Source organism: Mya arenaria, chromosome 6 (genome assembly GCF_026914265.1).
Source record: "Mya arenaria isolate MELC-2E11 chromosome 6, ASM2691426v1".
NCBI classification, from domain to species: domain Eukaryota; kingdom Metazoa; phylum Mollusca; class Bivalvia; order Myida; family Myidae; genus Mya; species Mya arenaria.
This window is the reverse complement of record NC_069127.1, coordinates 52,897,576-53,185,933: the sequence shown is the minus strand read 5'-3', so window position 1 is coordinate 53,185,933 and position 288,358 is coordinate 52,897,576. Positions and strand designations below refer to the sequence as shown.

Here is a 288,358-nt window from a genome sequence, read left to right as displayed (position 1 = left end):
TCGAGTCTCTGCTAACATTGCCTGGGACTTTGTGGCTCGAGTCCCAGCAAACGTTGACTGAGACCTTTTGACTCAAGTCCCTGCAAACGTTGGCTGAGACCTTGTGACTCGAGTCCCTGCAAACGTTGGCTTAGACCTTGTGACTCGAGTCCCTGCAAACGTTGGCTGAGACTTTGTGACTCGAGTCTCTGCAAACATTGACTGAGACATTGTGACTCGAGTCTCTGCAAACATTGGCTGAGACCTTGTGACTCGAGTCTCTGCTAACATTGCCTGGGACCTTGTGAATCGAGTTTCTGCAAGCATTGCCTGACACATTGTGATTCGAGTCCCAGCAAACATTGGTTGAGACCTTGTGATTCGAGTCTTTGCAAACATTGGTTGAGACCTTGTGATTCGAGTCTTTGCAAACATTGGTTGAGACCTTGTGATTCGAGTCTCTGCAAACATTGGCTGAGACCTTGTGACTCAAGTCTTTGCAAACATTAGCTGAAACCTTGTGAGTCGTGTCTCTGTAAACATTAGCTGAGACCTTGTGACTCGAATCTCTGCAAACATTGGCTGAGACTTTGTGACTCGAGTCTTTGCAAACATTGGCTGAGACCTTGTGACTAGAGTCCCTGCAAACATTAGCTGAAACCTTGTGAGTCGTGTCTCTGTAAACATTAGCTGAAACCTTGTGACTCGTGTCTCTGTAAACATTAGCTGAGACCTTGTGATTCGAGTCTCTGCAAACATTGGCTGAGACTTTGTGACTCGAGTCTTTGCAAACATTAGCTGAAACCTTGTGAGTCGTGTCTCTGTTAACATTGGCTGAGACCTTGTGAGTCGTGTCTCTGTAAACATTAGCTGAAACCTTGTGAGTCGTGTCTCTGTAAACATTAGCTGAAACCTTGTGACTAGAGTCCCTGCAAACATTGGCTGAGACCTTGTGACTTGAGTCCCTGCAAACATTGGCTGAAACCTTGTGACTGTAGTCCTTGCAAACATTGACTGAGACCTTGTGACTAGAGTCCCTGCAAACATTGGCTGAGACCTTGTGACTCGAGTCCCTGCAAACGTTGGCTGAGTCTTTGTGACTCGAGTCCCTGCAAACTTTGGCTGAGACTTTGTGACTCGAGTCTCTGCTAACATTGCCTGGGACTTTGTGGCTCGAGTCCCAGCAAACGTTGACTGAGACCTTTTGACTCAAGTCCCTGCAAACGTTGGCTGAGACCTTGTGACTTGAGTCCCTGCAAACGTTGGCTTAGACCTTGTGACTCGAGTCCCTGCAAACGTTGGCTGAGACTTTGTGACTCGAGTCTCTGCAAACATTGGCTGAGACATTGTGACTCGAGTCTCTGCAAACATTGGCTGAGACCTTGTGACTCGAGTCTCTGCTAACATTGCCTGGGACCTTGTGAATCGAGTTTCTGCAAGCATTGGCTGACACATTGTGATTCGAGTCCCAGCACACATTGCCTGAGACCTTGTGATTCGAGTCTCTGTAAACATTGGCTGTGACATTTTGCATCCCCTCGGCTGTGACCTAGTGCCCTCTCTGCATACACTGGCTGTGACCTTGTTACTCGAGAACTGAGTCCTGGGACTCGATAATCTGTAAAGAATCGGTACAAGGTCGTTGTCCTGCTTTGTAACAATCTGCACTGAAAATCGCAGTTACATTCACCTTTATAGAGTTAATATTTACTTAAGTCCTTGAGGTGAATGCACGAGGGATTACTGCAGCCAGCTGTTGTCAAATTCCAATTAAGGGATAATGTAACTGTGTAAAGCAAGTATGACCTTAAACAATATGAAAGCATTTATTTTACAGGATGCAATGTCTTAAATGCAGCACACATTTCAGGGGCGGATCCAGGATTCGACGTTAGAGGGGGCGTAACGTTTTGACCTGCGACCTTCCCACATAACCAAAATTTATTTAGTTTTAAATGTTATCAGGGGTGTTTTAAGTTCGAAATGGTGCTTTGTTGGCGTATATATCACAATTGAAATAAATTATAAACGATTTTGGGGGGAGCGCCGGGTGTATCCCCCCCATCTCCTTGTATCCGCTAGTGCACACGTAGTCGAAAACATACATATACGAAATGCGCTGTCCAGCTCATGGCATGGGCCGCTTCTTGAAGTATACGACATGCATTGTCCAGCTATGGTTTGGGCCGCCCATGGAAGTATACGACATGCAATGTCCAGCTCATGGCTTGGGTTGTTCCTGGAAGTATACGACATGCATTGTCCAGCCCATGGCTTGGGTTGTTCCTGGAAGTATACGACATGCATTGGCCAGCTCATGGCTCGGGTTGTTCCTGGAAGTATACGACATGCATTGGCCAGCTCATGGCTTGGGTTGTTCCTGAAAATATATGACATGAATTGTCCAGCTCATGGCTTGGGTTGTTCATGGAAGTATACGACATGCAATGTCCAGCTCATGGCTTGGGTTGTTCCTGGAAGTATACGACATGCATTGTCCAGCTCATGGCTTGGGTTGTTCCTGGAAGTATACGACATGCATCGGCCAGCTCATGGCTTGGGTTGTTCCTGGAAGTATACGACATGCATTGTCCAGCTCATGGCTTGGGTTGTTCCTGGAAGTATACGCCATGCATTGGCCAGCTCATGGCTTGGGCCGCCCCTGGAAATATACGACATGCATTGTGCAGCTATGGTTTGGGCCGCCCATGGAAGTATACGACATGCATTGTCCAGCTCATGGCTCGGGTTGTTCCTGGAAGTATACGACATGCATTGGCCAGCTCATGGCTTGGGTTGGTCCTGGAAGTATAAGACATGCATTGTCCAGCTCATGGCTTGGGCCGCCTCTGGAAATATACGACATGCATTGTCCAGCTCATGGCTTGGGCCGCCCCTGGAAATATACGACATGCATTGGTCAGCTCATGGCTTGGGCCGCCCCTGGAAATATACGACATGCATTGTCCAGCTCATGGCTTTGGCCGCCCCTGGAAATATACGACATGCATTGTACAGCTCATGGCTTTGGCCGCCCCTGAAAATATACGTCATGCATTGTACAGCTCATGGCTTGGGCCGCCCCTGGAATTATACGACATGATTTGTACAGCTCATGGCTTGGGCCGCCCCTGAAATTATACGACATGAATTGTCCAGCTCATGGCTTGGGTCGTCACTAGAATTATACGACATGCATTGTACAGCTCATGGCTTGGGTCGTCAATAGAATAATACGACATGAATTGTCCAGCTCATGGCTAGGGTCGTCAATAGAATTATACGTCGTGCATTGCCCATTTCATGTCTTTGACTGTTCCTAGAAGAATACGCCGTCCCTTGAATTATACAACATGAATTGTCCAGCTATAGTCTTGGACCGTCCTTGCTCCTGGCCTAAGGATTTGCGCATATTTGCAATCTAACATCAAATTGTTTGACCAGCAGTTAACCTTATATGACCCCGGTCAGACATGGTTATTTGTAAGGTAACAAGTAACATGTTTGTCCTTGTAATGGTCAATGTTCTGTTGCAAGTTCTACCAATCTACTATCATTTATATAAGGAGAAATAACGCTACTAGATATTTTAGTATCTAGGACAGATAATTATGGGTGCAATTGATATTGCGAAAGCATAATACAAGCAAAGAGGCAGGGTGCGTTGTTTTGACAAACCACGCCCCCACCTTTAATTTCTTAAACTGGGTAACTGTTACTTGTGATAACTTGCAAAACAAATATAATGGAATAAAAATAAAAAATAAAACTGCAAGTTATCACAAGTTACAATTATCCCATCATTTTAATACTAATAAATGTAAGGGGGATGGGGGGGGGGGGTCAAAATAACTCACCCTTCCCCTGTGAATACAAGCACTTAGATAAGTTTGGTCTCCGTTCAGTCAGGTGTATATTTATGGTAAACAAGTATTAATGAAATGTTAGGTTGATCTTAACAAGTACACGTGCACGGATAACTAATATGAGAGTAGTCTAGTAGTACGGGTGTCGGCCTCTCACCTCAAAAATGGCACTTGTACTGGTTTCTTCCCAGAAAGGGGACAAGAAAATAATCCAAATCAGCTGTTTCAAAATCGAGCTAAAATAAATTAGTATCAGTTTAAACTATAAACTAGAATCTTCCCATGGACAAACAAAATATTGTGTCGCATATGGGATATGGGACCAAATACAATCCTACTCCCAGTTCGAATCAATCCATTTATTTTAGTAAATGCATATTAATAATCTTTAAGTATAACTTAGAAGTAGCCAACTCAACTCAACTCAACTCAACGGATTGAGTCCAGTGCAAACTTATAACTTATATGTAATGGTTAGAAATTGTTGGTACATGTATGTCTCAAAATGTGCACAGTAGCATATGCATTAATTTTGTGTAAGTGCATACTAACAATCTTTAAGTTTTAGTGGTCTACATATCATTGTGTAAACTACCCACTAACCACTAACTGGGCCAGCTACCGTTTCACCTGTTTGAAATTAAAAACGACTTACTGCTGATTTACATAAATAAATGAATTCAAAACTTGAGAAAAACTGCTTTCTCATTTGACTAAATAGTATGTTGACCACATAAGGTTGTTTTCGGGGGCGTTGTCCTATACACTTCTGCAGACAATTATCTCCATGAGAGGACACCACCGGGTGCCCCAAAATAACGTCACAACCTGACTATGCCACCGCTTGGGTTCATGAAAATATTGTAATTATGAAACTCCTTGGTTATTTAACATTATGGTAATATTCAACTATTCGTAAATTAGAGCACCTTTCATCTGATAGGACGCTTATGGAGGGAGGATGTGTTAATTTAATAGGTTGTATATACGCCAGTGTATGGTAATTTGATACCATCAGCGCTGTGTCTTATATATGCTCCCATTGTGAGGAGATCAGTAGCTTTAAAGTATATTTTAACCGTGAAATCATCATAAAAAGCGCTAGGTCGGTGTCAAACAAATTTTAATTGTGATCTTCAAACTATATTTACGGCCTTTATAAAACTGTCAGAGGAAGATTTATATGGTCAGCGTGCATAAGGTGGCGTAAATTATCCTAAAGCTTAAATATTAAATTTTGCAATAGTTGTATACGCAGTCTTTCTAGTGTCAATTATTTTTGAATGAAAAACGTCTACTAGTTTTTCGACCGATTTACAAGATTTTATGGCGGATAAATGTGTTAGGTTAATTAATAACTGCCATAGTCTGCCAAGTGTCAACGCTGGGACAAGATTTTACGTCTGTTTTCCCGTCTGACTTGAAATCCAAGCCGTCTTCTACCAAGTTTTATTACGCAGCCAAATCGCGCATGTTACGTATCGGTAAACTTGAGTAGAGGTTCGATATAGCCCGAATTTCGGATAAAAACGGTTTTGTCCTCATTTATTTGAAAACCGATCTGGGATTTGAAAGAATGATTAAGTGCTTTTGAATTTCTAAAGATCCCTGATAAATTACGAATGCCATATGGTGTAAGGTTATATGAAGTTGGACAAGAGAGAGATAATCTTTTGTGTTGGTCAAGCACTTTACAAAGTCAAAACATCAAAGACCATATGGACGGCAAACTGAAAACCCCTCTTGGATATATTTTTCGTGGATTAGGGGCCCACTTCATTAATGCCGACATCTAAGGCCTAAAAAACGTTTACAAGAGATCGCGACGTAAGAATCACCACAGAACTGACCGCTGTCGAAGATTTTATCACAGTACTTACATATGGCTTTCTGAAATACGTGGGAACCAGTTTTAATGAATAGTTTAGAAATCTCATTTATTTAATATCTCTGTGATATTAAACATTAAATAGACTTGAAAGTCTAACATGTTTTGCTCAACTTGACAAGTTCAGATGATTAAAATTTGATACCTGGAGCATTTCTTGAAAAAAAAAGTATTGATAACGAAATATATTGGAATGTTTTTAACAGATTAACCGATCCAGACCATATTACATTTTCAAGTCACGAAAAAGAAGAAAAACGCGTTGAACATTAATTTTAAACATTTTATAATATAATTGGCAAGTTTTCTGTACTGTTGAACAGTTAAACAGTGCAGATAACCTGCCAATCTTATGATCAAACAATTTCAAAGAAAACCATAGAACAAACGCATCGCGTAAGTTTCTAATAGACGTACAGCTGAAATCGTTTAGCACTTTTGAGGTGAAGTAAACCGTTAAATACATCTCTTTTTCAGTTAAGATATTGTCTAGAACATCAAATGCCAGCGATTCAGCTCATTTATATGATAAAATAAACAATTGTAGGGGTAGCGGCAACCTAGTACATGGGTCAGACTTTAAAAAATAAGAACCATGTTGCCAAGTTGAAGTGCCTGGGCTTATCAGCTTGATATTGTGCTGAGAGACTACCCATTTTTCCAGGCATTTATAAATATGCTGCTTAATTATGAATTAGTCAAACGTTCAATTCAAGTGCTATTTATTAGTTACTGGGTTTTTTTGTTCTTCTAAACGTTATAGTAGCCAGGCTCGGCGCAGCCCGTCGCCGACTTATCGTTTACGATATGCCTCGCGAATGCCTTATATCAGCCAATGCGGATGCATGAGCTATTAACTTACTCATTTTATGAAACCATTTAATGACAAAATGGATATTTTGCGGTTGTTTTTGTTAATAAATGGTTAGTTGGCGGTTTTGTATATTTCATTATCAGAGATTATCTAAATGATTAAATGTGTATCTGATCTTATTGGCGGGTGCAAGATGAACCTGAACACTGAAATGATCGTTTAGCCGCATAGAACTTTTTTTTCTGTCAAAAGAGTTCTTGGGTTTTATTTGGCTGTTGTTGTTTTTTGGCTGGTATTGTGTTTTTGGTTGCTTTCCAGTGAAAATTTAAAATTTAATTAACAGAGACTACCTTAGCACCAGTATTTTGAACAATTCATAAATATAATAATACAAGATTGTATGGGTTCGATCCTCACCAGTGGTACTTTCTGATGGCCTCTCGAAATGGACACCAGTATTTTTGTCTACTTAGGAAACGTTCTTTAAGCTATCAGAATTCGTCACTTCGTCATAATCGAGCTAAAATGATTTAGGATCAACTGAATGCAATAAGAAGTTGATTTTATTATAAAGTATAGTTTTACTCGCATAATACTTCTTATCATAAGTAAGTTCAACAATCCTAGGAATGTCGTTCTGTGTTGTACACAAGGTGAAATATATGCAGCGCTTGAATGAAATACCCAAATCCATTAATTACCATCAGACATTTCCCCACCCACCGTCATGGGCGTGTTAATTAGGTAAATTTTCGGACACAGGGTCGCGCAAATCGAGCGATTTTACGGTCAGTCCGTATAGGAAGCTGCCAAATGATAAATCTCAACGCCTAGTCCACTTGGGAAGGCGTGTCGTCCGCTGGGGGATAATGTCGTCTGCTGCAATTTTAGCGGTCATTTTGGGCGCCCCCTGCAAGGGTTTACGTTATAATCGTAGTTTAATTGCCCATCGTTCACCGGAGGAATTGAAGAAAATTTCATGGTATATAAAATGAGGTGTAAAATGGGATTTTATTACTCTGGTCATGATTAGCTAATGGCTTGTCACTTTCGCACCCAAACCTGACACTAATTCCATAAGAGCCCTTCAATAATTTTACAATGCTTGAAATGCAGAAGAATGTTGACGGTACCTTTTACGATAGAGACCCATAATTTAAGTAATGAGATTATTGCCAAACTTGAAATGCATGTTCTATTTGGGAAACGGACTGTTATTATTGGAATCGTTCTCGGCATGGCAAGACAAAAAGTTATTTGGTCAACGTACATATCCTTCTCCTCCTTCTCCTCCACCTCCTCCTCCTCCTCATCCTCATCCTCATCCTCATCCTCCTCATCCTCATCATCATATCATAATCATCATCATCATCATCATCATCATCATCATCATCATCATCATCATCATCATCATCATCATCATCATCATCATCATCATCATCATCATCATCATCATCATCATCATCATCATCATCATCATCACATCATCATCATCATCATCATCATCATCATCATCATCATCATCATCATCATCATCATCATCATCATCATCATCATCATCATTATCACCACCAACAACAACAACAACAACAATGGAAAGATGATACACCAGGGCTGCATAACAGTACTTGGCGAGATTTCTTCAACAACCATGAATAGAATTTTATAAACGGTCTTTAAACGGTTTATTGAGTGGTTTTAATCCATAGACAAACTTTCCAAAATAACATTCGTGTTCTTATTTGTCAAGTCAGTTTGTTCCTACCCAAGATAAGGGTTTTTCTTCAAGGCCAGATTTCGGCTGTTTGTATTTTAAAGAGATTCGCACATCTTTTGGACCAAATCTTTCTTTCACTGTAGCGCATTTGATAACACTTATGTTATACTATAGTCAGTTTACTCTTTGTTACCGAAATTGTAGCAAAGAAAATACAATTCAAGTATAAAAACCTGGTTTTATTTGGGAGCGAAACAATACCGGTACATTCAAGTTACAAAATAGATAATTGACAACAAAACCGCTCGCCTACGAGGACTCGTACATACATTTAGGGAACATTTTAGCCTTATTTTGAAAAGCGTTTTTAACGCTATTCAAAACGGAAGACTTCAAAGACAATATTTTGAGTATATATCAACATTTGTTGAAGGGTTCCAGCCGTCAGTATCTTAATTGTAATAATTTGCCACACTTTTACTTCATCATAAAAAGTGTATTGTACAAAACATGAGCGCGTCCGAATAAAGTCAATTTCGAACCGCAACCAAGGGTTGAATATAGAAACAAGCAATAAGAATAGCAGGTTGAACACTTAGCATATCATTGTCAAGATCTCTCACCCATGTTATTCAGGATGTAAATCTGCATACAAGACTCTTTCATATACCTGTACAACACATAGATACGATCAAAGATCATAAGACAGACAACGGAAGGAAAATGGCCTTTATCAACTGATCACCAGAACATATAGGTAAAGAACCATCATAGGAGGGGGGAGTGTGTTAGATTGATGGGCGCGTGCAGGGCCATAGATAATGAAAGATGATGTTCATAGATATGTTGAGCTAACGCAAATCGGTACTATCCCATTTCGGATTTTTAAGGGAGTTATAATTATTTTGCACTGAGTGCAAGATATAAGCTATAGGGTGCCGGGTTTCTGTGGTTTCGGTATATCCTGTAGTCTCGCCTGGTCGTGCTGGTATCAAACAGTATTCATGGCCTGTGGTTTGGGGCTTATGTGGCCCGGTTGGGAACGAGCGGCTGTTTACCATAATTGACGGACGCGTTTAATAGATAAAATCATTAATTGTGTGGTCTGACTAAATTGTCGCCTTCGAAAAGCACATTGTGAACCGGAGTAAATCCCATTTAATATGTGTGTACAAGTTTCAGGCCCATTCTGGTAAACCAGCGATGATGCTATGCGTTATCATTATCAAACCTCTGGTGAAATGAGAATGCCAGAACTAGATATATTAATTGATTATTTCGTCAATCCATATACATGTCCTTAATTGCCCTTGTCTGTTCATTTGTGTGTCTTCGTATTGTATTTGTCTGGCCGTCCGTTACTTGTTACATTTGCAAGGCCAATATTATGTTATTGGATGCATATAAAGAGCAGAGTACAATAAACGTCTGTCGAGATGGCTGTCTGTCGAGATGTCTGTCTGTCTGTCGGTCGGTCCGTCCGTCTGTCCGGCTGTGCGTCCGTCCGTCCGTCCCTCCGTCCGTCTCTGTGAATGTTCATATGTATGTCTTTATGGATGTGTGTCTGTATGTATTTCCGTCTGTCCCTCTGTCTGTACGTATGCCTGTATATATGTCTGCGCCAGTTAGTTCGTTTCCCTGCCTGTCTATCTATCCGTCTACATGTATGTTTGTCTGTCTGTCCGCTGGTCTGTCCATCAGCTCATGTGTCTATAGTTAAGGTCTCATCGCTTGAAATCTCTATACACACTAGATATCTACCTTATTCGACCTCATTACATGTGAAACTATTTAACTTACTGATATTTTAAGATTAAACAAAGACGATTTTGACAGACAGATACAAATTACCGTCTAATTTGTTCTGCACTTCATTTTCCAGAACTGATCATTAATACGTAATTAAATGTCAATCCAACTGAACCACTGAGTTGGCCAAAATGATAAATCGGTTCTCGTTGACTCATGTTCAATTAAGTTTTCATGTTCCCTTAATGATGTGACATACTAACAGGGGTTTGTTTTCAGTCATGCAGTGGATAAACTTAGTATTGTTGGTGTTGTGTATTAGAGGTTATAAAGATCTGCTCGCTCCCACAATAAGCAGCATTATGGCTTAACTCCGCCGTGGGTCCCATCACGACTTTATCCAAAGATAAATTTTAAAATGTTATTGTTAGTCCCACATATTTAACCTAAAAGGGGTCCTATATCGATAAACAAAGTGGTGTATTAGTATGCCCCTCCTTAGCTGAAGAAGCGGTAATATATCACTTTATGCATGCGGTCCGTCGATCGTTGGTTGGTTGGTTGGTTGGTTGGTTGGTTGGTTGGTTGGTTGGTTGGTTGGTTGGTTGGTTGGTTGGTTGGTTGGTTGGTCGGTCGGTCGGTCGGTCGGTCGGTCGGTCGGTCGGTCGGTCGGTTGGTTGACCCCTATTGATTTTGGGCCGACCGAAAATTGTTGCTTCGACATCTTCGGTCGTGTTAAAAACTCACGGGGTGGTACCAGTTCCATTACCTCACGAGGCAACAAAGGCCGTGCGATGTTCGATAAATATTTATGGGTGGTTCTATGGTTATTCATCCGACAGTTCTGAGTCAGGGGTTTCAGGTGCGGAACCAGGAATTGACGTTAGAGGGTTGCGTGCACAGCCTTTTGACATTCGCCCCTGCCTCAGAACACAAATTTCAAAAGTTTAAAATGTTGGAGGGGGGTTGTTGGGTGAACTACTCTTCGAAAAAATGAAAAATTTCTTGTCCAAAATGGTGCAGTTTGAGCGAAATACAACTTTTGTACCAAGATAACAAAGAATCCGGCCGTTGTTGCACGATCAAGTTTGGTCAATGTCATTATAGTATAAATTTGACGGATATATTTAAGGTATCAAAACTTTATCGTTATTTCACCTCATTGTGGTAATAAATGTCGTTTTGGTTTGAGTTTAATTAATAAATTACTGTCTTAAATTGCTTAAGGGCGTGCAGACTAAGGCCATTCATAACAAAAATGTCATTTGCATTTTCTAAACCGACTTAAAAATGCTGCCACACTTTCAACTTTTTGGAGCATCGAAAATATTTTGGAGTACAATACGTTTTGTTTTCTACTAGCAATCCATTTACTACTTGGCGGGGTTACTGACAACTTTTTAAAGATTGGCCTATGAAATGTCACAAATCAATGTGAAATGTCGCTATTGCAACAGATGTCGTCAAACGTGGATAATAATATACGGACTTATCTATAGTTACTACATATAGATCAACTAACAACAAGAGGGGATATAGCTCAGTGGTAGAGCATTCGACTGCAGATCGAGAGGTCCCCGGTTCGAACCCGGGTGTCCCCTATGTTTTTTTCCCTTAAATTAATAGTGAATAGTTTGTCAGTATAGTAAATTGAACTTTTTTGTACGATAAATAGTAACTTAAATAAGTATATTATGCATATGATTTTTTTGTTGTGTTTTAACGTTATTTTTTTTTTTTAATTTTCTTGAATTTAATTCACAAAGCCATTTATAAATATAAATGATTATATTCAACAATAAACGAGAAAAGAATTTAAAAAAAAAATCCATGAAATGAAAAAGAATGCTCCCCGACGGGGAATCGAACCCCGGTCTCCCGCGTGACAGGCGGGGATACTTACCACTATACTATCGAGGAGACATATTTTAAAGATTGAATACTTGATTATAACCATAATAGGCCTTTTAAAAAGACTTGCATTTACGAGACTTCTGTAAAGTTAAATATATGGTCGTTTTGATGACATCATTATTGCTGTTGTTTTCTAATCATGCATGTGTTGTTGTTGTTGCCATTGATGTTGTTGTTTTCTTTCTTTTTTTTAAACCTGTACTGGCTGCTGCATCTGATATGCGATCTCAATGACGAAAATGGAAGTGTATACATATATGATGATGATGATGATGATGTTGATGATGATGATGATGATGATGATGATGATGATGATGATGATGATGATGATGATGATATGATGATGATGATGATGATGATGATGATGATGATGATGATGATGATGATGATGATGAGAAGGAGACGATGAAGACCATGCTGAGAATGACGTTGACGAGGAGGAGGAAATAGGGAGGAAGGGAGGAAGGGAGGAGGAGGGAGGGAGGGATGGAGGGAGGGAGGAGGAGATGGGAAGAGGAAGGGGGATGAGGAGAAGGAAGGGAGGGATGGAGGAGGAGGAGAAGGAGGAGGGAGGGAGGAGGAGGGAGTTAGGAGGAGGAGGAGGAAGTGAGGGAGGGAGGGAGGGAGGATGAGGAAGGGAGGAGGAGGAGGGATAGGCAGGAGGAGGAGAAGGAATAGGCAGGAGGAGGGGGTTGAAGTGAGGGAGGGAAGGAGGAGGCGGAGGAGGAAGGGCGGGAAGGAGGAGGAGGGAGGGAGGAGGAGAAGGGGTAAGGATGGAGGAGGAATAGGCAGGATGAGGAGGGAGGAGAAAAAGACAGGAGGGAGGGAGGGAGGGAGGGAGGGAGGGAGGGAGTGAAGAGGAATAGGCATGAGGAGGGGAGGAAGAGGGGGTGTGGAGGGAGGGAGGGATGATGATGGATGAGGAGGGAGGGATGGAGGGAGGAGGAGGAGGAGGGGAGGGAGGATGAAGGAGGAGGAGGGAGAAAGACTCTAATGATGATGACGATGAGAAGGAGAATTCAGTATGACAACGCGTAAATGCTGTCACAGATGCACTTAGAAAGAACGTTGACATAAATTTAACATCGTTTACGTGGTTCTTTTTATAAATGACCATTATACAATCATTAGTAGGATGATGAAATAATAAATAAAAAAGTCCAATCTAGATTACGTTTGTATGTAGACATGTTCAGATCCAAATAAAAAAAGACTTAATAAAATGTATGACCAAATCCGCCCGTCTACTTAAACTCACCGCATGTGTCCATTTACATTTCACATAAAGTAGATAAATGACTGTGAACAGTATATAAATATTTTATATACAGTAATATGAAATAATTTGGCTCTTAGCACGATGGGGTATTTTATATGCTGCCATTTTAAGTGTGAAATAGTGGCGTTAGGGTAATGATGCCATGCCACACAGGTTGTTAATAGTATCTTTTTAATTTCGGAGGAGTGCTGAGCCCAAATTCTGACTAAGTCGCGGTTATTAATTTTCACGAAATCCCAAAAAGACTCTTAAGAATTTAAAAAAAAAGTATTTTCGTCTAATATGATTATTAAAACATTTTTCGAAAGACCCTAATTTTAAACGCCACTAGTTTTTAACACGTGCATTTGTAACAAAATGAAACCGCGAAAATGAAGACCCCGTAAAAAGGTCAACTTACAGTAGTTCTTAAATTAAGAGTATGTCAAAGGTGTCAGCTATGTAAATATTTCACAATTAATTTCGTATCTCGTTTCTTCATCGCCATTGTTACGCGTGTCACACGAAATGTGGCGGGGAAGGTGAAACTTTACACTACATGCATTAAGATTATCGCATTAACGTCACATATTACCCATTTAAATTACTGTAACAGTTTTGACACTTTCACATCTACTTTTGTTACTAACTATCTTCTACAATTACACTTATTCAACTTTACCATCCTTCGTTCATCAAGCCTATACGTCGATGGTACATTTTGTATTAGTCTGATCGTCTATAACTCGCCGAGGCTGTCCTATCATTTGGTGTTGTTCATCTTCTATTCTCCCAACATCCCTTACTGGTGTTGTTCGTCTGACCGTCCGTTACTAGTGGAATCTGTGTGTGCATGTGTGTGTGTGTTTATCTTGTATTCATCCGACCGTCCGTTACTCGTGGAGTCGGTCAGTTCGTGTGTTGTGTCCATCTTGTATTTATCTGACCGTCCGTTACTCGTGGCCCGTGGAGTCGGTTAGTTCGTGTGTTGTGTACATATTGTATTTATCTGACCGTCCGTTACTCGTGGCTCGTGGAGTCGGTCAGTTCGTGTGTTGTGTCCATCTTGTATTCGTCTGACCGTCCGTTACTCGTGGCTCGTGGAGTCGGTCAGTTCGTGTGTTGTGTCCATCTTGTATTCATCTGACCGTCCGTTACTCGTGGCTCGTGGAGTCGGTCAGTTCGTGTGTTGTGTCCATCTTGTATTTATCTGACCGTCCGTTACTCGTGGCTCGTGGAGTCGGTCAGTTCGTGTGTTGTGTCCATCTTGTATTCATCTGACCGTCCGTTACTCGTGGCTCGTGGAGTCGGTCAGTTCGTGTGTTGTGTCCATCTTGTATTAATCTGACCGTCCGTTACTCGTGGCTCGTGGAGTCGGTCAGTTCGTGTGTTGTGTCCATCTTGTATTAATCTGACCGTCCGTTACTCGTGGCTCGTGGAGTCGGTCAGTTCGTGTGTTGTGTCCATCTTGTATTTATCTGACCGTCCGTTACTCGTGGCTCGTGGAGTCGGTCAGTTCGTGTGTTGTGTCCATCTTGTATTAATCTGACCGTCCGTTTCTCGTGGCTCGTGGAGTCGGTCAGTGCATATGTTGTGTCCATCTTGTATTCGTCTGACCGTCCGTTTCTCGTGGCTCGTGGAGTCGGTCAGTTCGTGTGTGTGTGTTTATCTTGTATTCATCTGACCGTCCGTTACTCGTGACTCGTGGAGTCGGTCAGTGCATGTGTGTGTGATAATTTTGAATTCGTCTGACCGTCCGTTACTCGTGGCTCGTGGAGTCTGTCTGTTCATGTGTGTGTGATCATTTTGAATTCGTCTGACCGTCCGTTACTCGTGGCTCGTGGAGCCTGTCTGTTCATGTGTGTGTGTGATCATTTTGAATTCGTCTGACCGTTCGTTACTCGTGGCTCGTGGAGTCTGTCTGTTCATGTGTGTGTGATAATTTTGAATTCGTCTGACCGTCCGTTACTCGTTACTCGTGGAGCCTGTCTATTCGTTTTCGCCTTTTGGCCTAAAACAAAGAGACTTACCGGTCTTCTTATGTTTCATAAGTAAATGAATAAACCCTCTTAAAAGACTTATATAAACTGAAAATATAATGATGATGATAATGATGATGATGATGATGATGATGATGATGATGATGATGATGATGATGATGATGATGATGATGATGATGATGATAACGTTGACAACGACAAAATGCCTGAAGGATGATATTTGAGCTGCTTTTCTATGAATTCAATGTGACATGTATACAAGAAAGCATTTTACAGCAGTGTCGAACTCTCCGTGTCCCTTCGTGACCGTGAAAATCGATTATGTGTCAGTTAACGTGATTAGAATTCCTCACGAAATATAATTATTTGCCAATTTGCTCCAATATCGCAGATAATTACCTCGTGTCAAACTCCGGAATTTACCGAGTCTTGTTTCCGAGGCAGATTCGACATCTTTGAAATTTCCGGAATTATTTCCGCTATTGATTTTGACAGTTTATGTGTCATTGAGCATGCGCAGTGGCACGGATATTAATATATTCATTCGCGTGTCATAATTGTCTCTAGGCAATATTTCTTGAGCTGGTCGTCTGTATGGTGTCAAAATTTCATCTTTGTTAATTTTACACCGGGTGCCATTGACGGAAATACTGAAAATAAACAAATGTCAATTTACATCGTTCATGAAATATCATAACGTTTATTATTCTCTTTTATAACTGAGGCACGTATAACTCCTATCCCTTTTGGCATTTAAATAAACTTTATGTTGTGATGTCAATCCTTGATGTAGCCAGTGGGCGCGTGCAGACCTTCATAAACTCCAAAGCTATTTTTTTTTTGTATTTTCTGACACGTCATGGTATCATCGTTATTTGACTGTGTGATGTGTTTTTTGTTGTTGTTTTTGGCAATGGAAGGCGTTGCACGTGATTTTCAAGTAATATTTGGTAATTTTGAATAAAAGCCAACATTTATAACTATTAAAAGTTCATATCACATGATCCCGTTATTTAATATAACATATGAAAATGAAACGGAGTGATGGTTTAAAAGACGAGGCATAACTTTAAAGCTGCACTCTCACAGATTGAACGTTTTGACAACTTTTTTTGTCTTTGAAGGAGCCAATTTAAGCGAAAAGGCATGTAAACTAGTCATATAATACTGTTGACAAAAAAGTAGTTCGCGTTTGTTTTTATTTAGGTTCAAAAATTGATGTTTTATTTTTCTTAAACCGTTTGTAACGCTTTTAGCAATAAAACATTTTCGAAAGTATATTTGTAAATCTGAGATTTGATCTTTTGTCAGCGGTCACTGGTTTGCAGATATTTACGCAAAAATTTGCTAATTCAAAGACAAAAAAGACAACATGAAAGGCCAACTACTTCGTCAAGATTCTTTTCGCGTTTGTAAAAACGGTAAATCTGTGAGCGTGCAGCTTTAAGGCATCATAAATAAAACATTTAAGGCCAACAAACTCCCTTATATTAATGAATGCTGTTTGCACAAATTGTGTTGCACATCTGGCAAAAACCTGTCTCCCGATGGTGCTGAATTTTAATCACCTCCCTGTCTTCCAGTTCACTGGGTTAACCAGCGGGTCCTTTCAGTGTTCACTGTTGGGGATTGATCTCGCTTTGTCTGGATAGACATCTGAGGAATTTTCCCCACAAAGCAAATTACTTATAAGCCACGTTGGAGTAAACGCTGTTTATACCGCATCTGTTTTTTTGAGGGTCTGTTTAGGGTTTTTTCATTGTGTACATGTATGCGTCGGGTGTTTTGTAAACATTAAACGGAAAGCGTATGTTTTTGTAATTAAACATTTTTCTTTTCCATAAATTACCAGTTGTTAACTCTCCAATTTTTTTTTGTCTTCAAGGGAAACATTGCATAAACGGTACTCATGTCCACATAATCGTTTGACATGGCATAAAAGATATTGCAAAAAATCGCTTATATCGGCACTAAAACATTTGTAAAGTTAAATGTTTTACACATCCGCGCGACAACAGAAAGTCAAAGCAAAGCGATTTTTTGCCGGTTGAGATGCAGTTCTTGTATTTAAATATATTTCAGTTTATTTCAGTCTCATCTGTGTACTGTGTACAGTATAATACATATACATTTCGACCCATAAAACATAAAGCACACAGCCATGCTTTAAAAGAATCATTGTAAGAAACTATATATATTACAGTACTATATTTTTACTTATATTACTAATATATTTATAAAACAGTTGCCTTGATAAAACTTTTACATGATAAGTTGGTGGATTTATTTAATGTACAGATCACTTTACAAAATGATTAAAAGAAAACTGTTATTAAATATACCAGTTGAAATCGAGCTTCATAAAAATGCACCAAGTATTCCTTTATTATTATTAGTTAGTCTATGCAACATTATAAACATTATATGTTGAAATAATAACTAAGATATAAGAATATAAGAGTATTACAAGATCAAACTCACTAAATTATAGCTAAAACATAAAATTGTATATAAAAAAAGCATCTATTTACTAAATAAAACATTGTTTCTTGCTGTTTTTTCCCAAAATTTCATAATTATGACCAGCTTAGATAAGTTTTCCAGTTTCAATTATTTACATTCAGCACTGGGCAATATAAAAACGCTAAAAAATAAGTATTATGCCATTTGGTAACAATAACGCTGAGTCAGCCATCATTGGAGGTAATTATCCTTTGTTTCGGTCTGGGGGCTTTTTACCTTTGTTTTGAAACGAAATACCCACGCGTCGGGAGATGAGCGTTGATGAATGACTGTTTACAGTGAGCTGACAACGATAACTCGATTCGTGTAGGAATGGCATACATGTATGCTGCACGTGTATCTCGGGTTGATAGAAAACAGCTGGAATCTGAAGATAACGGTACATTTCGGAGAAGATTCTTCAGATGATATATAGGTGGGGTACTTGATTTATTTTCTGCAAAACGTGAGGTACATCTACTGGAAACCGTTCCTAGATAGATGTACGTCATCGGCGTCTGCCAAAACTTGAGGTCGACATTTCACCTGCTCCGCGTTCTTTGTTAGAACCTTCAATGTTGGAAAAATGCAAGTTCTTATGCCCTGTCTAAAGATGCATAAAACCTGTACATGTTTTACGATTTCTAGAGCCATTTAAAGATGCACTCTTACTCCCAAATAAACAGTACCACAATTGATACAAATGTTTTAATTTACCGAAAAGGATGAATATATATATCGAAAACAATTATTCTGATGAAGGATACCATGTTTAATTTGAAAGAAAGGTGCAGAAAACACAGTTTGTCTTTCTTATGAGACGACAGTTGATCCCTGGAAATCTTTTAGGACCCACCAGTCATTTAATATTTGTGCGTTTTCAGCTATTAAACACACGGTTACAATCATGTAATCAGTTATTTATATTTTCCATAAATGCATCATTTAGTTTGTAGTAAAAGGTCTATCACTCAAATTGAAAATCAGTTTAGAAAACTATGAACAATAGGAACCATGTATATTTGTAAAAAAAATCAGCGAAATACACCAGCTTTTCATATGTATCTGTCTGCCTTTTGTAGTTGGTGTTAGTGATGGTGGTGTCGGTGGCGTTTTGGGGTTTTACATATTGATATCACAAAAATAAGATATGAGTCATTATAAGAATTTTCATCTCGTGTTCGATGTCTCCAGGGCGTCCAAAATTTACAAGAACTTCGAGTATACATTTCCGTGTTTATCGTTTTTATGTCATGTTTATCTACATTAATCTATACCTATTTGAAATCTAACACCAACACTATCAAACGCTTTACCAAAGTCAAACAATTTGGCACAATATCAGCCATATATCTTGTTCAAAGAAAACCATGGTGTCGGGTTTTGGCAATAAATGGCAGACAAAAGATAAACAAACAAACAACTTCTGTTTTGGGAGGCTTAATGTAATTAATAGATTTTGAGGCATGCGCGTCATATATTATCTTTTCAAGGAAAATAATCTCTCTGCAGGCGACTGTGGATTTTGGAAACCCTTGCATCAAAGGAACTACTGATGATATTGATATGAAAAAAACAACTTTGGCTTGCATGGAATTTCGCAAAAATGAAAACATTTTCCTTTTCATTCCATGCACCTGAAATATGTAAGGTTTGATCCCCCGAACTAACTGAATTTAACCCCCCCCCCCCCCCCGAAAAAAAAAACAACAATTTAGTACCATTAGCTAAACAACTCTTTCAGTTGAATCCTTTCTCATTAAGCAAAATTACTCAAATAAGTCTCTTTCTGGTTAATTGAATTATAACCCATTTACATGGAATCTGGAATTAGATCTGCCAGTATTTATCTAAATTACTCATGCGCTTTTAATGTTTTATTATTATACTTTCTGGAATTCAAAACACCCACGAATCTATCAGATCCAATTTACGTATCTTTTCTGAAAAACGTTTGAAAGCATGGGGCAAAGTGTAAGAAAATATAAGGAACCGCTGCGTTCCATTTGCTAAACAAATAAACCAGGAACTAAGATGGAATCAGTTTTGTCTTCTGCTCACAGCACGCGCCGGCATAAGCACGCGCGCACGCGCTTGAACAATTACAAACAGACGAGCAGATGGCAATAGATTGTAAATGATAATGCACTTAAAAGAGAGAATCACATAAATGCAAAAATACACATACAAGAAAAGTGATTATTTTGAAACAACATCCGACTGGTGGTACCAGGGTCACGCGAAGAAACAATTTTATCATTGTGCGGCTTAGCAAAAAACACCCCTCTTTTTATCTTATTTATGGATTGTGTCATCAATGGTCACAGTTTTACTTTACAAATAATTGCTTTTTACATGTACATAATGTTCTAATTAGTGTCTTCTACTTTCAAGCTTAGCCGATATATACCCGAAAATCGTGAGTGTTGTTTTTGGAATATATATAGCAATTTGGTATTATTCAAATGCATATATACATTATTGCCTACTGTTCCAATACGTTAAACTGACACTAATCTTTAACTACTTACTAAATAATGCATTTATGGAAATCATTAATTACTGATAACAAGATTGTAACCGTGTGTGTAATAGCTTAAAACGCACAAATATTAAATGTTTGGTGGGTGCTATAAGATCTACTTTGATCTATAATCGTCCCACAATGCATAAATACAATGTACCATGTTTTCTGCACCTTTCTTTCAAATTAAACTCGGTATCCATTACCCTTAAAAGAATCATTGTTTTCGACATTTATTTATCATTTTTTGTACATTTAAACAATTATATTAATTGTGGTAAAACTTATTTTAGGGTAAGCGTGCATCTTTAATAAAAATGTATATATAAATTATATGCACATTAAATATTTTGATGATTATGCAGGGACGTAATTAACAGAGTTCTCCAGTCAAGCCTCTTAAATACTTGAATGTTCATAGAAACAAATTCGCCACTCCTAAATCCCCTCAACCTCAACTCCTCACGTAACATCTGTCTATAATTCGGAACTACTAGACTTTTAATATTTTCAGTTCCATTCATAATTTTCAGATCTTCAAATGTTTACTTCCGTTTACCTTAAAACGCGAGGAAACGGGAAATGTGTAAGCAATAGACAGCATAAAGTCCCTGGAAGCGGAAACAGATGCTGACTGAAGCATCTTTGTTTAGAATAGCAATTGGTTTCACTAATTAAAGATGCACCCTTACTCCCAAATAAGATTTACCACAATTGATAAAATATTGTTTTAATATTCCAAAAAGGATGAATAAAAGACGAAAACAATGGTTCTTATGAAGGATAACGAGTTTAATTTGAAAGAAAGGTACTGAAAACACGATATTTCTACCTTAGGAGACGAAAGTAGATCACAGTAAATATTTTAGCATTCACCAATCATTTAATAGTTTTGCGCTTCCTGCTATTAAATACACGGTATAGTCTTGTTATCAGCAAGTAATATTTTCCATAAATGCTTATTCAGTAAGTAGTTAAAGGTTTATCAGTCAACATTGACCCCATGACCCTCACCTACGCAAATTTTAAAACTGCCGTTGAGCTGCGGTTGACCATTTTCCCGCTTTAAAAAATGATAATTGAATTCATACTCATCAAAACAATCGATCCTCGTTGGCTCGATTTCCTCGTTGGCTCGAGCTGATTGTAAAGGACCGACTTCTTTCTACTGAAGGTAAGCATTCCTGCTTGGCTCGAAATTCCCGAGGCTATGAGGTATTTTGGCCGGTCCATGGGAGTTCGAGTCAACGGGGTTCGACTGTACACCATAATTGTATACATTCATGTAAAATTTCAAGATGCGTCTTTCATCTTTGTTTTCAAATATTAACCCATCTTTTAACCATCAAATGGTACGGAAGCTGTACAATTCAGTAAAAAAACTTCCAGACTTATTCCATCCCATAGTTTGCGTCAGCTGTTCGGAAAAATGATTTAAACCACATACAATTAAATAATCGGAAATGGTTAGGACAACCGGAAGTTTTTAAAACTCGTCCTTCCGTTAATTTCGACAATTATGCGCTCATAATATTCTGTAAATGAATAAACCAGTCGTCAAGTGTTCAAGCGGATGCCGTATTATGATATTTATTTTCTTTTAAACCTCTTGAATTTCCTAAGACGGGCCACTTCAGAAAATGTCCATGAAAATTAATGTTGATATCGCTGCCGGATTTTGGAAACAAAGATACTTATATTTTTCTATATGCTAAGTGGTAGATCCTGTTTCTTTGTGACAACACTTTTCGGTCATTGTCATCAGTATTGTGTCCAAAGTCCAGAGTTGCAGACTTCAAACAATAGCTACATTATTTTTTTTCTAGATAATCAAGCCTACGATAATTGATTCACAATTAGATTGTTTCTTTGTAAGAAATTCAAATTTAAACTCTAACTAATTGTTATTATTTCTTGCAAACAATTCAAGTAGTTTCATTACGGAGAATTTAATGCCGAAGCGAACTTTGAACAAAGCATGCGTGTGCATTTTCCCGGTCCATGAACTTACATACTATATATACATACATTAATCATTTCATACATGTACATGGCTATTCTTAAAGAATTACAATAGACTGAGGCAATTATCACACAATACATAATCATCTAAGATTATTTATCAAATATACAAATACGAAGTACATGTAATTTGTAATTACGAGCTCAGAGCTTCGGCGAAAAAATAAATATGACAACATTTACGAAAATGACCAGAAACTGACGATTCCTTCGCAAATCAATGTTGTCAAAATGTACGCACAGCATCACTGGGAGACGCACACCTTATTGCAACGGTAGTACGGTCGGTACCGGAAGTGTGCGTCTACCAGGTATGATACAGTGCAACGGTGGCATAGTCGGTGCCGGAAGTGTGCGTCTACCAGGTATGATACAGTGCAACGGTAGCATGGTCGGTGCCGAAGGTGTGCGTCTACCAGGTATGATACAGTGCAACGGTAGCATGGTCGGTGCTGGAAGTGTGCGTCTCTCAGGTAGTATACAGTGCAATGGTATCATGGTTGGTGCCGGAAGTGTGCGTCTACCATGTATGATACGGTGCAACGGTAGCACTGGTGGCGGAAGAGTGCGTCTACCAGGTATGATACATTGCAACGGGAGCACGGTCGGTGCCGGAAGTGTGCGTCTACCAGATATGATACTGTGCAACGGCAGCACGGTCGGTGCCGAAGGTGTGCGTCTACCAGGTATGATACAGTGCGACGGTAGCATGGTCGGTGCTTCAGGTATGATACAGTTCATTTTCTCCTACCCTATTTTGGTTTCATGACATTTTCTTATTATGTTCTACCTTTTTTCATTTGCTTATTAAGGGAGATTGTCATTAGATACCGGGAACACCATTTTCTGACACCTGTGGCACAACAAACCGATGAAAATAACGCCCCCCCCCCCCCCCCCACACACACACACAGACACGCGAGCGCGCGCACATTGCAACCACCCAAAAAACAACACATTGAAACTTTATGGCAGAAAACAGACCGTCTGAGCATTGTTAAAACGATTTCTTGTGTAATTAAAATGTGAAATGCAAGCGTTCAGCTGACTGATTGCCGGTGTCTACATTCACAAATATTTCACGCTCGATTTCAATTTTATGGCAGAAAGTTTCCAGAACCATTTAATCTTACCTGAAAATCGGTGTCAAGCTACCAAATCGTATACCTGTTTTGAATTTTAAAAACAATTGCATTCGAAGAACTATAAATATTGTTATAAAAATGATTTATACTTTATCATACCTGGTTTAATTTACATACAAATTAAGCAATGTTCTTTTTTCCGTAGTGATTAATCGATCAATGTTTTGTTTTTAAAAACAATGCAGATTTTTGTTTAACTGTTTTAACTGGAATTTGCTTTCATGAGTCATTTCCTACAATCTTGATGCACATTCGAACTATGCAACCACGGGCATATATAAACCAAAGGGGCGTAGCTACCCCCCCCCCCCCCCCCCCGTTTAATGTGGATTCAAAATTGTGCTAGGTGTGGTCCGGGGGCATGCCCCTTCGGAAGATTTTGAAAAACCATGGTGCAATCTGGGTGTTCTGAGGTGCTTTATTTAATACTGGGAAATCGACAGTTTTAGGATTATGTAGTCAAGACGCATACTGCAACTTTGGCTGATCTTTTAGTCAAAATCATGTTGGTTCAGCCGCGTACTCGAGTATAGGCAGCTACGCACCTGGTATTAGTCATATCCTGCCATCTCATGCGCACATTTGAACTATGCAACCACGGACATAATTAAACTATTGGTTCGTGATACTATTTTTAATGATTATAAAAACAATGCAGAGTTTTCTTTTACATGGAATTCGGTTGAATGAGTCATCTCCGCCGATATCAAACGCACATTTGAACTTTACAACTTGTATTAATGGTAAATTATAAATAAATAATGTTTTAAATGCAAACAGTTTACAGCTTTCAACGACACGTTTTAGAAATAACGTACCAATAGACGGACAACCAGATTTTTTTGTCCATTTTGACCACTTTCCCCGCGGAGAAAAGACAGGTCTAGCCACTTTCGCTGTAACATGTGCCAAACCAGGATAATTGGCTCTTAACAAATTGTAAATGTCCACCATGCTTATAAAATAAACGTTTCTGACAAGCTTTATCTTCGGGCATAGGTGTAGCATTTATACTTTATCAGATGCCAGAAAAAAATGACCAGCGTCCGGCTATTTAGCGGATCTAAAAGGGTGAAAGGTTAAACCTTACAGCGCGTGGTGTCATGACAACGCTTGACCTTTTACGAACGAAAGCTGGCGTCTGTTGTCAAGTTTTTGTTTTAATATTCGCTCATTTCAAAAAGGACATATCGGCCTTCGCATTGTATATGCAAATAGTTCATTTCCGCGTTAAAAGGACGCTAATATCTTAATGTACGCCAATTTACCGTAAATAAAAATGATTATTATTTAGTAAGAATTTTTGGTTAATTGTAAATGTCTTAACAAGGGAATATGAGAGATTTTATCTCGCGCTTAAATGGACATTAATGTCATTGAATATTAAGTTTTTCGTCACCTTGAGTGGAGTTAAATATAGCTTCATATTAGCATCTTTGACATAATCATTAAAAGCCGCTAAGGTCACCCACAATAATGGTTAGAGTAACAAATTTAAGTGTCAAAACTTTCGATTAATTTAGTCACAAAGGTATTAAATAAAGACCTCTTTGAAAAAAAAACTCATTTGTCATAATCAAGATTACAATCATTTTTTTCTAACTCATTGATTTTCAAACAAAACATTTAAAAACGCACTTTAATTTATACACTTCAATAATTTTCATCAGTACTTGATAATCTGATAAAATTGAAATTTGCTTTCTTCATTTATTCGATGTGCATGCATTTATCATGGACCATATTGTTAATATGGTTTTCTTCAGCAATCTGCATCAACATTAATAAAGCTAGGGTTGACCTTGGATAATTTTCTTTGTCTTGGCGTGTCAAAGTTTGCGGTATTGCGGTAAAGCTTTCAAAAATTGCATGTTAGTCGCCTAATTAAATTTTGTGTCAACGTTTGCATTGTACGGCGTGTCAAATTTGGTACAGCACAAAGTTTATAAAAACACAAACAAATGCTTTAAAAAGATGTTCATCTCAGCATTTGTGGTTTTTTTTTTCAGATTTGCTTTCCAGAATATTGTCCGGTAAAGCACAGTGGTTAGCGTACTCGCTTCTCACCTAGGCGACCCGGGTTCGGTTGACGGCCTGGGCGCATGTGAGTTTGGTTTGTAGTCACCAAGCCGGACAAGTTGGTTCCCGGAAATTCCGTTTTCTCCCACAACACAAGACCACATTCTCTCGATACTTCATGCAAACGAGAAATATGATGTAAAATAATTTGTTTTACAGTCGTTGCTAAATAAAAAAGTTAAAAAATAATGCGTTTTGGGGTGTAGTGGAAGTGGGCGAATTAACTCCCAGACTAACCGCTAAAAACATAATTACCGTGAGGTTTTTCCATGGGTTACTGATTCTCCTTTACTGTGGTAAGAGATAAATATGAAACCTTATCAATTATGGAATAAAATGTGCAGATAATTTCACAGATCGTGACCATTTTGCATCGTTTGTGGGTTTCATTTGACATTTCTGCAATTCTCCTTATCAATTATTCGTGAGTAGGAGGCAAAAATAGCATGAGAACATATTATAATCATATATGGTAGGTGGTGTGATCTCTACAACAAGAAGGTCATGCATATCTAGTTTTAAAATACAACGTACATTTTCAACCATTGAACTTGCAGATAGGCAATCATTACGTACTGGGCGTAATCATTAAGAATTCCAACTTTCGCGGGTATTTTAAAGGTACGCCTACAGCCTACCACTCGCCTGCAACTCATCCGATACGCACCCCCTGCGTCAGATTTTGCGTTGACAATGTGTCAGCCAATTACGTTGTATTCAGATGACCTGAAGTAAAATCTTAATGATTAAGAACGATTCGCTACGGTCACTCCGCCATTTTTAATCATTTAATTTTAACTTCAAGTCATCTAACTATTATATAATTTCAACGATTCAACGCATTAATGTTTTAAATAAGCTGATTCTGACACCAAAAAAATAGAAGATGTCAAAACTGCCAATCTGTTGAGTGTCACGTGAAGCTTTGAAGTGTTTTTACCACACCAATTTACTCGTGCTTGTATCAAGAAACAAACTTTTGAGACAGCTGTAACAGTATTCTTTTTTGCGTCCAAATACAATTCCTTTACAAGCAAATTACGTAAAAAAGATAAACTCCTGTTTAAAGATAACAATTTATAACAATGGCGTCGACGGAATGTTGTGAAAACATTTCGTTTGAAGTCTCCTAATCATCTTTTATCTACCGTCAAAATAAGGAGATGTTTATATTTTCGAATGACTTTGCAACTCTTTTGGGACACTTCGCTCATTTCTATTATAAAAAAATAACAAAAAATTGAAGTAAAACATTCAACGAGTCTCCACTGAAGTATAAAGGTCACAGACTCTTTTGTAAAACCGATTATTTTCCGATTATGTTCTCACATTATGTCTCCACGAAACCCTAAAGTCCGATGACTCTTTCGATGACATTTGAGTAAAATTAGTCAAACGCGTAACCAAAGTTACTGTCTTAAAAAGTTTTGAATTTCACTTAGCACAATATGATTCCTCTTATAACAAATCAAAACGACGATTAAACCTGGGATTATTTTTCCATGCCTTGTTATGTTGCTAATTAAACTAACTTCGCGTGTCCCTAATTTTGATATGATGGTTGATAGTATTGTTAAAGATACAAACATCGCAATTTGGAATCTCAAAATATGACAAAAGATGGTTAATTTATTGTCTTCGCTTTTGTTTCCTTTCATGTTGTTTTTCTCTATATAAAATATGTTCTGGCTTGTTCGGGTTACGGGCTCTTTCATCGTGATTCATAGTTGTGTATTCGACTACTTTGTTTATTTCAAAATGCTTCCAGATTTCGTGGGGTAGCAAAACCTTATATATTTCCCTTGGTTCCGTCTGGCTTTAGACCAACACACTATCATTGCAAGCGTAGGCAGGGGTGCAGCAATACAGTAAATATCAATATAGTAATAATACTAATTAAATTAAGAAGATTGAAGCAGAAGGAGAAGAACAACAAGAAAAAGAAGACGAAGGTAGAGGAGGAGGAGGAGGAGGAGGAGGAGGAGCAGGAGCAGAAGAAGAAGAAGAAGAAGAAGAAGAAGAAGAAGAAGAACAACAACAACAACAACAACAACAACAACAACAACAACAACAACATCAACAACAGCAACAACAACAGAAGAAGAAGAAGAAAAAGAAGGTAGAGGAGGGAGAGAGTAAGGATGGGAAGGAGGAGAAGAACAGACGAAGCAGATGAATTTTCTTGAACATGGTTACCAACTCCCAAAAGTCAAATTAACCCTATTCCCACAACTAAAGATAATGCTGTCCAGAGGTTGAGAGTGGTCAAGTGCTAAAAATGCGTCACATCCAAGACGTTGTTGACTCGGGTCTCGTGATAGGCTCTCTCCAATGAGATTTGCCTATCCAAAAAGTCGCTTCTAACCTTTAAACATACTTCAGTGTGATTGTAATTTGTGTGGAATCAAACCCGAAAGAAGATGCTACGCCGCTGTTTAAATGCTAAATAGCAGTCTGTGCGCATGATACTGAAGTTCATGGCTTTTCATTAATTGTCTGCCCACTGCGTTTAATTTTCAGCCCATTTCTAATGAAAACTGACCAGCCAGGGGGTCGGACAAACAGGTATAAAATTAAAGCCGTAAAAATAAGATAACTTACGTTGAAAAAACGCACGCTGATTTTATTACATATTTTAACATGCGGGTCCCATAAAAGGGTCATAACTTCGCCAAACCTTGGAAGATTTAGATTCGGAAAAGATGAGAGAAAAGGTTAGGAAATGAATAAGAAAGTATTCGGACATAAACCAAACAGGATTAAACAAACCGCGCAGGTGATTAACGTTTATGCGCCGTGAAACGCGAGATTAACAAACAGTGCGTGTTTATTTTCTAGGTACTTGTAAAAACATCCGCGACTTTGGAAGACGGGTATCAAACTGTAGATCTCTCTGAGAGTACCGTAAATCAAACAAATTGAAAGGCGTTTTATGTTTTCTTTTGACCCCTTTGATGATACCTTGCATGTGATTTATGTCGGGGAAACGGACAAATAAAGATTCATGATGCTACGATTACATGGCTATGAATAAATGCTGGCCGAAGCCACGCTTCAAGATGCATAATGCGATCTTTTATATCTAGACATTGCAGAAATGATAAATGGTTTTAAAAGCCTTTCATCACATCACGTTTGATGAAACGCTGAAATGTGTTTGATGGTTACGAGGGATAGCACTTTCTCTAGCATCGTTTGTATTTTCCTGATAAATGACGGAGCTGGATTCCATATTGTTCAGGTACCCTACTGCAAATAAAGATCTACTTACTTGAGTGTTGCAACAATGTTTTTAAACCATATACACCGATAATGTAGGTACTATTAAACATACCAATGCTCATTTACGGCTATGATGATGATGATGATGATGATGATGATGATGATGATGATGATGATGATGATGATGATGATTAATGATGATGATGATGATGATGATGATGATGATGATGATGATGATGATGATGATGATGATGATGATGATGATGATGATGATGATGATGGTGGTGGTGGTGGTGGTGGTGGTGGTGGTGGTGGTGGTGGTGGTGTATAATGATGATGATGATGATGCGGTGACGATGATGATGATAGTGCCGATGATAACCTTTTGTTCTTGTTTTCATTTCCCTGTTTTTGTCTACAAAATGCAATTGAATAAACTACAACCAAAGGTCGCGAAAATAACAAAACATATTGTCAGTCCGTTTAACATGTCATAAAAAGAATATGCGAATGCCTATAAATGTATGAATGGTCAAATAATTTAATCAACTAAGACGCACGAATTGAATATAAAACCCTGACCGAAATGGATTGGCCAGACGCAGTTAATTAGTATAGACAATTATGCTACTTTCACTGGTATTAAAAATGTCATAAACGCGCAATAAAAACAAATTGGATTCCTAAAATTCGATTTATCATTCACACTTTCCGAATCTGGCCGTCGGAAATGACCGAACCATAAAATGTCTTAGATCGTATCTGTTCCGTAATCGGCGATTTTCACCGTCGTGGCATTTATAGCGACAATAACCGAACGCTCCGAACAATCTTTACTGCGTCATAACGCGCACTTGACACGCAAATGGTCGACATTGGGATATTTCTGCCCCCCCCCCCCCACCAGTTATTAAGTTATAAAACGTTACAAGTTTTCAAAATGAAAAGACCAACATGCACATAAGTATAATGTGTAAATTTATATTATTCTTAACTTTTCTGAACTCCAGCCCAAATATCACGAACGTACTTAAATAGACACTCTTATTCAAAATCAATACATACACATGTATAACAAACATAGCAAAATGTTAAATGATTGGTGAGTGCTAAAATATTTACAGTGATCTACTCTCATTTCATAAGGTAGAAATACAGCGTTTTCTGCATATTTCTTTCAAATTCAACTTGATATACTTCCTAACAACCATTATGTATTCATCCCTTTTGGTATATTAAACCATTTGTATTAATTGTGGTAAATCTTATTTGGGAGTAAGAGTGCATCTTTAACTTAAGTCATTTATGAGTCTGAATTTCTACTTACTTTTTTTGCATTTAAGCATGGCGTGATTCAAAATTATAAATGTTTTACTCTTTTTAAACATTCATACCTTTATGGGTTTTTGTTTTTGTTTATAAGCATCAGTTTCAATATTCTTAGAACAGTAATTTTGGAACAAGCAAAAACTACTTGACGGATATAACTAAAAATAATAAAATGTTACCAAGTACATTTTTGCTGTATATTTATTTATATACGAAATTTTGAACAAGTTGAAACATCAGCATCATCTTTAAGGGAAAACGCCTTTTACGAATTAAAACGTATAAATGATACTTTTTATTCTTTTATTTGTTAAAAATGAATGAAAATTGAGATTCAAGAATAGACTTAAAATTATTTGTTACTATTGGGACATGAGCTGGTATTCATAAATTATCTTAAGTAATTTATTAACTTTAGTCGATTTCCTAAAATAATCATGGTCAATTTAAGAAAAAAATAATAATATAAAGTTATGTGTATTACATTAAATTAATGAAAATAAAGTATTGAAGATAAAATTAAGTTATTTAAACTAAAACATGACTTAAGTTAGGAAATGACTTAAGCCCCAATTTCTCGAAACTTCTTAAGTCCCTTATAACGGGATTAAGCTAATAAGTTCACTATCTTTGTTTTTCAATAATTTGCATAACATTAACTTCGTTACGAGTTTTCATACTTTTAATAGGAATTATCTTTATGATAATCACAATAAAGCATTTTTCGTTCATCCAAATTCGATTTATGTACGTATTTCCGTTACTAGTAATTGAAATAAGCTACTTAAGACTGTTAAGCTTAAGAAGTTTCAAGAAATTTGGCCTAAGATGTTTTATGAATATCAGTCCTGATCAGCTACATGGTGGATATTAGTTTGTATACATAACAAGGATGCTCTTTTTGCAACACAGTTATTGGCATCTCGCCATAAAAACAACATCCGAAACTGCGCTGTCACACTTTTAAAATACATAAATATTATTTATATATAGCTCCACATACCAAATAACCTACCTTATATATTTATATGTGATGCAAGATTCATAGTATATTAAGTACTTACTGAAGTGGAAACCCCGGGGAGAGAAAGTAGTATGATATATCGAATACCATATATGGTATGATTTTCGCGGTTGCATGATGTAGGACGCGAAAATAGATTAACATGTTGTAGCATGTCGTAACCTTATTTTGTCGGCGATCATAAATCAAAACACTTGAGGAGGACTCGTCCTCGGTAACTGAAGCATTTTGAGATGCAAATGATAACTATTAACCGCAGTAAGTACATAAAACAGCAAAGAGCTCATGGCTTGTTGAGACTTGTAAAAATTCGTTAAATGTTTTACTAAGAATTTGGGTATGCATGTACCGGCGTGTCCTTGTTTTCGGCGTAAACTGCGTTTCAATAAAATATCGTCATGACATTTATCGCATAGATCCAGCCGCTAATTTTACGGGTGTTTCTGGGCGTTAGCTTTACGACTAAGCTATTATATTGAAACTGGGCCCTGAATCATATTTATAAGAGTGATTTCGTATTAGTGATGCGCTTTGCAAAATATGCCCCCTTGTTACGAACTCAAACCTTTGGTGAAAATGAATATTGATGAAACGGCTCCAACGGCTAAGGTATGGTCTGGTCCCACGTATGCACCAGTAAATTGTAACCACGCCCCCCCCCCCGATCCGGGGAATAGTGGGGACCTTTTCTTTCGGTCCGGCAAATCCCCTTCCTGTGAGGACAAACTGCTGGTAAAATCCCCGCCAAATGACCACGCACCCAAGGGACATCCTAGTTTAGGATGCTATTTTCGGCGCGGAAACAAAACAACACCGCATTCACTCGGCACTGCGGGGCCACCTGGTAGGTAAATACACAGCCCATTTTCCCCGCTTTCCCCAGTATATCCTCGGACCTGGGGGCCGTGGTTACAATTGACTGGTGCATTACCTACATGTAAATATATTTTGACAGATCAAGTTGCAAGAAAACGGCATGGGAAAAAGAATTTCGTAAGCTTTCTTAAACGTTTTAAAGCAATACTATGTTTGTAATATTTTACAAAAATGCAGAACGGTCCTAGTGGAGTGGATCAAACCCACAACCTCTTTGGTGAGAGGCGAGCACATATACAGCCAATGACCACTCTCACATGGCAGACACATACACTTCTGGACCACGGTCTCCACGGTGGTGATCGAATCCACAACCTCTTGTGTGGGAGACGCTCGAACCAACAACCTGTTTGGTAAATTGGTAGACACATACTATCCCTCTCTCTCTCCCTCCCCCCCCCCCCCTCTCTCTCTCTCTCTCTCTCTCTCTCTCTCTCTCTCTCTCTCTCTCTCTCTCTCTCTCTCTCTCTCTCTCTCTCTCTATTTCTCCCTCCCTCTGTCTCTGTCTCTCTCTCTTTCCCCCTCCCTCTCTCTCTCTCTCTCTCTCTCTCTCTCTCTCTCTCTCTCTCTCTCTCTCTCTCTCTCTCTCTCTCTCTCTCTCTCTCTCCCCCCCCCCCCTCGCCCCACTCTCTCTCTCGGTCCTGTGGTAAAATGTGATGATAATTCTCTTGTCCTCTCAAAAAAAAATGGTTTCTGCCCTGTAAACGGACACGAAAGTGATTCATATCATATCTACCACAATGCAATATTAAATTAACCAAGGCCGTTCATACTTTAAAGTACAAAATGAAGTAATATTGTGGTTTTCCACAATGGGATACCATGACAATAAACACTTATAAAGATGAAATCATCTTCAGTTTCCCATTTCCTATTGGGATTCCCACCGTATGAATTGGAGGCAATGATGTACGGGTGTGGTCATGCTTATACTGACATCATAGTCGTATTTCTGAAAATTTCCAACAAAGATGGGGGTTTTGTTTTTTAGTCACTTAATTGCGCAATTTGTCCTCCCACATTCAATTTTACCTTGGCTGTTTTAGTTTTACAAAATGGCATGATCTTGGCTGATGTCGTCATGTTTAATGCATTATTAATTGAAAAAAACAACAACATTTTTTAAGGCAAATATATTTATCTGTACACATATCATATGCATTTTTTGGTTTTGATCATAAAAGTCAAATAATGCATCAGTCAATTGAAGCCACGGCCCCCAGGTCCGGAGAAAATCGGGGACTTTGACTTACTGTCCAGCCAATCTCGGGTTAAATCTCCGCCCCGTGGGGACAAACTGCTGGGATAATCCCCGCAAAATGCCCCCGAAATCCGGTATACCTAGGTAAGGGTCATTTCATGCTAAATTCGGAGCGAAAACAAAACCACCGCATTCACTCGTCGGCACTGCGGGGCCACCTGGAAGGTAAAAACATGACCCATTTCCCCCGCTATTCCCGATATACCCCCGGACCTGGGGCCGTACAATCTAACATGAACTAAATAGAGGTCATTGTGTGTATTTAAAGAATATAGTGAAGTAATGCACCAGTCATTTGTAACCACTGCTCCCCCAGGTCCGGGGAATAGCGGGGACTTTGACTTTCGGTCCAGCCAAGCTCGGGCAAAATCTCCGTCCTGCGGGGACGATCTGCTGGTAAACCCCTCGCAAATGCCCCCGCACCCAAGGGACCCTAGAAAAGGCCAATTTCCCGCTATATTTGGCGTGATGACAAAAACACCGCATTCACTCGTCACTGCGGGGCCACCTGGAAGGTAAAAACACGACCCTTTTCCTCCCCCTTATACCCCCCGGGTGATGCTATGATAAAATGTGTACGCCGCTCCTCCAAGAAGTCGTGTCATGGGGAAAATTATTTTGTCCTCTCTAAAAAAAACTGTTTTTTGCCCAGGAAGCGGATACGAAAGTGTTCCATTTCATCTTACCGCTATCTTTACAATCGAGCATGAACTAAATAGAGGTCATTGTGTGTATTTAAAGAATATAGTGAAGTAATATTATGGTTTTCCGGAATGGGATGCCATGACAATATGAATTTCTGAAGATGACTTCATCTTTTGTTTTCAATTTATTTCAGATTTGGTTTCCTACCGATTCAACGTTGTAAGAAATGATGAATTAAATGAATTGAAATATATACAGATGCACTCTTACTCCCACATAAGATTTACCACATGTATACAGTTGTTTTAATTTACCGAAAAGGATTAAATGTCGAAAAGAATGGTTCTTATGAAGGATACCGAGTTCAATTTGAAAGAATGGTGCAGAAAAAAAGGTATTTCTACCTTTTGAGACGATAGTAGATCACAGTAAATCTTTAAACACTCACCAATCTTTTAATAGTTTTGCGTTTTTAACTATTAAAGACACGGTTACTATCTTGCAATCAGTAATTAATACTTTCCATAAATGCATTTATTAGTAAGTAGTTAAAGGTTTATTTCAAAATGTTTGTAATACATGTGTATGTATTGATTTTGAATAAGAGTGTTACTTTAAAGGGACTAGACACTAGATAGTCCAAAAAATGGCGAATACAGTATTTCCCCAAAACAAGCCTAGATTTGTCAATACGAGGTACATTGCGGCCAATAATACGTCATTTTACATGATTTCAAGTTTTTGACATCATTTTTTTCTTGCAGTTGTGTCATCTGGGGTGGTATTCAATATGCAGCTTAAGTATGTATTAAGGTCATACATCATATACTTTATTCACTGTATGGGTCCGTTATTCATATCACGCAATCCGATTAGCTACATCGTTCTAAGATCCAATTAAGACCAGTATTGAATACCATCCCTGGTGCCTAGTCCCTTTAAGGTGAAAGCTTGGTTTGTTTATTGTTTCTTTTTCACTTCTCTAACCCTGAACCCAAAGTTCGAGAGTCGTATCTCTAAGAAGCATTGCCCAGAAATGACCACGATGATTTGTTTAAATCTTAATTGACCCTAAAACCGCCATTTGGTCAAGATCTCGGTTTAATTGACCGTAAACCCCATCAGCATCTTCAAAACCCCGTCCAGGAATCTATATTGGCCGTTTTAACGGTACGCGAACAGATAAGGATCCGCGTTGGGGTCTCAATTTACTGATTTGCCCCAAATTAGCGCTAATTATTTTTGCCATGATTTGGGGCGAAGATATTTAAGCAGCGCTCGGAATGCATTAACAAAGAGGTTATATCACTAAGATGGGTCTTAGATATTGTCCGTGTTGATTATGATAAGGATTTTGGAGAGGCGATTTGGCACCCGGACGCTAATCGAAATGCTAATTTCCGGTAATTTTCGATAGTAATTATGATGTAAGCGAAAGACAGGAATGTTCAATCGACGGGGTAATTAGTAATTATAAGCTGTAATTAGACGACTGATCACAACAGACAGACAGACAGACAGACAGACAGACAATTTATTTTGACTTGTACAATGTACATCGTCAACAACACATAATGATATAACATATAATGTCAACGTGTATGTAAAGTAACAGATAATGCAAACAAATTAGTATACATATACAAATATATATGTACAAAAGTATTCAATACTTCTAAGTAATTAAATTAAATAAACTAATATATATATATATCAGAGGATGAACATTAAATAGAATTATGTTCTAACATTAATCAAAGCGGATCTTTCTTTGAGAGCATTTTTAACAAACAGACATAAGTTAATCAGTTCAGCTCTATTGTTAGATTTCAACAGCTGCATATATTTAAATACAGAAGGTCTTATAAAGTAACAATTGTTGATATATTTCTTTCTTAAATTGCTAAAGGATTTACAAACACAAATAAAATGATATTCATCTTCGATGTCATTAGAGTTACAACACAAACAATATCTTTGGTTGCGTACAACGTTATTTCTATTGTATCTACCAGTTTGAATATGGAGTGGGTGCACGGACAGCCGTAGTCTACAAAAGAAAAAACACGGTCATAATATTAAATACTAGTTTTCATACAGGGTAGAATATAAGATATATGGTGACCGGTGTCAATATGGTCAGTGTGTCCTAATATTATAGGCAAGTGACCGGTTTTATTTCTGGTTATAAGTACTCCATTCTCATTCATCATAGGTTTGATAATGATAAATTTAACCTGTGGTACGCATAGCACCATAACTCTGGTGAACGAGAATGAAGTACTCTTGAACAACGAATTTAACCTTTCCCAAATCATCGCCCATTTTGGATGACCATAGCTCTAACCAGGGTTGCATTCGGTCTCGGCGTGCTCCGCCTAACCCCACCTCTACCCCCTTCGCGCCCAACCTCGCTCCCCCGCTTGGCTCCCTATGACATTGTGAGCTTTTCATGGACCCCACCATGACACTATGTACACAGAAAGGGAAGGTATAATCCCCTGCTCACGGGGGATAAGATATGGGGAGTGGTAAACGCAAAGACTTTAGAGAATGTAAGTACCGATAATAAACAAGAAAGAAAAGTTTGATTCTTAAATTGAGTCATTCTCGTACATCATGATGCTATGTGAGCAACGTGAGATTCATCATTATCAACCCTCATTCGAAACACCTCGGCCATTTTCCATCGAAAACAACATCGAATGTAAATGGAAGGTTTGCAATGTAAGAAAACATTTAGCTATGTATAAACACTACATTAGGTAGAGCGCGTAGTTTCAAATTAGCAATAAGACTTAATGACGTTACTCTTGAGATTCTTAATTGTTTATGCAATAATTCACTTCAATTCAAACGTAGATAAACAAAACACACGTAAAACACTTCATTTGAGAAATACTAATACTCAAAATTTTACGAACTACTTCTACCGAGGTACCGGAATATACCGAGGTTGTTTTCGTTGGGAAATGACTGAGGAGTTCCGAATGCATCAAACCTCGGATAAATGAGAATGAAATAGAGTCTACAAGCATTATTTTTGGTATAAAAAGTGACTCAATCTGGGCTCTCAATCTGGGCCAATACTTCAGCCATCATTCTATGTTTTGAAAGAACGCTCCGCTTATAATTGTTTGCATTCTTTCTGCTGTTGTACAACACAATTGTTTACTCACATGACAATAATAATTGTCTGACAAAATGTCATAGGTCGCGATTGTATCAAAAGGGGCATTTTTTTCTTTAAAATAGATAAAGAGACACACCACCTGTAGTAAAGTTTACAAATATAAACAAATAATGGTAACCTAGCAACCGTTTACATTGAATAAAAGCAATACAAATAAAGGTCATTGTTCTTGCTTACTCATTTTGTGTTTTGTAAATTGTAAATAGTTAATTGTCAAATATTTGTGCCAAAGAAACCCTTTATGAATGGAAGACAATTTCATGATTTAAGGATAAAAAATGCTTTGTCATAAAAATACCATGTCTATATCAATAATCCACTTCGTTCATTACATTTTGCCACTTGTCAGAAAGGAAATTAATTGGCATTTTAGTATAAAACGCTTAAAGATGCACTCTTACTCCGATATAAGATTCACCACAATTAATAATATTGTTTGAGTTTTCCAAAAAGGATGTATAAATGTCAAAAACTATGATTCTTATGAAGGATACCGAGTTTAATTTGTAAGAAATGAGCATAAAACACGGTATTTCTTCCTTATGAGACTATAGTAGACCACAGTAAATATTTTAGCATTCACCAATCATTTAATATTTTTGCGTTTTCAGCTATTAAATACACGGTTACAGTCTTGTTATCAGTAATTGATATTTTTCATAAATGCATTATTTAGTAAGTAGTTAAAGGTTTATCAGTTAAAATTTGTGTTTGTTATACATGTGCATGTATTGATTTTGAATAAGAGTGTCACTTTAATAGTTACAATAAATACGTTTCTCCACTGAAAGTTTAAACAGTTTGTTATAGTTTGGAATAATTTTGTTTTAATATTTCACAAGTATGCAAAAATAAAATTATTCCTTGCTATTTCAAGATATTAATCAAAATATAATTAGGCCAAAAACGTATTGTGTGTTTGGGGTTACATATTGTCCAAAAAAGGTCGAGTAGGTATGCTTTTTTCAGCGGTACAGTCGAACCCCGTTGGCTCGAACTTCAAGGAACCGGTCAAAATACCTCGAGCCTCGGAAAATTCGAGCTAAGCAAGCAAGCTTAACTTCAGTATAAAGCAATCGGTCCTTGATATTCAGTTCGAGCCAACGAGGAATTCGAGCCAAGCGAGTTCGAGCCAACGGGGTTCGACTGTATATAAGAATTGTCATCATTGGGTAATGGCATTAAAGTAATCATTTCATCAGCATTTTATCAGTATAAAGTCTTTTAAACTGCACACTAAAACATACTAATACACCCCCACCCAACCTGTTTAACCAACTGACACTTGACTATCAAAACGGTAGGGTCAGTGCTTATTTCATAAGTAGGGTCGGGTTATGCGAACCAGAAGTACGTTTTTAGGCTTTATCAAAGAATAATCAATTTGCAATTTAATCAACGGAGCGCTTGCAAGCGAGTTACAAAGTGCAATGGGTATAAATCTATGAACCCAAGATATACCTGATTCAATTATGATTTAACATAGTTCCCATAGCACATTTGTACGTCATTAAGTTTATGGGTTCTTAGGTGCATCGAATATTCCTGTGAAACCTTTGTACGTTCATCTTAAAGGGGCACCATAGAGGTTGATGCGAAAAGAATATTTTATTTTTATGATTTATTATGTTTCCCTCATTTGAAATTAATGATAAAAAAACAAACAACAAAAAAAAACAATAAAAAATATCAAACCTTATAAAAAACAAATTTTCGATTAATAGCTTCGCGGTCACAAACTCCACAGTTAAAAGCGAAAAAAAAATCGTTTATATCTTTTTATCTGTAAGTGAATGTTAGGTTTAAGATAAAGTTTAAAACCTTTATAGCTTAATATAGAAGATTACTTAAACACCATTCTCCAATGATAATGACAATAACGTTCTTATAAAAAGCCCCAAAACAAAGCCTTCCTTTCTTACCTGTTTTTGAAAAGGATATAACCCTAACATGGCCATTTTTTGCCTATTAATAAAACGTGGATGCAAGCTAAGAATTGTCGAATACTTAATATAACTGTTCTGAGTATGTTAGTATATATATGATAAATATAAGTTCACGTTCAAACGGACTGTCCCTTTAAGAACACAAATCGACGTAAATTACATAATCGTTGTGAAAACGAAAATGTTGCTGTCTAATGTGCACTGCATTTCGGGCATGAAACAACTGCTAAAATACATACATTAATTTCCTTGTTTATATTTACATTTCTGGATTTAAGATGCACAGTGCATGATGCGTGAAACATGCGATGATTAATACCAAGGACCTATAAACTCATGGGGTGGTATTCAATATTCAACTTAAGTAAATCTTATGGTCATACACCATTGACTTCATCCTCTCTATTGGTCAGTTATTATTAACAAGTTATCCGATTAGCTACATCGTTCTAAGATTAAATTAAGACCAATATTGAATGCCGGCCTCAGGGGCCGTATTCAATAAGAAACTTAGATATAACTTAAATCTAAGATTAGAAACTACACATGTAAGAGTTTTGATTGGCCTTTATATTTAGCTGACCAAAAGGCTGAATGGAATCACTGAGGCATGTCTAAGGATGAGATCAATATTGAATACTGGCCCTGGTCAATGCTCATTATCAAGGCATTTCTTATTGTGTGACCGATTCATAAGAACAGAGTTTCAAACAAGAACTGCACAGTAAAACCTCAGAAAATGAGTTGTTTCACCAGATCAGATATGCCCCATTGTGAGTATTGACGCAGATCAGTTTGTCATAAGTTCCGTGTTCCTTATTTGAGCATGAAACGAGGAAATGGGGAAAGTAAATTATTGACATCTTGACTGTTATCTAAGTTTCTATGATCTAGTTAGATGACATGAAGAAATATCTAAATGATTAAGAAAGGGCCGAGTGAGGGTAGCGAACGAGCTCCTTTTAAATCATTTAGATGTTACTTCAGGTCATCCAACTGAGTCAGACTTAAAACACGACCTCATTGGCGGACTATTGCAGATAGACAATCATTAAGTACTAGGCACAATCATTAATGATTTCAACTTTCGCGGTCGATTTAATGTCCGCTTACTGCCACTTATCTGATACGCACTTCCTGCGTCAGATTTTGCGTTGACAATTTGTTAGCCAATGAGGAAGAGACTTATAAAATACATTTTGCTTACTTCTCGTTACAGTAAATGTGAAGTAGCACCTTTTCTTGTTTTTTTTATTTGTTTTTTTATAATTTCTTATAAACCTATCATGAGAAGGCCAAAATAAATGGTTTGGTTAGCGTTACGTTCTTTTCAAGAACAGGAAGTGTAGGTAGGCTTTTCATGCCTTTATTTTTATTATTGGGCTTAATATAAAAACGTTATTCTCATCACTGGGATTGGCGTTAAAGACATTTCCTGTATTAAAAGGTGTTTAAACTACATATTAAGTCATAGACTTTAAACAAATAGCCGCTTTTTACCAACAGACTATAAACACGCTAGAGTCGAGGCCAATTTCGTAGGTGAGGTCGGGTAACCCGAACCAAAAGTTGTTTTTTGGCCTTAGAGTGTGATTCCCTGTCTACTGATATTATCAAAATAAATAACTCGTTAACCCCCCCCCCCCCCAAAAAAAAAAAAAAAAAAAAAAAAAAATCCACTCTTGAAAACGTAATGATAACAAAATCAGATTTGCCTTTAATCCCCTACACATTTATATTAAATTAAAACTCTCAGATTGTTTACAAACATAACGGCGGCAAATTCTGCACCAGATGCACTTTTACTACGGACGACGTGATTTCACCACAGAGATTCAGTTAATTTATTACGTAAAAAAACATCAAATTCTTTTCTTCGTTTCAAAATGATTTTTATGTCATATTTATGAGAACTTTTGGATCATTAGCAGGTTATTTACTTAGATGAGAGAAAATGATGTAGTCAGAATTTCTTATTATATTCATTTCAAGTGTACCGTTGGTAAGATCTCATATGCTTAATGATATTTTCATTGTTAACCGCAAAGATCTTGAACCCGATGTCAGTAAAAGTACGCCAGATTGCGCGCACTTTTTATGTAAGGTTATTCGGTTTAAATGTCATGTCGTACACTAGTAATCTTAAAAAGTGTGTCAATAGAAATGAAATCACTGTTGAATTATCAAAATAAATAAAACAAACTGTAAAAATGACCACTTAAGCCTGTTGACAATCATTTCATTAAATATTTAAATATAAATATGTCCAGTGTCATAATTTATACAATAACTACCCGTATTTAGATAAGATATCACGACTGATTGAGTCCTTACGTAATTTATATCAAAATCTAAACAAGTAATCGGCTAATTTTTCGTAACTCAGTCTGGTTCATGGCGAGATATTAACACCGGCTGAGCCATATTCTTGATACACAGTGGTCACAAACTGGGCTGCAGTGGTACCCGCGGTGTAAACCCATTTATTTCACGAACCCATCTCTGTTTGACTTCAATAAACAAATACGTGCCATGTCCCGATATTATCCGTACAACAAATATTGCGTCATCAAATTTGAACAAAAATCATTTGCGATTATTACGACCATTGAATTTCATGACACCGGTAAATCGGTTACTTGTTGACAAATATTTGGATGGCTATTAATAATTCGGACATTTGAGTACGTACTGACCAGTAACCAGATACTGGTGAACTTCGGCCTGCCAGCAGACATTATTTTGATTATTTAGCTTTACCGCAACAATCCTTTCGTGACCTGGATAACGAATTAGTGAAAGGATTTTCAATAATTTAATATCTGCCGTGTCATAAATTGACATGCACTATTGTAAATGAATTTATCGTAAATCGCGGTTTTTCTTAACTTGTGTCAGTCAGAAAATTACAGTAATGGCTTAAAGGTCGAGCTAAAAATAACACAAATCACGATAAAGAATGAGACATATAAATAAAAATAATGCACATTTTTAAACTCATTCGAACGTAAGTACTTCTTATTGACAGTAAATATGTACTTAAGATAAAGTGCTTTCGCAAATAACATTAAATCCAAAAATTTTCCATTTGATTTGGCGGGATTTAGACGATGAAAACAAGCATTATATGGGCATCACAGCATAGCCGCTAGTTTTAAAATGGCCTTAAAGATGGCTATCTAAATATTTGCTAATGTAGACATGAACATTTCCCCTCCCACAAATTAGCAGGAATTTACTGATTGTAAATGTAGCAAATCTCTATGTCTTTAGATGGTCTGTCTGATAAAAACAAAATCATTGAACTCCTTCATAGCTAATTATATGTGTCGAGCAGTTAAAGAGACAGTTGCGCGGGTGTCTTTCACAAAGCGACAAGGGGTGAATGATAAACATCAACAAAATCTTAACTGATTTACATCCTTTTAAATGTTTTACAAATTTTATGCCTGTGGCTAAAAACACACAAATCAAAAGAAAGTTACATAACCGCGACATTTTTACACCCGTTCCAATTCAACTCCGTTTCTTTAAGTCACTTTTTTATGCTGGCTTAAGGGTATTAAAAGCTTTTTGGCGGGAAAACTTGCTACACCTATCTGATTTACGATCTCTTTCGTGCTGTTAATTGAATACAATGAAGACGAAAACTATTGAATGATGTTCCTTTGATTGTAATTGTTGAGTGTTTCGGAATAGTTTTTGTGGCTTAATGGCACAGAAGTAATTGTCGACATCATGCCTGTAAATTAAACTGTTTGGACCACTTCAAAACCAATGTCGAAGAAAGGAAAACTCCCTCTTTCTGTCCGATTTGATATTCTGAATAACAAAGTCGTAATCTTTAATTAGATCCTCATTTTGAATACTCTTTATTTGCAATATAAAACGGAGGTACTGATGATTTTGTCGTAATAACATAATGATGATGGCAATGGGAGATGTGATATAATACGGATTTGTTTGGCCCATTCATTTTGCAATCCTTTTCTACTAAAGTGCTGAAAGTGCAGAAACTGAAATATTTTTTGCAGATCAAGATGCTGATAACTCTGATATACTTAAATTATTGCTAATGGTTTGTCGGTGGAGGTTCAGGTTACGGGTTGTGATGATGATGATGATGATGATGATGATGATGAGGCTCGTGATTGATGATTGCTGCTGATGATGATGATGATTATTATTATTATTGACGCTGCTGTTGTTGTTGTTGCTGCTGCTGCTGCTGCTGCTGCTGATGATGATGATGATGATGCTGATGATGATGAAAATCTATCAAGCTGTTCATATGGCAATATGTTGCAGGCAGTATATTATTTATATAATAAAACGTTGCAGGCAACACATATAATAAAACTTTGCAGGCAACAAACATAACAGGATGTTGCAGGCGGCAAATATGAATTCACCATTTCCATGACCTCATATGTTGATCCGTCTTGCGACTTTCCACCCGTTGACCGTAAGCTTTCGCGGTCATTTTATTGCGAAAAGAAAAACCTAATTTTCGAATATAAAAGTGTCGCTAAATAAGCAGTTTTGTTGTTGGCCTGAAAACTGAAACCTCTGCGAAAAAGTAATTTAGTAATTTAAAGTCTTATGTATTTGATGAAATGATTCCCGCCCTAGAAAGAACAGGGTTGCGGATTTCTTCATTTACTTTTAATGCGTCCGTCAACCCTTAAATTAGTATTGCGACAAATTTATATCACTTTAAGACCCCGCATTTTCACCGTCAGGCAATTTCATTGAAATTTGGTACTGGTAATTAAGCCTGTTACACCGAGATTGTGTCTTAAAAGGTCCATCTCAATTTTAGCATGGTCAGATTATATCTGGCTTTTTATCCCTTTTGTAGGCCCATAAAATTGAAACCGCAGTTCTTTGCTGAAAAGGTGAAAGGAATTAATCACTGTCCCGCGAAGTAAGATAATGTTTCGCTACAATTTGATAATGTGAAACCCTTAAAAGGGGCTTTTATCTTGTGATGCAAATGGTTTGATATTACAAAGGAATTGCCGGTACCCGCGAAATCATTGTATATGCCGTATACCTTCAATCGGAAACAAAATCATGAGTCATGTGCAAAGTGTTTGCGCTTTTCTGTAAAACGAAGGTCAATCATAAGGTTCAAGTCTGACACGAAAAAAACATAATGGGCATCATCTGATTGGGTCCATAATGCAACAGAGCACAAATTACAACAATGCTGAATGCAACGGAGTCCAAATTACAGAATGGCTAATGCAACGGAGTCCAAATTACAGAATGGCTAATGCAACGGAGTCTAAATAACAGAATGGCTAATGCAACGGAGTTCAAATTTCAGGATGGCTAATGCAACGGAATCTAAATTACAGAATGGCTAATGATACGGTCTCCAAATTGCAAATAAAAAACAATTCAACGGAGTCCAAAACATACGAGAACGTATAATGCAACGCAGCCCAACAAAACAAGTGTATATGACCTTCATATCCTTTATTTCCTCTGCAGTTTCGATGTACATTGTTTGCGCATTACAAAGTTTCTTCACAGTATGAAGAGCCCTTAAACGCTCTTGAATAAAGCATTATGCTTGATTACCCTCACACCTGGGCAATGCATGTGATAATATCTCCCAACATGCACTTAAAAATGCACTGAATGAAAAAAAAGGTTTCAAAGAAAGGGAAACTTTCGGTTAATGTGCTTTAATGTTTTTTCCGGTGTTTCTTTTTCTCTGCATTAAAAAAAACCCTTTTATATGGAAAAATCTTTCATACTGACAACTTCTTTAGAATAAAGAGAAATAATGTTTGTTCCTTCACTATTTTTTTACTGTACGTTACGCCACACTAAATGGCCAAATGGGTGGCGAGAATGCTTTCTTTTCTTCTTACAGATGCACTCTTACTCCCAAATAAGATGTACCACAATTAATACAATTGTTTTATTTTACCGAAAATGATGAATAAACATCGAAAAAAATGATTCTTATGAAGGATACTGAGAGTTTAATTTAAAAGAAGCGTATGCAAACTTGGCATTTCTACCTTATGAGATGACAGTTGATCACTGTAAATCTTTTAGGACTCACCAGTCATTTAATATTTGTGAGTTTGCAGCTATTAGATACACGGTTACAATCTTGCTATCAGTAATTATTATTTTCCATTCAATAAATGCATTATATAGTATAAAGTTAAAGGTTTATCACTCAACATCTATGTTTGTTATACATGTGTGTTTATTGATTTGAATTTTTAAATAAGAGTGTCACTTTAAAACACTGCAAAAAGGCAAACGTTCACTTAACAATATAAGAAACCGTTGTTCGTGTTTCAGTTTTGGCAAACTCGCTTTTCAAGTTATGTCTGAATGACACAATAAGGAAGGTTTGAACCAATGCCAAATAAAAAATCCAAAAAATAAATAAATAAAAAGCTAAACGCTTTAAAGCGACAATTAACAAGAGAAAAATGATCACAAACTGGGCAAAGAGCCTACATTGTGATGTGGAAGATTCATCTTCCTTTTTAAACAAATTCACCGAATAAATTATTATGGACATTTTGGGTCTTGTCCAAGCGCCTGATCCCCCTATTTTATCACTGAAAGAAAGAAAAAAACACATTAAGATGTTGGTAAATGTAAATGATAAACATTAACTTGTCACTCAAAGAAGACGTGGTACATTGAATAAGACATAGCTAAGCGAAAGCAAGAATTTTTGTTATAATTGGCGCACGTAGGGGTGCAATTAAGAGCGATCGACCCCCCCCCCCCTCCTCCAACCGCCCCACCAACCCGTCCCTTTGAACAAGAAAAAGGCTCTAGACGTGGGACGTGGTATGGGTTGGAAGACCACTAAGATCATCCTGGCTAATTTCTGAAGTCGAGCGCCTGCCCCCCCCCCCCCCAAACACACACAATCATTCCGTCCACATGAACAGGAAAATAGGCGCGCCAGACGTGATATGAGTGGTTTGGGGATGACCACTAAAACATATTGCCTATTCCTGAGGTCGATCGACCCCCCCCCCCCCCCCCCCGTCCCAGTAAACAGGAAGAGAGGTTCCAGACGTGGTATGCATGATGGTTTGAGGATGACCACTAAGAAAATATTGCCTATTCCTGAGGCCGATCGACCCTTCCCCCCCTCCCAATCCCCCCGTCCCAGTGAACAGGAAGAGAGGTTCCAGACGTGGTATGCATGGTGGTTTGAGGATGACCACTAAGAAAATATTGCCTTTTCCTGAGGCCGATCGACCCTTCCCCCCTCCCAATCACCCCGTCCCAGTGAACAGGAAGAGAGGCTCCAGACGTGGTATGGGTGGTTTTGGGACCACCACAAAGAACATTCCTTTTTCTGAAAAGGTTAATTTTTGTATTTATACATATCTTTATTTTTCTTCCATATTGATAAGAATAGCGGCCCACTTGGACCATGGGGGGGGGGGTAGGAGTGCAGCCCGACCCTGAATCTGCTAGTGCATAGTCCACAAAGTGTTTACAGCCACGTATATTGAATGTATCCTAAAATGAGGTACGCGTTGCTCAGCGTGGTGTACCCCATTAATTGTTTGCTAAGCCATACGTGCATGTGTTCTCAGTCCTCCATACGGATACGATACCAAATACGTGGGTACATTCCCGTTTGTTTTTTTTACCTACAAAGCCGGCTTGATATTTCAATAGTCAGCTCTTTTCAATCTGTGTACGTAACTGATCTATTGCACTACTACGCGGAAACTTGCACCCATTAACCCCCGGGGGCGAACAATGAGCCCATGTGCCCATATCTGCAAGTCACGGCAATATTTGATCGATTTGCCGAAAGGTTAATTACAAAAAAAACATGTTGAAATTTTGTCAATTCTTCGTGCTTATTTTTCCCAATAAAAAGGTAGATTTGTTTTCTTCTAACACAACAACAACATGCATTGTCCCCTTGTAAATTAACTGTCCAGTCTATTTAAGTTTATGGCAGACAATTTAAATGCCATCATTAATACGTGGCTGGTGGTTGCAGTTTTGTTTGAGCAAAAACATGAATGAAAGATACAAGTTCATTAATAGAATGACTCTTGTGGACCCACCTTGTTCTTCTTATTAATTACATCTGAAATTGTCCGCCCTTTGGACAGTGACTGTCGTATTACAGCTGCCGGGACATAAATTAGGCTGGACAAAGCTAAGACGAAATGTCTTAGCGTTAGGCGTATAAAAAATAATCTTTGTTTCTACTAACCCGACCGACTCTATTTGTTCCTCCCGACCTTACCCTTTTTGGCATAGTGTGCATTTGCTTTTGTAATTTCCTAAAGAATGTCCGTTTATGATTGAAATTGTTAAAAAAATCACTAGCGATATACCCGGATATGGGTCGGTTTGGAACTGAAATCCGGTTTATCAAAAATAATAGTAAGAAAGTCATCCACACTTTTTTTAATGGAGATGTAAGAAGAAAAAAGTGTGTTTATTTGTCTTATCAAAGGTGTTAACAATGTTGGTTGATAATCATTCTTTAATTAAGCCACCTGACATAGCACTCAACATGGACCCAGTTTAACGTGAATATGACGTATGATCATATCGACTATATATTCGCTATAGATATAGTCGGATAGATCAGCATACCTTGTTCTCTACAGGATCAGTCGGATAGATCAGCGTACCTTGTTCTCTACAGGATCAGTCGGACCGATCATTGTACCTTGTTCTTTACTGGCTTAGTCGGACCGATCATCGTACCTTGATATCTACAGGATCAGTCGGACAGATCATCGTACCTTGTTCTCTACAGGATCAGTCGGACAGATCATCGTACCTTGTTCTCTACAGGATCAGTCGGACAGATCATCGTACCTTGTTCTCTACAGGATCAGTCGGACCGACTGTTCTCTTCAGGTTTAGTCGAACAGATCATCGGACCGACTGTTCTCTACCGGCTTAGTCGGACAGATCATCGGACCGATTGTTCTCTTCAGGCTAAGTCGGACAGATCATCGGACCGACTGTTCTCTTCAGGCTAAGTCGGACAGATCATCGGACCGACTGTTCTCTACAGGCTAAGTCGGACAGATCATCGGACCGACTGTTCTCTTCAGGCTTAGTAGGGCAGAACGTCGGACCGACTGTTCTCTTCAGGCTTAGTCGGGCAGATCATTGGACCGACTGTTCTCTTCAGGCTAAGTCGAACGGATCATCGTACTGATTGTTTTCTACAGGCTTAGTCAGACAGACCGTCGATCGACTGTTCTCATCAGACTTAGTCAGTCAGATCGTCGGACCGACTGTTCTCATCAGACGTAGTCAGTCAGATCATCGGACCGACTGTTCTCATCAGACTTTGTCAGTCAGATCGTCGGACCGTCTGTTCTCATCAGACTTTGTCAGTCAGATCGTCGGACCGACTGTTCTCATCAGACTTTGTCAGTCAGATCGTCGGACCGTCTGTTCTCTCAGTGCTTAGTCAATGAGATCGTCGAACCGACAATATCTGCAGGCTTAGTCGGACAGATCATTGTACTGAATATTTTTGCTGACGGATCGTGGTGTTAATATCTGTCGGGTAGATCGATTTTAAGATTATTTTGAATCGAACTGACAGATCAACCGATTGATTTTTCCTGACATCATACTGAATGTGTCGATTTCTCTCAATCCTGGTCAACGTATCGATTTCGTCCCTGACGGATCAGCTTATCGATTTTGCCAGATTGATCAATATACGGATGAACGATAACTACACTGTATGGGCAGTAAAGCTTCAATTAAAACGCCCATTTTTCACTGTCTTTATAGGTTTGGCTGTATATTTTCTCCGTTTATCCTCCCACTATCATATACTTAAGAGAACATTACATTCGACAAGCGTCACAACTGAATTTATTTATGAAATTAATAGCTGCCAAAAATCGTTTTATTTCAAACATATCGCTATTATAATTGAGTAAAATATATACATCAAAAAGTGCTGTAACCCTATACAGTATAAAAACGTTGTAACTATTGAACTGATTGGGAACGAACAAAAACAAAATCGTTTGATATATACAAATTATACCTGATATTATATATAAATGACACATGGTCGTGATTTTATTGCATTTATTCTTACCATAAATGCACCGAAGTTGTAAAAAGATATTAAACACATGGTTAACGTACTAGTTATGTCGGTATAATTTCTTTCATGTTAAATCAATGAGTCGTTTTCTCATAATGTCCAACACTCTTTTATTTGTATGCTCTATAATTTTCAACCTTTGATATTTTGTATACAGTCAAAATGTCTTATGTTGGGGAATGTAAAGAATTTACACCGCAGACTATTTTTTTTTGCTAAACTTCATAAACTTATATAGTTATATATGCAAATATTTCTGAATATTATAATTATACCGTATCATTTATAATACTGGATAACATGGAAGTAAAATATATGAAAATGATAAATCTGTTTTCATGAGTTCCAAAAACTAGATTTTTTGTTCTGGGTTTGAAATATCAAAATACGCTTTACAAAAATGAATGGTCCACGAATGGTGTTATTTAAAAGAAAATATTTCAACAATTTATTGAAGTAACTTGCGAAGTGTTTGTTTTTTAATTTCATTTTTGACACTTTTGAGCACAGCTCTACGTGAACGATTTAAAAGCAAGCCATATATATATTTTGAACTATATAAATTATCATATATTATAATTAAGTTTTTTTTTTAAAAATGTCTTCAGTAGAATATAGCATTTATACGTAATATCAGATATAATTAAACACCAATACTGTATATGAAAAATAATAAAAATAAAAAAACACCCGAGAAAAACCATACAGTACAAACATTTCTGGAATCGATTCAAGAATGTCGGTTTGCGGTAGACGATCTTAACCCACGACCCATAGCACTACTGTCAGCTGATTTTGCTACGATCAAATTCCATTCCAGTACGATTCGACACCTTAAGCATGTTAACATTTTGAATATGTTATTATTTAATTTAAAGAATGTTAGAAGGAACTGATACTAGTACTTGTTGACTGGTTTTGATAGACAATATGCCAAATATTGTCATGATATGGTGACTGTCACACCATCGACACAATGGTATGACGTACCATTTGCGTAGAAAGTCTCATTTGAATAGGTAATACAAACACAATAGAGGTTCACCTCTATAATTTGAACAGGACCTCTAAATATATAGAGGCGCACCTCTTACTTCGATTAAGGTGTACTTCCATATTTTGAGGTTCACCTCTATAATTTGAACAGGACCTCTAAATATATAGAGGCGCACCTCTTACTTAGATTAAGGTGTACTTCCATATTTTGAGGTTCACCTCTATAATTTGAACAGGACCTCTAAATATATAGAGGCGCACCTCTTACTTCGAATAAGGTGTACTTCCATATTTTGAGGTATACCTCTATAATTTGAACAGGACCTCTAAATATATAGAGGCGCACCTCTTACTTAGATTAAGGTGTACTTCCATATTTTGAGGTTCACCTCTATAATTTACCCTTTACCTCTTAATATGGAGGCACACCTCTTACTTTGATAAAGGTTTACTTCCATATTTTGAGGGTTTACCTCTATAATTTAACCTTTACCTCTTAATATAAAGGCGCACTCTTACTTCGATTAAGGCGTACTTCCATATTTTGAGGTTCACCTCTATCATTTACCCTTTACCTCTTAATAAAGAAGCGCATCTCTAACTTCGATATAGGAGTACTTCCATATTTTGAGATTCACCTCTATCATTTACCCTTTACCTCTTTATGTAGAGGCGCACTCTTACTTCGATAAAGGAGTACTTCCATATTTTGAGGTTCACCTCTATATATTTACCTTTACCTCTTAATGTAGAGGTGCACCTTTACTTTGATAAAGGTGTACTTCCATATTTTGAGGTAGACTTCTATAATTTGAACAGGACCTCTAAATATAGAGGCGCATCTTTTACTTCGATAAAGGTGTACCTCCATATTTTGAGGTAGACTTCTATAATTTGAACAGGACCTCTAAATATAGAGGCGCATCTTTTACTTCGATAAAGGTGTACTTCCATATTTTGAGGTAGACTTCTATAATTTGAACAGGACCTCTAAATATAGAGGCGCATCTTTTACTTCGATAAAGGTGTACCTCCATATTTTGAGGTAGACTTCTATAATTTGAACAGGACCTCTAAATATAGAGGCGCATCTTTTACTTTGATAAAGGTGTACCTCCATATTTTGAGGTAGACCTCTATAATTTGAACAGGACCTCTAAATATAGAGGCGCATCTTTTACTTCGATAAAGGTGTACCTCCATATTTTGAGGTAGACTTCTATAATTTGAACAGGACCTCTAAATATAGAGGCGCATCTTTTACTTCGATAAAGGTGTACTTCCATATTTTGAGGTAGACTTCTATAATTTGAACAGGACCTCTAAATATAGAGGCGCATCTTTTACTTCGATAAAGGTGTACTTCCATATTTTGAGGTCGACTTCTATAATTTGAACAGGACCTCTAAATATAGAGGCGCATCTTTTACTTCGATAAAGGTGTACCTCCATATTTTGAGGTATACCTCTATACTTTGAACAGGACCTTCATATTTTGAGGTACAGCTCTATAATTTACCCTCTTAATATAGAGGCGCACCTCTTACTTAGATAAAGAGGTATCTCAATATGATGAGGTACACCACTATTATCTTATTTTTGTTAGTGATGTCGATGCAATGTTCTGGTGGTTGGTGTTGCTGCTGCTACTACTGCTGCCTGTCATTGCCGTTGTTCCTGAACAACTGGATTGGATGTAGTGTTTACCATTGAACAGTCAAAACCAGACTGTGGCCACTGTTTTCACATATAAATGTCTTCTGTCGATACCAAAACATATCCATTGAAGATCTGAATGTCCAACGAACATGGTGGCTGTCTTATAAAACAAACTTAGGACCAGCTATCGTCAGATCAATATTGCCTTTAAATCTCCCTATTTTGAATTGAAAGTGTACAGTCATAATTCGCTATGTCGAAGTCGTTGGGACCTCGGGAAGTACTTCGAGATAACGAACATTCGATATAAACGAATTACAAAACATGTCTTCCTTAACTCAAAGCATTCGAAAAAAAATCGGCATAACCTGAACATCGAGATAACAGAGTTTGAAAAAGCGAGTTTCGACTCACACGGTATTTTCAAAGTCAGCTGTGGTTTAAATGCCGAATTACACATTATTTCTTCTAGATTACAATCGTTGTTCAAAAGAGACCCACAGCTTTTCTAATTGTAATATTCCCTTCTATCATTTTCTTAAGGAAATAAAAAAATCATGGACCTCCCAACGACATTATCATACAGACAAGATAAGAATATAATCAAACTCTTGATTTTAATGACCATTGACGTATATAGCATTAAGACATATAGATGACATCCTAATTGTGTCTGAGACCACACGACGTGTGGCCTAACAGAACTCTTAAAAATACATAAAAACATAGCAATATTATCTGTGGGTTAACCACAGAACTCATATTATTTACGAGGTGCGATGCTGTCCGGTCAATTGAAAATAAACTTCAGTAATAAACGAGTCTTCACGCCAATGTAGTGGATACATTATGACCACTTAAGGTCGTTTTCGTTGAATTAGTTAACCTGGTCCAAGCAAGCTGAAGAAACAGCAATTAACGGGACAATATAACCTTTGAGGTTAGGTTGTAGCTTGTCTAGACATGGACAAAATAAGACAAAAAACAACGTAATTTAGCATACACTGGAACAGCATACCAAACGTTTTATTTAGCCAACTTTTTTATGTCCGATAAAGAACATTGAACATGGGCTTAGTCTGGATTACCTGTCCCTTCCATTTTATTTGTCATAATGTAGGCAGGGAACCAGACAGGTTTAAGCTTAGTCTGGATTACCTGCCCCTACCACTGTATTTGTCATGATGTAGGCAGAGAATCAGATAGTCATGACCCTAGTCTGGATTACCTGCCCCTAGCACTGCATTTGTCATAAAAAGGCAGGAAACCAGACAGCCATGACCATAGTCTGGATTACCAGCCCCTTCAACTGTATTTGTCATAATGTAGGCAGGGAACCAGACAGACATGACCATAGTCTGGATTACCTGCCCTTACAATTTTATTTGTCATTAAGTAGGCAGGGCACCAGACAGGCATGACCATAGTCTAGATTACCAGCCCCTTCAACTGTATTTGTCATAATCTGGGCAGGGAACCAGACAGACATGACCATAGTCTGGATTACCTGCCCCTACAATTTTATTTGTCATAAAGTAGGCAGGGCACCAGACAGGCATGACAATAGTCTGGATTACCTGCCCCTACAACTGTATTTGTCATAATGTAGGCAGGGAAAAAGACAGGCAAGACTATAGTCTGGATTATCTGCCCCTAAAACTGTATTTGCCATAATGTAGGCAAGGGACTAGACAGTCATGGCCCCTTCCACTGTATTTGTCTAGAGTAGGCAGGGAAGCAGACAGGCATTGACCATAGTCTAGATTATCTGCCTTTACAACTGTATTTGCTATAATGTAGGCAAGAAACCAGACAGGCATGACCATAGTCTAGATTATCTGCCCCTTCCACTGCATTTGTCATATAGTAGCTAGGGAACCCGCGGTCATTACCTTAGTCTGGATTACCTGCCCCTACAACTGTATTTGTCATAAAGTAGGTAGGGAACCCGACAGTCATGAACTTACTCTGGATTACCTTCCCCTGCCTATGTATTTGTTATAAAGACGGCAAGAAAGCAGACAGTCATAAGCATGGCGACTTAGGACGGAAAACCTTAAAATAAGAAGAGAGCTTCAAAAATGATGTTTCAGTCCAGTGAATAAAACACAGTTTAGCTGCATCGCGCAAATATGAACCTTCGAACATTTACATTGCAAATGAATTACTAGTAATCCCGTGATTTGTCTTTATTTATTCCAAACTTCCTTCTTTATAAGATGTATCATTGGCGCATCATATTCTTTACGCATTTAGACAAGTAGCTAACTCGTGTTTCCATAGCAACCACGGCATTCGACCGGATTCATTTTCCTTGAATGTTAGCAAGTATGTTGTCCGCTTTAAACGTCCTGATTGTTTCAAGATATAACAATGAACCATTGAATGTTACATAAAGATTCCGTATTCGGATAAAAACTAAAATTATAACTAGTTTTAATATTGATAAGTTAAGTATGCATGTATACGTGACGAAATCGGCATAGAGGCCTAGCGGCCTAGCTATAGCGGCCTTGCGCTTCCAATAATTTACTTTTATTATGATGTACTGTATGTATATGTCAGATGTCAAATTTAGTATTCTAAATGCGCAATTCATGGTCTTACAAGTAAGCACGTATCCTACGCAATTTCAGAGATATCATTAATGTCATTTAATTGAAATAAACAATAATACAATAAAATGTAATGTACGCCTAAAGCCTCAAAATCGTGCATTCGACTCAATTAGTATTACCTTTGAAGTCTTTTAAAAGATTATTGTACCATAAAAGTTTAGATTGCTTTAGGAAAGTGGTATTTTACAATGTCGTGATTTATAGACGGACTTAAATAACAATATGCAATTCCGGAAATTTTCACCATTGTTTAAATTCATATTTCAATGATTTTCAATGGGGAGGAATTCCATTTGAAGTGGAAAGCTTGTCAAACAATTCAATATCTTCCTCATTTCTGAAATATCATCTCAATGTCAGGATAAAAAAAATCGTCAACAAGGAAATGAAAGTGTAACCTGGAATGAGTCGATATCGTCGAACGATACAATAATTTATAAAACATGATGTCCTGGGTTCTATTTTGATCAAACTTTTTAAGGGACTAGACACCAGATGGTCTCAAAATCGGCAAATATATTATTTAACTGCTAAATTGGAATTACTACTTGATCACTGGCACCGGATTCTCAAACTCAAACATTTTTTTAAAAAATCAAAAAAAAACTTATAATTCCTCACTAAAAATTATAATACCGAATATGTAAAAAAAATATTATTTTTTTTTTAAATATGCACTTTGTACTGTAGAATATACTATACAGTACAAGTGCATATTTAAAAAAAAACAATTATTTTTTAATATTTTTTTACATATTCGGTATTATAATTTTTAGTGAGGAATTATTAGATTTTTTTTGATTTTCTAAAAAAATGTTTGAGTTTGAAAATCCGGTGCCAGTGTACGTGATCTACTAGCAGTTAAACTGTAAGGATTTCTGACGTTGTCCGTCCATAAACATCCGAGGTTGTTTTCGATTAGAAATGGCCGAGGAGCTCCAAATGCGAACGATGAAACATACTGGATGCCCCGGATTATAGTTAGATCAAACCTTTAACATCATATGAGTTTTATTTAGAACATGTCATTTCTTTTTTAATAGCCAACCATTAAATACACCACAATCATCAGGTATACAAGCGAACCAATAAAATACAAACATTTCTGCACGTAATCATTAGAATCGATCTTAACGTTGCATTTTATATATCTATAAAATATAACATTTGATATTACGAAAACCTATATATCTAATACTTGTAGTACTGTTACGAAGGTAAAACCTACTACTTCCTGCGTTTTAAGTGGATAGTCGGTACGCAAGAGAGTGTTCGGTACGCAGTGTTGAAACCCTCAGAAATGAAGAATTTTGGTACGCAGCCTCTAACGAGTTATATTATTGTAAAGACAGTATGCAGTATGCAACAGTAGCGGTTCTAGCGGGGGATGGGGGTGCACAGGGGCCCGTGCCCCCCCCTCCCCAGTTTGCCGACAAATGAACCTTAAATTGATACCTTAACAATTTAAACGTTGATAAATGTATACATAGGTTTTTATAATTATGTCTACTTATTAGATGTATAAATGAATTCTTGAATACATCACCGATCACTACGTGTCATTTTAAATCCGCCACGGACGTACAACCACTTATTTGTTATATCTTGATCAACCAGTATTTTCAAATGCATGGCCGTGTGAATAAATTAAATACACTAGACTGTGATGTAATAATTTCATGAGCTCTCGCACGGACCTATAAACCATGGCTCTCGTACTATGGGCGTTCGAATATGATAAAGTTGTAATAGAAAACGTGCATGGCCTGTCTCCCCATTATGCAAATTCAATGTTTTATAATACGTATTTTTAATGCACCGGTCAATTGTACCCCCCCCCCCCACACACACACACACAAACACCCCAAGGTCCGGAGGTATACCTGGGATAGCGGGGGAAACGGGCCGTGTTTTTACTTTCCAGGTGGTCCCGCAGTGCTGAGTGAATGCAGTGGGTTTGTTTTCTTAAATGTCCCCGGGTGCGTGGGGGGTGGGGTGCATTTGGCTGTTTTTTTTCCAGCAGTTTGTCCCCGCAGCGCGAAGATTTTACCCGGGATTGGCTGGGCCAAGGATTAAAGTCCCCGCTATTCCCCGGACCTGGGGGGGGGGGGCGTGGTTACAGTTACAGTGCGTAAATATGTAACGTTCGAATTGGATATCAAAAATAGAAAACGTGCAATCCCTTACGATAGCTACCCACAATGCAAACTTAATGACAAAACTCATCATCTTGCAGCAAATTGTATGACACCTAGATAAATTGTCCATACAGTCGAAACCCGTTGGCTTTATATCCCAGGAACCAGCCAAAATACTTCGAGCCTCGTGAATATTGAGCCAAGCGGAAATGATAACATAGAGTAAAAGACGATTGGTCTTTTACATTAATTTCGAGCCAACGAGGAGATTGAGCCAAGCAATATCGAGCCAGCGGGGTTCGACTGTATGTTTTGCCTAGTTTACTCATTAAAACGATTTGATTGGTTAGAAGATATGATTTGATACATATTGACCAATCAATAAACATTTTAGATATCTTTGACCGCAGTTGTCTGCTGGGAGATTTTCTTTCATTTAAGCTAAGTATGACTTGGTAAATTAATGTGGTGTACTTATGCGATTGGGGAAACCACATAAATAATTAAGTCTTAAAATATAGAGAGGAAACTAGCCCAGCGGTATTTATAATCTGAGCACAATCTATTTTCAACATCATCAGTGAAGTATTTATTGAGTTAAACACACATGTTTAACGTTTTTTCTATTTTAACTTCACATTTCAAATGGAAATAATGTTTGTAAAACGCATGATCAGAACACTTTTTGTAAAGTTTTATCGGCAAATAAGCTAAGTCAGATGTTCAAATGAACTTTTTTCCTTGAACAATGAAGTATTTCACTGAAATGCAATAACTGCATATACAATACAACCTTCAGATTTATTTTCCCTGAGGAAATTATTTGTATTCATGACAATGAAAATGAGATTTAGAAAAAATGTCCAAAAATAAAATCCTCAAAACTCATGAAATGCACCCTTGGGCTTTGAATACTAAATGCAGTTCGAGTTCATCGAATATGTGTATAAAATGCTTAGGTTATTCTAATTTAATATACACAAAATATATGTGATATCCATTTAATTTCTCTTAGAAAATTGTAGAAAACATCACGTGACAAGGCAGGCAGATAAAATTGAACAGCTGAACAATGCAATGCAAGGAAAAAAGACGAACGGGCAAACATATGTACAATATAATGACATGTATATGTATGTAAAGACTGTCTTCGGGTGACATACATTCACGAACGTCGCCAGCTCAAAACAAAACAGCGTTTATTTGCACAAAACAAATGTATACAATGTCATAAGAGTTTGATGACTAGGTGTATAAAAAATATGCGGTACGCAAGTAGGTGTTGTTTTGTGGTACGCAGGAACGCCATATACCTAACGCAAATAGGTAGAACGCTATGTGCAAGAAGACGGTGCGCTGTACCGCGGCAAGAAGATGATACGCTGTCTGCAAGAGGGTTGAGTGCGGTACGCAAGACGGTGGTGTGCGGTACGCATGAAGGCAAGAAGATGGTACGCTGTATGCAAGAGGGTTGAGTGCGGTTCGCAAGACGGTAGTGTGCGGTACGCATGAAGGCAAGAAGTTGGTACGCTGTACACACAATTTTATATGGCACGCAGGGAATAACACTCTATCTTCTGGGGTCATCGGAGTCCAGGGGCCGTTTCATCACGAACCGTAGGAGCAATGTTGTACCAAGGAGAGATTTTCGGCGGTAATACTGCATAGTTAAAAGTCTCTCCTAATTATGAAATCGCTCCTACGAGTCATGATATAAACGATCCCAAAAAGCCTATGTCGATTTGTTCAATGATAATTATACAGGGTGAGGAATCACGTGACTTAAAGGGGTTCTCACATGGGTCACCACGGTTCACAACCGATGTAAACAAACAGTGAAGTTACATCGTTCTACAAAAGTCCGTCAAGTTAAAAAGTTTGGTTGAATCATTAAAATACAAGCAAATTTTGAAATATTTTACAATTGTAGAAGCGGTAAATAGCACTCTGTATAATCGAGACTGCTACAAAAATCAGCAATTCAGCTTTTTTTCTCTCTTTTATTTCGCTCTCAAGATATCAGTCGGGGTTAGAGAGGCATGTATATAAGTATACAGTTTGTTCTTTATCCAGGTGTGGCACAGGTGTTCCTCATTCTCTTTCCTCTCTCAGTTTAGATGTCATATCTAATAGGTCGAGTTTGGCATAATGGGAGAAACTTCATTTTTGTAACGTTTTTCGTAAGTCTTTACTGGTGAAAAATGATGCCAAGTCAATTAATGTCGTAAGAAATGCAACCCCCATTTTTTGGTAAGTAACAGTGTCATGTTTGTGAAAAGCGAGTTAATAGCAAATTGGATTGACAGCGAAAATACCGGCCTGACAGAAAGAAAACAACAAAAATACATTGTTCATGACCATTCGCTCAGCCTGGAGATAAACATACAGCGGTCCAGCCCATTTTTCATTTACAAAAATACTGTAGTAACTTAATATACCCAAAACGCCCTTAGTGTTTTGTTTAAAGTTTCTGGTGTTTTGGCAACGGTGTTGAAACATCACCTGCGCAGAAGGTATTCCGACTGATAAGCATTTTGGCTGGATTCCTGTGGAGTTTATAATGAGTAAACTGTTTATTTTAACGATGCTATCATATTTTGGCGGCTCTGCAACCGTGGATTGATAAGCAACGCACGTGCGGATGAAATATTCGGAATTCTCGGACATTATCCGACACATTCCCCTCACACGGACGCCTTCTGACACATCCGCATGACTGATGTTGCTTTTCAAACTGAGTGATAGGGGCTGGGGCCTATAAACACTCTGTCAATTCGTTCGTTGCACATGTATATTTTCCATCGAAATTGAACGATATGCGGTATACCGAGTTCAGGTGCGTAGCTATCCCTCTATTTATTTATATTCAAAAGTTTGCAATGGGGTCCGGGTTCATGCCCCCTCGCAACATTTTGAAAACCATGGTGCAATCTGGTGCATTCTGGGCGTTCTGAGGTGCTTTATTTAGTACTGGAATATGTACAGTTTTAGGATCATGTCGTCAAGAACGCTTACTTTAACTAAACCTTTGGCTGATTGTTTTTGTCAGAATGATGAGGATTCAGCCGCGTACTCGTGTATAGGCAGCTACGCGCCTGTCGGCATCATACCTGAGATCACTGTTTGGCCATCTGTCTATATTGTATCATCTATATTTGAGGCATCAATTTATCTTTCCTATTTTATCTTGACCTATATCGCATACGCAGATATTAGCAATGCAAACACAATATGCAAGCTTATTCGCCTTTCAAATACATGGATCTAAGTCGTCTGCTTGTCTGGAAGTTTTCTCCCATGAATACGACCAGATTTAATTCTTAGTGCTCGAAATTATATTTTGTCCAATGGGAGAGCACTATTTTTTTTTTTCAAATCGGCCGCAACTTTATTTTCGGTAAATCAGCATTCAGCCGGTATTGATTTTAATCAGGAGACTGCGCCAATAGACAAAATATAATGTCAAACACTTAAGTTGGTTACGGGGTCATTAGAACGCACAATCAGGACGAGTGTTTGCGTCACTCCAAATCCAATTACTTTCGTAATGCATATTAATAACCTGTTACCATTACTTTAACTGAAGTGCATCGAAATATAGTGCAGCAGCGGTTGCACTTCAGGTTGTGGTTTTCGTTGTTTTTTCCTTCGAACGTGTAAGTCCCAAGGCTTGAATGCGTGCCATTCCGAGGTTTTATCAGATCAATATTGCTAGCAATGTAGGTTTCGATGCAATATTCATGGAATACATCCATTATTTCGCATCATTGGAATTCTTGAAATTCAGGTGCAAGGGATTTATTTGTCGTGTAACACACAATAACTAGCTGCCACCGACACCACCTCTGTTTTTTTGTCCCGAGTATAAATGAATAATGCTTTAAATAACCTTATGTTTTTAAGGGAAGTTCTCTCTTACAACCGCCATACATATTTCGGTTCTGGGGGGAGGGGGCACTTGCTCGAAGAAGTGCTCTAGTCCTCAACGCCAAATTCCCCTGGTAATCATACTTAAATCACTTCGGTAATTTTGACAACAAAATAGAGTACTTGAACACATATTTAAACATCACAAACACAGAAATATATTTTCATATTTTATTTCTTATTTCAAGTTATAATATACCATCATTAGCATATAATCGACTGCCCATAAAAAGGAATACTTGCAGTCACATAATATGTTTTACAGTATTAAATAATTATAATGGTTAATATAACATAAGATGATTCAGTGAGTTCGTATTTCATTTCACTGAAGAACTGATGAAAATAATGGCGAATTTAGTCACATTTAGTGGCAAAATTCGAATTAAATTATAAATCCCAATTTTAACACTAAGTGGACACAAATTTTCCAAATGATCTAATTTTGTTGACAAAATGAGATCTTCGTTAAACAACGCATAAGCCAAAAATACACAAAAATGTCAAAAAAAATCTGCTGCTTTTTGATGGATTTAACAAGATTTAGAATGAAACTTTGGCAAGAAAGTGATGGCAAAATTAAGCAGTTTTGGATACAATCATTTGTTATGACCATCAAAATTTGGTCAAATTTAATATGTTTTTTTTTAAGTTGGCATTTTTTTCCTAATTTATAATTATTTATTATTCAAATAAAACAGAAATAAATAATAAATAATGCCTTAAAACATTAGTTTACACTTAGACGTGTAATTATATTTACAAAGAAAATTTACAGAAATAATTAGATAATTTCATATTTAAATTACATTGAGATCAACCTATGTCCCCATTCAAGGACAAACCATTAAAATTGCACAAGTCCAAAAATGGTTAACAACCATTTAAATTTGTTTTTCGCCTTAAACAAACAATAATTCACATGCAAGAAATATGAAGCAATGATCTAAAAGGTTTCTCAAATTTGAAGTATGATTTAACAATAAAAGCGTTAATAGTTGAGAATAATTAGCATTGAAACACCTTGGAAATATTTCTATACAATGCTATGAAAGTCTAGAAAAATTGCCTCAAAACGTGAAATCCACTGCCTCTTAAAACTGCAAACTTAACGAAACTCTTTGTTGTTAAAACTTCATATTAAAATCTAATTCACTACTAAACAATTACAATTCAAAACGGTTTTATCTTTAACTTTTGTGTAACTTAAAAAGATAAAATCATCTTTAAATAAAAAAAAATATAAACCAATAAATGATTGCATCAGAAATAATTTACAAAGGTGTAAGTTTTAAAATGATTAAACAAAATATGCATAATTTATTAATTACATGACGAAAATGCTGAAAAAAAACACAAACAAAATTGCACCAATATATGAACGAATGAAAATGCTTTGAAGATAGTATTATATTAAACATCACCAACAAAGCAGTATTTCTGGGATACTAGTATATTCTGAACAGAAAATATCAGAAACAAAAAGCCGTAAACTTTAAAACTACCATCCAGTTACTTAATGTAAATTTATGCAACAATGGAGCTATCTTGTAATCTAAATAGGAATTAAAATTGCAGAAATAGTAGATTTGATGACTTTTCAATGTAAATGCTTAAAAACGCAATCAAGCTCAGCCTTATTTTAAAGCATTATCGGAGTCATAATGTAACAAAAAAACTGAAAATATCATAAAGTTGCTTCAAAACAGACAGTTAAGTGCTTTAAATCTGTAATGTCAAACTTAATTTATGAAATATGAATCAATAAAGATCCATTTTCCACAAAGAAATAGACATTTGACTGGGACACACCCACTGAATGCAAATTTGCAACTTTTGACATAAAATTCATCTTTTTTTGCAACACTAAGAACTTTAACATTTTCAAAAAGGCTGAACTGTCTTGCCCTTAAAAATGACAACTAAATCTGAACCCTGAAAAATGTAATAATGGAACACAAAATGGTGTCTATTCTATGGTTAAACCTGAAAAATGTAAGAAAACTTATTATAGCTATGGTTGAAACCTTTAAGGTAAACCTATTATTTTTAATTAACCCTTGGGTTAATACATAGCCGAGGTCATCAAATGTTTAACTTACGATAATAGCTACATGCTTGACATGGATGTCAGCATACCTAATTTTTGCAATTTATACTACAGATCAATGTCATTACACACGAAAAAAATGACATCAAACATAATCTTAGGAAACTGGAATTCAAATATTGTGTTTTACAAATTAGATCTTATAAATGATGGGTAATGTAAGCCATCATCTAACTTCCCTATTTTTTGCCCTATAGCTAAAAATGTGTCATGTTTTCCATCAAAAACTGTCAAAGATCTGTTGTTAATTAATGAGAAACATGATAAAATACCCTTCAGCTAAAACTCTGATCAAAACCTTGAAACAAAGAAAAACGGAGTATGTAGTTGATCAATTCATGATGTGGTCTTGACACAAAAATGGCTATGGGGAATATTTCATAACATAGGTCTGAGATCTGTGCAAATTATCTACCTTCTTGGTACGGTATTTCTATGTAAATTATTTAGACAACATCTTTTCAAGAGCTGTCCGCTTATAACACTTTACAATTTCATAATAAAATTTCTCTAGTCTGTACAATTTGGTCCATTTCATGGACAGCGTAGCGCCCCCTATTTTGAAAGAAGGCGTGCTATATTCTATCACAATCCATTTAGCCGAAGTCTCTACCTTCTAACTAGCAGAACACGCGTTGCTGAGATCATAAGCCATTGTCTTGCAGAACACAAAAGTTCGTCCGCTGAATATGACACTTTCTGACAAAGGGGTCTGCCGAATGTTGAACCTAGCTACGCATATGTAACGTGGTTCAACCGCACGTGGCCGGACGGTCCAAGGGCGTCCGTATTCCCGTGCGCACGTGCGTGGCGGCTGCTATGTTCTATATGCTGCACCAAAGATTTTTCGGCTAGCACTCTGAAATGATAAAAGCGTACAACATGAATATAAATTGAGTTTAATGACATTTTGCGCAAAGTCAAAGTCCCCCTATACAAATTCGTAACCGTATGTCAAGTTTTATTCAATATGGTTTGTTCAGCCTTCACAAAAGGCGGGTTAACTCGATACCATATTTTCCCACGTTCATGTATAAAGGTTATTATCGGTTACTATAGGAGCTATACATTCTCCACGTGGCTAAAGATACTGTTCTATTTTTAGACGCGAGTTACGCGCCAGTAACCTTGACAACAGATCACGTGGCTTGTTTCACACGCCGGGGCGAGCTTCATGCAAATAAGCGTAGTACAACTTTTACAACTTTTGAAGTCGACAGCGTAAAGCCCTGATAAACGGAAATGACAAGCGAAATAAACCCGTCACATTGTTGCCTGAGTAAGACACCGTAAATTTAAAAGCGATATGACGAATAGTGTGATTAATTGTAAAATTACACTCAGTATTTATTAAGGTATATTTAGAAATCAAAATTCAGCTTACCAGTAATAAATAAATACACAATCTGGGTCTAACACCGCCGTTTTGAGGGAGGGCAGCCTTCATTTTCACTGTCGCTCTCATCTAACCGGCGTTTCTTAACTTTCATGTACTCTGAAAAATTGAAAAAATAGGTGATATTTAAATAAGAATATGTGATCAATACAGCGGCCTTGATTTAAACAAATAGTTTATATATCTAGGACCATATGAATGTTCAGATTCACTGTCTAGTCTAGCACATGTATGCAAGCTAATTGCAAAAAAAACATACACGAGGCAGACGTTTAGTTTAAAATCCTTGATAGACTCCAATAATTAGACTTTTGAACAAGTTGCCGAGCTTTATTGAACAATCGTGGGAAAATTAAATAACTGGGAAGTGAAACAGGCGACGATTGAAATCAAAAGGAAGTGACGTGTTTTCTTTAAGGACAATCAAAGATAATCAATTGTCAAATCGAGCCTAAGAAACCACCAGACTTGGTATAAACATGTTATTGTGTATGCAAATGTTTGTTGAAAATCGTTGATTTTCATCGAAAATATTTTCAAAGCAAACATTAGTATAAATTAATAGTTCTTTTGCGAAAATTGCCCAGGAAACCGCGATGTTAAAATTATTGAATTGCGATTCAGAAGGCAAGAAAATTCATCGATTAGCTAAACAACATATGGTAACCATGATTCAAAATCGATTGTTTAAGATGCAACATGTGTGCTGATGTTTCGGTCGGTAACCATGATATTTGCCGATATCGGAATTAGTTACATTTATATTTGTTAGCGACAGATAAATATAAGTATATGTCGTGATATGGCAAACGTTTTATGTATGAAATATTCAACATCTCTTTTGCAACAGATGTTGATTTACCGTGCCAATACATAATTCAAAAGAAACTAAAATACAACTTGGAAGCAATCCAGACCTTAGTCATTGTTGCGACATTGAACTAGATATCAGTCTTAATAATACTTATTGAACTGTTCGATGTTTACAAATGTTTGCCAATAGCCGAGACACTGAACAAAGAGAACTTGTTGCGACACGATATTTCTATGAATGAACGGAGGGAAAAACCATACATGAAACGATAAAGCTTTGGCAAATTGGAACGCAACTTTGCGGACATGTTCGTGCAGGTTAACCGAACGCTCCAATCATGTTCGGTCGGAGTAGATCGATTCGTTTCCCGCACAAATTTAATCGAACTAGACATAACACGCTGAATTTAAATACCCGCGATTTGATTGTTGCTACAACTGTAGTAAATAAACCATCATAGACCCTCGTGATGGCGATTGAGCGATAAATATAAAAAAATCTAATACAAAATTTTAACAATATTTAACATGATTAAAAAAAATACTTAACGCAAAATGTTGTTAATAACATTAAGCACGAAGATCAAAGTTGTTATACTACGTAAAACTGGAACTTCGCAAATGAGGTCAAAATGTACATGAATGCGAGTCAAAGACACCAAGCTATCTTTATCACGAATACATTGCAAGATGAAAGCTATCACACACCAGTTTGCACAACAACCCGAGCCGACATAGTAAAATACTACAGGCAATGAGTGATTACAACTGCGTCCGGGGCTAAACCTAGATTTTACTACTACGATGTGTGTTTGCAACGCAACAGAGAGTTCACTCAACTGTGAGTCACATAACAGCCGCTGGAGTAAAGACGTAGTGTAGGCTATAGTAAAACATTCACATCGGTGTATAAACTGCAATGAATATTACGGAACGCGCTTGCTAGTTACAACCTCATCAGCATCTCAGTTTAACAACACTCTCTAACATTGACTTACCATCTATTTTAGTCTGTCGGACAACTCTAAGTTCAGGTGTCGTCTCGTTCTCCCTCTTTAGATCCAACGCCTCGGCCTTTTCGTCGGCGGTGGTGTTTTCTGCGTCGGATACTGATAGCACCGGTAATCTTTCTGACACTGTTTCAAAGTTCAAACACCTTTTTGACTTAGGTGCAATGACAGGTGTAGACCTGAATTTTGTCTTCCTGTATGTGCGTCTGTAAAACTCCGGCACATATTCCGTTGTCGACACTTCTTCCCACTGGAAACGTCCTTGCATAGCCTGATCAAGATCCTCGTCGTAATTCCATGTTTTCTTAAAAGCTGACCCAGTGTTTTTAAGCTGAGCCGCTAAGTCCCGACGGAGGTCTTCATGATTTGGCGTACCAAACAGACATCGAACAACTCTGGTTTTCTCCATATTTCCTGCTAAGCCCAAGCGAGATGTAATAATTTCCTTCAGAGGCATTCTACACTCACAAATATCACAAAACTATATTTTACTACTACGAACTTGTGTCACGTCCTGACCAAAACAAATCCAACTCGATAGTGGTTTAACCATGAGATAGCGATTGTATATACTGCTCGCAAATCAGCTAAGGGGCGTGGCTTCCAATAGCCTGACTGCGCTTGCAGAAATACAACGCGCTGATTGGCCAATCGCTCGACACTGTCGGATTGTGCGAAAAGTGCCCTCCAGCACGTTTGTGCTTGCGATGAATTTATGCAACATCTGATTGAAAAAGTGCTGAAAAATCAGGTATATATTGTTTTAATGGATAATTGCATTATTTCGGAAGTTTATTATGCGTTAAACTTGTACAGTTGAGACGGAAATAAACAATGCACTTCCCGAATTTTGTCAATTTTCGCAAAACACAAGCACCCCCGATCTCTCTATGTAGGTCAATGGATGAAACAAGCAAATTTTAACATCTTTACTTGTTCATTTCGGCTCCTCATGTTATATTCAGATATATTACCTATAAACTCACATTTCTGTAAAGATAGACCTTATAATTTACTCGAAGTAAAAAGAAAATCATACAAAACAAAGGCAAAGTCTGCGTTAATCATGGCAGCCATTTTGAATTGGGAGCATATACAGTGGAAGGGAAATAACTGCAATATTGATGTTCAAATGTTGATATGTTCATGCCTAGACACGTTAAATCTACCACAAAGAGATGACTAAGTATTAAATGCTTGTCCCAACTTGAATATGTTATTTATAATCTTTCAAATATACGCATTATGTAATATGTAAGTACATGTGATGTGCCTTTTTGGCATTCGTTAACTATCAGATGCTCTAATGGTAACAAGGGTCATTTAGAATAGAATTTGACATTCAAGTTGTACGTATTTTTAAACCTAAATCAAATTGTTAGGTTCGAATTATTTTCATTTTTTTTAAAGCTGATTCGCTTAGGATTTGCGTGAGTTTTGTTGCAGTGTTCAAGGTGTATTCAGATTAATTTTACAAAACTAAAACTGTTTTCGAGCAAATTGTTTTAATTGTTTTGACATAAAAATAATTAATTAAAAATCAATTTATTTAAGAGAATTTTAATTGTCAAATTGGTCAATGTTCAATACTTTATTGGTAAATAATCATTTTCCTGTAATTATCATTTCATCAATAATTTCAAATTAGACATCAGTGTTTTTTGTTTAGATTTTTCGGATGTTAATTATGACGGAAGTTTAATTACATGTAGTTCGAACAGTTTAAGATCTAATTAACTTTATTCATGGCTACATGACATACTAAAATTAATTGATATTATTGAACTTTTTTCATAACTCGAACATTTTAAAGGATTCATGACTTTCTTTTGATTAAGTTTCAGTGACCTACTGTTTGAAGTAAGTTTATGAAATATTTGATACTTTCTTAGATGGTTTGTTTTTTTGTGCTTGAAAAGAGGTTTTATTCTTTCGATAGAAGATTACATATTTAAAAGAAGAAAATTGTTTGTGTGGCATATTAGTGTTTAATTTGTAAGTACAGTTGTTGTTGTTGTTGTTGTTGGGTTTTTTTACCAGTCAGTATCAGTCACATATTTTATAACAAGTCTGTATTTTATTTTGTATTAATATGTTCTGTGTATTTGTCAAATAGTCTCCTGTAATTCTATATAGAATGGCCACATAATTATTTGTTTTATGTATTGCATGTAACTTTAAGTATGTAGACTCTAATAAAGATATAAATCATTATTTAAATAAACAACATGCTGGAAATTAAATCGAGCTGTTGAGCGTAAAATACATTGTAAATCTGATAATAGTTTCTCTTTTTTTAAATTTTGATAGAATTTCATTTAAAAACACCCCTCTTGAAGATGTATTATTAACAGATAGTTATGTAAGTTTACAAGAACGTGTATACATGTCGATTTTATTGGAAATTTTACTTTAAACATGTACTGTTTAAATCAATCCAGGGCTATTTTGTGGTTATAATATTCTATACCAGAAAATAAAGGGATCCAAGTTAAGGCCCACTTCAGTGGAAGGATGATGGAAAGAGGGGCTGTAAAAACGTCAACGTCCGGTCCAAGTAGCCGACTTATCTTTATGAGGATTGCTGATAAAAGTTCCAAGTGTCCGGTTGTACAGTCTCCATATGACCACTTCCCACTGACCGCTGGACCAAAATATGTAAATTTGGATGGATGATTTTGTGATTTTACCGCACTTAATTGCATTTATGGTTAATCCAGACAATAATCTGTTATGTTGCATGTTTATCTTGATGTAGTGTTTGTCTAGGCCGTAATGATTCTTTGTTCGATGAATTCCTTGAATATAATTTACGATTTAAGTTTGAGTTCTAAACGTGTATCATGAAACATGACTCAAATGATCTCATTTTTATTGCATTTTTTATAAGCTTGCAGCCCCACTGTTATTTGAGTGTGAAATCATTTATGTTTTTTCCTTATTTAATATACCGAATAATTTCAATTGATCATTTAAATTATATTATCTTAATTTCGTTGAACCTCGAACTAGTCTGTACTTTTAGCATTGATCGAGTTGGATATTTCTTGCCTTGTAATTAAAGAACATTATCATTAATTTGCAGTATAGTTTTATTTTATGATTCATATTAATTTAAGTGCGTAAATGTTCTTTTTTCTCGCATCCGTGTCATAATCAAAATACCCTCGGGCGTGTATCATTGTCTTTGTAACATGATGTCATCTGGCACGCGGAAATAGTAATAAAATGTTCAAAATAAAACGGTAATAAACTTCAATTTCCAAGTGTTAGTTCTTTATTTCATTAAATCGAAACAGCATAAAATAATTTACACTTTTACGACAACCGCAAATCGAGCTATCGACCGATTGTCGTAATAACCCCACTACGCACCTATTTAGTAATACACCTTTTTCCTGTGGTTATAAGAAGGTGCCTAAAAACCCACAGGTGTTTCTTTGACCCTTTGTTTTGCTAAGAAAGTCCATGTTTGTATCACAATTTCTTTATCGGAAATATTGCGACAGATGGCCAGTCTTAGCATCCAAAGACAAAGAGCGAGGGAAGAAGTAATAATTAATATTTTGCTTCGTTTTATATGAATTTTTTCGTAATTCTTATCACTCTTCAAATATTCTTAAATAAATGCAGCCGGTACCCGACGCGTGCCCCATTCAAGCGTCTCCACTATATAGTTGAATCAGGATTAAAGGAAGGCTTTATGATGGCAATCAATTTGTTTTGGAAAAAGCAATCAACGTCAATCAAATTCGTCTTAAATTATTATAGACGATTTGGAGGTCGAGACGCGTATCATTGTAAAAGGAAAGTTTTTGTTTAAACATGTTTACAGTAAAGAAAAAAACAAACAGATTGGTTGTAAATTAATGTTACTAGGGGTTGATCTAAAAACGCAAGTACATTAATTAACTATTTTCAATCTCAGACATCGTTTTGAATCTGGCTAATCAATTCCAAACAGACGAACAACAAGCTAGACACTCTTTGTGATAGCATGACATGACAACCCAGCAAAGGAAATCATGGTAACCGCAGGGTTTTGCGAGTTAGTTAATTAATTACAAAGATAATTAATAAACAAATTAAGGCATGTGTATGAGTAAACGGTCTATTTTCTGTCATGATATGGAACTCACAGAGTATGCAATGGCACGTCTGCTTCGGTTGCGTTGTCACGGCACGCGCTCGGGCTGTAGAGCGCGTGCTGAAATTCTCAACTAGCAGACGACAAAGGCATTTCGTGTATTCCAGATTCCATTTTGACATCGCAATGCCATGCGACCAGCTGCAAAAAATCCTACTTGGTGTATATATTTATTTGCAAACTATTTTGACAAATATTTCTTACTATACATATTTTTAGGTGATTAGTTTTTGCAGTTTGTGACGGGTTTTTTTTGAGGATAATTTTAAGCTGAATAATTATAACCTATGGTCTATTAAGATCTCCTATGACTTTGTTAAGATGGACTGTATATGTCATTTTAGCATGCAACCCTTCAAGTGTCAACAGTTGCATAGCGATTTCTTTCAAACACTTTTTAAACTTCAAAGGCAGACAAGTTAACTTTTGATGAGCTATGAACAATGAGAGGCCATTTAAATGTTTGATTTACTCAAGAGTCAAATGGTTTTAGCGGATATGAAACGGGGATGATTTAACTGTCATTACAAAACGCCGCCTCTCGATGTTTAAAAGACAAGACAATCTCGGAAGCGCATCGTTTTGTAATTCGCGTCGTAAAGTCACAATAAAGCAATTGAGTCATGAATTGAAACGTTCAAAAGCTAGAGGACGATCATGTTCAGATTGTATTAACATCGTCACCTGCTAAAATAGCGGAGCAAACTGTCGCTTAGACAATTACATAACTGGTGGTGCAGAAAATTGCCGAAAATTATATCCTTTTTTGCAGTAAATTTCACAAACAAGAAGAAATAATATATGATGAAATGTGAATTTTAGGGTTCATTAACTTTTCCTGGTAACAACTCCATGATTTATACTCCTATGTGTTAGAGGAGTGCTGTAATCACACCATTGTTAGAGTCCTTTGCGAGTGACCATACTGGTTTAGGTAGGAGTTTAACCCTGGCTCAAAAACAAATATAGTGGCGCGAAAATAAACACAATAATAATCTGGACTGTTTTCTTATTAAGAACGGTTGATTTACGTGGCGCGAAAACAGAATATATATCAATCCTGATAGTACCTTTTCCCATACAGAAAGGTTATATCCCGTTCTTTATATTATAAAATATGCCTATCCCACAAATTGACCACCCTTTCCTGCCTTCTATCTGGGATCTTTGCCTAGTTCCGTTCGCATAAAGGGGCCGTTTGTTCGGAAACTGATAAGAAAGAAAGAAAAAGAACAAAAACCTAGGACGTTGTATTGCTTTTGTCACTTCCGCAGCACCTGCATGAACATTGCGACCACGTATTATTACCAAGTTAGATACTATGAATTGTATAAAATCTAATTATTGACATTTGCCTCGTAATATTGAATAAATGTCCACTACACTGGTCAGTTTAGACCACTTGTTGACCACTTGATGGATTTTCAGCTGGTCCTCGAGAAGCGACAGCTAAGCCACTTTTAAAAACTGTACTCCCGTTTTTGTTCTACCATAACAAAAGAAACTGTCTCAAATGCCAATGGACCATTCTCCAATAATATGTCAACTCGCTAAAAGGTATTGTTATAGTTCATTAATACTTTTGCAAGAGAAACCTCTCAAAATACGATGGCATTGTTGCATTTCATTAATACTTAAGGGAGGGGTGTGAAAGTATGCCTGCCATGGGTTGTAAAAAGGTGCGGAACTCCTCAACTCTCCAGCCCAAAAAGCGAAACTTTTCCAGACTGTCACCACCGACTGGCATATAGTCATTTCAGCTTCTTTCATTTGAAGTGTTGCAATTTGAGAACGCGTTTAAATTAGTTATTATGTAAGGCTAGTTTACATTCAATGCTGTTCATATTGTCCCAAACTATTTTTGCGCGGTGACATCGGATAACATTAAAGCATTGCTTCATTTTTTTGTATAAATAAATTCCGGTATTTGACACACCACAGGCATTTCATGCTTTTAATAATCATAGTTAATGAATATTTAAATACGTAATATTGCCAGGTAGGAATGGACTGAGCGTATGGTGTTTATTGGTCCCAGACATTGATGAACGGTAATCCGTTTTATTTTCCATGTATTCAACGTTATAATAAGCGCGCAATATCCAAGTTTCATGAGGCAAAGACAAGGAAATCATACACTATACTACAAGGATTGTCAACTACACACGAGCGGCAACTAATTTACTTTGATGATAACTCTGAATGCTTTGTCGCAATTGTTTGCATACAAAGAGAAACCGTTACAATCGCTGGAGATAAACAACAATTTTCACTCAATTTGAATAAAAGGTACCTATCAGATACACTTGACTTTTGTTTTCAAATGCCTGCCGCAGACATCAGCAAAGTGTGTAGAAGATGGGTGGTATTATCAGGGAATTATCACATGGACGTGATAACACGGCGGTTGCATAGTCTTCTTTGTTACAAGGTTTGGTTTCGATCGTTTATTTATCACCGCAAATCTATTTATGTTTAACAAACGCGCCTTTGATGATACTATGGTTGTTGTTGAATATACTTATGTCCAGTAAGTTACTGCGCAAATATTACATAATGTATACAAAGAATCAAACATCGAGCGGCCCTTAATTTGTAGACATTAGCACTTTGTTATTACTTTGACCATAGGATTCACAATTAGGTCTATCATTACAATTGATATTCGCGCTCTTTATGTCGGCAAATTCGTTTTCTTACGGTGACTGTAGCATAACGTCACACATAGTTGTAAACAGAAGGCACAAATGGTTTGATCTCAGTTGAGGCCATAAAAAACCCAGACACAAATCAAATATATCTTCAACCTGGGAGTAAGATTTGTTATTGGTCCCAGCTTCAACCGATAGATGATTTCCCGCGTTTTTTTCTGGCAAAATTTATGCTATCACTTCAGTTCAAAAGTTTAAACTTTTCGTGAAGCGCCGAGATTGGCAAATAAAGGGAAGCTTGGGAACCAAGAATTTTGGAATGTTAAATTTCGTCTGAGCCAACCATTTGTTTTATTTCGGATTTCATCTAGTTCGTTATTATTGCTTTAAACTACTTTATTTTGCATTTTGAAAATTGAGTGAAAATTAATTACCTTGTATTTTCTTAAATGTATATATTTGCCACAATATACTAACAATGGACCAACCTGGCAGTTTTAATATAGTTCTAAAGGACCATGTTTTGCTGAAAATGAGAAATTTTATAATTGTTTGAATTGGCTACATTGGCACACGTATTTGTGACACGAATGTTTGGTTATTTCGGAAAGTAAATCTTGTTGAAATCTTATACAAATACCAAAGCAAACAGATGCTTTTCAAATATACCACATCGCGAAATGTTTTGATACAGGGGCAATTGACATATACCCGAATAATTCACAGTGAAATTGATTTTATTGTTTATTTTTGTGCAAGCCGTACTTTTCTTTACACTACTCCAGTGTCATATTAAGACAATATTTACTTTATTTAATTTTGTCAACATTTCGTCTTTCGAGTGACTTCTTATTTGACACGACTTTGTTTAAATAACGAAATTCTTAAATAAATACATTTGTGATATGGTTTATGTCAATACATAATTGAAATACGTTTCTTTTACTGTCACAAAGATAAGAAACTCATCAAACGTCGAATATGTTACGATAATGTTATTGCAGAAAATTGATTAGAAAGTTGACACTGTATGCCGACCCTAAACGGTCCATTTTTTTCTGTTATTATTTGTAAATAAAAGAAACATGTGCGGCCCTAAATGGTCCATTTTTTGTTATTATTTGTAAGTAAGAGAAACATATACGAGCATAAACGGTCAATTTTGTTATTATTTGTAAGTCAAAGAAACGTTATGAGCCATTGATACGGTTTAAAAGTAAAATAATTACAAAGCGCGTAAAAATTACTTCTCAATAAAATTTCCTCAATAGCTACTTCTAAACACCACATAGGTAAAATAAATCAACCAGTTGTCGTCATTTGTCCCCATTCATCACACTGTTACCTTTGATTATTGAAATACCGCTTCTTATTGTCACATCTGATGACATATAAGACAGCCCTACTTTGCTTGTCCGTCTTAGCCTTTGATGGTCCGAATGAGCGTTGTCGATTCGATCATATTATGACATTCGGTAACAAATTATACTGAACCCCAGGTGCCGCCATCTTTGAAAGTTCGATACTCGACAAGAGTACCTTATAATTTATGGTTTTATTGTCCGTGTAATTTGTACGATTTTAATTTGAACATGTAGTCGATCAGATATCTGTCAAAGGAAGGCATTCAGATGATTTCGCTATTATTATCCAATTGTCACTGTTACATAATACGAATAATTTTCTACTTTGGCGATCGTCATGAAAACCCGTTCAAATAAATTATTTCGCGTAGATATCAAGACATGATTACAAATATATAAATAAATTACAATGTCGTGTGTTTAATCTTCAGATTTGAAATATCTCTTACGTTGCTGATGGTGACATTTTTTTCACCATAGGAAATTCACGGACTCTTTTGACAAGATGTTTAATTATGACTACTCTTTATCACCAATTATTAAACAATAATATCATTTTTTAACAAACAATATTATAAAGAAATTTTAATAATTCTTCTACAATATACCTGTGGCGAAAAGTACTCTTTGAATTCGAATTTGTCCTGTCAACAATAATTGTGGCTATCTTCACTACTCTTAATCATCCATTGTGAAACAATCCTAACATCTTTTCACAAAATACATTATAAAGGAATTTTACTAATTATCCTTCCATATACCTGCGGAGAAAAGTACTCTTTCTATTGAAAGTAAAGCCCCTTGTGTTGTCAACAGTATTTGTGGCCGTCATCAACATTTTTCTTATCATCATAGGAGAAAGATAATCCTGGATTACCAAAAACCTTCCAAATCTCTTGAAAGATTCTTAAATCTCTTGTATGATTTTTAAATAAACGTTTGATGATTTGCTTATCAAAGAGATTGAATGTTTAGATTTTGTCCATAAACAGTCTGATGGAGCACGATATTCATTAAGATGGTCAACCTAAAATCCAATTTGAACAAAAACTTCGCCGTAACTATTAGTGTTTCAAAAGGACATGGTGCCAATGTTTGAGGGACTTTTGAAGTTCTGTCAGAAAAACATACATTAACATTGAAAAAATAGTCTTGAAAGCCCCCACCCAAAAATAATTAAATAATACGACAACTCGCTAATAGAAGGCATGCTTTTCGTGATATATCTAAGTTTAAATCGATTGCCAGAGAATTTCATACATAATTTAGAGTCCCAAGAGTAAAGTCATTAAGTTTAACTGCTAAATTGAAATTACTACGCGATCTACTTGCAGCGTAGTTAAATGTAAAGATTTCTGACATTGTAAACTGTCCATACACATCAGAGGTTGTGAATGACAAGACTCCATATTCAAAAGAGTTCGTCATTAATGCACCAGTCACCCCCCTCCCCCCCACACACACCCTGGTCCGTCTGTATACCGGGGTAAAGCGAGGGAAATGGGCCGTGCTTTACCTCCCAGGTTGTTACGCAGTGCCCAGAGAATGCTTTGGTTTTGTTTTCGCGCCGAAAATAGCGGGGAATGGACCTCACCTAGGATGTCCCCGGGTTACGGGGGCAATGGCGGGGATTTGACCAGCAGATTGGATCTTACCCCCCGGGATTGACTGGACTGTAAGTCAAAGTTCCCGCTACTCTCCGGACCTTGGGGTGGGGGTGGGGGAGGGGGTGCTACTTTTGGCTATGTAAGATTAGTTTGAACACGACTGCTATTTAGATAACGATGTCACACAATTAAAACGAGCTATTTCTGATATTATATAAAAGAGAGCAAGATCACACTTAATACTTGACTAGCAGGCAGCACGTTGAAGCGTTTAAGTGCTCTTAAAGTGACTTTTGATGATTTGGGCGCGTTCCGGGGCAGTTCAAGTGACCTCTCCGATTGTGAGCCCTTAAAGATCTTAAAGGGTCATCGCGATGCTTTTGTTTAATGAGGTATTATTTGTGCATACTATTCTGATATAATTATCCGTAAATGTGTTGATTCACAGCTATAGATGAAACTAAATTCAAGTGGAAATGCGTTGACCCCGATGGTCAAAGAGTTTGGATGGGGTTATAAACACCTTTTGGGCAGATAGAAGTAATACTGAGTCAACAACCAATTTATTGTTAAAAGTCCATAATACTATCAAAAGCTTAGTTGAAAAATCTGTGTTTATAGTAAACGAAGTTACTTTACTGTCACCTTGGCGGGCGTTTGCCTTTGATCTTGAGGGCATTTTGATCCAAAGGATGAGAATAGGTGTCATTATCTTATAATCAACAATCGAAAAGCCGGAACCGAAAGTCAAAAGAATCAAGAAGATAGCGTGAAGATGGTCTCCTCCGCTGCTCCAAGTGTGTGAAATCCTGCAAGGATCCATAAAATCGTGTGAGATTTACTGATGGAGGCAAAATGAGGTGGTAATATTTTAATAAAGTGAAAATAAGGTTATGGGAATCAGACCCTGGTCAACCTTGTGGAAGCGTGTTGTCCTGTGTTGAGGACTTGGAGGCCGTTTTAAGGACATACAAGTATTAATAGCGCTTTGATCTGTGTCATAGCAAATATCCTTTACAAGTATTAATAGCGCTTCGACCTCTGTCATACAGATATCCTATATAACATTTATGTTAGAGTCCACTTTTTACATTCTCGTTCACCAGAGTAATGATGCTATGCATACCACATATTTATAATGCTCGAACCTCTGATGGATGAGAATGACTTTGCAAGTCGCGTATTGACGTCATTACCTGCACCGAACGTATTAGGGTATATTAGCAAATTCCGCTGCAAAATCACCATTGGTATTGGTCATAAAAGTTTCCAATCTGTGGATCGTTCTAGTATATTACATGTACCAAATTGTCATAAAGAACCTAATGTCATAGTTTGCAAAGTCACTGGCTTTAAAAAGATCAAAGCCATTCATTGAACTAACCACTGTTTGGTCGCCATATCTATTTCAGATTATACAACATTTAATTACTACTATTGTAAAAGATGAACGAATAAACGCGAATGGCTAACTTATGCTGTAACCACCAGGCTCCAATTTCTCGAAACTTCTTAAGTCCCCTATAACAGTATTAAGCAACGCTCACTATTTTTCAATAATTTGCGTAATAATTACTTCTTTAAGAGTTTTTATACTTAAAATAGGAAAAATCTGAATGATAATCAAAATAAACCTGTTTTCAATTATCAAAATTCAATTGAAGAATGTATTTTGGCTAGTTAAAAATAAGCTACATAAGCCTGTTTAGCTTAAGAACTTTCGAGAAATTAGGGCGAGGGGCGCAGCTAGACTAGAATTGATGCGCGTCAGGGGCGTACCTAGGCATACTCCAGTACACCCAGGCGTATAAATGAAGTAAGGTTCCCGCGAAATGGCCAGTAAAAAGTCCCACGTCAAGGGATATCGGTCCCACTCCAACCCCACAAATCACATTGGGACCAGAATATAGAAATACCTTTACTTTTTTCACCGCTCTTAAGTGTACGGGCGTACATTTCAAAATGCTTCAGGTACGCCCCTGCGCGTGCCTGGTTAACTTGGGGTGTTCGCCCCCCTCCCCCCCCCGCGAGTTTGGACTGGCTTATATTCTTACCTGAAGCATATACCCATATAACCGTTCATTTATAAATATATTTTGCATTTTACAAATGCCATTTTTCACAATGATGTGCAGGCCCGGTTCTTAAGAGCATACGTGAAGATGCATACGTGAAGCTACGCCCGTGACCACATGCATGTGTTTTGTGCAGGTCAAACCATTAACAATACCATTTCAAGAACTATCACACTTTGAAGTTTCTCGAAAATAGAAAGAAGATATTTTAGTCAATTCTCCGCGAAAAAATGCCTCCATCTCTATTTTCGTTTGCGCAATTCACAGCTCGAATTGGGCTTTGTTTCTCCTTACAAAATAAGACGATTGAAGACTTTCTTAATGTTGAAATTAATAATTAAAGAAGTCTGTTACTCAAACAATCAACGCCACTATTAAGAGAACAGATGTTATCACAAGAAATGAAATTTTGATAGAATGTGACTGAAATTATTGTTTTGATATTGTTACGTGCTTATTAAAACTTTTAAGACTAATGTATTTGGAATCAATTCCCGATTATGGTTACGTGAAACAGATGTTGGATTTTTCTTTGATCGTGATTCCCTTTGAGTATAAGTTATTTTAAGTATTATTGTTGCATAAAGGGACACACTTCTGAGTTCAATATGTTACATCTCTTCACAGATCGAAGCCGTTATATTTGATTTGAAAATTAAACCCATTGCACCATATTTCATGGAAAACAATGAACCAGACGACCTGAAGCGGAAAGCGTCTCGTTTTGAACTTAAAGCGCGTGCTCGGCGCGTGCGTACTACATCATTTCCGGAAACAATATGGCGATGACACTCGTAGGAAAAAAGTAGCATTATGCAAATTATTTCATTCATAACGTGAAACTAAACAAAATATTACATTCATCATTAGTTCCAGCGATTTCATTCAAATTTCCGAGTAATAAAATTAAACTGTGAATTTACTGAAGCGAGTGTGAAATTTCCACATTCATGTTTTATAGGCTAACTTGAAACATCTGCTATCGATTTCAAATAATTTTCATCTCACGCGTTCATTATGAATGAAATTTGCCTGAAGAAGCTAGAAATGTTGAATATTAACAATGATTTTCAAAATTACCATTTTACAATAGAGACTTGAATTAAACCGTACGTCCGAATGACAATGTAATACATCTAATTTAGGTATTCGTTTGAAGTTTGGTGCTTTAAAGTGACACTCTTATTATTCAAAATCAATACATACACATGTATAACAAACATCAATTTTGACTGATAAACCTTTAACTGCTTACTAAATAATGCATTTTTGGAAAATATTTATTACTGATAACAATATTGTAACCATGAATTTAACAGCAGAAAGCGCAAAACTATTAAATGATTGGTGAATGCTAAAATATTTACTGTGATCTACTATAGTCTCATAAGGTAGAAATGCCGTATTTTATGCTCATTTCTTTCAAATTAAACTTGGTATCCTTCATTAGAACCATTGTTTTCGACAATTATGCATCCTTTTTGGAATATTAAAACAATATTATTAAATGTGGTCAATCTTATTTGGGAGTAAGAGTGCATCTTTAAGGTTAGGTGCTGAAACCATTTTATTTTAGGTAAAAAATTTTTTTCAACATTATGTATCGAACATCAGATTTCAACACTTTAGGTTATACTTTTATATACATGATTAAGTTAAAAGTTACAACAAAAGCAGAGCTTCTTTATATTATATGTCTCCAAAGGGATGTTGAATGACTGTTAATTGTTGAAATTTCGAAAATCGCGCCAAAATGTATGCGAACGCAACGTCATCTAAATGACGTCGTTGAATTTGAGTCTCAGCCTCGTGCGTGTTAAAGTTTGATTTGAAGAACAGAACAGAGCATAACGGAACAGAACATTTATTGTTAACTTGAACATATCCAGTCCATCATTATTACACTTATTATTTGAAAGTTAGGGCGGGTTTTAATTTCAGAACAGTAAACAACGTCAAAATGCAGGGGCGAAGCTAGCCCTTTATTCATGTGGATTCATAATTGGGCTAGGGGGTCGGGGGTAAGCTCCCTCGGAAAATTAGGGAAAAAAACATGGTGCATTCTGGGCGTTCCGATGTGCTTTATTTAGTACTGGTAAATGGACTTTTCAGGATCATGTGTCAAGTACGCATACTGCAACTTTGGCTGATTTTTTTGGTCAGAATCATGTGGATTAAGCCGCGTACTCGCGTATACCGGTAGGCAGCTACGCTCCTGAAATATTATTTCACTGTTTCAAAATATTAAAATATCAATTTTATTTCACCGATAAATCTCGTCAAACCACCCAAAAGCATGCATTAAAAACCTGTACTTTTTGAAACTTAGAGGCTTATTAAGATATGGAGGGATTTTTCTCACAAACGCGAAATAACGTTTCACTGTAACAAAATAGTTTAGGAATTGTTATTTTATCTTATTTCGTAATCTGTAACGGAATTCTTTTGTCGGACGATTAAATCAAAACTATCACATTCCGTGCTGTAACAATCTAAAATGTATCAATACGGTAAATTGAAATCGGCCGAAATAAATAGGGATCAAATTGTATTTATACAAAGGATATCTTAACCATGGCAACGAATTAAGATTTTTATCGAAATTCTGTAATTGTAACGTTTTTCAATATTTATACTCCAGACAACGGATTTTACATTGAAACTTGATTCAATAGTAACACTCTGTAATTTTATACCATCATGAACATCATATGGCATGATTTTGATACGACTCTTTGTTGTCTATGATATAGCCACCGGTGATCCATTTAAAACAAAGAAACTGCTTAATATGGGCCATTTTCGCTGATTCGTTTAAAGAAAAAAACGCGTTGCATGTTTGGGGTATGTAATCAATGCTTTATTTGAAAACAAAACCACCGAATCATTCTTGGGTATTGTCGTCATTTCTTAAGCTATCCAACGGTTTAAAAAAACCGTCATAAAGAAATAAAAATTGAAAACTTAAAAAAACACGTCTGTCGCAGGCACTGGCACAGGATTTTCAAACTAAAAAAAGAACAAAAAAAAACACTATAATTCCGAACTTAAAAATATAATACCCAAAATTTGAAACAATTCTAAACAATACAACATGCATATATACACATATATACAGTATATTTTCGCTTAGAATTATAAGATTTATTGGATTAAAAAAAAGATTTGAGTTTGAAAATCCGGTGGTCGCAGGGTACCGGTAATCGCCCTTTTATAAACGATCTCATAAACCACAAAACTCACCTCACCTGCGTAATAATACAAGCAAATTACGGGTCTTCAATTATTTTATCATTAAAATGTAAGTCTGATACAGTTTAAGTAAAAAAGATTGATGAACATAATCGAAGTGTTAATTGATTTTTAAGTGAGTTCAAATTAATGAAAACGATAGCTTTGTGGACAATGTGTTTTTTACGGGTAGAACATATAGTCATTAATGCATTTGTTTTCATTTTAATGTATTCTCGATACTAACGATGCATTGTGAAGGATTAAGGGCTGAATTTAATGGCGTCACTTTGACAAATTTACCAAAGCAATGTATTTGATGTTATGAAAACGATACTCCTGTGATTTCATTCGGAACTCCTCGGCCATTTTCCACCGAAAACGACCTCGGATATATACCGGTACATCAGTAGAAGTAGTTCGTAAATATTTAAATATTAGTATTAATAAATTGTAGTGTTTAATGTGTATTTTGTATATCTTAGTTTAAAATGATTGTCAGTGAAGTGTGACTGTGTATTATTGCATAAACAATTAAGATTCCCATGGGTAAAATCGTTAAATTTAACTGTTAAATTGAAATTACTACGCTATCTACTTGCAGCGTAGTTATATGTAAAGATTTCTGACATCGTATACCGTCCATACATGCTAGTTTGTGTTCGATGGAAAATGACCGAGGAGTTCCGAATCCAGTAATTTGTGCAAATGAAATACCTTGTCCATTGTTGCTCAAGATTTTTTTTCTCGCTTGTAGAAAACCTGATCATTTTTTTTTGTACAAAAGGAGCACAAAAGTATGTGTGTAAAAAGGGGTGAAACTTAACTTTGATAAAATTGCATGCCTGATTTTGGTGATATTCAAAGGGGGAACTATGGTATACAAAATAGAATACAACCTAATTTACAGGCACTGAAATTGCAGGTAGGCAATCATGAAATGCCTAATCGTTAAGAATTCAACATTCGATGGTGTCCGCCCACTGCTTCTCATCCGATATACAATCCATGCGCCAGATTTCGCTACGCTTTAGATTTAAAATAAAGTCATCTTAGTTTTACTAATTGGTGTTTGAAGAAACATTCTATAAATAAAGCCCATGCTACCTAAGGTATGACAGTTCTAATTTATTTTATCAGCCTTTAAATTGCGTACAATTTATGTAAAGTCGAACACCGTTGGCTCGAACTTGCATGGCTCGATTTCTATATACTTAAGGTAAGCAATTCCGCTTGGCCTGAATTTTCCGAGGCTCGGGGTATTTTCGAAGGTCCCTGGGAGTTCGAGCGACTGTATATAAAATAAAAAAGTAACACGATATTGTGAGTTTGATGGTGCGCAACTTCGAGGCGCAACTTTTAAAGCGCGTCCGTCCCCCATAATCGAAAATTATGGTTGGAATATGGTTTTGATGTTAGGAATTTTTCATCAAGAACATTTTTGTTATTTAAATCTGAAATAGTACATTCTAATGTATTCTTGTCATATTTTTTTCTCTGATATATTGGCATAAAAATGTCAACTATGACAATAAAAGAGAACTGGAGGCGTGCGCCGGGTGCGCCCCATCCCCTCCAAAATCTGCTAGTGTTTTACTTCAATAAAATTCATAACATTTTCTGCACATATGTATTTTATCTTGGGGCACATATATATGAAAATGTATACATAAAATATTTTCATTCCAAATAGACAACAGCACCTGTCACCCAGCTGTTACATGCGATGAAGCGTCTGATATAATTAACATTAAATAAATAAAATTCTTAAGAATAAAAACATATCGTTCGTGCTTATTAATTAATACGGCTGTCATTGCATTCTGCGGCACCGAAAGTGTTGAAACCGTATGACATAGTGACAGGATCTTTTGTCGTAGGTGGTGATGCCTCTGACACCGTGTAATTTTTTAGGTGAAACTTAATGAAAACCCTCTGGCAGCTTAATGTTTTTACAGTTATCTTTTGTTACAATTTCAAAAGTTTGACAACTTCTCCAGTGCCACTCTTTTTAACCAATATAAGTATATATTTTTTTTAAATGTGAATAACTTAGGAATCAATGACGCATACTTTGTCTACATGCGTGTCCAGAAAAGCAGAGCTACCTATCAAATATATCAATACTTATTTTTTTAAAAATAATTTCAAGAGAAAATCAGTGTTTAAAAAAATGCAATAATGATATTTTAAATACAGTGTAAGGGAGACAAATCCTATGTGCCACATTTAAGCTTCATTTTATCGTTGGGTTCAAACGAAAGTTGTCTACCTTGAACTAAATACTCTCTACGAAGAAGGAAACTGGGAGGAAATTCGGATTGTGACATATCCATTACATTTTACAATATTGTCATTTTTTGTCTTCAATAATGTTTTCAGTGGTAAATTGGTTTTAGTATGTTTGTTAATCTCACAGTATAGCAATGTTTAAAGCTTAATGTGAAATGTTTAAAGCTATTTATCTATTATTATTAGATAGGGTCCGTGAAATTACCGAAAACACGAAGACCTGGGAAAACCCGAAAACCCCGTAAATTTTCATTATTAGGGTATTCGTGGTCATTTGTACGACTGGATATAATACTTCATTGTGTTCGTGGGTTGTATGTCGTAGTTGTTGGTGGTTGTATAGGGGTGGGGAAGTCGGAAGAGGGGCAGGGGATGGCTAAAACCCGGGAACCCCTTTCATTTTTATTAGTACATACAGAAGAGTATGCAAGGTTGTTTGTACTCCGGGATTTAATAACTCATTGTGTTTGTGGATTGTATACCGTAGTTGTTAGTGATGGAAGAGGGGTGGGGAAGTCCAAATAATTGTACATTAACAGATTTTTTTTAGATTATTGATATGGCAAATCCTTCACTAACAAATTGATTAGTATCAAAAGTGGGTAGTCCAAATAATTGTATGTTGACGGATTTTTTTTATATTTTTGATATGGCAAAACCTTCACATACAAATTGTTTAGTATCAAAAGTGGGTAGTTGTTCCGATCAGGATTCCGGGTTAAAGCATATAGCGTCTATAAAATATCATAAATATCAAGAAATATTACCAGATAATGTTATTTTATATTAGTTCCGTACACAAAAAATAAATATCCAACTTATAATTATGAGTTTGACGGCTTTACTTCATTTCATTCTGTCAAAACATAACGATATATACATGAAGGGCACCTGCAAGGCTCTAGGGCACAGTTTTAAATCGCTCGGAACATTTCGGCCATGGCCGAGTTGTTACAATTGTGTAAAGAGGTCTATCTCGAAGCTTTGTCGGAGGAAGCCGAGTTATTACGATTGTATCGAGTTGTTCCCCTTTGCATAATTGTTGTCTGTGTCAGTCAACTTTCGTTTTATTGGAAAGGTAAACAACTTGTTTTAATGCATTAAATTCTTGTTTATTGCAAAATAACATTTCACTTACATGGTGAAATATGAATATAACTCTTTATGATCAATTTCAACCATAAAATACTTCACTTAAAACAATTTCAATATTTTTAAAACACCCCCGTTTTTTTGTACATTCCCGTTTAGACGATAGGGATTGGAAGAATCCCGTATAACATGTCTATGATTTTAGACTAGGTGGGGAAGCAATGGGAGATGACAATCATTTAGAATGAATTCAGAAGCGTCCTCCGTTACTTCGATGACCTATGCGAGATGACAATGATTTGATTTTGATTTTAGAAGAGACCTCAGTGTCCACAATGAGCCATTGGAGATGAAGATCATTTTATTTTCAGAAGCATTCTCTATGTCCACTATGAGCCATGGGAGATGACAGAGCAATCCTGAGAGAGAATTGGGACGGGAGGATCCCGGTGTGCTTCTCGCTGGCTGAGGACGAGATTGAGCAGGAAAAGCCAGAAAATGTTTTTGTATGTACCTTTTAATATATCATCATTCAATTTCTTTTTTGTTTAAACATATAACATACCATTGATCTTAATAGACTATCTAAGGTCATGAGAGTTGGTGATTGTTGTGTCCCCTGCAGAAAGCTCAGTGTCACACTAGTTTTTGTTTACAATCTTAAAGGGGCTATAAACCAGCTTGTCCCAGAATCGGCAAACAAACCTAGAATTGTCAATGAAAGCTAGGAGGATGCCAATGATACATCATTTTACATGATTAAAATAATGATTGCAACAATCATGTAAATTTTTCTGACGTTATTTTAAACTTACTTGAATTTACGGGGTTGACAACCCTAGTTCATTTTTAATTTTGAAAATGTGCAAAATCTGTGCAAGACACTTGTGTCGTACATGTGATACATCAGTAAGTAAGATCAAATGCGTTGAACACAACGATGTCAATTTTATGATTTGACAATTTCGTTTTTTCTTTGCAATCATTTATTCTGGTGTTCAGCCCCTTTAACACATGATCATGATGGAAATAGGGTCGAAGATGGCCCCTATTGATTCTGGTCCCTGTGTTTTTTCCAGCCCATTTCCCCTTCTGAAATAGTATATATTTCCGCCTACCAAGGCTTTTTTTGAGGAGCATGGACCTTTATACATTTACCAAATGTAGCAATATAGTGCCATTCATTAATATGCTGATAGGTTTGTTGAATAAAAAGGTTTGAAAACAAGTTGAACGATATAAGAATGAACAGCTCATAGATCAAGGTCATGGTGACCTTAACTTAAAAATTATATGCGCATCATGATCTGATCAATATCTTAATGACTAAGTGTACATACTTTAAACTTTGTATGCATGTTGGTCTAGGTCAGAAAATTACCTATTGGTCAAGGTCGGGAAATTGATTCAGGATTAAATGTCAAGGTCATTGTGTTTTTTTTTTAAAAATCATAGAGTTTCCGATTAATAATTTTTACACTAATGGGTGTAGAGTTTCCAAACTTGGTATGTGCATTGGTCATGATCAGTAGATGACACCAAGGTTTTTCAATATTGGATGGGGTCAATATTTTAAAGGGACTGTGTCACAGATTGGCCACAAAAAAGTTTTTTTTTCTGTAACGAATCTGAGGACAATTATCTAATAGAATGTGATACACTTTGATATCATAATTGTAAAAAAAAGTACCAAAATGAAAATGAATTTTTGTCGCCAAAATTGTAGTCCAGCGTCTTACTCACTGCGCTACAAAGGCTTTTTCTAATTTGGTGACATAATTAAGCTATAGACCTACCTCGGTAATATCACGTGATAACACCGTCTAGCCAATCAAGCAGAAGGAATGAATTCTACGCTGGTAGACAAACCCAGTAATCTTTTTTTAATGGAAAAATAAGAAATAACTGCTAAACTTAAATAAATTGTAAACTATGTGGTACTTCAGCTAGTAAGTTTCAATGCATTGTACACATTGATGCCAAGTTTATGTCAGTTTTCGACAATTTTCTCTTTTTTTCCGCTATTTTATCATACGTGTGACAGCCTCTTTAAGGTCATGGTGGCCTTTACTAGACAAATTACAGGGATTTTTAATGATAAGATATGTACCACTTGGTGTAGTGTCAGAAAGTGCATACTGATTCTTCATTATCGGCATGCACTTTGGTCATGACCATAAGATGACCTGTTTATTTTGGGGCCATTAAGGTAAAAGGTTATGGTCACTGATGTACCTTATCACCTATGATACAAGTGTCTTTCGCTGTTTTGGGATATTTTTCCAATTTGAAATTAACTGGGACTGCTGACCACGTAATTATATTTTAAAATAGTGTTGGTATATTTACAGTTCTCATACATGACCTTCACAGTCTTAGTATGTATACACACTAAAAATGGGGAACCAGTATGTGCTATTTTTAAACTGGCTAATTCCACTAAGACAGAAACCAATTATTCTTTTATCATGTAAAATAATGAATAATGAGGTCTGACAAACAGATCAGAGAAACTTCCCCCTCTGTTAAAAATAGTTTGAAGCCTGACAGACAGACCAGAGAATCTTCTCCCACAGTTTAAAATAGGTTGAGGTCTGACAGACAGACCAGAGAATCTTCTCCCACAGTTTAAAATAGGTTGAGGTCTGACAGACAGACCAGAGAATCTTCTCCCACAGTTTAAAATAGGTTGAGGTTTGACAAACAGATCAGAAAAACATCCCCCTCAACTCAAAGCAGATAGAATTCTGACAAACAGATTAGGGAAACTTTTCCCTCAGTTTACACAAGGTTGATGTCTAACATTTGAAGGAAAGTTCTTCTGCAGTTAAACTAGGAAGAAGTCTGTTATTGTAATCCCTCAGCTCAAAATAGGTTAAGGGAAAGTTCTCCCTTGGTTTAAAATAGGTAGAAGTCTGACTGTTTAGGAAAAGTTTTTCCTCAGCTCAAAATATGTAGAAGTCTGACAGTTAATTCCTTCAGCTTTAAAGGCCTAGTTTAAGGAATGTTTGGCATGACAATCCCCTGCTGTGCATCCCCTGTTAATTGCACTGATGTCACAGTAGGGCCCAATTTTCTGGTTATATGTTTGTTGGCTCAGGGCCATTTAGGGTACATTTCTAATAAAAAACCTCCAAAATGTACAGCAGGATACTCAGATCCAAGATCTGATAAGACAATTAGGCAATTAGATTAAGATCAATACACAGAAGTTGTGTACAATAGTGTTGTTTTTTTTTGGGGGGGGGGGGGGGTACACTTATTGAAGGATTAAACTAGGCCTTTAAATAGGTTAAAGTGGGTTCATTTAGGAAAGTACTCACCTCACTTAGCTCAATTTAGGTAGAAGTCTGACAGTGTAGGGAAATTCTCCCTCGACTTGAAAAACAGGGAAATCTCGCTGTTAAGGGAAACTTTTTCAAGATGTCGGAATATGGGAAGTTTTAAAGTTTAGGGTAACTTCCCCCTCATTTCAAAATACACAGATATCTGACAGTTTAAGAAAAATTTTCCCTGGTCTATACAGGGAAGTCTTAAAGTTTAAGGAAACTTTTTCATGGGATGGCTTGAAGTTGAATATAGCCTACTTCTAGCTTAATCCCTGAGACCCATACTACTTTTAAAACAGAATTGAATCAGGCAAGAATACTTTATTATTTTGTACCTGTGTTGACCCGATATTTTATTATATTTGAACAAATATATGAGGGTAAAGTCAAAGTGACAAAGAAAGAATATAAACAGCCTCACCTGAACAATCATTATGCACAGTGGATTTAAAAGTGATTTCTTTTAATATTCCTCTGTCTTGAAAATCGAGCTAAAATGTAAAAAAAAGTATTAACTTTACAAGTTCCATTTTCAGGCTCACGTTCCTAGACAGAGTTACTTCCCATTGGTAACTGAAAAGGTCTCCAAGTATTTTTCCCAGCATGTGGACAAAGAAAAAGTGGGAGAAATGTGGCTTGAGTGTGATGGACAACCTTTAAAATGGTGAGATCTAGGGACTGTTAATTTCTCTCACACTAAGGCCATACCAAATATATTCTTCGTTTAGAGTCATGTTTAAATTTCAGAATCTACCTACACTACATGGAAATAAATACGATAAAAAAATACATGTTACATGCTTTCCGGTGGCTAATTTATCAATGAAATTTAAATTATATTTCATTGTTTTAAACTGTGAAAATATCAATTTGATATTTGTCACTGTTTTCAAAATTGAGCCCGTTCTGCTATCCAAATTAAACATCAGCGTGCACAAATTCATGATACAATATCAACAAAGTCATTTCCTGAATGTAATTTAATGTCTTTAAAATTTTAAATACCAAATTAGGGTAAATGATAGAAAAAAAGTTTTTTCAGCGTCAGATCGCAATATACATGTATTCCAACATAATTATTTTTAATATCATTACAACCTAAGCAATTAAAATGCTGAAGAAAGTATTAAATACATGTGTAGGTCCCTACATCTGAAACAATTAACTACTCAGTGTAAATTGTATATTTCAAATAATTGCATTTTACGGTAAACAAGTATGCGCCAAAAAACTGACTTTTGAGCTGCAGACCCAGCCACCCATTGAAAGTATACAAATAATGTCCATTTGTCATTGCCTAAACTATGGTAAAGGAAGAATTTAATATTTGAATTTGAAATTATTGATACATTTTTTCTTAAAGATCACTCTCCCTATGCAGTCAAGATATTGACGTTGATTTAATTGAGGATAACACGCCTTATGATATATATTATGGTATACATATAAAGTTTCATTAACATGAACAAATATGCACAAATCCGATGCGATGCTGTGCTATACAAATAATATCTGTCATGTGTCAAAAATCCGACTTGAGGGCACCTGCGTTGCCAGGTAACGAGGCTTGCCGAGTTACCGGCTATGCAGCGTGCCCGAAGGTCGGATATTTCTATCCGGAACAGACACACATGATAGATATTTTTTCTAGCGTAACTTAAATTACATTTTTTGTGAAGAAAATACATAAGAAAGCGCGTTTTTGTACATTTCACCAAAAAGCGTGTGCGATGATGTTTACTGACGTCATGACGCCCAGTAATTTGTATTCACTGCATACGTCAATAAGTTCCTTCGCTATGACATATTTTAAGGGTTATTTTGTTTTGTTTTTAAGGAATATTTTTGTAAAGTTAATGTTAATGGAACTCATCTATTAAAATCTCATAACTATGGTTACATTGCGTGTTTTATAAAAGAAATTGAAAGTATTACGTCACAGCGCGTGACTCATCTGGCATGGGGGGATGCCAGATGGAGTTTTCCAGCACGGCTGAAATCACCGGAAATGTCTATCCGGTGTGTTAGAAAAATAAAGAAAGATATTTGTTATTGGTATAGCCTTGGGGTTGTCATTGCAGTACAAAGCCTCAAACATTGGCACATGTATTGCAATACCCATGAATCTGGTTTTACTAGGTGTGGACTTGTGCCCCTTTTTCGACTGAAAACAGCGCAGCGCTCTTGTCACAACTTCTTTTGCACATTTTCTTTACAGGCACTACCCCATTGGTGTTTTGTATGACATGTATGGGCATTTAGACTCCGGGTTGCCGTGGAAACTTACGATGCACTTTCAGGTAAGGCCAAAAAAAAATTGTTTGTTTAGGGTAACCTTCCCAAAATTTCTAGGAGGGTAGGTAGGGATTTTTTTTTTTTTTTTTATTATTTCTTTTCAAAATCTGTCGTAAGTTCAGAGCATTTTCTTGCACATGGCAGTCTTTCCTACATTACTGTCATTGCCTGACTTTGTTTTATCATATTAACAATAATTCTGATTAAAATCTACATTTATCTGCCCTTCGTAACTCTCTATTCGCTAACGAATATTTTTTGCTCAGAAACGGAAAAAAAATAGTTAGGGTCGGCGCATTTTTATAGGTAGGGTCGGGTTACCCGAAACGGACATTATTTTTTTTTAGGCCTAATCAATATAATGAATTCAGGTATGTACATTTGTGTTGTTTGAACCTTTCACATGTACTATTAAATCGAGGAATATAAAAAATGATAATACTAATAATATGTCATCTTGATGGCAAATCAAAGCTTAAATATTGTTTGGGCAGCTAGAGGCTATACATTATCGTAGGAGCAACTTCGTACCTAAATGTGATTTTCTTCAGCAGTAATGCACTGTTTATGTCTCATCTCTCTCTCTATATATATATGTACCAAATCGCTAATAGCAGTATTTATGTAAACACCCCTGACTAAACAACCAAATTACATTTAGTTATGGCTTCAGTACTAATAGTTAATCATTTATGTTCCAAAGAAGAATATACTGAAAACTTCCTGTTTGTTAAATGACCACAGTACAACTGATTTTATATTCCATTTATTTCAACTAGAACAAATTTGTATCATGCAGGACTTTCTAGAAAATAAAGAACTTCACTGTCCTGGTTGTGAAGTTATTTTAGTTTTGACTTCTGTATAGATCATTTACTAAATAATAGATAAAAAGAAGAAAATATTCATCGCTTAGCATTCATTTAATAGCTGGTGTAATAAACAACTTAATTACAGTGAACATTATTTAATCATGCAGGAGTTTCCAGAAAGTGAACTTCTTCACTGTCCAGGCCGTGAAGCCGTAGAATCGGTGTTCATGTCGACAGTGAAAGAGGCAGATGCTCTCAAACATCGTAGCAGCATTATCAACAGTATGCAGAAGAAGGACCACAAGAATATGTGGATGGGCGTTGTCAATGGTGTGTTCACTTTTGTTCAATTCTGAATTTTTAAAACACATTATTAACCAGGCTTTCACATAGTGAAACCTGGTTATTAGAATGACAAACGTCGTTGTTCGGGCGGTTTATAAGAAGAGTTTGTGGATACTTTTTATGGTATTGCGTTTGGGGTCCCTAGGGTCAAGGTTACTGTTACTAAAAACAGAAAAATGGTTGAAACTGAATATCTTTAGTTAGGGTTGACATATCTTGACCAAACTTGGTTAATAAGAAGAGTTTATGGATACTTTCATGGGATTGCGTTTGGGGCCCCTAGGGTCAAGGTCACTGTTACTAAAAATAGAAAAATAGTTGAAACTGAATAATTTTAGTCAGGGTCCACATATCTTGACCAAACCAGGTATAAAGGAAAAGTTTATGGATACCTTTCAATGGATTGCATTTTGGGTCCCTAGGGTCAATGTCACTGTTACTAAAAATAGAAAAACAGACACAGGCTGAAGTTCTTCTGTCGATCATTAAAAACCTGGTTTCATCGCATTGCGGCATTTCTTGTTTATTAATTTGGAATCAATGTTAATAGTTTTGTACGATGAATATCAATAAGATACTTTTATTGAAATGCAGTTTAAGCCAATACAGAGTTATGCCTGGAAATATATAGTCTTTTTGCTTACGATCATTTTTGAGACGGGGCCATGAACATTAATAATTTTAGCACTGGTACCCTGTTTGTAAACGCCTTGAAACCAGTTTGGGTGCTTATTGTATATATATAAGAGTGCTTAAAAAAGAGGCTTACAGTGCTAATGTTAACCAATTAAAGAAACAAGAGGCTTACAGTGCTAATGTTAACCAATTAAAGAAACAAGAGGCTTACAGTGCTAATGTTAACCAATTAAAGAAACAAGAGGCTTACAGTGCTAATGTTAACCAATTAAAGAAACAAGAGGCTTACAGTGCTAATGTTAACCAATTAAAGAAACAAGAGGCTTACAGTGCTAATGTTAACCAATTAAAGAAAATTTTGTCAATATAAAATGGTATATTTTATTTCCTGAGGTAGTCAAAACTATACACAAGTTAATGTATGTGTATGAACAGGGTAGCAAATATTGTAAATTCCAGACAGGTTTGACCAGTTCTGGCCAATCAACAAGAAGCTGATGGAGAACACAGATGAGGAGAGCATCAAGTACATTCCGTTTAGAATCTACCAGGTATATTTCACTATTCGAAACGTTGTCAAAATGATCCAAGCTTGTAACGTTAGTAATGTAGCATGCTACTATATAATAATATTTTTAACTTGCCTGATGTTTTTTTCAAATTTAATGTGAAAGCATTTGTATCATTGACATGGTTGTCTTCATTGAAGTGAAAAACTAACCATTGCACAAGTAAAATAATGCTCAAGTTATTCAAATGAAACTTGTGGTCATTAAAGCTGCACTCTCACAGATTTACCATTTTCACATTTTTTTTTATTTTTTGTCTTGGAAAGAGCAAAATTTTGCGTCAGTACTGCAAACCAATGATATAACATTGCTGACAAAAAATCAGATCGTAGATTTTCATATTTCCGTTCGAAAATTAATGTTTTATATTCTAAACCGTTACTAACGGTTTAAGAAAAACGCTCAAAACATCATTTTTTGAACTTAACTACAAATATGCAATGTAATTTTTTGTCGGCAGTCTTATTTAACTGTTTGCCATGGATTTTCGCAAAAATTGGCTCATTCCAAGACAAAAAATAAAAAAGTTGTCCAAATGTTCAATTTGTGAGAGTGCAGTTTTAAAGTACATAAACTTTTCATTGCCATGAGTAAAATAATGCTCAAAATATTTAAATGAAACTTGTCGTCATCTAAGTGCAAAAAAAAAACCCATTGCAAGCAGTAAAATCATGCTTAAGATATTCAAATGAAACTTGTCGTCATTGAAGTCCAACCACTAACCATTGCCACAAGTAAAAACAAAATATTCAACTGAGTCTTTATACAAGTTTCCATAGAAGCCCATTAACTTTAATAATTTAATATTCAGAACAATGTCAAAACGATTCAAGCTTGTAACATGAGCAATTTTGCATGCTACTCTAGAATTATATTCTTACCTGGTCTGGGTGTTTTTGAAGAAATATGTTGGGATAATGTGATAGCCCTTGTCTCATTGAAGGCGTTGTCGTCAATTAGTTTAAAAACTAACCATTGTCATAAGTAAAAATTGGTCAAGATATTCAGATGAAATTCAGATTGAAATAAACATGAGGGTTGGTTGGTGTTCGTTCTTGTTTAGTCTGAATAAATCTGTCACTACACTAATATCTATTACAAAGCAGGATTTATCTGGATACATAGCACTTGGAGAATTGTATTACTTCTGTTACAGAGTGAGACTGGTTTTATACAGAAGTTGTTCCGACCGTTCTCCGAGGAGGGCCAGGAACACACGCTAGATGACCTGATTAAACACGTTCTTCCAGATCTAGGTATACAGTAGATGTGAACAACCAATATACAGATATATTGATAAACACGTTTTCTATATCTAGCTATACCCAAACATTATACAGATATATTGATCAACACTTTTTTCCAGATCTAGGTATACACAAACATTATAAACATATATTGATCAACTCGTTCTTCTTGATTTAGGTATACACACACAATATAGAAATATATTGAATAACTCGTTCATCCTGATCTATTATTTTGGAAAAAAACCTGTATCATTAGGCTTTGACGAAGCTGTTGTCTCTGGGGTTCATGGTCATGTTTAATTATTGACCACTCTGTTAATGATTACAGTACCGAAGCATACTTTATACACTCCGAACCCATTTTGATTTAACATACCACCTCCCTTAAAACAATCAACAAAGAAAAACAAACAAACAGTTTTGCTGTTTTCTTCTGTTTGTGTGTAGATTGATGTAAATGTTATATAATACCACATATAGAACTAATAAATCTACTAAAACTTTGTAAATGATGAGGTAACTGACACAGAACTGTTGCAATTTTAGGATTTAAAAACATACAAACCTTTGCCATGAAAGTTTACCATGGTGATGTGGCATATCGGGTACAAAACACACACACGTCTGTATGTCAAAGGTTCAAAAATGTCTGAAACCTGTAGGCGTCTACTCCATCTAGTGTTTAATAAGGTGTCGCAAGGCGAAGTAATAAACACCCCTTTAAAGAAAGATCAGTTTACAGGAATCAGCAGCAGATAATTCCAGGTTATGGAAATTAAACTTAGATATGCCAGATGTTGTCATAAATGAAGTCTCAATCATGAATTACCTTCATGGCATAATTTTATATTCATTATAACTTTTCCTGTGAAGTCATAAATGAAAAATGTTCACGCTATATTGAAACATTTTATGTTATCAACACAGTAAATCATCAATTTACTTTATGTTAAAATTGTCAAGTCAAGAACAAGCGGGTAGGTTCTATTTGATGAAATATTCTACATGTAGTTTATAAATTGATAGTTTCTGAATTGCTCGCAAGTCCTTCCACCAGGGGTTATCCCACTTAATGGTATTACAAAAAGTGCAATATGTGTCTTTTGAATTATAATTATATCCTACTGATGTCCAGGATGAAGTTTCCGGGACTTTGTTAGTTAATAAGAAAGAAACCTTATTTTTATGCCCCCTTTTGAAAAAAGTGGGGTATATTGTTTTTTTGTAATTGTCATACGTCTGTATGTAAGCATGAAATACCGCCAAAATATGCCAGCCTGTGACTTTAAATTGTCACTGAATTTGAATTAGCAAAAACCGAAGTAATAAGAGGGCTTTAATCGAAGGAATGGAACTACCTGATGAGACGACCATCTTCTGTTTATCCAAACATCTCAGAAACCAGGACAATTCCGATAACTCGTGAAGAATGAATTCTGAATAACTTGTTATTTTTCAGATGAAGATGGTAATAAGAGAGTATTAATACAAGGAATCGAGGTACCCGGCGAGACACCCATCCTCTGGTTATCAGAACACCTCAGTTACCCGGACAATTTCCTCCACATCTGTGTAGTCAACCAGCCCTCCATGACAATTTCTGACCATTGGTGACGATCGGGCAGTGTGCAATATTTGGAGATGGTGGGATAGTAAAGTCCCATATTATTAAAACGTGTATGCGGATAGTCTGTCATTACATGAGGTTGATGTTTTCGAGTGTATAATTATATAAGTATATTCGAGAGAATAATTACCCATTTTCTTGTAATAACTCGAATTGGACATCATTTTGCCCTTCTTTTCTAGCGTCAATGTTTACTACCGTAAAATAGTACAATTTTCATTTTTTGTAAAGAATGTGTTATGTGATAAACATTTTCTTGCATTTGTTGCCATTTAAATCAAAAGAAATGAAACTCTTGACGGAAGAATAACTTGCTCTATATTTTCTTGTATTAAATGGCAACGAATGTAATATCCTATGTCAAAAAACATTGTAACAGACCTTTGTCCAATAAATTCCCTTAAGCTTTTTTCTGTTTTTCTAAGATAAAAAGGTGTGGCATTTTTATAACCTTGGTGTTGGCCGCGGCGGTAGATGCTGTTTCATTCATCCATTTACTTAGACAGTATGTATGTTTACGTGTTGGATAATCAGACAATTACTAGTATTGTAAATCGATTATTCAATCGGGATAAATCGAAAATGTATTTCCGTACTAAGCAGTAGTAGGACAATAAATGTTTACAACTTGTATGTCTAATAAGTTCTATATATTTCAAAAATGGCCCAAAATATTTCTTCAAAATTGGCCCAATATATTATATGACACATATTTGTCTTTTTGGTATGTTTGTACCTTCTTTGCACCGACTTATTATGGCCGTCACTAATATCAGTATCAAGTTTCTTCGCTCTGTCTCGAATAAATTTTAGTTATATCCCTTGTTTGGCGGAGTAAGAACTGACGAGCATTACCATCCACTTACAACAGTCGATTAATATATGCGTCCTGATTGTCAAACGAGCCAAACTTGGCGGGGAGTATAAAATAGATACAATGCACTTATATCTTAAATGTAATAATCAACATGTTGATAATGATGGTTCAATAAAAGTATAAAAATATTAATACATATGATACAGTTTTGCATTATTATATGGATGTTTTTTCTTACAATTTTGTATGAGGTTCAAATTTGTTGACAATGAAAATTGGATCATTGATAAATAAAATATCATATGCCAATGAATTTCTATGATTGTTTAGAACTGTTGATATATGATCGTGTTTCTGTTAATGGTTATTTTATATGATTATATTAATGAAATGTGCTTGAAATAAATACTAATCAGTCATGTTTTTGTTTCCTTCAGCCCATATGCAGTTTTTATTTACTCTGACTTTCATATTTGGAGTTTTTTTTAGTATACCTCCTCTGAAGAAAAGATACATAACGATTTGGAAATGTTTGTCTGTTTGGTAGATGGTTTATCAAAAACTATGTCTAATCTTCATAATGACCCAAAAACTCAAGGCCACAGTAAATGTTTTGAAATCCTTTTCTATGCAATAACTCGAGAATAATTTTGCCTAGGATATAGGGTCATTTTATCAAGAATTCTTAATGCGTTTGTCATACCAATAGCCATAATAGATTATCAACAGTGCGGTACTGGGACGGTTGTCATAAAACATTTAAAGGTGTATCCTCACTTATTGTCCTTAGTTAGAATCTCATTGGTCATAAAATTTGATTATTATAAATGTCTGAAATACTAACTTTCAATAATTTTATGGTATATTCATAACATTTGTACATTTTCAATTTGATCACAAATATTTTTGGAAATCAAGTTCAAAAATGACGTTAAGAAATTTATGAAAAATTCTAGGTACGATTCTTAATGCAACTGCTTCAAGATGGCAAATTATGTTTACAGTCCAATGAAAACACTGAAATTCTACTCTTAAACTTAAGCTAGATGTAAATGAATTATTGAATACATCCCTTAAAGGACCTGCTTCATAAAGTCTCCAATGATTGATTCTGTACATATGAGAGTGTTTCAACAGTATAACGGGGGTTGTTTTATCAAGTATTCAAGGATTGATTCTGTACATATGAGAGTGTTTCAACAGCAGAACCGGGGGTGTTTTATCAAGTATTCAAGGATTGATTCTGTACATATGAGAGTGTTTCAACAGCAGAACCGGGGTTGTTTTATCAAGTATTCAAGGATTGATTCTGTACATATGAGAGTGTTTCAACAGCAGAACCGGGGTTGTTTTATCAAGTATTCAAGGATTGATTCTGTACATATGAGAGTGTTTCAACAGCAGAACCTGGGGTGTTTTATCAAGTATTCAAGGATTGATTCTGTACATATGAGAGTGTTTCAACAGCAGAACCGGGGTTGTTTTATCAAGTATTCAAGGATTGATTCTGTACATATGAGAGTGTTTCAACAGCAGAACCGGGGTTGTTTTATCAAGTATTCAAGGATTGATTCTGTACATATGAGAGTGTTTCAACAGCAGAACCGGCGTTGTTTTATCAAGTATTCAAGGATTGATTCTGTACAAATGAGAGTGTTTCAACAGTAGAACCGGGGTTGTTTTATCAAGTATTCAAGGATTGATTCTGTACATATGAGAGTGTTTCAAACAGTAGAACAGGGGTGTTTTATCAAGTATTCAAAGATTGATTCTGTACATATGAGAGTGTTTCAACAGTAGAACAGGGGTGTTTCATTTAGTATTCAAGGATTGATTCTGTACATATGAGAGTGTTTCAACAGCAGAACCGGGGTTGTTTTATCAAGTATTCAAGGATTGATTCTGTACAAATGAGAGTGTTTCAACAGTAGAACCGGGGTTGTTTTATCAAGTATTCAAGGATTGATTCTGTACTTATGAGAGTGTTTCAACAGCAGAACCGGGGGTGCTTTATCAAGTATTCAAGGATTGATTCTGTACATATGAGAGTGTTTCAACAGCAGAACCGGGGTTGTTTTATCAAGTATTCAAGGATTGATTCTGTACATATGAGAGTGATTCAACAGCAGAACCTGGGGTGTTTTATCAAGTATTCAAGGATTGATTCTGTACATATGAGAGTGTTTCAACAGCAGAACCGGGGTTGTTTTATCAAGTATTCAAGGATTGATTCTGTACATATGAGAGTGTTTCAACAGCAGAACCGGGGTTGTTTTATCAAGTATTCAAGGATTGATTCTGTACATATGAGAGTGTTTCAACAGCAGAACCGGGGGTGTTTTATCAAGTATTCAAGGATTGATTCTGTACAAATGAGAGTGTTTCAACAGTAGAACCGGGGTTGTTTTATCAAGTATTCAAGGATTGATTCTGTACATATGAGAGTGTTTCAACAGTAGAACAGGGGTGTTTTATCAAGTATTCAAGGATTGATTCTGTACATATGAGAGTGTTTCAACAGTAGAACAGGGGTGTTTCATTTAGTATTCAAGGATTGATTCTGTACATATGAGAGTGTTTCAACAGCAGAAACGGGGTTGTTTTATCAAGTATTCAAGGATTGATTCTGTACAAATGAGAGTGTTTCAACAGCAGAACCGGGGTTTTTTTATCAAGTATTCAAGGATTGATTCTGTACTTATGAGAGTGTTTCAACAGCAGAACCGGGGGTGCTTTATCAAGTATTCAAGGATTGATTCTGTACTTATGAGAGTGTTTCAACAGCAGAACCGGGGGTGCTTTATCAAGTATTCAAGGATTGATTCTGTACTTATGAGAGTGTTTCAACAGCAGAACCGGGGGTGCTTTATCAAGTATTCAAGGATTGATTCTGTACTTATGAGAGTGTTTCAACAGCAGAACCGGGGGTGCTTTATCAAGTATTCAAGGATTGATTCTGTACTTATGAGAGTGTTTCAACAGCAGAACCGGGGGTGCTTTATCAAGTATTCAAGGATTGATTCTGTACTTATGAGAGTGTTTCAACAGCAGAACCGGGGGTGTTTTATCAAGTATTCAAGGATTGATTCTGTACTTATGAGAGTGTTTCAACAGCAGAACCGGGGGTGTTTTATCAAGTATTCAAGGATTGATTCTGTACTTATGAGAGTGTTTCAACAGCAGAACCGGGGGTGTTTTATCAAGTATTCAAGGATTGATTCTGTACTTATGAGAGTGTTTCAACAGCAGAACCGGGGGTGCTTTATCAAGTATTCAAGGATTGATTCTGTACTTATGAGAGTGTTTCAACAGCAGAACCGGGGGTGTTTTATCAAGTATTCAAGGATTGATTCTGTACTTATGAGAGTGTTTCAACAGTAGAACAGGGGTGTTTCATTTAGTATTCAAGGATTGATTCTGTACATATGAGAGTGTTTCAACAGCAGAACCGGGGTTGTTTTATCAAGTATTCAAGGATTGATTCTGTACTTATGAGAGTGTTTCAACAGCAGAACTGGGGGTGTTTTATCAAGTATTCAAGGATTGATTCTGTACTTATGAGAGTGTTTCAACAGCAGAACCGGGGGTGCTTTATCAAGTATTCAAGGATTGATTCTGTACTTATGAGAGTGTTTCAACAGCAGAACCGGGGGTGCTTTATCAAGTATTCAAGGATTGATTCTGTACTTATGAGAGTGTTTCAACAGCAGAACCGGGGGTGTTTTATCAAGTATTCAAGGATTGATTCTGTACATATGAGAGTGTTTCAACAGCAGAACCGGGGGTGTTTTATCAAGTATTCAAGGATTGATTCTGTACTTATGAGAGTGTTTCAACAGCAGAACCGGGGGTGTTTTATCAAGTATTCAAGGATTGATTCTGTACTTATGAGAGTGTTTCAACAGCAGAACCGGGGGTGCTTTATCAAGTATTCAAGGATTGATTCTGTACTTATGAGAGTGTTTCAACAGCAGAACCGGGGGTGTTTTATCAAGTATTCAAGGATTGATTCTGTACTTATGAGAGTGTTTCAACAGTAGAACAGGGGTGTTTCATTTAGTATTCAAGGATTGATTCTGTACATATGAGAGTGTTTCAACAGCAGAACCGGGGTTGTTTTATCAAGTATTCAAGGATTGATTCTGTACTTATGAGAGTGTTTCAACAGCAGAACCGGGGGTGTTTTATCAAGTATTCAAGGATTGATTCTGTACTTATGAGAGTGTTTCAACAGCAGAACCGGGGGTGCTTTATCAAGTATACAAGGATTGATTCTGTACTTATGAGAGTGTTTCAACAGCAGAACCGGGGGTGTTTTATCAAGTATTCAAGGATTGATTCTGTACATATGAGAGTGTTTCAACAGCAGAACCTGGGTTGTTTTATCAAGTATTCAAGGATTGATTCTGTACATATGAGAGTGTTTCAACAGTAATACAGGCGGCGGGGGTAATCATAAACCCTACAAGTGGTTCTGTATTTATGAGAGATTCTCAACAGTAAGTCAGTAATACTGGGGGCGTTTCATCAAGTATCCAAAAAACGTTTCTATACTCATAAGATATTTTCAACAGTACTACAGGGGTTGAGGGGGTCTGTACTTATACGAAATTTTCAACAAGGTGTACGTTTCATCAATTATCCGAGATATACTTATAAGATATTTTAAACAGTTATACAGGGGGCGTTCTGTAGTACTACGGGGATATTTCATTATATGATTATCAAAGGAGAGAATCTGTATTTGTAATATATTATCAACAATTGAACAGGGGGACGTTTCATTAAGAATCTTCACGTGGTTCTGTACTGATGAAAATTTATCAAATATCAACACATATTTAGGCCAATTACGAAACATTATCAAGCAAATTGAATTGATGATGTTAATAAATCAGGTTGTTTTTGTTGGAGCGATGCAAAAAATTAGCAGCAGTAACATGTGACGCAACTCTCTGGAACAATGGGGCTGAACAAGATTGAGTTGTCTTTCTTTGATCACACCTGCATGAGTATTTTGATAAACAATTCGTTGACAAATGTTATATACTTTATTACAAATACTAACATGTTACATTTTTTAAATATTTTTTCGGACAAAAAGAGAGTGCATTCTGTTATAATTTATTTTCTTAAAGCAAGTTGGATTCAATGTTATTTGAAAAATTGCAAATATTTCATAACGCCTGGCTCTGAAATCAATGACCCCATTTCTAATCAGAGATCTCTTTTTTGTAAAAGTGAACTTAGCCCTCATATTTAATAGCTTAAAGTAAAAGTGTAACCAGTGAATATGATTCAAAATGAGCATTTAGAAAATCTGGTATACTTTCCTTCTGCTCTTCTTAATTGTATTTACCTGAAAAGTTAACATGCGCACAGGTATCCGATTATTAAAAGTTATTGAAGAGTCTTGTAAAGGCAAAACTTTTTTCTTTTGGAACTCAAATCAGATTCTTCAATACATAATTCTAGAACATGTATTAATATAATGACCTCATTTTATCAACGAGCTTAGTTTGAACCAATTTATTTCAGCTAGATTGTGAAAACATAAATAACTTCGTGTCTTGTTTCATGGGGTGTCCTTTCTGAGATACCATGAGAATGTACCTCGGGTTGGGATCCAGCCTACAAACTAGGTTAAGCTTGGGTTAAGGGCGAACATTTATACTAGGGATGCAAACGAATATTCGAATATTCGATCAAACGTTTGGTATTCGAATGTCAAAATCGGTATTCGAATATTCGAAAAAAAAAATCAATAAAGAGAACAAAACACATTTTGCCTTCATCACTGATGTTGTTTATAAAGCTCGTTTATCTTGTTTTTACAACGATTGGCCCCTAATCCCAGAGGTGTGAATGTGATGACTAGACACGCGACATGTGTCATTTAGGGACATTTCGTCGGGTACTATAAAATTTTATACAACTAGACCACTCTCAATTGGTGGGGATTAACCCTACAACCTATTGATTGAGAAGCGAACACGAATACCACTTGACGACTCTGAACATGGTGGGATTCGAAACCACAACTTATTGAGCGAGAGGTGCAAACATATACCACTAGGCCACTTGTGGTGGGAACTGAACCCACAACCGCTTCGGTGACAGGCAAACACCTTAACAACTCGACCAATCTCACCCTGGTGGGGATCAAACCTGCAGCGTCTTTGGTGAGAGGCAGGCACTCTTGTTGAGATCGAACCCACAACTTCTTGAGTGAGAGGCGAACATCTTTGGCTCTAGACCACTCTCATCCTGATGGGGATGAAACCCAAAGCCTCTTGGGTGAGAGGCGAACGCCATTACCACTAGGCCACTCTTATCCTGGTGATGATCAAACCCACAACCTCTCGGGTGAGAGGCGAACGCCTTTACCACTAGGTCACTCTTACCCTGGTGATGATCAAACCTAGAACCTCGTGGTTGAGAGGCGAACGCCGCATACCTACAACCTCTTAGGTGAGAGGCGAACACCTTTACCACTAGGTCACCCTTACCCTGGTGATGATCAAACCCACAACCTCTTGGGTGAGAGGCGAACGCCTTTACCACTAGGTCACTCTTACCCTGGTGATGATTAAATCTACAACCTCTTGGGTGAGAAACGATCATCTTAAACCTTATGTCACTCTTACCCTGGTGATGATTTACCCACAACCTCTTGAGTGAGAGGCGAACGCCTTTACCACTAGGTCACTCTTACCCTGGTGATGATCAAACCTATAACCTCGTGGTTGAGAGGCGAACGCCGCATACCTACAACCTCTTGGGTGAGAGGCGAACACCTTTACCATTAGGTCACCCTTACCCTGGTGATGATCAAACCCACAACCTCTTGAGTGAGAGGCGAACGCCTTTACCACTAGGTCACTCCTACCCTGGTGATGATCAAACCTACACCTCTTGGGTGAGAGGCGAATGCCTTTACCACTAGGTCACTCTTACCCTGCTGATGATCAAACCCACAACCTTTTGGGTGAGAGGCGAACGCCTTTACCACTAGGTCACTCTTACCCTGGTGATGATCAAACCTACAACCTCTTGGGTGAGAGGCGAACACCTTTACCACTAGGTCATTCTTACCCTGGTGATGATCAAACCTACACCTCTTGGGTGAGAGGCGAACGCCTTTACCACTAGGCCACTCTTACCCTGGTGATGATCAAACCCACAACCTCTTGGGTGAGAGGCGATTGCCTTTACCACTTGGTCCCTCTTACCCTGCTGATGATCAAACCCACAACCTCTTGGGTGAGAGGCGAACGCCTTTACCACTAGGTCACTCTTACCCTGGTGATGATCAAACCTACAACCTCTTGGGTGAGAGGCGAACACCTTTACCACTACGTCATTCTTACCCTGGTGATGATCAAACCTACACCTCTTGGGTTAGAGGCGAACGCCTTTACCACTAGGCCACTCCTACCCTGGTGATGATCAAACCCACAACCTCTTGGGTGAGAGGCGAACGCCTTTACCACTAGGTCCTTCTTACCCTGCTGATGATCAAACCCACAACCTCTTGGGTGAGAAGCGATCGCCTTTACCACTAGGTCACTCTTACCCTGGTGATGATCAAACCTACAACCTCTTGGGTGAGAGGCGAACACCTTTACCACTAGGTCATTCTTACCCTGGTGATGATCAAACCTACACCTCTTGGGTGAGAGGCGAACGCCTTTACCACTAGGCCACTCTTACCCTGGTGATGATCAAACCCACAACCTCTCGGGTGAAAGGCGATTGCCTTTACCACTTGGTCCCTCTTACCCTGCTGATGATCAAACCCACAACCTCTTGGGTGAGAGGCGAACGCCTTTACCACTAGGTCACTCTTACCCTGGTGATGATCAAACCTACAACCTCTTGGGTGAGAGGCGAACACCTTTACCACTAGGTCATTCTTACCCTGGTGATGATCAAACCTACACCTCTTGGGTTAGAGGCGAACGCCTTTACCACTAGGCCACTCCTACCCTTGTGATGATCAAACCCACAACCTCTTGAATGAGAGGCGAACGCCTTTACCACTAGGTCCTTCTTACCCTGCTGATGATCAAACCCACAACCTCTTGGGTGAGAGGCGATCGCCTTTACCACTAGGTCACTCTTACCCTGGTGATGATCAAACCTACAATCTCTTGGGTGAGAGGCGAACACCTTTACCACTAGATCATTCTTACCCTGGTGATGATCAAACCTACACCTCTTGGGTGAGAGGCGAACGCCTTTACCACTAGGCCACTCTTACCCTGGTGATGATCAAACCCACAACCTCTTGGGTGAGAGGCGATTGCCTTTACCACTAGGTCACTCTTACCCTGGTGATGATCAAACCTACAACCTCTTGGGTGAGAGGCGAACACCTTTACCACTAGGTCATTCTTACCCTGGTGATGATCAAACCTACACCTCTTGGGTTAGAGGCGAACGCCTTTACCACTAGGCCACTCCTACCCTGGTGATGATCAAACCCACAACCTCTTGGGTGAGAGGCGAACGCCTTTACCACTAGGTCCTTCTTACCCTGCTGATGATCAAACCCACAACCTCTTGGGTGAGAGGCGATCGCCTTTACCACTAGGTCACTCTTACCCTGGTGATGATCAAACCTACAACCTCTTGGGTGAGAGGCGAACACCTTTACCACTAGGTCATTCTTACCCTGGTGATGATCAAACCTACACCTCTTGGGTGAGAGTCGAACGCCATTACCACTAGGTCACTCTTAACCTGGTGATGATCAAACCCACAACCTCTTGGGTGAGAGGCGAACGCATTTACCACTAGGTCACTCTTACCCTGGTGATGATCAAACCTATAACCTCGTGGTTGAGAGGCGAACGCCGCATACCTACAACCTCTTAGGTGAGAGGCAAACACCTTTACCACTAGGTCACCCTTACCCTGGTGATGATCAAACCCACAACCTCTTGGGTGAGAGGCGAACGCCTTTACCACTAGGTCACTCTTACCCTGGTGGTGATTAAATATACAACCTCTTGGGTGAGAAACGATCATCTTAAACCTTATGTCACTCTTACCCTGGTGATGATTTACCCACAGCCTCTTGAGTGAGAGGCGAACGCCTTTACCACTAGGTCACTCTTACCCTGGTGATGATCATACCCACAACCTCTTGGGTAAGAGGCGAACGCCTTTACCACTAGGTCACTCTTACCCTGGTGATGATCAAACCTACAACCTCTTGGGTGAGAGGCGAACACCTTTACCACTAGGTCACTCTTATCCTGGTGATGATCAAACCCACAACCTCTTGGGTGAGAGACGAACACCTTTACCACTATGCCACTCATACCCTGGTGATGATCATACCTACAACCTCTTGGGTGAGAGGCGAACGCCTTTACCACTAGGCCACTCTTATCATGGTGATGATCAAACCCACAACCTCTTAGGTAAGAGGCGAACACCTTTACCACTAGGTCACTCTTACCCTGGTGATGATCATACCTACACCTCTTGGGTGAGAGGCGAACGCCTTTACCACTAGGCCACTCTTATCCTGGTGATGATCAAACCCACAACCTCTCGGGTGAGAGGCGAACGCCTTTACCACTAGGTCACTCTTACCCTGGTGATGATCAAACCTAGAACCTCGTGGTTGAGAGGCGAACGCCGCATACCTACAACCTCTTAGGTGAGAGGCGAACACCTTTACCACTAGGTCACCCTTACCCTGGTGATGATCAAACCCACAACCTCTTGGGTGAGAGGCGAACGCCTTTACCACTAGGTCACTCTTACCCTGGTGATGATTAAATCTACAACCTCTTGGGTGAGAAACGATCATCTTAAACCTTATGTCACTCTTACCCTGGTGATGATTTACCCACAACCTCTTGAGTGAGAGGCGAACGCCTTTACCACTAGGTCACTCTTACCCTGGTGATGATCAAACCTATAACCTCGTGGTTGAGAGGCGAACGCCGCATACCTACAACCTCTTGGGTGAGAGGCGAACACCTTTACCATTAGGTCACCCTTACCCTGGTGATGATCAAACCCACAACCTCTTGAGTGAGAGGCGAACGCCTTTACCACTAGGTCACTCCTACCCTGGTGATGATCAAACCTACACCTCTTGGGTGAGAGGCGAATGCCTTTACCACTAGGTCACTCTTACCCTGCTGATGATCAAACCCACAACCTTTTGGGTGAGAGGCGAACGCCTTTACCACTAGGTCACTCTTACCCTGGTGATGATCAAACCTACAACCTCTTGGGTGAGAGGCGAACACCTTTACCACTAGGTCATTCTTACCCTGGTGATGATCAAACCTACACCTCTTGGGTGAGAGGCGAACGCCTTTACCACTAGGCCACTCTTACCCTGGTGATGATCAAACCCACAACCTCTTGGGTGAGAGGCGATTGCCTTTACCACTTGGTCCCTCTTACCCTGCTGATGATCAAACCCACAACCTCTTGGGTGAGAGGCGAACGCCTTTACCACTAGGTCACTCTTACCCTGGTGATGATCAAACCTACAACCTCTTGGGTGAGAGGCGAACACCTTTACCACTACGTCATTCTTACCCTGGTGATGATCAAACCTACACCTCTTGGGTTAGAGGCGAACGCCTTTACCACTAGGCCACTCCTACCCTGGTGATGATCAAACCCACAACCTCTTGGGTGAGAGGCGAACGCCTTTACCACTAGGTCCTTCTTACCCTGCTGATGATCAAACCCACAACCTCTTGGGTGAGAAGCGATCGCCTTTACCACTAGGTCACTCTTACCCTGGTGATGATCAAACCTACAACCTCTTGGGTGAGAGGCGAACACCTTTACCACTAGGTCATTCTTACCCTGGTGATGATCAAACCTACACCTCTTGGGTGAGAGGCGAACGCCTTTACCACTAGGCCACTCTTACCCTGGTGATGATCAAACCCACAACCTCTCGGGTGAAAGGCGATTGCCTTTACCACTTGGTCCCTCTTACCCTGCTGATGATCAAACCCACAACCTCTTGGGTGAGAGGCGAACGCCTTTACCACTAGGTCACTCTTACCCTGGTGATGATCAAACCTACAACCTCTTGGGTGAGAGGCGAACACCTTTACCACTAGGTCATTCTTACCCTGGTGATGATCAAACCTACACCTCTTGGGTTAGAGGCGAACGCCTTTACCACTAGGCCACTCCTACCCTTGTGATGATCAAACCCACAACCTCTTGAATGAGAGGCGAACGCCTTTACCACTAGGTCCTTCTTACCCTGCTGATGATCAAACCCACAACCTCTTGGGTGAGAGGCGATCGCCTTTACCACTAGGTCACTCTTACCCTGGTGATGATCAAACCTACAATCTCTTGGGTGAGAGGCGAACACCTTTACCACTAGATCATTCTTACCCTGGTGATGATCAAACCTACACCTCTTGGGTGAGAGGCGAACGCCTTTACCACTAGGCCACTCTTACCCTGGTGATGATCAAACCCACAACCTCTTGGGTGAGAGGCGATTGCCTTTACCACTAGGTCACTCTTACCCTGGTGATGATCAAACCTACAACCTCTTGGGTGAGAGGCGAACACCTTTACCACTAGGTCATTCTTACCCTGGTGATGATCAAACCTACACCTCTTGGGTTAGAGGCGAACGCCTTTACCACTAGGCCACTCCTACCCTGGTGATGATCAAACCCACAACCTCTTGGGTGAGAGGCGAACGCCTTTACCACTAGGTCCTTCTTACCCTGCTGATGATCAAACCCACAACCTCTTGGGTGAGAGGCGATCGCCTTTACCACTAGGTCACTCTTACCCTGGTGATGATCAAACCTACAACCTCTTGGGTGAGAGGCGAACACCTTTACCACTAGGTCATTCTTACCCTGGTGATGATCAAACCTACACCTCTTGGGTGAGAGTCGAACGCCATTACCACTAGGTCACTCTTAACCTGGTGATGATCAAACCCACAACCTCTTGGGTGAGAGGCGAACGCATTTACCACTAGGTCACTCTTACCCTGGTGATGATCAAACCTATAACCTCGTGGTTGAGAGGCGAACGCCGCATACCTACAACCTCTTAGGTGAGAGGCAAACACCTTTACCACTAGGTCACCCTTACCCTGGTGATGATCAAACCCACAACCTCTTGGGTGAGAGGCGAACGCCTTTACCACTAGGTCACTCTTACCCTGGTGGTGATTAAATATACAACCTCTTGGGTGAGAAACGATCATCTTAAACCTTATGTCACTCTTACCCTGGTGATGATTTACCCACAGCCTCTTGAGTGAGAGGCGAACGCCTTTACCACTAGGTCACTCTTACCCTGGTGATGATCATACCCACAACCTCTTGGGTAAGAGGCGAACGCCTTTACCACTAGGTCACTCTTACCCTGGTGATGATCAAACCTACAACCTCTTGGGTGAGAGGCGAACACCTTTACCACTAGGTCACTCTTATCCTGGTGATGATCAAACCCACAACCTCTTGGGTGAGAGACGAACACCTTTACCACTATGCCACTCATACCCTGGTGATGATCATACCTACAACCTCTTGGGTGAGAGGCGAACGCCTTTACCACTAGGCCACTCTTATCATGGTGATGATCAAACCCACAACCTCTTAGGTAAGAGGCGAACACCTTTACCACTAGGTCACTCTTACCCTGGTGATGATCATACCTACACCTCTTGGGTGAGAGGCGAACGCCTTTACCACTAGGCCACTCTTACCCTGGTGATGATCAAACCCACAACCTCTTGGGTGAGAGGCGAACGCCTTTACCACTAGGCCACTCTTACCCTGGTGATGATCAAACCCACAACCTCTTGGGTGAGAGGCGAACACCTTTACCACTAGGTCATTCTTACCCTGCTGATGATCAAACCCACAACCTCTTGGGAAAGAGGCGAACGCCTTTACCACTAGGCCACTCTTACCCTGGTGATGATCAAACCCACAACCTCTTGGGTGAGAGGCGAACGCCATTACCACTAGGTCCCTCTTACCCTGGTGATGATCATACCCACAACCTCTTGGGAAAGAGGCGAACGCCTTTACCACTAGGTCACTCTTACCCTGGTGATGATCAAACCCACAACCTCTTGGGTAAGAGGCGAACGCCTTTATCACTAGGCCACTCATACCCTGGTGATGATCATACCTACAACCTCTTGGGTGAGAGGCGAATGCCTTTACCACTAGGCCACTCTTACCCTGGTGATGATCATACCTATAACCTCTTGGGTAAGAGGCGAACGCCTTTACCACTATGCCACTCTTACCCTGGTGATGATTAACCCACAACATCTTGGGTAAGAGGCGAACACCTTTACCACTAGGTCATTCTTACCCTGGTGATGATCAAACCCACAACCTCTTGGGTTAGAGGCGAACGCCTTTACCACTAGGCCACTACTACCCTGGTGATGATCAAACCCACAACCTCTTGGGTGAGAGGCGAACGCCTTTACCACTAGGTCCTTCTTACCCTGCTGATGATCAAACCCACAACCTCTTGGGTGAGAGGCGATCGCCTTTACCACTAGGTCACTCTTACCCTGGTGATGATCAAACCTACAACCTCTTGGGTGAGAGGCGAACACCTTTACCACTAGGTCATTCTTACCCTGGTGATGATCAAACCTACACCTCTTGGGTGAGAGTCGAACGCCATTACCACTAGGCCACTCTTACCCTGGTGATGATCAAACCCACAACCTCTTGGGTGAGAGGCGAACGCCTTTACCACTAGGTCACTCTTACCCTGGTGATGATCAAACCTATAACCTCGTGGTTGAGAGGCGAACGCCGCATACCTACAACCTCTTAGGTGAGAGGCGATTGCCTTTACCACTAGGTCACCCTTACCCTGGTGATGATCAAACCCACAACCTCTTGGGTGAGAGGCGAACGCCTTTACCACTAGGTCACTCTTACCCTGGTGATGATTAAATCTACAACCTCTTGGGTGAGAAACGATCATCTTAAACCTTATGTCACTCTTACCCTGGTGATGATTTACCCACAGCCTCTTGAGTGAGAGGCGAACGCCTTTACCACTAGGTCACTCTTACCCTGGTGATGATCAAACCTATAACCTCGTGGTTGAGAGGCGAACGCCGCATACCTACAACCTCTTAGGTGAGAGGCGAACACCTTTACCACTAGGTCACCCTTACCCTGGTGATGATCAAACCCACAACCTCTTGAGTGAGAGGCGAACGCCTTTACCACTAGGTCACTCTTACCCTGGTGATGATCAAACCCACAACCTCTTGGGTGAGAGGCGAACGCCTTTACCACTAGGTCACTCTTACCTTGCTGATGATCAAACCCACAACCTCTTGGGTGAGAGGCGAACGCCTTTACCACTAGGTCACTCTTACCCTGGTGATGATCAAACATACAACCTCTTGGGTGAGAGGCGAACACCTTTACCACTAGGTCATTCTTACCCTGGTGATGATCAAACATACAACCTCTTGGGTGAGAGGCGAACGCCTTTACCACTAGGCCACTCTTACCCTGGTGATGATCAAACCTACACCTCTTGGGTGAGAGTCGAACGCCATTACCACTAGGTCCCTCTTACCCTGGTGATGATCATACCCACAACCTCTTGGGTAAGAGGCGAACGCCATTACCACTAGGTCCCTCTTACCCTGGTGATGATTATACCCACAACCTCTTGGGAAAGAGGCGAACGCCTTTACCACTAGGTCACTCTTACCCTGGTGATGATCAAACCCACAACCTCTTGGGTAAGAGGCGAACGCCTTTATCACTATGCCACTCTTACCCTGGTGATGATCAAACCTACACCTCTTGGGTGAGAGGCGAACGCCTTTACCACTAGGCCACTCTTACCCTGGTGATGATCAAACCCACAACCTCTTGGGAAAGAGGCGAACGCCTTTACCACTAGGTCACTCTTACCCTGGTGATGATCATACCCACAACCTCTTGGGAAAGAGGCGAACGCCTTTACCACTAGGTCACTCTTACCCTGGTGATGATCAAACCCACAACCTCTTGGGTAAGAGGCGAACGCCTTTATCACTATGCCACTCTTACCCTGGTGATGATCAAACCTACACCTCTTGGGTGAGAGGCGAACGCCTTTACCACTAGGCCACTCTTACCCTGGTGATGATCAAACCCACAACCTCTTGGGAAAGAGGCGAACGCCTTTACCACTAGGTCCCTCTTACCCTGGTGATGATCATACCCACAACCTCTTGGGAAAGAGGCGAACGCCTTTACCACTAGGTCACTCTTACCCTGATGATGATCAAACCCACAACATCTTGGGTAAGAGGCGAACGCCTTTACCACTATGCCACTCTTACCCTGGTGATGATTAACCCACAACCTCTTGGTTAAGAGGCGAAGGCCTTTACCACTAGGTCACTCTTACCTTGGTGATGATTAACCTACAACCTCTTGGGAAAGAGGCGGACGCCTTTACCACTAGGTCACTCTTACCCTGATGATGATCAAACCCACAACCTCTTAGGTAAGAGGCGAACGCCTTTACCACTATGCCACTCTTACCCTGGTGATGATCAAACCTATAACCTCTTGGGTAATAGGTGAACGCCTTTACCACTAGGTCACTCTTACCCTGGTGATGATCATACCTATAACCTCTTGGGTAAGAGGCGAACGCCTTTACCACTATGCCACTCTTACCATGGTGATGATCAAACCCACAACCTCTTAGGTAAGAGGCGAACGCCTTTACCACTATGCCACTCTTACCCTGGTGATGATCAAACCTACAACCTCTTGGGTAATAGGTGAACGCCTTTACCACTAGGCCACTCTTACCCTTGTGATGATCATACCTACAACCTCTTGGGTAAGGGGCGAACGCCTTTACCACTAGGCCACTCTTGCCCTGGTGATGATCATACCTATAACCTCTTGGGTAAGAGGCGAACACCTTTACCACTAGGCCACTCTTACCCTGGTGATGATCAAACCCACAACCTCTTGGGTAAGAGGCGAACGCCTTTACCACTATGCCACTCTTACCCTGGTGATGATTAACCCACAACCTCTTGGTTAAGAGGCGAAGGCCTTTACCACTAGGTCACTCTTACCCTGGTGATGATAAACCTACAACCTCTTGGGAAAGAGGCGGACGCCTTTACCACTAGGTCACTCTTACCCTGATGATGATCAAACCCACAACCTCTTGGGTAAGAGGCGAACGCCTTTACCACTATGCCACTCTTACCCTGGTGATGATTAACCCACAACATCTTGGGTAAGAGGCGAACGCCTTTACCACTATGCCACTCTTACCCTGGTGATGATTAACCCACAACATCTTGGGTAAGAGGCGAACGCCTTTACCACTAGGCCACTCTTACCCTGGTGATGATCATACCTACAACCTCTTGGGTGAGAGGCGAACGCCTTTACCACTAGGTCACTCTTACCCTGGTGATGATCAAACATACAACCTCTTGGGTGAGAGGCGAACACCTTTACCACTAGGTCATTCTTACCCTGGTGATGATCAAACCTACACCTCTTGGGTGAGAGGCGAACGCCTTTACCACTAGGCCACTCTTACAATGGTGATGATCAAATCCACAACCTCTTGGGTTAGAGGCGAACGCCTTTACCACTAGGTCACTCTTACCCTGCTGATGATCAAACCTACAACCTCTTGGGTGAAGGGCGAACGCCTTTACCACTAGGTCATTCTTACCCTGGTGTTGATCAAACCCACAACCTCTTGGGTGAGAGGCGAACACCTTTGCAACTAGGCCACTCTCACCCTTTAATATCAGTAATTTAGTGTCTGATCAATATTTTGAATTGATAATCCTGAAAACTACTGACAGGGGTCAAGCTAGATATACATTTCTCTCACCTCAGATAAGTAGATCCTAAAAATTGGTAATGCTGGAACTTCTTATCTTGCCCACGGGTAAAACTAAAACAAGTCTAAAAAAACAAGTACCCTTGTTGAAGACCGTCCTCTGTAACATCATAGAAAGCTATCTTATGGCAATATTTAAAGCGAAGCTAATTATTTCTCGCTTCAAATGGCACCAATTAATAGTTTACGCGCTCCATTCAAAAAATATCGCTGCCCTCTCCTCAGAACTATTTAGAGAAGATTTGATTATTTACATAATCTGAATCACAGCACGCATATCCATGGCGACCACAAATTATCTCATATCTATACGCAAAGTTTTCCCACTACGCAAGATTATAAGTGGCTAATATGTGTTTCCGGTACGGATAGGAAAGCCCGACTCGAGGGCGCGCGCGTTAGCTGGTAACGAGGCTTGCCGAGTTACCGGTCACTCAGCGTGCCGGAGGGTCGGATTTTTCGATCCGGATCGGAAAAACATGATTGATATTTTTGTTGCATATCTAAAATTATCAATTTGATAAAATTGATGTAGGAAACGCTTTTTTGTACACTTCACCCAAAAAACAACAAAAAAACGGGTGCGACGTTGTTTACTGGCGTCATAAAGCGCAGTAATTTTAAATCACTATTGACATCAAATAGTTCCTCAAAAACTCGCGTTTTACGATCATTTATTTTCAATTTTAATAAAAAAATTTTTGCATATTTATATATTTGATTGCACAATATTGGACCGGCACAATATACTTTTGATAAACCATACAATAAAAGAAATTAGAAGTGGTGCGTTGTTTTGCGTGACTCATCTTATGTGGGGGTGTAAGAGGGGCATTTGCAGCACTGGCCACATGACCGGAAACACACGTCCGTACGGTACGCAAGAAAGATTCACCCCAACCCTCATTTCCGCTTAAAACCCAATGCTCGGGTTGGGATGAACCAATATTACACCCTCGGCCATGGGAGATACTTATAAACAAGGGATGCATTTTTTTTTATTGATTTGAGTCTTGTTCGGTATGTTTATCTTGGTCTTGTAGGTTTAAAGACAAAGGTAATCTTCGATTTTTATTCTTCCTGGCTGAGTAATATATTTGGAACATTTCCAACTATCAACTATCAGTTTAAACTTGTCACAGTATTGGCGGTTTAAAATTTTGTGAATTATAACACTTTATACTAATTGTGATAGTAAGGACTTTTTGGAATTAGACTCACTTTAGAAACATTATGAACGTATTGATTGACATAATGCATCTTCAACGGACAATTAAACGTACAAATAAACAGCTATTTCTCAATAATAAAAAATAAACATGGCCGCTGGAGGTTCGTCATTTTACAAAGGTTCGGACCTGATTCATGACTACAGCTGTTCCACCTGTGAGGAAAATGACCTTAACACTGAAGCCCAGCACTTCTGCCCACAGTGTGAACACTATCTGTGTGATAAGTGTGTGAGGAAACATGGGGATTATTTCAAGAAGCATGTTGTATATGGGCGTAAAGACATTCAGAAATGGACGGGATTCTCCATGGACAGATGTGCCCAACATGGCAACAAGCTCGAGGTCCACTGTGATTACCACCGGGAATTGTGCTGCAGTGTATGTGTGGCCCTTAACCACAGGTGAGAGTTAACCATACCTGATCACTGTTAATTTATATGCTGTTTTTATGTCTCCCACTATGCGTTTACTATGTACATTTACCATTTCGTAAATCCCTTGAATATTTGATCGGATCAAATAGTCACCACCTTGAGACAATGTGCATAACCCATATTCAATACATGCCGACTGAAGGTTAAGACCTTAGATTTGTTTGAAAGCTTTTGTGTCTGCTCCGTACCTTTAAACCAATGTAAGAATTTTCATGAAACTAGGGTCAAATGTCCATCACATCAAGAATCCACTTTCCAGGCGCGCCGGCTCAAAGTCCAGGGGAAAGTTCAAGGTCAAAGGTTTGACCATAAATTTGTGTCATCTCCGTATCTCCTAAACCCTAATAAGGTTTTTCATAAAGCTTGTGTCAAATGATGACATGCAAAAATCACGTTCAAGGTGTGCCAGCTAAAGGTAGAGGTCACAGTTCAAGGTCAAAGGTTCAAGTCTTAGATTTTGTGTCGGCTCCGTTTTTCCTAAAACCCTTTCATAATTTCATAAAACTTGCAACAAATGTTCACTACATTAAGACAACAAGCAGAACCCACATAGCATGTGCACCTGCTCAACGTCAAGGTAACAGTCTAAGGTCAAAGATTAAACTCGTCAAAGATTTAAATGAAACTTGAGAAAAAATGTTAACTCAATGTCTCAGTTCAAGGTTAAAGTTTCAAGATTTCATGTCAGCTCCATAAACACCTTTAAAACATGAAACTTTGATATAATGTTCAGGCCATCGTCATACCACCCAAAACTCACTCAATATCTTCCATCATCAAATGTCTATAAAAAGATGGAAGCAAGCATGGGGTTAGATATCTGTATTTGTTGTCAGAAACAACAGTCTGTGTGTTTCTGTGTTTAACAACTTCAGAGTTAAATTACCCAAAAAAATCCTGGCATTCAGTCTTTTAATATAAATGTAATGTATGCAATAATTGGTGTACTTGTTGATATATAGTATTCCGTTATTTTTGTGGATTGTTTTCACGAAATGGTGATACATGTTATCAACATGAGTCGATGTATTTCAGGCTGTGTAGCAGCATCAGTCATTTGCCTGACCTAGCCAAAGGCTTCCTGAAAACAGCGGAGTTCAAGCAGCTACCAGCAGCAGTAGACAAGATGAGGAGCAGACTGGATGAGCTCAAGAATGTTAGAACGAAAGATCAAGATTCACTTATTGACTCCTACAAGAACATCATTGCCGAAGTGAAGGATCTCCGCAAAAACATTAACACGATCTTGGACCAGCTTGAGAAGAAGACAGTTGAACATTTGGATAGCATGATGAAAGAATTAGAGAAAACCATAAAAGATGATTTAGAAACCTGTGCTCAAATGGATGACCAACTCAATACCATGATTGAGAAGCTTCAGCAGATCACTGGCAAGAACAGGGAGACCAGTTCTTTCATTGGATTCCAAAAATGCCAGTCTAAATTGAGTGAAGCGAAGTGTCTCGTGCAAGAAATACGGATGAAATGGGGAATGAAGTTCAAATCAGATGAAAGTGTTGTAACATTCCTTAAAAACCTGAAAAGCCTTGGCAACATTGAAAGTGTTCATGTGCTCCAGACTCAGAGTTCGGCTCAATATGATGTTAAAATAATGGAGGATAACATGGTCTGCAATATTGTAGGTATATATGTGTTGCCCAGTGAAAAGGTGGTTATTGCAGATGGATTTAACAAGAGAGTGAAACTTCTGAACAAAAAATACCATGTCACTGATCACTGTGATCTTCCTGGATTTCCTCGACATTTGTGTCACATAACAGACAATGATGTAGCTGTAGCTCTTTTCAACTATTCAGGTCGTTGTGAGGTCCATTTCATCACAGTGACCAGAGGGGAGCTACATGCAGTGAGAAATTTTACCACAGACATTAAAACCTGGTCCATTGCCCACTATCAGGGCCAGCTGTTTCTTAGCTCTAGTAATGCCATATACCTGTACACAATTAAGGGACAATTCGTCAAAAAAATCTATGAAACCTATGGTTCTGGCTTGGAGGTGAACAAATGTGCTGTCTCTATTGATGGGGAGAGAATTTATGTAACAAATGAAGATGCTTCTAAATTGATTACACTTGATAAAACTGGTCGAGTGCTTTCTACACTAGAAGATGCTGACTTACAAGAACCAACTGGACTATGTGCCAGCCCGAGTGGTCATGTGTTTGTGTGTGGGAGGGCGTCTGACACTGTGTTACAGGTAAACCAAGATGGGAGACGAAAGCTGGCCACAGTGGCAAGACAGTTTGATGGTGTGTGTAAGCCTCAGTCAGTGTGGTTCAGTGAACAGACCTCCACCCTCTTGGTTGGACACAGTGCGAGTGAAACTTTAACTGTCTTCAAGCTGTCTTGAATTGGACTCTGGTTTGCAAAATAATATGCCTAAGATGTTTACTTCAATTGTTAAATTAAACAAGGATGGCATAAGTTTTATTATTGACGTAAGCATATTTTAACAGGAAAACCAAGGTTATTGCGAGCAAGCAGTGCTAGCGTGCATTTGGGTTAGCGTCAACAATGTGGCCATGCATAAGGCGATCTCAAAATTATTTTGCAAAATGTCTTCAATGACAAGGTGTCGCCCATGTCTTAAGGTTATAGAATAAGGTAACATTTTAGGGTCTTTGGTGAAAAATCCTTGTTATTTGGCTAGTCCAGGCTGTAACTTTATCATGTACATGTATTGGGGTATTTAAAAATAATTTCTTGATTATTTGTTCAATGTTGTTTATTCCAATTTGCTCATTTTTTTCTGATTGTGCAAATTGAATTCCTGTTTTTCGTTGAATGACAGGGTGTCTTGTTTTTTTTGTTATATACATTATATTGTTTTGTAACAATTTATATTATTTCTTGTATGCTCTATCATTCCTTTTTACGTGGTTGAGGATAATTAATTCCTTTTTGACCTATATAGCAAAGGAAAATGTAGGAAACATGTTTGAGAATAAATGATGAGAGGTTTGATCATGATGAATCAAGAAGAAACTTTTTTAGCGAAAAAGTATGAAACTTTAAATCAAAATAAAACTTTTAAGAAACAAAATATGAGAAGATTTATCACAATGAAAATGGGGGGGGGGGGGGGACGTTTTTAGAAGTGTAAGATGAAAAGTTAGAGAAATATAGAAACAATTTGAAACATGTTTAAAAGATCAGAAGTTTGATCATGATGAATTAATAAGAAACATGTTTGAAAAATAAAAGTTGAAGGTTTGAGAAATGAGGAAACAAGGGTAAACATGTTTGAGAATTGAAAGGTATAGAACTTAAATTGAAGTTACACAACTAGTACAATAGTAGTGTTAGTTGTTCTAAAATTTCCATAATGAACTTCATGAACAGTTTCAATTTAATGGTGTAACGTTTTATTATTTTTGATACACGTTTTGTCATGTTTTGTAGATGTTCTGTTAATATTTGTCAATGTATTTTGCATTCACATTGTTTTCGTGCTGTTATGAAACGTTACATGTTTGTTCACATATAATGTATTTTTTTTTATCTTACTTAGTTGTTTTGTTTTTCGATGTTGCAGAGTTTGTCTTGATATTTTATATTTCACATGGTGTTTGCATTTTTCCTATTGAATAAGCAGGTGTTTATAATTAAAGTTCATTATTGAGTTAGATAAAAGTTGCCAAATCCGTCAAGTCATTGTTCAATTAGATAATTTTAAGTCTTGTACAAATTTATAAAGCAGGAGAAATTATCATATTTTTTTCTAAAATCAGTCTTCAAACAACCTGATAGCGTTGTTTTATTACTGACAGATAACATAAATTTCTCCTATCAATCTTAAATTCTTCAGCAATAAGTCTGGCTATATTACGCCACTTTATAAATTCAGCTTGTATTTGGTTATACAATATGATCAGTGAGATTTTTAACTTCATAAGTCGAATTATGTAAGGAAATGACATAGATGTTTTATGAATACCAACCCTGGTCCACAGCCCATATAAGTTTCATACTTGTTTTCATCAATGTAACATCTTCCTATTCATTTTTTTTATTAAAAGAGCTTAGATTTTAAATATATTTAAGGGGGCTATCTTATCAATGAGTGTACTCAATATCGTAAGACCTTGATTTTCAGTTGAATATAATATTCGTGTTATCAATTGAATTGAACTTTTTAATAGCAAAAGCAAATACTAATTCCAAAACCGGAACAGATAAGCTATTAATTTCGAAAATAATAGTATATCTTATCAGATATATGTTCTCCAAATATCATTTGTACAAACACGATACATGCGTTTATAATATTCGTGTGTTAAAAACACAGTGTTTCAATAACAATATTTTATTTTTCGTAGTGGGTTATGTTATTGAGTTTAAAATAAATGTGTTTGCTGATATTTTTTATCGAACAAGCTTTCGTCTGATTTAAATAATATAACTTTTACTTTAAGATCACTTTTATCGTGAAATAGTTTTGTTGTTGTTCTTTTACATGCAAGATTCCATCTGTCACTTTAAAGCTAGTACTAATTTATCATTGTTTAATTCTTCATTTGTTTATATTCAAATGTGTTTGTAAATAAGAAATGGTCTGCTTTCAAATAATAAACAGAAATATAAAACAAAATGTTTATACTTTAATTCTTTTAGCCAAAGTCCGATGTCAGATTAAACAACCAAACACACAATTTTGAAGAAAAGGCCACTGCGAAATTGTTAAGATATACTTCATATTCTATACATAACTGTGTATCAATAGGGTCACGCTTAAACACAATCTAGGTACCCTAAAGTAATCACCTATTTGTCTATTTGTGTCTTTCTTTCTGTCTGTCCACACCTTTTACCCTTTTTTAAGATCGTCTGTTTTTTTAAAATACAAAGGTCAAGTTCAGGTAATTGTCAAAGCCTTGGTTCTGACTTCATCTGCATCATCGGCGTCGGCACAAATTTGAACCTTGGGAATAACTTAAAATCTATTCAAGATTGTCTAATGAAAATTCGTACACGTGTTGCCAGTGACAATACGAACATGTACATCAAGGTCCATAACTCCAGCTAAATAACTGTTGAGATATTCACAGAACTTTGTATACATGTTAACATGTTAACAGTGATAATGTGCTCATGGGGAAAACAAGGCCTATAGTAGGTGTCGATTTTTGTCCCTTTATTGACTGAAAAGAACAGAGGAATGTTTGCTCTGAGGCGCTCTTGTTTATCTTAATACTTGGAAATTGTTTACTGTTACTTCTTCATTTAGTATAGAGAAGCCCTAAATAGGTAGAAGTCTGACAGACAGGTTAGGGAAACTTCTCACTCAGTTTAAAATAGGTAAAAGTCTTACAGTGTACAAAAAGTTCTCCCTCAACTCAAAATATAGAGAAGTCTGAGAGTTTCCAAAATCAGCTTAGAATCCATAGAATATTGATCGTTTAGGGAAAGTTTTCCCAAAACACAAAGTTGGTAAATGTTTGACAGTTAAGGAAAACTTCTCCCTCATCTCAAAGTATGGAGATGTTTGACTGTTTAGGGAAACTTCTCCCTCATCTCAAAGTATGGAGATGTTTGACTGTTTAGGGAAACTTCTCCCTCATCTCAAAGTATGGGGATGTTTGACTGTTTAGGGAAACTTCTCCCTCATCTCAAAGTATGGGGATGTTTGACTGTTTAGGGAAACTTCTCCCTCATCTCAAAGTATGGGGATGTTTGACTGTTTAGGGAAACTTCTCCCTCATCTCAAAGTATGGTGATGTTTGACTGTTTAGGGAAACTTCTCCCTCATCTCAAAGTATGGAGATGTTTGACTGTTTAGGGAAACTTCTCCCTCATCTCAAAGTATGGGGATGTTTGACTGTTTAGGGAAACTTCTCCCTCATCTCAAAGTATGGTGATGTTTGACTGTTTAGGAAAACTTATCCCTCAGCTCACAATACAGGGAAGACTGACAGTTTAAGGAAACGGGTACGTCAGCTTAAAATACAGGGAAGTCTGACAGTGCAGCAAACACTTCTCCGCCAGCTCAAAATATAGGGAGGTCTGACTGTTAAGTGAAACTTCTCCGTCAGCTCATTATACAGGGAATTCTGACAATTTAAGGAAACAGCTCCATACGGAATCCCTGGCAGTTTAAGGAAACTAATCTCCCTCAGCTCAAAATATGGAGAAGACGACAGTTTAAGAAAACTTCCTTAAGGATTGCTGACAGTTGACCACTCTCCTACTTTGTTGATCCCTGAGTCTCATATTGATTTTAAACCAGAATCGCTTCAGGCAAGAGCATTTAATATTTTGTGTTACTCAGTTGACCCGATATTTTGCTGTATTTAAAAAAAAAATAATAAGAGAGTAAAATCAAAGTACCAAAGAATTAAAAAGTCACATGAACAACATTTTTGAATATGAAAGGAAAATCTTTATTTATTTGACATTTGGAATTTAATCTTCTGATATTATCTTGCACACTTATTTGTGATTAGATGGCAAAAATGTGCACATTTACAACTCCTTTGAAAGCAGCAGACTTACCAAAACAAGTAAGGTTGAGAGTGGTCTAGTGGTTTAGGTGTCTGCTTCTCACTGAGAGAGGCTGTGGGCTCGATCACCACCAAGGGTAGTTTTTCATGGCTTCTCAAAAAGGATATCATGAATACTTTTTTCTTTCTTCCAATGAAATGGATTCGAGAGTGATTACTTTCAGTATTCCTTTGTCTTGTAAATCGAACTAAAATGCAAAGAAAGTAGTAACTTAACATGTTCCAATTTCAGGCTCACGTTCCCAGACAGAGTTACTTCCCATTGGTGACTGAAAAGGTCTCCAAGTATTTTTCCCAGTATTGTGGACAAAGAAACCGCGGGAGAAATGTGGCTTGAGTGTGATGGCAACCTTTAAAATGGTGAGATTGAGGGACTGTTTTTTCTCTCTCACACTAAAAGGCCATACCAAATTTATTCATTGTTTAGAGTCATGTAACGATTTCAGAATCTACCTACCCAACAGGAAAAATAATGATAGAAATATATAGTTTTTTATGTTTGCCGGAAGTTAATAGAGATTTATCAATAAAATTGAAATTATATTTCACTGTTTTAAACTATACCAATTATATGTTTGTCACTGTAGGGCCCGTTTTGCTAACCAAATTAAACATCAGCGTGCAAAAATTTGTTGCTACAATATCAAGGACGTCATATCCGGAATTATTTTATGTGCGCATACAAATTGACACATTTATCCAATAGAAGTAACTCTGGTTATAATAGTTGTGCAGTTATGCCTCTTTTTCTACAGAAAACAGCGCAGCGCTCTTGTCATAACTTCATTTGCACATTTTTGTTACAGGAACTGTCCCATTGGTGTTTTGTATGATATGTATGGGCATTTAGACTCCGGGTTACCATGGAAACTTACGATGCACTTTTAGGTAATCAATATTATTGAATCAAAGTGTCATACACGAACATACATTTGTCTGGTATGCATAGTTTACATGTTATATTAAATCAAGTAATATTTGATAGCTCTGATGATATGTCATTATGGTGGCAAATTAAAGCCTTAAATTTAGATTGGGCAGCTAAAGGCAGTTTCATTTTCCATTAGAAGTACTGCACTGTTATAGTCTCTTCTACATGTTTGTACCAAATCGCTCCTAGAAGAATTTATGTAAACGCCCCTGTGTTAAACAATGGAACTTGCATAAGGTTTTGTCTTCTATACTATTAGTAAATCATTTTTGTTCGAACGATGAAAATACTGAAACTTTCTGTTCATCAAGTGACCACATAGTATAGCTGGTGTTATATTTATTTATTTCAACAAGAACAAATTGTATCATGCAGGATTTTTAAGAAGATGAAGAACTAATTCACGGTCAAGGTTGTGAAGTTGTTTTAACTTTGACTTCTGTATAGAAATAAACTATTCAATTACTAAAATAGATCTAAAAAAAGAAACTACTGAAAACTTAGTGCTCATTGTAAAGCTGGTGTAATATGCAATTTAATTAAACAGGAACATTTTATCATGCAGGCGTTTCCTGAAGGGCAACTTCTTCACTGTCCAGGACGTGAAGCTGTTGAATCGGCGTTCATGTCGACAGTGAAAGAGGCTGATGCTCTCAAACATCGTAGCAACATTATTAACAGTATGCAGAAGGACCACAAGAATTTGTGGATGGGCGTTGTCAATGGTGTGTTGTAATAAATCGACATGGATGACATTTGCCCTTCTTATTCAGCATCAATTATTTTAAAAATAAAACAATCTTCATTCTTATGTAAGGAGTGTGTTACGTGAAAAAAATGATCTTACCTTTGTTGCCATTTAATACAAAAACTAAGCAACGCTTTATGGAAAAATAACTCGTTCTGTATTTTCTTGTATTAAATGACAAAAAACGTAAGATCCTATGTCGAATAAACTGGTAACAGACTATTGTCCAATTAATTCCGTAAGCTTTTTTTCTGTTTTTGAAAGAAAAAAAGGGGTGACAATTTCATAACCTTGGTGTTGGCCTCGGGGGTAGATACTCTTTCTTTCATCCATAAACTTAGACAGTATGTATGTGTTAGTGTTGGATAATCAGACAATTATTGTAAATCGAACATTGAATTCGGATTAATCGAAAGTGTATTTCCATATTAAGTAGTTGTAGGACAAAAAAAGAGAGTTTTATTTCAACAAATTCTATGTCTTATAAGTTCTTTATATTTCAAATTGGCCTAACATATTTACTCCAAAAATTGACCAATATAATTATATTAAATGACACATTTTGTCTTCTTTTTTGGGGTATTTAGTGGTTAAAAAACAACAAACTTTTGAGTTGCCCAATGTGTTTGAGTAGCTATTAGTTTTTTTGCATTTTTGGGTTATTTAAATTTTTCAAAATGTAGGCCTACAAGGCTACTATATGTAGCTACGCCACTGGTATGATGTTCACATTTTTCGACAAAGAAAATAACATGTATTGTATGGCATTGGTCGTTTAGAACTTGATATATATAATTGCCAGTTTGCATGGTTATTTTATATAGTTATGTTTATAATGTGCTGGAAATAAAATACTTATCAGTCGAGTTTTTGCTTCGTTCAGTCCATATCTGGGAGTAGGATTTGTTATGGTCCCAGTCCATATGCAGTTTTTATTTACTCTGACTTAAAATGACACTCTTATTCAAAATCAATACATACACATGTATAACAAACATAAAATTTGAGTGATAAACCTTTAACTACTAACTAAATAATGCATTTATGGAAAATATTAATTAGTGATAACAAGATTGTAACCGTGTATTTAATAGCTTAAAACGCACAAATATTAAAAGATTGATGAGTGCTTAAAGATTTACTGTGATCTACTATCGTCTCATAAGGAAGAAATACCGTGATTTCTGCAACTTAATTTAAACACGGTATCCCTCTTAAGAACCAGTGTTTTTGACATTTATTCATCCTTTACGGTATATTAAAACAATTGAATTAATTGTGGTAAGTCATATTTATGGGTAACAGTGTATCATTCCCCCTCTGAAGAAAAGATACATATTGATTTGGAAATGTATGTCAGTTAGCTGGATGGTTGGTCGAGGACCATGGCTTGTCTGCACAATGACTCAAGAAAATCAAGGTCACCGTCAATGTTTTGGAAACCCTTTTTTACCACGGATAACTCGAGAATAGTTTTGTCTAGTGTCTGGGGGTAATTTTATCAAGACCCCTTGGATCCCTTGGAACGCTTTCAATCCAAAAGGATTTTCAACAGAGCGTTAATGGGTCGGTTTTTCTTAAAGCATTTAAGTCATTTTCTCACTTATTTTTCTATGTATGGGAGTTCAACAGCAGTTCCATCAAGTATCAATGGATTGATTCGGTACTTATGGGAGATTTTCAACAGTACTACATGGGGCGTTCAACAGCAGTACAGGCCAGAGAGGGTGTTCCATCAAGTATAAATGGAGTGATTCTGTACAAGTTTATGGGAGATTTTTCAACTGTACTACAGGGGGCATTTCAACATCAAGTATCCAATGAGTAATTCTGTACTTATGCGATATTTTCTATATACATACAGGGGTCGGGGGAGATATCAGGAACCCTACAAATCATTCTGTACTTATGAGAGATTTTCAACATTCGTGCATGTGGACATTTCTTCAAGAAACATATATATAGACAGCGTAAATAACACATATTCATGCCTCAACAGTTACAAAAAATCAAGCAAATTGATAATGCATAATCATTCAGGTTTTTGTTTGATTAATTGAACAGTTACATGGGACGCAATCCTCTGAACAATTGGTGCTAAACAAGAATGAGTTATCTCCCGTTGATCACACCTGTATGAGTAATGAGATAAGTATTTCGATGACAAATATTGTTAACAAATAATACAATTATTTTTTTTAAATTTCGTTTCGGACAGAAAAGTAGAGAATACTTTTTATTATGAATGTCTGAGGCAAGTTCGAATCAATGTTATTTGAAGAATTGCGAATATTTTATATCACCTGGCTCTGAAATCAATGTCCCTCGTTTATAATTAGGGGCTCCACATAGGGAATTTTATGATAAATTTTCATCAAAAGGTAATTTAGCATATTCAAAATAAATAAATAAAGAGGACATCAGTGAAAATAAATCAAAATATGTAGAATAGATATAATTAATATTGTTGAATTAACTATTATCCTTCCGCTTAAATTGTATTTACCTGAAAAATTTACCTGTATACAGGTAAACACACCTGTGCGTCACCCCCGGAAGCGTCGGTTTGAATAATTGAACACATTGGGCCGCCATTTTGAGAAGACGATAAAGGAAATGGAATGACGATTTAGGAAATTTCACCAGAAAATCTTTGTAAAATGTTGTGAAATTAATTTGTTAAGGTAAACCAAATATGGAGCGTCTAAATAAGGTATTGACTGTTTGCTTTTGGGCGCTGTTAGCCCTAACATTGGTCGGTGCAGGTCCATTTTCGTGGATGGAGAAAGATGCTTTTGATGTTATCATGGACAAAATGACTTCCGTAACACCAGAAAACTGTCGTTCAAAGCCACGGTCTGAACTAGAATTGCCCAAAGATGCAGTGTCCCATGTGCCAATTTACACAAAACTGTTTAATACAAAGTTTTTCAGCAATAGATCAATGCTGATGCATATGCACAATATGGCTCTCAATCGAGCTTTCTTCTATAGCTTTATTTATCAGCGCATGAATACATCGGGGGATTTTCAGCATCAACCAGGTCTCATGTACTTGTACATGTCAGCTGCTGCTGATGTTTCAGCCAGTCAGGGTTTTATTAACGCATCCTCGCTGCTCTTCGATAATAATTGTACATACCCCAACTGGTATACAACTGTAGATTTTAATAGTACTCTGCCCCTTTTTGGGCCTAGAGCCTGGCGTGCGGACGATTACAATGAACCAACCAACTGGCTTAGAGAACCAACAAACCGTACTATTGAGGTCCAAGACTATGCTGCTGGAAGAGTCACAAATTACACGGCAGAGACTTACAAATATGCCCCATATACTCGATATGAATATGACCCCAGTGACCCCTTACAACAGAAACCATTGTTTTGGTGGCCTGATGACAAGGGCTACAAAGACTCATTGCGAAAGTTCACATATTCTGTTGGAATCAAATTCTCCAACACAACGGGAAAATTCATCCGTGATGATTACACAGGTATCCCTTTCTTCGGACCACCTCAGCCAGGACAACAAGATCAAGACATAACTATTCCCGTGCTTTTCACCAAGCCATACTACGACTGTGGGCGATCAAACCGCTGGATCACGACGATGTCGGCGCCCGTCGTTGACTACATGCTGCGATACTCTCCATGGGTCCATCTCCGAAGGCCAAGGTACGTAGAAGGGATGTGAGCAGACCTGTTGTTCTGAGTAACGAAATAAAAAGGCTTTTGCTTCAACCTCTGTTAGGTCAAACAGGCCTGGTCTTAAATATCAAACATAGCTAGTCTTAAATATTAAACATGGCTGGTCTTAAATATCAAACATGGCTGGTTATAACTTTTTAAACAGGCCTAGTTATTTTGGAAGGCAATTTAAATGTGCACTTAAAATTAGTTAATTAGAAGCTTATATTTCATTCATGTTCTTTCTTAATGGGACTGGCCAAATTATATGTACATATCCATTTTACATGTATGTAAATAATATTGAGTAAAGACATTAAAAATGACTAGGACATTGATCAGTCATTTATACTTGCTTGATGAAAATAAATCTGTAATTCTATAAGTAAAAGCATGTCTATATATTTTCACTGTTTTCAATATTTATGAAACAATTACATGTAAAGTTAAGTTTTATTTGTTTGGAAAGTTAATCAAACCTTGAAAAATAACTGACTAACTGAGGCTCATTTAAACTAAATAAAACCCTAGTTTGACAATTTCCCATTTTGCCAAGATTATTATTCAACCCTTACTGAAGCTAAAACTGAAAAATAACGATGGTAAACAACTATGGTAGACAGTTTTCATTTAATTACAAATGACAAAATATTATTTCTAGTATTATCATGTAATATTAACATAAAGCTAAATTTACCCCTATGAGCCAGACAAATCACAGACTGTAGTATAATAAATAATTATGTCTTAATTAAATAGTTATGATTAAATTGTTTGAGGTCAAATGAAAATTATAAATTATTAATTAAAACTGAAATTGTACAGTTTTATCTTTATTTACTAAATAACATACCTGTCAGGGAAAAATTATTTCGATATTTAGCAGATATTTAATTATAGATAATGAATAAAAATATTTTATTGGTCTGTAAAAGTACAATATCTAAAATATGTCAATTCAACTGTCTAGAGTTTATTGTGGAAAATGCCAATAGTTTGAAGTGTTGTTTTCTTCAGATTGGTCACAATCAATTAGTCATTACTTGTATCGCTTATGTGATATCAACGTTTATGGTCAAGAAATTACATGTTAACGGTCAAGGTCTGTTATATTAAGCGTTTTGCATTTTGCACTCAAAAGGTTTCTGTTCAACCTGATATATTTAATTTGTTAGTCCTCAAAATAATAAGAAAAAACAACTTCATAGTGTATTCCAAAGGATCCATTGCTACCTTAAAAACAGAAAAAGCCAGAGCCATTTAAATATATGATGCTCAAGCAATTATCATAACAATTAATACATCTGTAATAATTTTTGTAAGGTTTAAATTACAGATATATTTGTTTTCGTTTGTTACTATGTTGCCTTTGTTGAAAAATGATGATTGTAGTTATAAGCAATTCATGCACAGTAATATTACCTGGGCCAACAGATTACAGTAAAAAAAAGAGACTAATTTGGGGTCGAAATTCGGCCCATTCCCAATGCTAAAGCATACTTTTTACCCCCCGATGTAAATTTAAAATTCCCATTATATTTTTTAAATAAACATGATTTTTTTTTCAGAATAATAGGTGGACTTGATAATTGTTTGTACATGCTTAAATAAACATGTGTTTTGTTATTAATTAATCTATAATCAGTTTTGTATCAGTGGTCAAAATAAACACAAGTTTGCAAGCCCAGCACTTGTAAAGTGCTTTCTAGGCATGCTCAAATTCTGAATTTTATATAGCAGGGCTTGTTAAAATAAAATGATGCCAAGCAATATAAGAATAATTCAGGCTTGTTCAGCCAAAAGTCTAATTTTGATAACTGTTGAATGCAAATTATAATGTTTAATACATGTACTATTTTTTACCCTCAAGATTTGTGGCAGTGGTTGGGATGGATGGGGAGTTTGAACGTATCGACATAAACCAGTGCCCAATCAGCGAGGGAAACGCCAAGGATGAGAACATGTTTGCCGGCACTCATAGGTGTCGTCCTACAACGATGGTAAGCTAAGCTAGAGACGAAAAAAAATACAATTGGTTCAGGTTACCTGACCCTACCTACGAAATAGGGGCTGACCCCTATTATTTATTTATTTTATTGTGTGTTATAATATGTAGTTTAAAACCTTTAAAGCTTTAAAATAAACAAAAAGCCAACCTACCATACCTGTTTTTGAAAGGGTTGTAACCCTTATCAAACCTTTTTTTTTTGCCTTAGTAGGCTCAAACTTGCATAGTTTTCAGTGTTTTTTCAGCCCTTTTTGCCACCAAAATTCGACTCCATTCCTGTCATGAAAAAGTATCTAAATTTCCCCTACTTAGGTAAACGGTTAAACGTCCCCTTATTAACATCTAAACAATTAGTAAATGAAGCAATATAGTGCCAGTCATGAATATATAAATAGGTTTGTTGAATGGTTAAGAAACACATTGACATCATTCCCTTAAAAGTGGAAAAAACACTGGTTTGGTAAAAGTAATATTCATTTACCAAGACCTTTCGGACTCCAAACACTTTAAACAGCCCAACTGCATTCATAACCTGAAAATGACATCAATGTTGTCCTTATATATTATTTAGGGAGCAGTAGTGCACATTCAGAACAATACAAGAATGGTCTTATGGTATACATAAAATGTATATAGAAGTGTTATTGTCATCTCATTTCCAGCCAGTGACGGAAACCCTTTAAACCAGTCATTTAAGAATGGATGTAGCCAAATGAATATTTCGGTAGCCTGCAGGCTCCAAACAATGAATCTTTTGGACCAGAACTTCATTGCAGGCTCCTTAGGTGTTTGCCCAATGAGTACTTTAATCATGTAAGATAAGCTAATAGGATTAAAATTAATTTGTTTTATGATTTAATGGCCAGCTTAGGAAATCCAAGGGAGAGAACTTGAGTGTTTAATATAACTGGAATTGCTGTTTTTGCTGTTCATTGGATGAATGCATTCATTACCTGATTGAAAATTTAAATCACATCAACATTGGACTCTAGTTGAAATGCTTCAATGACACTTTTGAAACATTTGTCTTCTAAGAATTTCATATGCCTAGTTTATTTATGAAAGTGACACTGTATCTAAAATCAATACATACCAGTGCTGTAGCCAGACTTAAAAAAACACCGAGGCAGAATGGTCTAGGGGGGTCTGGGGGCATCCCCCCCCCCATTTCAACATTTTTAGTACTATAACTTTTGATACAGTTGGAGTTATTTCTACACGGTTTACATATATTTAGACAAAACAAATGTGCATTTAGAAAAAATTTACTGTCACAATCATATGAGGCTTTGTTACCAATACCATAAACCTACTTCTAAAAGTCACACATATAACTTTAACGTCACTTTACATAATCAATAAGTCAACATTAAACAGCATGTAGAATGTATTCTATTATATCTAATATTCAGTTTTTTTTTTCAAATATAGACATTCCGCCACGATGGTTTGTGAACATTGAGGCAAATGAAGAAAGACGAAAATAGTTATTTTTAGAGTTATAGAAATTGTCATGTGCCGAAAAAACACCGAGGCAGCTGCCTCGGTGTGCCTCAGTGTAGCTACAGCACTGCATACACATAAATTTTTAGTGATAAACCTTAACTTCTTACTAAATAATGCATTGATGGAAAATATTAATTACTGATGACAATTTAGATTGTGACAGTGTTTTTTATAGCTGAAAACGCACAAATAATAAATGACTGTTGAGTGCTAAAATATTTACAGTGATCAACTATGCAATCACAAAATAGAAATACTACATGTTTTCTGCACCTTGTTTTCAAATTAAACTTGGTATTTTTCATAAGAAGCATTGTTTCCGATATTTATTAATCCTTTTAATGAAATCAAATCAATTGAATTAATAGTGGTACATCATATTTTGGAGTCGGAGTGCCTCTTTAAGAAACAATAAAATTGCCTTTATTGAGAATGTATATTCAGAAAAATACCCCCTGCCTATATAACTATATTATTATACAAAAGTGCATTGGGCTTTCTTCTGCAGACTTCCATCTAGCTTTTTTCTGGCCCAAAACAATTGAAGAATTTACTCAACAACAAAGTTCATTGTTAGGTTGTTATTTCAAGTGCCATTTGATTTAAGACACTTCATGTAATCCTTTATAAGTTATTTCAAAATTCAAAAATTAATACAATGAAACTTATTTACATGACCATGCAAATCTTTATCGCAAATTGTTTATTGAGGAGGCTATTAAAAGTTTATGATGTGTTTGGTATGTGGTTACTATTGAACCAAGCTAATCATACAATCTTAATAATATTTCCGTCCATAATCTTTGTTGGAACAAAAGTTTTATGGGGATGATAAATTTCTATGCTTTGTTCCATCAACAATAGTAACATGAATTAAATATTTAATTTCATCATTGCTTGGGGACTTGCCTATAGATATTGATACCCATTCTGAAATGATTTGTTTAGAGCTTGTTAAATGTTTCAGGTAATATAAGACTATTATCAGGCTGGGGGGGGGGGGGGGGTTAAGTTTTCATTTTCAAGTGAGTTTTTTAGTTTTTAGAGTGAACATGGCTTGGGCCTGAAAAAAACTACATTTGGTTCAGGTAACCCAACCGTACATACAAATAAGGTGCCGACCCTACAGTCAGTTGTTAAAAAAAATGTGTTTAAAGAGGTAGTTTAAAGCCTCTTTTTTCTTTTAATAGTAAAGAATAAAATGTGTTTTTCGCTTTTAACTATACTAGTGATGCTAGTATTGATCGTAAAGATGTTCTTAAGCATATCATTTATAGTTTTGGGCTACAGAAAAATCTTAAGAAACAATTTGCTTAATAAAAAAAGAAAAGAAAGATTTTCAGACCTGTGACCTGCCTACCAGTATTTCTTAACATGAAACAAGAAACAAACATATTATTTTAACACCTAACATAAAAAATTCATGGATTTTTTTTCCATGAACTGAAACCATTTCTCAATATTCATCTGGAAAATGTTAAAACAAACAAATTTTGAAATATATTTATTTAGCCTTTGCAATAATTGTACATTGCATTCCGGCAGGCGACATATCTGAATCATGAAATTCTGGTTATAATAATACAAAATGGAAAACCTGAATATTTAATCAATGAATATTAAGAATGGACATTAATTCTGATCGAGTCTCAATTTTATTGATATGCGGATTTCTGAACAAACAATTAATCAAACTTTTACTTGATCTAAATATTGACTCATAGTCTATTGTTACAGCTAATAATGGAATACTAATCCATTGATCCACAAAGAAAATTGTCCATTAAACGTTTGTTTTCCCAGAGATTTTCGCAACTTGATTGGTTGTTTATTTTACCTGATATTGATTTGTAGTAAACACAGACAATTTAATGGAAAAATATTGAAATCTGCATTTTGGATGAATAAATGTCTGAAAAACTACTTGAACAGGTTGTCACACTGATTGAATGTGTATTGTGAAGGGAATTGCATTAAAATGTCAATTTGGGCTGTTTATTTCAACTCCAAGTCCAGTAAGTTTGAAAAGTGCCATAAACCCTATGTTTGGTTGGATATGAGGGGTATAAATTAGAAAGTTTCTAATTGATCCAAGTACATTCAAGCAAGCTGTTGAGAACAGTCTGTACTGGATTGAATTATGGATTGATAAAGGTTTGTGGCTTTTTTTTTTCGTTATAAGGATATGTTTTTTTGTACAATGAATTAATTTTCATGCATGAATCATAATTAGTTTTGTCATTAAAACAGCCATATTAAAGTGTGCTTGTAAAGAAACTGTTGGTAAAATACAACTTAAGAAATATAATTTGACAGGGGAATTCACTGATATGATTAAAGATCATTTTTGGATACTTTTTGAAAGCCCAAAAGGTAATTTAGCTTTTTTTAACAATCATAAGTTTTTGGATAGCTTTTTTACAGAATTCTTCTGATTGCATTTTATGTTAGTTCAAAGTAAATATTAAGTGAATTAATTGTCCAAATAATTTTTCTAACTCGATTGCCATTGCGATTTCAAAATATTTCGTTTCAAGTAATAATATCAAAATATCCTTCTTGTAAACAAGAGTTGCAAATCAGTTTTCAAACAATATAAAATGCTCCACAGTGCTCTTCTGCACCATTTTAGGAAGATTTGGTCAGGGTCTTTCAAATTGGGAAAAAATATGTTGCTATGTCTCAATTTGTGATTTCCCACTTTTGCTTTAGGTATACATTAAAGACCTGGAATGCTTTAAGAAATAAACAAAGAGTGTAAACTATTCTAAAAGGTTAGTTTATATATAAAAAAAATGTTTTATACCCAGACACCTTTTTGTGCAGTGTGATTTCTGTAAAATATATTTTTTCAACCTCAATTTTATATCTTCCTATAAAAGAGAAAAATCAAAATGGCAAATTTTCTTTCTGTAGTAAAATCATTTGTACCATCATTGACCAGGAATGAGTTGGAATTTTGGCCTTAAATTGGACAGAAAACACACTGATTCATGTCTTTTGTTTGAAAAAAGAAGCATTTATTTTACATGAGTTTCATATGATTGCCGATATCATTGTTGCTCAAAATTGCTTGAAATTACCTGTCTTAAATTCTATATACATAATGTGATGCGGGTGACAGCTGTTTGAATGTACATTGTTTAGAATTGATGGCATAGAAAAAGCAGAATAACTGTAATTTGATCCAAAGTAACAGTTGTTTATGATCCGGTGTTTGAAATTTTATTTCTTTCAAAATAGGATGGCTGTATTTTTTTTTTAATAAAGTAGTAGTTCCCAGCTTGGAGAGTACCTTGATATTGTTACCCTAGCTTCGTCACACTTTGTATTGTTTGAGGTATTTTCAATCCTATAACTTTTAATTGGTATGGTTTCCGGCGAGGAGGGTAGTATTTTCATTCCTGAAACTTTCATTTATATTGTCAAATAATTCACATTTTCTGTTTAAGACAATTTACAAGTATGGTTTCCAGCATGGAGAGTAGTATTTCCAGTCCTAAAACTATTATTATTTCAGTGTTAGCCAATAAGCTGGTATGGTTCCCAGCATGGAGAGTAGTATTTTTAATCCTATAAATATAATTTATAATTTATATTATCTAATAATTTCCATTTTCAGTGTGAGCCAATAAGCGGGTATGGTTTTCGGCGTGGCGGGTACCAGTGTGTCTGTCTGCCTGGGTACTACTACCCATGGTGGCACTATGGGCCGTTCCAGGGTTGGGAAATCGAACAGGCAACTTGGGAAGAGTACCAGAGTGGGTTTGACTGTCTTAAAGTGGAAAGTAAGTTGTAAATGATTTACTTTGATGGTTAAAGGTTTTTTTCTTAGTTTTTAACTTATTTATTTTAAAATGATTGTGAATCAAGGTATAGCAACATCATATCAATCACTCCCATGCACAATTTAAGGCGAGTATTGAGTTGTGGAGGGAAATCAGAGTATATACCCGGAGGAAACCCACTTGTCCGGCTTGGTGACCACCAACCAAACTCACTTGCGCCAGGCCAGGAATTGTCATTCTTTAAAATTTAAATGTTACCAGACTGATTTTCTTTCCATTGGCATGTCTTTTGATATTTTGAAGAGAAAAAGTTGAGGTATTGTGCAAGGTGTCTTTGGAGTCAATGGAAGCATAGTGTGAAAGTTTTATTTTGCCATAACTCAGAACAATATATATATCCATTCAGCAAGGCCCATCACTCTGTCTTTAATAACTATTTTTTGACTGACAGTCATCAGGACAGCGTTTTAAACACAGTGCTCTAGTAAGTTATGTGCCAAAGTACAAAGAAAGCAATACTTTTTTAAGCCCAAAAACTTAAGATTTAGTTGGGAGGAAAAACATAAATAATTTGACACAAGACAACAGGTTCAAGCTGTATAGATGTTGAAGACATGGTATTTATATCAATGTGTCAAAATTAATGCATTAATAATAATAAATGGAAATGTTTGTTTATTAAAAAGCTTGTTGTGGTGTAAGTGTGCAGTTGTTGAAATGATTAAGTTTTATTTTGGGGAATAAGGCCGAATTTCAACTGCCAAATCGTCTGAAAAAAACCCAGTGTAATACAATGCAATTATTTTGTCTTGACATTTGTTTTGTTAAATAGAAATAAAATAATGAAATTGTGTCGGTCAGTTAAGAGCATTTAACATACTATAACTGCAATTTTGCTGTTAACAAATGAAATGGAAATTGCATGTAATTACAGTCATAACTTTTGACAGAAGAGCGATAATATAGCCCAAAGCATATGTTAGTTAATTCATTGTTGAATTGGAAAGGAGAAAATCACTATTGCTGTTTAGAATTGCTTATTAAATATTCATATAGTAATCAATTAAGATAAAAAAAAATCCAATTCTTTGCACAGGTAACTAAATGCTTCAAGCTATAATTAACAGTACTATGCATGGTTATTACAAATGAAAATGTGTAATATTTGTTTTTCAATTTTTAATTGAATTATCAATTTTTTTCTGTTCCCTGTGGCATAAAAATGTAACCATTCAAAAGTTTCATTAACTGATAGAATCACATTATTTTATGGTCAGAATTTTGTTATAAAAAGAAAACTGCTATATACTTCGAGTTGTAGTTGGCCAATTTGCACTGAATTGTGAAGTTGGCTTGGTTTTATGCCATTTAATTACAATGGATAATGTAAGAAAATGAGAAACTTTCTTTTTGAAAGTGCCTGAATTGTTTCTAGATGTTATTTTCTTTTTAAAGGGCAAATTGGAATAATCACAAATATTGTTATTTTGAATTCTAAAAGAGTAGAAGTGTCCTAAATTATTTAACATATTTCCATTCAAAAACAGCTCTGACTTAATTATATATATAATAGATCATTTCTGCGTGCAGAAATAAAATCTGCGCTGTTAATAAATAATGTATGTACGTAATATTTTTTTGTAGATCATAATTCTGATTTGATTACCATTGAAACAATTCAATATGAAAGATTTTTTTATATTTCTTGGAACAACTTTTTTCAGATATGCTGGTGGTACCGATCCAGTCTCCAGAGTTTGTTACACGTCGGAAACGTTCTACCGATCTCCTCGTCAACAAGAAAAATGAGTTCATGGCCATCGTCAGTGCACCAGTTGAGATGTCAGCGAATCCCAAACTCCGTCTTGTCGCCAAGCGCAAGAGAAGGGATGCGAGCTCGGAAGATATCGACATGACCCTTCAGATTCGTCAGAAATTTATAAAAAGATATGCGGAGGAAACGCCACACATTCGTAAAAAGCGAGAATCATTTGAAGTCGGGTCGTGGAACCGTATGATGGACATCAGAAAAAGGTTTTATGAAATTACAGCTGATACTTGTGGAAGTTATGAACCGACCGATCGATTCTTGCCTGGTGATGCTGGTTACGGTGTACAGACACAATTTGAGCCACAAGGAAGGACAGCCCTCCGATTGGCTCATTTTCTAAGCAATTTCCTACAAAACGTTGATGAATATGAACAGTTTGGTAATCTGAAAGGAGACCGACGTTTGAACGAGACACACATCTTTGGAGAAGTTCTGGCCATGGTGATGGGTGACTTTAAAGTACTAAGTGCTGGTGCTTTTTTTGACCAGTACAAATTCCGTGTGGCTCCGCCTGTTAACACCACCGATCCTAGGTATTCAAATACCCTCACGAGAGAGTTTTTCGGTCCGTACTCGTTCCGACAACAAAACAAGGCAGACGGTCTTGATTCGTACAGAGCTATCGACACAGCTGGCCTTCAAAACAGATATGTTGATGAGCTATGGTTTAAACGCATGAAACATCGCTGGTTGACAAATTTCCATGTTCTGAAGAAATTCATTGATAAACCAATGATCAGATCCTCACCAAACTCGACAAGTTCGATAAGATTTGAGCATTACCCAATCACGTACAGGGCTCCAAGTTATGAAGATGGGGAGTGGTTAAGACCCGAGTTCAAATGTGACGGGATGGTCGATGACTGGGTGTCTACATATGTCGTACCATTCTTTGGCCTGAACAGCGTCAAGACGCAGATTGAATTTAAGTAAGAAGAATTTTTCTTCCATTAAAGTTATTTGTATTAAACATAGTCATTCATATCAAACATTCTCTATGTCATTCTATGACAAAAACCTTAGAATCCTGTTCAGACAAACTTTTATTACAAAATCATGTAGCCAAGAAGAATACACAAAATAATTGTTTTATCTAAGTAACCAGTAATTATTCTTACAAATGCATGTTATATAATTCTAAAAATAACATTATTTCAATTCAGTTTAATAGTTTATTTGTAAAACTAAAGCCACAGCCCATGTATTATTTATAATAGATATAATTAAACACTAGCTCAATGAGCATTTGTGATACTAGCAATGCGAGTGATTGATGTTAAATACCAAAAATGCAACAAAAAATAGAATAAATACAAATACTTACATCAGCCAATAAATATTGTCTTTGTAATTAATAGAGATGGTTAAGTGACTCCTATAACAAAATTATTTGATATTGCGTGTGTAACCATTTCCTTATTTTATTTTACCAGAGGAGTTATCTCGGTTGATGTAAAGCTGAAAGAACTTGACCTTAACCAATGTCCGGCAGACTTCTACGTGCCAAATGCCTTCAAGAATACAGCCAAATGTGACTTCAAGTCTCAATATGTAAGTACATTGATTATGTTATAATTATGACAATGTAATTACCTGTGACATTATTATCTGCAAAATCAAGCCATTGGTGAACATGATGCAACGCATTAGAAACCACCCTTTTTCTTCAACACGATGATTTATTAAGAGGGACAGTGGCTTTTTAATTTTGCTGTCAATTAAGGAAAAGGGAAAGTAAAAATCAAACGCTCAAAATGTCAGCCTGTTCAATTAACAATATTTTTCCGATGTTACTTGGTTATTGCTGATTGCGTTACATGTAGATTTTAATTTTTAATTTCGTTTACATGACGCGGAGGAAAGTAATGTTTTAAAAGAAATTGATCTTTAGACAACAAATGCTTGGAGATCAGTGTGAAAATGAGATATTGGAAACTTAATTAAACAGGGAAAAAATAACATGAAAAAAATCTATTAAAAGAAAAATCGAAAGAAGGCCTATACTTTAATTTGCAATAGACAGTATATGATAATCCTGCAGACAAGATTGATCACATATCTACACAACCTTTGCTTTGGTCAGAAGAATTTGTTCTTGGAAGGATGATTGCTTGTGAGCCCTTCGGAGACAGGTTCTTACAAAGATGAGAAATGCTGTTGCCATGGTAAACACATACATTTATCCTTGGATACACAAATATGAAAACAAGAAATGAGGATGCCGGTTTTGGGTGCTCAACTACAAAATACTAATGAAATTTAAAACCTGACATGATATTCAGTAATCCAAAAGAGAGGAGTTGGTTTTCGGCACTCAGGGATGGAATACTATTGAAAACTGCACATGGATTTCAGTTCTTTTGGAATCCAGAAATGAGGAGTAGGTTTATGGCTTTCAACGATGGTATACAGAAGATTCATAAGCATCTTGCAGGCACCATTGATGCAGGGGTGGTTCTTGGCACTGGCGGAATAATCACGAAATATACACAGTGGTTGTTCTCTGGTGCCATCAATCACTTTAAGCAATCTCGTGGGTGAAAAGTGAAAATTTTGAAAAACCTGAAGAAAAATAAGCTGAGGGCGGCGAGGTCCTTTATGGGTCGAGGGCAATGCCCTGGCTAGAGTCAAGGATACATGATTGTTCTGATGCTCCTGAGATTTGAAATGGTCAGGTAAACTGGACAAGCATCATCAGAGGTTCCATTCATATTCAAACCAACATCGTACTTGGATGGTGGTCGTCTAGTATGCTATCCTGCTAGAAATTTGGAGCTTGAAGCTTGCTAACACTGGATTTATTTTTTTTATGGAACCGTTTGTGTTCTTATTTTGTTTAGAACATTCAAACACATAGTTGTATATATATGCAATCCTGTATTCTAAGCATTGTATGTAACTTCAAATATCTGTTACTGGTAATATTTGTGTTTAAACCCACAAGTAATGACTTCACAAAATAATGCAATATTTTCCTGTATTTCAGTGTGTGCCTCTCCCAGGGAAGGGCTTCGAGCAGGGCGCGTACAAGTGCGAGTGTCGACAGGACTATGAGTACCCGTTCCAGGATCTCTCCTGGTTCTTCCACGGTCAGACGATGGAGGAGGAATGGAGCAAACTAGTAGATGGCAAGCCTAATAGGTAAGGGGGAATTTTGTTTATCCCAGGGCCAAAAAAATGGTTTGGATAGGTTTAAACACCCATTTCAAGTCATCATTGGGGAATGGCATTAAAATAATCCTCTGTATACACTCAAAACCCAAAGGGTACAGAATTTAGAAAAATCAGCTCTCTATGTGCTTCTCAAATAATTTATGCTCTCCTTGAGCCAATTTATGAATACTGTGAGCAATAGTGTACAAGTTTTCAAGGTTGAAAACTTCATATTAAAATACACTTCTATTTTATCAACAAGCTATAAAAACAGTAGGGTCGGCACCTATTTCGTAGAAAGGGTCGGTAATCTGAACCAAAATTTTGTAGGGGGGCCGAGCTCAATAACAAATCAAATATCCATTCCATGGGCCTGTTTCAATAAAAGCATAAGATCGTTAATCTTGAAGCATCTTGTTTTTTGGGCGTACACAGGGTTTCAATATACGTCATAAGGACAATACATACATTCTGCCCATTATTATACAGGTGTACCCAAGTACTCTTAAGCAGTGTAGTTTTTATGACAATGATATGTTATTGAAACGTTGCCTGGCCGCCAGGTTGTGGTTTCAATACAGGATCTTGATCGTAAATTTGTATGAGGAGCACAAATGCAAATACCATTTTTTCTATCTTCAAGTTGTGTGAATTTTTGAAATGGCTAGAGTACAGTTCACACATAAATGTAGTGAAATAAGGGAAATGTCGCTATTTAGTTCAGATCTTTATTTAAACAGGCGCCAGATCTTTTTCTGGTTCTTATAATATGTGAGGTTTTTTAGCACTAACATTTTAATGCCCTTAAAAGCTGCTATACAGTTGCTATGTCCATTCATCAATCCATTGCACTGTAACATCTGGTCTCGGCCATAATGGGGGCATTTTTCAAGTTCCTGTGACAATAGCCATTGTTTGGGTTGAAAAACTATAGGTTTTATCATAGCTTTACTGTTGTGGTGCAGTTTAGTGAGAAAACAACCTCATTTCTAAATGGCTTGGTCCACAAATAACATTATCTATTACACTGGCTAAAATATTTCTTGAGTTGTGGCTCTTGGACAACGGAGAAAAAACAGCATGGGTTTGGCACCTGTTTAAAGGTCTCCTGTTATTGTTGTTGTTGCCAAAAATAACGTAGATTGCATTTTTTCCTGGTAGTGAATGTTTAACTCAATCAAGGCGACTTTTAAATACATATTGCTTCAAAACCAGTTTGAAATTAAATAGCCCTAAATTATTTTGATATTTGCAAAGCTTATGTTGGAATTCTTGTTGATTTCAGGTACGATACACTGAAGTGCCGAGTTGCTGGGGCATCTGGTCTAACCTTCAGCTGGACATTGATGCTGATTACCATGGCAACCATGCTGTTTGGAAAACATCAGTTTTCATAGAGATTTTATCACTTAAATCATCATCATCCTCTATTATTAGCTCAAATGTTTATTACTCATGATGTGTGTTTTAACAAGTGGCAAAGCATCATATAATAAAAAATGATATATTTTTTAGTTTAAGCTTTCGCCTTTATTTTGGTTTATAAATTTTATCATAAATATTAGATTATATTTGAAAGACATTTTGGTGACGTTTTTAGAAGTGCTATTATAAAACTGGTATATTCAATAATTAGACACAAATACATTCCACTATCCAGGGGTCAAATAAAATTGATTTCAGCAAATCACTTTGAGCAATTATAACCGTGGAATAGTATCATAAAAATCAAGATTATAAGTGCATTGTATTCATTTGTATATAAACTCGGACAATTGAATGTACTCTGGACATTTTATCATTATACAGTGTTATTTTCTGATTCTCATAACTGTTGTATTCTGAGCTTTACATTTAAAACAGACCATGCCCAAATATCACAAAAGTACTTGAGTCAAAAATCTCAATCTCAACTGATTTAGTATATACAACATCAATATTTATTTAATTATAGAAGTTTTTACCCTTTTCGAAGCCTATTTTCTAATAGAATGTGTTGATAAAAACCTTTTGTCAATATTCCAAAGAAACTTTATTCTTGAGAAAAACTACATACTTGAGTATTTGCTCAAGAACAATGATTTGTACACAATTACTTTTCTAATTATAGAATCATTTTTCTTTTGGAACCTTGACCTATGTTTTGAGTCCACATAATCAATACAAGGATACATTTCTTAAGAGAGTAAAAACATGATTGATATTGAAAAACCTATGATGTGATGTGGTAAAGAGAGTTGAGTCTGAGATTTGATTTAAGTATGTTAGGAATATTAGGGCCATAATTATTTCTTCCATATTTCATTTCTTTCACTGTGATCTACATTGGTTTTCTTCAATGTTATGGTTTTAATGGACAATTATTATGCACATTATGTAAATAATTCATTATTATGGAGCCATCTGAAGTTTCTGAGGAGGGTATCTTATTTTCCAATTCATTTGTTCTTGTTTGTAATGAGACAGGGCTGTGTCTTGGGGCCGATTTCATCCCAGTTGTTGTTTTTTAAGTTTGTCAACTTGCAAAATTCCTCTTTTTAGCAAAACTTATGCTAAATTTCCTCTCTTTTGGGGCCCTGTTCCTCAAATATAGGATGACAGCCCTATGAGATATATTCAGAAACAAACACGACTTGAAATATTTGAATTTACCAGTTAAAATCTTTATTTAAAATTCTGCCAAATTCTCAATGAAATGAATTTTATGATGTTACGATATTTTGTAATACCCTCCTTGATAAGATTGATGGCACCCGTGTGTATATTGTATTTTAATCATATTGGTATTTTGTATTTTAATCATATTCCTATTCTGATTATATATGTTATGTTTTCTTTATCTAAGCATTGGCAATAATGCTTTTATTTAAAATTGTAAATATCAATTCGCAAGTTGTTTCATTTTTAATGCATAAATGTTTTCTTAACATTCTGTAAATATAATAGAAATAGTGTCAAACACGAAATTTATCATTGTCCAGGTTGTAGATTTTATGTTACCTATTAAAGTTTTACCTGATTAAAGAATCGTTCCAGTTGTATTATATTTTAAAGAATCAGAGAAAAATAACTACCTGCCCTTTCTCTCAAATTTCTTATTATTTGTTCACAATATTTTTGGATTATTTTTACAAGATGATAAAATTCTTTAAAATAAGTTTGTTCAATTTATTTTCATGAACATATGCCAACACGTTTAATACCTTAAAAATGGTAAAGAATTTAATAGATTTAACCTGTTTAAGATAAATTTGACCTGTTTAAATATCATTTATCCACAAAGGCAATGTGAAAATATCTGAGAATTGTGAGTTTCTAACAGTTTATTTTACATCTTATCTATAATCTTCAACTATATAATGAAATCATTTTTTTATATTCATATATATATATAATATTGATTTTCTACTTTTTGCGGAAAGTAACAAGTGTGATATTTGTAAAAAGATTGTATATAATATTAATTTTAGACACTGCATACAATGTACATTCCATATTTTTGTACTAAATCTTTTAAATAAAGTTTATACACTCAAATTGTTCATTTTTGTCACTGTAAATTATAAAAAGTTGATAATGTTTGGGAAGACCTGATTTTAAGCTCGACTATTTGAAGAATATGGAGAGATATACTACTCACCCAAACGTCGGCGTTGGTGTCACACCTTGGTTAAGGTTTTGCATGCAAGCACACATAGATTAATATCTCAGCAACTACTTGAGGTATTGCATTGAGACTTTATACAATGGTACTCAACCATACAATCTACTTAATGAACGAAGTCAGATAACTCTTAGTTGCATTTAATGCAAATAATAGGCCTTTATTATTCGACTAAGAAATTAGAAATTCTGGTGAAGGTTTTGGGTGCAAGCACACATAGGTTAATATCTCAGCAACTGCTTGAGGTATTGCATTGAGACTTAATACAATGGTACTCAACCATCCAACCTACTCAATTAACCCAAGTTAGATAACTCTTGTTTGCATTTAATGCAAATAATTGCCCTTTATTATTCGACTTAGAAAATTCGACTTTTCGAAGAATATGGAGAGCTATACTACTCACCCAAGCGTTGGCGTCACACCTTGGTTAAGGTTTTGCGTGCAAGCACACATAGGTTAATATCTCAGAAACTACTTGAGGTATTGCATTGAGACTTAATACAATGGTTCTTAACCATCCAACCTACTTAATTAACCAAGTTAGATAACTCTAGTTTGCATTTAATTAAAATAATAGGCCTTTATTATTCGACTTAGAAATTCTGGTTAAGGTTTTGCATGCAAGCACACATAGGTTAATATCTTAGCAACTACTGGAGGTATTGCATTGAGACTTGATACAATGGTACTCAACCATCCAACCTACTTAATTTACCAAGTTAGATAACTCTACTTTGCATTTAATGCAAAAAATAGGTCTTTATTATTCGACTTAGAAATTCTGGTTAAGGTTTTGCGTGCAAGCACACATAGGTTAATTTCTCAGCAACTACTTGAGGTACTTCATTCAGACTTGATACAATGGTACTCAACCATCCAACCTACTTAATTAACCAAGTTAGATAACTCTAGTTTGCATTTAATACAAATAATTGCCCTTTATTATTCGACTTAGAAATTCTGGTTAAGGTTTTGTGTGCAAGCACACATTATTTAATGTCAAAGCAACTACTTGATGTATTGCATTGAAACTCGATACAATGGTACTCAACCATCTAACCTACTTAATTAACCATGTAAGATAACTCTAGTTTCATTTAATGCAAATAATTGTCCTTTATTATAATTCTGGTTAAGGTTTTGCGTGTAAGCACACAGGTTTATTTCTCAGCAACTACTTGATGTATTGCATTGAGACTTTATAGAATGGTATTCAGCCACTCAAAGTAATTGAATAACCAAGATATATAATTGCCCTTTATCATTAGACTTAAAAATTCTGGTTGAAATTTTCCATGTAACCACATTTATGTTAATATCTCAGCACATCATGTATTGCATTGAAATCTAATCTAACCGTGATCAATGCATGTTTCGTCAAAACTTTTCAATCCTTACACTGAAAAGCGGCTGAATAGTCGAGCGCGCTGTCTCTGTGACAGCTCTTGTTATTAAAGTTACCCAATAACTTTAGACGCTTATTCCATTGGTCAGAATATGTATGGGCAGAATATCTTGGTCAGGATCCATAACCAGCCATGTTGCCTCAGTCACACTCCAGAGTTGACCCTTGAATTGGCAAATAACCATTTTCAGTGTCTCTTTTTATTTGGCTAACATAAATTACAACCTGGTCTCACAAAACTTTGTGTCCTAAAAATACGTACTCTGCAACAGTTGGCACTTTTGTTCCAAGTATTTGGGTGTAGTTTGTTCCACATAAGGATATTGACCAAAATAATTTCAAAACTAGCTCCGAGCTGTAACAAAATATTAAAAAAAAAAAATTGAGGATAACCATGACCATTGAAAATAAAATCTAGGTATTAAATTTTACTAATAATTGAGGATCTCTGTTTTGACTATCATAATTCTTCAAAAGTTGTCTTCTTAAAATTCCAACTGGAACTTCACGAGTCGGATGTGTCGCCTGACAAACTATTTACTTTCGACATTATAGCTGTCAGATTGGCATTTTATTCATTTATAGACAATGATGTTGCCTTTCAAGTGTAGGTGGCATTTAAACTAAAGGTAACAACGTTAAGCCCGACAAAAATTAACAACGAAAATTAACAAAGGGCAATAACTCTAAAAATATGGAAGCAAGAGTTACGGTTCTTGTGCACTGCACTTGCCCTCAATTAGATCTATCTACCTATTAAGTTTCAGGTTGATAGTTTACCAGATATGCCCCGGACAAGTGAAAACGGGACGTGACCGCCACCGCCGCTGACAAAAGTTACCCCTTTATGTTGCCTAGTCAGGCGACACAAAAATGGGATATGGCCATCATGAAATATGTTACTACTTGCATTATTGTTTAACATTTATGTGACCTTAAAGTGACACTCTTATTCAAAATCAATACACACACATGTATAACAAACATCAATTTTGAGTGATAAACCTTTAACTACTTACTAAATAATGCATTTATGAAATTTGTTAATTACTATAACAAGATTGTAACCGTGTGTTTAATAGCTGAAAATGCACAAATATCAAATGATTGGTGATTTAGTGTGATCAACTTTCATCTCATAAGGTAGAAATACCGTGTTTTCTGCACCTTTCTTTCAAATTAAACTCAGTATCCATCACGAGACATTTTATTTTGGTATACGGTAATAAAACAATTGTATTAAATGTGGTAAATCTATTTGCGAGTAAGAGAGCATCTTAAGCCAATAGTAATCCTCCATGGTTTCCCTATAAAACCATCCTCAAGAGTTACAGAAAGGCCGTGCCTTTTAGCTTGGGGATTATGGGTCTTGTGACAAATCATCGAAGTGAGGTGGTGTTATTTTAAAATCAAACTTTAGCATTAAGTTGCATCCATGACACTAAAGTTCAATGGCAACACAGACAAATAAACTACTTCTCATAATCACTGTAAAGCAGCTATGATGAAGAAAAATATCCAATTTACATTTAAGGGACTCGTTCATGGTTTGTAAAATACTCTTTTTACAGATAACAAAGTGTGGCAAATTATTAGTAGTGTTAAAACTAAGATATGGCTGGAACTCTTTAACAAATGTAGATATATACGCTTTAATATTATTAAGTCCACAATTTTGAAAGGTATTACTTAAGCGATTCAACAAAAGGCTGTAATGTGATTGGTGCATTAACATTATCACGAGATGATGCCAATGTTTGCAATAAAAGTTTAAATATCCATCAGCATAGTACGAGTCCCTGTGTGTGAGTGGATAAGTTATCAGGCTTCTATTGTTTTCTCGAGTTAAGACTGTACTGGTGAGGGCTCACTTCCCATTTGGAGGTTGTATTTTTAATACTTGGTGTATTTTTCTGCAATTTTGGTATCATAAGAGTAAAATAATTTTAATATAAGTGTTTTCAGATGTATGCATTTCCGAGAATTTATTTTGGTGCCAAAACATAAATTAGGTGTTCACACTGAAAAAACAAGCAATAACTCTCCAGTATCCGCTACATAAGTGGGAAGAAATAACAAAACACAAAAAAATAGTTATTTACACATTTATATACAAGAACCATTACATTTTAAAACAAAAACCATCACGCCTGTCACCGAGAAAACTGTCTCTTCGCTCCACCTCCCTGAAACTTCTTCCCTCCTCCGACCTGCTTGAAAACATTGGCCTTGAACCCATGCTTGTGTTTGTTATACCCCGCCCCCTGAGGGCCACGCCTACTCTTGTTGGCTCCACCTTTACTGCCATGTACATCTGAGAGTTGTGGTTAAGGCAAAAACATGTACATCATTATGGTATTGGAAAGAACAAAATAAAAATATTGATTTTGAAAATTAACTCAAACAGTATTTATTTATTGTACATTTTAACCTAAATGTTCAGCCAATTAAATTTTCCTACTAAAGAGTCAAGTATCGCACTAGAATTGAAATTTCAAAACTTAACAGACATCAATTCATTATTTGGTTCCCTGTCTGATGAAAACACTTCCAAGTCCCTTCTAAGCCTTTAAAAATTTTCACAATAAGTTCATAACTATTTATAAGGCCTTAAAAGAACCCTGTGTTAAGGGCAACCCAACCGCATCTATTAAAACCCCAGTCACAAGCCTCGAGTTTTTTCAACTATAGGAAATTACGATTTTCCTACTTTTAGGCACGTTGACCATTTGTGTTGATTATAATTATTTCACATCATACCGAAATGTTATGGTAAACATTGGCAACATGCTTTGCTGTTTTGACTGGAGAGTCATTGGGTTTCATGGTGGTTTGTAGTATGGACTTATAAAAGGTGGAATTTTTTTCAGAATATTTAGTCTTCAGTGTTGCTAAAGAATGTGCATTATTTTAAAGATTTTTTTTTAATAAAAGCCTAGTCGCAATGGAAATACAGCATGAATATGTACGTTCAAAACAAAACTTAGGTAGACTTTGTGACTTGTCTATCAATGTTTTATGACAAATGTAGAGAAAATTGATGTATTGCCTCAAAAAAATGTGTTGTGGCCTAATATCAGCAAAAATTATTGTGATTTCTCACAATTTAGGGAATGGGGCCAGTGTAATTTGAATTGTCAAAAAGCGAGTCATAAATTACAGGGATGTGATCGACCTGGCAGCCGGAGGGCTGAAACATTTTCCGCCATGGGTTTATGGGGCGCTCTTTGGGTCAAAAGCGCACTGCTGTAGAAGAAAAATGGCCTTTTAGACTTTAAATTTGAAGCAAACTAGAATATTAACTTAAACAACTGAAAGCAACCAAATAATTTTTTTCAGGTAAAAAAAAATATATTATTATTATTATTATTTAATTTTTTTAAATTTTGGCCCCAAATATGAAAAAAATAACACTCAGTAGAGAAAAATACACAAAGTTACACAATTTTTCTGTACCACACTTTGAGAAAAGGATACTGAGGTCCACAAATGGGGGAGTCATGAACCCGAACGATACAGCCACCTTCTGTAGGTCGAGCGTGTTCACATCGAATATGTTCTTCAGACTGTGTGAAGCGTATGCACGTATGTACGCCTTGTACGCTTCGTGGGCAGAACGGTTCAGGAAATAGTTCTTCTCTATCAATTTCTCCAACTGAAATGGGGAGTTTTTTATTACTAGTTTAGATCTTGAATTGCATAACAAATAATATCCTATGTAGTGATCTCCTTTGATGAGCAGTTATTTTATTTCTATTCTTTTTAAGATAATTAAATTCATTTTATTTCACTTCAGTTTTGTTTAAATCTTTGAATTATTGAATGTTTGCTATATTTAAAAGTTGAAACACATTCAAATTTTAAATGATAATATATGGCCAATATATATTTATTGCTAGATTGTCAACCATTTCTTCTTTTTGTATAATTATTATATTTATACTATGTCTGAACTTTGACTCTGTCAAACAAAAGGACACAGCGCGTTGAAGTAAAAAGGCAGCAGGGTGTGGGGAAAAGGGCAGCAGGGTGTGGGGAAAAGGGCAGCAGGGTGCCCCAACCTGCTATTTAGACCTGACTGGAGCACTGGTATTTAAAAGGCTCCTACAAAAGAACAGACAACTCCAATGCCGTAATCACTCTTGATGAGCAGAAAAGGATTTCAGCTATATATATTTTTAAGAAAATAAAATTTATTTGATTTCACTGCAGTTAAAAAAAAAAATCTTTCAAATATGGAATTTTTGCTATCTGAAACTTGAAATGCATTCAAATCTAAAATTATAATATGTATTAAGAATCTGAAAGTGATCATAAGTTTTTGTTGATTATCATGTGATAACATGACAGCAGTGATTACTGTACAGCAGCATGGGAAGTAACAGCTGTGTGGAGTCTGCTCCAAAACAAGCCATACCTGAAGCTGAATGTCCGACACCTTGCTCCAAGAAAACTCAAACTCATTCAGCGGAACCCTCGCCTGCTTGAGGAAACGTAGAAAGCCCAGTTCCTCAGGTCGCAGAATCAAAAGGGCGTGACCAACACCGCCCTCCCCTCGGGCAGTTCTCCCCACTCTGTGGATGTACTCCTGAAAACAAAAGCAACATTGAATTAGGTCCATCTTAAACTGAATATTTTTTTCATACCCTTTTTCGCTATTGGACTTTTAAGACAATTAAAAGTCTGTTAAGACACATTTAACCAATTCAGATTGTGTGTTGAGGGGATCCGTCTACAAGAGTGCCTCTGAGTGAAAACCAACATATATATCCGTGCATTTTTTTTGTTTTCAGATGAAAAATGGGACAAAACTTTTTTCTTTGAACAAAAAAATAGGCAAATAAAACCAGTGGCAGTATTTCCCAAATAAATAGAGAACTGAGATAGATAACAAAACAATCACAATATTCATTAAAATTTATATTGGGTGAAAATTACTAACCTAATTAATATAATTAAGAGTTAATTAGGAGAAAACTGCCATAGTCAATTCATGATACAGATCATTAATGACGCAGGTACTATTTTTAACTTAACTGGAAAACCAAACCAAAAATCCCATGAGTTGCTATTTATACATCCTGCACTATTGATAATAATACACAAAATGTATCACAAATTAAAATGTTTAATCAAATAGCAAGTTACTCTGAACAATTTTCCCCAAAAGCATAATATAATATTTAAGTAAAAATCACTAAATTTATTATGACAATCTAAAAAACATCATGATATTGTGATCATTTTACTATCTTTGAAAACCAAGACCAAAGAAATGTCAGACGTATTTTATGCAAATGTACAAGATAGAGTTCTGGTTAATACAGGAAGTCCAGAGTGTATATAGTAAATAAGATCTTCCTTTTGTAAGTGGTCCGGATAAAGCTGGTTATCAATTATGAAATACCCCCAGCTCTAGTAATTAGACTACGAAAGTTTTTTGTATGAAGGAAATAGAACAAAATGTAAGTTTATACCTATAATATGGGTTGGTAGATTTGGATTTTCTTTTTGAAATGTAAAACACTATTGAAACCTTTGAAACTTGTTCTATTTTCTGTTGGATTAAAATTCCTATTTGATAAAAAGACTGCAACTGCCTAAGACCATTTTTGATCACAAAAAACATTGTTTTCATGTCCCATAATGTAATAACAGCCAGCAGTAAAGAATCATGGTTGGTTGAGTAACTAAAAAAATACTATTTTTCTTATCTTATAAGGCCTTATCAGACTTAACTGCGTATACATATCAATCTATAGTCTGTTTCCTGGTGATGTACTTCTCTAGGGGAAAAGGGAACATACTCACCAGGTAGTGCTTGTAAATCCAAAACTACTTGGGTCTGATCAAAGTGGGATTACTAAATATTCAAAGTCACAAGAAATAAGCTTGGATGTCCAATCAACAATCAAACAAGATTCCGAAAGAAAAAGGATGCTGTATGTATACTTTAAGTAGAATAAGAATGCCAAGGAGCAATCAACAACACACAATGAATAATGGGGCATAACTCAACATATTTTAAAGCAAGAGTAATGGGCCTTACTTCAGATGTGCACATTGGTAATACCTATAAAACTTTTATGTCACTATCTTTAGCAGTCATATTAATACTGAAAGAATTGCTATTTGTAAACTTAACTTGAAACCCATAATTGAGTGTATACCAAAAATCCCATTCGTTGCTATTTATATATGCCGGACTAGACTACCGGTATTTAATAATAATACTTCCAAGTGTATTTTATAAAATAAAATGTTTCAATTACTAAAAAGTTACTTTGAAGAAATTTTCCAAAGGTATAATATAATATGTAGGTAAAAATAACTAAATTTTTTTCTGACAATCTTATATAAATCTTCATATTGTGATTATTTTACTACCCTTGAAAACCTACGACCATATGACATTGAGAACATATTTGACATTTTCTAATACATGTATTTATGCAAATGTACAAGAAAGAATTCTTGTTTGTAGGGAAGTCCAGAGTATATAAACAGAATGAGATCTGCCTTCTGTAAGTGGTCCGGATAAAGCTGGTTATCAATTATGAAATACCCCCAGCTCTAGTAATTAGACTACAATAAGTTTTTTTTATGAAGGAGATAAAACAAAATGTAAGTTTAGACCTAAAACAATACCATGGTTGATTATGGGTTATGGCCGGAAAAAAATATGGGTTGGGATATTCTTTTTGAAATGGCAAACACTATTGAAACCTTTGAAACTAGTTTTATTTTCTGTTGGATTAAAATTCCTATTTGATAACAATACTGCAAATTGCCAAAGACCATTTTTGATCACAAAAAAACATTTTTGTTCATGTCCCAAAAAGTAATATAGGCCAGCAGTAAAGAATCATGGTTGGTTGAGTAACTCTGAAAAACTACTGTTTTTCTTAGAAGGCCTTATCAGATGTATTTGCAGATCTATACATATCACATTTGAGTTTGTTTCCTGGTGACATACTTTTCTAGGGGCAAAGGGAACGTGCTCACCAGGTAAGGCTTGAATCAAGAACCTCTTGGGTGGTGAGTGGAATCACTAAATATTTAAAATCATGAGAAATAGAACTTGGATGTCCAATCAACAATCAAACAAGATTCCGAAAGAAAAAGGATGCTATATGTATACTCTAGTGGAATAAGGGTGCAAAGGAGCAATCAACAACGCTCATCAAATAAGGGGCATGACTCAACATATTTTAAAGCAATAGTAATGGGCCTTAACACATTGTGCACACGGTAAAACCTATACAAAGTTTCATGTAACTACCTTTAACAGTCCTATAAATACTGAAACAATTGCTCTTTTTAAACTTAACTGGAAACCCATAATTAAGTGTATACCAAAAATCCCAATTGTTGCTATTTATATATGCTGGACTAGACTATTTCATAATAATACACCAAGTGTATTCTATAAAATAAAATGTTTTATTAACTAAAAAGTTACTCTGAAGAATTTCCCACCAAGAATAATATCATGTTTAAGTAAAAATATGTAAATTTTATGTACCAATCACTATATACATCTTCATATTATGATCATTTTAATATTCTTGAAAACATCCTACACGGGAGTTCGAAATGGATTTATGCAAATGTACAAGAAAACATTCTGGTTTGTACAGGAAGTCCAGAGTATATGAACAGAATGAGATCTGCCTTCTGTAAGTGGTCCGGATAAAGCTGGTTATCAAATATGAAATACCCCCAGCTCTAGTAATTAGACTGCAAAATGTTTTTATTTAATTAATGATATAAAACTAATAGTAAGTAAGACCTAAAACAATAGGAGGTTTGTTTATGGTTACGGCCTGAAAAAAATAAGCGTTATTAGGGTAGGATTTTCTTTTTGAAATGGCAAACAATATTGAAACCTTCGAATAACACTAGTTCTTTTTTCTGTCGGATTATCATTCATATTTGGTTAAAAGACTGCAAATAGCTTTGGACCATCCAGATCATAAAAAAACAACATTCATTCTTTTAGTATTTTGTTCATGACCCAAAAGAAATTTATTTAGCCAACGGTAAAAAGTCATTGTTGGTAGAGTAAATCGAAAAAATATATTTCTTTAATAAGGCCTTAATAATCAAATATACATCACACTTGAGACTGTTTCCTGGTGATGTACTTTTCTAGGGGCAAAGGGAACATGCTCACCAGGTAAGGCTTGAATCTAAAAGCATCTGGACGAGAGAAATCACTAGCTATTCAAAGTCATGGTGATTAGACCTTGGATCTCCATTTAACAATTAAACAAGAACCTGAAACAATATGATGCTGTATGACTGTTTACTATAAGTGGAATAAGAGCGCCAAGGACCAATCAACAACAATCATCGAATAAGGGGCATAACTCAACATATTTAAAGCAAGAGTAATGGGCCTTACTTCAGATGTGCACACTAGTGCACATTAGTTATATTTATACCAAGTTGCATGTTACTATCTTGAGCAGTCATATTAATACTGAAACAATTGCTCTTTTTAAACTTAACTGGAAACCCATAATTAAGTGTATAACAAAAGCCCTATTTGTTGCTATTTATATATGCTGGACTAGACTATTTCATAATAATACACCAAGTGTATTCTATAAAATAAAATGTTTAATAAACTAAAAAATTACTCTGAAGAATTTCCCCCCAAGAATAATATCATATTTAAGTAAAAATATGTAAATTTTATGTACCAATCTAATATACATCTTCATATAATAATCATTTTAATATTCTTGTAAACATCCTACACGGGAGTTCGAAATGGATTTATGCAAATGTACAAGAAAACATTCTGGTTTGTACAGGAAGTCCAGAGTATATGAACAGAATGAGATCTGCCTTCTGTAAGTGGTCCGGATAAAGCTGGTTATCAAATATGAAATACCCCCAGCTCTAGTAATTAGACTACTAAGTGTTTTTATTTAATAAATGATATAAAACTAATAGTAAATAAGACCTAAAACAATAGGAAGTTTGTTTATGGTTACGGCCTGAAAAAAATAAGCGTTATTAGGGTAGGATTTTCTTTTTGAAATGGCAAACAATATTGAAACCTTCGAATAACACTAGTTCTTTTTTCTGTCGGATTATCATTCATATTTGGTTAAAAGACTGCAAATAGCTTTGGACCATCCAGATCATAAAAAAACAACATTCATTCTTTTAGTATTTTGTTCATGACCCAAAAGAAATTTATTTAGCCAACGGTAAAAAGTCATTGTTGGTAGAGTAACTCGAAAAAATCTATTTCTTTAATAAGGCCTTAATAATCAAATATACATCACACTTGAGACTGTTTCCTGGTGATGTACTTTTCTAGGGGCAAAGGGAACATGCTCACCAGGTAAGGCTTGAATCTAAAACCATTTGGGTGTGAGAAATCACTAGCTATTCAAAGTCATGGCGATTAGACCTTGGATCTCCATTTAACAATTAAACAAGATCCTGAAACAATATGATGCTGTATGACTGTATACTATATGTGGAATAAGAGCGCCAAGGACCAATCAACAACAATCATCGAATAAGGGGCATAACTCAACATATTTAAAGCAAGAGTAATGGGCCTTACTTCAGATGTGCACACTAGTGCACACTAGTTATATTTAAACTAAGTTGCATGTTACTATCTTTAACAGTCATATTAATACTGAAACAGTTGCTATTTTTAAACTTAACCGGAAACCCATAATTAAGTGTATACCAAAAAGTCCACTTTGTTGCTATTTATATATGCTGGACTTTACTTCAGGTATTTGATAATAATACTTCAAGAGTATTTTATAAAATAAAATGTTTTATTTACTAAAAAGTTACTTTGAAGAAATTTTCCAAACGTACAATATAATATGTAGGTAAAAATAACTAAATTTTATCTAACAATCTAATATACCATCTTCATATTGTGATTATTTTAATACCCTTGAAAACCTACGACCACAGGAGTTTGAGCATATTTGAAATATAATAATAAATAGATTTATGCAAATGTACAAGATAGAGTTCCGGTTAATACAGGAAGCCCAGAGTATATATAGTAAATAAAATCTTCCTTCTGTAAGTGGTCCGGATAAAGCTGGTTATCAATTATGAAATACCCCCAGCTCTAGTAATTAGACTACAAAGTGTTTTTTAATAAATGAAATAAAACTAATAGTTAGTAAGACCTAAAACAATATATTTGTTTATGGTTATGGCCTGAAAAAAATAAGCGTTATTAGGGTGGGATTTTCTTTTTGAAATGGCAAACAATATTGAAACCTTCAATTACACTTGTTCCTTTTCACTGTTGGATTAAAATTCATATTTGGTTAAAAAACTGCAAATCATTTGGATAACAAAAATAAACAAAACATTTAATGAAATGAAATATATTTTTCATGACACAACAGAAATTAATTTAGCCAGTGGTAAAAAGTCCTTTTTGGTCGAGTAAACTGGATTTTTTTTTCTTTCAATAAGGCCTTATCAGACTTAATTGCATATATATTAGGCTTAAGTCTGTTTCCTGGTGATGTACTTTTCTAGGGGCAAAGGGAATGTGCTCACCAGGTAATGCTTGAATCTAAAAGCATCTGGACGTGAGAAATCACTAGCTATTCAAAGTCATGGCGATTAGACCTTGGATCTCAATTTAACAATTAAACAAGATCCTGAAACAATAATTATGTTGTATGTCTATACTTTATGTGGAATAAGAGCGCCAAGGAACGAACAAAAACGCACATCGTATAAGGGACATAACTCGACATATTTTGAAGCAAGAGTAATGGGCCTTACTTTAGAACTACATGTGCAATGTGCACATTGGTAATATTTATACCAAGTTGCATGTTACTATCTTGAACAGTCATATTAATACTGAAACAGTTGCTCTTTTTAAACTTAACTGGAAACCCATAATTAAGTGTATACCAAAAATCCCAATTGTTGTTATTTATATATACTGGACTAGACTACTGGTATTTAATGATAATACTTCAAGTGTATTTTATAAAATAAAATGTTTTATTTACTAAAAAGTTACTTGGAAGAAATTTTCAAGAAGTATAATATAATATGAAGGTAAAAATAACTAAATTTTATCTGACAATCTAACATACCACCTTCATATTGTGATTATTTTACTACCCTTGAAAACCTACGACCACAGGACATTGAGAACGTATTTGACATATTCTAATGCATGTATTTATGCAAATGTACAAGAAAGAATTCTTGTTTGTAGGGAAGTCCAGAGTATATAAACAGAATTAGATCTGCCTTCTTTAAGTGGTCCGGATAAAGCTGGTTATCAAATATGAAATACCCCCAGCTCTAGTAATTAGACTGCATAATACTTTTTATTCCAGAAAATTTCCGAATCTTACTGTAGATAAAACTATATGACAGATCCTACACAAGGGGAAAACACTGAATGTTAATGAATATTCAGAAAATAAACAAGTTATTTAATGTCCATATATACAATCAAAAGTACACAGACAATAATTTTAATCATATTATAAGGAAGTTTAGCCAGGTTTTTAAAAGGGTAGGGTGCTGCAGAAAAAGGACAGGGTTCAGTGCAAAAGGAGAACAGGGCACATTGTATTGGGTGATGAAGAACTTTAACATTTGACAGAATATGTAAGTAATTCTGTTTAATCACAGTCATTATTTATTTTAAATGCCAAAAATTCAATATTGACATGTATTTATAATTATTATAATTGAGTTTTAATCAGTGAAAGGAAGTATATCATTATCATATGCATTTCATTATATGCAGGCAGAAGGGCCCCATGCTGCTATTTGTGACGGCAGAGGGGTGCTAACAATCAAGCAGGGTGCAGCACCCATCCATTTCTCTTATGCTTCAACCTTATTCTAATGAGAATACATGCAACTGCATAATATCCATCTAATTAATTTTTTGATTTACAAATTAATCAATTTATGCAGATTAATTCACATAGATAATTATATAGTGCATGAGTCTGTTTCCTGATGATGTACATTTCGAGGGAACATGCCCAACAGGTACGGCTTGATATCAAACTTTTTTGGTAGAAAAAGTTATCGTTTGATTACTAGCTTTTCAAATCATTAGACTCACACACGTTCACATTTAATTGTCATGGTAACATTTCTTACAACAGAATTAGAATAAGAACTTGGTTTTCCATTAAACAATCCAACAGGATTCTTAAAAATAAAAAAATAAATAAACTGGAAATGCCCAATGCGATGAAACCATGTTCTTAATAAAGGCATTCAGAAATTATATCCAATTAGTTTCTAGTAGGAATTAGATAAAAGTTGCAGCCTAAAGTAATTGGGCAGCAACCATTTTTCTATTTTTAGTAACCTTGAAGTGACCTTAGTGACCTTCACCCCACCCCCCTCAAAAGCAATTCCAAGCTATCTCTTCAAATGAGCTACCTACACACCAATTTTTATAACTATCCATCAATGCTAGCTTAAGTTATTGGGTGGAAACCAATGTTTGAAGCCCAAACGCCCGCCCTCCCAATGGCATCCCCATTTTTATCACCTGTTTTCATTGAAACCAGGTTAAATATGCATAAATGTGCCAATCATTCATAAAGTAATTTAAACTGACCTTCGGATCATCAGGGGGGTCCACTTGTACAATCCAATCCACTGCGGGGATATCCAGACCTCTGGCTGCCACATCTGTACACAGCAGTATCGCCTCCTTCGCATTACAGAACTGGAAAAACGTCTGGGTACGCTTTGTTTGCTTCTGTTTACCCTGAAAATAGTAAACAAAAGATGAATTTCTGACAAAATTAAAAAATGCTCAAGTGATCAAAATATACTTAGGCCTAAAAAAAAATCTTCTGGTTGCCCAACCCTTCCTACAATACAGGTGTCAACCTTAATGATTTTATTGTCCATGTTTAGAAAAATAATAATGTTATTTTGTGTTTTCATATGTTGTTAAATTACCTTTAAAGCTTTATACTGAACATTAACGCAATTACGTAACAGACAACGCGAAAACTTTTCCTTCTTCACAGGACATTGTGACAGGTAAACACTGAAAGTTTACCTGTCGCACCAAATTTTTACCTGTCGCAATGTTACAAACAGTATTCAGTAACATCAGCCTAAACCTTGATTTTAAGCCTCTTTTTTAAATAAGTTTTGTAATTCCCCATTATAACAGGTTTAGATCTTTTTGGTTAGATTTGTCCTACAGTACTATAATAAATGAAACAAACAAACATAATGTAAAAAAAATCAATATTCGGATCTTATAAATGTCATAATTTTTTTCTTCCCTTGCCTCCCAAAAAAAACTCATATCTGGTTCGTCTACCCATGGAACAGCTAGATCTTACTCTTTTAATTCATCTTTAAATTAAAGATACAATACGGTTATAAAATGTAACTAATTGTACTACAAGTCAAACTCAGGCACAACACTTATGCAAAAACGAAAGCAGAGTTCTTGTTATTGGCAATGTTAAACAGAGCGGAAAGAAAGTCAGCTCGGTATATTAATACTCATATCTAAATTAACACGATTGCCGGGAACCACTACATACGGAATTTTGTAATTTCCGAACATTTCCGTAAAATAAAAGTAATAGAGTACCAGCTGAAATCGGAACCTTACGCGTTTTATCGGCTTTTACGGAAACATGTCGAAACGGGGTTTACAAATAGTGAAACACTGATTAACACGCTGAATAATCATGATATAAAAATAACTCTGAACATTTATTTAGAAACTGAAAGTAAATTTTCCGAAAATGAAACGGTGCTGACTTTAATTTTTCACCGGACATTGTGACCGACCAAAACAAAAGTTTCGTCGGTCAAAATTGAAATATACCGGACATGTCCGACTGTCCGACAGACATTCGCATTGTCTGACATAATGATGACAATAACATTAATATATATATATATAGCCTATTAAAAACAAAAGGAAAAAAGCCTACTGACCCTAACTGTTTCTGAAGAAGATGTAATCCTTACCACACATTTTTTTTTTGGCCTTATCCTTAGTCAGGTTTAAGTATTCCATTCAGATTAAAAATAAGTAGGCTAAGAACATCGGATTCATACTCACGTGGATACACATGACCGGTAGATCTATGTAGTTCAACAGTTCATGGTAAAACTTCACCGCCATACACGAGCTCATGAACACCATCATCTTCTTCTTGCGGTTCTTCTTCAAGAATGTGAACAGAAGCAGGAATCTCTTCTCTGAAGGGCAAATAACGTAACCCTGAAATGAACAAAATACATGATTATGATGATGCTGATGATGAAAGTGGTGTGATGCTGCTGCTGCTGATGTGATATTGCTGGTGCTGCTGATGATGAAAGTGATGATGCTGATGAAAGTGATGATGCTGATACTGATGATGTTTTTGTTACAGATTTCAAAATTAAAATGCTACTCTCTATACAACACAGAACTTTAACACATAAAAAAGTGTTGCAAAAGTCGAGGAAAAATTGCGCTCCTCAAAAATTATTTTTTCCCAGGACCCTTTCACAAAAATGTAAAATTAAAGCACTGTTTATCAATAACAAAGCATTTTCCAAAATACAAGTACCTGTTCCAGTCCTTCAACTGTGGCCTGGTCCTTAGAATCATCAACACCGACGTACAGCGGCTCTTTCTTTAAAGATATCCGAGCAAGATCCTCTATCTTGCGTGTCTGAGTAGCAGAGAACAACATGGTCTGCCGACGTTCTGAAATAGTGTGAATGTAAGCAAGTTAACACATTTCAAATGATAAAGGCAACTGTTTAAACCTACCAAAATTCTGTAAAACATTTCTTTTGAATGGTACCTTTATTCCATATATACACATTAAGTTTAAGGATGTAACCCAAAATAAACCTTCTTTGGAATCTTTGTTAAAGCTACACTCTCACAGATTTACCATTTTCACAACTTTTTTTTATTTTTTGTCTTGGAAATAGCAAATTTTTGCTTAAATATCTGTAAACAAATGATATTTATAAGTTTGCTGACAAAAATCAGATCGTAGATTTTCATATTTCTATCCGAAAATAAATGTGTTTTTTTTATGCATAAACCATCAATATTTGAACTTAAATATAAAAATATCCGATCTAATTTTTGTCAGCAGTCTTATATAACTGGTTTCCATGGATTTTCACAAAAATTGGCTTGTTCCAAGACAAAAAATAAAAAGTTGTCAAAACGTTCAATCTGTGAGAGTGCAGATTTAACAAACACATTAAATACTCCAACTTTACATTAACTTCAAATAAATAAGATTCACTTACTTGGCAGCAGTTTGATGATTTGTTTCATCTCCTCCTCAAACCCAATGTCAAGGATCCTGTCTGCCTCGTCAATGATCAGACACTGGAGGTTCTTGTACATGAAGTCTGCAGTGTTCTGAAATAGATTTCCGCTAATTGATAGTAGCCTTCTTAAAGGACCCTCTTTTAAAAAAAAATAGGTGTTTATTAAACCAGGCTGAGATATATTCAGGCCTTCCAGCAGCCACTAACAAAAAAGTAGGAAAAAAGTAAGAGGTTTTCTGACAGAAAAGAAGGAAATAGTAGGAATATTTTTTACAAAAAAGTAGGAAAAGTAGGAATATTTTTGGTTAAATATGTAATAATTAATAGCTATTAACTTACCTAGAGGAGATATTTTTAATGCAAAATCATACCATTTGATATGCCACATTGAATATTTTAGTGAATGATGCTTGGTCGGTTTCTGTTGCTGAACTGTGTGGGTGAAAAGATGATGCACGTCAAAGTGGAACATGTTGCCACACCTTTCAACAACAGAAACCAGCCAGTTTGACATCTTTTGTTCATTTTCTGCAAATAAAACTAGCATAAAAATCAGATTTTAGTATTTTTGCGGACTTCATTTTCAACTAGAACTCCGCGAGTCGGATGTGTCGCCTGACGAATTATTTACTGTCGACATTATAGCTGTTAGATTGGCATTTTATTCATTTATAGACAATGATGTTGCCATTTAACTTTCAAGTGTAGGTGGCATTTGAACCCTCAATCAGATATACCTTTATAAGTTTCGAATAAGTTTCAGGTTGAAACCTCCTATAGTTTACGAGATATGCCACGGACAAAACCTAAGCAAGAAAATTAACAAAGGGCAATAACTCTAAAAATATGGCAGCAAGAGTAACGGTTCTTGTGCACTGCACTTGCTCTCAATGAGATCTATCTAGCTATGAAGTTTCAAGTTGATACCTCTTATATTCTTCAAGATATGCCCCGGACAAAACTTTAAGCATGAAAATTAACAAAGGGCAATAACTTTAAGAAAGCAAGAGTTACTGTTATTGTGCACTGCACTTGCCCTCAATGAGATATATCTAGCTATGAAGTTTCAAGTTGATACCTCTTATATTCTTCAAGATATGCCCCGGACAAAACTTTAAGCACAAAAAATAACAAAGGGCAATAACTTTAAAACTAAGAAAGCAAGAGTTACTGTTATTGTGCACTGCACTTGCCCTCAGTGAGATATATCTAGCTATGAAGTTTCAAGTTTGATACCTCTTATATTCTTCAAGATATGCCCCGGACAAAACTTTAAGCATGAAAATTAACAAAGGGCAATAACTTTAAAACTAAGAAAGCAAGAGTTACTGTTATTGTGCACTGCACTTGCCCTCAATGAGATCTGTCTAGCTATGAAGTTTCAAGTTGATACCTCTTATATTCTTCAAGATATGCCCCGGACAAAACTTTAAGCATGAAAATTAACAAAGGGCAATAATTTTAAAACTAAGAAAGCAAGAGTTACTGTTATTGTGCACTGCACTTGCCCTCCATGAGATCTATCTACATATGAAGTTTCAAGTTGATAACTCTTATATTCTACTAAGATAACCCCGGACAAAACTTTAAGCATAAAAAATAACAAAGGGCAAAACTCTAAAAATATGGAAGCAAGAGTAACAGTTCTTGTGCACTGCACTTGCCCTCAATTAGATCTATGTACATAATAGATCTATGTACATATGAAGTTTCAAGTTGATACCACTAATAGTTTAGGAGATATACCCCGGACAAGCGAAAATGGGACGCGGACGCCGCCGCCGCCGCCGCCGACAAAAGTAACCCCTATATGTCGTCTTTTCAGGCGACACAAAAAGTAGGAATAGTAGGAGTTTTTTTAGAAAAAAGTAGGAAAAAGTAGGAAGCTGTTAAAAAAGTAGGAAAAGTAGGAACGCTGGAAGGCCTGTATATTGTGTTTATACATGAAATTCAAAAACGAGGGAATTTCGGCACTCACTTTTAAAAACGGGGGATTTTAAAAAATATGGAAAGGGGGACATTATCAAACATCTCATCTAAATCTTTTTCCATGATTTATAACAGACATTTTCCACGCATTATCAAAGGACAGTTATGTCATTTTAGCTTTGTTTACATTCACACCTAACCAATCAAAATTCTTTAAAATCAGTGAGATTTAATGAGATACTACACTGAAACAATTGTCCTTATTCAAATATTTTTTGTAAACAACTTCAAACTTCAAGAAAATCTTTGATGTATCAAATTACCTGCAGATGATCCAGAAGTCGCCCGGGCGTGGCAACCATGATGTTAACGCCCTTCACCAGTTTCTTTGCCTCCTCCTGCCTGTTTGTCCCACCCATGATCAGCCCGTACGTGTGACAGTGGTGTTTAAGCAGCTCTTTTACAACTCCAAATGTCTGCATGGACAACTCACGAGTAGGGGAGATGATTATCACACCAGTGCCTGGAAAATGAAAGGGGAGGTAATACTGATTTTGCAAAGGCATGCAACAAGTGTGATGATGGTGATTAAGCAGCTCTTTGTACAACCGTGAATGTCTGCATGGACAACTCGCGATAGGGGAGACGATTATCACACCAGTGCCTTGAAAATGAAAGGGGAGGTAATACTGATTTTGCTGGATCATGCAACAAGAGTGATAATGATGGTGTTTAAGCAGCTGTTTTACAACCACGAATGTCTGTATGGACAACTTGCAAGTAGTGGAGATGATTATCACACCAGTGCCTGGTAAATGAAAAGGGAGGTAATACTGATTTTGCTGGGGCATGTGCAACAACAAGAGGGATATTGATGGTGTTTAAGCAGCTCTTTTACAACCACAAATGTCAGAATGGACAACTCGCAAGAAGGGGAGATGATGATCACACCAGTGCCTTGAAAATGCAGCATAATGGGAAATTTTGTTGGAGCATACAAAGAAAATCTTGATGTCGTTCATGTTGTCAGTTTAACAGTGGTGTCAGAGATATAAAGTAATTTCACAATTGAAATGACTCTGAAATCAGTTAATTTAAAACTTATTGACTTTACAACAATTTTGAAGCAAGTTATTACAACATTATATCAATCACATTTCGTGGTCTTGTGTTTTGCAGGAAACTAGAGTTACTGGAGGAAACCCACTAGTCCGGCTTGGTGCCCACAAACCAAACTTGAGATGAGCCACGGCCATGAATCTATCTGGGGATACCTTGATGAGAAGTGAGTGCGGTGACTGGACTACCAGATTAATTGGATAACGAAGTTATCAATGTTTCGAGTCCAATTGTACACTTCTTGCTATGTACACAACAGTTTTACAATATTCAAATTGGTTTAAAAGTTAAGAATATCAAAAACAGGATGACTGCATGTCAAATAATTAAATACCAGACATTTTCAACAAACAATAAACACTCTTGCACACAGTGGTCAGAAATTGGCTGAGGGTGAGCAATATTTGATAAGCATATAGAGAGCTAAACTTTCTACCTTCTGTACCCAGTGTGTAGGAGTGTAAAGTCCCCTTAACCGCTGAAGTAGGGACACATTTATGATTAGCATTATAATTACCATTTCTGGGCATAAACTTGAGGTTGTACAGAAGTTCTATTGCTGGAATAAGGAAGGCCAGAGTTTTACCACTGCCAGTCTTCGCTGCTCCCAGAAGGTCCCTGAAAGATAAGTAAATACCAATTTACATTAGCTCCATTGTGAAGACAGCTGTAAGCTGATGTGATTCACTGTTTTCAAAATTTTCAAGAGAAAAAGGTTGTTTGTCACATTTATTTAATAAGGAATAAAAAAACAAAAAAACAAATTCAAACTTGAATATAACATTATCAGGGTAAGGAATTATGTGATTTCAAAGGAGTTCTTACATGGGTCACCACAAGTTACAACTGATGTAAACAAACGAGTAAGTGACAATAATTTCTTGATAACTTCTGACAGTAAAGATATGAAAATATTTCTTAGGCTTAGCCTATAAAAGTCTAGGCTATGTACTGCTTCTTTATGTGGTAACTATTTTAGATTTGCTTGTATTATAATAATGCAATCCTTGGCCAAAATTTCAACTTTACTGAATTTTGTAGAACACTGCACTGCTGTAATTTTGGCCAAGGATTGCATCATTAAATACAAGCAAAACTAAAATATTTCACACATGTATTTGATAGTCTTTTGATCATTGATACATCACTAGTTAAAGTCATTAAGAAATGAGCCACATAATTCCCAAATTTCAATCCAAACTCACCTGCCCTCCAGCAGATGTGGTATGGACTTTGCCTGTATTTCTGTCATGTGAGTGAAGCCCATCTCATTGATTGCATCTAGAGTGTTGCCCGATACCTTCCCTTCCAGGCTCTTGAAGGACCTGTCTGTTGTGATGGTAGCACCTATAGAACTACCCGGCACTAGAAAAGAAAGAGTACTATGATAACTCTGGTCATGTAATCCTGAACAAGGCTTAAAACAAGAGTTTGTTTCTGGTTAAGGCCTGAAAAAGTTATAGGTTGGTAGGTAGGTTTTTTATATTTATTTTGAGTGTCAAACAGAGCCTTTGAATTTATACAATTTTTTCTGATTTCAGATCAGATTAACATTCGTATTTGATTTATTGACTGCAATTCCCTTTGGACTCGTTTTGAATTGAAAAACTTAACAAAAACAAAACAGTTGGCAACAACATAAACAGCAGTTGGATATCCTTAAAGAAATCTTAGTATTCTTTAGGCCTATATAGTATACATGTACAATATATTGTTCGAGAAAGAAATCTGCAAATATTAATAAAAAAACATTTCATTATAAAATTTAAGCTTTTTTAACCAATATTTTTTACAGGTATGTATACACAATTATCATTTAATCTTTACAGTAACCAAAGTACTTGACTTGTTTAATCAGATGATACCCCTTTCATTTACACAAACTCAGTTCTAAGTTATATTTCAAAGTCAATCCTTTCTCGTCAACTCAATGCCACATTTTACCAAATTGAAAAATGAATAAATAAATATACTTAAGAAACCATTTACATGTTTGTTCTTCAATAGGTTTAATATCCGTGTTCTCTTCATCTTCCTCCATATCTGCATCATCATCATCATCTTCATTTTCATTGGCTGATTCATCATCAGACCCCTCCTCATTTGATGATTCATCATCTGACTCCTCCTCCTCCTGCATCTGATTGGCTGAGGCACCTTTGGACTGTTTCTGATTGGCTAATACGATTTTAGACTGTTTGTGATTGGCTGACTTCTCCTGTGGTTCTTCCTCATTCTCTGATTCTGATTCACTGTCGCTATTTGCGGGTAGAGCAACTTTCTGCAAAAAATGAAAACTATTGTCAAAACAATTTTGAAATATACCCAGACCTTTAATTTATAACACATGTTTCTCACTTGGTAGCTTCAACCTTTTTAAAATCTAGATGTGCAATAACCAGAAGACCTAATATGTCAGTTTATATTCATTCAATGTTTTGCCTAACATTTTTTTTATACATAATATCAACTCAAAACCCCAAAATTATGACAATCATCATATTGACAATTAAATAGGTGTAGATAGGGTTACATATTGTCAGGTAGGGAAGTTAGGCGTGTGTTTTTCTTCTTTCTTATGAGCCTATATTTAAGAATGTTATGTCATCGTAAAAGTAATCTCCAGTATTAAGCTTTTTAAACTATGTATTAAAAACCCACTAACAATTTTTTTTTATACTGATGGATTATGAAAACAGTATGATCGTTTTTTATCATTTACCACTTACTAAAGGAAGACAGAGTATTCCTAAAAAAAAATACCTTTACCATTGAAGTCTTCTTTCCAGCTTTTAATGGCTTTGGCATATCTTCCTCGTCATCATCTTCTGAACTGTTCTCATCACTGTCTGCCTTTTGTTTGGGTTTCAGCTGTTGCTGTTTTTGTTCCTCTAACTTCATTAATTTTAATTTCTTCTTCTTCTCCAATCTGGCTTTCTTCCTGCTGACGATTTCTGACAAAAAATACAAACAAAATCAACGTTACAAAAATGTGATACAAAACATTTCTTTCAGATTTCTGGCTGTGAACGTTTTAATCCGAACAGTTTATTTCTGAAAACATTCTCATAAATATCAATAAATAAATATGCATCCATTAAATTCATGACATTATTAAGGGCTGCTAAAATTCTGACATCTTAATTGGTCCTGACTCGTCTATAGTTTCAAACTTTGTTTGTGGGTCCTGTGATCTACCAGATATTTGGACCGCCAATTAACAGATATCAATTAATCACGGTTGTGATTAGCACAGGTCATGTTGGTTTATTGGTTATCTTTACATTTTTATAGGGGTATCTGGGAATGTGTAAAGGACAAACAAGGCTTGTGTATTACGCTCTCTATTGGTCATTTTGAACCATAATTATTAACAAAGACTGATTTTTAGCCATTTTAAAGTCTGTTACTGAAATTGGTCCAGCATGATCAAAATCGGTCAATACCAGCAAATTGTGGTACTATAGCAGCCTTGGCAATATTACTATTTAAATTATTAAAAGACATTACGAACATGTAATAGCCAGTTTCATAAGAAGAAACGGACCTTTGACGCCATTTCATACAATTAAATATTTTACTATCCATTTGATAAGGAGTAAGGATGAACATTTATAAATCATGAACGTACCATTGCCATCTTCTAGCTTCCTCTTCTTAGCTGGTTCACTGGCTTTAGCTGAAGCAGCCTGGCCACCTTTAATAAAACAAACAATAATATTAACATATCCAGAATCGGACCAAACTTTTTACTATCAATTACCAAAACCAATCAATGATCTATTAATAATCTTATGTTTGCAATACTTTTAGGCCTAAAATAAGTTATGTTTCCGAACATCTTTTAAAGCCCCAAACCATTTTTTTTTTCACTATGGAAAAAAGTCAACAATATTTATGTATTTCATACTTGACCATTGCTAAGCACACTTCAGGTTCGGGTTTAAATAGTGACGCAAATAAATGACTTGCTGATAGCCATCAAGAAGCTAAACATTTAATGAAGCTTATTCCACACAGCAAAAAACCCATCGGCAACATTGTTTATGATGTGCAAAATCAGGACACGTTGGAATTTAAAGCACAAGGCCTGATGAATCATCCCCTCCTCCCCTAAATACTCACTACCTACTGACCCTATAATTTTTGAGCCAATCATGGAAACATCACTATTTTTTTATTTGGCCGTGTAATAGATCACTGATGCAACAAATTTGTACAATTTCAATTCATGATTTCTCCATAGAAAATCAACCTCTTACATTCCCCCCATCTTTATTAAGAAAACGTAACAATCATTATCTGCAATATACAAACTGATAGCAGTTATAAATAATAATATTTCAGATAAAATTAAAACATATTACGTAATAAACAAAGATTTTACAAATTCAATATCAGAATACAAGTACAAATAATAATTGACAAGAACACCTCAGAGTGAACACCAATGCTTGTCTGTTCTTGTTCTTTTCCCCTCACACAGGGGATATAACTCATAAATTATTAAAACCAGAGTTATCCAGAGAATTTAAATGCTGGCCAAAGTGTTTGCACAACAAGAATGCATTGACGACACAAAGGTTATGACAATGCAGTGAATACCTGAACTTTTTTCCTTTTAAACTTTGTTAAGATTTGATGGTCCCAATTTTAAAACTGATACCCCTTATGACACTTCAATTACAATTACTTTGTGAAATCTGCATTTTCTTTTGCTGCTGTTTTTCTTTCTTCTTCTCTTTCTTTTTCACCATTGTCTTCAGCTTTTTTTCTGAAATAAAGTCAGTATTTAGTTGAGAGGCAGTGTTTTTTCTGTTCAATCAAACCACAAGGAGAAACACATTTTGCTTAGGCCTAAAAATAAATTAGAGGTGGGGGCAGGGCAACTACAATTTTTTTTTAGGGTTGCAAATAGATAGGGCCAATGGACAGACCTGTAACCAACCTTTTTATAGGCCTTAAGGAAGACCAAAGTAAAATATAACTAGATCTGGTTCTTGAACATGCCGGTGTAAAGGACCAATGAAGACAAGTGACAACTCAGAAGTAATGAGAGCTAACAGTTACATATTATGAGTGATGTTGGCAGGAATAAAAGTGCAACATTCATCTGCCAAAGAGGACACTGCTAAGACCTATCAGTGTGATCATTTATAATGTAAAGTATGTTGAACTTGTTTCATCCTTTAACATTTGGGACTCTAGAAAATGTCAATTTTCTGTTATTTTACATAAAATACAATGTAACCAAACCTAAAATGTGACTAAATTGAGGTACATTTTTATAATAAAGCTTTGTTTTTACATTTACTAAAATGTAAACAAACTACCTGTTTGAAAGTATCAGCTATTTTCTGTTGTACAAATGTCTTACAAATACTTACTCTAAAAAATGATTTGATTATGATTTGAGTTGACTCTGATAAAATTGATTTAATGGCAGTGATTCTCGAATCGCGAAATAACATGACACAAAAACAAATACTGTTCTATAACAAGAATCTGGTAAAAAGTCATAATATAAGATTACATTAATATCGGATAGCTAATGTTTACTGCTATTTAAACACAACTGAATGCATATAAATGCAAATTCAAATATGTGGATAATAAAAAATGTAAAACACATGGACAACCTGCAATTTTGTCAGCCATCTTGGATGCTCAAATAAAGTCGAATGAAACTGACGTTGTCGGCATCGTATAAGCTAAAATCGACGTAGCGATTACTTCCCCTTTAAGTTACATAAGTAGAGTACATAGGCTATAGATATCTGGCGAACTCACCAAATGCAACCCAAGAAACTAACAAATATTTTGAAAACCGACCCCTGGTGTGAGTCGCTTTAAGGTTCGTTACCAGGGACCATGGTTACAAATAGTTTCAAGTCAAAGTCTACATTAAGACAGAGAAAAAACACTTAAAAATTGTTAAAATAATAATTACTGGGAAATGATAATCTTTATTCCATTCGTTAAAATGAATAATTGTACAATTTCGAAGAAAGATTCAGCGTCAAAATTCAATTAGAAAGAAAAATACAATAAAATATAGATTTGCTGTTCTACTTAAAGTTGCACTCTCACAGATATATCATTATTACAACTTTTTTATTTTTTTTATCTTGGAAAGAGGACATTTTTGCGTAAATATCTGCAAACCAATGATAGAACATTGTTGACAAATAATCAGATCGTAGATTTTCATATTTATGTTCGAAAATTAATGTTTTATGGCTTAAACCTAACGGTTTAAGAAAAATGTATTAAACATCAATTTTTGAACTTATAAAAATCTGCGATCCAAATTTTTGTCAGCAGTCGTATATAAAAGGTGTCCATGGATTTTCGCAAAATTGGCTCGTTCCAAGATAAAAAATTTAAAAAAAGTTGTCAAAACGTTCAATCTGTGAGAGTGCAGCTTTAAGTCTGAACTCAATCTTTAGACTGTTCCGACAGTCATAGCCCTGGTATTGTACATTCTAGTATACCAGAGTGATGGTGCTATGCGTACAAGATGGATACATGTAGGTTAGATTTATCATTATCAAACCTTTGATGTATGAGAATGGTTGTTGTAGCGCTTTACAACGATACGCAACACTATTGTTCGGCTAAACGCAACTAGAAGAACTCTTAAGAAGATACTTAAAAAGCTACTTAAGGGGTACTTAAAACATTATGAATTGAAATAATATAATTGTGTGATAAAAAAAAGGAAGTTAATTATAAAATTGTTCAATGGCCATTTGCGTATTTGTTCTAAAAAAGCACAATGTTTATGTGATTTTTTAATGAAGGCTTGTCATTTCAGGTCCACCCATTTTCATACAAAAAAGGGGCCTTGGTAAAGGCATCAACACCTTGAACATACTCTAAATTACCTTTACATATACTAAAATACCTTTAAAAAAGGATTTATAGATGTTATTATTAAACAAATTCACAGAAAGAATCTGAATGGATAATAAGACTTCAACCGTATTGATTTACCTGTACAGACTTTTAAATTTATTAATTGCTCTTTCCACATGAAAAAAGACATTTAAAGCCTGTTACAAGAAGTTCTTTTTACATCATCAATTGCAAAAACCGTTGTAAGAATTGTACGCATAATTCCATGACTATTGTTTTTACATTATATATATCTCGAGTAAGGTGTTAAATACATGTGTGACTGTCCTACTTACTCAGTTAATAAAATTTAATGATACGATTTGTTAACTTTAGGTACAAATTGATGTATTGTTCGGCATTGATGTTATAATTAATGTATTATATTCATGTTTCTTTATGTTTTCGTATAACATTTTAATACGTACCCTTTTGAAATAACATAAATTTATGCTTGCGTTTTCATTCTAAGCATTTATGTGTGTGTGCGTGTGTATGTTCTTTCAGAAGGCCACATTGTAAATAAGTCGTGTGTTATGTTTGTTTATAATATGATGCCTATGTCTTAATGCGATACCTTCTTTAAATAAAGTTATTATTATTATTATTATTATTATTATTATTATTATTATTATTATTATTATTATTATTATTAATTATTTCAGCTGCAATACTTTGGGTCCTTTTTCCTACAATGTCAGTCATTTCGGCAGGTATTTCATCCTAGCACGTTATATGGCTTTCAGGAAAACGACATATTCGCACTGCAAACAGAAAACAAAAAATGAATAAAAACATCAAATCTTATATTAAGATGTATTTCACATTAAAACATAAAACTATGATGATGTGATAACACATCTTCGCGACTGGGAGTGATCAATGTTTGATACTAAACAATTAAAGAACTTGCAAATATGTTTTGCTTCAATGTGCGGCTATTTCGGTTAATAAATACATGAAACGTTTTCTTCTTCAATTAATTAACATATTTCAAAAGACATCAACTCTTGTATATATCTTATATCACATTCCACCGCTGAAGATCTCGCATAAATCGGCTATCCTCACGTGACGTCATCAAAGGGCAGATAATTTCAAACACGGTATAATTGAAAGGGTGTTTTCTGTTCTGATAACGACATGTCCCCCGTGACTGACACTCTGAAACAGTCGCCGCCTGTTCAAACTTTGGTTTCCAAGACCGTTGCTCCGGCTCAAGAAAAAAACATTCTCACCAGCGAATCGTTCATCATGAGGCGGTCGGCTGAACCGTGGCGTGTCCAAGAAGCCCCACTGCGCGAGACCCACCACCACCGCAACTTCGTCCGCGTCCATCGGCTTGTCAGCAACACCACAGCCGTCGCCGTTTTAACCTCACCGAGTACCTTGACATTGAATGAGACAAACTTATCATGCGATTCAATGTCAGTATCTTAGTTCAAACACTCATACTGATTTACCACAATTTATTTCGTCATAAAAAAGAAGTGCATTTTACAAAACTTGAGCGAGCCTCGATAGAGTATCTATTATTTAAGAGGTTTTTACCCTTTTCCATAAATATTTTTAACATTTGTTTCGTCCCAAATAGTTAAGTATTGATAATCCCACATCTTCATAAGATGTTAAAAGCAGTTAAAATGGTACACTGGCAATTTAGCCTAAATCTGATATGACTGCGTAATAAACAAATTTAAGTTATCATCATCATTTGTCTCATAATATTTTCAAACATTTTTTTTAAATACACACTTTTAAAAACGGTACAGACATTAATAAAAACAACTCAGTACGAACATTATATAAGTTTGGTTGATTTTAGAAAAAAAAACCACACACAACAAAATTATGTCGTCGAGTTAAATACATATTATGTGACGTAAAAAAGCAATCACTCTTAATATTGACAAGAGCTATATTGTAGTAGAAACATCATTCTTACATCTCACTCCCGATATGCAACTTAAGTTTCAAACCTTTTTTCATTTATGGCCATTTTTCGCACCTTTTATTGTAATGGTCAAACGCGCTATTGTTATTATAATAATTCAGTTATTTATAGAATATTTATTAAGTTTATTAATAATATAAATAGACCGAAGAAATCAAACCGGAAGGCATAAAAATATTACTAAATCTCTAAAATAGGACAAAAAAACTCAATTTTGAATAATTATCGCCCTAGAATAAAGCTCTAAAAATATGATATTATAACATGTAGGTTTTCTGTGCATCACTGTCAACATTTATACAAATACTATTTCCACGGAAAAGGATATGGAAATCTGCCATTTAAACCTCCAAATCTTATATTATGGAATATCTCCCAAGGTTTTATATCTTGAACGAATTTGTACGGGAACTGGCGGTGCTGGTTTTCAAGCCTGGTTCTCAGACTGAGAGCCATCACTCGTACGTGTGGTCGTGCATGGTACGAGATCTGTCTTCCCTTCTGTCTTTCCACTGACTCTCAGAGTCATCATCGTACATGCACATGTGGTCGTGAATGTTACGAGAACTATCCAATCAACATTTTTTAGTACTACTAACGGTATACCTTTTTCTCTTTTCATCTTCTCCGTACCTTATCTCTTGTTTTTTCCTCATAATACTTCTAATCCTCTAGTGTCTTAATTCTGCTTAAACTTTATCTCTTTCCCTCCCCCTCTTCTCCTTCTTTCCCTTCTCACCCTCTTCCCATCTCACCCTCTTCTCTTTTCTCCACTTCTTCCCTGCTCACCCTCTTCTCTCCACTTCTTCCCTGCCAACCCTCTTCTCACCGTCTTCCCTTCGTCCCTTCTCACTCTCTTCTCTTCTCCCCCTTCTTTTTTTCTCACCCTCTTCTCTTCTCATCCTCATCTCTCCCTTTCTTCCCTTCTCACTCTCTTCTCTTCTCATCCTCCCCTTCTTTTTTTCTCACCCTCTTCTCTTCTCACCCTCATCTCTACCTTTCTTCTCACTCTCTTCTCTTCTCATCCTCTTTTCTTCTCTTCTCTCCCTCTTCCCCCTTCTTTCCTTCTCACCCTCTTCTCTTCTCACCCTCTTCTCTCCCCTTCTTCCCTTCTCACACTCTTCTCTTCTCACCCTCTTCTCTTCACTTCTTCCCTGCCAACCCTCTTCTCTTCTCACCCTCTTTCTCTTCCCTTCTTCCCTTCTCACCCTCTTCTCTTCTCACCCTCTCCTCTCCTTTTCTTCCTCTTCTCACTCTCTTCTCTTCTTCTCTTCTCTTCTTCCCCTCTTCAGTCACACTTCTACTATTACTTTCTCACCCTCCTCTTTCCCATTCTTCTGCTCCTTTCTCACCCTCTTCTATATCTTCCTCTCAATTTTCTTTTTTGTCTTTATTTATCCTGTATCCTCTCTTCTTCCCCTATTCCCCATCTTCCACGATCTTCTGACGACGAGGACGATAATGTCGATAAAAAATGATAAACCATTTGCCATTTATTATTTATTCCACCAATGCATTCACGTAAAAATGCATTCACGTACTTAAATAATATTGTTGTGGGCTCGCCTCTCGTGCGATGCCCGTCCGTCAGCGGCGCTTCCCGACGACTCTGCCGCGCTCTCCGACGCTTGATAGCTATATTATAATTACTCAGGATGGCTATCGTTTTCCAAGTTTCACCATACTCAGCTATTTAGCCCAAAAAGCTTATACTCGGCACCATTTAATGATTACATAGTCCCTGGGATGAGAAATGGTACCAAATCCATATAAAGTTCTAACGTTTATTGTCAGGAATTTCTTCTTAACATAAGAAATGGCACAATAATCTTCTGCCAACGTAAAATAACAAGTACAAGGTTCTGAGTATTCGTGAAAACATCTATGAAATTTCAGCAAACTGCGTAAATAAATGCTGATTTAATCGTTACGTTATTTATTTTTAATCTCTTATACTTAAGTTTGATAAAAATGTGCTTAAATGTGCTTAAATTAATTTGTTTTCTATACTTTCTGTACAATTTTTGCGTAACCCCCCTGCCCCGAAAAAGACCAAATTCCTACTCCCCTCTGATGAAAAAAAATCCGCTCTTTAAATACTCCAGAGCAGACGACGGCATCGACTCGCGATCGACTTACGATCGACTTCTAGATCGACACCAAAAATATGCATCGACAACAGCTGATCGATCGAAGAATTTGCGATCGATCGCATAAAGATGAATCGACTCGGTCCAAAAATACAATCGTTGAATGATACATGATGGCGGCTAAATAATTCTGCTGATAGCTAAATCTACATCGCATTTTCTCAGCAATCAAACGACTTTTAGAAAAGCTATACAGAAACCTTAAAATTACAATACAGTGCTATGTTTATCGTAGAGTTTAACAACAAAAAGTTATATCCCTTGGAAAGAAATTAGCCATGCAAACCATGACTTGCTAGGGACAAAACAATGTTAGACGGATTTACATTTACCAGGTTTGTGAGTTAAAACCTGAACAAAACGTGAACTCATTTAGCAGAAATATAAGACTTGTGCATTTTTTACGTTACGCAATCAACAATCATCGTGAAATTCTCTTACAAACGCATATTTTACGACTTTTTAAATGTGAGAACTTGCAGTGAACATTTAGTTGCACAGATTGTGACTGCAGTATACAGTACAGTATCATGCAATTGTTAACCAGAGACAATTAATATATGGATGCCAAATATGAAAATTGTGATGATTGCTACAAAAATAATGAACATGACATGTACGCCATTAATTTAATATGCTACTAGGCAGTTTTCAAGCCAGTGCATTTGTAATAATTGGGGTACAGCTTCACAATCTGCGAAATCACGGATACTCCCAAAGAAAATATTCATTAATCAATACGAATACAGTCATTTTAAAGGTAAGTCCATTTAATTAGCATTAACGACACTGTCCATATGTGCTGGGCACATCAATATTAACAATACAATGGACATAAAGTAATTATTTAGACCGAACATTTTTCAAAAGTATTAAAACGAGGGCAATGTCGAATTCTGATAAGTAAAGGGCTCATTAACTCATTCGCGTTCGGAACTTGAACAATGATGGGGTAAAACAGCAATGACAATTTCCAATTTATTTTGCCAATACATATATGGTGTGCAAGTTATCTCAAGATAAAATTGGCAAACAGCTAATGAAGTCAAATTTAACAATTAAAGGGCTATAACTGAAAAAGTTAAGAAGCATGTCTTAAGGGCCACAATCCAAATGTGGGCGGGGAAGGTCTAAAACTAATACGTTTAAAAATGTCATGTTTTATTTAGTTTTGAAGAACGATTTGTTTTCGGAAGTGAAACATATATTCTTGGTGACATGTTCTGGGGGTAGAAAGGAGTTTTACAAATTTTATAAAATAAGATTTGATCAGAATTTGGATCAAAAAGCATTCACATTATTTCGGAAAAGTCTGTCGACATTATTACTTCGTTTTTATGTCAAAAATGCCCCAGACTACCTATTCAACAATGTCTTTAGAGTTCTTGAGGAAATATTGTCAGATAAGTTATTCAGAAAAATAATGAAAAATAGTAGAAATTTATTTCCGGGTTACAAAAATGCATACATCTTCTAAAATAGCTGCAATCAACACAAAACTCCAAGATATTGTTCATTGGGCAGTTCCGATAAATTTGATTCATAATCATTATTTTTTGTATTAAGACATTTCCGGGAAAAAGTAAATGTTTTTTGATTAGAAATCTGAAAAAAAATATTATTTCGTAAAAAATGCTCAACTCCTAAATACAGCTTTTCGTGTTTCATCGCTACCGACCTTAAGGTTTTAAATGTATTAGAGCTAGTAGCTTCTAGAACAGCTCATAGTAGCTCTTGTAATAGTTCTAGTTATATCTATCATTTTAAGTAGTTTTTTATGACACATTATAATGTATGTGTACAGATAAAACAATATAAGCATTTTAAATGATTGATGATTTTTATTAATAGCTACGTGGTCACCATATCCCCAGATAAAAATATATTGTCATATCGTTTTAGTAGGTCATGAAAGGGCACTGAATACAGCTTACCAAAAAGGGGGATATGGTCTTGGTCTGTCAGAATTGAACTACGATGCACGTCCACGTGATCAGTTCGTCCGTCCGCTCAATTGAACATCATGTGTCGTACACCATTTATACGGTTACTACTGATGGGTATTTTTGCCGATCTTCGCACATATGGAGAATAACATAAACAATTTTCAAAACGTCCCCAAAAAGGTCAAGGTCACACATGAAGGTCAGGAAAGCCCTATAATGATTTCATAGCATTTCTTTGTTCACTTATAAACTCTAGTAACATGCTATTTTCAAATTTCAAGGTCGATGTCGAACTTTGAGGTGGATGCAGTGAACAGAATAAAAGAACAGTAACGTAATGTCAACATCTTTAACGGAAAATACAAAAGGACCCTGTTTCTTCTGTTTTGGCATTTTAATAGTGTTTCTCATGGTGTTGTATGATTTAGTAGTGCTTTGTTTTATGTTGTCTACAGTTGTGTTGGTGCACGTTTATAATATACGGTTGGGGCTGAGAGGGGGTGGATGGTAATGACTAAACCCGAGTGAATTATTATTATTCTATTTATGTATACAATAGACACGCAGACTACGAAGAAAGCATATCTGACGTACCTTACCCAGTCTAAACAAACTTCGAGCTTACCTAGGTATTCACTCCCCCGAAAAACAGGAAACTACTGGAAATATCAAATAATTGCAAAGCTGCTGATAAGCCCCGCGCACTTGAACTGGGAACGCTGTAGAAGCAGCCGCCACTTCAGAATTCGCCTGGCTTGTTACGGAAGCAGACGAAAAATAGAGTTGTGTTTGTTTAATGTGATAGGTTGATTGTTGCTGTTGAATATCAAAACATATCAAAGGAAATATGCCGCCAACTGCCGCAAAGGTTAGTATGTTTTATATAAATATTTTATCAATATGCCCTATGATCACAACAATAAATAACGTTATGGTACATACGGTCAAAATCAGAACAAGGGTATAGTTATGTTTTTGGACGGACTTTGTTTATTTTGGTCATAAGAGCTTAGACATTTAGTCATAATGGGTTCAGTTGAATCGAAGAACTTTTGAGATTTGAGAATCTTCCGTAAGGTAATGGTTGTTAATTAGATGCTTAAATATCAAGAGTGATTGGATTTATGATCTACATATTATATATATATATATATATATATATATAAATATATTTATTTATTTTTTTACTAAAATGTTACCATGATAAACAAATAATTTACCAGTCGGATACAACTAAATAATGATCTACAGTAAAAACGCATGGAAAGTCAATAATGGATGAGTCATAAAAATAGTAAAAATTCACATTCTTTTGAGAAAAAAGAAACTATTTCCTTCAACCTTCAAATGCAATTTTTATATGAAGTTTTACAGTAATTACGCATGGAAAGTCAATAATGGATGAGTCATAAAAAATATTAAAATTACTCATTTTGTAGAGAAAAAGAAAACTACATGTATTTTCTAATACCTTCAAATGTAATTATTGTCTGACGCCTGTCAAGCGTTTTCTCGAACACCCCATAAATAAACAACAATTCACCTGAAAACTTCGGGTTTCCATGTTCGAGTCAGATGTATTTGCGAGATACGAGATGTTCGTTTAAAACACCCCGTGGTTTTCTCCAAGAAACTTCAAAACCTTCCTGGCTGGAAATTTTATCTTTGGCAAGAGGTTCATTATTGCTTTTACATATGGGAGTTTCTTCCAGGTTTTAAGTATTATTTTTTTCATTCTACGCAAACGGTTTCCAAGGAAATAGACACTTCTAAAGTTCCGTACTCTCTATAAAGTTGCTAAATTAATACTTATTAATAAAAATAACTAAAGCGTTATTAATATGTATTTAAAACAAGATAAATCAGCTTCATTAAGTACGTTGCTTTTAATTTTCGGTGCAACGATCTTTATTTTATTGAGGTACCATTTTTTAAAAAAATTTAATGCCTTTGTCAGACAGTTTTGCCTGTACTTTTTTGCTATAAGAAGAAGAAACCGTCGAAACTATTGAAATACAAAGTTCCCTCATTTCGTCGGCTACTTCTTATATATTTTTGTATTTTTTGTCTTGGAACGAGCCATATCTTTGCGAAAATGCATGAAAACCCGTTATATAAGACTGCTGTCAAAAAAATATGAAAATCTGCGATCTGATCTTTTGTCAGCAATCTTCTATCCTTAGTTTTCAGGCATTTACGCAAAAATTTAAAATAAAAAAAAAGTTGTAAAAAAAACGGTTAATCTGTGAGCTTTAACAACGGTAAAACGACCGGTTATGTAACTTTTCGGTTTTAAGCTAAGAAAAAACGTCATGATAGCAATCAATAAAAAATGGCGCAAATTTCGTTCAAAATCACTGTGAATAATTATAAAAAAAATATTTAGCATCTGTCGCTGTAAAAGATGTCGAGCTCGCTAATGTTAAAATCATGCAATAGTTGTGAGAAAAAAAATGTTTGTTTGTAAGTTGAGATCGAACAACCCAAACAATGATTTATTTGACTTAGAACACTAAATGTGACCTTGACCTATGACCGACAGACATGGGTCTTGCAGGCGAAATGCTGTGTTCTCCTGGTGAAAATTTATTTTCAAGTTATTTTGACACTCGCCCACTCATACACAAAATTGCAATTGTAGCAACTATGTCTTCGCAAACAGATTCGGCAAATTGTTAGGGTCGTTTCATGACATAAATCTACATTGTATGGATGGCGTTTGTATATTTGGAGGAAATAAAGCATCAATTCAATTGCCAACACCATGAATATATGCATTAATTAAAGGCCTAGTTTAAGGAATGTTTGGCATGACAATGCCCTGCTGTGCATCTACTGCTAATTGCACTAATGTCACAGAAGGGGTCAATTTTCTGTTTATTTGTTTATTGGCTCAGGGCCATTTAGGGTCCATTTCTATAATAAAACCTCCAAAACTGCACACCAGGATACTCAGATCGGAGATCTGATAAGACAATTAGGCATTTAGATTAACATCAATACACAGACATTTGTGTACAATACACGTTTTTTGGAGGGGGGGGGGGCGAGGGGGGGGGGGGGGGTCACTTATAGAATGATTAAATTAGGCCTTTAATCTAATTTCAGGCGTATACGAAACATGACATTTGTTGAATTTTAATGGTAGACCGAACTTCACTATTTGTTCGTGATCACAATACTCTCGTATTCGATGGAAAGCTTTAATTTTTTTACATTTCGTAACATTGAAACTTATGCAGTTGACAGTGGTTTAATAACAGCTTTTCCTCATACAGTGTGTATATTTTACGACAATTGCAAAACAAGACAGTTAACACGATGCAAGGCGAGTGTGGCATTGTGTTGCACAATAAATCCGGCGGAGGAAACCCATTTGTATGGAACGCGACAACTGTCGTATGTTGTGACATGTTATACTATTATACTATTATGTCTAACAGACATGCTAACAGACTCGTTGAAATGTCTAAATGAAATGTTCTTATGTATAACCATGTATATTTGCATCTTATAATTAATTGGAATACAACCCACATTTTCAGCCAATGGAATTGCAGATAGGCAATTATTGAGTGTTAGACTTAATCAATAAGAATGTCAACTTCCGCGCGTGTTTAAAGGTCCGCCTACTGCCATTCATCCGATATACATTCCCTGCATCAGATTTTGAGTTGACAATGTATCAGCCAATGAGGTTGTATTCTAAGCCAGTAAGATGGCATGAATTAAACTCTTAATGATTAAGAAGGGCTCGTGCGCTTTGCTCACTCCGCCCATTCTTAATCATTAAGAGTTTAATACATGTCATCTAACTATCACATAAATCTATAAAAATATATATATATAATTAGCATGTTTTCATGCTAGTCTGACATAATAACATATCAGTTGGACATACTCACATGTCGATGAGTCAAGTCATGATAAGTGCACAAATGACAATTAAATGAATTAATGTTTTTAAAAAGTATATGATTTGTTGTTCATAGCTGTTCACAAGAAAGTGTCAAATGAAACACTAGGTTGAATAAGCTTATGCAATTTCATTGATTTCACAAAAGCTTTCGACTATGTTTATAAACTGCCATAGAATACATTGTTCAGGCTAATGAAAAAACACATTTGTGTACAACCCAACGTTTAAAGATATGAATAAGAATGAGGATATGAATACTATTTTTGTCTTAAACTGTATCGAAATTTCTTAAATTAAAATAAAGTATTGTTGATTTATAGCATTTATTTTATTTGAATTGTTCTCGTATTGTTCCATATACTGACAGACTAGAACACACGTTTATTCAGACGTACATATATACAAACAGACATTCTCTAAACACATATTGATTTATTTGAAACTTATCCAGTGTATGTACATGGTCAGTGCGAAATGCAGCATTAATCATAAGCGGATCCAGTTTAATGTTACAAGCTTATTCAACAATGCTTTATCCTCAGAACGACACTTTTGAAATACTTTCTAAGGTCTGAGTTGAAGTAACCAATCACAAAGGGATTGATGGAACTGTTCAACAAAAAGGATCGAATCAGAATTCGTTTCCAGATATTGTACTCAAACTGATTCTCCATGCTCCCAAGTAAGATAGCATAGTACGGCGCAAAACTTAGAACCGATGCCAACGTCATTACAAACATCATTAACGTAATTCTTCTCTCTGTGTTCCGATTTTGCTTTGCCTTTGTCTTCTTTCTCTTCAGAGATTTGGTTTTAGGTGTCTTGGCCTGATTAACAATAGTAATTGAATCATGTAAAGTTTCCGTACTCGAAACGTTTTGAAATGTGTTTCTTGTTTCCATCTCAGTAATTTCAACTGTAGCTTCATCGCTAACTTGTGTTTCATTATCTTCGTCAGTTTCGTTTCTAGTTGCATCTATTTCATCTGTTGTACATTCATCAACGTTAATCTCAGTTTCATCTACAGTATCCTTGTTGAAGTTCCTCTCTACTTCTTCCCCAACAATTATATCGCTGTTCATTGCAGATTCATGAACATGTTTACCATGCCTGTACTTTTCAGTGTTCAACTCATGCTGGCGTCTTTCTTTGTGTCTGTGCAATTTATTTCTGACACAAGCAACCTTTATTGCTATAAGGCTGTAAATTACTGCGATACTTACAAGGCACGTAAGCACCACTACCGATTCTGCCAATCTCCAACCTTTCATAACATTTTTCAGCTGTTTGTTATTGGAACCGCCACTGCGACAATTAAACCCAACGATGGTTACATTTCTTTCGCCTGCAGAGTCAACTATTGTTTCAATCGGCTCGGTAATGATAAATTCTGGTACAGTTGTCGAAATCGTCAAGATGTACATTGCTAGTATCGCAATCTTTGAAGATCGGATCGAAAACGTTATTCTTGGTATCATAAGGAAAATTGTCATAAAGCGATCGACAGCAATTAGGAAAATTAACAAAAATGAGCTGGTTATGAAGATTCGATTAATAGAAGTCAAAAATTTGCAGCCTATCTTACTGGTAAAATTAATTGAATATACAACATCCAGAATACTGTCCAAAAGAATGATGGATGTTAACAGGTCGTTTAGCGAGAGAACTGTCAAGAAGAGAGTATTTACACTTCTGTTCATTCTAGTCCTGTAGAAAGCGAATGCAACACTATTTCCCGCAATTCCAATGGTGCACACTAAAGCAATGAAAACAATTTCAGGAGTATTCTTCACAGCCAAAGCTTTGTTAACCTTTTCAAGCTGATCGTCGATTCCTACTTCTTCTGCTGCCATTATCTGAAATGATAAAAACAATCACTTCTGATAGTAGGCTTTGGACCAGATATGGACCTCATGCCGCTCGTGAAATATAGCTTTTGGTGGTAACTCGATGAAATATATTACAATCTTACACTGAAACAAACTATTATTTCAAAATAGATTAATTGATTTAAAAATAGATTGGTAAGGTCAGGCTAGGTACGACCTGTTTTTCCGTATAGCCCTAACTTTATTATCTTTATAAATATTTATATCTTTTATGCATAAATAATAATTTGTTTCACTTACCGTCTGTAAATAGTTGAGTATCGATGAATATTGCTTAGATGAGATAGATGGTATGTCCTTCACCTAATAGCACTCTCTCTTTCATATGAACGCTTTATTACGAAGAAAAAATATAGGCAACAGGAAAGAAATTTGATACGATGTGAAACTAACTTGTCTACATTTTAAACTTCCGTAATTTGACGAATAAAGTGACCAACTGCATCTGATTTGTTTCGATTCTTAGATCACGATTTTTTTTAAAAAAATGAAAAGAATATATACCGAGATTGTAAATTACAAGAATTTTGTAATTTTTACAATGCCAGTACAAAAAGAAAATGAATTCCTTTTTTTTCGTGATTACAAAATATTTAGAGAGATTTATATTCGAAATGGTTGGGAAATACATAAACTCGATTTGGTTTATGACTCCTAATGATATACATGTTTTAATACATAAAATGGAAAATTGACTGCCGAAGTAACATAGCGGTATTATTAAATGGAAATGTTTTACTTTGGAAATAATGCATATCCCAGAGAGACAAGCAAAGGCATGACGTTAACAAAACCCAAAGAACGACCAATGGCAACACTGCCAAGTAAATAACGTTAGCAAACAGATCACACACACGGCGCTTACAGATCTGCCGGTGAATCACCTACTATATATACCTCACAGATCACCTACTATATATACACCTCACAGATCACCTACTATATGTACCTCACAGATCACCAACTATATATACACCTCACAGATCACCTACTATATATACACCTCACAGATCACCTACTATATGTACCTCACAGATCACCTACTATATATACACCTCACAGATCACCTACTATATATACACCTCACAGATCACCTACTATATATAAACCTCACAGATCACCTACTATATGTACCTCACAGATCACCAACTATATATACCTCACAGATCACCTACTATTTATATACCTCACAGATCACCTACTATATATATATATATATATATACACATCACAGATCTTCTACTATATATATACCTCACAGATCACCTACTATATAAACCTCACAGATCACCTACTATTAGGGATGCAAACGAATGGCAAAATTGATATTCGAATATTCGGTAATTCTTTCGATCGAATATTCGAATATTCGAATACCAAAATGAACCTTTAAGAATTGTAGTAAACTAGTATTCACAAACGTAATAGCCGGGTCCCTGTTACCCTTCTGTGTCGTATACGGTACACGCGACGGACCCTTATTGTTCCACAAATTAGCCTCTGAATTTCCCTATTTTCAAGATATATATCTAAAAAAAAAGCGATATATCTTTATAAAAAAAACGAATTATACCAATTCCTCTGCGTTCATTTTTGTAAACAATGCAAAATAAGATCAGGTAATTGCGTATTTTCCCGGATTTGCATCCTCGTTCTGGGATTGATGTTTACGAACTATAATTATAGAGAACGACACCATGGCAAAACGTCGATTTTGACTGATGTATTGTACAACAATACAGGACATATATCCTTAAACGTTAAACCATACAGTTAATTTTTGTACGCAAGAGCGATATATCGAAAACCTGGAAAACAGTTTAAAGCACATAACTAGCACATGTCCTTCATATCATCAAGGTGATTTTAGCAATATCGCCAAGCTTGATTAGCAGTGAAGACAAAACATTGGTATAAAGGCCGATCTCTTAAACCCTAATTGGCATGGCCATTTAAATGTACCCAAAATAATTAGAATGTGTTTGATGTCACTTGTTTAACAACCAGTAAATGTAAAATTACGGGGACTGTTTATAGTTCCCGGCGATATATCCGATATGACGCGTGTATAGTGTCATCAAGTTCACACCTCTGGCATTAGGGGTCCATCGTTGTAAAAACAAGACAGACGAAGATGACAGTTGTAGGCAAAAAGTTAATTAATTTATTAATTCAACAAAAACATCGAATATTCGAATACCTATTTTGACATTCGAATACCAAACGTTCGATCGAATATTCGAATATTCGAATATTCGTTTGCATCCCTACTTACTATATATATATACCTCACAGATCACCTACTATATATACCTCACATATCTTCTACTATATTTACCTCACAGATCACCTACTATATATACCTCACAGATCACCTACTATATATACCTCACAGATCACCTACTATATATACCTCACAGATCACCTACTATATGTACCTCACAGATCACCAACCATATATACCTCACAGATCACCTACTATATATACACCTCACAGATCACCTACTATATGTACCTCACAGATCACCAACTATATGTACCTCACAGATTACCTACTATATGAACCTCACAGATCACCTACTATTTATATACCTCACAGATCATTTACTATATATATACATCACATATCTTCTACTATATATATACCTCACAGATCACCTACTATAAATACCTCACAGATCACCTACTATATATATACCTCACAGATCACCTAGTATATATATACCTCACAGATCACCTACTATATATACCTCACAGATCTTTTACTATATATACCTCACAGATCACCTACTATATATACCTCACAGATCACCTGCTATATATATACGTCACAGATCACTTACTATATATATATATATATATATATATATATATATATATATATATATATATATATACCTCACAGATCACCTACTATATATATACCTCACAGATCACCTACTATACATACCTCACAGATCACCTACTATATATACCTCACAGATGTTCTACTATATATATACCTCACAGATCACCTACTATATATACCTCACAGATGTTCTACTATATATATACCTCACAGATCACCTACTATATATATACCTCACAGATCACCTACTATACATACCTCACAGATCACCTACTATATACATACCTCACAGATCACCTACTATATATACCTCACAGATGTTCTACTATATATAAACCTCACAGATCACCTACTATATATATACCTCACAGATCACCTACTATATATACCTCACAGATCTACTATAAATACCTCACAGATCTTCTACTTTATATATACCTCACAGATCACCTAATATACATACCTCACAGATCTACTATATATACCTCACAGATCTTCTACTATATATACCTCACAGATCACCTTCTATACATACCTCACAGATCACCTACTATAAATACCTCACAGATCATCTACTTTATATACCTCACAGATCACCTAATATACATACCTCACAGATCTACTATATATACCTCAGATCTTCTACTATATATGCATCACAGATCTTCTACTATATATACCTCACAGATCACCTACTATATATATACCTCACAGATCACCTACTATACATACCTCACAGATCACCTACTATACATACCTCACAGATCATCTACTAAATATGCCTCACAGATCGCCTTCTACATATACCTCTCAGATCACTTACTATATATACCTTACTGATCGCCCACTATATACTGTACAGATCACCTACTATATATCTCAAACTACGTCTACAATATAAACCTTACAGATCACCTACAATAAATATATACCATTCAAATCATCTACTATATACCTCACATTTACAGATCACGTACTTTTTTCCGTACAGATTACAAGCTTAATCACAATTTTCTCATGAGTTTAGTATATCTGCCAAAAACATACCTGTTGTTTTAACAACTATATATTACATATATACGTTGAACAGCACACTGACCGGTTAAGTAATCATTGAAGTAATTGAAGAATATATTATACCAGTTTCCTCTTTAGCTTAGATAGCTTTGCCAAGAAATATATGTTGTGCTGAAGTGTTCAATTGTACCGCCTTGAATTAATGAGCTCTGCTTAGCACGAAAACATAGAAAAATAGAATCATTAAGGAATACGGAAATTGTGTTTACCAGATTTCTGTTGCTAAATTCCTGATGCAGTTTCATGATGAAGTCATTAAAAAGGTTTACTAAAATCTTAGCATTAATACGTAGTGTATGTATATACTTATTTGCATCTGTGGCCAATGTTAAGTTTGTACATATGTTTATCAAAAACATAGTAAAACATTGAAACAAAATTTTCGCGAGAGTGCTCCTTTTCAATGATTCAAAATGCTTGCAGGATACATTTAAAGGAATGTTTGAGGAATCTTACCACAGACATACCAAAAGATACAATCATAACAACACTGGCATCTCCGGCAAGCTTCGACATAGTTGGATAATGGCCGAGGTGTTCCGAATGCAAAAGATAAAACGATTGCGGTTCTGTTGTTAGATGCATTTCACATGATGAGATACGTTCATTAAGCATTTGTTTTCTTTGATCAGTAATTAATTCTCGCACTATTTTACGCATTTACCAATAAACCAGCATAGAAACACATTCTTTCGGCGTGCAATAATGTACAAGATAAGGAAGCACGGGCATATGAGGCCGGGTTCATAAAGCATTTTAGAGAAAAAAATCAACTTCGTGACACATTTTTTTTCTAAGTATCTAAGAGTGCTTTTATGCCAAAAAGAGAGACAAAAGGCAAGAAAAATATCCAAATGAGAAAAGTATATGTATTAAATTAAATAAACGTTCTAATATCAATATGGGTAGTCAATATATATATGTGTGTGTGTATATATAGTTAAACATATCTCGAAATTAACCATTTGCCAGTTTAACTGAAACCACAAGATTTTTTTTAAAGCATTTATCAAAAGAAACCAGCTGAAATTCAAAGAAATCAATTCAATGGAATCGAAATCAAAAGAAAAAAATGGGCAGTAATACATTAAACGAGGACTGTATTCAACAATCAGCACGATACTTGTAATGTTATTATTCATTTTCATGTGCCCGTATTACGTTCAAAGCCTATGAAAGTCTTCAATATTTCCTGAATTTCAAGCCGACGAAGTTCCGAAGAACTGTCTATGGTATTTACTTTAGCCTTTCTTTGTCACGGATCTTTTTATTTACTTACCCAATTTCATCATTTTCTCATCACCTGCTATCTAATCGAATCGAGTTCCTGGTCAGTTATATGGTGCATAACAAACCTTACACATACCCCAGTAGAGGCTTAATTAGCAAATGATCACAGGTGGGTATAAGTAAACAGTATCGTAATTAGAACACAGTATCATGATATCTAAATTAAAGATAAGATTCCAGAAAGTGGGATTCTTATTTCTAGATTTCACCTGTTTATATAACGGTAAGTACAGAATGTTCACTTTTATCAGTTGGGTACTAATTGTTTTGGACATGTCAATTTCCATCTGATTCATGTCAAGTAAAGTAAGCATACCCACAAGAGAACCATTATTATAATCACACAATGTGTACACAGCACATGACAATCAATTGTAAATAAAACGGATTGTATTTAGCACTCGAAAACCACTACTAATTTCTAGTATTATTTTCGGAACAAAAACCCAAATTTCATTGCCATGCAAAACTAGGATATATGACTGGCAGACATGTTTTGCTAGCGTAAATCAGCATAGTGGCACTTTTTCTGGATTTTCATTATCCTGGGTGTAATAATTATCATTAAGGCGTATGCGTAGCTTATTTCATGTAGTAATTAACCTTAGTTACATAATATTCAGAACCCACATTTCATAACATAACAACAGCTTACACTCAGATATGTATTATACTCTGAGGGATTCAATTTGTCTTATTTGAATATTTTTAAAGGAATGAATTGCGGGATTGTTGTCATTATCGGGGTATGAACGCAGTTTTACTAGTTAAAGTGTTTGGAGTTCGAATTTTATTTCATTTTAGAAAACCTTATTGAAAATATGCATAAATCCCAATATTAAAAACGATTCTAAAATGAAAAAAAATGTTGTTACAACAAGCCCAATTATAAAAATTAATTAAAATGTGTTACTAAAATATCGCTGGAATATTGAAATATTCCTACCGGATAGCAGCTAAAAATCTAAACAGTGTTTTATACAAAGTTCACAGCAAATGTCAATCTCCAGTAAATGGCACAGATTGTATTTGACATTCTGGCACTTAAAAGCCTTTTAATTACGGAACGTTTATAACACATGACATACTGTTGTAATTGTATTTGGCATTCAAAAGCTTTCCAATCACGTGACAACGTTCAAGCACATGATATACTGTTGTTATTGTATTTGGCATTCGAAAGCCTTTTAATCACGTGACAACGTTCAAGCACATAACATACTGTTGTAATTGTATTTGGCACTCATAACCACTACTTATTTCTGGTATTTATGTCGGAACAAAACACGAATGTTATTACCAGGCAAACATAAGAAGCATGAATGGCAAACATGTTTTGCAAGTGTAAATCACAATAGCACATTCACTATAGTTTCATTATCCTGGAATAATCACTTAGCACTAAGGCGTTGGCGGAGCTGGTATTATATAGTAACAATCAACAGATTGATGGGACTCGCTCATGTTTTTAGACCAAGAATTAGTAAACAAAAATTTCAATTATCATTTAAAATATATTTTGGTTTTAGGTGGTTGCGAACCTACGCCGGTAAAAACAGTTCAAGGTTACCGAAATGAAATATTAGCAATGGAAATTCACAGAAATAACAATTCTTCTGACTAGGTTATTATTATATATGGCTAACAGATTAAGGATATGGGTCCACAATAATATTTATCTATAAAAGTAAAATCGCAGTTATTAGAAAGTAGAATACATACGAATTGATATTTAACAAGTTTAACTGGAAAATATTTTATTGTTGGATTTTGGATATTTTTTTAAAAACATATCATCATATATCTTTGTGCTTATTATGAACAATAATGATCTTTTGATAACTTTGATGGTGAGGTATCTATAAAAATATGAACTTGTACTGAATACAGACACCTGTGACGTGTACACAGCAAAATCTCCGGGATAAATACGCTTCGGAAATACTGTCTAAAAATCGTGTTGATCTTGAGATAAAGTCATTAGTTCATTGACGTAAGTCTGAGTTGCTGGAGCAATTATTAAAGAGGATTCGAAAGCATCCCAGTTTGGAAACAATTGTGATACATTGATGCCGTTATTCCTACAATACTAATAAGTCCGGGAATGATTTTTTTATTCTTATAAACGTTATTTGGACGAATAAATTTCCCACTGGAAATCCGTTTATGCTGAAATGCAAAAACTCTTAGCGACCATTTAATTAATCGGTCATTTAATTATTTGTAGTTTCTTTCACCACCTTCCAAGTAATCTTAGCCTGGTCAGTCCAACGATGGTAAACAAACCTCACACATGCGTGCTTAAATGCTTGATTATTTAGTTATCACAGAACAGAACAGAACAGAACATATTTTATTTTCACTTAAACTTATGCAGTTTTTCGTGATAAACATACATATTGCATACAAATACATAAATTGTATACAAATACATGAATTGTACAATTATACAATGTAGTAAGCAGACACATAATAAACGGATAGCTATGGATGAACTAATATAACTAAACTTTAAATGTTGTTTAACATAACATATGACATATTTCGTTACAAAGTTATTTGGAACATAATATTGTCTTAAATATTGTTCAATATAAGAACATAATAGTCACGGAAACATGTGATGCATGATATTTTGTACTGATTGTTATTACAGAATATTTGACATATTAACAACTCAAAATTGCATATATCAGACGATATAAATGTTGTATTATTCCTCGATATGAATCTTACAAATAATAATGATATCAACAAGTTTACATACATAATCACAATACGTGTAGCTACACATGTACCAACATATCATATCTTATTTTAAAAGCCTCGTACACGTATTTGGCTAACATGGATAGCTCTTTTTTATTTTGAGTACATAATAGTTGTACAAACTTAAACATACTAGGTCTAACCCTATAGTATCTTTTTATATACGTCTGTCTTAATTGACTAAATCTAGAACACTTAAACACAAAATGAAACTCATCTTCTAATTCATCTAAATTACACATCTGGCAAATACGTAAATTTCTCTGTATACCTTCATATCTACCTGTTTGAACTCTTAGATTATGAGCACATATACGTAATTTTGTAACAGCAATTCTAAGGTTTCTTGACAATATCATATCTAAATATGGTTCAAACTCATGTGCAGTTTTAATTACCTTATATACAGTAAGGACATTATTTTCATTAATACTTGCGTACCATTGTTGTTTATATTCATCAACAAGGCGTTGCTTAAACATAGTTATAAAATGATTTTCATTAATTTGTTCATCATTACACCATACATAATAAAAACCATAGCGTGTAAGTAAATCTTTAACCTTATAAAACCAGTTATCAGCGTTAACACCAATATCTGACAAAACATCTCTCATTACAGAATGCATGATTATATTATTACTATTCTTGACTCTGAACCAGTACTTCAGAATACGTACATACCTATTAATATATAAAGGGTATCTACCCAGTTCACCATATACAGCGACATTAGAAGTTGACTGTCTAACACCAAGTATAGCTTTGCAAAATTTTAAATGTAATTTTTCCAACTGAGATGATTTTGTGAACCCCCAAACTTCGCACCCGTAAGTAATAGTAGACGCTACAAATGCGTCGAATAACTGCAAAGCTACTTTTGGTTTACATTCGTATCTTATTAAATTTGACAACAACATATTAAGAGCTTTCAATCCTTTACCATACAATGTCTGTGTATTTAAGGCAAAACTACCAGTATAATTCAATGTAACACCTAAGTAATTAAAATCATTTACAACCTCCAATATTTCATGTCCATACAACCAACTCTCATTATGCCTAACACCACCTCTCTTTCTAAATACAACAATTTTAGTTTTTGCTATGTTAACCTCTAGTCCCCAATTATTACAATAGCTGTGTAAACGATCTAATGACATCTGTAAATCTTCTGGGGTTTCTCCTAATACAACCATGTCGTCAGCAAATAACAACAAAATTAAACAGATATCGTGTAGTTCTAAGCCAATATTATTTCTATTTTGCAAAAACAATTCCAAGTCCTCTACAAATAGAGAAAACAATATCGGTGACATTATCTCCCCTTGTCTAAGACCTACTGCAATATCAAAATAATCTGAATAACTATTACAATGTCTTACACATGATTTAACAGACTGATACATACTACGTATTATACGTAACATTTTACCGTCTAAATTGGCTCTATACAGCTTTAACCACAACGCATTTAAATATATGGAATCAAAACAACGTTTCATATCAATAAAACTACAATATAGTCGTTTGTTTGCGCTGACATATTTTTTAACAATAGAATGAAGAATAAATACAGCATCAACAGTAGATCTGCCTTTTCTAAAGCCAAATTGTGCATCAGAAATAACTTCGTTTTCCTCACACCATTTAGATATGCGCCGATTTAAAACACATGTAAAAAGCTTTGAAAAATTACTTAACAAAGTGATACCTCTATAATTCTTTGTATCTGACTTATCTCCCTTCTTATAAAGAGGAATAATAATGCCCTTTGTCCAAGCAGTCGGGAAACACCCAGAATTTAAAATATTATTAAATATCTCCGTAATATAGCCTCTTAAAATATCACAGGCTTCAATAAAATATTCATTCAACAAAAAATCTTCACCTGGTGATTTATTTATCTTAATCACAGAAATAGCTTTACTAACTTCTTCATATGTTATCGGACAATCTAAGTCTCCAAAAGTATTGCTAAAATCATTAAAATCATGACTCATATTAAAATTTTCTGCATCATCATTTAAATCAAAATTGATATCTGTAAACATAGACTCAAAATGGGTTTTAAAATCTTCTAATGGTATATTACTACTGTTATTTGAATTCTGTGATTTAAAATATTTCCAAAAATCTTTGGGTTTACGACGCTTTAATTGTTCAAACTCTTGGCATCGTTTGAACTTAAATGCTCTCCGTTTCCTGGAAATAATATTTTTATACAGTTTCTTCAATCTACATAATTCAATCTTGTCATTCTCGTCACGAGAATTGTTATAAACAAACAAAGCGTTTTTATACACATATTTAGCATTTTTACATTCCTGGTCGAACCATTTCGACGACTCCGTAGTAACACGTTCTTCGAAACAAGGGTATTTCATAGCATGCTTGACAAACAATGGATCCGCTACTTCACGAACAATATCAGTAAAACCATTGACAACAAAATCAACATCAGTGTTCTGAAGTATTGTATTAAAGTCTGTAGTTCTGGCAATCAAACCATTTCTGAACACATCTTTTTCTTCGTCATTCCATTTTAAATAATCACATGCATAAGGTATGTCTTTAGTAACATGCGTATTGCATAGAATATTAAATGCTAAAGGAGCGTGGTCACTGTAAATATTAAATGGTTCAACAGCAAATTTATTCACCAATTTAAAATTGTGTTGGCTAAGTAACAGGTAGTCAATAACACTTGAACCGTTTGTATTAAAACATGTATAACTACCAATACCAAAGTCCGCTCCTAAACGGCCATTTACGATTCTTAATGAAGTCGCTTTACACAAGTCCAGCAATTTATTTCCATGTGCGTTATTGCCGTTATCTAGCGAATATCTTGGAAGTGGGAAATCACATATATAATCCTCTGAATCTATACCCGGTATATACATATCACATATTATACTATCTGATTTGCATGAAGTCCTGGCGTTAAAGTCCCCAGCGATCATCACTGTACGTAATGATTGGTAGTGGTTAATATCTTCTTCCAAACGCTGAAAAAGGTCCGTATCAATTATATTGTTAATGGGTGACGAATCGCCCCACATGTAGACTGCTACGAGATATATATCAGACTCGATTTTAAAGAATCCCTTGTCCAGTTTAATCCATATCATTGTGTCATGAACATTTTTAACCACTTTTATGCCTTCATTTATACTATTTCTAACATATATGACCACTCCCCCACTATTCCTTTTAGCATGCCTGTGTCTATATTTCCGGTAATAGTTATAACAATGATAACCTGTCAATTCGACACTGCTCGATTTACTAGTCCAAGACTCCGATAAAACTATTATGTCATATTTTATAAGAAAAGGAACAAAATTTGATTAATCGGTCATTTAATTATTTGTAGTTTCTTTCACCACCTTCCAAGTAATCTTAGCCTGGTCAGTCCAACGATGGTAAACAAACCTCACACATGCGTGCTTAAATGCTTGATTATTTAGTTATCACAGGTGGGTACATCTAAATATTATCAAAAGTAGTAAATAGTATCATTTTATCAAAATTAAACATGTCATTCCTTAAGGTAGGAATGGAATTTGAAATATTCTACAAGTCTGAATCACAGTGGCTCGATTTTTGGAAATAAAATGTTAGTATTGATAATAAATATGTTGTAATCATGAGCGAAGTCATTGTTCTCCATAAATTAAATTATAGCAACCTACTAGAATCAGGTACAAATCATGGCTTTACAATACCTTAATGGTCAATAAGAAACTTTTATTTCCATATTACGAGCCACTTCGGATTGAACATAATATGTCGATTATGGACGTAAACATCAATTGTGGATGCTTTTTAAGAAAGTGCATAGTACATGGCATACTGGCTATAGTAAACCAATCGGATTGTATTAGGCGCGAGATTGCAGGTATTTATGTCAGAGAAAAACACGAATGTTATTACCAAGCGAAAATAAGGAATATGATTAGTTTTGCAACATTTTTTTGCGTAAATCATATTCTGTAAGTTTTCATTATTATTGTAAGAATATTTGCCATTTAGGCGTTCACGGAGCTAGAATTATGGGATAAAGGATATTAGTAAGAATATGTTCCTGAAGTATGCCCATCTGAATCTTATCTTATTTTTTTAGTTTATTCATGTATTATCTTTCTTTGATATAAGGTAGGTTTACATTTGGTATCTCAAACAGATCAATCACCAATCATTACTGCCAATGCTAGACGCAAGTTCAATGTAGCATAACTGAAATATTGGCAACGGTAATTCGCTGAAATTCCAATTATCAGCTGTGGTCGACAAGGCCAATCAAGTTATGCTTTGGTTAAAAGTAAGCACTATTTTTTAACTTCATAAAACTCGCGGAAAAGCGGACAAAAATAATAATAAAAATGTGGTTATACATATTTAAGCATATCTCTTCCAACACAGTTTTGTCGAAACCCAAACACTCACATTAATAAAATTGCTTCAAAACATCTTTTGTCAAGATAACACAAACATTTGTACATTTGTTTTTAAAAAAAATATTACCATTTATATTTACACTCATAAAATTAATACGAAATGGGAGGGTGCGCATTTATATTCACATGCTTCTCTGAACGTCTGTAAACTACGCCAGTAATATAGCTCAGAGATTTATACGTTTTGGAGTTTTTGTCTAGAAATGTTGTTGATCAAGAGATAACTGCATTAGTATTTTGACGTCAGTCTGAGTTGTTGGTGGAGTTATTTACGTGGATACGAAAGCGGTTCCATTTGGGAACACTTTTGATACATTGATCGTTTCGCCTACACAACTAGTAATTCCTTTAATTTGCACATTTTTCTTTTAGGTCATTTTTTAAGACGAAATAAATTCGCACTAGGAATCCGAGTATTTTGCTGAAAACTAGGCCATGAAGAACTGTTTACTACCATTCATTTAATTGAAGTCTTACATAGTTCATCAGTCTCTCACCAGCTTCAAGTTATTCTAATACAGAGTTTCTGGTAAATCATTTGATGCGAAAGAAAATTTGCAGATAAGTTAGTAAATGCTTAATTAGTGAATTATCACAGTTGGGTATAAGTAAACAGTATCTTAATTAGCAAACAGGATCTTGATATAAGATTTTAAGATAAGATTACAGCAATCACACGGAACTTTAATCAATTAATGATGCATACTAATTTATATGGACATATCAATTTGCATATGATTCCTGTCAAGTTAAGTAAAGTTATTCAAAAGAGAGCAATGGTACTACACACCGTTCAAAGCATATGTCATTTTATACAGTAAACAAGACGAATGTTGATGTTAGGCATCAAAGTGGGTTTTATTGAATATTAATATATATCTATTGATGTTCATGAAACATGGGGATTGACCCAAATGGACGTCATTATCACCGTTTACGTTACCATAGTTAACATCTAACATATATTGCGGACAAAATAATTCATTTCTAAACCTAACGGATGTTGGCAAATCATTATGCGATAAATATCGAGCCTCGTTTATACTTTCGACTATGGTAAAATACAAAGCTTTTCCCTCATTTAGTATACAGTCTACATCGACAGCCGTTAGTTTAATCGTATTTTATTGTATATAATATACGCACGTCATATGAGTCATTTCAACAAATAATATAATTATACAATTGGGTTGGGCCACAAGTTATAACAACGTTAGAAAATGGCCCTGCCCTTGGTGAAAATGTCCTAAAACACTCGTTGTGTCACGTAAAAAATATCGATACCCAATTAGCTCATTAAAGTCATGTGACAATATATACAATTGTTAACATTCCGAATAAACACGGACATAGCCGAACTATGACGGTTTAATCAATTTTCTAGATCGTAGTTACTCGGTCGTCTCCGGTATGCGTAAATTATTTAGACTGGTACCTTGCATTATCACTGATAAAATTATTGGTGTCGGGTCGATTCGGCCGAGATATCATTTCGGCCTGATCCTTTTCGGCCTACTTTTATTCATTAATGTTTTAAATCGTGTGAATAAGCTTTGAACTTTCATTTTATATCAGTTAAATTTAAATTGTGTTAATTTCATTATTGCGACTTATATTTGTTTGTAAACTCGTGTGAATTAAGCTTTGTACTTCAATTTTATATCACTTAAACTTAAAATAGTCAATTAATGTCGTGTTAAGGCACTTATATTTGTTATCAAATGCATAATTTAAACTATTATTCACAATATGCCCGTAAATTATCACATGCTTATTTACTACCACAGCGTGTATATAAATCGTTTTCACAGAAAGTAAATTTCTAAAATAACGAACTCGTATGACCGGCGACCAGTCAATACAAAAACACAGAGAATAACTTTTTTTTAATTCCTGTAATATACATTAGGCTTATTCGTTTTATATTTGACGTTTTGGAAGTTTTACACGCATCAAAACGGTTATTGACGACAATTTTTAAGTAAAGTTGAATAAGAGTTGATATCATTAACACATCTTCTTTTTTATAACTAAAATTTATCCATATACACTTCCCCACTGACAATTGCAAACATGTATCCCTTTAGATGAATCGGATGGCCACATATATTAAAATAAATCAAACATCGTTCTGGTCATATGTCCATTATTTATACTCAGTGTCATTGCTAGCTTCGAAGCCGGTTTACCTCAGCTCAAGGAATAACATAATAGATATTGGCAATGAAATTACGCAGAAATTTCTGATTTGCTTCATCAGCCCAACAAACGTTTATTTTGGCCAGATGTATTTCTTTATTTTTTATTATTAATAGGATAATAAAAGTGACTTGAATTTATCAAAGTGTACCTACATGGACTCATATATTTGAGTATGCATTGAAACATAACTCTTCTTAAGCAATACATTTTTCAAGATACGATTATTACATTATGGTTTTTACTTTCGGATTCAGTGCTTAAACTAAAAAAAAATTTTTTTTATTTAGGTCGTATACAATAACTCAATTGACACTTCTGGGACCAGCCCAGTATTAATCAAAACGAATCCCATGTTTAGATGCACCGGGTTAGGCACAGCATACATATAACTATAGAAATCCAAGTCGTATGGTAACTTATTGTATTAATGTATCAATAATATGTCTTTGAAACACTTTGGTTCAAACGTTTCACAAGGAATTGCAAGTTTTTCTCATACACCTAAACTCTTCAAGGATCAATGTCCCATCGCCTCTGCCATTTCTAGATAAGAAGCCCGGTTTACCTGGTTTCATGAGTTCAAGGTAGTAGAAATGAAATATTGGAAATACAACAGAAATAACATATTATCTGATTTGGTAAATAAGGCCAACAGTCGTTTGTTATGGCCAGGTATATTATTTATTTTTAATTTTGAAAGAAAAGAAAGAATATTTCAAAAAATGGTACAAAACACACGTTGATTCAGAGGAAAATATACGTAAATATGATAATTAAAAATGTACGTGAAGTTAGCGGCCTAGCGGCCTAGCGGCGTGAAGTTAGCGGCCAAGCGGCCTAGCGGCCTAGCGGCGTGAAGTTAGCGGCCTGGCGGCCTAGCGGCCTAGCGGCGTGAAGTTGGCGGCCTAGCGGCCTAGCGGCCTGGCGGCCTAATTATTTTTTCTATGTCCAAGCAATTGTTAATGCGTTTTTTTTTAAAACAATGATAAATCAAGGTTTTTTTATTCATATAGTTACATAGCGGCCTTAAATTGTTATCTATTCAGAATATTTTTCTTTACCTTTTATTCTAAAACAATTTAAAATTAACTGTTTTATGCACAAATTATCACTCTGAAGAGTTTTTCAACTTTTTTTCAAAAAAGTCGATCAAGCACTTCAGCGGCCTAGCGGCCTAGCGGCGTGAAGTTGGCGGCCTGGCGGCCTAGCGGCCTAGCGGCCTAGCGGCCTAAAATGGTATCCTATTTCAAACCATGTATACATGCATTTTCTTCTAAAACAATGACATATTAGCTGTTTTTATGCACAAATTAACACTTTGAAGCTATTAACGATTATCAACATTTTTTTAAAGCGTCGATTAAGCAGTCAGCTATTTCAAAGCATTACACATGCCTGATCTTCTAAAACAATGATATATTTACTGTTTTATGCACAAATTATCACTCTAAAGCGTTTTTTATTTTATTTTTTCAAAAAAGTTGATCGAGCACTTCAGCGGCCTAGCGGCCTAGCGGCGTGAAGTTAGCGGCCTGGCGGCCTAGCGGCCTAGCGGCCTAGCGGCCTAAAATGGTTTCCTATTTCAAACCATGTATACATGCATTTTCTTCTAAAACAATGACATATTAACTGTTTTATGCACAAATTAACACTTTGAAGCTATTAGCGATTATCAACAGTTTTTTTTCAAAAGTGTCGATAAAGCAGTCAGCTATTTCAAAGCATTAAACATGCCTGTTCTTCTAAAACAATGATGTATTTACTGTTTTTATGCACAAATTATCACTCTGAAGCGTTTTTCAATTTTTTTCCAAAAAAGTCGATCGAGCAATTCAGCGGCCTAGCGGCCTAGCGGCGTGAAGTTAGCGGCCTAGCGGCCTAGCGGCCTAGCGGCCTAAAATGGTTTCCTATTTCAAACCATGTATACATGCATTTTCTTCTAAAACAATGACATATTAACTGTTTTATGCACAAATTAACATTTTGAAGCTATTAGCGATTATCAACAGTTATTTTTTCAAAAGTGTCGATAAAGCAGTCAGCTATTTCAAAGCATTAAACATGCCTGTTCTTCTAAAACAATGATGTATTTACTGTTTTTATGCACATAATATCACTCTGAAGCGTTTTTCAACTTTTTTTCAAAAAAGTCGATCGAGCACTTCAGCGGCCTAGCGGCGTGAAGTTAGCATCCTGGCGGCCTAGCGGCCTAGCGGCCTAAAATGGTATCCTATTTCAAAGCATGAATACATGCATTTTCTTCTAAAACAATGACATCTTAGCTATTTTTATGCACAAATTAACACTTTGAAGCTATTAGCGATTATCAACATTTTTTTTTTAAAAGCGTCGATTAAGCAGTCAGCTATTTCAAATCATTAAACATGCCTGATCTTCTAAAACAATGATATATTTACTGTTTTTATGCACAAATTATCACTCTAAAGCGTTTTTTATTATTTTTTTTAAAAGTTCATCGAGCACTTCAGCGGCCTAGCGGCCTAGCGGCGTGAAGTTAGCGGCCTGGCGGCCTAGCGGCCTAGCGGCCTAAAATTGTTTCCTATTTCAAACCATGTATACATGCATTTTCTTCTAAAACAATGACATATTAACTGTTTTTATGCACGAATTAACACTTTGAAGCTATTAGCGATTATCAACAGTTATTTTTTCAAAAGTGTCGATAAAGCAGTCAGCTATTTCAAAGCATTAAACATGCCTGTTCTTCTAAAACAATGATGTATTTACTGTTTTTATGCACAAATTATCACTCTGAAGCGTTTTTCAATTCTTTTCCAAAAAAGTCGATCGAGCACTTCAGCGGCCTAGCGGCCTAGCGGCCTAGCGGCGTGAAGTTAGCGGCCTGGCGGCCTAGCGGCCTAGCGGCCTAAAATGGTTTCCTATTTCAAAGCATGTTTACATGCATTTTCTTCTTAAACAATGACATATTAACTGTTTGAATGCACAAATTAACACTTTGAAGCTATTAGCGATAATCAACATATTTTTTTTCTTTCAAAAAAGTCGATTGAGCAGTCAACTATTTCAAAGCATTAAACATGGCTGATCTTCTAAAACAATGATGTATTTGCTGTTTTTATGCACAAACTATCACTCTTAAGCGTTTTTTTTGTTTTTTTTTTTTTCAAAAAAAATTGATCGAGCACTTCAGCGGCCTAGCGGCCTAGCGGCGTGAAGTTAGCGGCCTAGCGGCCTGGCGGCCTAAAATGCTCTCCTATTTCAAAGCATGTATACATGCATTTTCTTCTAAAAAAATGATATGTTAACTGTTTTTATGCACAGACTATCACTCTGAGGCGATTATCAACATATTTTTGAGAAGGATAGGCATGTTCACATGCTTTGAAAAGCTGACTGCTTGTTCGACTTTTTGAAAAAAAGGTTGATAATCGCCTCAGAGTGATAGTGTTTGCTTAAAACAGATAATATATCATTGTTTTAGAAAACAATGCATGTATACATGCTTTGAAATAGGATACCATTTTAGGCCGCTAGGCCGCTAGGCCGCCAGGCCGCTAACTTCACGCCGCTAGGCCGCTAGGCCGCTGAAGTGCTCGATCGACTTTTTTGAAAAAATAAATACATTATTGTTTTAGAAGATCAGCCATGTTTAATGCTTTGAAAGAGCTGACTGCTCAATCGACTTTTTGAAAAAAAAAATATGTTGATTATCGCTAATAGCTTCAAAGTGTTAATTTGTGCATTCAAACAGTTAATATGTCATTGTTTTAGAAGAAAATGCATGTATTCATGCTTTGAAATAGGATACCATTTTAGGCCGCTAGGCCGCTAGGCCGCCAGGCCGCTAACTTCACGCCGCTAGGCCGCTAGGCCGCTGAAGTGCTCGATCGACTTTTTTAAAAAAAAGTTGAAAAACGCTTCAGAGTGATATTATGTGCATAAAAACAGTAAATACATCATTGTTTTAGAAGAACAGGCATGTTTAATGCTTTGAAATAGCTGACTGCTTTATCGACACTTTTGAAAAAAAAACTGTTGATAATCGCTAATAGCTTCAAAATGTTAATTTGTGCATAAAACAGTTAATATGTCATTGTTTTAGAAAAAAATGCATGTATACATGGTTTGAAATAGGAAACCATTTTAGGCCGCTAGGCCGCTAGGCCGCCAGGCCGCTAACTTCACGCCGCTAGGCCGCTAGGCCGCTGAAGTGCTCGATCAACTTTTTTGAAAAAATAAAATAAAAAACGCTTTAGAGTGATAATTTGTGCATAAAACAGTAAATATATCATTGTTTTAGAAGATCAGGCATGTGTAATGCTTTGAAATAGCTGACTGCTTAATCGACGCTTTAAAAAAATGTTGATAATCGCTAATAGCTTCAAAGTGTTAATTTGTGCATAAAAACAGCTAATATGTCATTGTTTTAGAAGAAAATGCATGTATACATGGTTTGAACTAGGATACCATTTTAGGCCGCTAGGCCGCCAGGCCGCCAACTTCACGCCGCTAGGCCGCTAGGCCGCTAGGCCGCTGAAGTGCTTGATCGACTTTTTTGAAAAAAAGTTGAAAAACGCTTCAGAGTGATAATTTGTGCATAAAACAGTTAATTTTAAATTGTTTTAGAATAAAAGGTAAAGAAAAATATTCTGAATAGATAACAATTTAAGGCCGCTATGTAACTATATGAATAAAAAAACCTTGATTTATCATTGTTTTAAAAAAAAAACGCATTAACAATTGCTTGGACATAGAAAAAATAATTAGGCCGCCAGGCCGCTAGGCCGCTAGGCCGCCAACTTCACGCCGCTAGGCCGCTAGGCCGCTAGGCCGGTAGGCCGCCAGGCCGCTAACTTCACGCCGCTAGGCCGCTTGGCCGCTAACTTCACGCCGCTAGGCCGCTAGGCCGCTAGGCCGCTAACTTCACGTAATTAAAACCCGAAATGTGCACAACCTTCAAGAATTGACAAAAAATCTTTGTCGTCGAGATAAATTTACATATGTAGCTTTCATCTATCAAATAACGGTATGAATAAAAAGTATAAAATATGCACATTGTGCCAATGCATTACACTAATTCTCAATTTTGCAAGACTATAAATATCCACTTACATTTTCTCATAGAAATGCACGTCCTGGATCATAACTACACCTAGAAATATTGTTGATCAGGAGATAAATCCATTAATACTTTGACGTAAGTCTGAGTTGCGGGTGCAGTTATTTACGAGGATCAAATTAAGCGTTCCCGTTCGGATACACTTTCGATTCATCGCTCAGCCCACAATAATATTCCAAGAATGTGTACGTGTTCATAACACAGCACAACAGAGGCTGAGACGAAATAAAGCTTTACAAGCAAATGAAGTCATTAAACCTAAACATATATGTTTACTTGAACTTAATTGCATACGAACATAGTTACTAACTTACTAAATAGTCTGGCGAACAGTTGTTCAAATGTTGAGGACCATAACCAAGCTTGAAGCTTCGTCATCATCATAAATATGCTCAAATAGGCTAGGAAGATATGGAGTGGACACGAGATATAACCTCCAGCCATTCAACTTGTACTCTAGGACGATTATTATGAACAGTCTCAAGTTCAAGTCTAGACTCTGACTCTGGGAGTATTATTATGAACAGTCTCAAGTCCAAGTCTAGACTTTGACTCTGGGACCATTGTTATGAACAGTTTCAAGTCCAAGTCTAGACTCTGACTCTGGGACCATTATTATGAACAGTCTCAAGTTCAAGTCTAGACGCTGACTCTGGGACCATTATTATGAACAGTCTCAAGTCCAAGTCTAGACTTTGACTCTGGGACCATTATTATGAACAGTCTCAAGTCCAAGTCTAGACTCTGTGAGTATTATAATGAACAGTCTCAAGTCCAAGTCTAGACTCTGGGAGTATTATTATGAACAGTCTCAAGTCCAAGTCTAGACTCTGACTCTGGGACCATTATTATGAACAGTCTCAAGTTCAAGTCTAGACTCTGACTCTGGGACCATTATTATGAACAGTCTCAAGCCCAAGTCTAGACTCAGAAAAAAGCATTTGTTTAAGAAGAAACAAAAATCATCTTTGTTTCTTTTACAAAAATATACGTCAATACCAGTAAAACTTTCAAAAAATTAATTTGATTTGGTGATGTTCACGATTAAATCTATGATATAAGAAAAGTTTTAATGAAATAAATAAATGTATTTCCAATTTTGAGCATTGACTCTGAACTCAGACTTGAGACTGTTTGTAATCAATGACCCTTGACACGTTAAAGACTCAAAGTAGAAAAGGCGAATCAACGAAATTTAAAATCTCGTTATGGACGGACGAACGGGCAACGAAACAACATTCCCTTATTTACCTCCCAATCGGCATTTTCAACATTGTACAAAAAGGCTTGATATTTCCGATTTGTTAAATAAGGTTATCGTTGTTCGTTCGCCTTAAATATAATATTACATATTGACGTAAATCTTGTTTTCTTGGGTTAACTTCAGCACAATGACCGGTTAAGTTACGTTTCCATGTTTTCTTTAGCATTAGGCATTCTCCCATTTTCCTCATTAGTTTAGACATCTCTGCCAAAATATATCTGTTGTATCAAGAAATAAATACTGAAGCAGTGTTCCATTGTACAGCCTTGAACAAATGAGTTCTGTTCAGAGGAAATTACCACAAAGAACATAAAAAAATGCATATGATCTGGTTAAACATCTTCTACATTTAAACCAAAAAAAGGATTCATTAATTTGTACATATACTAGAACAATATTCCAAACATTTTCTTTCACTAGTAAAGCTATCGAATTCCAATACTCATACATGCATAGACATTCTTTCTTATAATGATATACTTACAAACGTTAACAAAAGTATTATATTCAAACTGTGGCATGTGCTTATTGAAAACCTAATATAAATAGCAAACATTCGACTTCTTGGAAATAAAAACCGCTTACGCCGCTCATAAGGGCTCTAACATTGTAGCTCTTTTCGTTGCTGTAAATGAACAGTTTCAATAAAACCGAAACTTCAGATGTAGCTTGTGCTACGGTGATCTCTGCTTTATGTAATAGTTAGATGACCTGAATTAAAATCTTAATGATTAAGAAAGGGAGGTGTGAGCGCATTAGCGAACAAGCCCTTCTCAATCATTAAGATTTTAATTCAGGTCATTTTACTGACATAGATTACAACATAATTGGCTGACACATTTTGTCAACGCAAAATCTGACGCAGGGAATTGTGTATCGGATGAGTGGCAGTATGCGGACGTTTTAAACACCCGTGTTAGTTGAAATTCTTAATGATTAGGGCTAGTACGTAATGATTGCATATCTGCAATTTCAATAGCTGTAGATGTATGTTGTTTTCTAAGCAGTGCAACACTTGAACGCTGGTCTGAAGCATTACATATATCTGACCACAGACATACCAACAGATAAAACGATCATGTCAATAAAGTATTTCAGTCTACACATCCACTTGATGAGATATATTAATGAAGATAACATTTTCTTTGAACCGTAATTATTTTCTAGTCATTTACGTACATACCAATGTGATATAGTATGAACAAAATTATTTATGAGCATTCAATAAAGTTCAAGATAAGGAAGCACTCGCATATTCCAGAAATACAAAATTATCGGATGTCTGCAGAGGCTATGAAGCTATGTTAACTTAATGAGCGAGTGTTATTTACAGAAAATCACACTACTCTTTTAACTTCTCCATATGTAGTCGATTAACATAATATTAGACAAATTTGTGGTCAATATGAAAAGAAACCGTCGGACTTCAATATCAAATGGATTATTAAAAGATAAGAACGAGAAGATGATATCAAAATAAACCATTCAATAGGTCGGTATCAAACGAAATAACACCATTGGATAGTCAGTACAAAACGTCGAATATAAATATTTATGCAAAAGGCTACAGAAACAAGCTCAGTAGCAAAAAGTTTAAACATAAGCCCGGTTTAGTGGCACTGGGCAAACGCCATAGAACACAAAATCACAAACAAGAAACATAGAAGAACGGCACAAAACTCCACAAACAGCACAGTGCATACATACTATATATATAAAAAAATAGGTATATTAATCAAGAATTGTTAGGTACCGCCTTGGAACGGTCAGTAAAATGTAAATTTACTGGGGGCTTAAACCAGTCTAAGTGCACAAACCTCACTCTTATCCCAACAATCCTTAATAAAGATAAACCCCGTTTAGAGACACAAGGTAAGCGCCAAAATGACACTGAAGGTTACACACCACCATTGTCATTTCCTCTATAATTCAATGTCAAATGATTATTTTTAGACAACATTTAAAGGCATTTCGAGCGAATGCAGACTATGATAAACATATATATTTTTAAAGTAAAAGCTTTAAATGACCTTTTAAGCCAATAAAAATGGGGGGGGGGGGGGTCATGTTATTCCAAAATGACCTTTCAACTATAGGGCAGCAGTTTATGCTTAAAATCTCTATTCTAAATGATAAATCAAGCAATAATAGATACTCAAGGTAAACAAGTTTCAGGAATAATGATATTTTTGATTTACAGTGTATTGAGCATGTGAAAACATGTCAGTCATAAAAAAACATTATTTTCCACACAACGGCAGAACGTATGACGCAATGGTGACGTCATACCTGAACGAGATACACAAACGTACAAGTATCACCAATAGTCGGGATTATCGCTTTGGAACAAGTACACGGGGGACAATCATGTAATTTTATCATATTATGAAACGGGACAATGACATTATAACATTTTCAAAGCACATGTCGTACTAGCTATAGTAAATGTAACGGATTTTATTTGGTGCATGAAACCTTTAAGTTTTTTTATGGCATTTGTGTCACAAATAAATCCAAAACCTCATGGACCTATAATGACGCCTTTCCTGCATTATGATAGGAAATATGAATGGCAAACATGTTTTGCCGGTAAATTGCATCCCATTACTATGTGAGAATTCAATTACCCAGATGATAAACTTGTCGTAAAGGCGTTAATGTGGTAAGTGTTTCTGGAGTAGTTAATACTGAAGCTGGTAAAAGAAGAACGTATTGTTTCTGATGAGTGACAGTATTGTACATCGTAAGCAATAAGCTACATTTATTTAGCTACTTGTTCGTTCGATCACGTTATTGCATATTATAATATTTATATGAAAAACGTGACTACAGAAACAAGCAAAGAAGTCGAAATTTTTAACATAAACCCCATTTAATGACACAGGGTCAACGCCAAAGACATAGAACACAAAAACAAACAATCATCAACCAGAAACATGGAAGAGCAGCACAACACTCCACAAACAACACAGTACATAATATACAAAGTATTGCCATTATATCCACGGTTTAAAAAAGATCCAAGGAATTCATACCATTTATTCAATAACCCGATGATTGGTTAGTTCAAATATTATATATTCAACAAGTACAAAGTAATTGAAACACACCGAAAATGAACGCTACTATCTCATCCGATGTTTTAAAATACATTTGGCATAAGATGAAACACATGGTAGGAGATGCATATTTTCTTAAACGCTTATCTCGTTTTAGATCGATCACCCGTACTCAATGTCAGAACTAAATATAGTGCCAAGTAAACGTCATTTCAAGGTAGCTGAAAAAAAACAACAACTTGGCGATGAAAAGAGGCAGAAATTCCAGTTTTCTGACTATGTAAATAAGGCGTAAATGTTTTGGCGAGAAAAAAAACTATAAAAATTATGTCTAATATTTGACTCTACAATCGTACGGTTCAAAGAAATGTGAGCTCATTGATTGATAAGCAAATAATACATAATTCATGTATAAATGCATATTTCGAAAACCTTCTTTTAATATAATAGTTTAACAGAGATCATATCGTTGGCCGGAATGTGAACTATTTGCAATACGGCAGAAGAAGAGTATTACTCTTAAACGTTAATGCTATTTAAAGCCAATGTAAATGCGAACTAAACGGGTATTTTTTTATATAAAAATGTGAACCTTGTGCCTAAAGTACTCTTGCATATAACAACTGTAAATGTTAATCGGTATTATCCTTGAGAAAGACCCTCCTAGAAATCGTTTTGAACCTGAGATTAAGTCATTAATACTTTGACGTAGCAGTTATTAACGAGAATACGAAACGTTCTCGTTCTTATACATTAATTGTTTAGCCCACAATAGTAATTATTCCAGAATTTGCACTATTGTTTACTACAAAAGCGATTTAAGACGAAATACATTCTCATCCGCAATCAACCCCATTAAACATTGGTATATTTATATGAGCTTAATTGCTTACAAAATTTAATACAATATATCAAACAGCTGTCCAACAGTTGTAGCGTTCGAATGCCGAGGAGCTTGGTAAAAGAACACTTAACCCCTGTACTAACGTTTCTTGAGTTTAAAGAGACTCGCTCATGTTATGTTTGTAAATTGCACCTTTTATGACGAAATAAAGTATGGCAAATCATTAGCAGTGTTGAAAGTAAGATACTGACGGCTGGAACCCTTCAACAAGTGCTGATATAAGCTCAAAGAATATCTTTGAAGTCAACGCTTTTGAATATGTGAACAGCGTTTGTAACGTTTTTCAACAAAAAGCTTCAATGTTAAGTTATCCATATGTCTGTGTATGAGTCCTTGTAGGCATTTCGTTTTGTTGTCAGTTTTATAATTTTTCATTGACTGTACAACTGTTGGTTCGCTCCCAACTAAACCCAGAATGTTTCCTTTTATTTTTTTCTGCAATTTTGGTACCACAGAGTTAAGTAGTTAAAATATAAAATGTTTTCAAATGCAATACTGAGAAAGACATAAGTGTCTTAACATGAGCGAGTCCCTTTAATTCAACCTTTCATTTAGCATTTCGAGTTTAAGTCAAAACAGTAAAAATATTTTTACCACAATGCATCCCTGAACGTTCTTTATTTTACATTTCGAAGGAAGAAACGCATCGTAATAGTTTGCCTTTCTTAAACGGTCTTTTAATATTTCGTTATTGGAAATGCACTTTTTTCTGATTATAATTATGTACTTTGATGTGATATCAGAAAGAGTTAAAACTGATTGATTCATTACAGCGTGATTCATTACAGCGTGATCCAGAAGCCGAGACGCAGGCCCTAGACTGGATCGAGACTGTCTCTGGTGAGAAGGTGGATCGTTCTTTGGAGTTCCCGGATATGATTAAAGATGGCATCGTGCTCTGTCGGTAAGAAGTGTTTACACTAGATTTCCTCGAAATTGAATGCCATAATGTTCGAGAAATTAATAATAAAAACCTTTCATCTATTTACATTAAGCCGTTTTGCTTCTACGAGATAAAAGACGCTAAGAGTTTTGAAAAATGCATGATTTTCCATATCAAATTTATAACTAGGTAGAACACTCATTTTCAGTGAATACGTTCTACAATGAGCATCGAATATACATTGGTGATATAATATCACCATTGTTTACTGAAACTTATCTGAACAAGTCAAAAATGCGGGGATGATAAAATATCCAAAATCCCATTTCGAGTTGAAGGGATTCAGGCCCAAATTTGCGTTGGGGTTAAACCCATGTTAAGATGTTTTTAAAGCTATTTTCAAACTACTTAAGGTTCTTCTTACTATTTCTGATGCACATGTCCAGCATTTCTTTTAACAAATAGATGGCATCCTGAAACTGAAATCTCCCAGTTCTGATGTGAGGATTTATCCTGGACTTTACCATTCCTGTCAAATGTTTGAAATATAATGCATGTTATGACTAGTGACCGAAAGTTAAAGCTGCACAGATTGAACCTTTTGACAACTCTTTAGGTTTTTTTTGGATCGAGCCAATTTTTGCGAAAATCCATGGAAACCAGTTATATAAGACTGCTTACAAAAAATTAGATCGCAGATTTTTATATTTATGTTCAAAAATTTATGTTTTATGCATTTTTTTAAACCGTTAGTAAAGGTTTAAGCCATAAAACATTAATTTTCGAACGGAAATAGGAAAATCTGCGATCTGATCTTTTGTCTGCAGTCTAATATGATTGGTTTGCAGATATTTACGGTAAATCTGTGAGAGTGCAGCTTTAACGGGTTCTGTATGGTCAACATTGTCCCATCAATGTTTAAAGGTATGGGGACCAATATGAGTAGCACCGAAAATATACGGGTTCTATATTGTCATCATCGTTAACTGAAACCTTTCTGAACTCATCATCGATGTTTGCAGAATGATGAACAAGCTTACGCCCGGTTGCATTAAGAAGATCGACACCAAGGGTGGTGGTTTTGCGCTGATGCAGAACATCGAAAGGTTCAACAAGGCTGCTGAGGCGTACGGGGTTCCAATTCGGGAACTGTTTCAGACCGTTGACCTTTGGGAGCGGAAAAATATCCCAGCGGTGACTTTGTGCATTCACGCACTGGCCCGAATTGTAAGTACAAGTGCGCCGCGTAGCGAACGCCAACACTTGTGTATTATTACTCAGTCAAACAAGGGACACAACAACAAAATGTTCACAGCTAAAGTTATGGAGCTTTATATAAGTATATATGTATTGTCAATGACAATCTCTCAACACAGTAGCCATTATGCAAATCTTGAACGGGTTTTTTGAGTTATGGCCAAGGTTCAAGGTTTTGCAGACGCTAACGACGCTACCAAGGCTATGCCAGAGGGAAGAAACAGGCGAGCTAACAAGTTTCAATACCTCAATTTCAATGCATAAGAATACTTTCATACCAATAAGTGCATTTGTCTGACTATAGGCGTACTGCTTTCTAAGAGACTTTATGTTTCGTCACGATTTGACACTAGTTTTCGTTGTAAGGCTGTAGGCCTGCAGACTTTTATAACCGTAAATCGGAATATACCTTTGGCAGATCGACAGAACATTTTTAACATTTGACGATATGATGCGCGCAATAGCGTATTAACCACCCCAGCGCGCTGTTAAAACTGTATAAATAAACTTTTTACATATATGCTAAAAATGCTATATTTGTCGGGTATGATGATTTCATCTACACATTAACATTGATCGTCGAAAAAGCCTTTGTTTCATGCAGATATGAGCCTGAACAACTTTCACCTTGCTATTTTAGGCGCAGACGAAACCGGACTTTACTGGCCCAATCCTTGGACCCAAAATGGCGGAAGCACAAGACTTCAACTTTACCCCGGAACAACTCGCAGAAGCCAGGAATACTGTTAACACGATGCAGTACGGCTCCAACACAGGAGCGTCACAAGCTGGCATGAACATTGGCAAACAGAGGATGATTTACGATTAGACATGAACACCAGTTTGTTATTTGTTATTTTTCATACGGTGCGCATTTTGTTGCATTGATGATTTTTTGGTGCGGTCGCCTGTTTCGATATCGTAAGACGAAAACAAACAATCTTCATGAAGTTTGAAATTGTTTCATCTTCCTTTCGAGTGCGACTAAGAAAAAAAATCAACACTGCTAGAAATGCGTTACCACAGAGCTGAAATGTGTTTGGGAAATATGTTATCTCGTGGATAGTCTTGTAGTATATTCTGTCAACGAAAGCTTAATTCATATACATAAGCTGTTGAAATTGTAATTATACGTATACTGTTATATTAGGGTTAAAGCTAGGGTTTATAAAGGACAGTGTGCTGCAGAATAGGACCCTAGTGCAAAAGAAGAAAAGGAGCACATTGTATCGCGCTTTGATGAACTTGAACATTATGAATTTAACATAATAAGCAAGGAATTGACTACCAAATACGTAAAATCAGCAATGTATCTTTATTCAATTTAGAAGTTTTTATCAAAACAAAAGAAGTATTTCATTATCTTAAGAATTTAAATCTAAGAAGTCAGACGGGTGCTCATGCTGGTCCAATGAGGACAGATTGGTGCTTCCGAAAAGGACAAGGTGCAGCACACTGCCAACTCCTTAGAAAAAAACCTATTTTAATATACCAACATACTTTTGTGTTTAAAGTATCATGTACGCATGTATTGGCTTGCTGTGTAACAGTATAGAAGAATGTAACAGTATAGAAGAATGTTTATAATCGTATTCACCGATGAATAATCATGTGACTCTGTTTGATGTAAAACTATCATAAACCTTTTTCTCACACAGAGTCCGAATATGTCAAAGTCGATTACATAATGTAACCGCGAGCTGTTACAACAAACATACCTTTAAATAATTGGTTAACTCTTGTAATGTTTTCGTAATGTAATTCTGATGAAAAGTTATTTTACATTTGTTTTGTTTGTCTTTATAACATGTATGCGTTATTTAGATTATTTTATTTTATACTTGTGTATGTCACTTATCTATGCAATAAATTAGAATAGAGAAAAGACGGCGTTACATATAGTCTACATATAAGCTGAAACGAGCGATATTAGAAACAACCATTCTCAATCATCAGAGGTTTGATAATGATAAATCTAATGTGTGGTACGCATAGCATCACTACTCTGGTGTACGAGAATGGAAAGAACATACCAAACATATTGCCCCTTCTTGTAAATTTATTCTCAACAAATATATCTAACAATATAATACTGGCTTGAAACATGAATAGTGAAAACGTACAAGAATAAACACTAATACAACTGTGTTTATAAACTTAATAAAACAAACAACTAAATGTAAAGTTGCATTGTTTTTGCAAATATACCATGAAAGCAAGTAAAGTATAATAAATAAAAATGCAAAACTAACATTGTATACAAAAGTACGAACAAACTATCACTGTACAAAACTATTACATTTAGATCAGGAGTAATCCACATTCAAAGTATTTAATTGGCCTCAGCGACCTATCTCATATTTCATGATCATCACTAACTTTCTTTAAAGGAACCGCGTCACAAGTGCTATCCAGCTTTGCAAACTCCTCCAAACTCATATACGACGGCTCCTTTCCATTTTTCTCTTTGCAAACATTCAAGTGACGATCCCTATGGTATTTCGTCTGAAAACCTTTGAAACATTTGTCACACATGTAGTTCCTTTCACCCGTATGTACTTTCAGATGTTTCTTGAGATTCTGCATCTTAAAGAACTCCTTTCCACAAACGTTGCAAGGATGATAGACCTCCTTCGTGTGTTTGTATGTGTGGACCTGTGCGATGAAACATTTTGAAAATATAATCTTTAAACAAAAGTATCGGTGATGTTCAACTGAACAACAAAGGAGAAGAGCTTATCAACAAGAAATTTGAAGGTCAATAGCGGGAAAAGTTACTGAGCATAATGAGATATTTGACAAAACATGACTTAGAGGCATTCGATGGCAAACCGTTGTTCACCTTAAACATTCAGCAAATTAAACTTTCTTTCAAATCAAGCATCTAATAATATAATAATCAAACCATAACATTTGCGGTTCGGAAAGTTTTTGGAGCACTTTATATTATGCTTGCACAGAAACCTATTTCCGCTAATATTTTAGAAGGTATCATCAAAGTTCTGCAGAGTACTACGAGTTATCAAGTTTCTATTTATGTTCAGATTTAGTTAATCGTTAAACTCATTAACAGTAATTTGTTAATCAAGCAGTTCCAATTGAAGAGGCAACAAACTTCTTTCAATGTATAGTAGTTGTAAGTTCACTTGAAAGCAATGATTATGAACTAAGAAAACAACTACTACTATTCCTACCTTAAGATCCGATCGCCGGCCAAACGAAGCATCACAGTGCGGACAATTGAAGCTCTTATCTCCCGTGTGGACGACCACGTGGTTTTCTAGATGGGCTTTCTGGCGAAACTTTTTACCACATTCGTCACAAGCAAAGTTCTTCTCACCTAGAATGACAAATGTTTGTTACATTTTACGCTTGTTGGAAGCGCAAACGGTCACCATGACCTTAACCTTTCATGTTCTGATCCTTAAAACATTAGGGTTCATACTATAACCATGAACAATGTGCATACATACTAGTAGTTGAAAAACTTGAAGTCAAGTATTAAACATGTTTTCGGATGGAAACCAGTGTGACGACGACGCAGACGATGGCACCGGACTATGCAATCTCTGTATGTCTGCCATGCTTCGCAGACGACATAAATGGTGGGTATAATAAAAAAAACGGTGCGTATACAACAGTTCCATCCTGTAAGGTTTCCATAGAAACTTTTGTTTTAAATGATGCGCATACTTTCCTTATTGGCCCCTTAAAACTTGTATAAACTATTCATATATCAAGTTTGCATTCGTCTTGATTTATTGCAGGAACCATTATTGTGGGGATGGACGGAAACACATTCACACTATTACTGTTGACATACTTTGTCGAATATAAACAATGCCATGCATAATCTACTAATGACCTTCAAATCACACACCGAGTTCCATTAACCCTAAATAACACATTTCTTGAGTTATTGCAGGATACGGTAAAAAGTACTGCCATTAAAACTACATTTTTGCCCGTCATTTTGTTATGAAAAATGAAAAGCATCTCCTATCTTCATATCGAATTTCAACAACCTATGGTCTATGTCTTGAGTTATTGCAGAAGCAAGTCAAATAGCGGTATTTTTACTATTTCATTGCCATTATAAACACAATTATTGTCTGACAAACAGACATAGGAAAACGTGAGAAACCAGTCTTAAAAAAAGCTATGAACTTCTTTCAAAAACATACGAGGTTGACGTTTATAAAGAAAATGTAAAGCTAGTTCCGAGACTGTAGAAACTCACTTACCAGTATGTATAAGTAGGTGCTGTCTGAGATTGCTTATGTCCGCAAACTGTTTCTTGCAATACTGACAACTATGTGGCTTCACGTACATATGGGTGGCTAGATGCGACATGAGATTCCTGCGAGACTTGAACCGCTTATTGCAAATGTAACATGCGACGTTGTACCTGTACTTTTCTGGGTGTTTAGATTTGAGATGGGCATTGAGGAGACGTTTGATGAGGAAATTTAATCCGCAGTCTTCACATTGGTGGAAATGGTGATTGCCAGGGTTCTGGGTAATTCCTGCAAAAGAACAAGTTGACGTGCAACTACAGAAAGTGCAGAAGGCGTATTACTGATATATAAATCATATGTTTATAACTTAAACATTTAACCACGGAGTCGAAACATTTTTTTTCAAAATAACTTTTGGGGAAATCCCTAACAATAAAATACAATTTCTGACCAATAATGAAAACTTAAACTGAAACTTGTCGGTAAACAGATGAAGTGAACTAATATATTTTCAACAGAATTAAAGGTAACTCAAGAAAGATTTGAATCACCCGACGTACCCAGAATCAAACACATCTCCGCAGAAAACCAGACTAGAAGCTCTTCTTCCTTGATCTCAGTCTTTGTAACAAAATAGAAATGATCACCGTCCCTGTATACTGTGCAGTTTTGTTCCAGAAGACTCGGAGCGTAGCGGACAAACATCATCCAGTTACAGATATTCTCGTCAACCATGTGAAGAAGCTTCGTTTCGTGTTCACCTTTGCTGAGCTAATGTAAGAAGATAGGTGTCATGAGCGTGTGCTGTTTTGCTATGCAAACAGTTATTTGCTTTCTCTTTTAAAATCGTGAGTAATATCGAATATACGGTATATGGTATATTCTTGGACTTATGTTGTTAATATGTTCTTATTTCTGGAACTAACACAAGCTACATTGTATTCTGTAACTATACAACTAATTAAAGACTGGATGCATACATATATGCCTAGGCTCAGGGGCAATCAATTACCAACATATAGCTGTACAAAAACACACCAATGGATACGTAGCATTACAGTTTCTTTTGGTTTGGGTCCAAACATTGTGAACAACTACATGTTAGACTTAAAAGACATACCAAAAAAGGCTGAAATCCATAAGCCTGCTCCGCAAACTCGGTATTAGTTAGTTTCAGTTGCTGTCCGACCATTGGACCAAATATGGTCCTCTCCGAAAGACATTCCTTGCACCAAACACCTGTAGAAGGCGAAACACATGGTAATCACCGAAACTTTAGTATATAACTATTTATTATATCTATCCCGGATATTTATAGAGAAATACAAATGGAATTTCACAGTTTCAAACGCCACTCGTGAAATAAAGCTTTCGGTGTGCACTCGGTAAAATATATTACGATCTTTCACTGAAACTTAGCCTCTATATCTACACACAAAGTATCTAAAAACATTCTGCATGAGAGATCTTTCCGAACCAATTACTACACATCAATAATAAAACACATGATATATTTATAACTAGATATGATTTCTACCGGTACTCCATAAGCAATTATTATTTCTCATATTCACCATGTACTCTTAAATGTTAAATCGAAATTATGTTACAAAGTTAACAACTCAAAAGTACCCTCCCACAACATATTTAGTTATTTACCCATTAAGTCCGGGTGCTCAGACGACCCTGTATGCTGCAGTGTGAAGCACGGAGGAAGAGAGGTCCGGGCTCGACTCAGAACGGGCGTGTCTGCTTGGTACAAGTATTCCGTGTTGTGAACTTTGCAGCCTGTAGGCAATAGCTTGTTGCAATCCACACAAACTGTAAACCAGACAAGTAATTGAGTATTTGATTGGGAAAATTGATTAACAATTACCGTAACTTTCCCAAACAAGAGCTGTCGAATGACACCGCGCTCGACTATACGCCGCTTCGTCTTAGAAATGAATACAATAATGATGAAACATGTGCCTTTAAAAAGCAATAAAATGTAAACAAGAAAAGTGGCAATACGACGAAACCAGGTTTTCGATTATTGACAGAGGAACTTCAGCCTTCGTTGTGAGATCAGTTCCAACTGTGTTTTAGCAGCAATGACCTTGACCTTTGCCTTATGGGCCCCAAAATATAATCCAATGAAGGTTCTCCATAAGCTCTTCCTATATATCAATTTTGGTCGCAATATATCCACCTAACTAAAGATATTCAGTACCAACCGTTTATATATTTTGAGTAACATTGACCTTGGCCCTAGGGGCCTTAAACGCAACCCTATGAAGGTCTCAATAAACTCTTCCTATATACCAAGTTTCGTCACAATACGTCAATCCGCCAAACACAATCCCATGAAAGGTTTCTATAAACTCTTCATATATACCATGTTTGGTCGCAATATGTCAATCCGCCAAACACAATCCCATGAAAGGTTTCTATAAACTCTTCATATATACCATGTTTGGTCGCAATATGTCAACCCCAACTTAATGTATAACAACCATTTTTTAATATTTAGAAACAGTGCCATTGTCCTTGACATCAGGGGCCTCAAACGCAACCCCATGAAAGGTCTCCATAAACTATTCAAAGTTTGGCAACTATATGTCAAACCTAACTTAACTTATTCGATACCATAGTAGAGTTTGACGTCACCATCTCAACGGCCCATCCGAACAACGACGTACGTCATTCTTAAAACTGATTAAAAAATACATGTATAGACATGTGCCTGTCAAAAGCAATAAAAAAGTAAAATATTCAAGAGCCATAGTTTGTATTTAGGGTAAATACGTTATTTAACAATAAGTGTGATGGCAAGTTCTGTGTAAAGTATGAAGGAGATCCGAGTTAAAACCCAAAGTTGCCCAAACACTTTAACTAATCTTTTTAACTCGATCAAGGGCCATAATTCGTAATCAGGATAATATTGAGTTATGTAACCTCATTGTGTGATGGCCGTTAACTGTGTGACGTATTAAGTTAATTGAAGAAGGGTATGGCAATAATTAGTGAAAATCCCAACTTGCCAAAAAACTTAAATCTAGCTTCTTAAGTCAATATCGGGCCATACTTTGTATTTACAATGAAATCGTGTTATGTAACCTAATTGTAAGATGGTGGTTAAAAATTTTGAGATGTATTAATTCAATTGAATGAAGGGTATAGAAGAAGTTAGTCAAAATCCCAACTTGCCCTAAACCTTTAACCTGACACAATGTGCACTAAAACTTTTCTTCTTCCTTAGTCATTTAGGGGCTATACAATGTAATTTGTATTACAGTTAATATGGAGTTATGTACGGATTATATGGAGTTATGTAACCTCATTGTATAATGGTCCTGAACAACTTTGAGACATATTAAGTGAATTGCATAAAGGGTATTTGAGGTATAAGTGCAAATGCTAACTTGCCCTAAAACTTTAAATGGACGCCAACGCAGACGACGAAGCTGGTGCGAGTAGTAAAGCCTCCTTATTCTTCGAAAAGTCGAGCTAAAAATCATATACACTAGGCTGAGATAATAATGCGCATTTTCATATATATAAACGAATATTGTTCTTATTTTAGCTCGACTGTTAAGACATCTGATATGGATCCCTCTCGAGGTAGTTTACTGGGCAGAAACCAGTAGTGGTTTATTTTTTGAGAAGCCATGAAAAAGTTCCTCAGGTGGGCAGGCGCCTATACCACTCTCACCTTTTTAATCATAATTAGCATTCACTGTTCAAGTGTTGTACATGCCCTCCCCCAAATTGAACATGTACAATTCACTTTTATTCTCGAACACCTTTGTGATGATGAGAATACTTACAGACACATCTGTTATTTTCTATTCGCGTTGGAAAGGCTGGTCCTGAATGTTCCTCTTCTTGCTGTTGAGGATAGTCTGGTGAACGATCGTTAGCAATAGCGGGTTCGTTTGAATGGACATCTTCTTGTTGTTGCAGTTTTTCATCAGTATTTGAGTTGTGGACAGGAGGCAGAGTATCGTGAGAAAGCTGCGCAGATTCGTGTGAATACGAAGGAACATTATGGGGAGATTGCTGCGAATTGTGGTAGGACTGCAATGTATTTTGAGATGGCTGGTAGGAATTAAGGGGATAAGTTTCGGACATAGTCGACGTTTGTGTTGGAATTTGACCGGGAAAGGAACCATGACATGAAAGTAAGTTGTTGTTTGACGGAATAGAATGTTGGGAATTTTGCGCTGAAGTCAGGGAATTCAGCAAAACTGGATGCTGTATATGCGGTTGTGAAGATGATTCTTGAAATGTGTGGTGTTGGTTTTGAAATTGCGGTTGCAAGCACATATTATGTTGTGGAACTGTTGTCAACTGATGTGGATGTTGGTTTGGGTGAGCTGTTAAAGATTGTAGAGGGAAATGGGTGGGATGAGACTGGGAAAGAGCGGGCATAACGGATGGCATATATTCTGCCGCACTGGTTACATTAGTATTTGCTTGTGGAACGGTGTAGTGCATTATTGCCATATTTTTTTGGCTTTCGGTGACGGTGTCAGTGCTGATATTTTCATAATGTTGGGACAAGACAGCGGATGACCGACTTGTATCTGAAAACAAAAACAATATACATTTACAATAGATAAATTTTCTTTGAAATGAAAATAAAAGTTATTAAGTATTTAAAGTTTAAGACAAACTTACAATTACTTTATTAAAGTGCTCAAATATTGTTAATGCACGACTTCTCAAATTCCAAAGAGGTAATCTAATCACTTGTTGATAACCAATAGTTTAATTTCAATGCAATTTAAATTGGTTGTATTCAGTATAATAATCTTGTTGTTTGTCTGTTGAGCTTCGCGATAAAAGTTATGGCAATGGATGCTGGACTGTAATTTCCACTTAATTATTCAGGCTGGATAACGAAAGTACATCAATAAACGAAGGCAAATACTTATTTCTTACCATTGTCCTCAGAAGTATTTCGTGATTCAAAATTCAAATCGTTATTCGTTGAATGTTGATTATTATCTGACGATTGGTTCAAGCTCCCTTGTGACAAATTGCCTCCAGATTTATTATGACTGTGAATGGTTGAATCCAATTCAGTCACATGTTTGGGAACGACTGACAAATTGGCTGCTTGTACGAGGTTCTCAAATGTCTGGTTGTTGGTTTGCAAAGATGCACTGTTCAAAACACTGTGCTGAGGTGAAGAGACGGCCACAGTTGACACTGAAAGGAACATAATTAGAACTCAAATATAACCGAATAATACAAGAGATGAAATGAATGTACCAGACTTCTACTGATTAAAAAATCAACGGATAGTTACGCTCTTTGTAGATGTGTAGCATAAACAATAGTTATGATGTCTTTATGATCGAAATACTTTTACTGTCACATGGTATAAGTAAGAGCCAATATATTAATTTATACAGTATGATGTACTAAATTAAATGGTAACATTTAGTTTTCACACATCAGATTACGTGGAGTATATAAACAAGGGTCCTAATAGTGTGATTTGACTGTTGCTCGAACTCGAGATTTTATGCCAATTGACAGTGTAACTAAGTTTAATTAAGAGTCAGTTAATAGTAAAACCAGGCGGTTGATCAGGCAGATTGTATGCCAATGAACAGTGTAGCGAAACTGTTAAAACAAGAGAGTCGTCATAAACGTGCGACGCAGTTGACCGTGCCTGTCCTGCCACAAACAACATAGGGGGTACAACAATACTTACAAAATGGCTGGACTGCATTGACTGTGTATTTCTGAATAATCTCTTGCAGCAATGGCAAATTGACGCCTCTATCTAAAGGAATGAGCTGCATTCTTCCACCTGGTCCAGACGGTTGAAGCAACAATGGTAATCCATGTACTTGACTTACAGGAATATGTGTGCTTAAAGTAGAAGTTGTCGGAATTCCAATTTGTTCCGCTTTAGAAAAATCACCGGCAGTTTGTCCTGCACTTTGACCTGTATTTTGTCCTGCCAATGGCTGCGATCCTGCTCTATTAAGAATATTGTTAACAATTTGAAGAGATTGAAAATTATGTTCACCTTCTTTAACTGGCTGCATGGAGCCCATGTTTTGAACAGCTGGTTGCTGATTTTGCTGAAAATGATGCTGATGCAGAAGTGATGAAATCGGTAGCACACTGGTATTAGGATGAGGAGGTACTGTTGGAATCTGGGTTGAGATAGGCTGGGCAAAAGTTTGTACTTGATGCAAAGAGGTACTACCCAAGGTAAATACAGCTGGATTTAAAGATCCAGAATGAAACTGATTTGCGTTCTGGCTGGAAAACTGTGATGTTCCTTGACCTGCTAAGTTCTGTATCAATGAATGAACAGACTGTGAAGCAAACTGTTGAATAGGAGGCAATGGCGTGTTTTGCGGGTTCACTATTCTTGCCGCCCCATGTAACTGAGGATTATTTATTCCTTGGAGAAGATTTTGGAGCAAAGCAGCACTAATCTGAACATGACCAGGTGTGTCAGATTCTTCAACTTCACTTTGCAACTGCGATAAAGCTCCACCGTTTGTTATGTCTGTCTGTAAATTGTGTGTTCCTTGGTCGTTTTGTTGAACCAAAAGATTTTCTAAAGATAATTTTAATCCACCTGTCTGGGCTTCATAAGCCTGTAAATTTTCCGGCACAGTCAATGGGCTTATGCATGATAATAATTGCTTTAAAGCTTGCGGAGAGATTTGAGAAATATGCTCTGATAGCTGATTCTCAGTATTAACACTACTTATGTTTGATTGCAGATTTGTGACATTTGATTGCAAATGCTCATTTTGAGCGTCGGACAAAAATGCAGCTGCATTTTCTTGTTGCAAGGTGATACTTTCCTCATGTGCATCATGAACAACTAAATCATTATTCATCTGATCAGAGTGAGGAATAAACTTTTCATGAAGAAAATCAGAATTTGCAGATGTGTCAATATGGTGGTGATCAGAAGTGTCAGGTATTGATATAATGGCTTCGGTAACCTCGTCTTCAATATGTATATGAACTGTCTCTTTCTCAGCTTCAGCGATCTTTTTTATTTTCCTTTTTCTCGGCTTTTGCACTCTTTGTCTTTTCTTTTTACCTGAAAGCATGACACACACAGTGTAAAGGTATCTGATGTACAAGTAAGCTTATAACTTTATGGAACCATACGAGACGATGTTAAATGTTTATGACTGGTGATCCCATATAATTTTGATATCATTTGTATAAACATTATATATTTTACAACGATTTTAAAGAAAGTTATGATAACTTATACTAAGTCACTCTCGTTGGCACAGTGTTGAGCGAGAGTGTGGTCTTGTGCTGTGGGGGAGACCGGAGTGCCAAGAGAAAACCCACTTGTCTGGCGTGATGACCACTTACCAAACTCACATGCGCGTAGGCCAGGATTTAAACTCAGTTCGCCTAGCTGAGAAGCCAGTGCACGAAACATTGCGCTGACCAGACAACCTAAATCATTTGAAAGATTATTGATTGCTGACTACTAACATATAAGGCGATTATAAATTAATTGCTAGATTTTCATCCCCACCCGTCCCTCTTTTTTCTGCCACCCCTTAAATTTTATTGACTAAAATAAAAATGTTGAACTGGGCTCTGTAATTGAGTATCGGTCCGTTACTGTCAGGAAATAACGTCTATTCAAACCAGCCAGTGTCATTGTAAACATTCACCTATAAAAAAGGAGTTGTTATGGCGTTTGTTGTTGTTCTTGACATATGTATATATTCCCTTAAGCAATTAGAAAGAGCTTGAACACATATTCAAAGGTGAAGCAGTCATCTAAGAAAATAGAAATAAAAAAATGTCACCTCCCTACCTCATTTAAAAAAAAAAGATGAAAATCTAGCAATTAATTTAGATTGGCCTAAAATAAACGATCAAAAATATAGTACAGATAAGATTATTCTAGTTTGCATATTTATTATTTATTTTAACTAAAACCCATTGTGAAACGGTCAATTGAAACTTCCAATGCCAAAAGAGCTTGTTTCCAGATTGTCCTAATACAGCTCTTATACATTCCATTTCTTCTCGTAAAACCCTTATAAATGATATCAAAATAATATGGGCCAGGGGTCACCAGGCTTTCAAACCTAGCTGACTGGACGTTTACTAATATTGTTATAAAGATATTTGTTTATGCATGTATGGTCTCTCTATGCTGTTTTGTGTATCTCTTTCCTGGCACATCAAGGTAGGTTGCAGAATAAAACTACATGTTGTTTTTTAAGCTTGTGTCTTTTAATAAAAAAAAAATAACTTGTACACAAAGTATGTAGTTTGCAAAAACATCAATTACTGAATGAAAAAATATGAGGTGTCCTCGAAGTAGGAGGACTTGCCTATATGTATCATAAAGACCATGAAGGTCTCTTCCGTCCTTATCAAGGGGAGTGCTAACCTTCTCTCCTTTCTTATGACACAATAAAAGCCAGTAAACTTTTGCTATATATATAAGGTATATATATGATAGGCAAAATGATAATTTGGGAAATTTGCATAAATTTTTTCTTTGTGTTTGGTTTTGATTTTTAAATAAAGTAAAGAACTTATGCCAAATCGGTTAATTACTTAATGTTTGCATATTAAAGTAGATTTTCTGTAAAAAAAATATATTAGATTTTCAGCTACTTTTTTCTTATAATTTTGATATTCTTGAAAAAAGGAGCATTTTGATTTTTGACAAGGGAGACAATCCATTTTGATTTATGCTGAGGCCTTGGATGTGTGCCTGTAAACTGGGCTTTGCCACACGGCTTGTTCCTGTGGTTTCTATTGTATTATCAGGGGCGTAGCTTCCAATCGGCCGTGTAGGCCGCGGCCTACACAATTTTCAGGGGAAAAAAATAAAAATAAAAATGCCTAATCTGCAATAAAAACTTAATAAATACATCGGAAACCAGGTATTTCAAATCTATCATTTTCTTTTTCACTAAAATACATATCCATACAACTGTACGTATATAATTTATCGAAAATTGCATACCAGTAGTCTGCGCTTTGACACTGTTCATTACATAAAACATTTATTTAAGGTAAAACATATTGATATCGTTACTCTCATTAATGTTTTAAGAAAAAACAACTATACAATAAAACGCACCAACGACCACCTAGCTAAAACGAAATCCCAGGGGTGCATGCCCTCGTACCCCCCCCCTCCCCCAGAAAGTGGCCTACACATATATTTTCGTCAAGCTACGCCCCTGATTATCAATTGTTTATGCAATTTGATATAATAAGACTATAAATTATTAGCTAGATTTTCATCCCCGCCCGCCCCCGTTTATTTTCGCTGCCCCTTAAATTGAATTTACTCAAAAGAGTGAATTTAATGAATTTTATAACTTTTTGAAATTCTACAGTTACTCACAATTATTTTTATAAAACAAATGGAATAAAGATGATTCTCTGTAATTTAAAAAAGGTGTTTTTCTGAGCCTGAGTTTAAACTTAGACTTGAGAATGTTTGTAATCATGGCCTCACAAGTCCAATTGTAGCTTTCATACATTATATGATTATAATGATAAGACAAGCTTAATGTTCATCCAAGACAATTGTTTTTACAACACAGCTATTTGTTCTCTGTCATACACAAAGTCTGACAACAATTTGGCAGACATTAGAAACAGTGTCATGTTCACTTGTTGTTCACAAGCTTTACTTGTAAAAAAAATAATCTCAACAATCTTTTTACTCGAGTACATTAAAGATTACATTATGTCAGCAGATATTTGGTTTGAGTTGGTTGTGAAATTTTTTAAGACTTGGGTTATAAAGGAAGTTATTTTTTACCATCGTGGCTGCAGGCTGATTTTATTATATGCCTTTCTATTTCCGTTTCCATATCCAACAGTGATAAAACAGCATGCCCTATTGAAAACATCATGTCATGCAAATGTCTTTTTTCCAAAGCTGTATCAGCATAGTAGCAGGCTTTGACTGCTACCTTTTATACACTGTTGTTTAATATTTTTACATTATTAACTTAATTTTAGAACATGTTGTTTTTTCAGGAACATACCAGTATATTTTCTAAAAATAATTTCGATTACATTAAATTGCTGATTTGTGTTTATATTCAAGAAAATATACTAAAATCATGAATGCGATTCATTTATGACATCATTTCTGGAATGGAAATTCTGGAAAATGTTGTGTAAATTCTAAGTGCAGTTTACATGTAGTTGGTGTGTTTAAACATAGAAATAATCAAAGGAGACACATAATAAAAGAAATATGATGGAAACCTTTTCTGGCAACTTAAATCACGTCTCGTTCAGTGTAGAAATATGCATCAGTGCGTTAACACACCGAACTAAACGTGATATGGGACACCACAAAAGCGTCTAATCATAATATCTTCCATGTATGCTCTTTTCCCAAGTCTGAGGGCTTCCATGCATACATTCTATATTTCAAGCTTATCAATAACAATGGAACAAAAATCATACTTTTAACAATAATTAAAAAATTATTACAGATGAAACCCGTTGGCTCGATATCCCAGGGACCAGCAAAAATACTTCGAGCCCCGCGAATATCAAACCAAGCGGGAATGCCTACGAAAAGTTAAACAAAATCGGTCCTTGACATCCAGTTCGAGCCAACAAGAAAATCGAGCCAGGCGATATCAAGCCAATGGGTTTTGAATGTATTTTGGGGGTGAAAGAGCCAATCTCTTCAGTTATATAGTTCCAAGTGATACATAAAAGAATATGTCAAATTTGAGGTAAAGACTTATTTCAGAAATGCTACCAAGCCTTGTCAGATATTTAACTCACATGAGATACCTTTCTTTTTGGGTATGATTCTGCCTCTTCAGTTGTTTAAGTTCCATGTGATATTAAGTAAAAAAATATGTCAAATTTAAGAACTGCTACCATGCCTCGTCATATATTGAACACAGATGAGATACCTTTCTTTTTGTCTTCACCATCATAGTCACTTTGTGGTCCATCATTCAAAGGCTTGTGTAACAAGTTGACAGCTGCAGTAAGATGTGCTGTGTTGATGTTGGTCAGTTCATCTGTCATTGTTACCTTGAAGAAAACAACACGAAACCTGTTAAATATATGAGTTAAGTATTAAATATATGTTGACTTATTGTTGTTTATTGCCAAAATAATGTTAAAATACCTTCTAAATTCAACTGAATAAATGAGCCATAAAAAGTAATTTTGTTCATCCAAGTATTTCAAAACACGCTCATGGTACAGCATTCAGACTTTGTATCCAGGCGTGAAAGAGACATATTGATGCTCTGCGCTAATTCATTTATTGTGGCTGTGGTCTTGCAATTACAATATATTTAAGAACCGTGCCTATTATTGTCACGTGTCTTTTTACAGCTTTCATAGGTTTGGCCTATTTGCGGAGGTGTCACCAGCATTACCATGGATACTTTACAGCTTAATATGCATTACTTGATACTATCAAAATACTTGTATATCTATACTGGGTCATCATAGAGAACAGTCATGTACTCTTAATTTTTGTAGTCATACTTTCTGCAATGTCAAATACTTCATTGATTTATCTAAATGACACTGGTAGTTATCTTATATAATAAGTTCTTTAATTAAGATCAAAGTCTAGAAAACCCTCTTTTATTACAAATGGTTCTGCATTAAAGTAATAATACTCATGAGAAGTTGCAACAATATGTGTGCATTAAGGCACCAGTGTCGTAAAACTATCTGGTGTTTCCTTTGCTGGGCTGGTATATCTTAATTCAGTCTGCTAAGTTTGAGTTTTTTTGAGTCTGCTACCAAACAAGCAGCGAAAAAGTGGTTATCACTTATGTGTACATATTAATTTTAATTGAACCCATTGAACAGGGTAGGACACTAACAGTGACCTGTGACACCAAATTTTCAGAAAGGATAAACATAGGCTATTGGCTACCCATCAGGTCAGCAAATGAAAACACTTGCAAGATCCAGATATTTGATATGGTTTTTTTTTGTCCAATTAAAAACAAAAAAATGAATACAAAACAATGCTATATCAATATAGAAAACACCTCTTCATGTATATACCAGACGCACACTACCTGGTGTGACATCATCAGGCCTTCAAAAAAATATTTTGGGTGACTTGCCCTGCAGGTCGATTGAACCTAAACTTCTACTTGCCCTGCATAAAAATTAACTGCCCTACATTTTCAGGTAACACTGATTAGACATAAGCTAGTTTTGCAGCCAATCAAATTTACTTTCAAAGACATAAAACTTTGATCCGCTTGATTATCGTAACAGTGTTCTTTCATCTAATCCCGGCCACTTACTGCTGCGCAATTCATTTATGAAGAAGTCAGTAACCAATTCATATATTACCGGCTTATTATGGATTATAAAATATTTTAATAATTAATTTAATAGTAATGAAATAATTTCACAACAAACCATTAATATTTTTTTTCTTCAATTCCCTGAAAAACATTCATCATACAATTGATTAAACCATCTCCATGTTCGACCATAAGCATTTGAAAAAAAAACGAGGTCACATTTCCGGCTTCAATTTGACAGCTTATAATTATCTGATATTTAATTATGATGTTTATCACAACCATTTCGTTTAAGAAAAATAGGATTAAAGATTTAATCGGGAGAATCTAACTCACCCTGGCAGACGAGTGTGATTGAAATTTTTCTAGCCTGACCCTGATATTCTCTCACAAATGCAAGAGGGCGATTAGATTTGAAGAGGTCTGCATCATCATTGTTCATTTTTCACAAACCCAGATGTTTAGGGATAAGAAGAGTCAATTTTTTAAAATATTGTATCATAGGGTGGGATTTTACCAAAGTCAAAGTACCCCCTTTTCCCCAGACCTGGAGTGGCCGTGGTTACAAATGACTGGTGCATTATCCAATGCGTAAATGTCTAACAGTGCAAAAATTTATTAAATTAACCTGGTATCCATCAAGCTATTTTTTTAGGAATAGGCAATACAAGCAATAGAAAATAAAATCATTACATATACAGAAATAGGAAAATAAAAAAATCAGGGCTTGCATGTTAAAAGTAAACAAAAACAAAAACGTGTCGCGAAATTATGTGACATTAAATATTGTATAAGTGGTTGGGTATTGATATACAGCAAGCTTAAATGTCTTGCAATATACTTTCAGGATTCACATATAAAAGTACATGAAAGCCAAGAATTTTGTTAAAGTTGGACTTTTTTGTAATATTTACCAATTTGACAGCTTCGAAAAATACTAATGATGTGAAAATAGCAAGGATCGATAAAGGTTACGAAACACAAATTCTTTACTCTAAGTTTAAGCAGCGGTTACTCGCCCTGTCAATTACAGATGGGGTAGGAATTTTGTTATTGGTCCCAGGTGACAGATATCTTCGATTAAATGCCACTATCACAATCAATTTGCATGGAAATAATTGCAAGTTAATTTTTGCAATTTTCAGGATATGTCGTCGTTATTTTAACAGATATAACCTTCCATCTAACACGAAGTCTATTAGTATTATTATTGTAATGTTGAGTTTTTGCCATACAGATCTTTTAACGGCTAATTCGATTCCTGTTTATAATGTTGGGTGTTACGGAACCAGTTTGAGGCCATCAAAATGAATGTTCTAGTTACACTTGCATTTCTATCCAAAGAATCACCCACATAATTATCGTATATACATTTAATAGGTTTTCCTTAATTGCTTTATCCAAATAACAAAAAATGTATAGATATGTATACTGCATATATTTTAATGCTGATATATGCAATGTGTCGATATATTCCTAACATGTATGTCATCACATCTCGTTTATATATTTTTATACATAACATCCATTTGTTAAGTTCTGTTCCGACAACTTTTCATATGTTATGGTTCACTGCAATAAACTTTGTAAGTTTAAAGCCGAAATAAACGTATTGAATTGTATTGTTTAGTATTGTATTGTATTGTATTGTATTGTATTGTATTGTATTGTATTGTATTGTATTGTATTGTATTGTATTGTATTGTATTGTATTGTAAAATATTGAAAAAAAGTATATGACGGTAAACTATATTTTATTTTTGTTATAACACAAAAACATATAATTAAGTGAACAAGAATGTACACGATTTTAATGATTGCATATCCGTTCATGTTTATGAATATCAAACCATTTAAGTGAATATAATAATGATAAATAATATCATATAAAACGTTGTCAATACAACTCTGTTCAATTAACACATCTAAATTTAAGTTTCATCATCTAAATTTCACTTCGTTCTTTTCACTTTCAGGTACTTTTACTGGCTTTGATGATTTGTCTTTTTTATGAGACTTATTTTTTCTCTTATTTTTGTCTTTCCTCTCATGTTTACGTCGATCTTTCCTGTCTTTTTTAGAATCACGATTTTTATTTCTACCTTTACCTGAAGTATGCTTATCCTTATTCGCCGAGTTATTTATAGTGTCTTTGTCCTTTTCCGCTTTGTTTTTACTTTCATCCTTGACTGAATTTTTATCATTACCTTTATCTTCTTTATCACGATCACCTTTCTTATTTTTATCATTAACATCTCGTCTGTTATGTTTATTATTTCGTTTATAGCCTGCACCTTCGTCTTTATCCAACTCTCGTCTGTTATGTTTATTATTTCGTTTGTCGTCTGCACCTTCGTCTTCATCCAAATCTCGTCTGTTATGTTTATTATTTCGTTTATCGTCTGCACCCTTTTCTTCATCCAAATCTCGTCTGTTGTGTTTATTGCTTCCTTTGTCTTTTGGATTTTTGTCGTCTGCTTGAGTGTCGTCTGCTTGCAACCTCTTTGCGCAGACGCTGACGTCACAATACTGCCACGTGTACTTCTTCTTCGTGGTAAAACACCAAGGCCTGCTGCGACGATTACTTGCAGGGTTCCGACAGTAGTTGTGATCCCCTGGAATAAAATAATAAAAATATTTTCAAAGCCATATTGCGTACCATTCTGTAACATCGTTCATGACGTCATCATCAAAATTGATTCACGCGGAAGAATTCCCGTTATCGACAATATTTTTTTATCCAAGTGATAGTAGCAATCACGAGTAAAACTGGATTATTTCAGGCTTACTATCAATGCATGCTTAAGCAGCACAAATTATGAACACTCTTTCCCCCTACTGGACCCATTTCCGCCAACGAATTTACATGTATTTCTAAATTCTCTTATAACTTAATTAGATGGGTATGCCCTAGTTAGTATACAGCTTTTTTATGGTGTTGCTTAGTCCCGACCATTGTTCTTTCTATTTTCATATCAAATATACTGACGCTGAATCAAAACCCAAATTTTGTTTTTGAGTTGGATTGATATATTTGTTAAGTCAGAAGATAATACGGAGTGTGGGTGGAGGGAAGGGGGGGGGGGGGTGATTTAGGGCAACGGTATTAACTTTGCATTGATGTTGGTGGAGCAATGTTTTAGTGGCAATGAATCATAGCTCCTTACCAAGTCCATCTTTATTTTCCTCAGTACCATTGTAGGAGCGTGGCAGGAGGGCGTGGTCATGTGGGTAGTGCTCGTTCCATTTCTGACACGTGTATCCATCGATCGTGTGATCGAGGGCGCCCCGGTAGTCGCGTCCATCTGGATATTGACCAGGGATGCACGTGCCTGCAAGACACAATGGTGTAATACAGAAATTAACAAGAACACCGCGGAGCGATCGCCAAAGCTCCTCTGTTTTATTTTGCAGAAAGAGAAAAATAAGTAGATTAAAGTCAACTATTCAAGTCAGAGTTATTGGCTATGCCAAACAAGTGCGCACTGTCTCTTGTAAAGGGTGTACCAAGTTTCATTTAAATACCTTAAGAACGTTTGTTTTTAATTATGGTCAAGGTAAATGATGTAGTACGACGACGTCGTCGACGATGCCGACGAAGAGAACACCAAGGTTATCACAATAGTTTCTTGGAAAAACCAGACCAGCTAAAATAGCTATGATACAATGATTTGGTCGTACCCATTTTTATGTTCTGTCCAAAACAATAACAACAACAACAACAACAACAACAATAACAGCAACAACTTTCAATGCATTCAGGCAATTATGCCTGTTGCAAACATATATCGTCGCGTTTTATTACTTTTGCATATCATGTGTTGCGTTAAATGGATAGACTCCTCCCGGCAGAAAGTCTCGGTACGTTCGACGTCTTCATATTTACGATTTCTTTTAACTTAACGAGTTTAGAGACGATACTTTTGTTAATATCAATATCTTATAAACATTGACCAAATCAAAATAACCATACTAACGTCTTGCTCTCCTTTCACAGATGAATGGGTACGCATGTTCCGGAAGTTGAGAGTACGAGCCCAGCCATACCCCTTGCCAGCGGACACGGTCCTTTTGGCGGTTGAAGACGAGCGCTAGGGAGCTGGCGGAGCCCGGTTGACCCTTTTGCCATTTTGTATACGTCATAGAAATGGGCGTGCCTTTTTCACTAGTATACCAGGCAAATGTGCCATTGACAATGCGTCCGCCCGTCCGCCAGACTAAAATAAAGAATAAAAATAAGTTCGTCAACGTCATTTATAAAATTAATAATATAATTGTGTATGGTATCGTTGATAGGGTTATAGGGAATGTATGTTTTTACCTAAACAAAGGTTGACTGATCTGCTCTTTTGTCAACAGTCTTGTATCACTGGTTTCCTGACGTTTACGCAAAAATTGGCTCATTCCAAAACAAAAAATAAAAACAAAACAAAGTTGTCAAAACAATCAATCTGTGAAGATGCAGCTTTAAGGGTAGGTTCTGAATGTTTTGATTGGACTGTAAAACTAAGTGGCCAATCGATAGTCTGGTTCCCTGCTTACTGATATTTCATACAGTACGACCCGATAACGATAGTGTTAGGGGAAGGAACTCCAGACTAGCCAATCGATTGAATTGAATCACTGGGACATGTCTAAGGTTATGTATAAGATTCATATTGAACGTGGACATCATAATTTGTTGTATATCCATAAGTTCATTTCTTGTTTAAACACTCGCTGCCATGCACCTGTGACTTAAACTCTTCTAATAAGCCGATGGGAATTTTATAGGAAAATACCTTTAACGTCAGGGTACTTCTTTTTCATAAATCTCTTAATATGCGTGTCCTCCCGGGCGTCGTCTATGTGTAGAAGTCGGGAGTTGAGTCCCTCGCAGTGTCGCGCCGCCCCAGAGAACTGCTCCGCCATGTCAGATTCGAACTTGTAACAGGATCGCCCGTTTTTTCGCCACCCAGTTGGACAAGCTGTAAGCAGTCGGAATATGTCAAGTTTGTTATCTCCACATATAGACTCTTTAACGAGTTGAGTGTGTGTGTGTGTGTGTGGGGGGGGGGGGGGGGGGGGGGTTGTGGAGGACATCCCTCAGGAACTAATTCTAGTCTTAATGTTGAATTTTCATGCACTTTATGCATTTTTAAAAATACTACATATTGGTTTTAAGGCAAACTTGGTAAATTTAAGTAGCGACGTGCCCCACCTCCTAAATCCATTACTCATTTATTATAAGAAATGATTCCTATGTGAGCTGGACGTGAGAGATGCCATTTAGTTCAGGAGAAACAAGTCTTAATGCAGAATTATAACATGGCCTACTTCTAAATAATAACTCAACTCCAATTCCTCACCTGTAACTTCATCGTCTTCTTTGTCGTTACAGTTGTACATATCACGTAGCTGTGCGATGTCGATGTTACTCAGTTCCTCCCGCTGCCCGATTTTCATTCCAAGCGTCTTGCCGATCCCAATTACCTGAGAAATAGGATGTGACGCATGATTTACATTTTTCATCGAAAAAAACCCCTAGAGTCTTTATTACTTATGCTTAAATACCATTCACTGGGAATTAATTTGAACTTAGTTATAAAATTACACGTTTAAACACTAGTATTAATCAATATTATTGTTGTTGTTGTTGTTGTTGTTGTTGTTGTTGTTGTTGTTGTTGTTGTTGTTGTTGTTATTATTATTATTATTATTATTATTATTATTATTATTATTATTATTATTATTATTTATTATTATTATCATTAATATTGTTTTTGTTATTATTATTATTATTATTATTATTATTATTATTATTATTATTATTATTATTATTATTATTACTATGCTGTTCCGATTGAGCCAAAAAGACGAATCATGACTGCACGGTTTACAATGTCAGAAATCGGTACATTTTAACTACGATGCAAGTAGTTCGCGTAGTAATTTCAATTTAGCAGTCTTGGGAAACTTTATAATGTTTGCAATAATACACTTCACTTTCAATCAATTTAAACGTATATATACAAATACAAGATAAAACACTACATTTAATTAATACTATAATTGAAAATTTGACGAACTACTTAATTGATGTACCGGCATACATCCGAGGTTGTTTCGATAGAAAATGGCCGAGATGTTCCGAATGGCAAATTATTCCATTAATGGCTTAACAGTAATAGCAGTTTTTTTTTACATGTTATACTTATCAGATACGTTCAAAGTCTTATTGAAAATCCACAACCACATTGCACGTGCATGGAACTCAAATTTACCGTGATTGTCTTTTCCCCGAGGTTTGTAAACGCTTTCTCGCTGTAGTGCATAATGCTCTGATAGTCATACGGATATCCTCGGCTAGACACCAGTTCCGGGTTCGCCTTCCTGAAGTCTGGAAGGTAGCGGGGCGACACGTTTTCTTCTAGTATCTTTACGAATTCGTCACGGTCTGGACGGGCCTGAAAACATATTGGAACCGTATTTTACTGAAAATAAAGCGCAGGCCGGACGACGATTTTGCTTTCTGAAAGTCAGCAGGTAGGCAAAGCGTAACCAATAGATCAAACTATTATACATGTTCATCATGAACAGGATAACTTGATAAAACCGTGCATTTAAAGATTGAAGTCCTATATTTCTTTTCAAGTTTTAACTTTAGATTTCAAATCATTAAAATACCGTAAATCCTAACTGCACGTTTGTATTATAAATTATTTAAGAAAAAATGTTCTATAAGAATCTATGTATCGCCCAGAAAAACCAGATATTTAACGCAAATGCTATATATATATGATTTCGTTTTCAAGTGTTGTCATAATCAAATTTGCGAAATCAACATCAACTTCTTTGCAGAGCTAAACATACAACTAATTCTCTACTCAACTCAACTCAACTCAGTTTATAGCATTTGACATATAAACAAGCTTAAAGCAAATACAACTTATTCACAAGCATGAGTATCCAATAGTTTTTATTGAAGAGCGAAAATAAAATTATTACGGATGATGAGGTAAAATAACTACAAGTATAAAATAATACCTGCTCGTGCCAGAACCCAAGCGCATGGGAGATCTCGTGGATGGCAACACCGACTCTCTCACAACCCTTTCCTATCGACACTTTCTGTTCCCCACCCACCTTCCCAACACTGGACCAACACCTGTGGAAGGAACGGTGGTACATGCACGTCAGTACGTTACGATTTATTATAGATATTGCTCTCAAAACAAAGAACATGCTTATAGAATAATTATCTGGTTTCTAGTTTAAATACGTATTAATTGTTTCTAAGATGATGATGACTTTGTTGTTTCTGCTGCTTCTGCCTCGCTTCTGCTGTTGCTGCTGTTGCTACTGCTGCTGCTGCTGCTAATGATGATGATGATGATGATGATGATGATGATGATGATGATGATGATGATGATGATGATGATGATCTGATGTTATTTTTCAATATGTTAATATTTACCCAGGTTCGCTGATAAACCGGATATAGTCGTTATCTGTGGGTTTCTTACTCCGGAAGTTGATACAAGTCTTGTTCTCGATCTCTTTCATCGCCTTCCGGATCACGGAACGAGACTTTGACTCTGGAAGACATACACGAACTCCGTTATGTATGTGGTATTCTTTGCACTTACGTAATGGTTGAAAGTTCTAACTATGCATTTTCCGAAATAAATGCACCTAGATAGCACGGTCGCACACCCTCGGCATATTATTTGGTAAATTCATACTTATAAACCTTTAACCAGCCTTTTAAAGTGTTTGAGATTTTACTTTGTCGGATTACCTAACCTCTTTTGAATTCTACCGATTCACCTGATTAAAATCAACAGCGGCTGACTACTAATATACCAATATAAATGTAGGGCAGATTTAAAACAAAAAATGTATGTATATACTTCTATTCCATTTGACAAGATATAATTTCGAACATAAACGCGAGTAAATCACACACAAAGTGCATGATTTTATTAAGAATACTGAAAAAAAGCTTTTTATGAGTTTTATGAGGTTAATCATTTTGACATTTTTTTATCACTGGCTTCGTGCTTTATCATCTTTGCACTTTTTTTCTTTTCAACAAGTTCATTTATTATGAAAGATGAATACTAAACTCTACCTACAGTAAAAAAATAATATAAATACCGCATGCAAAAACGATTCGCTTCGATTTTATCGCATCAAAAGTTCACTTACGAATGTCTTCTGCGAATATGTACGGTACAACGCCCCCTATCCACGTGCGCGAGGACCTCATGGTGGCACGCTTCCGGCGGCCCGCCCGCCAGCGTAACTCGTTGGGGAAGATTATTTTCTCAGACTCTTTATCCAAAACAATATCGCCGTTGTAAAATACGGAGCCTCCTGAATAAATAGCAAAAAACACAGGAGTTCAATGGAACTTGTCAATATGGTAAATAAATGTATTGATGTGGTCAGCTGCGTTATAATATAAGTTACGGGGTTAGTATGTGACCCAATATGGGATATACGGGGCAAAGGAAACCATATCGGGTGAGAGCGATATTAATATATATATATATATATATATCGACAACCTGTTTACATGTTAAAATGCTTCATTCATTCATCGGAATGTTCATCGAAAACGGAAAATAGACGCCGTTTTGGTACGATATAAATTTGGTGCCTCGATATGAAAAAGATACGGGGGTCACCGCGTGACCAGTCCTGGACCAATGGCGTTGCGTCATTTATGTTGGAGGCGTGATATAAATATATATAGGCACTAGTACTTCAATACTTTGGACCGATTGTTCAGAACGTTGTTAAAGTTAACAACGTGATTTACGACATAGTTGTTAACTTTTAAAGATGAAATATTCTCATATATTTCAACATAACAAGACCAGCTAAAACATAGTCCCAAATCTTGTTAGGAACACTGCAGAGCGTAATAAATAGTATCCGTTAAACATTTAGAGCAAGAAACACAAAAATGAACGTTAACGACGATGACGTTAACAACGTTGTTTACTTTAACAAAGTTCTGAACTATCGGCCCATTGTCATTGTAGATGATTACTTCTAGTGTCTCTTCCAAACTTCCATCTTGTGTTCTTTTAACTCAACCGAGTGCACTTTTTGTAACATTAAATGAACTGTACTCGTAAATTAATTGATAAAAGGTTTTACTTCGCCGCGTGAGATCATAAGGAAACCTTACCTGTACCCCTGGGTCGAATACCTTCGTCGTATGCCGTACACAGAGATGGTGGACATACATCTGTAAAAAGTAACTTAACATTTTATTTCAATCAGAAAGAACATTGCGAAAATGTTGTATATCAGTGTAAATGTATACATGTCAGGCGCGTAGCTAGGCCTAAAAAAACTTGAAGGCCCGATGGTTCTATGTGAGTCTTGGGCATTACACACACTTAATTATATTTGCAATTATTACAATAAAATCAAGCAATACACCCTGCATGTTGTTTAAATAAACACCAAACTTTGGTTGAAAAAAGGACGACAAACTTTTGAGTTGTTCAAAGTGTTTGAGCAGCTATTAGTTTTTATTGCATTTTTGGGTTATTTAAATTTTGTCATTTTTCAAAAAAAAGTTGTAGACCCAGGCCTACAAGGCCTATATGTAGGAACGCCACTACTGATGTATAGGGAGATAATGTGTTGGTCACAGCTACAGGAATTGTCATGAGAAACCCTTCCATCCATTGCGTACCGATTACATTTTCATTTTCTTCCCGACTCCTGAATAGCAAATACTAATTAACAATTTCGTGAGTCACAATAACAAATAATGCCATTTTTTTTTTAGATTTTGCGTACTGCGTACCACCTCCTTGAGTCCCGATATACACCCTACAAATCCCTAAATACAGCGTACCAAAACCCCCGAATACAGTTCCTGAATACAGCGTAGTTACAAATCCCTGAATACAAAGTACCAAACATCCCAGAATACCAGGTTCATTGTACCAAAAATCCCAAAATACAGCGTTCCAAAAAAAAATGAAATGAAAAATGAATACAGCGTACTAGCAACCCCTTGAATACAGCGTACCAAAAAGGGGAGTTTGTGTTTCAGTGGTTGTGTTTCAACTTATAAAAGAAATCCAATGCGGAATTGTTTGTTCAAAACAAAGAGTCAGGTCATAGAGATATTAGGATTTAATAAATATTGGTAATTTTAAGTGAGAAGTGCAAGGAGGCTCACATGTATGTGTGTGAGTGTGGCGGGGTGGGGGTATTTTGTTTAGGAATTGTTGTTTTTATAAGAATTAATACGATATGGTAAACGGTTCAAGCGTCCCACACGATGTGGTCCTCTTTAATACCAACGGTTTCGAACCATGGTCACAGAGTAGCAGTGATCTATTTCGAAACAAACTCTAAAACTGAAATCGTAAGACAAAGGTTATTTTAATTTGCAAGTAAAACTTTCACCAAAATTTGTCAAAACTCCATATTTTTGATTTTGTCATTCGTTCGTGGATGAAATGACCATGATCTTAAAGGGACTCGCCAGCAGATGATACAATTGCAAGAAAATATAAAAATTGTCAAAATCTTACTAAAATTGACATCGTTGTGAACAATGCAATGAATCTTAATTACTGTAACTTAAAGTCACGAAAGTTTTTTTAAGGGTAACTTTTCACCGAAAGCGATTTTTTTTAATAGACATAAATACAATTGCTATATAATCACAGTAAAATTTGATATAATCACAATAAAAATTTAATTTATTACCTCTCTTAAATATACCATATCATAATAGTATCGTCATTATAGTATAATTCAAAAATGTAATCCAGGCAAAAAGATTATAATGGCTAATTAATATAAATTAAACATGGAAATAATCTCGATGCTAATAACTAAAATGCACTAACAGATCTTTACATCCTAACTTAAAGCACCTCTAGACGTTTATTTAGTGTTCTTGCAGGGGCGTAGCTAGCCATCAATTCATGTGGATTCATAATTGTGCTAGGGGGGTCCGGGGGAATGCCCCCTCGGAAAAATGAAAACCATGGTGCACTCTTGTGCATTCTGGGCATTTTTATGGACTTTATTTCGTACTGGAAATAGACAGTTTTAGGATCATGTAGTCAAGTACGCATACTGCAACTTTAGCTAAAAATATTTGTCAGAATCATGTAGATTCAGCCACGTACTCGCGTATAGGCAGCTACGCGCTTGACATGTATACACATTAAAGTTGAGACAGCATTTTAAATAAAACACTTGACCAATGTCCATATACGTGAACAAATACCGCTGGTTAATGTCCGATTAATGTATTTAGATAAAGTAAACAGATGAGTTCAATAGGCATCACTAAATTTGTAATAATTTAGGCATAGTTGTAGGTGAACAAAATCCGTGTGTTGTATCAACATTAAAGATTTATTAATAGATAATTTATTTTCTTAATGGCAAAAGTAACCATTTCATTTTATTTATTTGAAATTTAACGCAGAAACACTGCATGACTTGAATGATTTTGCAACCAAATTTACCTGTTGTTGTTTATTTTTTACTGATAAAAATGTTATAGTCCTGTTCGTACACTGTAGGTTAAGTTGATCACGTTTTTTTCACATATATCTGGGGCCATATTGAATGATGTTTTAATTCATCGTTTGATAATTAGACTCGGAAATGCGTACTCTTAAATGTGAAAAATTATCCTGAATATAAATATTTTAACATCAAATCTATTTATAAATGTAGACAATTTACTCGTCACAGATACCGTCATTTTTTAAACTGTTTCTCTTCTAATAAGAATGTTTCAATGATTTTAAAAGTCACCATTTCGAGTTTTGATCCTCAAACTCAGACTCAATACGTTAGTGATAATAGGCCCTAGTACTGCATTATAATTATTATTATTTTTTTTATTTGATACGATGAGTTACTGTATAATTTATATGTTCATGCATATGAATATGCGTCCCGCCCCCGCACCCACCCACCCCCGAACAAAAATCAAATAAATAAATAAAATAAAAATCTTTGATGCATTTCGATGTTATGGAGTTTAATCAGTGAAATAATATCAGTTATATCGCCGCTCGTGAAAATATGTTTTTCTATGACACTCGTGAAAAAAGTACGAATTTACACTGAAATCAACAAATAACCTCTCAGTTTTCGATATTTGTTAAAGGCGCACACTATACGCTGATATTTTTTTTTAACTTTAATAAATTTCATGTTTAAATCATTGAAATGAACTACGTGGCCAGAAACTCCCTTATTAAAAAAGCGCAAAAAATCGCTTATATTTTTTTATTAGTACACAAATCATATCTTTTTTGTTTGATAGTTAAAATCAAATAAGTTAATTCAAACATGATGATGCGTTAAAGTTAAAGAAAGGAAACGCATCAATATTTATTGTGTGTCTTTAATACACCTTAAAAACTTAAGAGATTGAAAATAGTTGAAGATAGCAAACATCAGCAATATAATCGGATCAAAGACATTTAAAAGATGATGAAAGGTAAACATAATCATTGATATTTGAATACAGACTTTTAAACAAAGTGCTATAAATTCCAGATTTTCTAATAATTTCCATACACAAAGTCATCTCAGGCTAGGTCTTTAAGCCAGATATGTGGAGGTCAACCTAATAAATTATTAAACCATATATAGGTCAGACTGATATTTTACTTATTTGACATAAGTGAACATCTCTAATGTAAGTAATGGCTCATATCAAAAGAAGCTAACTTTACTATCATTTAATAAAATACGGTATACTACATACAAATGTTACTTTCTTACATTCCATAAAGACATAGTTCATGGCACAGCGGCGTTAAATACGGATTTAATCGGTGAGAATGTCACCTAGTTATTCTTTTATAGTATATAAGCATACATCGTGTATCGAATATTTTACTAGACTTGTGTTCTGTCTGTTTCTTCATCATCATCATCATCATCATCATCATCATCATCATCATCATCATCATCACCACCACCACCAACACCACCACCACCACCACCACCAAATCCACCACCACCACCGTCGTCATCATCATCATCATCATAATCATCATCATCATCATCATCATCATCATCATCATGGAAATCACCACCACCACCACCATCACCACCACCACCACCAAAACCACCACTACCACCACTACCACCACCACCATGATCATCATCATCATCATCATCATTATTCTCATCAGCATTATCATGATTATATTCTAAAGATATGTCTTATGGCAAACAGTAAGGTACTTTTGAGACATCTTGGAATCGTCACTTTTTGTAGAACCAGGAACATTTTAGGTAAGAAAGCACAATATTCCACTATTAAAAAACCTTATTGTTCAATGAGCAATAAGCTGCTTTTATACTTACTATAATTTAGCTCCCAGGGCTCCCAATACCGTCCAGATCGTTTGATGACCGTCACCCGGATTTCAGCGGTCGGTTCCTTCAAAACTTGACTTCCGGCGGGGCCGTCCATCTGGTACCCAACGTCTCTACCGCCTTTTGTCAACGGAGTAATCAAATTGTCACCATTGCCTTTGGAAAACCCAAGTTTGATACTGCTTGTTTCCACTGAAGAATCATCTACGAACTCCTGACTTCCATCACTTTTTTCTTGAATACCAATTCTCATATCGTTTAGTGACAAATCCAAAGAATTTGGCTTTGAATTATTAATCGCATTTAACAAACTTAAACGTTCCATTTTTGAATTTGATAACGTTCTTGTATAATTTTCACTCCCATTTCCATTTGAATCTTTTTCAAATTTCTCTCCACTTTTATCTCCGTCGGTTAAAACCATGGCAACTTTTGTAAAATTGTTTGTAAAATAACCGATTTTATCCTTATTTTGTGCATAATCCTTTCCATCTTTTAAAGGAAGCCCTTTAACTATATTCACACAAATAAACAGCAATAGCATTTTTACAAAACTTAAACAAATCCTTTCCATTTTGATTGACACGGTTTTGATGAAGATTTCAGTATTGTCACTTTAAAAGTTTTGTTTAAACAGATAATTCCCTTGTTGTGTGTACTTTATGATCAAAATTTGCAAACAAATAATGCCTGCGATATAAAATTGCCCTCCATACGTCTGCAGTGTTCAATGTATACGATACTTGGCTATTTAGTTCAAGAAGATTAAAATGCAGGATTTATTGCACTAAAGGGTAGTTTCCTTTATTAACATCATCAAAAAATTCAAAAGGATACACTAAACTCTAATTATAACTTCAATACATTTGTAGATTTGTATATTTGACAACTGAATAAATGAAAGGTTGAATAAACTAACTTATATATACTCGGGCTTTCAAAAACCAATGACATCAGAACGTTTTGATATTAAAGTGTTTGTTAAAATCTTTACGTTCAAAGGAGTGGGCGAACCTTTTGTTAAATCTAAAACGAACGACACTTTCTTAGCTAATCGTTATTTCAATAACGAAAATACTAGCAAAGTATGGTGGCATATTACTGCCATAAGATAATTTTTTAGTGTTCGCGAGTTGTTTTGTGTTAACTTCCACTCAATTTCCGCGATACTTATCTAGCTATCTAGATAATATTCGCGATAGCGTTTTGGTAAGAAAAATATCATTAAGACTAAAAACTGGCTTGAAAGTGCCTAGAACTGCCACCCACAACCTATGGTTGCATATAACTGCCGTAAGATGATCTCATAGCGTTCGCGAATTGTTTCGCGTTAACTTCCGCGTACTTTTTGCGATGCTTATCTCGATATCTAGTTCAACCTTCGCGATACTTTTTTGGTAATATAAATATCATCAAGACTAAAAACAGGCTTAAAAATACCCAGAACTGCCACCTTTTACCTATGGTGGCATATTACTGCCGTAAGATAACATGATAGCGTTGGCGAGATGTTTCGTGTTAACCACTTAATTTTCACTATAATAATCTAGCTTTAGTAAACATGCGCGATACTATTCTTGTAAGATAAATATCATTAGACTAAAAACAGGAATATTAGGTGGTTTACACGAAACAATTCGCGAACGCTATCAGGTTATTTTACGGCAGTAATGTGCCACCATAGAAAAATGTCGCAAAGTACATAAAAAGGCCGCAATAAGAATTGGGTAGGGTTGGTAACGAATCGTTACGATTAAAAATGATTGAAAAGTCGTTTAGTTTACATCCTTAAGAAATGACTAAGTACATGTATTGTTGTAAATACCATCCTACTAAGATATATACGTACGAAAAGAACTTTTATTAACATAAAAACATCCGACCGTATTAAATTGGCGCAAATTGACGTACGGCTTAGCAGAACTGCATATACTTGTATGTGATATTGATACCTTTATAATTGTATGTGATATTGATACCTTTATAATTGTATGTGGTATTGATACCTTTATAATTGTATGTGGTATTGATACCTTTATAATTGTATGTGATATTGATACCTTTATAATTGTATGTGATATTGATTCCTTTATAATTTTATGTGGTATTGATACCTTTATACTTGTATGTGGTATTGATACCTTTATAATTGTATGTGGTATTGATAATTGATACCTTTATAATTGTATGTGGTATTGATACCTTAAAGGCGTACAATAGAGGTTCATCCCATTGTTATTTTTTTATTTTAAAGCTTCATCATGTTTAACTAATTTGCATTTAGTGTTTAAAACAAATATAAGCAACATATTGGCATTTTAACAGGGGAATTTGTGACCACGTACCTATTAAATAATGGAAAAAAAACATTTATAAAGGCTATATATGTTTTATTATTACCTAAATCATATGCTGTTGATTTTAACATTATCATTAAAGGGGCATGATGCCAGATGGTTCCAAATTCGGCAAATACATTATTTTCACAATACCAGCCAAGAATTGTCTTAACGAGCTAGTCTGTGAGGCCAATAATACATTATTTTACATGATTAAAGGTGAGTTATCCCATTAAAAAACGCAAAATGGCATCCGAGTTTATACGAGTGTGTATATTTAGCATCTGAATTTCACGTGGCTTGAACAGATACATACAACCACGCATTTTTTTTTAAATTAACTGAAGTTTACCTGGTAGACAACCCCAGTAATTTCGATTTGGAAATATACGCAAAACTGCAAAAGAGTCGCAAGCGATTTGATTCATCAATCAGTAAGCTTCAGTGCCTATCAATTTTATGTCAGGTTTTTGACATTATTTTTCTTCAATTGTATCAGTGTATCAATTGTATATCCGAAAAGGGCCTTTAACAAGATTTAAGCTTCTTGACTTGTCCTACTCGTTACTACTCGGCAATTTCCGGCAAGCTCCGGAAAGTCTTTTTCTTTTGATCTTCCGGATTTGTTCCGATTGGGCCTGTCCCCTTTATTTCAAATTAAAAAAAAAGTGAAACTTCTATGAATGCGCTTCTTTCAACACAATTCAAAATAAAGTACTTCATTCAAAACAATTCATCGAAATAGTCCAATGAGTCAATGTTCGGTTGTTATTATTGTGATGACTAATTTCAATGTTTATTTCCTTCGGAAGGATTTGTTACCACATCATTAAGAGATCGGCATAGAACTCAATGAATAACATAATTGCTTTGGGGTATTTGTCTGTTTGCTAAATGGATTTTTTGGTCTAAATTCGGTTGTTTTGCAGGGTGCATTGGCCGATCGAACATCGTTGTTTTTTGTGGGAAAATGTTAATAGTATCTTTTTAGGTATTTACACTTTTAAGTATCATTATAAGTTCTATAGGTATATTTGCTTATTTTATTAACATGGAAGTACCACAACCCTAAAGGATACTTTGACTGGCTCGTACGAGAAATAACCGTTTATTTAAACGAACTTTAACTTTGTAATAAATATTGTATTATTGTATTGCTTTGACATTATTATTACTATTATTATTATTATTATTATTATTATTATTATTATTATTATTATTATTGTTATTATTATTATTATTATTATTATTATTATTATTATTATTATTATTATTACCAAAACGATAACTACTACACAAGTGACATGTTCGACATTATAAATAATAATAATAATAATAATAATAATAATAATAATGATGATGATGATGATGATGATGATGATGATGATGATGATGATGATGATGGTGGTGGTGGTGGTGGTGGTGGTGGTGGTGTAGTAGTAGTAGTAGTAGTTGTGGTAGTGGTAGTGGTAGTGGTAGTGGTAGTCATCGATCATTGTATTTTAGTATTCATATGGACAAATTATAAAATGCCCTAGGGCATTTCCTCATGTTATGATGTATAAGTGCATTTGTGCATTAACTCACGTAATTGGTCATCAGTGCAATAGCTTATGTTATGCTATATCAGTGCTCATATTATTGCATATCAGCGAATTAACTCATGCCATGATATATCATTGCATTTCTCATAGACGTTATAGAATGCACTTGGACGTATTCACACGAATATTTACATCAAGAGTAGAAGGAAAAGGAAGAAAATGGTATAAAATCAATGCAGATGAAAGTTTGTCATAAATAGTACAGAGTATTTAATCTAATGGTCAAACATTGGGAAATTTCACTAAGTTGGCAATGTTCACTTATTAATTCATGAATAAGGCAACAGGTCTTTACTTAAAGAACAAGGGTACACAGTCTGTACATTGCATCCCGTCTCGTTTCAAAAGAAATGATCACAATTGAAATCTGTGTAGTGTACTGGCATGGGTGATGTTTTTAAAGATCTCGACCTGTAACCTATCCACTAGTTTACCTTATCCTCAAGCTTAGACATGTCCGTGTGATTCCTATCATTGTCCGTTTGATTTTACAGTGCAATGAAAACATGAAACTATTGCTGTTTAGATTAAGATCAATTTAAAACAATTTTTAAGTATAGCTCCTCAACAACATAACCACTAGTCCCAGCCCTACCCTACCAATTGGGAAGGGGAAGTCAAACTAACAACGCTTAAAGGGACTAGACACCAGATGAAACCATTGTAAAGGGAAAAGAAAATTGTCAAAGACTTACATAACATTTATATCATTGTGATTAGCGCATTGAATCTTACTTACTGATGTATCACATCGTTTACGACATATGTATCATTCGCAGTTTTAGCATATTTTTCTAGTGCGAAATTTACTGTGTTTGCCGACTACATAAATCCCATTTAATTTAGAAATAGCGTCGGTATATGTATTTGCACTAATCACGCGGCCTTCAAACGCTTGATATACATACTATTTACCGGGAAACCAGTACGCGCTATTTTTAATTGGGTCCTCTCAGCGATAAAATATTATTTTAATTGTGGAAAATAATTTATTATCTGCCACTTACAAGCTCGTAAGTAAGTCTATGCTTGTTTTGAGAAAATACTGTATTTGCCAATTTTGGGACCATCTGGTTCCTTTAAACATCGAAACCTCTTCAATGAGTGTGTTTCGACCAAACCGGTCGTTGTGCAAGACTGTTACCCTAACGGCTCGATGTGGATTGAAGAGAATAAAGTTTTATAGTAAATAAGCAGAACAAACTATTAAAATTACGTCCAAGCCTTACACTAGCTCAATTTCTTTATCAATGAATAAACATAAATGACTGCAATCTCAGAAGTATTCGATAGAACATAAAGTATTGTCTCTTTTTATGTATATACAAAGACAACAGTAGATTTTCTTGAACTATTTACAACAAGATATACCATAATTAATAATGTTCCATGTAATTAATCATATATTTTATTGCCAGCAGACAATTGTTTGCTGACCTTTATTTTGTTACCATTTCCCCCTAAAATTAAATATTGAACATTTACTTCCTTTAAACCATAAGTGGGCACATTCGGAACTCCTCGGCCATTTTTTCAAAAACAACCTCGGATGTATGCCGGTACATCTGTTGAAGTAGTCCGTATTTTTTTTGAATAAAAGCATTAATTAAATGTAGTGTTTAAGAGTTGTATTCATTGCTCTCAGTTTAAATTGATTGCCAGTGAAGTGTATTATTGCAAACATAATTACGATTCCCAAGAGTTAAGTCATAAATTTTAACTACTAAATAAGATTACTACGCGATCTATTTGCAGCGGACTTAAACGTACCACTTTTTAAGTATGTAAACCGTCCATATACATCCGAGGTTGTTTTTGAAAAAAATGGCCGAGGAGCTCCGAATGAAGTGGGCAATATCAAGAGCAATTTACCAAACGGACACTAATATTGCATCTAGAAGGGAAATGGATAAAGGATTACTTTCCCTTAGATCAATACATTTCAATAAAGGGCAACAAACACATTCTATATTTCTCTTTTCTCTTTCTAGAGTTGTTTTCCGTTCATCCTACCTTGAGTGAGTGTTTCATGGCGCTGTTACAGAAATTGATAATTTGGCCATCAAAACAGTTGATTGACTCATATAGTAATTTGCGTTAAGACTGACGGCAATAATTTTAACCTACATGCATTGTATAATTATGACTTCGTGCAAAGAGGTATCGATTTAAAAAAATGAGATTTAATCAAGTGATACGTTAAAGCTGCACTCTCACAAATTTACCATTTTTACCATGTTTTTTTGTCTTCGAAATGGCATTTTTTTGCGTAAATATCTGAAAAACCAATGATAAAAGATTGCTGACAAAAATCAGATCGTAGATTTTCATATGTCCGTTCGAAAACTAATGTTTTATGGCTTAAACCACTACTAACGGTTTAAGAAAATGCATAAAACATAAGATTTGAACTCAAATATAAGAATCTGCGATCTTATATTTGTCAGCAGTCTTGTATTACTGGTTTCCATGGATTTTCGCAAACATTGGCTCGTTCCAAGACAAAAAAATCAAAACGTTGTCAAAACGTTCAATCTGTGAGCGTTCAGCTTTAACAAAACAAATGTTTAACAAAGCAAAACTTTAAGTGAGAGAACTCTTTCAAAAATAAATAAAAGCTATGTGAGGCGAAGGTTTGTTCCCACTTTCCCAACCGCTAATATTCACACTTACAAATTATCACCAATTATCTCTTCGCAACTCAAACTTACCTGTATTTTCTATACTGTTCAACAAAAAAACTGAAATACACACAAAACACTTGTTTTTGCAGTATACTTTCAGAATATTTTTTCACTGTTTTTTATTACGGATTAATGCACGTACATTATATAGTATAAACGTACGGGTGGAATTGGGAGTGGCCAGTTAAGGCAGGTGGCCATTTAAAGCAGGTGACCGTTCAACCAGGCTTGACTGTACATTGTTTTACTCTGTTTGAAATGCATATTTGCTGTAGAATATAACTATAAAGTTGTCATTTGTTTGCAATGCATATCTATAAAACAAACATCATTTCTTAATTGTGTATAGATAAAATACAAATTGTCAAAAATAATAATTAATAATTATTCTGGAAACAATACTGACGAGTCCTACTTAATGCAATTAAGCCATTCCTCGTAATCAACAGTTTGAAACTCGGAAGATCGAAACTAACTGTAAGTCATTGTTTAACATAGTATAAAAAGAGGGTCAGTTTTCTCAGCATTCATAACCCGCTAAAATAGCAAACGCGCTAATAAATATACTGTTCATTGAGAATAGCAGAGGAGGCCAGACTCCAGTTCTAAATGCCTACATATACAGCCTGAAAATCAGAAAACGCGGGAACCGCTACAAAGGTCCACGCACTACAAATCATGTTGAGGGTTGGCACCATAAAATTAATAACCACTGCAACCCTAATGTATATACTCTGATAGATATTGTCGAGAAAGAGCAAGCTGGAGTAAAGGCTCATCAGGTTTAAGCACCAGCTGCAAACCGGCTATATGATAAAATGGCATATATTGATTCTGCTGTCCATATAGTAAAACTGAAGTACATGTGTGTGAATAGGTAGCATAAGAGTTTTGTATTATGAGTTAATAGATGTTTTAAGTTCATAAATATTTTAATATGTGCTATTTATTTAAACTGTTAAAATGTGTTGTTGACGAATAAAATTATATCTTTAGTGTGCTGTTCACAATTTAATATCAATTCTTATTAATTCCATATCTTCATTATATTCTTGTTTTTTTAATTATGTGAAATTTTATGAATTGCAAAAGTCAGCTCTATATGTGTGTCATTTTATGAAATTTAAGAACAACTTTCTCAAAACTAGACACGCAACTTTTTTCAGCATAGTATAGCAATTTTCGCCAATTGTCAAAAATAATAATTAATAATTATTCTGGAAACAATACTGATGAGTCCTTCTTAATGCAATTAAAACATTCCTCGTAATCAACAGTTTGAAACTCGGAAGATCGAAACTAAGTGTAAGTCATTGTTTAACATAGTATAAAAAGAGGGTCAGTTTTCTCAGCATTCATAATCCACCTAAAATAGCAAACGCGCTAGTAAATATACTGTTCGTTGAGAATATAACTATAATAATTCTTATTAATTCCATATATTCATTACATTCTTACATTTTTAATTATATGAAGTTTTATGAATTGCAAATAAAAGTCAGCTCTATATTTGTGTAATTTTATGAAATTTAAGAAAAACTTTCTCAAAACTAGACACGCAACTTTTTCAGCACAGTATAGCAATTTTCGCCAATTATCACCTATCAACTCTAAAACATCTCCGCAACCCAAACCTCAATTTCTATGGGAAAAATTAGCGGTTGGGAAAGTGGGAGAACACCGAGGCGAGATACCTCGCAAGAAATAGAAATATCACTTTCACCTCCACTACACGGCGCCATACGTTCAAAGTGCAAAAAAGATATCTAATTTTACTTCAACGCAGTTAATTTCAAATGAAATAATAATTTGATACTATAATTATTTAGATGAAGTTGTAGTAACAGTTCCCTTTATCATTATTTGAAGGTCGTACGGATATTTCTGGTAATTGATGAGGGGGTTGGGGAATAGGATGGTGGCATAAACATGCACCCTTATAATACAGAAAAGCAATATAAGAGTGTAAACTATTTTCATCAGTTATATCTAAAAAATTTCACTCAACGACCAAGATAGTTGTTATATCTAAAAGCTATTTTATTAAGTTTCTAAGTTGAATATATAGCTGATAACATGATTCTGTTATTTTATCTGACAATGGTAGAAATGTAGTAAATATTTCCAGAGTTGTACTAGCAGCCAATGGATCAAGTCCCGGGAACGAAAGTCCAGTCAGATGCCTCTGCCATTGACGTGACCTACTGCCAGCCATGCTCCCACGATGGGGAAACTGTCCCAGCAGATGCCTACTGCACTGTTTGCAAGGAGTTCATGTGCCCTGGTTGCGCTAATTTTCACAAGAAACAAAAGATGTTAAAGTCCCATACACTTCTTGACAAGGGCAACATGCCTACCACCATGCAATGTTTTACAACCAAACAAGAGAGCACACAGCCTTGTGCGATCCACCCTGAAGAATATATTCAATACGTCTGTCCGACTCATCAGACACTTAATTGCGGACATTGTTCAGTTATTGATCATCACTCTTGTAAACAGCAGATCATTTCTGAAATTGCTAAATCCTTCAAAGAGGGTCAGGGTTATGAAGACATCAAACAGGTTATTTTCAAACTACTGAAAGACATTGATGCCTGTGCATCCGAGGTTAAAGAAAACTCTAAGCTCATAGCAGACCTTGGAGAACAAGAGATTGCTAAAATAAGGAACTATCGATATCAGATCAACAAATACTTTGATGAACGTGAACAGAGACTCATTGAAACCATTGCTCAGATGAAAAACATTAATAAAGGCATCTCTGAGCCAATGCAACTAAAGCAATGTGACAAACTTAAGACCAGGGTCAGTGATATCAAAGCAAAACTAGAAGCTCAAGAGAACAACACTAGCCAGTTGTTTATTGAGGCCCATATATCCAAGGGCTTGCTGGAGGGACTGCAATTAAGTCTTGCTGAGATCAAGAAGACGAATACGATACACCACTATCAGTTTAAGAAGGACACGGCGACGGAGAGGATTCTGGGTTCCAAAACTGGCCTTGGCACTATTAAAAAGATAACTACTTCAAAATGTCTCGGTAAATGGGTTCTTAATATGTTTTCATCGGTTTGATTTGAACATATTAAAGTCCATCTTCATTTCTGAAACTGCTGTACTTTCTTTTGATACCTTTGAATACAAAACAAATATATAATAACGATAACATATTAAACAAGGTGGTAAAATATCAATGAGATCTCATTAATTGAATGTTTTTAACCGCAGATCAGAGATGTGATCGATCGAGTTCCATAAGTCAAGAGAAAAGCGAGAAGAAAACTACATCTGATGCTGCTCCAAATGTTCAAGCAGATGGGGACGAGAAAATCACTGTCTATGATGCTACTATTAATGCAAAAGCAGTATGCGACACCCAGGTTGCTCAACCAACGAAAGAGAACTCGGCCAATACAATACTAGAACCTTCTATGAGCCGTAGTGGGGCGCAAAAATCTCCAAAAGCAAACCAAAGTAAATATGTGTACATTTAATAGGAAAATCTAGAATTCATATCATAATACAGATTGTTTTGTTTTCATATGTCTTTCCATGGGCACCAGTCTTTCAACGCCACTCATCCAATCACAACTTTATAACACTCTGTAAACAGGGCTGGTTTTACACTAGAATTTGACAAAACGGATAAATCGCGTTGTGGGAGCGTGCGCCATTTATGTGTAATAAAAGGTCACCACGACCATGACATTTGTCCTAAATGACACAGTACATCATACTTCCAATATGTCTAGAAAGCTTCGCAGGTAACAAATCCTGCAAAAGGCCATTCAAAATTTAAATAATGTTGTGTTTTGCGAATAATTATCTTAAAGCTGGGACCAAAAAACCTACTCCCAGCTTTTAGATAAAATGTATGTTTGCGAAAGAATATCAAAGGCATAATAATTACAAAACAAGTTCAAAGGTGATCCCCATAAATTATAATGTCATACTCGTGACGTCAAAATATATGTTTTCACTCTTTAAACATTTCATTCTTAATTGATCACATACAATGTAAATCCTATGGAATTAACTTTATTTATTTTATTGGTAAAAGAAATACTATGTTATTCGGTTTAGCTGTTAAATTATATCACTTTTCATATCCTTTTTTTGTGTGCGATATGGAAAGCATTTTGACCTTTTTGTATAATAAGTTTGCTTTACCATTATAAATTAATCATAAACATTGATTAAGAGAAGACCAAGAACAACACACTCATATGCAACATAGTAACAAATGTACAGCTACTTCTTAATACATTGCTTTGTTGTGGATAATGGGTTACATGATTGTTGTATTTCCAGAAAAAATTGACCATAGTCAATACTGATCTGACTAAGCTGAGGTACTACCAAGGCCCAGATATTTTAGTCAAGTCTCCATCGGACGCCAAGGAAGTTCGCCTGAGCGGCATGATCGCCATGCCTGAAGACAGGCTGCTTCTAGCTGACGGCAACAACGACATAGTGAAGCTAGTAGACCTGAAGACCTACCGCGTGAGGTCCCAGGTCAGTATGCCAGGTGCGCCATGGGATATATGTCTTCTGCCTGGGGACAGAGTGGCAGTTAGCATTGGTTGTATGGGTATTCAGTTACTGGAGACACATGGACAACTCTCATTGGGGAAGAAAATCAATGTCGATGGTGAATGTTATGGTGTTGGTTTCCATAATGATAGTTTCATTGTTTCATACGACGGCGGAAAGATTGAGAAGATAAACATGGAAGGAAAAGTGTTGAAAAAAGTATCAGATAGTTGGTTATATAGCAGCCCTTTCAAAAAACCATTTTACTTGAACGTAGTCGGTGAAGGCCTTACAGCAGCCATTTATGTGTCAGACTTTGTCAAGAACACAATCACCAAGCTGGACATGGACCTGAAAATTATCCAAACATTCCAGGACCCTGCGCTAATAGAACCGAGAGGCTTATGTTCAGTGGGAAACCAGCTGCTTATAAGTGGTTGGGGTAGTCACAACATAATGTGCTTGGATCTGCCAAGTGGCAAGATGACCCAGGTACTTGGGAGGAGAGAAGGGACGGTGTGGCCACGCAGTTTCTCCTACAGTCAGCAGCAGAAAAAAATGTACATTACCCTCACCGACAATGTAGTGTATGCCAACAATTATATAAGGGTGTATGGTACAATATGAATGTTTCATTGAACAGAATGCCAGAAATTGCCTTTTTGCAGAAAATTAAGTCCATAATGATAGTTTTATTGTTTCATACGACGGCGAAAAGGTTGAGAACATAAACATGGAAGGAAACGTGTTGAAAAAAAGTATCAGATGGTTGGTTACTAATGGTGAAAATCTGAAAAAGGGGCATGTACAGTGCGCAATTTAGTATAGGTTAATATATCTTTCTCGCAATCGCTGTAAAATAAATAAAGTTTAAAACTAACTGAAATATTGTCTGAGCCAAATTAATTCGACTTGAGTGTCATATGACTTGCTAATGAATTTCATTCATTTTTGGGGGGCGTTTTATTACGGGTGTGTGTGTGTGTACACATTGTTAAACCTACCCTTTCAAAATCGGTCAGAAAATATTCTATACATGAACTGATTATTGTAGGGCACGTACAAAAGGTTAAAAAGAATAGAAAATCACAAGTGAAGTCACACGCTTCCTTCAACAGAACTTTCAGACGACCCGTCCCAATTTCTTTTGAAGACCTTCCTGTAAATATAATATAAATTATTTTTTGTTCGACTAACTTATTTTAGATGGACGATAAGGAGATTATAAAACTGATTTTGATCTCGAGTCCGTTTCCTGGACATAAACCAGTGTTTGTGAAAGGACATGAGAAAATTCCCTTTGTCAGGCTCGAACCCACATTGGCATATGACATTTCGATGCAATTCTAAGATTTTAACTTGAAAAATATCCTAATATATGAAATTAATATATAATGATATTTTTCCAGTAAAATTCTTATTATTGTATCGAAATGTCATATTATAACTTTTTAAACAATATCAACGGACTGTAGGGCCATATCTTTGTGCCCAAGCTATGTGACGATCACCTTAGGTAACATTCAATACTATATCAAAGGGAAAAGTATATTACAAAATGTTCCATGTTATTTATTTAAGATTTACCTCCCTTACAGAATTAGTGGTCGATATCTAAGAGAGAGAGAGAGAGAGAGAGAGAGAGAGAGAGAGAGAGAGTAAACATTCAACTAGCAATGTACATACTTAGTAATTAAGGGCAACATAGCATTATATACATCCATTTTGTACCTCAGCATATCTTAAATATATATTAACGAAGCAGTTGGAAACATTTATTTTTTGTTTTATATCCTTAGCTGATTTATTTTCTGGCTTAGATACTTTATATATTATATATATCGGTATACATTTGATAGCGCTATCAAATTTACGCAGTGTAAATCTAGAGGATGTATATCTAGTGTGCGTATCACCATGTACTTCCTGTTTCATTTAATCTTATGGAGATGTTAACATATTGAATTTGACTCAAGGTTTGTTGATTTTACTTTATTTTATCAATTTGTTAATTATGTATTGAGCATTTTTATATCCCCTCATGGTAGGGATTTCTTTTTGAATGTAATATGTAGAACCTTTTACCTGTTCCTAGCAAAGTTATACCTTGGAGAATACTGGTTCAAGATTATACCCACATGTGAGTGACTATACTGAGCTAAAATGATGTCACATTAAAGTAAGCTTATGGATTCTGCATTATTCATTTAAAGATCAGTAAAAAAGGGGACACTCCATCATGAATGTACTCATAGTTTCCAATCTTTATTTATAATTATTCATTTTATCTCGATTATGAAAGGATGCTGAACGCAGATATGAACCACTCTCCAGTCTATTTAATTTAAAGTACCTGTGTTCTTTTTGAGGGGCCGTGAGATGTACCTATTGTACGGAACCCACAACATCTTAAATGGCGGTCAGTTATACCGCTGGACCACTCATATCCTGGCGCGGATCGAACCATTAATTTGTGTAGTGCACTGGCGTGGATTATATTTTAAATCAAAGCGCTGAAAGCGCTGCAAGACTGTCAGTGACGTAACTGAAGCAAGCAAACACTACCGCAAAGTTCTTTCAAATGAAACGTGATAAAATGATTTCATACAAATGATGAACACTCTTTAAGGTAGATGAAGAATGACAAATGTGATTATAATAAGCACAAATATATTGGGCCTACTTAATCATGTATCCAATGGCCTACAAGATTCTTAATTCAAATTTCCTAATTTTGAACCGCTTTAAATTAGTTAAATGCATATTCATAATGTTAAAATTGCTTCAATTTATGACGTCGCTTATAACAGTTTCAGTAAGCAATTACATTCCTTCATTTCATTAGGGTCTGTTGAAGCCAATGTCTTTAAAATGCAAATACAATACAAACTATACCCAAGATTCAAGGGACATAATAAAAATATAACTTTAAAATGATGCTCTTTCAAGCCTAAAAATGACTCCCAGAACTTCTATCAACAGAGTCCACATATCTACAAAATTTGTGCTCGAGTTACTTTCTTTGATATAAAAGTGAAAACAAATCTGCATGGTGCTGTGGCATAATACCATGAAAAAAACTAATATCTTTAAAATTTGTTTTCTAGTTTGTTTTTATTATGAAAGTGTTAATAAATCTGCATGGTGCTGAAGAAAAAAAACTAATGTCTTAAATTTCAAACCTGCAGCATTAATTAGCGCCATGTTGTCAAGAATATCTGGACAATTGAATGAAATATGCATGGACCAAAATGACAGCTGGTTTTTCATTGACAAAAGATGCCTTTGAGGCAGTTTTAAGATTATGCTATTCAAAGTATGAGGGTAGTTGGTAAAGTTTTCAATCATATTCAGACGATGGCTGATATTTGCTGATAAACATGTATCCTCTTAGCAGCAGGGAATAAGTAAATGACATAGTTTTAATGACCAATATTGGAGATGTGACCTTGACCTCCAAATCCAAAGGGGTCATCTGCTGGTCACCCCAAACCTAAATTTCAAGTTTGAAGGCCATGGGTGCAGACTTTGTCGAGTTGTCACACAGGCAAGCTTTTTGCGTTCAATGGTCTGTGACAAATCAATAGGGCTCACCTACTGGTCAGGCCCAACCCCAAAGTCAAGTTGTTCAAGGGCCATGGGTGCAGGCTTTGTCCAGTCATTATTAGTACAACCTTTTAGCATTCAAGGTGACTGTGACCTTGACTTTTGACCCAATGACCCCTTAAATCAATAGGATCTTCTAATAGTCAGGCTTAGCCTCCATGTTGAGTTTGAGGGCCATAGGTGCAGGCATTGTCAACTTATCAGTCAGATGTATGGTTTGACACCTTCCTGTTCAAGGTCACTGTGACCTTTGACCATATTTCCCCTAAAATAAAAAGGGGTCATCTACTGGTTAAACCAAACTTTCATGTCAAGTTTGACAACAGGTCTAGGAATTGTAGAGTTATCACCCAGAAAAGCTTTGGGTACTGTCAGAAAGACGGACGTAGCGGCCAACATCTGCAAAGCAATATACTCCTCTTCTTTGAAAGGGGCATAATAAATTGAAATTGATTAAATATTTTTGTTTATTACGTTAATTAACTTACACTACATACAACAAGTACCATTTTGATATTTTCGAATGCTCATTTGGGCATGTAAATGGGTTTTGATCTGACTATGAACATGAAACTACATAGTGATGTTCCCTCCTATCAATTCTAAATTTAAATAACCATGAGAAAAAGAGAATGTTTTCACTGCACCATGAATAAATATGTCAAACAAAATAAATGTCAAGTTATTCAAGATTAATTTAACACTGTTCTTTTGATGATTTCCGTGCATTCCTGACTGCAGGTTTTTCCCATTTTCCCACACAGTTATTTCATATTGGCCTTACAAGGTCAGATCTTGAGTTGGGTCTTCATTGCTGGACACTATCTCTTTATCTCCACAGAAAACACACTGGTGCAAGTTTCACTGCAACAACTACAAAAAAAGTTATATTATATTCTAACTGAACTCTGCATCAATATTCAATTATTTTTTTATTGGATTTAGGAAATGTCTTTGTTTTAAAGGGTTCATATAAATTAATGATTTTTTTCAATTTAATGCATTATCATGCTGGACTCTTTGACATTGATGGTTAAAACAAAGAAGGCATATGATTTGTGTACAGATTAAACATTATTAATTATAAATGTGTTCTTTAATTAATAGACAAGTGGCAACAATTTCCCCAGTTAAAAAAGCTTACATTTGTATATCTGCAGATTAATCATTTGCATTTCTTTTGCTTTGATCATTTAAGTCAAATGAGTTAGACATGATAATGCATTAAAATAAGAAATATATTTTTGGGCATCAATCTATAGTGTGTGTCTTCAATCTAGAAATAAATTTCTTCTCAACAGATGCTAAATTATAAAAAAATATATAAACCAAGATTTTGATTATGACATACCTGCATAGTTAGTGGTCTCCATAACTGCTCAGAAATGCTCCCTATGACAAACTAAGTGCTGGTGTATGGCTGGGTAATAGTGCTGCTCCAACCAATAGCGCAATTCTTCCTACAGGTGGACCAGCTCCTCAATATGGTTTCTGTCATGGCAATGATAACAGTATGTAACATGCCCTTTTCTACTTTCCAGAGAATGAATCTTCCAATCTAAATTACAAATTTAAGAACAAATTTATACATATGCATGTGTAATGTTGTTAAAAACATACCATTTAGGTGCAACAAAACTATAAGATTTTAGGTGAAAATTGAGCCAAATCAAAACATTTAGTCATTTAAAGCTGCACTCTCACAGATTTACTGTTTTTACAACTTTTGTATTTTTTGTCTTGGAATGACCTATTTTTTTACTAAAATATCTGCAAACCAGTGATATAAGACTATTGACAAAATATTAGATTGCAGACTTCCATATTTCAGGTCGAAAACAAAGGTTTTATGGCTTAAAGCGTTACTAACGATTTAAGAAAAATGCATAAAACATTTTGAACTTAAATATAAACATTTTCTGACAAATTTATTGTCAGCAATCTTATATGAATGGTTAACATGTATTTTCACATAAATTGGCCCGTTCCAAGACAAAAAATAAATAAAGTAGTCAAAACATTCAATCTGTAAGAAAGCTGCACTCTCAGTCACAGATTAAAGGTTTTGACAACTTCTTTTACTTTTTGGCTTGGAATAAGCTAATGAAAAGCAGTATGAAAACTGATGAAATAAGACTGCTGACAAAAGATAAGATCATGTTTTTTATATTTACATTTGTAACTATTGGTTTTATGGTTAAAAGCATTACTAACGCTTTACTAATAATGAGATTTTTGGCACAGAACATCATCTTTTGACCGTATTAAAATAAGAAAACAGCGTTCCAATTTTTTCAGTTGCCTTTTTTGACTGAATTATGGTAATATAAGAAAGCAGCGATCCCCTTTTTCCAGTTGTCTGTTATGTCCAGTGTTCAGAAATTCGCATAAAATAATTCCTTACAAGACCAAGAAATAAAAAAACAGTTGGTAAAACAGACAATCTGTGAGAGTGCAGCTTAAACATATGATATGCATTATCAGACCTACTCACATCCTGGCTACACAACCAGTACATTCATCAGCTTTACTGATTCGAACCAGGCACATTTATATTGGTAGACTAGCATTTTACCATTCTGTGCTGGCCAGTAAAGTTCTCATTTGAATTAGAATTCAAAATGTATATACCTTTGTTCATTTTCTTTGCCAACTCTGTTTCAACTGAACTTTTTAAATGAATGAGAAGTTTCAAAAAATAATTACAATATCTCAGTAAATACCTGCATTTATGTGTTTCTTGTGCAATCTGTCAGCTTTGGTAGGCTCTGCTTTCATTTTGTCCACCTCAATACTTGTAATCTTCTAGTCTGATGTACTGCCATCCAATTTTTAAGTCAGGTCAGGCAGCCATTTCAGCTTTGTTCCAGTTGATTGTATCAGATGATGTTAACAATACTAGCCTTGTATCCAGGCACTTCTCAATCTGAAAGTTTACAAAAGAAACTGGCCTGTAATATTTAATAAAAAAATCATAATTGTTTACTCCTGGATGATGGGTTCTAAAGTAAACCTTTGAGAAAAGATGCTACTGGTATGGTGCTTGAACCCACGACCATGTGAACACTTGCATGGAGATCTGTCAAACTGAGCTAACTGGGTAACTGATTTTTAGGCAGCTCCCAGCTTGGCTCTACAATTGACAGGTGCATTATACATTATAGAGACAATAAATCAAACACTTGAAGCACTAGTCCAAATAATAGTAACTTAACTGATCTTTTTACAAATTTTGAAATGGCATATCCTTCACATACAATTTTTTTGTACCAAAAGTGGGTAGCTATTCCGATTGGGATTCCGGGTCAGATAATTATATATATCTAAAATATGAGTTATGTACACAAAAAATAAAAGCTGACGAATTATTATGAGTTTGATGAGTGTTTTTCTTCATTTCATACTGTCAAAACATAATGATATAAACTGTTATACATGAAGATCACCTGCAAGGCTGCAGTGCATAGATTTACATACCCCGGTAGATGTAAAATGGTTGTGTTTAAATGCATTAAATGCTTGTTTTGTGAAAAAAATCTTTGCACTTACATGGTAATAACTAAAATACGAATATAAACCTTTAATATCTCTTTCAAACATATAATACTTATCTAACTACGATTTCAATATCTTTCAACCCCCACCCTGTTTTGCACAAACCCGATTAGACGTAAGGGATTGGAAGAATCCCATATAACACGTCTATTTTTTTAGACTATTGAAGCATATATGTTCTTTTTTGATGGTTGAGACGTTTCGGGTTAAACAACAATTAAAAATGCAAAATAATTTTAGTGAATAATCAACTCTGAATTGAAAGTAACATGAAGATGTTGTAGTGAAGGATTTGCCATATATATATTATATATATACATTTTTTTTAATCGTAAAAAGAGTCCGTCAAAGTACAAATATTTAGACTTAGAGATGTAGATCAGCTAGATGTACCTTCTAGTCCAAATAATTGTACTTTGACAGATTTTTTTATGATTTTTGATACAGCAAATCCTTCACGTACAAATTGTTTTGTACGAAAAGTGGGTAGTAATTCCGATCGGGATTCCGGGTTAAAGCATATTGCATCTATAACATATCATAAAAACAAGAAATACTACCAGATAATGTTATTTTATAAAAATTCCGTAACCAAAAAGTAATATCAAGCAAATAATTATGAGTTTGATGGTTTTTTCTTCATTTCATTCTGTCAAAACATAACAATATATACATGAAGGGCACCTGCAAGGCTGCAGTTCACAATTTTACAACAATCGGAACATTTCGGCCATCAATTGTAACAACTTGCCATCTTTGGTAAGCTTCGAGATAGTCAATCCCTGTTGGATACTGGCTGAGGTGTTCAGATTGTTCGGCCAAGGCTGAGTTGTTACGATTGTATTATCTCGAAGCTTGTCGGAGGTGGCCGAATTATTACGATTGGGTCAAGTTGTTCCACTTGGCATAATTGTTGTCTGTGTCAGTCAACTTTCCTTTTAATGAAAAGGTGAATAATGTGTTTTAATGCATTAAATGCTTGTTTTTTGCAAAATAGCTTTGCACTTCCATTTCAACCATAAAATATTTCACTTAATACAATTTCAATATTTTTCAAACACCCCCGCTTTTTGCACAAAACCGTTTAGACGTTAGGGATTGGAAGAATCCCGTATAACACGTCTATTATTTCAGACTAATGTACATGTACCTTCGTGTCCGAAATCGATCACTTCCTGGCAGCTCATTTCTGGATTGTCTCCATCTAAATTTATTATTTTTAGACGCATACATTGATGCCATTTTTGCTTCGATTGATGTTAAAGCAATAGCACTAAATACAGGTAGGTTATTTTGTAGAAGAACGTGTTCGAAGTAACATTCAATTTCATTTCCGCATAATCGCCGCCATATTGTGTATGACTTTAAAAACTACACCCTATAGTTCAAAATAACAATAGGCATAACGTTGACACACTGTGATAGGTATAATCAAAATAATTTACTCAAACAAATACAATAGTTCGATTGCTGCTGAAAAAAATCATTTGAAACATAAAAGCTATTTAACAAAATATTACATGACATGAACTCTTTAACCGCGTATGATTTATTTCTTAATAGCTTTCATTCATAAAATAAGTTCTTTGCCGGGGTTTGCCGGGTCAGTCTTGAATGCCGGGATATGTGTGACGTCACACGGGGTGCAAACATGTGGTGTAGCTTACTATTGGATGTAGGGTAAAATGACTTCGTATGTAAATGCTATACTTTCATTATTTTCATTATATTGTTCAATAAAACTCACCAAATTGCAACGGTACAACTATACTAAGAGTAACACGCAATGTCTGTCATAAAAAAAGGCAATAACGCGTTAAATACACATAAGCAAGTACTTGACGCCCCACATTAACGTAAGTAGTTCTGTTGCTACGCAGGTGGTGTGTATTAATATATTCATGTTCAATATGTCGTGTCAGGCGACTAGTCGCGTTTCTGAAATACCGCTCTCTAAAGACTGTCGGCTTGCAGCCGACAGTCTAAAAACCTATACGCCAATACGCCAGTTTCACTTATCATTAGGCTTAGACATGCCCTTGTGACTACATGTAGTTTTCTGGCCTTTAACCAATGAAAACATGGAAATATTACTCCTTAGATAATGATCAATCTAAGATGATTTTTTAATATGGCCCCATAACAACATAAACCCTAGTCCCTGCTCAACCCTTTCCTGGAGGTGATACCAATTGGGAACGGGTAGTCAAACGTACGGCACTCAAAGAGTGTCGATACATCTTGGAGGAGTGTGTTTCGACCAAACCGGTCATTGTGCAAGACTGTCACCTACCAGGCTCGATGTGGACAGAAGATAGTACAATTATGTAGTAAATGAACAGGACAAACTATTCAAATTACTTCCAAACCTTACCATAAACCAATTTCATTTTCAATGAATAACCTTCAAAGAATATAATCTCAGAATTCTTCAATAGAACATAAAGTATTGACTTTTTTTATGGATATGTAAATATCTTCATGAATTATGTACAATAAATTATATCATAATTCAGAATGTTCCATGTACTAGTAATAAACATTATTTTTATTACCAACATACATTTTCAGTGATCAAATTTCGTCTCATAAGGCCACTCCTTTTTTATTTTTTGGTTTACAAGAAATTTTGGAAAAAAATGACCACCGGGTGGTCGAAAAAAAAGAGAAAAAAAGGGAAAAAGTCACAAAACATACTCTTAAAGGGTGAAAATCAGAGAACAACATAATAACATTGAAAGTGTCTATCATTTACTTGACATTTAAAATATCTAAACTGCTATTAATGCATGTTTTAATACACTCAAAGTTTCAAAGTTCTAATTAAACACACAGTTTAAATCTAGCATACTGTGTATATAAAACATCAATGAAATTGGCTATAAAACATGTTTACAGGCATAAAATACACTTTTTAATGCGATCCATACTAAGTTCCGATATTTTCGGACCGGGATATTTACCATAGGACATAAAAATCACATAGCATAATAATAAATCTAGCATGTGACTTAACTTTATGTACTAATGATAGTAACAGAGAAATCCATAATTATGTATCGGATATTTTCATCTTCTCACAACTCCGCCAATTTGTGTATACATGCGTTCACAGGGCATCTATACTTCATGCTTGTTTATTTTTCATTTAACACATCTCATTTATAGTGAAATATCAAGTTCATTACAAATTGAAAAGGACTTATTCAAAATAGTTTTCCGTGTTGTTTTATCTAAATGTTTTGCACACAACTCCTGGCATTAGTAAATGTCATTGACACATGTGTTCAACTCTTTCATTGTTTTTACTCTACTATTAACCTTATTAAACATGAATAAACATGTAATCTAGAATTTACACAAGCTTTACATTGACTCAATGAAAAGTATTTCCAAACCATTTTGTGATTTAAAATCCATAAACACCACCGACCGAACTTGTGACTCTAGGTCACCGGTGTCAACTTATAAATTTTACTTTCGATTTCACCACTCACACTTAGTGCACGGTTATTTGATATTTAACCATAAAATGTTTTTCTCACACATAATTTACAAATATTTGTGTCTACTAATTCGATGGCAGCCGCTGACACTTTTATTTTTTATCTATAAACAACAATATTTTCATGACCTAAATTGGCGGGGAAAAACAACAATCCCGTGACAGTTATTGTTTGTATAGGCTGTTAAATTTGCCAATGTCTATCGCTATTGTTATTTTAACAACTCCTGCATATTTTAATTAATTATTTCATACAAAGAATGTCTGCTATGGTCAATTCCGCCATTGCCAACGGCGCTGCCATAACAGTTGATTGGCTCACATACTATCACTATAAATTGGCGAATACGGCTACGAAACAACAAACCAGTATCTACTGCATTCGTACTCTTATCTGTTCATTTTTCTTTCGTTTCTCACCAAAATCAATACGGTCGGGAAAATAAGTTTGAAAAAAAAGTGAAATTCATTTTTTTTTTTGGACTTTTCGGAAAATTAGACGCGCCGGTTTTGTAAACCAATTTATATAAAAGTAGTGGCCTAAGGTAAAAAACACGGATTTTCTGCTTCTTTTTTTCAAATTAAACATGGTATCCTTCATAAGAATCTTTATTTTCGATATTTGTTCATCATTTTGGTCAATTAAAACAATTGTCTGTATTTTCGTACAACTTATTTGAGGATAAGAGTGCATCTTCATCAATGTATATATTTGAGTGAGATAACTGTTTTCAAAAAAAGATATGAGAGGCGAGATTCCACGCAAGAAATGAAAGTGTCACTTTCAACTCCACTTGACGGCGTGACATGTTCTTACTAAAAAGCGATCTAATTTCACTTTAATCGCTGGCTATTTCAACAGAGGCAATAAAAGCAGGTAAAGCTATCAGTTAGAGTCACCTTTATTGATAACGTCATTTTTACCTTCATTTTGACAGCAGGTAGCATGTCTTTTTTATCAAAATGATAATAAACTCGATAACGCAGATATTTTCCAAACTGCAATCAAAACAACCACATATCCACTTAATTTGATTGTTTTCGACACAAAAATACAAATCAAAAACTGATTAATGTCATGCATTTTTAAAATAATAGGTTTGACTTTCTTATTTAAAATAGTGTCATGTTGATGAAAATGCTATCAAATTATCTAAACCATTGATGGGTCCCATTATCATACAAATATATATGACTAATAATTATCGGCCTTTATCACTCTCACAATGGGATACATTAGCATGTTATCAATTAATAAGCAGTACAAATGTAGTGGGTGTATCGCCTTGTGCTTCCTGTTTTTATAGTTCATATGGAGATTGAGATATGGAGATGCTAACTTAATGCATTTGACGCAAGGTTTGTTAGTGTTTTTTTCTTATCAATATGTAAATAACATACTGTCTCTTCTTTATGTAAGCCTCGTCCAATATGGCATATCATAATTATGCAAAATTATGATACACAGGTGCAGGGTGCGTGTTTATGCCATACCGTATGTCCACTCCCCACTTATTTACCATAAAGGGGAAAATTTCCCCAGGCCTTTAAATAATGACTTGGGTATTGTAACTATTCGTAAGACGCAAGAAATAAAGTTTGTAATACCATGTTCTTGTAATTACTTAATGTAAAATAATAGTGTACAGAATACTATTAATATTAAACAAATAATTAAACATGTTTTATAACCTAAAATTATTGTGATTTAGTAATAGTAATAGATCCTTTATCATTATTTATAGGCCTAATGGATATTTTGGGTAATTAATCAGGGGCATAGGGATGTGGCAAAAACACGCACCCTTATACTACAGAATAATAGTATTCGAGTGTGAACCATTTTAATCATTTTAATCTAAAAATGTGACACTCAACGGTCAAAATATTTGTTGTATCTAAATGCTATTTTTTCTAAAGTTACTAATCTAACAATGGTAACACAGTAAATATTTTCAGAGTTGTACTGACTCAGGAAGCCAATGGATCAAGTCCCGGGCAAGAAAGTCCAGGCAGATGCCTCTACTATCGAGGAGATATACTGCCAGCCCTGCTTCCAGGATGGGGAATCCCTCTCAGCCGAGGCCTACTGTACTGTTTGCAAAGAGTTCATGTGCTCCAACTGCACACAGTTCCATAAGAAACAAAGAATATCCAAGTCCCATTCACTTCTTGACAAGAGCAGCATGCCTACCACCATGAGAGGTTTCACAACAATAGACGAGAGCTCAAAACTTTGTGACATCCACCCTGAAGAATGTATCAAATACTTCTGTCCCACCCATCAGACACTAAACTGCGGACATTGTTCTGTCCTTGATCATCAATCTTGTAAACAGCAGATCATTTCTGAAATTGCTAAAGCCTTTAAAGAGGGTCAAGGCTATGAAGCCATCAAACAAGTTATTGACAAATTACTGAAAGACATTGATACCTATGTGACTGATGTTAAAGAAAACATTAAGCTCGTAGAAGATCTCGGGGAACATGAGATTGCTAAGATAAGGAATTATCGAGATCAAATTAACAAGTACATTGATGAGCGCGAAAACACACTGCTGAAGACCATTGCTAACATCAAAAACACTGATGAAACACTCCTCCACTCCCTGAAACTACAATTTGATGACCTTAAGATTGAGGTCAATGCGATCAAAACAAAACTAGAAGTACAAGAAAAGAACACTAGCCAGCTGTTTATTGAGGCCCATGTATCCAAAAATTTGCTGGAGGGACTGGAATTAACTCTTGCCGAGATTGTCAAAAAGAAGACCATTCAAAAGTATCAGTTGAGGATTGACCCCGCCACTGAGAGACTGCTCGGTTCCAACACTGGCTTTGGCACTATTGAAAAGATGGTTACTTCAAAATGTCTTGGTATTTGTTTAAGTTGCTTAAACAGTATATGAAAAAGAATTCTAAGGTGCTTTCATTAAATGCCAATGAGTTTTATTCATTTTAGAGTCCCTTTGTATTTCTGAAACTTTTGAACTTGCTTGAATACATGGTCAAATTGATAATAACAATTAAATGTTAAAAAAGATTATAAAATACATGTGCATTATTGAGATTTAGATAAGTTAATGAAATTAGTTCATTGTTTTAAACCACAGAACAGAGATTTGAGCGATCAAGTTCCACAACACAAGCCAAAAATGAGAAGAATACAACACTATTTGATACTGCAACAAAGTTGCAAGAGGTTGGGGACAAGAAAACCACTACAGCTTATGCTGCTGCCAACGTTCAAGACGCTGGGGACGAGATCACCACTACAGCTGATGCTTGTACCAACGAACAAGCAGTTGGCGAAATACAGGTTTTTCAAAAAATCAGGATGATCGATACCAATACAGTACCAAAACCAGGTTTGATTGCTAATGGAACGCAATCATCTGCAAAACCAAAACAAAGTAAATATGATTACATTTTAAGGAATACCTAGAATTGATATTTTACTACAGATTGTATGGTCTCAAATGTACTATAAGTGTTTACACAGCTAAGAGTCCTTTATGGCACAAATATGATTACAATTTCATACCACTCTCAAAATAGGTTTCTTTTTTATACTAGAATTCCGCAAATTGAATGTGTCGCCTGGCAGGAGCGCGTGTCATCTTTTTTTGGGGGTCAGATTTAGGTCACCACGACCTTGACATTCAACTGAAGTAACTAAGTACATCACAAAGAAATCAAAATGTGTCTATAATGATTCGCAGGTGACAAAAACTGCAAACGCAAATCGAAAAAGTTCCTTATTTTTGTGAAATGGGAAGAAATATATTACAGATAAAATTCATATACATGTGTACATGTATGCGAATAAATGACACACGCATTATGATTATGAAACATGCGGAAAAAATACCCCATCCAGATTATACTGTCATGTTCGTGACGTCTAAATATGTATTTGCATTTGTTCAGCCTTCCATTCTCAATTGATCATATATTTTTGTAAATGTAATGGAATTAGCTTAAAACGATTACTCTTCAAATAAATAATCAAACTGGGTATTTTCATAAAGGCACCTTTTATTTCAATTCAAATGTATTTAGATACCAAGATGTTTTTCTCACGTTCGTAGAATTGACATCAAGTCTTATAACAGCGGTAAACATTAAGATTTGACCACGATTGAAAGTTCGAAAAGGGCTATAAAGGCACAAAAAGAAGTTTTATTATTATAAATTTTCTCACCCTAACCTGCTCATACATTCGTATGGACAAATGACCCAAAACCCAAATTTCTCAAAATTCTAAAATCCCTTAAAACAGGTTCAAGATAAGCTCGCTATTTTTGTTTTGGTCTTATTAGTGTGATATTCTCTGACACTTTTGAAGGATATTATCCTAATTTGCTAGATTTTTGTTTTGTAAATTCAAGCTTAAATAAGTCATCTGGTAAAATGAAGTATGATACTAAAACTTATAACGCTTAAGATTTCTTTGAGGTTTTGGGGCAAAGGTTTATTCGGAAAAGTGTAATACACAGGATTGTTTTATACTCTAAAGCCTGGCTATTATGGTTTTGGCTAAGATTGCTCGCGGTTACGATTTTCGTGGTGATTCAGGACCAATTGTGACCACCACGAATCGTCGGTGGCCCCAACTGTTTAATACTGTCGTGGTGCAGCCCATAGGGGAATCGTAGTGCATACGTAACCTAATCGGGCACATTCGCACAGCCATCGTATAGGCGGTCGTGGAAAATGTTTTGTTTTAACAATATCAATAAATCAAAAGCATTAAACAGGGAAGCATCATGTGAATGACAAAGATAACCCTACTTCTGAAACTATTTACCCTGCTGTGGTGTATGGTTTACTTACACGATTGTTGTGTTTCCAGAAAAACAGACCGTAGTCAACACTGACCTTACCAGCCTGGAGTTCACCCGAGCCCCAGACATCCCAGTCAAGTCTCCATCAGGCACCTTGAACTGCGGGCTGACCAGTATGCTTGTCCTGCCTGAAGACCGACTGTTAATCGCTGACTGTAACAACGACATAGTGGCGATGGTAGACCTCAAAACCAGCAGCTTGATGTCCGAGGTTGATGTGCCAAGTACGGCATTGGATATGTGTCTCCTGCCTGGGGACAGGGTCGCAGTTAGCATGGGTTGTATGGGTATTCAGTTAATTGAGACACGGGGAAAACTCGTACTTAAGGACACCATCAAGGTTGGCGGTGACTGTCATGGTATTTGTTACCATAACGAATGCTTAATTGTTTCGTACAACGGCGGAAATGTTGAGAAGATAAATATGGAAGGGAAAGTGTTGAAAAAGGTATCAGATAGTTGGCTTTCTAGGAAACCTTTTAAATACCCTTGGTACGTGGCAGTGGTCAGTGATGGTCTGACAGAAGCCATATATGTGTCTGACTTTGACAAGAACACAATCACCAAGCTAGACATGGACTTGAACATCCACCAGACTTTCCAAAACCCTGCACTGAGAGGACCAACAGGCATTACTGCAGTAGATAACCAGCTACTTATCTGTGGTTTATTTAGTAACAACATTTTGTGTCTGGACCTTCCAAGCGGCCAGATGACCAAACTTCTGAGGATATCGACGCCACGCAGTGTCTGCTTCAGTCATCAGCAAAACAAGATGTACGTTACCGCCTTGACAGAGGGGACTGCAAACAATTATGTAAACGTGCATAAGACAGCATAATTTTTTTATCAGTTTTTTTAATAAGCAACGGGTCAAGTGAACCATTTGCACTTACATTTAGGTAGAAAAACAGATTGTTTTCCTCTATCTATTTATGAGCTCTGTGTTTGTTGTGAAGAATATACAATCATTTTAAAAGGACTCGTACATGATTTATAAGGTCAGATATCGAACAAATATGTTCACGTGAATTTTGAAGAAAATGCCGATAACAATGAAAAACGATTGTCAAAAGTATAGACAACATTTTTATTGTTCACAAGTATATGATAGAAAATGCTTTATTTTGCCGAAAAACGTTAGTATCGCTATCTAAAATTAATGACTTTAGTCTTGATTAATACCCAGTTGTTCAAATGAGTATCTATCAGCTTCTAGATACATTTGGTAATAATAATAATGCAAGAATCATTGACCTAGATTTCGAAGTAAACGAGTTATTTGATAAGAAGAATATATCTTTTCGTTATTGAAAACCGATTTAGACTCGACAGAACCTCGTCTTTATTGTTTAAGAATGAACTCATTTAATAAATTCGATACAGCATGGGCACGAATTTGAGATCCTCTCTCTATATATAATTATTTTATTTGAGAACATTATTGCTGATTATTTTTATTTAATTTTCTTTATTATCATTTATAAGCATGTATCATAAGTATCATAAATCAATAAAAATGCAATCAAAATCATGCCTAAAATTCCTTTCTGCAGATAGCGCTCTACGGCGCATTAATTGCATGTATAGTTCAGCACCCGATTCAAAACAATGAAATCACGAGTTATATTTAGTTGCTATTTTGATTACACTTAATTAACAAGTTTTAACTAAAGCGTTATTTCCTATAGTTCTTAAGACATATATATTTATTATGGATATGTTTTTTATGAAAGCAGAAGCAGTGCACCCTATCAATTGCAATTTTGAAAACATGCACAAACGTGCAAAATCATGAAATTATCATATAGAAAATCACTTAAAATAGTTTGAACATTTCAGAGTGATGTGTAATGTGACTGGTCATATGCTCTGAAAATACATTTAAACAATAATTATTAACTTTTTTGGCGGTTAGGGGTTGGCGGTGGGGGGGGGGGGGGGCTGTATAAATGGTAATAGTTTTTTGTAAAATTAAACCTACCCTTTACTAAATGGGTCAGAAAACCCACTGTATCTTACTCGTAAATGACAATGGCCTGAACAAAAGATTAAAAACGTAGTATGATTAAAGCTACCATTTACCTACCCATCTCTAGTTCAGAGAATCCGTTGTACTTTACACCAACCAAGCCAAGCGCCTCCTTTCAGGCGACCTTTACCATTCTAGGTGAAAGGCATATACATATAACTCATTAAATGTTTTGGTTCGAACACATGATTACTGAAATACTGCACTTTTAATTAAGAAAACCTTACGGTAATCCTTTCTCATCTCTTCTGGGTGAAACGACCCGCCTTTGGCCGGAGATATTTTTCAATTGACGTTACAATAACCCGGGATAAAATCTACTACTTTATATTACTTTTAAACATGAAATTGAAACACTAATGACAACACTACATTAAAATGTAATAAATTAACACTTTCTAAAATGTTGATTTATTTTGACCCAATATAAATAATTAACGATAAACAATTTTCATGATTATTGTTATATGCGATGATTCGCGATCCGAACATATCCGAAGATGATGCGTTCATCGGATGATAACCACAATTGCCGAATGTCATTTCATTTAAGGAATGGAGGCTGAGTTGTCAATATTTTCTCCCAAAATCGTAAATCCCTTCAAATAGGATCAAGCTTAGCTCAGTCATTTTGTTGTAGTATATTTTTTGTAATATTTTTTCTAATGAAGAGGCCTGAGACTTTCGTTAGGAATTTCTAAATGGTAATCAATATTTTTTTGTTTTTTGTTTTTAGAATCAAATTTTGGTATGATATTTGGTTAAACGATATGAGAAACGTAGCCTTATTTTTTAGATTAATTCATACCTGTTAAATTTATGTATAAAGTCTGGCTCCCACTTTTATGGGTTGGGCTACCATTGCCAACGTGGACAAGTTTGAATTCATTCGGAATTCATTGTCATGACTCTTGGTGATTAGTTGGTTATCCATGAATGTTTTATCTGAAATGGTGCAGCTCCATTTTTGTTTTAAAAAATCGTAGTAAATTCGTAGTGCATTCGTTATTTATTATGACACATTCGTACATCCATTGTATACGCGGTCGTGGTATTCGTGTATCAACATAATTGATCATTGATGGTCGTCGCCCTCTCCAATTAAGATTCAGTACGATAAGTCAAAAACGGACAACGTTCTGGTGCGACATGATACTTATACTGTATGGTTATCTACGCACTCCCTACGACCATTGCACGATTAATCGGGATTAACAATGATTCAACCAGGCTTCAAACAGTGTATGATTTAACGAACAGAGTGGCATAGAGCACATTCGCAATTATACTCTTACAATATTATCGTTGTAAATATTTAAAAGTGGTTTCATATCTTAGTTAGTTGATCAAATTATACGTTGCCCAAAATTGTATCATTAGTTTGCTGTCACATTATATATTATTCCATATTATTGTAAAAAGAAATAAAAAACACCTTGTAATATGCAACAAAGTTACAAATTATTTACCTTTTGTGGTTTATAATAACATGTTTTTTTGTATTTCCAGATAAAAATAGAAGATATTCAGTAATGACCTGACCAGCCTGAAGATCACCAGTTATTCAGTTATTTTTGTACACTTGGACATCTTAAATGAACATTATAAGCAAATGTTTTGATCAAATCAGAAAGACGTCATTTGACGGATGAGTTGTTATCAATTAATATAAATGTCCAGTGTCTTATAAACGTGAACTTATGAAAAATACTTACAGTTGACCAGTTTAAATTGTAATGGACTATGTGCCAAATAACTGAATAAAGCTTAAACAGCGGTACTGCAACATCAAAAGCTTAACCCCGATGAAAACATTACACCATTTTCAAGGTTGTTGTTTGTAGTGAGCTTTCCTGTCAAAATTTAAAATAACGACATTTATTATGAAAATAGTCGTAAAGTATTTAATCCCTATACTAGTAGTCGAAATTAAGTCGAAGGTCCCATTGTTTGCATCTATATAGAAACTCCGAAGAAGACAAAGATAACATTTCAAAATATAAATATTTATCCCTTTTCTCGGTCATAGTATAAGATAATGCTCGTTTTCTGTGAATATGCTTTTCACCAAAAATTTATAAGTTCATCACGATAACATTTATATGAGGGATATTGTTTATAGTAAAATATTACCTCTTGGATGTATCAATTACAAATAAGGTTATAGACCATTCGATAATGTTACAAACAAAATAAAGATCTTAGCTTTAGGCTGCTCGGGTGTGAACAGGACTTTCTTTGTATGTCTTTCTTTTAGTTGTCATAGCAAGTGATTTTGAACATGAGTTCACAATTTTAATTAAGCCATATGGTGTTAAAAACGTAAAAATGGAAATACTCTAAAATAGTTAATTCTGTTCTCACTTTTTGAAGAATGTGCTTAAATGTTGCTGACAGAAAATACACCTACATATACATGTATCTGTATTGTCCATATTTGACGTGTGTATTGTTTTTTTTCATTCTATTAGACCCGTTCAAAAATGAGCCTTCTTCACAACTTACCCTTTTGGCAAAACAATTGTTCTATATTTTCTTTAAGATGAGCAATCAGCCAAATACCCATCGTTTTGTTTTTCCTTATTTAAAGATAGTATCTACTTAGTTCAGAAAACCAAGATGTAAAGGGAGTGTTTATATATATAGGACTGCTACAATGTTATGGCGTTATTATTTGCATATTTAAAAACAAATCGGACGAGTTTCAGAATAAGGCATATATGTAGACTAAAATATCACTTGTATTATCAGAGAAAAACGTAGATATTTCCTTGACGCCACATTATTTTATCGAATACTGGTGAAATTTGGTCCGATTGTGTGTTTCAATAAAATGTAGAACCATTGCGATACTAGTGCAACGTGGCTCAAAATCAGTAGGTGTAAAAGTAGAAAAGTCCTTGATGAGTCTCTTGAATGCAATAATTCAACCAAGTTTGATTGCTACTATGGAGAGTGTTGTTTTAAAAGGTGACCTCATTATCTATATGGAGACAAACACTTCGACAATGTCCCATGGAACTTGGGTAAAAATCATGTTTGTTGTTTGACTTAGATATTGCTACCCGATATGATCCAAAATCAATCTTAACCCAGATTCTCAATCATAAAGAGTTTTAACAATATGTTCTAATTATTCTTTAAAACTTTCCAGTACACACATTTTATTTCATAGAGGTTAAAATACCGACTAAAAATATAATGAATGATTTAAACATGAAATATGGACACTCAAGCAGAGTTTGTTTAGACAGCCAAGGACGCATGGGAACACTTTCTTTTGCAAAGCTACATCGAGAGTAACGTTTGCGGTTGGAATTTAATGTTGTTCTTAAAAAAAAAATGGTTTATAAGGCATGAAGAGAAATACTACACGCGTGCGATACAGTCATAAAACAAGCAATTTAAAGTGATACAACCCAAAAGATCAAGTGTGCATTATTATAGTTCAGTTCATAATGACTGACTCTAAGGAACTCAACTTGGTATCACTATGTATATAGTTGTATTCATATCTGCCGCCATATTCTATATGTATATAGGACTATTTGCCGTAAATACTGAACGGTATTTGACGTTGACTTGACAAGTTCGACCTCACTTCAATTATGTATTTCGCAGATTGAAATAATTTGATTTGTCAACGCTGTTATCTTAACATTCGTTACGAGGACAGTTATTGGCGCTACAGTTTCAAAATAATGTTAAAAACAGCAACGCACTTTAAAATTGCTTTAGTCAAACCATGAAATTAAATCCGCTATTGAATAAAATCAAACATTGACAAGAAATTAATCGAACCATGATATAACACTGTTTAATATATCTGATACAGATTATATATCTAAAATTAATTATGCATTTCATGTATTGTAATACGTTAACATCAAATAATTTTCAAAATGCGCTTGACCCTATATTACGAAGCGTATAGGGAAAATGTTGAAGATGTTACAATTAAAAATGATGTTGAAACACAGCAACTCAATTTCTCTGGAAACATCTTTATTCAAACCATGAAACCCACATCAGCTGATGACAAAAAAAAAGAAATAGTTTTGTTTACATATTTTGTAAATAATTTCTATTTCTATTAAATTATTTAAAAAATACATGACACATATCTTAATTATACAGCATATAATACACAATTATGCAAATATCCATTTTATACAATTGCGGGTTTGAACCAACAATCAATCTAAAACAGAACAGGACAAATTTTATAACACATACACTTTACTGGTTTTTATGTTACATTTACAGAATATACAAACATCTTTACATAACAAATATACAAAGTTGTAAGCGACATTAAAGAAATATTACAGTTAACAGTGGGAATAAATAAGTGAAATAGCGGAAACACATGTAACAATAAGTAAATTAATGTTTTAACCATTCTACACAAGTGTTACGTGTTTGGCCTGAAGGTCAGTAACATTACAACAGCTACACACTTGCCAAATTGACATTGATAACAATACACGCATTTATAACATGTTTTATACATTCATCATGAAAGTATTAAAACATGGTCGCTTCCCTCCCTAAAAGTCATTATTAATGCATCAATCAGAGCAAAAACCTTTCCTTAAAACAACTTTATAATCATTATAAAAGGCGTATTATGTCAGTTAAAATAAAATACAACAGTTGATTCCTCGAAACTTAATCGTGTTGTAAACCTACAATGTGTACTTGAGTTATACAAATCAAATATACAATGCGACCAAATATTCATTCAGTAATTGAGTATGTTCAACCACAAATTATATATTTTTGGTAAATAGATAAGATTCCTTCACAACAAAATATATTTTTTGTAAAACAAAAATATTTATTTAAAACGACCAAATATTCATTTATATAATATTATGATTAAAAAGGGTGGATCTGCTTAATCTTAATATTTTACACAATATATTTTAACAGACTAGGACTATCACGTGGTTTCATCAGACAAAGAACCGAATAATGAGGTCAGAAGGGTGGATCTGCTTAATATTAATATTTTACATAATATATTTTAACAGACTAGGACTATCACGTGGTTTCATCAGACGAAGAACCGAATAATGAGGTCATGTCTGTTCAACTACAATTCTTAAAGGGACTAGACACCAGATGGTTCCAAAATCGGCACATGCAGTAATTTCTCAAAACAAGCCTATAAGTGTCAATACGAGCTAGTATGGTTATGTCATAACTTCATGCATTATGTTAAATTAATGCTGTATATTGTGTATTTGGACCGGAGGTCATATAATGCAAATAAATTGAATTGAATTGAAAAAGTATGAAGCCGATAATACATCAATTAACATCATTAAAGTAATATTATGCCGCTGTATCAGTGAATTGGCCCGTTCAAAAACAGCGCATAATCGTTTTAAAGTTCATAGTGTGTATATTTAGCATGTGAAAGGCAGGTGATTATTACAGATACATGTGCCGATGTTATTTTAAAATTAACTGGGATTTACGTGGTAGACAGACGCAGTAGTTTTTCGAATTTGAATAATACACAAAAACTTCAAAAGATACATCCGTCGTTAGCGATGTGATACAACAACTATTAAGATTCAGTGCGTTGTATACACCGATATCAATTTTATATTAAAAAATCTTCACACAGCTGTTTCATCTGGTGTCTAGTCCCTTAACTGTTTAAACGCTTAACTTATTAAGGCAGACAGCTGGAAATGTAGGATATATCCGCAATGCCATCAAATAGATACACAGATAATACTTTTTTGTTTTGTCTCCTTACTATTGCCTACATTTCCCACCAAATCAAATACGCTTAACAAGTTCCAATGAACTCCAATTCCACTTAATTTCTGGGATTTCCTTTCTTCAAGCATACTTTATGTAAAGGATAAAAACTTTATATGCCAATAATTTCTAAATGCAACTATAAAAATGATCTTTCTTAAATGTTTGTAAAGTATTACTTTCTATGAAAACAATTTTAATTATTTTGTTAAACGTTAGTATACGATATTATATTTTACACCAAAAATGTTTTAAAATTTTATTATAGGAAAAGTGAAATCCGAAACCAATCTGTAACTTTTACAGATTGAAATGACTAACAAATATATTTTCATACATATATGTTCAACCTTGAGTTCTGTGGGCACCATGGAAGCGGATTTAGTTTTTGTAAAACGTTAGTTTTCAATATTTACTATTATCAAAAAATACTTTCACTCTAAGAAAAGTGTAATCCGATACCAAAAACAACAAAAACTAACTTTAACAAGTATAGGTTGAAATGATAAACAAATCAACTTTCATACATAATTTTATACATTCAACATTGAGTTCTATATGCACATGGGAAGCGCGTTCATCAAAAACTGTTTTAAAGTTTCAGTACTTGAATCACAATTTCCGTCGAAAGAGTTAATACTGGTGACATTCCATGGTTTCAAGTGAGAGAGGTCACATATACATTCGATATGATTGTTCTGGAGTTGCAAACTACTAAGTGAATGCAAAGTTGTGATGGAGCTTGATATCGAACGTAGAAGGTTATTGCTAAGCAATAAATTTTCCAGTTTGGGGTTGTTTCTAAACGCATGCAAGGAAATGAATTCTAGACCATTGTCACTCAAGTCAAGTGTGATTAAGGCCGTCAGGTTATGTACATCTACATCATAAATAACACCGATGTGATTATTTTGCATATAGAGATGTGTTAATGCATGTAACTTATTGACAGCATCAGGTATTCTACTGAAATTATTTGAATTCAGATACAAAAACTGCAGCCGGTTGTTTGCTGGTATGAGTTCACCATTGATATATCGTAGCTTATTCGAAGCCAGAATCAAGTGTGTGATTTCTGGAAACGTGTGAAAAACATCTGGGAAATTTCTTAGATTATTTCCATAAAGATTAAGTGATGTAACAGAATTAAGACGTTTGTTGCACGGTTCAATAAATGATGTATCTGGATTTAAATAATAATTATAGGCAAACGTCAAACTTAGTAAGTTCTGTAGTTGACAAATGGCAATAGGCAGCCTAACTAAGTGAGAACTAGTTATATATAAGGAATACAAGGTTGATTCCATGCCATGAAAGGCGTCTGTGCTCAGTCTAGAAAATGGTATTCGAGATAAGACCAGGCCATTAATTGCTCGCAGCAAAAGAAACTCATGAGGCCAGGAAGTAAAATGGGTTAAATCAACTTCGAACTCCTGCAAATTCCTCCCAAGTACAGTCATGAAGCGAGAATCCAATGTCGTCAAGTAACAAGGATCAACATCTAAGAGAGTTAAGTTTACAAGATTTTCTAGTGCTCGTGGAAGAATTGAAAAATAATTTCCGCTTAAATCAAGGTTCAAAATGTGAGTGTCAATACAATTAAAAGCACTGCTTGATAAATAATCTATCTTGTTTGAACTTAAATCCATGTGTACACTTGTATCTCTCGATAATGCTAAGTTGCAGAAAGCATTTGGTCCTATTGTTGTAATGTTGTTTTTTTGTAACTGCAAATTGATAAAAGTATTCGCACTGATGTTACTGTGCTTGAATTGCGGTATTGTCTGTAGATTTTTAGAATCACATCGAATGTCACTTCCGGAGCAAGTACATGGAGACGGAGCTATACAGTCGCTGTCCAGAACAAATGAACTGGCCAGACTTGGAAGAACAAGCACCACAATCTGAAAAAATAAGAACACATGTTTTTCACATTTTTATTTTTATATCGCAATACAATTTGCTTAACCACTATCACACACAATTTTGTTAATTCAACATTTAATTTTTGAAACAGAGGTAATAAAAGACACTGAAAACATTATTGAAGTCAATGGGTACTCGTATAAAAATGCAAACCAGATGTGTGAAGTTATATCACCTTTAGGTCCACATCTTTCAATGTGTTTAATATAAGTGACCATAAACAAATAGAATAAACGTGCACTGTTTTATCCTGGTTAGATTACTGATTTACATGTTCCGTTTAAATGTATAACTTAAATAATAAGCAAGAAGTAAATTGTATCTAATATTTGTATTACGAAGGTTATTACATGTTGTTAACACATGATACAAATGTTAAGAAATATAAATTATATTAAAGCTCAGCTGGACACACGTTTTCATCAACGTGCGTTGCAACATATTGTTCGTTAGCATAATCGCAATAGGAACATAAAAAAATACGTTTACTTTAAGATTATAAGTATCTTCCATGGCCGAGGGTGTAAGATAGGTTGATCCCAACCTGAGCGTGGGGTGTTTTGCGGAAACGAGGTTTACCGGCGCAAGGGTTGGGATGAACCTATCTTATACGAGCGGCCATGGTTGATGCTTTTTCTCCGAACTCAGTTAAACAAAATAAATTAAAAATGTATTCTTTTGCTGGAACTCTTTTGAGCGTAGTGAAAATAATATGCGTATATATATGTAAAAGTTCCTGGTTGTCATGCGCGTAGTGATTCAGATTATGTAAATAGTCAAATCATTCTTTAAATAGTTCCGAGGAAAGGGCAGCATTATTTCTTGAATGGGGAGTAAAAACATTTTTATGGTGCCATTTGAAGCGAGAAATAGTTAATTAGAACTTTAAATATTGCCACAAGACAAGGTTTCCTTGATGCTACAGACGATGGTCTTCAACAAGGGAGGTAATTGTGTGATGCGAAAAAATGAGTTCCATACGGGTACTTGTTTTATCTTTGCCCGTGGGCAAGATTATAAGTATCTTCAAGGTCCGAGTGTGTAAGACCCGAGGGGGTTTTGCGGAAACGAGTTATACCGAATTTTCGCAAGAACCTATCTTACACGAGCGGCTATGGTAGATGCTTTTTCTCCCACCTCATATAAACAAAATTAAGTAATAAATGTATTTTTTTGCTGGATCTCTTTTGTGCGTAGTGAAAATAAATGCCTATGGATATGAGATAATTCGTGGTTGTCAACGATATGAACGCAATGATTCAGATGATGTTAATAGTCAAATCGGTCTTTAAATAATTTTGAGGATGACACAAGACCAGATTTTTATGATGCTACAGACGACAGTCTTCAACAAGAGAGGTAATTACAATGTGATGACCATTAAAAAGAAATTCCATACGGGTACGGTTTTATCTTCCATGGTTGAGATTGTAAGATCCCGACCCGAGCGCAGGGTGTTTTGCGGAAACGAGGTTAACCGAGTTTCCGCAAAACACCCTGCGCGAGAGTCGGGATGAACATATCTTACACGAGCGGCTATGGTAGATGCCTTTTCTCCCACCTCAGTTAAACAAAATTGTGTAAAAATGTATTTTTTGCTGGAACTCTTTTGTGCGTAGTGAAAATAAATGCGTATGGATATTTGATAATTCGTGGTTGTCATGGATATGCTCGCAGTGATTCAGGTTATGTTACTAGTCAAATCGGTCTTTAAATAGTTCGGAGGAGAGTGGAGCATTATTTCTTGAAATATGCGTGAAAACTCTTTCATGGTGACATTTGAAGCGATAAATCGTTAATTACCATTCTAAATATTGCCACAAGACAAGGTTTCTATGACGCTACAGACGACTGTCTTCAACAAGGGAGGTAATTACAATGTGGCGACAATTAAAAAGGAGTTCCATACGGGCATTTTATCTTCGCCCGTGGGCAAGATAAGAATTTCTAGCATGGTTAAATTATTGGATCTACCTATCTGTGGTGGGAAAAAAATATTCTAGCATGGTTAAATTTTTGGATCTACTTATCTGAGGTATGAGACAAGAATTTTTAGGATGACAATTTTTGGATATACTGATCTACTATATTCTCCAACTATTAATGTTCCTTTCAATATAGTTAATTTTCTTGCTGTTTTTTCTACTTTCTTAAATTATTCAAGAAAATCTGGCTGTAAATCGAGAATACCTGGTATGAAGTGATTTAATTTAAAAAGCCCCCTTATGGAAATCAGGGTAGTTAACTGGCCACGATTCCTCGAAACATATTAAGACCTTATACTAGGATAAAGCTAAGCCCACTATTTTTGTTTTGGTATAAAGATTGTACTGTAAACATTTCTTGAGATATTTTGAACTTTTTTTAAATAGAGTTACCTTTGCGATAATCACGATTAACTAGTTTATATTTAGTAAAATCAAAATTTAATAATATATATGGATGAATGAAATAAACTTCTTAAGCTTGTTACGCTAGTGAAATTTTGGCCTAAAGTTCTTTCGTTGTAATATACTCTTGTATGTTTCATATCCCATTGAAGTATAAATCGAGTAGGTCTTATAATAAGAAATTGTGATATTTGGATTCTTTTAATTTGCATCACTTACCAAACGCGTGAAGTAGTGAAGACAGTTCATTGTTGGACCAGTCTAAAAGTAAAAAAGGCCTAAAACAAACATGGCAAATAAAGGCAATATTATAGGTCATGGGGTTAGCAGGTGACCAAGTATGGATATGTGGCAACGAGAACAATATCGGGTGAGAGCGAAGCTCAATCTTGATATGATGGTCTTCACCCTTCTTACCAACCTTCGGGTTTCCTGCTAATCCTGTAGCGTTTAAATCACACCGAAAACCTCGTAAAGTTCAAAACAATGACAATTAAAACCTTCTTAATTTACTAACATATATGTTTAAAATATAGGCCAATTATGTTACTTCCATTGACCAATAGAAAAATGGTCATTTGTTGACGGTGTGATATATATCCCTTTAACTCGATTTTGTGTTTAAAATCATACGAGCAGGGAAATAAATGAACGAAATCCGAATAACTTTGTTTGGGATATTTTTTAAAAAGATCTTCTGACAACATTTTGGCACATAATCTTTAACATATTCTTGTCTTTATGCTTTTATAAATATATTTTTTAGATATGTAGTGAAAAGAAAAGATTAATACATTTACCATAGGAAGTATGTCAACGCTTTTGAATAATTTAACCTGCAGCAATGACGTGCACTCTGTAAATAATATTCATACGTTTAAATCTTAATAGAACCATATATATTTGGACGAAAAAATGCAAACAATGGGACAGTCTTATCAGTTTCCATTCGACAAACTATCGCATGGTATAGACTTAAAGTTATATATATTTACATTAACACTTCATTCCTTAACGATGGTTGTCTTTTATTAATTTCACATTATTTCTGTATAAAGTGCAATGGCATTTCCCATCAAAATCGCGTTCATTTGTTCGATACTTCTGTCTTGTCATTGGGCGCAATAATACTAATGGGCGGAGCATATTTACTACGGAACTATTTTTTTCAATAAAATCGTAGTAAGATTATTGTCAACCTGCAAAACTAATATCTGCAGTGAAGCAGTTAAAACAAAATAAGCAACGATAATTTGATTGATTTTAATGTAGATGATTTCATGATAGATGAAACAGTTGAAAAAATATTAAACTACAATGATGACGACTTATTTCGGAATTTGGAATACACATTTATTAAAAAATAAAGCATCTGACAAAACATGCAATCGAGGAAATGAAACAATAACATTTTGTAATGCACCAAGCAACGTCCAGAAGAAAGAGCTCAGTTCAACACTAAGTCTTCTCGCGTCCTCTGGCTTTCCTTCCGCGAAAGTTCACGTTACCCCACCCACCGCCACTGTCGTTTCATCCAAATTAAATGTTAACTTCCAAAGAAATGAAAATGCACTTGCTGATTTGTCCAACACCGTATTGCAAAATCGAATAAACGTTGTTGTAACTTACTGATAATTGTATTTCTTTCGATATACGCCGGTCATTAAAAACGTAGACTTTCTCATTTAACTTGTTAAGATTTTGACGTCGTCTTTGAATATATGGTGAGAAATTAAGATTATGATACTCGTTTAAAGAAACTACAATTTTACTGAATACAATTTTACTGAATATATTGACCTTCTTGGATCTCGAAGATTGTTTTTACAATGAAATGCAACAACGACGGAGCGGCATTTAAAATGGCGTTGAATACGAATGTTGTATTGAATAAATATAATTTATAGATGTGTATTACTATTATGCTGGAAAACTTTGTGACTAAATGTTCTTATTTATTTTTGGAAAAATGTAATATTGCCCCACTGAGAACTTTCTGAGAGTACACATTTTTATTTCCGACGTTGGGATTAAAATGGATGACAGCGATATTTGTACGAAACAATATGTTCTTGCCTTTCCGTGAAAAAAATAATATATAAGTATAAGTATAAAGTGGTAAAAAATCCAACAATGTGAGCGATACCACGAATAATACTACGTCGAGAATAAATCTGCACATTAAGAGAAAAAAAATCCAACAATGTGGATATATATAGTCATTACCTTTATTAAATGTTTTATGTACAGTTTCTACGTATTATAATAGCTCTCGTAGATCTTATGACTATCGTACTAGTAAAACATATCAACTCGATTAAGCGTGCGCCGATAAATGTGACACCACGTGTATTATGTGTTTCAAACAAATTTTATCGACAAAGAAGGGATCACTGGACACGTTTATAGTTAGTCATCATGAACAGATAAATAGGTTTTTTCTCCAAGAAAACTATCATTAAAATAATATAAGACATATGATATCGACAAATGTCAGGAAAACTGTAAAAAAAAAATCTTGTTTAAAGACTCCTTGGAGATTTCGTGATACTCTTTTAATTTTTCTTATTATCCACTAAAAAAGGTTAAATTATCCATTATTTTTGGAAACATTTCATAAAAGATAAATACGTTATGTGGTGTCAGGTATACGTCGCTATAAAATAGGAATTAAACCATACACACTTAACAAATACAAGTATTTACTATCTACAAAACATTTTTAAATTTAAGTACTAACCCTCAAAATACTCCACAGCCGTTCTGAATATCGTCTCGATGTAAAACTTTTTATATGTTGTTTCGAGGCCCGCTTTACAATGGAAACCGATTGCACTTACAAAGTGAAGCCGACTGACATGTTTATGTGGGAAAAAATGCCGTTTTGCGTAGAAATATTTTGGCTATGGAACTTAGACTCAGATTTATGCAACACATAAAGACAAGGTAGTGTTATTAGAAATAACATTTTTTTAAATCATTCGCAATGGACGGGCCTCTTATTACAATGTTTTCGTCACTGATAGTCATGAGAATTGCACCAGGTACAACACATGAGGCCTAGATTTGACCATCCACAAAAACTAGACGCATGGAGATAAAGCTTGCAGACATTTGAATGTTAACATAATGACTTGCTATATAAGGAAAGGGATTGTCTGTCTCAATGTGCGTAAATTAGGACATATGTCTTACATAGATAGACAGCACGGACGTATTTTGAAATAATGCACCAACGAAAACAAGAAGGACCACGTGCTATAACAGGTGAGAAATCCAGGTAATAAGAGAAATTAGTTGCATATCCATTTATGTTGTCTTCGAATGTTTCAGACATACGCGTACCTTCATATTACACGAAGGACAACTATAACATGTCTAATCAAGATATGAAGCCAATATAGTCGTTATCTCAAATTCTTCCTCATCTTGGTCAGACGTGCTTGCGGGAGTGCCTCAAGGCCCTTTTCTCGGTCCTCTTCTTTTTCTCATCTATATAAACGACATCGTTGATGATATTGAAGCTAACACTCGTTTATTTGCAGATGATACTAGCCTGTACATTGTGGTCGAGACACCTGAAGCTGCAGCTGCTGTAATCAATGCTGATCTTCAGAAACTATCTATTTGGTCAACTAAATGGCTTGTCACTTTCAATCCTTCCAAAACAGAATCAATTATTTTCTCTAGGAAACGTGATAGAGGGATTCATCAACCCTTGTTTATGCACAATACTCCAATTCAAAGTTTTCGTTCTCACAAACATCTTGGTCTCTGCCTTTCTGATGATGCGAAATGGAAAGATCATATCACTTCTGTTCTCGACAAAACTGGGAAGAGATTGGGTATCATGCGTTCCCTTAAATTCATGCTTTCTCGTACCTGCCTTGAAAAAATGTATATAAGCTTTATAAGACCCCTTTTGGAGTATGGGGACGTTGTCTGGGACAACTGTAGTGCTAGCTTACAGAGTGAACTCGAGGCAATTCAGACAGAAGCAGCGAGGATAGTTACCGGTGCCACTACAATGTGTAACATACAGGGTCTTATGACTGATTTGAAGTGGGACACCCTTGCAATTAGGAGAAAAAACATAGGCTAGTTCTTTGTTATAAGATGAGTAAAGGTATGACACCCGAATATCTATCGTCGACTTTCGTCGTTGATTCCCGCCCAGCCTCAGGTCAGATATCCACTTAGAAACTCTGAAAATGTTCCCCTACCAGTTTGTCGCACCCAGTCATATGCGTCATCATTTCTTCCTGCTACAGTCCGAGATTGGCACTCCCTTCCAATAACAACAAGACACTCGGAAACAGTCCAATCTTTTAAAAACAAAATTCAAACATACTCCACAAAATCATCTCTACTTTACAATGTCGGCTCGCGCCGCAAATAAATCATGCAATGTAGTCTTAGACTTGGGTGTAGTTCGCTTAACCATGATCTTCACAGAAAAGTATCATTGACTCCCCTTTATTTACGTGCACCGAAATTGAAGATGCGTCCCATTTCCTCATGATATGCCCTTTATACTCCATCCAGATACAGCGATGTTTCAATGACCTTCCTTGTGCACCAACTGAACTAAATAACTATTAGGAACGGAATTTACATAAGTTTTTAGTAACTTGTTTTACAATCCTTATTATTTGTATTGTTGTTAAAATACCTTGTATGTGTAAATTTGAAATAAATACTGTTCCAACTAAGCCAATATTGAAGGCTCAGTCGTGGTATTCACTATTCTACTTTAGTCAATCTTATGCTCATAAATAATTGACTGCATCGACTTTACTCTTCAGCTTTTAACAACCAGTAATCCGATTAACTACTTCGTTCTTATATGCAATTAAGACCAATATTGAATACCAGCCCTGATCAACTAAATTAACTACAGGTCTTTACAACGTTTAGTTTAAATTCATTTATGAACAAATGAATTCCCAATGCATAAATAGTAACATTGAGCCAAAGGATATGAATAGTCCGAGTTAATATTTTAACTGACAACATTAAGTCCGTTCTTACGTTCAACAGCATAAGATATAGTGGGAAAAGCGTTATTTGGTATGTCATAAAACATGCCTTTTTAAATTGATTGTGCGTACACATGTAGGCAGAACTGGTATCCAATTGGACACAAGTAGTATGTAACGTCCTACTCTTAGGACAGCTGATCACATTGTTTTACAATTAGAAAAAGGATACATATTCTTCATGTAAACAACCTTATGTAAACAATAGTGTAAACTTATGGTTTTCAATAAACTTTGATTAACCGCATAATCATTTCAAATTCGTACAAGCCACAATGTGACCAAGAAAAAGTGCCGTTTACAAGAGGCAAAATGTGCAATGTTTATGATAACAATTAAAAAGCTGATCATTTTACATGTTAACATCCTTGTGAATACACAAGTATTTCTCCGCAGATGTGATTTTTTTTCTATATACAAAATATTTTAATAAGCTTGAATAAGATAATGTTAAAGTGGCACTCTTATTCAAAATCAATACATAGACATGTGTAACAAACATAAACTTTGAGTGATACACCTTAAACTAAATACAATGTAATACATTTATTGAAAATATTGATTACTGATAACAAGATTGTAACCGTGTATTTAATAGCTGAAAATTCAAAAATATTAAATGATTGGTGCGGGCTAAAATACTTATTGTAATCAACTATAATCTTATAAGGTAGAAATACCATGTTCTTTGCACGTTTCTTTCAAATTAAACTGGGTAACTTTCATAAGAGCCATTGTTTTTGACATGTATTCATCCTTTTAGGCATATCTAAACAATTGTATTTATTGTGGTTATTCTTATTTGGGAGTAAGAGTGCATCTTTAATTTTATCTTATTCTCAGCGTGCCGAATTAGCATAAATATTGCAACGTTGTATGATTAACGTCGTTGAAATGGTAGAACATTTAATTAGTAGCAGATAAATGTTTAATTTCACAGACATATATTAATATATAAATTAAAGGACATCATTTTTTTTTATTTTTCAAAACGGCATACCTTCACCGTTTGATATTGTAAGTAAAGGGGTAGTAGGAGCTCCTACCCAATACGTTTTTATTGCCCCGTATATCCCCGTATATCCAATATCATTGTTTTTCCTGCAAGTGTAGCATATTTTGCAAATAAATAACAGTTACCATTTGTCTTGTTTCCGAAGGTAATGCATATATAATTGTTTTAATAACATTGAATTTGAACCGGCAACATTATATTTGTTTTATGGATGTTACGACGTATTTGCTCCAACAATGCCTGCTAGTATAATGAATAGCAACTATCGGATATGTTATATCCTAACAAATGCAGATAAATCTTATTTGAAAACATATAGCATTTGGACCGTTGTTTCATGTTACTTTTGATCTGCGGCGGAACGCCATTTTGTGAACTGGTATGTGAGGCAGCGGTCTTCTAACAGTACTCGGAAAAAGAGCTTCTTTTAAAAAAAAATCATTGTGTTTCATGAATGTGTAGCATATATTGTCGAAGATTTACACCTGACAAAATGACTTGTTTATTAAAGCTGCACTCTCACAGATTGACCATTTTAACAACTTTTTTTTTATTTTTTGTCTTGGAAAGAGGAAATTTTTGCGAAAATATCTGCAAACCAATAATATTAGATTGCTGACAAAAAATCAGACCGTACATTTTCATATTTCCGTTCGAAAATTAATGTTTTATGGCTTAAACCGTTACTAACGGTTTAAGAAAAATGCATAAAACATCAATTTTTGAACTTAAATAAAAGAATCTGCGATCTGATTTTTGTCAGTAGTCTTTTATAACTGGTTTCCATGGATTTTCGCAAAAAAGGCTCGTTTCAAGACAAAAAATAAAAAAGTTGTCAAAACGTTCGATCTGTGAGAGAGTGCAGCTTTAACATAATGGAGATGGTATTGTTTGGAATACAATGAATTTTGACCGGCAAGATACCATTTGTTTTGTATGAAAACATAATGCATGGAAGTTTGTTTGAAAATCATTTATTTTTTACCGGCACAATGGTATCTGTTTTTTTTTGATGATACGGCGGAATGCATGCTAGTATAATGAATAACAACTATCAGGTATGTTGTATCCAAACAAATGCAGATAAATCTGATTTAAAAACCTGGCACTTGGATCATTGTTTCAAATTCTTTTAAAGAGAATCGTGGCGGAATGCTATTTTGTGAACTGTTATGTGAAGATGCTGTTTCCAAAACTTCCCCGACAGACCGTGTTTTTCATTGTTTTACATACATGTAGCAAATATTGCCTATGAATAACAACTACCAGATGACTTATATCCGTATGTAGATTCTCTGACAGTGCATATTTATGTATAACAACTATTAGGTATGCTGTATTCGAACAAAGTGCAAAAAATATTGAATGGTAAACATTGCATTTGAACCGTTGTTTAAAGCTATTTTAATGAGAGCTGCGGCGGAATGCTATTTTGTGAACTGGTGTCTGAGGCGGCAATCTAACAATGTTCCGACAGACCACATTTTTATTGAAAATTGTCATTGTTTTCCATGCGTGTGTAGCATATTTTACCGATGAATAACAGCTACAAGATGACTTGTATCCGAAACAAATGCAGATAGTATCGTTTAGAAAGCATTGAATTTGGATCGGCACCTTGTATCCGAAACTAATGCAGATAGTATCGTTTAGAAAACATTGAATTTGGATCGGCACCAAAGTATTCGTTTTATTGATGCTTCGACGGAATGCTTTGGTAGTGCATGCTTGTATTATAAATAAAAACTCTCAGGTATGTTGCGTCCGGAAGATAATTATGATTTGAAAACATTGCATTTGGATTAATGAGATCTATGCTAGAATGTTTTTTGTGAACTGTTATGTATTGGCATTTTGTCATACTCTTAAACCTAAATTATTGCCTACACTGTTAAAATTCAGCGAGAAAATAACTGAGAGTGTTAAAGTGTCAATACATCAGTACGAGTTGCTTTACGTTTGCTAAAAAAAAACATACAAAAATAGTGAAATGAAAATTAGATTGTTCTGTATCGCTTGAAAACAGGAGCAGACAAGGAGGAACTAGTTTTTCCAATTTAATCATTATTAAGAAAACTAAAGCGTTAACAATTGTATTAGTTTCCCCCCTCATGAATCTTAGTAAAAAGAAATACCTCATATCACCTGTAGATGTGGATGGTTTCCCATAGGGCACAACGTGGATACTTAAGGATTGAATGCGTTTATGCTGTATGAACGCAGTAGGGCACGGGAGCGAATTCCATGACGTGCGCTAGTGCTTCTTGGTCATTTGCTCGCTTGCCTTAGTATACCGCATTTTATCGATCCAAAATTGATGTTTCATGAGTCAATGTTTTACTAAGGCTATAAGAAATATAAGATAATCAGGCATAAAACAGAATTTTTCGAACGTAAATGTGAAAAAACTCCGATCTAATTATTGTCAACAGTCTCACTTGTTTCTAGACATTTACTAAAAATTGGCTCACTCCAAAACAAAACAATTTTGTCAAAAAGGTCAATCTTTGAGAGTGCAACTTTAAGACTTTGCACTATGAAAACGAGCAGTATTTAACTAAAAATGTTGTTTTCTTGTTCAAAATCAAAACATTTTGAGTAGGGAATTTGTTTTTGTCTGTATATGACATTTGCAAACCAACATTTCTCAAGGGTGACCTAAAATACATGCTACAAGATTTACCCACGGCAGTTTCAATAAGGGAATTTAGCCGTAACTTCAATAATTTTAAATCTGTATATAAAACATCACAAATGGCAAGACATAATTTTTTGAAGGTCCGCAAATGTGTGCTAACTTTAACACTGGCTAAAAACCAATACACTGAAATATGTAGCAAAGTAATGACATTATGACAAGAAGATAATTTCAATTTACGACTTAAATCCACTGAACAGTCCTTTCATGACAACTTCTTGTAATATTATTTAGTTTAAAACATTATCTGAATTGCAAGACGCCAATGTGGTAACGCCGCATTAAAGCCGGATTTTTTATTTGACGATGCAATTCTGCATACCTACGATTTGAGCAAGTGACCTAGTATTTCTAACCAAAAAGACCCATATTTGTACTTATCAGAGATATCGTTCATACAAATAACCTGATCAACAGAAACTATTTCATTTGTGTGAGGAAAAATTAACATTTTATAAATACATCAGCTTTTTCAATAAGATCAGTCCCACAGACCTAGTTTTTGACCCTAGATGACACACTTTATTATCTAAGATTTCATGTACACAAATACTTTTAAAAGTAAATTACAATTAATTTTTTTGAAAAACATGGGTAAATATGAAATTCATGATTGGGATGTGTGTTTATAAAATAGCAATTGAATTAAGTTGTTGACTGATATTGATAGGTTTGGTAAGCATTGTGTAGGCATGATTCATAATATGAAATGGTTAACCTTAAAGGGACTGTACACCAGATTGGCACCAAAAAAAGTTTTTTTCTGTAATGAATCTCAGGACAATTATCTAATAGAATGTGATACGCTTTGATAACATAATAGTAAAAAATAGTACCAAAATGTAAATAAAAAATTGTGTCAGATACCGGGTTCGAACCCGTGTCGCCAAAATTGCAGTACAGCGTCGTATCCACTGAGCTACGACAGCTTACTCTGTTTGGGTGACATATAGTTATACACCTACCTCGGGTATATCACGTGATAACACCGACTAGCCAATCACGCATAAGTAATTAATTCTACCTGGTAGACATACCCAGTAATATTTTCTAAAGGAAAAATACGAAATAACTGCTAAACTTAAATTAATTGTAAACTATGTGGTACTTCAGTAAGAATGTTTCAATGCATTGTACACATCGATGCCAAGTTTATGTCAGTTTATCGACAATTTTCTCTTTTTTTTCGCTATTTTATCATACGGAGTACAGCCCCTTTAAATGATAATGGTAAACACTTAAAAGGCTTTGTGGTCAGTCCAGGTTTCCATGACATCCGTTTTATGACCATATCTGAGACATATATATGGTCCAAGCCAGAGTGGTAGTCTGTAGTTTCACATGGAGGTGAAGGCTTTAGATTGATAGAGTCCATGTACTCCTGAAAATTGTGACGGTCTGCACTGGGCTTCAGCTGGTCAATGTTGAAGTCCCCAAAGGCTATCAGTGTCTTGTCATTGGCTGGGAGTTGTGTGAGGAGATCCAGGAGATCAGTAACCTTAGCATTTGGTAAACAGTAAACAGTCTACGGTAAACAGTTATTAGTGAAAAACACTTTGTTGACGACCTTAATTCCAGATGAACAACTTGACCATGTTTATCATGCAGATTGGTAACACTCTGAAGTTCAATATGTGGTTTGAGGTAAATGAATATGCCATCATGTGGTCTTGTCTGGGTGTTTTTGTTAGTAAAGCACATTATAGGTTGATCAAATCCGGTCACAAGATAATATTCCTCAAGAACTGTCGACAAACAGGGGCGTGTCTATTTAGAAACAAAAGCAAAATATTAAGCAGGGTTCGAATTTAGACTCGCATACTCGCAAAATGCGAGCGACATTTGCAAATTGCGAGTGACTTTTATTCAAGCTCGCAAAATTCTGCGAGTGGCTTTTTCTAGACCACAAAATGTTAAAAGGAAAGAAGAATAAACATGAACTTAACTCCGCTACGTAGTCGATATAAACAGCCTATAGGTGGCATGTTTACACTACCAGTATAAAGAATACAGTACGGGATCACGCTCTAGTAAGTTTCAAAAATAGAACAAATATGGAAAAGGCCGAGTTTTATCTCTAATCTTTCCGGGATGCTCCGAGGCGTGCATAATACAAAGTGAATATCACCTAGCTATATCATTGGCTAAATTTAGCGCTTTTGCGCACTATATGTAAACCCCATCATCCTTTGAATATATTTTCGCCCAACTGTCAAAATGAATAGACTTCGTTGATCGATATATTTCATGGTCCAAAGTATCCACGCTACATTTACTGTTGCTTTTTTTATTTTAAAATTATAATGTTATTGTTTTTAATACTTATAGACTTAATGAAATCTGTAGCGTGCTTGTCGAATGGATATAAAATGACCCAATGGCGGGATAAATATACAAAGTGAACAATGTCAAATTATTGGACAGCTTTGTTATGAAAAAGCTGCCAGCATCAGATGAGTCTTTCCGTACCCCCTAAATAGAATAAGCCACCAACAAGTTCCCGAAGTCGAGTCACTCAAGATTGATACTTTTTGATATTCATAATATTTCTGGCATAATATGTCTAAGTGTAAATTTCTACTTTAATTAGACAAAATTATAATAATAATTAATAATAGAATTGCAAGTTAATTTTTCAAAATTGCAAGTTGATTTTTCATTTTGCGAGTTGCCTCAAAATGCACTTGCAAAATTTTGCGAGTGCTCCTCAAAGTTAAATTCGAACCCTGTTAAGATCCTGAAAATACAATCATTGACTGTGGTGCTGACAGGTCAATGGAGTGTGTGCCAGTGTGAAAGCGTGTGTGCGTGCGTGTGTGTGTATGTGTGTGTATGTATATAAAGAAACCAAATGTCATGAAAATTAGAAAAAAATAATAAATATCCTGCAGTAAAAAACTGTATTTTTTGCTAAAATTCTATTAAACTTTAATGTGACTAAGATATCCTGGAGAAAA

General features: G+C 35.6%; 10 protein-coding genes, 1 long non-coding RNA gene, 3 other non-coding genes and 1 pseudogene across 19 annotated transcripts; 7 read left to right on the top strand and 8 right to left on the bottom strand.

Moving 5' to 3' along the window:
• The first annotated feature begins 11,542 nt into the window (after positions 1-11,542).
• Positions 11,543-11,614, top strand: Trnac-gca (transfer RNA cysteine (anticodon GCA)). The gene has a single exon. It is a non-coding gene; the product is annotated as a tRNA-Cys (tRNA).
• A 247-nt stretch (positions 11,615-11,861) lies between these two features.
• On the bottom strand, positions 11,862-11,933 carry Trnad-guc (transfer RNA aspartic acid (anticodon GUC)). The gene has a single exon. It is a non-coding gene; the product is annotated as a tRNA-Asp (tRNA).
• A 48,632-nt stretch (positions 11,934-60,565) lies between these two features.
• Positions 60,566-66,281, bottom strand: LOC128238583 (cyclin-dependent kinase inhibitor 1B-like). Its single transcript, XM_052954647.1, has 3 exons — positions 65,726-66,281; positions 63,903-64,013; positions 60,566-63,377 (listed from the first exon to the last, which is right to left on the bottom strand). Exons 1-2 carry the CDS (start codon positions 66,192-66,194, stop codon positions 63,931-63,933), a joined length of 552 nt encoding a protein of 183 aa, XP_052810607.1. The 5' UTR covers positions 66,195-66,281; the 3' UTR covers positions 60,566-63,377; positions 63,903-63,930.
• A 16,803-nt stretch (positions 66,282-83,084) lies between these two features.
• On the top strand, positions 83,085-96,295 carry LOC128236438 (autophagy protein 5-like). Its single transcript, XM_052951298.1, has 8 exons — positions 83,085-83,196; positions 84,568-84,702; positions 88,062-88,189; positions 89,744-89,825; positions 90,800-90,962; positions 92,073-92,164; positions 93,339-93,438; positions 94,892-96,295. The coding sequence occupies exons 2-8, from the start codon at positions 84,595-84,597 to the stop codon at positions 95,044-95,046; spliced, it is 828 nt and encodes a 275-aa protein (XP_052807258.1). The 5' UTR covers positions 83,085-83,196; positions 84,568-84,594; the 3' UTR covers positions 95,047-96,295.
• A 17,690-nt stretch (positions 96,296-113,985) lies between these two features.
• Positions 113,986-122,635, top strand: LOC128237891 (uncharacterized; annotated as a pseudogene).
• Positions 122,636-125,216: 2,581 nt separating this feature from the next.
• LOC128238425 (uncharacterized) lies at positions 125,217-142,157 on the top strand. Its single transcript, XM_052954341.1, has 7 exons — positions 125,217-126,322; positions 128,205-128,334; positions 133,471-133,636; positions 135,361-136,396; positions 136,901-137,018; positions 138,454-138,608; positions 139,906-142,157. Exons 1-7 carry the CDS (start codon positions 125,343-125,345, stop codon positions 140,015-140,017), a joined length of 2,697 nt encoding a protein of 898 aa, XP_052810301.1. The 5' UTR covers positions 125,217-125,342; the 3' UTR covers positions 140,018-142,157.
• Positions 142,158-145,781: 3,624 nt separating this feature from the next.
• Positions 145,782-206,239, bottom strand: LOC128237104 (uncharacterized). 3 transcript variants are annotated; one of them, XM_052952325.1, is made up of 15 exons: positions 206,234-206,239; positions 166,761-166,841; positions 165,699-165,764; positions 164,831-165,021; positions 164,057-164,348; positions 163,273-163,432; positions 162,585-162,685; positions 161,272-161,471; positions 158,996-159,110; positions 158,293-158,432; positions 157,797-157,958; positions 156,315-156,467; positions 148,110-148,280; positions 147,170-147,347; positions 145,782-146,006 (listed from the first exon to the last, which is right to left on the bottom strand). In XM_052952325.1, the coding sequence occupies exons 2-15, from the start codon at positions 166,822-166,824 to the stop codon at positions 145,846-145,848; spliced, it is 2,154 nt and encodes a 717-aa protein (XP_052808285.1). In that variant the 5' UTR covers positions 166,825-166,841; positions 206,234-206,239; the 3' UTR covers positions 145,782-145,845. The 3 variants fall into 3 exon arrangements, with proteins under 3 accessions (XP_052808285.1, XP_052808282.1, XP_052808283.1); XM_052952322.1 differs by lacking the exon at positions 206,234-206,239 and adding an exon at positions 167,707-167,744; XM_052952323.1 differs by lacking the exon at positions 206,234-206,239 and adding an exon at positions 167,707-167,743 and having other exon boundaries at positions 164,837-165,021.
• On the top strand, positions 175,686-209,824 carry LOC128237106 (myophilin-like). The gene is made up of 4 exons (XM_052952327.1): positions 175,686-175,882; positions 206,588-206,703; positions 207,705-207,909; positions 208,580-209,824. Exons 1-4 carry the CDS (start codon positions 175,862-175,864, stop codon positions 208,766-208,768), a joined length of 531 nt encoding a protein of 176 aa, XP_052808287.1. The 5' UTR covers positions 175,686-175,861; the 3' UTR covers positions 208,769-209,824.
• On the bottom strand, positions 179,314-181,143 carry LOC128237105 (uncharacterized). The gene is made up of 2 exons (XM_052952326.1): positions 181,063-181,143; positions 179,314-180,789 (listed from the first exon to the last, which is right to left on the bottom strand). The coding sequence occupies exon 2, from the start codon at positions 180,784-180,786 to the stop codon at positions 179,455-179,457; it is 1,332 nt and encodes a 443-aa protein (XP_052808286.1). The 5' UTR covers positions 180,787-180,789; positions 181,063-181,143; the 3' UTR covers positions 179,314-179,454.
• Positions 209,825-209,980: 156 nt separating the features above from the next.
• Positions 209,981-225,414, bottom strand: LOC128237103 (uncharacterized). Its single transcript, XM_052952321.1, has 11 exons — positions 225,382-225,414; positions 223,094-223,217; positions 217,885-219,246; positions 217,104-217,373; positions 215,987-216,745; positions 213,837-213,998; positions 213,298-213,416; positions 212,738-212,948; positions 212,184-212,465; positions 211,134-211,279; positions 209,981-210,594 (listed from the first exon to the last, which is right to left on the bottom strand). Exons 2-11 carry the CDS (start codon positions 223,209-223,211, stop codon positions 210,295-210,297), a joined length of 3,729 nt encoding a protein of 1,242 aa, XP_052808281.1. The 5' UTR covers positions 223,212-223,217; positions 225,382-225,414; the 3' UTR covers positions 209,981-210,294.
• LOC128239492 (U6atac minor spliceosomal RNA) lies at positions 220,480-220,597 on the bottom strand. The gene has a single exon (XR_008261899.1). It is a non-coding gene; the product is annotated as a U6atac minor spliceosomal RNA (small nuclear RNA).
• An 811-nt stretch (positions 225,415-226,225) lies between the features above and the next one.
• On the bottom strand, positions 226,226-238,545 carry LOC128239177 (uncharacterized). The gene is made up of 11 exons (XM_052955681.1): positions 237,836-238,545; positions 233,649-233,708; positions 232,658-232,825; positions 231,924-232,044; positions 231,494-231,614; positions 230,731-230,913; positions 229,816-229,939; positions 229,249-229,434; positions 228,445-228,684; positions 227,635-227,799; positions 226,226-227,082 (listed from the first exon to the last, which is right to left on the bottom strand). Exons 1-11 carry the CDS (start codon positions 238,419-238,421, stop codon positions 226,409-226,411), a joined length of 2,628 nt encoding a protein of 875 aa, XP_052811641.1. The 5' UTR covers positions 238,422-238,545; the 3' UTR covers positions 226,226-226,408.
• Positions 238,546-246,619: 8,074 nt separating this feature from the next.
• Positions 246,620-249,637, top strand: LOC128237890 (E3 ubiquitin-protein ligase TRIM56-like). The gene is made up of 3 exons (XM_052953470.1): positions 246,620-247,517; positions 247,706-247,842; positions 248,789-249,637. The coding sequence occupies exons 1-3, from the start codon at positions 246,620-246,622 to the stop codon at positions 249,635-249,637; spliced, it is 1,884 nt and encodes a 627-aa protein (XP_052809430.1).
• A 1,266-nt stretch (positions 249,638-250,903) lies between these two features.
• LOC128238629 (uncharacterized) lies at positions 250,904-268,287 on the top strand. 3 transcript variants are annotated; one of them, XM_052954744.1, is made up of 5 exons: positions 250,904-250,986; positions 261,636-262,553; positions 262,790-263,089; positions 264,532-265,300; positions 268,065-268,287. In XM_052954744.1, exons 2-5 carry the CDS (start codon positions 261,659-261,661, stop codon positions 268,066-268,068), a joined length of 1,968 nt encoding a protein of 655 aa, XP_052810704.1. In that variant the 5' UTR covers positions 250,904-250,986; positions 261,636-261,658; the 3' UTR covers positions 268,069-268,287. The 3 variants fall into 3 exon arrangements, with proteins under 3 accessions (XP_052810704.1, XP_052810702.1, XP_052810703.1); XM_052954742.1 differs by lacking the exon at positions 268,065-268,287 and having other exon boundaries at positions 264,532-266,054; XM_052954743.1 differs by lacking the exon at positions 268,065-268,287 and having other exon boundaries at positions 250,923-250,986; positions 261,623-262,553; positions 264,532-266,054.
• On the bottom strand, positions 253,070-257,890 carry LOC128238630 (uncharacterized). 2 transcript variants are annotated; one of them, XR_008261745.1, is made up of 4 exons: positions 257,322-257,890; positions 255,340-255,542; positions 253,968-254,174; positions 253,070-253,489 (listed from the first exon to the last, which is right to left on the bottom strand). It is a non-coding gene; the product is annotated as an uncharacterized LOC128238630 (long non-coding RNA). The 2 variants fall into 2 exon arrangements; XR_008261746.1 differs by having other exon boundaries at positions 253,968-254,107.
• Positions 268,288-288,358: the final 20,071 nt, after the last annotated feature.

Bases quoted from the DNA above. Each gene is read 5' to 3' on its own strand.
- LOC128238583 (XM_052954647.1), bottom strand. From the start codon at position 66,194: ATGCCTCTGAAGGAAATTATTACATCTCGCTTGGGCTTAGCAGGAAAT. The intron at 64,014-65,725 runs GTAAGTCAATGT...TCAATTTTTCAG, and splicing joins CCGACAGACTAAAATAGATG to AGTACATGAAAGTTAAGAAA.
- LOC128236438 (XM_052951298.1), top strand. From the start codon at position 84,595: ATGGGAGATGACAGAGCAATCCTGAGAGAGAATTGGGACGGGAGGATC. The intron at 90,963-92,072 runs GTGTGTTCACTT...TGTAAATTCCAG, and splicing joins GTGGATGGGCGTTGTCAATG to ACAGGTTTGACCAGTTCTGG. The intron at 92,165-93,338 runs GTATATTTCACT...CTTCTGTTACAG, and splicing joins TTCCGTTTAGAATCTACCAG to AGTGAGACTGGTTTTATACA.
- LOC128238425 (XM_052954341.1), top strand. From the start codon at position 125,343: ATGGAGCGTCTAAATAAGGTATTGACTGTTTGCTTTTGGGCGCTGTTA. The intron at 126,323-128,204 runs GTACGTAGAAGG...TTTACCCTCAAG, and splicing joins GTCCATCTCCGAAGGCCAAG to ATTTGTGGCAGTGGTTGGGA. The intron at 138,609-139,905 runs GTAAGGGGGAAT...TGTTGATTTCAG, and splicing joins GTAGATGGCAAGCCTAATAG to GTACGATACACTGAAGTGCC.
- LOC128237104 (XM_052952322.1), bottom strand. The intron at 161,472-162,584 runs GTAATTATAATG...TTCATTTTCCAG, and splicing joins CAAGTTTATGCCCAGAAATG to GCACTGGTGTGATAATCATC. The intron at 156,468-157,796 runs GTGAGTATGAAT...TACTATTTTCAG, and splicing joins TACCGGTCATGTGTATCCAC to GGTAAACAGAAGCAAACAAA.
- LOC128237106 (XM_052952327.1), top strand. From the start codon at position 175,862: ATGCCGCCAACTGCCGCAAAG. The intron at 175,883-206,587 runs GTTAGTATGTTT...GATTCATTACAG, and splicing joins TGCCGCCAACTGCCGCAAAG to CGTGATCCAGAAGCCGAGAC. The intron at 206,704-207,704 runs GTAAGAAGTGTT...CGATGTTTGCAG, and splicing joins GATGGCATCGTGCTCTGTCG to AATGATGAACAAGCTTACGC.
- LOC128237105 (XM_052952326.1), bottom strand. From the start codon at position 180,786: ATGGCAGCAGAAGAAGTAGGAATCGACGATCAGCTTGAAAAGGTTAAC.
- LOC128237103 (XM_052952321.1), bottom strand. From the start codon at position 223,211: ATGACAGATGAACTGACCAACATCAACACAGCACATCTTACTGCAGCT. The intron at 219,247-223,093 runs GTATCTCATCTG...TCATGCTTTCAG, and splicing joins TGGTGAAGACAAAAAGAAAG to GTAAAAAGAAAAGACAAAGA. The intron at 212,466-212,737 runs GTACGTCGGGTG...GTTCTTTTGCAG, and splicing joins GGAGATGTGTTTGATTCTGG to GAATTACCCAGAACCCTGGC.
- LOC128239177 (XM_052955681.1), bottom strand. From the start codon at position 238,421: ATGGAAAGGATTTGTTTAAGTTTTGTAAAAATGCTATTGCTGTTTATT. The intron at 232,045-232,657 runs GTAAGTGAACTT...TATGTCTTCCAG, and splicing joins CATATTCGCAGAAGACATTC to AGTCAAAGTCTCGTTCCGTG. The intron at 229,435-229,815 runs GTGAGGAATTGG...GACTGCTTACAG, and splicing joins AGAAGACGATGAAGTTACAG to CTTGTCCAACTGGGTGGCGA.
- LOC128237890 (XM_052953470.1), top strand. From the start codon at position 246,620: ATGGATCAAGTCCCGGGAACGAAAGTCCAGTCAGATGCCTCTGCCATT. The intron at 247,518-247,705 runs GTAAATGGGTTC...TTTTAACCGCAG, and splicing joins AACTACTTCAAAATGTCTCG to ATCAGAGATGTGATCGATCG. The intron at 247,843-248,788 runs GTATGCGACACC...TTGTATTTCCAG, and splicing joins CTACTATTAATGCAAAAGCA to AAAAAATTGACCATAGTCAA.
- LOC128238629 (XM_052954742.1), top strand. From the start codon at position 261,659: ATGGATCAAGTCCCGGGCAAGAAAGTCCAGGCAGATGCCTCTACTATC. The intron at 262,554-262,789 runs GTATTTGTTTAA...TTTAAACCACAG, and splicing joins GGTTACTTCAAAATGTCTTG to AACAGAGATTTGAGCGATCA. The intron at 263,090-264,531 runs GTAAATATGATT...TTGTGTTTCCAG, and splicing joins ATCTGCAAAACCAAAACAAA to AAAAACAGACCGTAGTCAAC.